Here is a 241,839-nt window from a genome sequence, read left to right on the forward strand (position 1 = left end):
TTCATCTCAACACTAATACATTATGGCATTTTAAATCGACAATTCAATGAGTGGTAGACAGCGCCACCTAGTGGCAAAACAACTGACGTAATGCAGCAACATATGAGCAAGAAACCTATCACTAACATCAAATAATCACTTAGGAAATCATTAGGCATTAGGCATCTGTGAAATATCATGAGCAAAAATTACGTGAAATTATCACAATAAAGTTTTAAGTAAGAATTTCAAAGCACATGTTATTGCATCATGGGTACATAAACATTACATGCCCAACTCAAATTCACGAATTATCTCTCAAAACGCAATCAAATGATTCATGTCGTATTTGTAAATCTTCCCATGCACAATCGTAATTCAGAAGTTCCGATGTTCTTTGAACACGATTCGGCATAAAAGTATTAGAAAGTCAATAATTCCGCCAGCTGTCGCCAGTAAATTGCATATATCTGTTCGTTAACTGCTGCCTCCACAACAAAGTATTAAATGCAACTCGAACTATAGGTGGCACTATACCGTCAGCTGACAAATAGCACATCAATGTGAAATATAAGTTAGGGCTATATAACCTAAGTTATAATTTCAATGACAATGACTAAGTACAATAAATAAAGCAGTACATTTTAATTTGGCCATAACAATATATATCGTCATCTTTTGTTTATGTATGTTCTACTAAAGCCAGAATGATGATTACGATGGTGGTGGTGGTGGTGGGGGAGGGGGTGTAGAATCGTCACCTGTTCCGTTGCGGATCGTAGCTCGAAACAACCCTTGCAATTGAACTAGTATTTGATACATCAAATAGTTAGTCATTGAATACTAAAGTAATGTATTTTCAAATATTCATTTATAATTGATTTTCATGGATAGATTCAGAAGACAACTCCAATGTTTCATTAATTCTTAGTAATATGAAACACTTTTATTGTGCAAATTTACCAATAACTGCAGACTATTATTATAAACTGTATCTACACAAGCAGCAAGTATGTCAATTAGCTAATTAATAGGCAATTTTTGTTATTAACGTATATTAAATCTTTTTCTGTACATTGGCGAACGTGTCTGAGTGAACTGTTTAATAAACAAAGCATTTTAATTGGTATGCATATTAGACAATAATATGTAAAGATTAATTCCAAACTATGGTTTAGACATTCAACTAAACATACAGTATGTAGGGACAAAGTTTCAAGACATTTGAGTAACTAATCCTATGATACACAAAAACAAAACAGTTAACTATAGTAACTTGTGTAGTGAACAGTGGTCTTCTCGTGCTTGTATGGTTTGTGCCTATATTTCAATATCATTCCGACCATCTTCCAATGTGATCATGATTCCTTTTTTTATAAGTTGGAATTTCTTCAAATGGATTGACCTGTGGTGGATATGTAGTTTATTGTGAATGTTAAACAACTGTGTAGGAAAACATATAGCGATATTATTAATCTGTTGAGAGTTTAATCTGTTATAGTAATACCATTTGAATATGTCTGTAAAATTGCACAGAAACAAGGTGCGGCTGTTCAACAATTCGTCACTCGTTTAAGAAAACCAGCCAGAGATTGTAATTTTGCTGCTGAAAACGATAATCAAATCAGAGACGCTGTACTGAATAAATGCACTTCCGATTATGTACGCCAGAAAAAAAATCTGGAGGAAGGTCAGGGGTTAAACTTAAGCATGCATACTCATAATAGCCCGTGGGGGGGGGGGTACTTGCAAAAAATCTTGTCAGCCTAACCGTTTTGTCTTCATTACTTTTCACCTTACTCATCGATGAGGTAAACAATTGGAACTAGAAACTACAGGTCTCCACATTGTGTATATTGAACACTTCTTTCTTCTGTACGCTGACAATCTAGCTCTATCCAGCTCTACGAATATAGGTTCACACAAATTGCTGGTTATACTATCACTATGAACAACTGAATAAAAGCTAAAAATAAATGGCAGATTAAATTCGTTTAAAACATGGTGCTTAGAATGTCATAGGTTAGACGTGGTATTGTTATCTCGGGATGTTGTTATATAGTTCTAGATACTACCCCAAATTAACTGAAAAAAATTTGTTTAGTGTCAAAAAAGGTTGATTTTCCGATGTTAAGGTAGAAGCCTACTCATAATTTTTGTGGAGGTTGGTCGTAAATCACATGACAATGTTCATTGGTTTATTGTGTAAAATAAGCTATTGTCCCATGACACATGAAAATAGCATTCATTTGTGCGTTTCAGTTACAATTCCATCGAGTACAGTGCTGAAAATAATGCACTCCCTACCCCGATTTCAGTAATAATTTAGGGCAACAACCTATGTCATCAGCCTACAATTTAAGATATGGTATAATATTTTTTTCCATATACACTCATGGTAAAAGCGGTATAATACTACCACACGATCAACTAAAATACGATTATTTTCTCGAACATTTGCATGAATGAGTAGGCTTTCAGATTCAAGAATCAAAGAACAATAAATCATGGTGTGTATACGATGTGTATTCTAAATGGGGATTTGTGTTAGTCATAAACATGTCAAATACACAACATAATTAATATCATATTTAAACATAACTTGTCACGTCATCTTGTTGTTGATGAACGATTTGTAATTTCCAACACCTCTCACCTGATGTATGTTTTCTTTTTTACTCTGGTGTTTATAAAACTTAAGTAATACAAGGGGTGCGATGCGTTGACAGCTACATGATCATAATCAAACAGATATGTCGAGTAATGCAATTCAGGAATGAGTAGCTAATTTACAACTGCTTCGAAATATATATGCTTGGGAAAACTCAGTTAAATTCGGTCTTAGTCGATATTTATCAGTAACGGACAAACTTTATCTCAAAAAAAACATTATGTAAATTTCGAATCTTAGCAAATGAGCTACATAAGTATTGGAACGGAGAGGTGGTAACAACGATTGTGTGATCAAATATATGCACTTTATACTTTGATTCAAATTGAGGATAATTTTAATGTACTATATCATTCCCTATGAATATCCTTTGGCATCATTCGATATGTTACTATAGTGATGACTGCATAGCATAACATGATGGTCGCCTCCAGATGCATGGCAATAAATATACGCCTATCTATGCATGGTTTCCCAGGTTAATTTATCAATACAAACATTACAAATTTCACTTTATGTTGGTATTTCCATTTAAAAAAACTACTCTTAAATGTTGTCTCGTTTTGTCAAAATGTATATACTTTTACATGAAAAACCATGTAGAAAATTAAAAACTAGTAAAAAGGTATGTGTAGCTGATAGTATGTAGAAGAAATAACTTGTTTTGTTGATTAGAATTAATCTTCATTTTGTATTCACTATTTTTAAATGATGTTGTGGGTATACATCAGATCTACTAATTTGCTGAAACCCATTTTGCATATGCGTAAAATACTTTCTAAACTAAATTTTTGAAGCCAAACTGGAATGCAAATATAAAATATTATAACTATTTCACCACAAAAGAACTAACGCTCAAAACGCTTTGGCGTATAAGTTAAACCATGCAACAGAGAAGTAGATATAGCATACATGTACTCGTGTTTGCTGGACTAGAAAGGGAACCTAGGTAAAATATATATGCTGAGAAATGAACATATAGTTTTAGCAATTAAAAAAAAACCATTAGATCACCACTTATGTAGCTATTAGTTATACGAGCATCCCACATTCATGTATACATTACGTTCCAAACTTCCACTACATGATGTGAACGAAGCGGCTTCATTGACAGGGTCTGCTTATACGTGTGCACGTTCAATCAATGATGGTTATACATCACACACAAACACATCACTTAATATGCACGAATACCATCAGTGTTGTTCATTGCATGTTTATTGTATTCACATGAGAAGACACTGAACAGTGCCAGGCTAATCTAATCTATGTATTCAAAATAAAGTATCCCTCCACCATGCCTTCAACTCTTGATTGTTGACTTCATTTAGACCTCATAATGTCCTGCAAAACAGAATATAAGATTAAATAATACAATATTCATATGTATATTATATTCCTACATATACATCACCTGATATGCGTTGGAATTTACAATTCATAACCGACACCAACCACCGTGTTTAATAAGTTGTTTGCATGAATAATCATTACATTACACATGATGTCATTGTTATCCTCCTCTAATATTCTGGTTTGCAATTTCTTCTTCTATTGCATCTGCTTGTTCCGGGGTCAATATAATATCGGACTCAAATGCACCGGGTGATTCATTTTCTTCAGGTGGTTCAGAGCGAAACTATAAAAAAAATGCTTTCTAATCAAATGACTGTAATACCAACGAATCGTAGAACCATGTCAAATGTTCATTGTGAATGTGAATTTAACCGTAAGTCATGGTCACTTGACGCATCCTTTATCGAGGGTGGGCAAGGGGGGTAGCTGATACAGTTTTACGGGAAGTAAACAGGGCTTTTTACAATTTACAAAGAAAAAAAAGACGTTTTTACAGTTTACAGTGATAAAAAATGGAACATTGAATGGTCCGAGGAGCTCTCCGACTCAAATTCTCCGCCATTGCTGCGCCGCGTGTATAGACGCATGCGCATATTACCCTCGTAATGCTCTTCATCCGGTTAGAGGGCCTTTTACGTCTTGACATTCAATTTTGCAGTGAATTGTGTCATCTAGTCGTTTTATAGTTTCTAAAATGTAATTTCCCTGGATTATTCTTTACGATTTTTTATTTGGATGTAAATTCTTGTACGTACCGAGAAAAATGACACATTTTTACAGTGTACGAAAAAAATGTTTGATTGATTACGTTGTACGTCTAGCCTGTGATTACAGAATTACGGAATTTATTTTTTCAATTTACGTTGTACGAACGAAAAAATATTGCAATTACGTTGAACGAAAATAACCCTTGCCCCCCCTTATCTTTTGTAATGAATACTCCTCATAAATTAGTGTCATCTATCATCAGCCCCTCAACACTGGTTTCTATATAAAACACAGCGTTAATCAGAACTCTTCACTCATGCACAGTTAACACAATTTAAGGTTGCACACTATATATTGTGGTTATTCTGTTCAAATTTTAAATTCAGTCATTAAATACAAATAAAATGTTGACAACAAGGCACCTCTCAAATCACAGGACGAATAGTACAAAATCTGAGCGACATATACAATGTTTTGCCAAAAAAATATAATACTAGGTATTGTAACTAACTCTGAAATTGACATACAATGGCGTTGGTCGATGCCACTAAAATGACAGCCAGCAGTATTACTTGAATCTTCCACATCTTCACAGATTGCGGTCTGTTATGACGAAAGAAAGTAAATAATATAATTACATTGTACATTAATATCGCATCCTCCATCAACTAATGAGGTGTATTTATTTTTATGCCAACTATGTGCACAAATAGCGAAGCTATAATAAATGTATGCATTCAGCAGCTGAGTGACTTAATTGGAGGTTTCTTTCAACTGAACATATCAGAGTTGAACTATGCATTGTATGCTAAATTTGTATTGGATTTACTGAGAGTTATTGATATAGAATGAAGTAATATGTCACTTATACAACCCAGAGACAGTAAGCAAATAATGCAGGATATAAACATTTTATAGAAAAAAAGACTTTCAAAATATTCATGAAATGAATCTCTAATTGTAATTTTTTTATAAATTACAATTTGCTATTAGCAAAGGGAATTCCTTGGCGTATATGTTCAACGAGCAGTTATTTCCAAAATATATATATTCACGTCAAACGAAACAGCTGCAAACTAAGCCAAATATTTCTGTCACTGTTCCCAACTGACTATACTTCATGTTGATAATATAGCTTTCTTCCCCGACATTTAATTAAACCATATACTGTTCGGACTGCGACATGACAGTTAAACGAATACAAGTTACTGGAGGAGTCAAGTAATTTTAACCAGGCTATTAAAAATATATGTACAACATCCAAGTTTACTCTCATAACCATACTCAGCTTATGAACGAGAAGATAAATTTTGAAATGCTTACAACATTGCTTGCAAGCTGAATTAATGCACCTTCTACTCAGTCTGAGTTAGACTTGATTAGGCTCAACTACAGGTTATAATCATGGTAGGGGGAATTATTCAAAATTCTCATGGAAACTTGGACAAAAAAAAACATTTGTATTGCTTGATGATGACATGCTTTCATTGTCAGATATAGATTCAGACTGCTGAATGCTGACATGGCTTAATTTTCAGATATAGATTCAGATGCAACAAATTCAGGATTGGAAGATTAAAAGTTGTATACTTCATTGCCCATGGTGTCGTCAGGTTTGCATCTCAACATGCAACTAGATCAGTTAAATCACTTTCTGTAGAACCTGGGATATCAGTCAACTTGGAATAACTCAATTTATAAATATTTGATCAGCTTGAATATATATGAGAAGATGGAAGTATAATGGTTAAATACATCAACAGTATAACTATATAATTGTCTATAATCTATAAAGAATTATCGGCAACTAGGGGACATTTGATTTTGTGATGCCTTCATAATATTTCACATCGCATAAATGTGCACACACATATCACAAATGTGCATACACTTAGCATAAATACGCATAGCATAAATGTGCATACACATAGAAATGTATGCCATTGTAGTCATACTCACCCCTTAGACTCCGGACGAGAAATAAATTCGATGTGTCTAGAACATCGCATGCAGCTCGGTTTATAATTTGCTGTAATCCCCTTCTATTTTCGGAATATGCATGATAATACTCTTATAACGACGATGAATGAACTGTAATGACCTATTCTAACATGTTTGATCTCTATATTTTAATTTTTTACATTTATTGATTGATCTTTATTACTGTTATTACTGGCCCAGAAAGTAATTACACAGAAAATAAGCACGTCTGATAGCATATGCCGAAATATCAAATAAATACAAGAAACAATAAATATCATGTCTCATCTCAACACTAACACATTATGGCATTATAAAACGACAATGCAATGAGTTGTAGATTGACAGCGCCATCTAGTGGCGAAACAACTGACGTAATGCAGCAACAATATGAGCAAGAAACCTGTCACTAACATCAAATAATCACTTAGGAAATCATTGGGCATCTGTGAAATATCATGAGCAAAAATTACGTGCAATTATCACAATAAAGTATTAAGTAAGAATTTCAAAGCACATGTTATTGCATCATGGGTACATATACATTACATGCCCCAACTCAAATTCACGAATTATCACTCAAAACGCAATCAAATGATTCATATCGTATTTGAAGATCTTCCCATGCACAATCGTATTTCAGAAGTTCCGATGTTCTTCGAACACGATTCGGCATAAAGGTATTAGAAAGTCAATAATTCCGACAGCTGTCAACAGTAAATTGCATCTGTGTGTTCGTTAACTGCTGCCTCCACAACAAAGTATTAAATGCTACTCGAACTATAGGCGGCACTATACCGTCAGCTAACAAATAGCACATTAATGTGAAATATAAGATAGGGCTATATAACCTAAGTTATAATTTCAGTGACAATTGCTAAGTAAAATAAATAAAGCTGTACATTGTAATTTGGCCATAACAATATATATCGTCATCTTTTGTTTATGTTCAACCGAAGCTGGAATGATGATTTAGATGGAGGTGGCGGTGGTGGTGGGTGGGGGTGGGCGTTTTGGTTGGTGGGTGGGGTGTAGAATCGTCACCTGTTCCGTTGCGATCGTAGCTCAAAACAGCCCTGGCATTTGGATTAGTATTTGATACATCAAATAATTAGGCATTGAATTAGTCATTGAAAAATTATAATTGATTTTCATGGATAGATTCAGAAGACAGTTCCATTGAAATATGTTTTTTGTTTATTAATTCTTAGTAATATAAACCCACTTTTTTCATTGGTAATTATTATGCAAATAATAACTGCAAACTATTATTATAAACTTTATCTACACAAACAGCAAGTATGTCAATTGGCTAATTAATATGCATAGTATGTTAAATTTTTTTATTAATTCTTTTTCTATACTCTACTTTTTCTATATTCTATTAGCGAACATGTAGAAAGTTTCAACCTATTTGAGTAAACTGTTTAATAAACAAAGCATGTTAATTGGTATGCATATTAGACAATAATATGTAAAGATTAATTCCAAACTATGGTTTAGACATTCAACTAAACATACAGTATGTAGGGACAAAGTTTCAAGACATTTGAGTAACTAATCCTATGATACACAAAAACAAAACAGTTAACTATAGTAACTTGTGTAGTGAACAGTGGTCTTCTCGTGCTTGTATGGTTTGTGCCTATATTTCAATATCATTCCGACCATCTTCCAATGTGATCATGATTCCTTTTTTTATAAGAAAACATATAGCGATATTATTAATCTGTTGAGAGTTTAATCTGTTATAGTAATACCATTTGAATATGTCTGTAAAATTGCACAGAAACAAGGTGCGACTGTTCAACAATTCGTCACTCGTTTAAGAAAACCAGCCAGAGATTGTAATTTTGCTGCTGAAAACGATAATCAAATCAGAGACGCTGAGAAAAATTCTGGAGGAAGGTCAGAGGTTAAACTTAGCATGCATACTCATAATAGCCCGGGGGGGGGGGGGTACTTGCAAAAAATCTTGTCAGCCTAACCGTTTTGTCTTCACTACTTTCCTCCTTACTCATCGATCAGGTAAACAATTGGAACTAGAAACTACAGGTCTCCACATTGTGTATATTGAACACTTCTTTCTTCTGTACGCTGACAATCTAGCTCTATCCAGCTCTACGAATATAGGTTCACACAAATTGCTGGTTATACTATCACTATGAACAACTGAATAAAAGCTAAAAATAAATGGCAGATTAAATTCGTTTAAAACGTGGTGCTTAGAATGTCATAGGTTAGACGTGGTATTGTTATCTCGGGATTTTGTTATATAGTTCTAGATACTACCCCAAATTAACTGAAAAAAATTTGTTTAGTGTCAAAAAAGGTTGATTTTCCGATGTTAAGGTAGAAGCCTACTCATAATTTTTGTGGAGGATGGTCGTAAATCACATGACAATGTTCATTGGTTTATTGGTGGTGCTGGGCGTTGTAGAATCGTCACCTGTTCCGTTGCGGATCGTAGCTCAAAACAACCCTGGCAATTGGATTAGTATTTGATACATCAAATAATTAGCCATTGCCTTAGTCATTGAAAAATTATAATTGATTTTCATGGATAGATTCAGAAGACAGTTCCAATTTACGATATTTTTGGTTTCATTTATTCTTAGTAATATTAACCACTTTTTCATTAGTAATTATTATGCAAATAATAACTGCAGACTATTAGTATAAACTTTATCTACACAAACAGCAAGTGTTTACTGATGACGTCATTGACTGGCCCCCTAGAGGCGAAATGACGCCAGGCAAAGCGGACTTTTGTCGTCTACTTCACAGCCTGTTTCATACTCGACATTGAGGGCATTTCACAGCACATACAAGTTGTTTATATCGCCAGAATTCATTCAATAGATCTTCATCGGAAGATCGGCAAATTCGGTATCATGCTATTATACTAGTATTTAAAATGCGTGATTATAGTTCTTTCGCCTGTAACTGTAACAACTCTCCTACTACAAGAATTATAATATTTCCAAATGCATCATAATTTTCAAAGAAAGAAAAATATTAGGGTACGAAAACATCTAGTATTTCATGAATAATAATAATGTTTGAATAATAATTTGATCTAAGGGTATTCAATGTCTGTACAGATACTGTAATCACATAACTCTCGTTTTCTCAAAGGTAGCTTAAAAGCAGTAGAACCTATCAATATTATAGTAAAATTATACAAATGAGCATCAGCATTTTCATAGACATCCTCATCTTCAACAATACGTGGTTATTATTTTTTAATTGTGTCAGTGATAATATCATATACTTGGTCTCATAGCTGTCATTTTCTTTCCACCAAAGAAGATAGAAAAGAAAACGTTCTGAATCTTCTTGTTTTGAAACATATGATAATTTGTAAGTACCGGGAAGTTTGTATTTTTAATTGTTTCTTATCAAATTCTTCATGATCACAACAGGCATTTGTTTTTGAACGTCTTTTTGTATATATAGATACGAAATCAGCAAGGAACACATTTTGCATGATAATTAAAAGTATTGGATCGTAGGGCTTTATATGCGTTTATTTTGCAAGATATAGTCAAGTGTATCAATAATTATCGTTATATCACTTGGCAGTCAAAAGTAGACGAGTTTGCAAAAATGGAGTGCCATTTGAGTTATTCCCATGTCAGGTCGCTACTGTGTTTGTCACGTTTCCCATTCAATTTGAGGATACAATTGAAGATACAAGTGCAATGTAATAGTCACTGAATATTAACTCGTCAAGCTATTAATTTTGTTAATTCTGTTATCAACAGTACTCATACTAAATACAATGCTATACAATATACTCTGCGTCGGTGAAAAAATGATTAACCGCATGTTACATAAACCTCATAATGTTTAATAATAAGTTGTGCTTTCCGACTGTAAACTCCTTCACATATTCACGTCATGGTTTACGCCAATTGTTACAGTGAGTTTGGACCTCAATACTAGGTAGGCATTGATTAGATGCATGTCTTTCTGTTTTATCACTTTACAAGCTGATGTTGGGGTTTCCCTGAATATTGTAATAACACAAATTTATCTATTATTTTTTAGCTGTGATTTTGAATATAACACATAAAGATCATCCATTCTTCCCAAATATTGTTCAGACGCAATTCTATAGGCAAAGTGTTCATACACAAAGTTAATGTCACGTGAAATGTGAAAACTAAGAGTCGAGTAGTTTCCAATTCCTTGAAATCGGTCGCGCGATAGGAACCATAGAATTTTCAGTGAGAGGCCATGGAAGAGAGGCTTATTTGAAATTTCGCTAAGAACGCTCCATCAGGTTGTTATCTGTTACGGCAACCCCTGAAATGCGCTTGACAAGAAAAAGAATTCAATATATGGCCCCTATCTAGAGAACCGGATGCAACCACGCGGACGTCGGTATATAACATATATGATATTATGTCAGCGTCAACATTTTGGCAATGATCGTTACTAATTGACACAGGAATGATTTATTAAAAATAAAAATCGGTGATGAAAGATAGAAAGTTTTTGTCACTTTGAAGAGAAATATCACGATGTTTGACATTCTACAATCATATCACTGGAAAAATATACAATATATCATGAGCACTTCCTCCCCCACCTCTCGTAGTCATTCAAGGTTTACCTTTCCATTCATAAGTATGTGTGAAGATCGCCCTCATTGGTTAAAAAACATGCAACATATGTAATGCCGTTGCCGGGATTTATTCCGTATTATATTATGATTATGATTATGATTTTGAATATAAACTATATGACTGGCTTTAGTTATTTATTTAATAATTTAAGATTAATAATTCAACATATTTACGTATTTTGTACACGCGGGAGGCAATCGCTGTGAGAAAAACAGTTGTCGATTTATGATGTAGGTCATTATGTAAAATGATTAATGTTAAAGTTATATTGCTTACAATATTGAAAAACTAAACATTGACCCCCAACGCACCTATAGTTCTGTATGTTTTAATTTGTCAATAACTAATACATTTATTACAAAGGAATATGTTAATTTGTACCTCTACTAAAAAGTATGATGATGAGTCATCGTCATTTGTGAACAGAGACGAGTGTGGAAGAAAGATGTATCACAAATACAACTCAAATAAAAATTAGAAAATAAGAATAATCTCCAAAACGTGTTATACATGTGTTAGGTTAGAAACCGCACTATATCGTACACAATTTATTGACTTTAATGAGGTTCATCAATCTCCTTCAAGTGCTCATAATGCAGCCCATCGAAATGAGGCTTATTTAAATTAAGGCCCCCGATATGAAGGTCAGGTGACTTGCAATTTCAATAAAAAATTCTCCATTTGATTAACGTGTATAATTTATAGTTTCTAATATTGTGAATTAATAATTAGAACATTAATGGATTTATGTAGCAAACTTGCAGTTAATCATCTTTTCACCGACGACAGAGTTCATGGTCCTAATCAACACTTCCGAGGAGTACATTTTATAGCATTGTATTCAATTTGAGTACAGTCGATAATAGAAATAAAAATCACATTGAATTAAAGGTATGACAAGTTAATATTCAGTGATTATATTGCACTTATTTACAATAGTATTCTCAAATTGAAAGGAGAAAATGTGTAATGTGAACGTGACGAACACAGTAGCTTACTCGCATGGGTGTAACTCAAATGACACTCCAGTTCAAATTCGTCCAATTACCAGTATATATGTATTGATCGTCTAATGCCAAATGATATAACAATAATTATTGATATACTTGATTTTATCATGAACTATTAACGTATGGAAAGCCCAATACAAGTTTTGAAATTTGCAACAATTCTTGAATCTCAATGATGTTATTATGCGTCACCTTATTTTATCATTCGTTATTCACGGGGAAATGGTAGTAATCAGAGATTTCCCAGGGCGCTTGAAATGGTCTGTTGGATTAAATAATCGACTACGAATGAACACGCGAGAAATGCTAAGAAATTAACTAATTAATTAATTAATAAAATATACATAGTATGATATTAAGGTATACAAATACATTTGCCGTGGTAGTCGTCTTGAATTTCCCGACTGTCTGCGATACACTGAAAGCGTTGTATTATTACTTTTACCCTACGATATTTTGAAATAAAAAAAATAAACACACATCACTTATAAGGAAGCATTTTCGTCAGATATTTCAGTTTATAGTAAAAGTGATAGTTATAAAATGGAGGTAAACAAGTTGATAATAAAATGTTTAAAATTATGGTGATGTCATTAATCGTAAACTTTTAATTACCTTACTATATAAATGGTACATTTACTGTATCGCATTCATGTGTACTGAGCCTAAAACGATAATATTATTCACAACGAAAGTGATCAATACAGCGTGTCACTGATTATACAATGCAAGTACCAGCACGTTTTTGTACAATACGAGACATTCAGGTAGTGGACAATGGCTCGTATTTGTTTTACTACTGATTCATTAATATACGGTCATATTATTACATTTTATAGTACAGTACTATATAATATTGTTTATTCTATATATCATGGCTGTTCACTGTAATAATTTTCTAGAAATGTCTATACTATGTAAAATATCCAATTCGTGATCCTATAATGTCAGATTTATTAGACTTGTGTAGTAGTTATCGTGGAAGGTTCGGAACAAATGAAAATTACTAGATAAGCTTAATAAATCTGATAGTGTATGGTTACTCATGAGATACCTTCTATATACTACGTACATTATTTATATTTATTTTTATTAGGAAATTAGCTTTACATACCGACTGACTCACTTTTGAGTAAGAATTGGTTCGATAATTACTCTTATGACAAAGTAACATAGTACAACTTCGCAAATCACCCCCCCCGTACACACACACTTCGCCACCACAAACAAAACCAAAAACTTCATGCCAGGCCAATTTCAAGTGCTCATATCTCACTGGGTTGGCGATCTAGTTGTTTAACAACGTCGTGAAATTTAAATTATTAGTGGCGCGAAACGCGTGGTACGTTCGCCATGATTCATGTCTTTGTATGTAAGTATGAGTTTAATATAGAGTATAACAGACAGCTACCACCAATACAAATTCCAAATACTTCGCTATGTGCTAGACTTGCGATTCATAAGATTGTAGAAAGCACTTGATATAAAACACGTCATCTCATATTGAATGTAGATCTACTAAATTGTACATATTCATGAAGTAATTTATCTGAAAAACATAAATTATAATGATAAGGTAATTACGAGTATTTGATTAATATACAAACATTAGTTTGAGGTTCATAACATATATGAGCTCATAGCGATTTGAATTAGTTAATTGAAAAATTAATTGATGGAATGCATGATTTACTTGGCTTAGTATTTCTCTGTTTAACTGTCTAGAGTGTACTGCGTCCTTAAGAGCAGAATCGTGTAAACAAGGTGCCCATTTAGCTTCCCTAATGTGTACACATTTTTATAGTGGCTAAAGCCTCCTCCACTGAATGAACCGACAGAGGAAGTAATTACTTGTAAGGAGAAAAAACTATAATCAAATTATCTTGTCATCCATTTCGATGTTTACCTCGTTGGTTTAATGGCGTCACGAACTTGACAATGTTGTCCAAAAAACAAAAGTTTAATTCAAACTCTTAATGCCTTCCCCCGTATGTAGTCAATATACATGTGCTGTAAAGGTTGTGTCTATGATATCAAGCACGCTTCGTCAAAGAAATAAACAACAATGTTGCCACTATCAATTTTAATTAGTCTCGCGGTACTCTCAACGTGATTTCGGCAGCCATTCCCAAATAAGGAATATTAAAACATGCACGATACACGCACCACCTGTGACGATAAGACAGCGTGTCTAGTTTCCTTTGTTGGGTATTTGCAATTTTACATCAACATGTTACTCAGCGATGCACGATTTGTACACAAGGCATTGTAAAGTCCTAGGGTCACAGGACCATCTGTGCTTGGTTGATAAATGGATAACATCCTTTCATTTTTGCAAAATAAGTGTAGGTGTAATTGTTTATTGGTTGTAACTGAATTAAAATATGTTAACCACAGTGATATACATAGATTAGGATGTACTACAACATGGGTAACTACGATAATCGGCAAAATAAGTAATAGTATGAAAACAAATAAAAAGAACGTCTCTAGTGAAAAATTAAAATATATATAATTTAAGTACTTTTAACGCCATGTATATGCTTTAATGTGTTAATATAATTATATGCATGGGCGATTATATAATACCTGCCCACAATTAATTTACTCAAGGTTCATCTTTTTAGACTTCCTCACGTGCAATGCATTCGTGTTCGGAACGGTAGTGTTACTCTTTTATTTACCAATGACTTGAGTGTTTCTCCTCTTTTTCTTGTACTTATTCCACTGACACATCCCATTTACAGCCGCATTTAATCTCAATTTCCTGCGTGATTCTATTATTTATGAGTTATTTCCGATTTGGAGTGCTACAGTAGACGCACCACTCTCTATACTGCTTTTATGAGACGGTAATAATAGCCCGTGTGTCACGTATGCCACGAACAAATTGGTCAATCTGGTACAAATTCATTTATTTCAACAAGTCATAGAGATTTATGACTATTTGATGGTATTAATCCCGTTTTTAAAATAAATAAATCTCGCACACACACTCGTATTCATGTTAATTATTTAAAACATCGAGGTATTTATTTGAGGTTGTAACAAATGATCGTTGTTTCCAAGGCAAATTCATATGCAAAACTTGCTGTGTCACGGGGAAATTGTATTTTGAAAAAGCGTTTACTCAAATCAGACATAGAAACATAAACAGTGAAATGCTCTTTCAATATACTTTGTCAATGCAGTATCGGGTTCAGTTGCCCATTAAAAACAAAATGTAGCCGGTCATACGTAGAAGTATGCCCCGCATAGAAATAGTAACAACCGACTGTAAAAACAACCAGTAAAATTGCGCTAATCAGAGACCATCAACCAATTAAAAGCATTATACGGCCGTTGCTAAGAAACAGTAAATATATCGCTACATCTGATGCTGACGCTTATATACCAGTGAAGCAGTGAAGACATTGATGATAGCTGTGTCTGAACATATACTCTTGCCTTGGTATGTACATTATTGATATTACTTTGTTGAACTCGACTGCGTGAACACATGAATCATCTTTTTATTTGGAAAAGCTGTTGACGCATATAATTACATCACAAATAGTAGGCTATTACATGATATCCATATATGACAGAAATACTGTTATAAAAATATTATAATTGAAAAAAACGCTTCTTTGTGCAGTCTGAGATGCGTTTTACTCTGTCTTAAAAAATGCGAACATCGTTTGCCTGAAAAAGCTTGTTAAGCAGCACGCAACACCATTAATTACAATCTAACTGCTTCCGATATTTTGTCTGTCATGTGACAACACATCAGATAACACACATCAGACAACGGCCTTCTGCATGTATACAGACAGGTACATAAGTGTGTGTGCGTGTGAAAAGCTAAAATATACATAGAATCACAGGGTGCCTCAAACCAAAGACCATACAATACGCTTGGATTTCACCATTGATAACAATGGAAAATTGAAGATCTAGGAGATACCCAAGGTGCTACTAGAGATTTTAGAGCACTTTTTAATTTCAAAGCATAATTTGCATCTTAAACACCAAATCTGCATTATGAATAAATATAGCATATCTTTGTTATGTTTTCATATACACATTAGCAGCCACGGACTACGAACATGGTAAGAGTTATTGCATATTACATTGAATACGTTTCTAAAAATAAATATGTAATGAGATAATTGGTATATTTCAATTATGTCGATAATTGTGCAATGTACATATAACTGATATATTGAAATACATACTTTCGTTTATGTATAGAGAACAAAATAATTATTTTTTATATCAATTTCTCTTATTTCCTTATTTTCATAAACTCCGTTCTCAATGGGGAATATACTAATATTTGCCATACATTTTCCCATGACGTTCATTGTGTGCGTACATGGTATATTATACATGGCAGACATCCCATAATCAATGGTGTCAGCAAGCAATGTGTTAATATACTGGGATACAGGATGGTGTGCCATTTTTTTCACTGTGTTTAGATGATCTCACAAAAGCGCCAATAATATACTTGCATCAACTCATCGCTATATATATAGACAAATATAGATTTTTAAATTGCGGGATTTATGGTCGCAGAAAAACAAGATACGGATGCCGCGTCCCATTTTTATATGGGCGTATGTTTCGTGGATCATAATTAGTTTTGATCGAGTAATAATCTTTATTAATGATCACACGTATAATGTAAATTAAAATCACACAATAGATACAATCTAATAGTGTACATTGAATTGAATGATCAATGCGTGGCAGTGAATACAGTTCTAAAATATTTCCCAATGTAATATTGGTCACTGTTCGAACAAAGTTGGAAGAAGGGGCTTTTAATTTGGTCTCCATTCATTTGGAGTCATATTTAAAACAAACTCTAGTCCGAATACTTTATGTGGGCATATGTATATGCAGTGATTTAGTGATGTTTTTGAAAATGTCGTATCCTGGACATGATTCGCTAGTTTTTGTTCAAATTTGGCACACGCATTATACGTGTTAATTTACATGCCCATGACGCTTCATCTCGCGTTCGGATAAAAGATTAGTCATTTAATAAATCTGATATTAGATTAGTCTATTATTCAATCTCAATCATATGTTATGCATATAACACGCAATACATGTCTGTAAACAAATTTTATGAGATAAAAAACGACAGAATTTCAGCCATTCATGGACATGTTACTTTTTTAATTTATCTTTGCATTTCCCTAATTTAATATGTAGTATTGTAATTGATCCAAATGAGCTATTAATATCATAAATGCATCAACTGTGTAATTCGTGGTATATATGTATCCACTCCGACTGAAACAACTATACTCCATTATCAAGTGTATCTACTTTTTCTCAACAACAATTTGACATAATTATTTATTTAATGTCATACACATCGCTGGACAACAGAATAAAACATGTCGAGTAACAACTTTTACTTCAGTCTGTTATATTTCACGTATCTTAGTTTTGGTAATTATTACAATGAAATATATGAAATGTTACACCCCCCCCGTCACAGATGACCTTACGAGAACAATGACACGACCGACGTGCAGGTTTCAATATCACGTAGTATTCTTGTTTGTCATACAACCTTCGATCGTACCAAATCTTTGCTATCGTCCCCAAATATTTGTACAATTATTACGCTCACCAGATATCTGGCAATAGTATATTCGTGTTTTGCAATTCCGCTACGTTATCAAGTATGCAATGCTATCATATGATCATGATGCATATTATTTACACTAATAATCTACACTCACATGACGTCGTAACTGTACACGTTATTTCCATTACATGTTTGAAAATTATGCACAGTAAAACTAATCACGCGGCATTGAATTTTCAGACTGAATTGGTAGACGTTACGTCAAATTCGAATAATCACAATATTCGTGAGCTAATTCCGGTAAATTACAATATCTTTTTTTTTTAGCAAATGAATCTGAATTGAATCATGCAATAAAAAAACGTCACCATCTGGCGTCACTTGTATCAGCCATGTCATGTCGAGTACGGTGAAATCTCGTAACATTTTACGCGTGCCTCGAAATTACACGATTCGTGTGATGAAGAGATTTATGTGCCGTGCCAATTATCAAATTAATAACAATACGTCACCAAATGGAGTAAATCGTACTGCTTTTTTGACATGTGTGATTGTCACGACTTGATTTGTTACTATACCGTGTTTGGTTTTACGAGTTTCAATTAACATTCATATAAATTACTTTCGACATATTTTTAAACAACAACATCATGGTCAAGAGTCTATTAACTTCATGGTTATGAGTATTACAGTGTCTTTCATTTATTGTGTGTAGCTGGTGCGGGTGTTTGGATTAATCAGAATCGATATATATCACTCGATGCCTGCATAAACTTGTTATTTAATGTTGAAATCGCAAAATATGTAGATATCAACACGTCATTAAATCTTAAGAGTTGGCTGAGCAATCTCGACGCTGGGAATTCAGATTGCATAAACATTACATTAATATATCAGAAATACAAGGGAAACTGCCCAACAAGTTGAATATAGCTAATACTAAGACAAGTCACAAATATTTGTCTTATTTGCATGGGCAATTAGAATGTTTTTTTAAGGATGTGTTGTCCACATTTTGAGGGAGAATGTCAATTCAAGGTTAAATGTTACTGGTATATAATATTCACATGTTCAGGACAGGGGGCTGTTCTTCAGTTTGATTATCAAATTTAGGTCAACGTCATTGTGGTTTGTCAGATGTGCACATCTTCATTAACAATTTCTCCAGTCTAAGAGGCCAGGTGTGGCAATCTCAGGACAGTAACCGATAGAGTAAGGCTAGACTTTTATTATCCCTTGTTTCGCGAACCCGCCGAATGAACAGGAGCCGAAAATGAAACAAAAAATAAATTTTATTTCAGCGTAATTTCTCACGCCCACCGACTTGTGAGTGCAAAAAAATACTAAAAAAAATAATTTGTATCTTCTTTTTTTTTCCGCCCGTCGCCTAACAAATCCAAGTTGCATTTTTTTGGAAGTATCATGATCAAAGTAACAAAGTCTCCTTCAGATCTATACTTTATCGCGTTGGTTGACAGTGAATCGCGGGTATTGGCGTGCTGCTTGAGACGACTAGGCGAACTTGGCGGCGGCGTGGTTTGTGCCTTGAAACTCTGTCTTCAAAAACCGAGCAACCCCTCATTAATGCTGAAAATTGTGCTCCAATTGGCGACATTTCCAACCAGGTTATACATGGAATAAAATTCTTCTCTCCGATCAATGGTCTCACTTACAATTTTTAGAGAATCACACAAATCTAATGTGAAAAAAAGAATTAATTTTATTTTTTCCGCCCTTCTCAAAAACATTTTATTATAAAAACTCGAGAAACAAGGAATAAAAAAAAGTTTGGCCTCAGGTGGCAAAAGTGTTACTAATGTTATTGGTATCAGGTTCACCTATTTATTATAGTGACAAAACTATTTAGTTGCTAGTGTAAGTATTTATTTCATATAAATATATAAAATTAGTATAAAGTCTAATATTTGCTTCGCCAAACACTACTATTTTCGTTACACAAGTCACGATGTGAAATTTGGACCAAATATGTCACAAGGAACGCATGCGCAGATGAGGTGTCTTGGCCATGTTTACTGTTCGCAATTTGGATGAAAAAAGCTTCGAACATAAATCACAATTTGATTACGACTAACGTTTTTAAGTCAGCCCTTCGATGGTGCGTCACTGTATTCTAACATCGGGAGCAATCGGGGTCAATGTACACATGACACAGTCTAGGCTATAAGTACGCATGTGCTGTCCGTGCTTATTTTACATGTCGATATCAGAAAGAAAACAGAAAAAACGTCCAAATAAGGGCTGCGAAACCTCAGCTAAGCCCAGCAGTCACGTGATGGGGGATTGCGACGTCTACTTCAGCCCACTGTATACGTGAACTACACGATGCGAATACTCCGAAATGACTAGTATTGATTATAATAAAACTTGCTTAGCACCTAGGTTATGTGTCGATATAGAAAATTGTGTCTATTTCAAAGTTTATAATACCAGAATTTTCACAGTATTATCACGGGGAAAATTCTTCTCTGGTCTGGGTTTCTCCAACACGTGTCAGGGGGGAATATCATCTGGTCTCTATATCACGTCTGCTTGAGGTACCGGACCGGGAAAGTCACTTAAGCTTTTCAGTCAAATAGACGCACACAACGAAATACGTTCAATAGCTAGTCTTAAGCCACATTGAGAACGCATCAAGGCAAACTGCCTCGGCGGAGTCCTCTGCCCCGGACTAAGACTCCCTCGCCTCGTGGAGTTCTCTCTCTTTCTCTCTGTGACCAAGGGCTTAGACCGTTTATTACGTATTAAAACTTAACCAATTACAGAAAAGTTAAAACACTGTAAGGTGTAACCTTCACACATTCAATTTGCACATAGCCAATCACACTAAGTACTGGAAACGTCATATCTTTTGATTAATCGTTCACTATATTACTAACTGCGAATACCCAACTGTCAGAAATAGCGGTCCGGATAGCGTCGGTTATCTCGTAATTAGTTCCAAATCACTGAGTCAAGTTCCGTTCAGGACCTCGCATGAGTCTAAATGATGACAGATATAACACAGCCATTCACTAGTAATCAGCCAAATAAGTCGGACAACAGATACGCGAAAACTAGTTCATGACAGTATGGACGTCACAGAACAACTAGCATGATGGCGATATTTAACTATCTTGACCTTGACCGGTGACAAAAAACTCTGTAAATAAGTTTATTCAAACGAAACAAATGAATCACCAATGTAAAAAAAAAATAACAAACGTATCTAAACACAATACATAACTGCTAAAGGTATAAATAGTCTTAAATCTTCATAGAATAGACAGAGTGTGAATACGAGTATTATCAACCAAACAAAATGGCGGAGTTTTCAGTTACAATCAGAATGTTAACAGTGTTTTTCCCAGGATTATTTTTAACAGTTCGGATAATTTACATAACATTTGAATTAGCATAATAAATAATATGCAAATTTAGGTTGTAATTATCATATATTTTGTTATACTAACCAGGGACTAGGGTATACATCACGTACATTGTAAAGACAACTGTAATGATGTTTCAGGTTAATTTGTATTATTAAATAATGATTATCATCATAATTATAAATTAACAATATAAAATTAAAAATTTATGTTTACAAACAAATTCATTAAATAAATAGCTTTTTTGACAGTCGATAGTTTATTTAATCAAAAACATTATGTGTCCATACATCCAAATTATTGCGCCTTGAATAATGCTTTAGTTATTCACCGTGTTTTTATTTCACTATTTTCGCTGACAAATAATTAAATCTACGTGAACATGTAAAATAACAAATAAAACACAGTGAGTATGCCCAAAACATCAATATAGAGAAATTGATTAATTTCGTACAACTGCAAAGTTGTCTGCACAATATCCAGAAAAAAAGAAAGAAAATAAAAACATCGCGGTTTAATGTCCGGTCCGGACTTGGAGCCAATGATAGTGGTCCAGCCCTTACACACGCCAACGATTGAATTTTGTTTAATTCCTATCAAATTATCGTTCGAAAAAAAGACCTCATTTGTGAGTCGTACTTTTGATACAAACCGAAGATCGCGATCGCGATCTTAAGACTACCGTCATTTTGCCTTCCTTGTCCTCGTTCGGAAAACATATTTAATGACTGCATATTTTGTTTAAAAATATCAAACGAAAATAAACATTGAATAAAATAGAATGCTTCGTTTTATTTATTTAAAACCATGCAAAAACGAATGTGAAACATTAATGTCTGCTCGAGGAGAAGGCACTGGGAGTCGTGTGCAAATACAAGTAGATTGTTTACAAATACATGTATTAGATCACATAGAAGAACTTTCTGTCACGTTGTGTAGCCATAATGCGTAAAATCGAAAATTTATTTTCTTCCTTGCCGTTGTGGTCGAGTGCATGCCTAATCAATGGATTGAGTGTAGCCACTTTTAATTGAAACCGGGGAATTCAGCCTTACGTTTCTCGGCTCAAGACGTCGCAACAGCAGTGAAGGTCAGTACGGGGTCGAACGGATAGCCATGAACACTATATTAATTTTGTATGATCGTAAATATTTTTTTAACCCAATAGTAGTGAATCATTGATTATTATATGTACATTTCTTGCCCTCTTTCCCGTAATCTTTTATTGCTATGTTCTCTACACTTCCCAGGAAATTTCCAAAAGCTTTCACGTTAACAAAAAATGGTCATTTTCTCAACGACAGACCTCGCCAAAAAAATGTGCAGTCTTGTCTTGAGCGTTAAGAACTTAGCCTTGAGAATATTGCATATTACACATAACAAGCACACATACTGTGTACGCGCATGTTTCTCTCGGCATTTGATCAATCATGAGTGGGTATAATGTTAAACGATAGAATAGCCTGTCCTAAATCCGTATATGGTTATGTACATATATGGATAATGAGTTATTGGGTCGCTATTAGCATAACAATAGTCAAAAAAGTAATCCCCTCTCGAATACCTCAATAACGTATCCCCCATTGTTCTACTTGTTTTATTTTAGCGTCATTCTTTAAAAAAAAAACACACCATATGTTTCAATTAAGTCTTAAAACAGGATGAAACTACCATGACCCTAACGCCACAACTGACGATCACTGTGACATAAGCTGGGATTTTATATACCAGCTAATAATAACGATGGATTTCGAGTTGCAAAAATCATATCGCAAAAAATCAGTCTATATAAGCGTTGTTGTACATACATGCTATGTGTAGTAAATTGGCTGTGTCGTGTTATACGTTCTCGGCGTGGAATAAGTTCGGGTTTTGCTGAATGTAAGTAATGCTGGGTCGTGTGACCAGGAGATTTTGTGCAGTGACCGCCAGTTCCAATCCCTCATGCAATTTTACGTTTGTATTAATTTCTATGTGTACGTGTTTGTATTTAATTTTAATTCATTGTGTCAAGCCCTAAGTACATGTAACACAGCAATTTTCACAGTAAAAACAGTATTTTTAACATGTATATGTAATACCAACCATCACATCGTCAATAATATCATCTACATTGTAATTTACAACACATCTAAATTTTAACCTTCAACATATTGAATATAAAATATGATACGGAGTATATATGAATTTTAACCATCTAACCAGTCTTTATATATTTGCTCATTTCTATTTTCACAGATCGAATGGACCAAAATGGACAATAATTATAATATAGAACATGGAAGTGAAGAATACGAATCCCAAAGCAACTCTTACGATTACGACGATTTGATTGAAAGAGCTGCAAAATTGAATACGCCACCAGCGGTCACAGTAGCATTTGGAGTCGTATTTATGTTACTGATCATTATAGGCAATGTGTGGGTGATCATCGCTGTGTTTCGACAACCCAAACTGAGAAACTCGGCCACAAACCTGTTTATTGTCTCGCTATCGGTATCTGATCTAATGATAGCCATCTTCTTCATTCCTTATCACGTTGGACACTTCGCCTACAAGCTGCCAATATCGAGTAGTGTGTTGTGCAAACTGTTGGGTTACCTTCACTGGGCAGCTCAATGCGGTACCACTTTCTCACTCGTATGTATTGGCGCAGACCGTTACCGTGCCATTGTGCAGCCTATGAAACCCAAATTGTCTGTGGAACATGCTGCGTTTGGTTGTATAGTCGTTTGGGTGTGCTCACTGGGCTACTCGTCGTTCAAACTGTTTGTAAATGACGTCATTACAGATGTTCAGACGCTTGGTGATCACAATAGTACAGTATATGAGGTTACGTTTATGTGTTATGTGGTAGATGAAGACACCGACTTCTGGTTTCGCTTAACTGACCTTCTTTTTATGTATGTAATGCCTCTTATTTTATTAACAATTCTGTACTCGATAATGGTCGTCACCTTATGGTTCAGCAAATCACCAACGAATGCCAGCAGCCGGAATAAAAAGAAAGCTGTAAAAATGCTATGTTTGGTAGTTCTACAGTTTGCGCTGACATGGCTGCCAAATCACACCTTACAATTCTACTTCACTTGGTCTGAGACATTTCCAAGAAGCGAATTTATATGGTCCATTGTCCCTGCAAATTTGGCAATTTTCATCTTTCTCTGTAACAGCTGGATCAATCCTTTTCTTTATGCCTATTTTAATGAAAGTTTCAGGAAAGAATTTAAGAAATTATTTCCATGTTTTTATAAGTGCCGGGAATCGCGAATACAACCAATAGGCATAGAAACAGTGGCGAGTGGCAGTAACAGTCATAGTCGAACCGTCCACAATGGTAAAACACAGACAACGACTGAGAACGCAAGATAATTATGCTAATAACAAACAAGATAAAAACGTTATCATACATCTAAAATCGAAAACGTTGAGCAGTTTGATAACAGTGTTTGAAATTTTTATTTGCAAAATGTGTGTCATATCGACGTCATTTCCTTGTTTAAATTAGTCACAGCAACAATTAAATGTAACACGTGAATCACGACACACGCTGTTATTTGGGGACGTTATCCCTCACTGTATTATGACTACCAATAGAGGGGATGTACAATAAGATTACCGCCATAACACCGCATACGTATATATTGTACGCAGTGTCAGATCGCCACACATGGTCGATACGATCAAACCTATTTGTCAGTGTTATGGTAATACATTAATTCAATAAATATTTAAATGAAGCGATTTGTTCACTGTTCACAAGCTGGAGCCATAACATTTTCTACAGGCGCCGTTGAAAACAACCATAGGAGACAACTGAGAACTAACGTGTATTTAAAATGTTGAACGTAACTCTAAACAAAAATAGTTAAATCTCCTACAACACGTTCAATGTTACTTCAAATACAAACACCCCATATAACATAATAGCGCATGTTTTCGAGTGTCAAGACAACTTCGAACGAAATATATCACCATTCAAATTGGGAAGAAAATTAAATTATTATCTAAGATAAAGTATATTATCTAAAGATAAACAAAAGTATTATTAACCTTCACCTATTTCGATTTCAGTGATGATTATATTCCCAAAATAGATCCTACCTGATTACGCGAAGTTACGTTTTCATAAACGAATAGATGGCCATGGATTCTACTCAATCTGTGTAATAAAACAGTTTTTATGTAACCATAATTGTCGATTTCTTTTGCATGTTTTTTTTTTGAAATTACGTAATCACATTACGTTAAACCAAGCACAAATTTTAGAGAATGAATAGGTGGTAAAATACGCTAGGTATTTACAGAATCTAATTAACCAAGTGTAATTTCATTCAACAGCAATTATTACACAAAATCCACCAAATTAAGTAACAAAGTCAATATTGTATATGTGTAAGCAAATTGACCACTTCAATTATTTTATTTTGAAATAACATTGAGATGCTGAACTGTTTGAGTTACGAAAACAAAAATGACCACGCCCATATTTTGTAAACCTATGACCAAATTGTAACTCGATGTTCAATTAACAGAACTTCAAGTTACGGGCATAATGCATTTTTGTTCTTGTTGAAAGTCCACGTTTACTAACTCGAATTTGAATAGTTAACCGAACTTCCAGTTATTTTCACATTAATACAAGTTTGCAAGCTTCATGTAATGTGGAACACAGAAAGCAGATCAGAATATTCTGATTTCTGTTACACAGAATAAATGACTTATCTTGAATTTCACCAAATATTTTTAGTTGATTAAGTAAATTTGAACACCCTTTTTAACTCAACAAATCGAACCAAACATTTTTGTAATTCTATTATTTAGTTTAACTGCATGTGTTATGTTACATTGATTTGATAATTATATGTATTTTATCACTAATTTAAAAGTTTTGTAATTTTAGAAATATTATTTGTTTCCAAACACAATAAACGCAGTGTATACAAACGAATCTCTTTCAATTGTCAGTCATTTCCATATTTACTATACAGTGTTTTATATATTGATCGCTTCTGTTTTCTAAACCCAAACTGAAGTTTATTCAGTCAACATATTATTTAGGCAATTAATTAATTTAGATTAAAGGTTAACAGTGATTTAAGTTCCGATATACCTTTTAAGGCAACTATCCACACTGCTAAAATTGGTAAATCTCAGAGATAATCTCTAGTTTTATTTATATCCATTTCATTTGATTCACAAGGTAAACACTTTTGAAATAATTTTCAAATTTGTGTTGTCATAATATGTTATAAATCTTCGTTCCAAATATATTTTGTTGAGGGGTCTAAATTGTTATCGTGCGTACTACTGCCATCACGACCTACTGAAAAACAAAAGCCAATCGGACAGTGATCTGAGTGTTATTGATTTTAAAAATGTTATTAGCTTATATCAGCCTTGTGTAGTTATACAGTAATCAACAGTACGTGAGCCAGCTTTGTGACAATATGCATAATTGCCACCCAGGGCTTTAGTTATAATTAAATTATTATTTATCCAAAGTGCTACTAAATGTTTGCCAAACATGTTAGATATATTGTCGTGACTATGTCTCTTAATAAAATTGCCTATCATATAAGTATTCGAAACTAGAACACACATATTACAAACTGCTCTCAATTTAAGGGAAAACATTGAAAACCGCCGGGAAACCTCCACATGTCAAAAGTGCTTATTGTTAAAACACTCGTAACAAGCACAGGGACCGAAATGTTAGTATATAATTATATTTACCGGAAATGCAAACATGTGTATGAAAACAAAACTGATGATGGAGAAGAAAGCCGTGATAATATCCAATACTTGTTCGTATGAATATAGGTAACATAACCATAACACGCAATTTTTGTCATTTACACACATCGTAGATGAAAGACCTTCCAGGCGATGCTGTTTTTATTCCCACATTTCCAAGGACACATTGATATCCACATACGTGCACTTAGATGTCTGTTTGTAATGATTGATGCACGTAATCATACTCGATGTCGTTGTTACAGAACACTTAACAAAAAGCAGATATCCAACTCACTCAACTTCAACTTGAAGTGGTTTTAATAGCAATTTTGCATTGTCAAGTTTCTGACAAACAAGAGTAATGAGCATAGGGTATGGCAAAGCTCTCATTTCGATCTGGGCTATGCTATACAAATTCTTGCAGGTCAACCACATACTCTCGAGCTATATGATAATAATTACTTGAATATTGATAGTTTGTCAACATGGTAATGAAAGCCAGAGAGACCGAAGTTCAGCGAGGAGAGAATCGTTCAACAATCAGTCAGAACTATATCTTACCAGTGAGCATTCAAACAAGATTTTATGGTGACTGAAAAATCCACCTTGTCTTGGCTACTGTCCCGCAAATATGTTTCTTGTATGTAATGCTTGGAATCCACCCATACCCCAGGATATTCCTGTAATATCAAGGGTAACAGTGCCATCATTAGTCAGATACCGCGTAAGTAAAATGTGTGTAGCCACTACCAAATCTCATAGCTTTACATATCGCGAGATAAAATTAAACCTGTCACTGGCGAGATATTATTTTTTTGGATATCAACAGTCAGACACAGACGCGATATGCAACTATTGTAATGATAGATATCATCAATGTAAACGACACAAAAGGAATTGGTCCAAGCACGCAAGCCTGTGATTTACTAGTAATAATATAGTTAATGAATCAACATCCGATTCTATATAACACTATTTGTTGACAAGATTCAATCCAGTTCTAATATGCCCAGTGATGCCGTAATTAACACGTTGTATTCAAACGATTATGAGGGGAGAAGGGGGTACATATCACAGTTCACAGGCATTAAAATTGGCAAATCACAATTCACAGGAAATACATTTGCTAATTCACAGATCATGAACAAAATGTATCTGAATTGTAGCTTATAATGATTAACGGTACAATTGACGAGATGAGGGCTCTAAATAACAATAAAGACATCAACATATTTATATATGCCTTGTCCGTAATTGACAATCTGGGCAATTACCAGTCTACATATGACCGAACTTTTATCATACGCCCACTTTGTGTGGTTACTGCTCTCATAAATGTAAGTGCATCATTGTTCAAGTCTAGGACTGAAGAAGTCACTGAAGGCACGGGAGTAAACTCAGAGTCTGTGTCCGTGTCATATTCCGATTCTTGTTCAGAATCACTCCCCATACCAGTCGGCATCTCTTTCACAGAATGGATATTCCCCTCACGTATCTCAGGCTCAACATGTGGTTGTTCAGTGACATCTGGAAATACTACTTGCTCTTGTTGAAACTCTTTTCATGTTCAGTGGTAATGTACCAGCATTGAATTGTGTAGTTTCCTGCTTCACTGTTTTCTGATTCACACATTGTCCATGTTCTATAGCCCATTCTTACATCTGTACCTTTGATTGATGTAGTTTTGGGAAATTATTCAAAGGTATAACTTGAGTACTGATTGGGTAATATGAGATTTCTTTTATGAAATAGTATGCTGCCCATAGAACAACCCTCTTTAAAATTCCATAAACTGTATTAGATAGATTTCTGGCATAATGTTAACAAATGAAAACTGGTCTTTGAAGTGGCCAACAGCATGAAGGTTCTCAGCTTGTACAGTCAAACAGATCTATTCTGTATCCCACATTAATTGTCTGTATAAAATCCTGTAATTCTCTCAACTGCTCAAGTATCATTGAGACAGATAACCTAGTTTTGTGAGAAACAGTTCCTTCTGGCCCATTTGTATTTCCACGGAACCCTGTTGATTGCCTGACTGCATCTTCTGCCCTCAATAAATAATCATTAAGAGTGGATACATGTTCTATTGCCTGTTGTATAGACAATTTGGAAACAGGCTGATTTGTCAAGTGAACAGAAAAAGCCTTGTACAACAGACTTCATCAGAATTGCCTTCATTACCATTACCAGCAAGAACAATGGCTTTGTTCTTTGGTTGCTTAGCCTTTACTTGACGGCTAGCTGTGTCATTGAATACAATTCCTTCTCTGTATTTGGCGATGTGAGAACTCTCTACACACTCTATTGTACCATTTATCAAAAGCTGGTGCTCACTAAGGTCTTCCATGTTGATAAACAATACACCGCCTGGATATCCTTTATATGAAATATAAAGATTGTCATTATTTATACACATTGAAGTCACTGTCCAAACATCTTTTGGGTATGGACAAATCCATCTTTCTCTAGATTGATTGTAAAAAATGTCCTGCTGCTATCACTTGCACTTATAATAGTGGACTCATTAGTGATGGCAACTGGGTGAGGATAAATTCCGACTTTGTTAGTATCACTTATCTAATATTTATCTGGTACAATACTATGTACAACAAAATTCACATCACAAAGTAGTCAAGACATCTTCTTTAGTTATATGGAGGATACAATCCACATCCATGAGATCTTTGTTTACCACAGTATCGCGTGGTACAATTTTACGTAGAGTTGAGTCAGCGCCACGCAATGTATGCAGTACAGACAGAGCTGATCGTTTCCCAAACAAAAGTAACATCCAATTTGCAAAACTACATTTCAGACTTTTGTTAACATGGACAGCATCAGGAAGGCACACAAACACAAATTCTTGTGGCAGTAAACCATTTTCTTTGTCTTCAATAATCATTTCAAATGCCTTCTTGTTTCCTGCCTCACAATTAGCAGTTACCACCAAAACTACTATTTTGATGCACTGTTTTGAGAAGTCAAGACAATTTCCATATGCTCTCAGTGGTGGTAAATGGTTACTGTGTTCCATATCCTTGCATTTAGCACACACATTTTCAGTGTTAATAACAAACATCACAGAAGTTTTTACAAGCATTCACTGAATCCAAGTCAATAGCATTATAATGATGCATGGCGTAGGCATGACAGACAAATTTGAACTATATTTACATCATTCAGGAACTGTTTTTTTCATTTGCTCACCAGTCTTGCCACGTTTTGGAACAAATTTAACACTGACAGGCATATCAATATTGTTATCAAGTGTGGTCATATAACTAACATTGGCTTCAGTTACCACATGGTCTTTAAGATATTTATGATCAGGATTTGGGTTTTCTTTGACAAAATTTATATCAACTGGATTTTCCAATCCAACATTGATTTACTGTTTTTCATCATGGTGAATTGAGGGTTTCAGGGCTGTACCATCATTTGCCACTGAAGCACCAAAAACCTTAACACTGGAATTTTAAATTAGTGGATTGACAGACACTTGAGGCTCACACACTAGTAGTTTCTGTAAAGAGCTCATCCATGGTTTTACCATCCCACTTGTAGTTGTATAACCAGTGGTGTTTTTCTTTGGTGTTGTTATAGATGGTCCACCAAAGTTAAGTTTAGCAGAGTCAAGATTCATTGTACCACCTCTTCCGCAGCCATGCCACATTGGACCACAAAGAAATTTCACTGTCCTTTCTCCACCAAGATGTTTCACTGTATTAAAATAATTCTACCACACCTCTATCATACTGGTGGTTAGGTTCTACAAGCGCATATGTTACGTCATTGAGATGCTTCTACAATATCCTGTCTCTTGGAATTTTACCAGATTGGAAAAGTTCATTAAGTCTTGTACAAACATAATCTACTTTCTGTATTGTAACTGGGAAAATTATAGTTTTTGGGTCAATGTCACTGTCTGAATCATGCCATGAAGAATTGCTGCCAGTTAGGTGGGATAAAGTTGAAAGATCACTGCAGTCTGTTTTCTGTTATCATCAGATAAATTCACATCTTGCTCCAAAACACTGTCATCTTGTACAAACTGAACCTTGTGTCATCTAAAAATAATACCACATAAACTAAGATTATCACTGTTTACAGTCACAGAATTACATCACATTTCCAATGTAAACAACATTACACAAGTTAAGCTTACATGCTCATGTCCATGTCAGTATCATGATCGCTATCCTGGTCACGGTCACTATCCCATTCCCTATTTTCACTGTTTCTGAGCTTCTCTTTCCAGTTGTGCATACTTTTCATTTGACACTGCATATTATCACTTTGATTCCTTTTTCCTCTTGTTGTCGTAGCTTCCCACATGATTTTACATAATATTCTGAAATGAATATTTTAAATTCATGATATAAATTCAGCTTGTCATCCCTCTCTTCGCAATTATCACAATCTAATAGCTATTAGATTCTAATACAATGTCAAAAACAACACATCATTTCACCCAGTGAAACTGAATAGGAAATGTTCACCTTGTTAGCTAAATATTAATGTTACTTACTATCCTTGAAGTAAGAAATTCTTGCTTGTGGTGTTCTGTTCTTAATAAGTAAAAAATGTTTTCCATTTCTAGAAAGGTCAGAGGTCACTGTCATGGCATAAAACATGTCATTTCTAAGGGATTACAGTATTTTCTTTTAGTAGTACAATCAAAATTAAATTATATTACCCGGTATTATCAGTATAAATGTAAACAAAAGAAAGAGAGTACAAAATAAGAGTAACAAATAACCTTCTCTCACTGTTTCCAAAGTTTGCTTCTGTCTCATATTTCCATGTGTTATATCTCATATTGCCATGTGTGATATCAACATCTTCACCTTTCTTCAATTTGTTTACCAGTTTTTCATCCTCAATTTTATTTAGAGAACGTTTCCTTCCAGCATGTTTCCTTGCGGGGGGGGGGGGTTCTATCTCCTTTTCAATTGCACCTCTTTTCTGTACAATTTTGATTATTGGCGACTCCCTCAAAAAAACTGTTTGCTTCTGTAAAATATTCACTGCAAGGAAAAAATAGGCAACACACCAATATTACTTTAACACAATCACACCTAGAAGTAAAAAAACACATATAACACATGGCAACAAACATCCAGGTGTGATTGTGTTAATACAACAATTCTAACAAAGTTTCAAGTTAAACCAATATTAACTATCAGTTCTATATTTTTACCTTGCAATAATGATCCTTCAAAGGAACTTAATAGTGGTCTCTCATTATCCCACAGGGTTTGTGTATTGATAGAATATGCTTTGGTTCCATCCGTTGTATTTTTCCCTAATCTGCTGATCATCAATAGATGAGCCAATTTCACGTTTATCTGCTTCATCTTGAAGACCAGCATATGAGATACTATGTTTGAGAAAACACTGAAGATTAGTATGCTCCTTAAACATAGGCACCCCAATTCGTTCTTTTCCACCAACACATCAGGAACTTGTTCCAATATCCGATGGATCCAAATAATAAACTACACATTCTATGCACATCATCATTTTGTCTTGATTTAGATTTACCGGTAGTGAAAATATACCACAAAATGACTATCAGGACTAGTTTAATATAACAATCTATTCGATTAGCGTGGCAAATTGAATACAAAAATGTCTTATTAATATAATGCATCTCCTTTGTCAGAATCAATTAATACACAAAAATACGTAGTAGATATCAGATCAGAAAGCTGAAAAACAGGATTTCGGAGATCATCATATACCCCCCCCCCCCCAGCAAACAACTGAATAAACCTTAGGCTGGAATATCAAAAGGGTCGACCCCTACCCTGGGTGAGTGTGCCACAGACTCAATTCCACTGGCCAAGATGCATTTACTTACAAATGCGACTTCGGGGAAACCTCGGTTAAAGGTTTTGGACGACGGTCTATGGTTGTTTAAACCGGACGTTGCGCCACATTGACTTCAGACTGTTAACTTCCGGTCTTTTCAAACAACAGTGCGTACTGTTAAACTTCCCGTTGAAAAAAAACATCTGGTGAACAACCGGTTTCTTGGCTATAACTATGGGAAATCCATGGAAAGTCGCCAGTACGATCTCGCTTGTCGATGGTAGCAACTCTCTCTCTCTCGACAAAGTTACGCGTCGTTATTTCGTTTCTGTATTTTGCCGATTGTCTCAGTCGATCATTGTATGGGAGTATACTGCTTATGTGTTTTTATTTGAGGATCGAACCGTGCTATTCACGGCTATTTCATCGTATTTACAACAGGAATAATAGTGTATTCAACCTAGCAACACCATTTACAGACACTCCATGGGTTTTTCGTATTAGTTGTTCGCCGTGTTTGATTGTGGCTGAGAATTGTCCGACGAATGTCAACAAAACAGTACCTCCACTCGTGGCGGCGGCTCTCGCTGTGCACAACAAAATTGATAATTTTGATCGTAGTTCTCGAAAAGTATACCCAGCGACACTGTACTAATATGGCAGATCGAATGAATTTGAAAATTGCCGTTGATAAATATGTGTACTAGTTTTGCTAGAAAGTTGTGAATCGAAAATGTAAACAAACACTCAAGATGGCTGCCGTTGTCTGAGGTCACGCTGTCAATTGTTGTTGTTGAGTGATGATTATACACGTGGAGGTACGATTGTCTTCGATGTTTTTATTTTTGGACCACTTTAAATTTCACTTTACATGTGCCATATTCTTGAGCATATAATTAGAGTCGTTTGACATTTTTTACTGTAATTAATTTTCATAGCAAATGTGGCATTTACACACAATTACAATACATATAATTCTGAAACCAGTATTCTATTTCTAATTGGAGATTTCAAGTGTAGCACATATAACTGGTATACTACTAGTATATATTTGGTGCATGTGGTAAACCTTTCATCAATCCCAGTTAGCAACCCATTTTTGATTTGTGATGCGAATATTTCTGTGATTACATTTATATTTGGTAATAGGGTGGAAAAAAGAATTTTTTTTGGGGGGGGGGGTTGAACTTGTGTAAACATTATTTTATTCCGTCACCTAGTTATGGGCTACATTTTTTTTTCATGACAGTGTTGCTGTGATTTTCTCTTTCAAGTATGTTTTCAATTTTTTTCTGTAAGGTTGCATGTAGATTTTGTTTTTCAAAATTTTATAATTTGTTGTCTGCATTTCACCATCTCTCCCAGACTTTCTAATGATAAATAGAATATTTAACTTCATAAAAGTTTCTATTAAAAAAGAAAATCTACCTGTTACATCCACATAATTAGGTCTTAGTTACAGTCCATCATGCTTACAGCCAGAAAATGAACAGTAGAAAACAATACTGAAATGAATATTCAGCTATCTGTTTTTGTTCCTCATTTAAATTGTTATTTTGTAAATTGGAGAAAAATTCCAGTCAAAAGTGGTCAGGTTTGTTTAAATTTAGCCTTTCAAGTAAAATTATTTACATGTTATTGGCAACTTTCAGTGCATGTCTAAACTGAGCGACAGACAGGTAACTGCATACAGTGGGGCTGTGGCGAAGTTCATTCTTATTTTTCAATGAATTGTTCATTCTGTTTCTAGGTCTATTAAAAACTTGTAAGAAAAGATGGATGTTCTCAATTCAAGTTTTGATGTAAGTACTATGAGCTGTACATCTATTTTATCCTAGCTAAATCTGGTCAGCTTTTGATACCTGATCCAGCCCTTCGCCCAGGGTGAAACAATTAGCTCAGGCTAAGTACCCTCTTGGGTGTACACAATAGCTGTAAATATGGTCTTGATTGCAAATATTTACTATTATATTCATTGTTAATGTTTTTTGTATGTCATTCCCATAAAAGTAATGGTCATTTCTAACAAAACAAGCAATGTGGGTGCATTGTGAGACTTGAACGGATAGACAGCAAGCATATGTACTACTTCCTGTTATTCTGCAACTAAAACTGTCTGCACTAGTATTGTTATAGTATGAATAACCACAGTACCACCATTGTTATCGGGAAAGCATAGATAAAAAACATTGATAATTTGTATTTTTACTAAGTGTGGCATCGTTCCTTAGTTTGTACTAACTCAGGACCCTAACATGCATGAATGCAACTGGGTCTAGCCGATATTGGATTATTGCTAACCCTAGCCCATACATGTGTAATGGGAACACACATATAATCTGTGTTTTGCATTTGTTTCATACAGGAATTTAGTGCAGCAGCTCAAGTGTTCGCCAATATGGAAAATCCTGAGGTAGTTGCTGTAAATGTAGAAGTGGCACAGGTACAATAAACTTGTTCTTTTTTCCATGAGACTATTTTATGATGATTGTATCTGGAACTTTTTTCATAATTTATCTTGTAGAAAACAAAATACATCGGGAGATTTCGAGTTATGGAAAGTCCTCCAAGAATCCAAAATGGTGACGTGTTTGGCAGACAGGTGGTTGAAAGTGTTACAGTAAGTAATATGTAATTTAGACATTGACAACCATTTCACATTGTCTTGTTTCATCAACAGATAGCCAAATACATTTTGTTTTCTCCCAAGTGTTCCTGCAAGGGCATGTGCAAGAGGAGTTGTAATTGTAGGAAAGGGAAGTCAGCCTGCACTGAAAGATGCAAATGTTCCAAGAAAAAATGTACAAATAAGGCAAGTTTAAACACTATCTGACAATATTTCCCCCATTATAACAGGGGTATCTTTTCATCAATTTCTTTTTATTTCCAAAACGAATTGACTAATGAAATTGTTACCATACTATAGGAAATTATTGAGCATTAGATATCAACGTTTAATTATGGATCAAATGAGAGCAAGATACTACTGCATTAAGATTGATTCAATTTTTAAGAAGCTGCAGTTACCAAGGAAACGGACGTTTTTAAATTGAATGTTGTTCTTTTGCCCAGTGTTACAACATGACAAAATATGTCCGGTGACTCCTGAAATTAAAAACAAATAATTCTCCAATCACCAAGTCCGTCCTGCATCCCTCTGTAATTATTCAATTGTGTTATTGTGTTATTCAACTGAAAATCAGGACGAGGAAAAAGGCACTAGTTTACCAGGTGCTGATCATCATGGTGTGCCTGTTGAAGTTTCTATTATGGTATGGACAGTTTTTCTAGGTTCTCTCTTGTTTTTTTTTAAGAAAAAATTGCAACTTTGAATAAACAAAAATAAATAAGATTACTTGTTTTCCTATTACATCATAAAAATGTGCTTCTATACACAGGATGTGACAGACGTGCCTTAGGATGTGACAGCAGACCAGCCTCAAAATGTCACGGTAGACCAGCCCTTATTGATCCCTGTTCCAGCCCTTATTGATCCCTGTTCCAGCCCTTATTGATCCCTGTTCCAGCCCCTGAGTTACAAACAGATGAAACCCTAGGATAGATGATTTGGTAAGTTGCATTCGATGATAAATCCCATTCTCCAAAGGATTTTTGTGCTGTCGCCCACTCTATCAGTGCTATAATTTTGATAAACATTTCAGTCAAGATGACAATTAAAACTGACCACTAATTGTTGACCATTTCTGTAGTCATTCCTTTTCCCAGGGATCTCTGCGCAAAAAAACATAGGGACGAGTATCAACTGCTAGTGTTGCAATTAATAACACCCCTCCCATTTGAAATTCCTACTTTAGTAGTATGCAACTTGACATTTTTAATGGCTTGGAAACTTTCATGTAACTGAAGATCTGGCCAAATTATTTGGATAGGTTGGTATTCTAAAATATTGCAATTTTAAAATTCTAGAATCGATTTACTATGTATGAATTCCACTATCCCAAAAACTTGATTTAGAAGCAATAATATTTGAGACGAGAGCTTTAGAACCAGACATTTATGCTGTATGTCATACTGCAGGAACTCAGGAATATTCCACAAATAACAGTGAAGACAACATATTGTACAGGTTTCACTTCATGTTATGCTCACTCTTTTTCGAAACACTTGTATGTTTGTATGTGTATGTGTATGTTTATGTAATATGTCCCTTGTAGTAAGTTTTTGTTGTATGTTCTTTATCAAGTTTAATCCCTATACGACGACGGAATTCGCTCGATGGATGGTATGTCTGCTGTTTTTTTTCCATAGCCATGTGAATATGGCTGTGTTATGGCATAATGTAGTAGTTGATACTTTGTTTAGTGTCGTTCTGCAAAAAAGCGTGGGACAAGGTAGTACATAGCCGACTTGGAATTCTAAACAGTTCCTATCTGAGGGCAAGCACACCCCATCGAACCAATAATGCCTTCAGGAAAGCTGCCTATAGAAGTTTCATCCTCTGGCAGAATGGGCGACTTGGGCGAGGTAACCGCAGAGTTGTACCTTCTTGTGCCGTCCTTCAAGTAAGAGCAGTCTATCCATCACCAGATGGTCGATACATGGGTTTTATAGAGTATTAACCCTTGAACGCCAAATACTTTTTCCACCAAAATGTTGCTTCAAATTTTTTCACATTTTCTGTAATTTACATTGAATTCAGTTTACATGTTGGACCAGGCAGATACAATGTGACAAACCTATTACAGCGAAACGAATTGAACGTGTACTTTTGTCTGATCACGTCATGTCTTGTTCAGATGAAAGTGCACGCTCAATCAGTTTCCGCTGTAGTTTTTGCCTTGCCCGTAGACTTTAGTTGAGGGTAAGGTATACGTGGCACTTTTTCCGTCGTCAGTCATCTTTGGTGAGCTCAATTACCAAAAAAGTTTTGATGTTATGTTTTTTTAAAGTGAGAGATCTTATAAAGTGACATGAGATATGGACCCGATTAAAATTTGGGCTTTGAAACATTAATTTTTGGTGTGTTTTTTTGTGTCATTTTTGGTCTAAATTGATATTTTTGACTCTTGTGAGCTTGATTACAGGAAAAGTTTTGATGCAATGTATTTCTTCATCATTTAAATGGTTGAAAAGTTCTTCTATAATACTAGATATTGCTAGCTGCTTATGAAGAGGGAAGTCAGCTGGGTTTTTTGAACAGAGCCATTTCCACAACAGCATTTTGCTTTCATGCATCTGACCGGATTCCCGCATACAAAATGATTCAAGTAAAATGTCATGCCATCACTTCTACTTGATTTCTTCAATTTGCTATAGCACCTCATCATTGGATGATACATCACCTCAAGTATGGTATCATGATGGAACGAATTCTGAATTTCTCCTGAACCCCATGCACACGACTCATAAACATCTTGCACCTCAGATTCATCAGAAGAATTCAAATCTACTCAGAGTCTGAAAGTTGTAAAACATGTCTGGAAATGTCTTGGGATAGATCCACTTTCATACTAACAGATGTATTGAGTGTGGGACACAGATCATTTGAATGAATATCGGGGGTATGTGTTTCTTCTGCAGTGGAATCTACATTCATGAAACCATCTTGCTGATATTCTTTCTGGTCAACTTCACTTGTTTGTACTATTTCTTCTTGCAGATCGGGCTTGAAAGTTGGATCACTATTTTCACTGATCCCAGTTACATCCAACATACTAGTACTCCGGAATAGGGGAAAGAAGCAATTCCCTTTTACATTGTTTCTTTACAGGCGTCGAAAATATTCCAGTCTATCACGTTTTGTATTCCTAACCAGTGGTGTTGAGGTGGCCATTTCCGAATGATATGATGTGGCAGCATTTCATCAGAATACCTAATATAGTAAATGAACACAAAATTATCAAAAAGAGATTGTGTTGCTAGTATATGTTTCAAGCATGATCTTGAAAGTATCATACATAATACATGTCAATAGCAGGATCCTAAGCAGGAAATTGGCAACATTTAATTCAATTTTAAATGTATATATAAATATAAAATAATGTAAATGTAGTTTGACTATAAGTCAACTCGTAAATGTGCCATCAATTCAGTTCACTGTAAAATTGAAGTGATTAAGACTGATCACAGTTTTGTCGTCTTGGTGCGATCAAAGTGTACACTCAGGAATTCTGTTCTATTGCCCATGTGTTAGACAGAGATAGTTATGAAGATGCAATGAGTGCATGTAATTTTTAATTGTGCAATGCACCAAGAAAAAAATAAGTATCAGCGATTTCTAAATACTTTGTGATACTGTATTGATCAACCTGAATAACAGAAAATCAACAGTTTCCAAGTACAGTAAATCTTCATCCAAAGTACTTTTTATACTTCTGTTTCATCCTTTTTTACACATGTAAATGCATCTCGTCATAGACTCTAGAAATTCAGAAAACATACCTGAAATGTGTATCAGCTAATTCCAACAAATGACATGCTAGATTGGGATCAATCCTAAAATGTCCCTTCTTTTTTCACATCTTTCCATAATATAATTTCAGGGCTAAAATAAGAATCCAAAAATAGAATATAAATACACACATACGACGCATGAACGAAAACGATCTATTGTAAAAGATATGAATTGCCTGTGACGTGTTTCGTTCTACAGTCAAATACAGAAACAAAAACTGATTAATTTTCTCATGCAAAGACCTGGATGTTCAAGCATTTCAAGCATGGCGTATTTACTTCTTGTACTCTTGTACAGTGGTGTGTGCTGTGGAAACATTTGATTTCGCGATTTTCAGCTGTCGAAGTATTTCACGAAAAATAAAACAAAAGGGTAACACCGTACGAAGCAGTCAGGCCAATGCCTGCTGATATCCGAAACTTGAAACCTCTAACAGAAAGGTTATTGCCTGCACGCCTACCAGTATTACACAATTACCATTTGCAGCTCATTGCAGTCTGGCACTTATTCACTGTACCACTTCCTTTTTCCAGACTGTATATAAAGTTTCACTCCTTAGAAAACACATGTCTTTGCCGTACGATCAAAGGAAAAATGTCCAAATAGTAGTAACCAACATCGTTCTTGCTTTCCTAAAAGAAGTTTTAAAAAAACGAACACTGCATTGCTTAGTAGCAAATAATCACGGTAGCGCAATCCGATCATGCTGCTTTTAACAATTATTATTATTACTTGGTAGTGATTATTAATAAAGTACAAAAAGTAAATTCGTTGAGTTGTTCTGAAATGCAGCTCAAGTGGGACTTTATGTCAGGCACTTTCAGATAAGCTTTGTCTTGTTTGTATGCGGTGATATGCGATGGTGAAAAAAACGAGATTATTTTGCAATAGTTTCGCCATTTAGTTACCGCCTGGACACAACAAATAACAAGTAACCTGTAGAATGCTGTGTGGGTAATATTTTTTATATTGATTTTTGTTGCATTTGCAGCAAATAGTTACCAAACAATGAAAGATCGATAGGATTGGATATACCTCTCAGCTGGCTTCACATGCATAGTTCAAGACTGCCTAACCGGTGCTTATACCAGGATTTGGTTACAGCACCTAGGCGGTATGTGGTTACAGCTTCATGTTCCGACTAATTGCAAGAAATTGACATGACAATAGAAATTCATGAAAGACTGGCACTCCCATGCAATTAACAGCGAGTGAAATTCCTGGGATTGAAACATATATTTTGAAGTCACTGATGTAGGCAATGAATAACTGCAAGTTGACATCAAGACGAGGTAGTTTATTTAATCAGTGGTCAACTAGAGGCTGAAATTATAATTAATTTGTTTATTTCAATTTCTCCTGAAGTCAAATAGAATACACTGGTGAAACACGGTTGTAACCGTGGGTGAAAGGGTGTTTTGGGATGTAGTTTACATTGTGTATGGAGTGGTAGGGTCGGGGGTAATTTGTTCATTTCCAACTCTTATGAAGTCACATAGAATTTCACTTAATTTATTTTTGCTGACATGTTTTCAAGCATTACATGTGAATCCAATTTCACTGTGCTGTGTCTCAATAGAGTATGAGGAAATGGCATTTTCACTGGAATTTATTTCAGGGAAAAAATGTTTTCTGTGATAATGAAGTATTATGACAGAACCCCTTACCCTCCCGTGGCTTTCATTGCATATGGAAGTTATTTTCACGAGTGATGCGGTGTATCCTGCTGCCATACTTTCACGAGCGAAGCCACGGGGAGGGTGCGGGGTTTTGTTATTATTACATATGTCCCATATTTGATTATTTCATATTAAAGGAAGAACATGCAACAAACCGGGATAGCAATTTAGGTCGGGGAACCCAATTGCCCATTAATATGCTCCAAGACAGTCCTGCGACCTAGCGACACGTGTCAGTGTAGAACGCGTGTCAGTGTACGTGTGAAAATAATATAATCAGACGTCTAATTTGAGTCGTCTAAATAAATAACTCTTGGATGTTTGAGCTTCATGTACGTCGCTATATCGAGTCCCATATCGAACAGGACGCGGCACGACTACTGTCGCCCTTTAGTTGGGACCACGACAGAACCAGAACTTAAACTGGGCGACTACGATGCACGGTTTATGTTAGCCGTGGTTTCGCGGCGTTTTGGGTCCGGGAAGGTATTTTGCTTCGTCTATCAGTTATATATACATCGTTGGTATACAGTCGGACCCTAACGCCGCGGGTCCAACTGTGGAGCAAAATGGTAAAAATGGCAAATGACACTACCGACCTATATAACTGGTCGGAAAACAACAAAAATATACAGATTTCCCTCAAGTAAAATACCTCCACGGGTAAACTAAATCATTATGTTCCCTCGACAGAAATCTGGGTTCGTTATTTCTTCGTTGTAGTTTATTTTTCAACCATTTCTCACGATTTCTGCAACCTCAGTTAGCGACAGCGCCGCCATCTTGAAAACTACGAGAGTAAAGCCAAGTCTCGCAAAAAGATCACGTGACTTCAAGATATCAACAAATCCACGTGTTTCTTTGGTTACGAAGACGAATACGGCGCTCAGAGCCAGGAAAGGATTTAAATAACAATGAAAAAAGTAGTTACACTGAAAATATATTAATAACGTTAATTAATATGTATATAAAGAAAAATTACATGTAATGTATACTTAATAAACTTGTAATGTATATTTCTGTATCAATAAAATAATGAATTAATTGACTGCATATTTAGTAATCACTTTCACTTTTCATATTCAGTTACATGTGACAATGGCTGACAATATTGTATGAACAAGTCAGAAACAAATATACCCCAATTGCTTTCAATATGACTTAAAGATAGAACAGCAACGCTTAATTGCACTTATTTTGGGCAATACACACTGTTTAGGGGTGTTACCCACTGGTTATGGCAAAAGTGATTGTTACGTATTGCCCCCTCTATTATTGGATGCTAAATTTTCAAAGAAAAAACATATAACCATGGTGATCTCACCATTAAGAAGTTTAATGTTTGATCAATGTCAAACTTTAAATAAATATGGAATAAGTTCAGCCTGCATAACAACAAATGGAAGAAATGGAAAAAGAAACTATTCAAGGTATGTAAAAAAAATCATTTTTATCATATTTCATATTTGTAAAAAATCTATGTATGATCTGTTCAATCTTACATTAATCATAGTAATTAATATATTTAATCTAGGCATTGTGAGTGGAAAACATTCCATTGTTTATTTAAATCCAGAAGTAATGGAATCATGGAGAGATGTTTTATTTTACTCTTAAAGTGTATCAGGATAGAGTTTGTATGGTAGCCATTGATGAGGCCCACTGTTTAGAAACATGGTAAGAATTATAAAGAGAGGTATTGTGTATCCTTCTTTAATTCAATTTTATTAATTTGTTCATGTACCATGATGAGATGTGCGAGTTCAGCAAATGTATTTGTTTTCCATTATTTATTGTGTAAATATTCAAATGTCTATGTAAACTTTATTACATTATATTTTCAAATTTTACAGGGGCGATACCTTCAGACCACACTACAAATTGGTCAATGAGATCAGAAGCCATTATAGCTCTAAGCCTTTTTTAATCTGTACTGCAACCTGCACAGAATCCATAAAGGCTGCAATTTTAAAGCAGTTACACTTCCAGCAGATAGATACAGTGGCTATTTTATCAGACAGGTGAATACAATTTTAATTCTTATTCTTTGAAACAAAATAATGTAATGAACCATTAATCTGGTAATACAGCAAATCACTGTCAGTAGAATGTCATACACAGATTAAAATAATGTTTATATAAAAAACTCTACATAACAGTGTGTAAATAATATATAAAGTAAATAGAACCTGTATTCTGCAAGTCACATAATTTAATGGCATATTCAAGGAATTGTACTAAGTGAAACAACTATGAAGATGTAATGCTATATATATATATATAATGTTTGAATTTTAAACCCTTATTAGGTCCAACATATTTCTTAAATATGTTGCTGTATCAAACTCAAGGTTACCAACAGAGCTTGATTGGTATGTGAGCGAAATCAAGGATAATGGTATAACAGCGAGGAAAGTCATTATATATGTAAAGTAAGAAATGATTGTATGATATTACATCAAACAAAATTCATAAACTACCCTCTGTATATACTCATCTACATCACCCCTATAACAAGACTATACCACTATGTGCCAATTTGCATCTGTTTACTATTGTATACACTCATCGACATCGTCATTGTGTACACTCATCTACATCGTCATTGTATACACTCATCTACATCTCCATTGTATACACTCATCTCCATCTCCATTGTATACGCTCATCTAAATCTCCATTGTATACACTCATCTCCATTGTATACGCTCATCTACATCTTCATTGTATACACTCATCTACATCTCCATTGTGTACACTCATCTACATATTCATTGTATACACTCATCTACATCTCCATTGTGTACACTCAACAACATCTTCATTGTATACACTCATCTACATCTCCATTGTGTACACTCATCTACATCTCCATTGTATACACTCATCTACATCTCCATTGTATACACTCATCTACATCTTCATTGTGTACACTCATCTACATCTCCATTGTATACACTCATCTACATCTCCATTGTATACACTCATCTACATCTCCATTGTATACACTCATCTACATCTTCATTGTATACACTCATTTACATTCTGTACACTCATCTACATCTCCATTGCATACACTCATCTACATCTCCATTGTGTACACTCATCTACATCTCCATTGTATACGCTCATCTACATCTCCATTGTATACACTCATCTCCATTGTATATGCTCATCTACATCTTCATTGTATACACTCATCTACATCTCCATTGTGTACACTCATCTACATATTCATTGTATACACTCATCTACATCTCCATTGTGTACACTCAACAACATCTTCATTGTATACACTCATCTACATCTCCATTGTATACACTCATCTACATCTTCATTGTGTACACTCATCTACATCTCCATTGTATACACTCATCTACATCTCCATTGTATACACTCATCTACATCTCCATTGTATACACTCATCTACATCTTCATTGTATACACTCATTTACATTCTGTACACTCATCTACATCTCCATTGTGTACACTCATCTACATATTCATTGTATACACTCATCTACATCTCCATTGTGTACACTCAACAACATCTTCATTGTATACACTCATCTACATCTCCATTGTATACACTCATCTACATCTTCAATGTGTACACTCATCTACATATCCATTGTATACACTCATCTACATCTCCATTGTGTACACTCATCTACATCTCCATTGTGTACACTCATCTACATCTCAATTGTGTACACTCATCTACATCTTCATTGTGTACACTCATCTACATCTCCATTGTATACACTCATCTACATCTCCATTGTATACACTCATCTACATCTCCATTGTTAACACTCAGCTACATCTTCATTGTGTACACTCATTTACATTGTGTACACTCATCTACATCTTCATTGTGTACACTCATCTACATCTCCATTGTATACACTCATCTACATCTCCATTGTATACACTCATCTACATCTCCATTGTATACACTCATCTACATCTCCATTGTTAACACTCAGCTACATCTTCATTGTGTACACTCATTTACATTGTGTACACTCATCTACATCTTCATTGTGTACACTCATCTACATCTCCATTGTATACACTCATCTACATTTCCATTGTGTACACTCATTTACATTGTGTACACTCATCTACATCTTCATTGTGTACACTCATCTACATCTCCATTGTATACACTCAGCTACATCTCCATTGTATACACTCATCTACATCTCCATTGTATACACTCATTTACATCTCCATTGTGTACACTCATCTACATCTTCATTGTGTACACTCATCTACATCTCCATTGCATACACTCATCTATATCTCCATTGTATACACACATCTACATCTCCATTGTTTACACTCATCTACATCTCCATTGTGTACACTCATCTACATCTCCATTGTATACACTCATCTACATCTCCATTGTATACACTCATCTACATCTCCATTGTATACACTCATCTACATCTTCATTGTATACACTCATTTACATTGTGTACACTCATCTACATATTCATTGTGTACACTCATCTACATCGTGTACACTCATCTACATCTCCATTGTGTACACTCATCTACATCTCCATTGTGTACACTCATCTACATCTCCATTGTGTACACTCATCTACATCTTCATTGTGTACACTCATCTACATGCTCATTGTGTACACTCATCTACATCTTCATTGTGTACACTCATCTACATCTCCATTGTATACACTCATCTACATCTCCATTATGTACACTCATCTACATCTCCATTGTATACACTCATATACATCTCTATTGTATACACTCATCTACATCTTCATTGTATACACTCATTTACATTGTGTACACTCATCTAAATCTTCATTGTGTACACTCATCTACATCTCCATTGTGTACACTCATTTACATTATGTACACTCATCTACATCTCCATTGTATACACTCATCTACATCTCCATTGTATAAACTCATCTACATCTTCATTTTGTACACTCATTTACATTGCGTATACTCATCTACATCTTCATTGTATACACTCATCTACATCTTCATTGTATACACTCATTTACATCTTCATTGTATACACTCATTTACATTCTGTACACTCATCTACATCTTCAATGTGTACACTCATCTACATATCCATTGTATACACTCATCTACATCTCCATTGTGTACACTCATCTACATCTCAATTGTGTACACTCATCTACATCTTCATTGTGTACACTCATCTACATCTCCATTGTATACACTCATCTACATCTCCATTGTATACACTCATCTACATCTCCATTGTTAACACTCAGCTACATCTTCATTGTGTACACTCATTTACATTGTGTACACTCATCTACATCTTCATTGTATACACTCATCTACATCTTCATTGTGTACACTCATCTACATCTCCATTGTGTACTCATCTACATCTTCATTGTGTACACTCATCTACATCTCCATTGTATACACTCATCTACATTTCCATTGTGTACACTCATTTACATTGTGTACACTCATTTACATTGTGTACACTCATCTACATCTTCATTGTGTACACTCATCTACATCTCCATTGTATACACTCAGCTACATCTCCATTGTATACACTCATCTACATCTCCATTGTATACACTCATTTACATCTCCATTGTGTACACTCATCTACATCTTCATTGTGTACACTCATCTACATCTCCATTGTATACACTCATCTATATCTCCATTGTATACACACATCTACATCTCCACTGTTTACACTCATCTACATCTCCATTGTGTACACTCATCTACATCTCCATTGTATACACTCATCTACATCTCCATTGTATACACTCATCTACATCTTCATTGTATACACTCATTTACATTGTGTACACTCATCTACATATTCATTGTGTACACTCATCTACATCGTGTACACTCATCTACATCTCCATTGTGTACACTCATCTACATCTCCATTGTGTACACTCATCTACATCTTCATTGTGTACACTCATCTACATGCTCATTGTGTACACTCATCTACATCTTCATTGTGTACACTCATCTACATCTCCATTGTATACACTCATCTACATCTCCATTATGTACACTCATCTACATCTCCATTGTATACACTCATATACATCTCTATTGTATACACTCATCTACATCTTCATTGTATACACTCATTTACATTGTGTACACTCATCTAAATCTTCATTGTGTACACTCATCTACATCTCCATTGTGTACACTCATTTACATTATGTACACTCATCTACATCTCCATTGTATACACTCATCTACATCTCCATTGTATAAACTCATCTACATCTTCATTTTGTACACTCATTTACATTGCGTACACTCATCTACATCTCCATTGTATACACTCATCTACATTTCCATTGTATACACTCATTTACATTGTGTACACTCATTTACATCTCCATTGTGTATACTCATCTACATCTTCATTGTGTACACTCATCTACATCTCCATTGTGTACTCATCTACATCTTCATTGTGTACACTCATCTACATCTCCATTGTATACACTCATCTACATTTCCATTGTGTACACTCATTTACATTGTGTACACTCATTTACATTGTGTACACTCATCTACATCTTCATTGTGTACACTCATCTACATCTTCATTGTGTACACTCATCTACATCTCCATTGTATACACTCATCTACATCTCCATTGTATACACTCATCTACATCTCCATTGTATACACTCATCTACATCTTCATTGTGTACACTCATCTACATCTCCATTGTATACACTCATCTACATCTCCATTGTATACACTCATCTACATCTCCATTGTATACACTCATCTACATCTTCATTGTATACACTCATTTACATTCTGTACACTCATCTACATCTCCATTGTATACACTCATCTACATCTCCATTGTGTACACTCATCTACATCTCCATTGTATACGCTCATCTACATCTCCATTGTATACACTCATCTCCATTGTATATGCTCATCTACATCTTCATTGTATACACTCATCTACATCTCCATTGTGTACACTCATCTACATATTCATTGTATACACTCATCTACATCTCCATTGTGTACACTCAACAACATCTTCATTGTATACACTCATCTACATCTCCATTGTATACACTCATCTACATCTTCATTGTGTACACTCATCTACATCTCCATTGTATACACTCATCTACATCTCCATTGTATACACTCATCTACATCTCCATTGTATACACTCATCTACATCTTCATTGTATACACTCATTTACATTCTGTACACTCATCTACATCTCCATTGTGTACACTCATCTACATATTCATTGTATACACTCATCTACATCTCCATTGTGTACACTCAACAACATCTTCATTGTATACACTCATCTACATCTCCATTGTATACACTCATCTACATCTTCAATGTGTACACTCATCTACATATCCATTGTATACACTCATCTACATCTCCATTGTGTACACTCATCTACATCTCAATTGTGTACACTCATCTACATCTTCATTGTGTACACTCATCTACATCTCCATTGTATACACTCATCTACATCTCCATTGTATACACTCATCTACATCTCCATTGTTAACACTCAGCTACATCTTCATTGTGTACACTCATTTACATTGTGTACACTCATCTACATCTTCATTGTGTACACTCATCTACATCTCCATTGTATACACTCATCTACATCTCCATTGTATACACTCATCTACATCTCCATTGTATACACTCATCTACATCTCCATTGTTAACACTCAGCTACATCTTCATTGTGTACACTCATTTACATTGTGTACACTCATCTACATCTTCATTGTGTACACTCATCTACATCTCCATTGTATACACTCATCTACATTTCCATTGTGTACACTCATTTACATTGTGTACACTCATCTACATCTTCATTGTGTACACTCATCTACATCTCCATTGTATACACTCAGCTACATCTCCATTGTATACACTCATCTACATCTCCATTGTATACACTCATTTACATCTCCATTGTGTACACTCATCTACATCTTCATTGTGTACACTCATCTACATCTCCATTGCATACACTCATCTATATCTCCATTGTATACACACATCTACATCTCCATTGTTTACACTCATCTACATCTCCATTGTGTACACTCATCTACATCTCCATTGTATACACTCATCTACATCTCCATTGTATACACTCATCTACATCTCCATTGTATACACTCATCTACATCTTCATTGTATACACTCATTTACATTGTGTACACTCATCTACATATTCATTGTGTACACTCATCTACATCGTGTACACTCATCTACATCTCCATTGTGTACACTCATCTACATCTCCATTGTGTACACTCATCTACATCTCCATTGTGTACACTCATCTACATCTTCATTGTGTACACTCATCTACATGCTCATTGTGTACACTCATCTACATCTTCATTGTGTACACTCATCTACATCTCCATTGTATACACTCATCTACATCTCCATTATGTACACTCATCTACATCTCCATTGTATACACTCATATACATCTCTATTGTATACACTCATCTACATCTTCATTGTATACACTCATTTACATTGTGTACACTCATCTAAATCTTCATTGTGTACACTCATCTACATCTCCATTGTGTACACTCATTTACATTATGTACACTCATCTACATCTCCATTGTATACACTCATCTACATCTCCATTGTATAAACTCATCTACATCTTCATTTTGTACACTCATTTACATTGCGTATACTCATCTACATCTTCATTGTATACACTCATCTACATCTTCATTGTATACACTCATTTACATCTTCATTGTATACACTCATTTACATTCTGTACACTCATCTACATCTTCAATGTGTACACTCATCTACATATCCATTGTATACACTCATCTACATCTCCATTGTGTACACTCATCTACATCTCAATTGTGTACACTCATCTACATCTTCATTGTGTACACTCATCTACATCTCCATTGTATACACTCATCTACATCTCCATTGTATACACTCATCTACATCTCCATTGTTAACACTCAGCTACATCTTCATTGTGTACACTCATTTACATTGTGTACACTCATCTACATCTTCATTGTATACACTCATCTACATCTTCATTGTGTACACTCATCTACATCTCCATTGTGTACTCATCTACATCTTCATTGTGTACACTCATCTACATCTCCATTGTATACACTCATCTACATTTCCATTGTGTACACTCATTTACATTGTGTACACTCATTTACATTGTGTACACTCATCTACATCTTCATTGTGTACACTCATCTACATCTCCATTGTATACACTCAGCTACATCTCCATTGTATACACTCATCTACATCTCCATTGTATACACTCATTTACATCTCCATTGTGTACACTCATCTACATCTTCATTGTGTACACTCATCTACATCTCCATTGTATACACTCATCTATATCTCCATTGTATACACACATCTACATCTCCATTGTTTACACTCATCTACATCTCCATTGTGTACACTCATCTACATCTCCATTGTATACACTCATCTACATCTCCATTGTATACACTCATCTACATCTCCATTGTATACACTCATCTACATCTTCATTGTATACACTCATTTACATTGTGTACACTCATCTACATATTCATTGTGTACACTCATCTACATCGTGTACACTCATCTACATCTCCATTGTGTACACTCATCTACATCTCCATTGTGTACACTCATCTACATCTCCATTGTGTACACTCATCTACATCTTCATTGTGTACACTCATCTACATGCTCATTGTGTACACTCATCTACATCTTCATTGTGTACACTCATCTACATCTCCATTGTATACACTCATCTACATCTCCATTATGTACACTCATCTACATCTCCATTGTATACACTCATATACATCTCTATTGTATACACTCATCTACATCTTCATTGTATACACTCATTTACATTGTGTACACTCATCTAAATCTTCATTGTGTACACTCATCTACATCTCCATTGTGTACACTCATTTACATTATGTACACTCATCTACATCTCCATTGTATACACTCATCTACATCTCCATTGTATAAACTCATCTACATCTTCATTTTGTACACTCATTTACATTGCGTATACTCATCTACATCTTCATTGTATACACTCATCTACATCTTCATTGTATACACTCATTTACATTGTGTACACTCATTTACATCTCCATTGTGTACACTCATCTACATCTTCATTGTGTACACTCATCTACATCTCCATTGTGTACTCATCTACATCTTCATTGTGTACACTCATCTACATCTCCATTGTATACACTCATCTACATTTCCATTGTGTACACTCATTTACATTGTGTACACTCATTTACATTGTGTACACTCATCTACATCTTCATTGTGTACACTCATCTACATCTCCATTGTATACACTCATCTACATCTCCATTGTATACACTCATCTACATCTCCATTGTATACACTCATCTATATCTCCATTGTATACACTCATCTACATCTCCATTGTTTACACTCATCTACATCTCTATTGTGTACACTCATCTACATCTCCATTGTATACACTCATCTATATCTCCATTGTATACACTCATCTACATCTCCATTGTATACACTCATCTACATCTTCATTGTATACACTTATTGACATTGTGTACACTCATCTACATCTTCATTGTTTACACTCATCTACATCGTGTACACTCATCTACATCTCCATTGTGTACACTCATCTACATCTCCATTGTGTACACTCATCTACATCTCCATTGTGTACACTCATCTACATCTTCATTGTGTACACTCATCTACATGCTCATTGTGTACACTCATCTACATCTTCATTGTGTACACTCATCTACATCTCTATTGTATACACTCATCTACATCTCCATTGTGTACACTCATCTACATCTCCATTGTATACACTGATATACATCTCTATTGTATACACTCATCTACATCTTCATTGTATACACTCATTTACATTGTGTACACTCATCTACATCTTCATTGTGTACACTCATCTACATCTCCATTGTGTACACTCATTTACATTATGTACACTCATCTACATCTCCATTGTATACACTCATCTACATCTTCATTTTGTACACTCATTTACATTGCGTACACTCATCTACATCTTCATTGTATACACTCATCTACATCTTCATTGTATACACTCATTTACATTGTGTACACTCATCTACATCTCCATTGTATACACTCATTTACATCTGCATTGTGTAAACTCATCTACATCTTCATTGTGTACACTCATCTACACCTCCATTGTGTACACTCATCTACATCTTCATTTTGTACACTCATTTACATTGCGTATACTCATCTACATCTTCATTGTATACACTCATCTACATCTTCATTGTATACACTCATTTACATTGTGTACACTCATCTACATCTCCATTGTATACACTCATTTACATCTCCATTGTGTACACTCATCTACATCTTCATTGTGTACACTCATCTACATCTCCATTGTGTACTCATCTATATCTCCATTGTATACACTCATCTACATCTCCATTGTATACACTCATCTACATCTTCATTGTATACACTTATTTACATTGTGTACACTCATCTACATCTTCATTGTTTACACTCATCTACATTGTGTACACTCATCTACATCTCCATTGTGTACACTCATCTACATCTCCATTGTGTACACTCATCTACATCTCCATTGTGTACACTCATCTACATCTTCATTGTGTACACTCATCTACATGCTCATTGTGTACACTCATCTACATCTTCATTGTGTACACTCATCTACATCTCTATTGTATACACTCATCTACATTTCCATTGTGTACACTCATCTACATCTCCATTGTATACACTCATATACATCTCTATTGTATACACTCATCTACATCTTCATTGTATACACTCATTTACATTGTGTACACTCATCTACATCTTCATTGTGTACACTCATCTACATCTCCATTGTGTACACTCATTTACATTATGTACACTCATCTACATCTCCATTGTATACACTTATCTACATCTCCATTGTATACACTCATCTACATCTCCATTGTATACACTCATCTACATCTTCATTTTGTACACTCATTTACATTGCGTACACTCATCTACATCTTCATTGTATACACTCATCTACATCTTCATTGTATACACTCATTTACATTGTGTACACTCATCTACATCTCCATTGTATACACTCATTTACATCTGAATTGTGTAAACTCATCTACATCTTCATTGTGTACACTCATCTACATCTCCATTGTGTACACTCATCTACATCTTCATTGTGTACACTCATCTACATCTCCATTGTATACACTCATCTATATCTCCATTGTATACACTCATCTATATCTCCATTGTATACACTCATCTACACCTCCATTGTTTACACTCATCTACATCTCCATTGTGTACACTCATCTACATCTCCATTGTATACACTCATCTACATCTCCATTGTATACACTCATCTACATCTCCATTGTATACACTCATCTACATCTTCATTGTATACACTCATTTACATTGTGTACACTCATCTACATCTTCATTGTGTACACTCATCTACATCGTGTACACTCATCTACATCTCCATTGTGTACACTCATCTACATCTCCATTGTGTACACTCATCTACATCTCCATTGTGTACACTCATCTACATGTTCATTGTGTACACTCATCTAAATCTTCATTGTGTACACTCATCTACATCTTCATTGTGTACACTCATCTACATCTCCATTGCATACACTCATCTACATCTCCATTGTTTACACTCATCTACTTCTCCATTGTGTACACTTATCTACATCTCCATTGTATACACTCATATACATCTCCATTGTATACACTCATCTACATCTTCATTGTATACACTCATCTACATTGTGTACACTCATCTACATCTTCATTGTGTACACTCATCTACATCTCCATTGTATACACTCATCTACATCTCCATTGTTTACACTCATCTACTTCTCCATTGTGTACACTCATCTACATCTCCATTGTATACACTCATATACATCTCCATTGTACACACTCATCTACATCTTCATTGTATACACTCATCTTCATTGTGTTCACTCATCTACATCTCCATTGTATACACTCATCTACATCTCCATTGTGTACACTCAACATCTTCATTGTATACACTCATCTACATCTCCATTGTATACACTCATCTACATCTTCATTGTGTACACTCATCTACATCTCCATTGTATACACTCATCTACATCTCCATTGTATACACTCATCTACATCTCCATTGTATACACTCATCTACATCTTCATTGTATACACTCATTTACATTCTGTACACTCATCTACATCTTCAATGTGTACACTCATCTACATCTCCATTGTATACACTCATCTACATCTCCATTGTGTACACTCATCTACATCTCCATTGTGTACACTCATTTACATTGTGTACACTCATCTACATCTTCATTGTGTACACTCATCTACATCTCCATTGTATACACTCATCTACATCTCCATTGTATACACTCATCTACATCTTCATTGTGTACACTCATTTACAATGTGTACACTCATCTACATCTTCATTGTATACACTCATCTACATCTTCATTGTGTACAGTCATCTACATCTCCATTGTGTACTCATCTACATCTTCATTGTGTACACTCATCTACATCTCCATTGTATACACTCATCTACATCTCCATTGTATACACTCATCTACATCTCTATTGTATACACTCATTTACATCTCCATTGTGTACACTCATCTACATCTTCATTGTGTACACTCATCTACATCTCCATTGTATACACTCATCTATATCTCCATTGTATACACTCATCTACATCTCCATTGTTTACACTCATCTACATCTCTATTGTGTACACTCATCTACATCTCCATTGTATACACTCATCTACATTTCCATTGTATACACTCATCTACATCTCCATTGTATACACTCATCTACATCTTCATTGTATACACTCATTTACATTGTGTACACTCATCTACATCTTCATTGTGTACACTCATCTACATCGTGTACACTCATCTACATCTCCATTGTGTACACTCATCTACATCTCCATTGTGTACACTCATCTACATCTCCATTGTGTACACTCATCTACATCTTCATTGTGTACACTCATCTACATGCTCATTGTGTACACTCATCTACATCTTCATTGTGTACACTCATCTACATCTCCATTGTATACACTCATCTACATCTCCATTGTGTACACTCATCTACATCTCCATTGTATACACTCATATACATCTCTATTGTATACACTCATCTACATCTTCATTGTATACACTCATTTACATTGTGTACACTCATCTACATCTTCATTGTGTACACTCATCTACATCTCCATTGTGTACACTCATCTACATGTTCATTGTGTACACTCATCTACATCTTCATTGTGTACACTCATCTACATCTCCATTGCATACACTCATCTACATCTCCATTGTTTACACTCATCTACTTCTCCATTGTGTACAATCATCTACATCTCCATTGTATACACTCATATACATCTCCAATGTATACACTCATCTACATCTTCATTGTATACACTCATCTACATTGTGTACACTCATCTACATCTTCATTGTGTACACTCATCTACATCTCCATTGTATACACTCATCTACATCTCCATTGTATACACTCATATACATCTCCATTGTACACACTCATCTACATCTTCATTGTATACACTCATCTTCATTGTGTTCACTCATCTACATCTCCATTGTATACACTCATCTACATCTCCATTGTGTACTCTCAACATCTTCATTGTATACACTCATCTACATCTCCATTGCATACACTCATCTACATCTTCATTGTGTACACTCATCTACATCTCCATTGTATACACTCATCTACATCTCCATTGTATACACTCATCTACATCTCCATTGTATACACTCATCTACATCTTCATTGTATACACTCATTTACATTCTGTACACTCATCTACATCTTCAATGTGTACACTCATCTACATCTCCATTGTATACACTCATCTACATCTCCATTGTGTACACTCATCTACATCTCCATTGTGTACACTCATTTACATTGTGTACACTCATCTACATCTTCATTGTGTACACTCATCTACATCTCCACTATATACACTCATCTACATCTCCATTGTATACACTCATCTACATCTCCATTGTATACACTCATCTACATCTTCATTGTGTGCACTCATTTACATTGTGTACACTCATCTACATCTTCATTGTATACACTCATCTACATCTTCATTGTGTACACTCATCTACATATCCATTGTGTACTCATCTACATCTTCATTGTGTACACTCATCTACATCTCCATTGTATACACTCATCTACATCTCCATTGTATACACTCATCTACATCTCTATTGTATACACTCATTTACATCTCCATTGTGTACACTCATCTACATCTTCATTGTGTACACTCATCTATATCTCCATTGTATACACTCATCTATATCTCCATTGTATACACTCATCTACATCTCCATTGTTTACACTCATCTACATCTCTATTGTGTACACTCATCTACATCTCCATTGTATACACTCATCTACATTTCCATTGTATACACTCATCTACATCTCCATTGTATACACTCATCTACATCTTCATTGTATACACTCATTTACATTGTGTACACTCATCTACATCTTCATTGTGTACACTCATCTACATCGTGTACACTCATCTACATCTCCATTGTGTACACTCATCTACATCTCCATTGTGTACACTCATCTACATCTCCATTGTGTACACTCATCTACATCTTCATTGTGTACACTCATCTACATGCTCATTGTGTACACTCATCTACATCTTCATTGTGTACACTCATCTACATCTCCATTGTATACACTCATCTACATCTCCATTGTGTACACTCATCTACATCTCCATTGTATACACTCATATACATCTCTATTGTATACACTCATCTACATCTTCATTGTATACACTCATTTACATCTCCATTGTGTACACTCATTTACATTTTGTACACTCATCTACATCTCCATTGTATACACTCATCTACATCTCCATTGTATACACTCATCTACATATTCATTTTGTACACTCATTTACATTGCGTACACTCATCTACATCTTCATTGTATACACTCATCTACATCTTCATTGTATACACTCATTTACATTGTGTACACTCATCTACATCTCCATTGTATACACTCATTTACATCTCCATTGTTTACACTCATCTACATCTTCATTGTGTACACTCATCTACATCTCCATTGTATACACTCATCTATATCTCCATTGTATACACTCATCTACACCTCCATTGTTTACACTCATCTACATCTCCATTGTGTACACTCATCTACATCTCCATTGTATACACTCATCTACATCTCCATTGTATACACTCATCTACATCTTCATTGTATACACTCATTTACATTGTGTACACTCATCTACATCTTCATTGTGTAAACTCATCTACATCGTGTACACTCATCTACATCTCCATTGTGTACACTCATCTACCTCTCCATTGTGTACACTCATCTACATCTCCATTGTATACACTCATATACATCTCTATTGTATACACTCATCTACATCTTCATGTTATACACTCATTTACATTGTGTACACTCATCTACATCTTCATTGTGTACACTCATCTACATCTCCATTGTGTACACTCATTTACATTATGTACACTCATCTACATCTCCATTGTGTACACTCATCTACATCTCCATTGTGTACACTGATCTACATCTCCATTGTGTACACTCATCTACATCTTCATTGTGTACACTCATCTACATGCTCATTGTGTACACTCATCTACATCTTCATTGTGTACACTCATCTACATCTCTATTGTATACACTCATCTACATCTCCATTGTGTACACTCATCTACATCTTCATTGTATACACTCATTTACATTGTGTACACTCATCTACATCTCCATTGTATACACTCATTTACATCTCCATTGTTTACACTCATCTACATCTTCATTGTGTACAGTCATCTACATCTCCATTGTGTACACTCATCTACATCTTCATTGTGTACACTCATCTACATCTCCATTGTATACACTCATCTATATCTCCATTGTATACACTCATCTACACCTCCGTTGTTTACACTCATCTACATCTCCATTGTGTACACTCATCTACATCTCCATTGTATACACTCATCTACATCTCCATTGTATACACTCATCTACATCTTCATTGTATACACTCATTTACATTGTGTACACTCATCTACATCTTCATTGTGTAAACTCATCTACATCGTGTACACTCATCTACATCTCCATTGTGTACACTCATCTACCTCTCCATTGTGTACACTCATCTACATCTCCATTGTATACACTCATATACATCTCTATTGTATACACTCATCTACATCTTCATGTTATACACTCATTTACATTGTGTACACTCATCTACATCTTCATTGTGTACACTCATCTACATCTCCATTGTGTACACTCATTTACATTATGTACACTCATCTACATCTCCATTGTATACACTCATCTACATCTCCATTGTATACACTCATCTACATCTTCATTTTGTAGACTCATTTACATTGCGTACACTCATCTACATCTTCATTGTATACACTCATCTACATCTTCATTGTATACACTCATTTACATTGTGTACACTCATCTACATCTCCATTGTATACACTCATTTACATCTCCATTGTTTACACTCATCTACATCTTCATTGTGTACACTCATCTACATCTCCATTGTGTACACTCATCTACATCTTCCTTGTGTACACTCATCTACATCTCCATTGTATACACTCATCTATATCTCCATTGTATACACTCATCTACACCTCCATTGTTTACACTCATCTACATCTCCATTGTGTACACTCATCTACATCTCCATTGTATACACTCATCTACATCTCCATTGTATACACTCATCTACATCTTCATTGTATACACTCATTTACATTGTGTACACTCATCTACATCTTCATTGTGTACACTCATCTACATCGTGTACTCATCTACATCTCCATTGTGTACACTCATCTACATCTCCATTGTGTACACTCATCTACATCTCCATTGTGTACACTCATCTACATCTTCATTGTGTACACTCATCTACATGCTCATTGTGTACACTCATCTACATCTTCATTGTGTACACTCATCTACATCTCCATTGTATACACTCATCTACATCTCCATTGTGTACACTCATCTACATCTCCATTGTATACACTCATATACATCTCTATTGTATACACTCATCTACATCTTCATTGTATACACTCATTTACATTGTGTACACTTATCTACATCTTCATTGTGTACACTCATCTACATCTCCATTGTGTACACTCATCTACATCTCCATTGTATACACTCATATACATCTCTATTGTATACACTCATCTACATCTTCATTGTATACACTCATTTACATTGTGTACACTCATCTACATCTTCATTGTGTACACTCATCTACATCTCCATTGTGTACACTCATTTACATTATGTACACTCATCTACATCTCCATTGTATACACTCATCTACATCTCCATTGTATACACTCATCTACATCTTCATTTTGTACACTCATTTACATTGCGTACACTCATCTACATCTTCATTGTATACACTCATCTACATCTTCATTGTATACACTCATTTACATTGTGTACACTCATCTACATCTCCATTGTATACACTCATTTACATCTCCATTGTTTACACTCATCTACATCTTCATTGTGTACACTCATCTACATCTCCATTGTGTACACTCATCTACATCTTCATTGTGTACACTCATCTACATCTCCATTGTATACACTCATCTATATCTCCATTGTATACACTCATCTACACCTCCATTGTTTACACTCATCTACATCTCCATTGTGTACACTCATCTACATCTCCATTGTATACACTCATCTACATCTCCATTGTGTACACTCATCTACATCTTCATTGTATACACTCATTTACATTGTGTACACTCATCTACATCTTCATTGTGTAAACTCATCTACATCGTGTACACTCATCTACATCTCCATTGTGTACACTCATCTACCTCTCCATTGTGTACACTCATCTACATCTCCATTGTATACACTCATATACATCTCTATTGTATACACTCATCTACATCTTCATGTTATACACTCATTTACATTGTGTACACTCATCTACATCTCCATTGTATACACTCATCTACATCTCCATTGTATACACTCATCTACATCTTCATTTTGTACACTCATTTACATTGCGTACACTCATCTACATCTTCATTGTATACACTCATCTACATCTTCATTGTATACACTCATTTACATCTCCATTGTGTACACTCATTTACATTATGTACACTCATCTACATCTCCATTGTATACACTCATCTACATCTCCATTGTATACACTCATCTACATCTTCATTTTGTACACTCATTTACATTGCGTACACTCATCTACATCTTCATTGTATACACTCATCTACATCTTCATTGTATACACTCATTTACATTGTGTACACTCATCTACATCTCCATTGTATACACTCATTTACATCTCCGTTGTTTACACTCATCTACATCTTCATTGTGTACACTCATCTACATCTCCATTGTGTACACTCATCTACATCTTCATTGTGTACACTCATCTACATCTCCATTGTATACACTCATCTATATCTCCATTGTATACACTCATCTACACCTCCATTGTTTACACTCATCTACATCTCCATTGTGTACACTCATCTACATCTCCATTGTATACACTCATCTACATCTCCATTGTATACACTCATCTACATCTCCATTGTATACGCTCATCTACATCTTCATTGTATACACTCATTTACATTGTGTACACTCATCTACATCTTCATTGTGTAAACTCATCTACATCGTGTACACTCATCTACATCTCCATTGTGTACACTCATCTACCTCTCCATTGTGTACACTCATCTACATCTCCATTGTGTACACTCATTTACATTATGTACACTCATCTACATCTCCATTGTATACACTCATCTACATCTCCATTGTATACACTCATCTACATCTCCATTGTATAAACTCATCTACATCTTCATTTTGTACACTCATTTACATTGTGTACACTCATCTAAATCTTCATTGTGTACACTCATCTACATCTCCATTGTGTACACTCATTTACATTATGTACACTCATCTACATCTCCATTGTATACACTCATCCATCTGCATCTCCATTGTATACACTCATCTACATCTCCATTGTATACACTCATCTACATCTTCATTTTGTACACTCATTTACATTGCGTATACTCATCTACATCTTCATTGTATACACTCATCTACATCTTCATTGTATACACTCATTTACATTGTGTACATTCATCAACATCTCCATTGTGTACACTCATCTACATCTTCATTGTGTACACTCATCTACATCTCCATTGTGTACTCATCTACATCTTCATTGTGTACACTCATCTACATTTCCATTGTGTACACTCATTTACATTGTGTACACTCATTTACATTGTGTACACTCATCTACATCTTCATTGTGTACACTCATCTACATCTCCATTGTATACACTCATCTACATCTCCATTGTATACACTCATTTACATCTCCATTGTGTACACTCATCTACATCTTCATTGTGTACACTCATCTACATCTCCATTGTATACACTCATCTATATCTCCATTGTGTACACTCATCTACATCTTCATTGTGTACACTCATCTACATCTCCATTGTGTACACTCATCTATATCCATTGTGTACACTCATCTACATCTCCATTGTGTACACTCATCTACATCTTCATTGTGTACACTCATCTACATCTTCATTGTGTACACTCATCTACATGCTCATTGTGTACACTCATCTACATCTCCATTGTATACACTCATATACATCTCTATTGTATACACTCATCTACATCTCCATTGTGTACACTCATCTACATCTCCATTGTATACACTCATATACATCTCTATTGTATACACTCATCTACATCTTCATTGTATACACTCATTTACATTGTGTACATTCATCTACATCTTCATTGTGTACACTCATCTACATCTCCATTGTGTACCCTCATTTACATTATGTACACTCATCTACATCTCCATTGTATACACTCATCTACATCTCCATTGTATACACTCATCTACATCTTCATTTTGTACACTCATTTACATTGCGTACACTCATCTACATCTTCATTGTATACACTCATCTACATCTTCATTGTATACACTCATTTACATTGTGTACACTCATCTACATCTCCATTGTATACACTCATTTACATCTCCATTGTTTACACTCATCTACATCTTCATTGTGTACACTCATCTACATCTCCATTGTGTACACTCATCTACATCTTCATTGTGTACACTCATCTACATCTCCATTGTATACACTCATCTATATCTCCATTGTACACACTCATCTACACCTCCATAGTTTACACTCATCTACATCTCCATTGTGTACACTCATCTACATCTTCATTGTGTACACTCATCTACATTTCCATTGTGTACACTCATTTACATTGTGTACACTCATTTACATTGTGTACACTCATCTACATCTTCATTGTGTACACTCATCTACATCTCCATTGTATACACTCATCTACATCTCCATTGTATACACTCATTTACATCTCCATTGTGTACACTCATCTACATCTTCATTGTGTACACTCATCTACATCTCCATTGTATACACTCATCTATATCTCCATTGTGTACACTCATCTACATCTTCATTGTGTACACTCATCTACATCTCCATTGTATACACTCACCTATATCCATTGTGTACACTCATCTACATCTCCATTGTGTACACTCATCTACATCTCCATTGTGTACACTCATCTACATCTTCATTGTGTACACTCATCTACATGCTCATTGTGTACACTCATCTACATCTTCATTGTGTACACTCATCTACATCTCCATTGTATACACTCATCTACATCTTCATTGTGTACACTCATCTACATCTCCATTGTGTACCCTCATTTACATTATGTACACTCATCTACATCTCCATTGTATACACTCATCTACATCTCCATTGTATACACTCATCTACATCTTCATTTTGTACACTCATTTACATTGCGTACACTCATCTACATCTTCATTGTATACACTCATCTACATCTTCATTGTATACACTCATTTACATTGTGTACACTCATCTACATCTCCATTGTATACACTCATTTACATCTCCATTGTTTACACTCATCTACATCTTCATTGTGTACACTCATCTACATCTCCATTGTGTACACTCATCTACATCTTCATTGTGTACACTCATCTACATCTCCATTGTATACACTCATCTATATCTCCATTGTACACACTCATCTACACCTCCATAGTTTACACACATCTACATCTCCATTGTGTACACTCATCTACATCTCCATTGTATACACTCATCTATATCTCCATTGTATACACTCATCTACATCTCCATTGTATACACTCATCTACATCTCCATTGTATACACTCATCTACATCTTCATTGTATACACTCATTTACATTGTGTACACTCATCTACATCTTCATTGTGTAAACTCATCTACATCGTGTACACTCATCTACATCTCCATTGTGTACACTCATCTACATCTCCATTGTGTACACTCATTTACATCTCCATTGTTTACACTCATCTACATCTTTATTGTGTACACTCATATACATCTCCATTGTGTACACTCATCTACATCTTCATTGTGTACACTCATCTACATCTCCATTGTATACACTCATCTATATCTCCATTGTATACACTCATCTACACCTCCATTGTTTACACTCATCTACATCTCCATTGTGTACACTCATCTACATCTCCATTGTTTTTACTCATCTACATCTTTATTGTGTACACTCATATACATCTCCATTGTGTACACTCATCTACATCTTCATTGTGTACACTCATCTACATCTCCATTGTATACACTCATCTATATCTCCATTGTATACACTCATCTACACCTCCATTGTTTACACTCATCTACATCTCCATTGTGTACACTCATCTACATCTCCATTGTATACACTCATCTACATCTCCATTGTATACACTCATCTACATCTTCATTGTATACACTCATCTACATCTTCATTGTATACACTCATTTACATTGTGTACATTCATCAACATCTCCATTGTATACACTCATTTACATCTCCATTGTGTACACTCATCTACATCTTCATTGTGTACACTCATCTACATCTCCATTGTGTACTCATCTACATCTTCATTGTGTACACTCATCTACATTTCCATTGTGTACACTCATTTACATTGTGTACACTCATTTACATTGTGTACACTCATCTACATCTTCATTGTGTACACTCATCTACATCTCCATTGTATACACTCATCTACATCTCCATTGTATACACTCATTTACATCTCCATTGTGTACACTCATCTACATCTTCATTGTGTACACTCATCTACATCTGCATTGTATACACTCATCTATATCCATTGTGTACACTCATCTACATCTCCATTGTGTACACTCATCTACATCTCCATTGTGTACACTCATCTACATCTTCATTGTGTACACTCATCTACATGCTCATTGTGTACAGTCATCTACATCTTCATTGTGTACACTCATCTACATCTCCATTGTATACACTCATCTACATCTCCATTGTGTACACTCATCTACATCTCCATTGTATACACTCATATACATCTCTATTGTATACACTCATCTACATCTTCATTGTATACACTCATTTACATTGTGTACATTCATCTACATCTTCATTGTGTACACTCATCTACATCTCCATTGTGTACCCTCATTTACATTATGTACACTCATCTACATCTCCATTGTATACACTCATCTACATCTCCATTGTATACACTCATCTACATCTTCATTTTGTACACTCATTTACATTGCGTACACTCATCTACATCTTCATTGTATACACTCATCTACATCTTCATTGTATACACTCATTTACATTGTGTACACTCATCTACATCTCCATTGTATACACTCATTTACATCTTCATTGTGTACACTCATCTACATCTCCATTGTATACACTCATCTATATCTCCATTGTTTACACTCATCTACATCTTCATTGTGTACACTCATCTACATCTCCATTGTGTACACTCATCTACATCTTCATTGTGTACACTCATCTACATCTCCATTGTATACACTCATCTATATCTCCATTGTACACACTCATCTACACCTCCATAGTTTACACTCATCTACATCTCCATTGTGTACACTCATCTACATCTCCATTGTATACACTCATCTACATCTCCATTGTATACACTCATCTACATCTCCATTGTATACACTCATCTACATCTCCATTGTATACACTCATCTACATCTTCATTGTATACACTCATTTACATTGTGTACACTCATCTACATCTTCATTGTGTAAACTCATCTACATCGTGTACACTCATCTACATCTCCATTGTGTACACTCATCTACCTCTCCATTGTGTACACTCATCTACATCTCCATTGTATACACTCATATACATCTCTATTGTATACACTCATCTACATCTTCATTGTATACACTCATTTACATTGTGTACACTCATCTACATCTTCATTGTGTACACTCATCTACATCTCCATTGTGTACACTCATTTACATTATGTACACTCATCTACATCTCCATTGTATACACTCATCTACATCTCCATTGTATACACTCATCTACATCTTCATTTTGTACACTCATTTACATTGCGTACACTCATCTACATCTTCATTGTATACACTCATCTACATCTTCATTGTATACACTCATTTACATTGTGTACACTCATCTACATCTCCATTGTATACACTCATTTACATCTCCATTGTTTACACTCATTTACATCTTTATTGTGTACACTCATATACATCTCCATTGTGTACACTCATCTACATCTTCATTGTGTACACTCATCTACATCTCCATTGTATACACTCATCTATATCTCCATTGTGTACACTCATCTACATCTCCATTGTATACACTCATCTACATCTCCATTGTATACACTCATCTACATCTCCATTGTATACACTCATCTACATCTTCATTGTATACACTCATTTACATTGTGTACACTCATCAACATCTTCATTGTGTAAACTCATCTACATCGTGTACACTCATCTACATCTCCATTGTATACACTCATCTACATCTCCATTGTATACACTCATCTACATCTTCATTGTATACACTCATCTACATCTTCATTGTATACACTCATTTACATTGTGTACATTCATCAACATCTCCATTGTATACACTCATTTACATCTCCATTGTGTACACTCATCTACATCTTCATTGTGTACACTCATCTACATCTCCATTGTGTACTCATCTACATCTTCATTGTGTACACTCATCTACATTTCCATTGTGTACACTCATTTACATTGTGTACACTCATTTACATTGTGTACACTCATCTACATCTTCATTGTGTACACTCATCTACATCTCCATTGTATACACTCATCTACATCTCCATTGTATACACTCATTTACATCTCCATTGTGTACACTCATCTACATCTTCATTGTGTACACTCATCTACATCTGCATTGTATACACTCATCTATATCCATTGTGTACACTCATCTACATCTCCATTGTGTACACTCATCTACATCTCCATTGTGTACACTCATCTACATCTTCATTGTGTACACTCATCTACATGCTCATTGTGTACACTCATCTACATCTTCATTGTGTACACTCATCTACATCTCCATTGTATACACTCATCTACATCTCCATTGTGTACACTCATCTACATCTCCATTGTATACACTCATATACATCTCTATTGTATACACTCATCTACATCTTCATTGTATACACTCATTTACATTGTGTACATTCATCTACATCTTCATTGTGTACACTCATCTACATCTCCATTGTGTACCCTCATTTACATTATGTACACTCATCTACATCTCCATTGTATACACTCATCTACATCTCCATTGTATACACTCATCTACATCTTCATTTTGTACACTCATTTACATTGCGTACACTCATCTACATCTTCATTGTATACACTCATCTACATCTTCATTGTATACACTCATTTACATTGTGTACACTCATCTACATCTCCATTGTATACACTCATTTACATCTCCATTGTTTACACTCATCTACATCTTCATTGTGTACACTCATCTACATCTCCATTGTGTACACTCATCTACATCTTCATTGTGTACACTCATCTACATCTCCATTGTATACACTCATCTATATCTCCATTGTACACACTCATCTACACCTCCATAGTTTACACTCATCTACATCTCCATTGTGTACACTCATCTACATCTCCATTGTATACACTCATCTACATCTCCATTGTATACACTCATCTACATCTCCATTGTATACACTCATCTACATCTCCATTGTATACACTCATCTACATCTTCATTGTATACACTCATTTACATTGTGTACACTCATCTACATCTTCATTGTGTAAACTCATCTACATCGTGTACACTCATCTACATCTCCATTGTGTACACTCATCTACCTCTCCATTGTGTACACTCATCTACATCTCCATTGTATACACTCATATACATCTCTATTGTATACACTCATCTACATCTTCATTGTATACACTCATTTACATTGTGTACACTCATCTACATCTTCATTGTGTACACTCATCTACATCTCCATTGTGTACACTCATTTACATTATGTACACTCATCTACATCTCCATTGTATACACTCATCTACATCTCCTTTGTATACACTCATCTACATCTTCATTTTGTACACTCATTTACATTGCGTACACTCATCTACATCTTCATTGTATACACTCATCTACATCTTCATTGTATACACTCATTTACATTGTGTACACTCATCTACATCTCCATTGTATACACTCATTTACATCTCCATTGTTTACACTCATTTACATCTTTATTGTGTACACTCATATACATCTCCATTGTGTACACTCATCTACATCTTCATTGTGTACACTCATCTACATCTCCATTGTATACACTCATCTATATCTCCATTGTGTACACTCATCTACATCTCCATTGTATACACTCATCTACATCTCCATTGTATACACTCATCTACATCTCCATTGTATACACTCATCTACATCTTCATTGTATACACTCATTTACATTGTGTACACTCATCAACATCTTCATTGTGTAAACTCATCTACATCGTGTACACTCATCTACATCTCCATTGTGTACACTCATCTACCTCTCCATTGTGTACACTCATCTACATCTCCATTGTGTACACTCATTTACATTATGTACACTCATCTACATCTCCATTGTATACACTCATCTACATCTCCATTGTATACACTTATCTACATCTCCATTGTATACACTCATCTACATCTTCATTTTGTACTCATTTACATTGTGTACACTCATCTAAATCTTCATTGTGTACACTCATCTACATCTCCTTTGTGTACACTCATTTACATTATGTACACTCATCTACATCTCCATTGTATACACTCATCTACATCTTCATTTTGTACACTCATTTACAGTGCGTATACTCATCTACATCTTCATTGTATACACTCATCTACATCTTCATTGTATACACTCATTTACATTGTGTACATTCATCTACATCTGCATTGTATACACTCATTTACATCTCCATTGTGTACACTCATCTACATCTTCATTGTGTACACTCATCTACATCTCCATTGTGTACTCATCTACATCTTCATTGTGTACACTCATCTACATTTCCATTGTGTACACTCATTTACATTGTGTACACTCATTTACATTGTGTACACTCATCTACATCTTCATTGTGTACACTCATCTACATCTCCATTGTATACACTCATCTACATCTCCATTGTATACACTCATTTACATCTCCATTGTGTACACTCATCTACATCTTCATTGTGTACACTCATCTACATCTCCATTGTATACACTCATCTATATCTCTATTGTATACACTCATCTACATGTCCATTGTTTACACTCATCTACATCTCTATTGTGTACACTCATCTACATCTCCATTGTATACACTCATCTATATCTCCATTGTATACACTCATCTACATCTCCATTGTATACACTCATCTACATCTTCATTGTATACACTCATTTACATTGTGTACACTCATCTACATCTTCATTGTCTAAACTCATCTACATCGTGTACACTCATCTACATCTCCATTGTGTACACTCATCTACCTCTCCATTGTGTACACTCATCTACATCTCCATTGTATACACTCATATACATCTCTATTGTATACACTCATCTACATCTTCATTGTATACACTCATTTACATTGTGTACACTCATCTACATCTTCATTGTGTACACTCATCTACATCTCCATTGTGTACACTCATTTACATTATGTACACTCATCTACATCTCCATTGTATACACTCATCTACATCTCCATTGTATACACTCATCTACATCTTCATTTTGTACACTCATTTACATTGCGTACACTCATCTACATCTTCATTGTATACACTCATCTACATCTTCATTGTATACACTCATTTACATTGTGTACACTCATCTACATCTCCATTGTATACACTCATTTACATCTCCATTGTTTACACTCATCTACATCTTTATTGTGTACACTCATATACATCTCCATTGTGTACACTCATCTACATCTTCATTGTGTACACTAATCTACATCTCCATTGTATACACTCATCTATATCTCCATTGTATACACTCATCTACACCTCCATTGTTTACACTCATCTACATCTCCATTGTGTACACTCATCTACATCTCCATTGTGTACACTCATCTACATCTCCATTGTATACACTCATCTACATCTCCATTGTATACACTCATCTACATCTTCATTGTGTACACTCATCAACATCTTCATTGTGTAAACTCATCTACATCGTGTACACTCATCTACATCTCCATTGTGTACACTCATCTACCTCTCCATTGTGTACACTCATCTACATCTCCATTGTGTACACTCATTTACATTATGTACACTCATCTACATCTCCATTGTATACACTCATCTACATCTCCATTGTATACACTCATCTACATCTCCATTGTATACACTCATCTACATCTTCATTTTGTACTCATTTACATTGTGTACACTCATCTAAATCTTCATTGTGTACACTCATCTACATCTCCTTTGTGTACACTCATTTACATTATGTACACTCATCTACATCTCCATTGTATACACTCATCTACATCTTCATTTTGTACACTCATTTACATTGCGTATACTCATCTACATCTTCATTGTATACACTCATCTACATCTTCATTGTATACACTCATTTACATTGTGTACATTCATCTACATCTGCATTGTATACACTCATTTACATCTCCATTGTGTACACTCATCTACATCTTCATTGTGTACACTCATCTACATCTCCATTGTGTACTCATCTACATCTTCATTGTGTACACTCATCTACATTTCCATTGTGTACACTCATTTACATTGTGTACACTCATTTACATTGTGTACACTCATCTACATCTTCATTGTGTACACTCATCTACATCTCTATTGTATACACTCATCTACATGTCCATTGTTTACACTCATCTACATCTCTATTGTGTACACTCATCTACATCTCCATTGTATACACTCATCTATATCTCCATTGTATACACTCATCTACATCTCCATTGTATACACTCATCTACATCTTCATTGTATACACTCATTTACATTGTGTACACTCATCTACATCTTCATTGTCTAAACTCATCTACATCGTGTACACTCATCTACATCTCCATTGTGTACACTCATCTACCTCTCCATTGTGTACACTCATCTACATCTCCATTGTATACACTCATATACATCTCTATTGTATACACTCATCTACATCTTCATTGTATACACTCATTTACATTGTGTACACTCATCTACATCTTCATTGTGTACACTCATCTACATCTCCATTGTGTACACTCATTTACATTATGTACACTCATCTACATCTCCATTGTATACACTCATCTACATCTCCATTGTATACACTCATCTACATCTTCATTTTGTACACTCATTTACATTGCGTACACTCATCTACATCTTCATTGTATACACTCATCTACATCTTCATTGTATACACTCATTTACATTGTGTACACTCATCTACATCTCCATTGTATACACTCATTTACATCTCCATTGTTTACACTCATCTACATCTTTATTGTGTACACTCATATACATCTCCATTGTGTACACTCATCTACATCTTCATTGTGTACACTAATCTACATCTCCATTGTATACACTCATCTATATCTCCATTGTATACACTCATCTACACCTCCATTGTATACACTCATCTACATCTCCATTGTGTACACTCATCTACATCTCCATTGTGTACACTCATCTACATCTCCATTGTATACACTCATCTACATCTCCATTGTATACACTCATCTACATCTTCATTGTGTACACTCATCAACATCTTCATTGTGTAAACTCATCTACATCGTGTACACTCATCTACATCTCCATTGTGTACACTCATCTACCTCTCCATTGTGTACACTCATCTACATCTCCATTGTGTACACTCATTTACATTATGTACACTCATCTACATCTCCATTGTATACACTCATCTACATCTCCATTGTATACACTCATCTACATCTCCATTGTATACACTCATCTACATCTTCATTTTGTACTCATTTACATTGTGTACACTCATCTAAATCTTCATTGTGTACACTCATCTACATCTCCTTTGTGTACACTCATTTACATTATGTACACTCATCTACATCTCCATTGTATACACTCATCTACATCTTCATTTTGTACACTCATTTACATTGCGTATACTCATCTACATCTTCATTGTATACACTCATCTACATCTTCATTGTATACACTCATTTACATTGTGTACATTCATCTACATCTGCATTGTATACACTCATTTACATCTCCATTGTGTACACTCATCTACATCTTCATTGTGTACACTCATCTACATCTCCATTGTGTACTCATCTACATCTTCATTGTGTACACTCATCTACATTTCCATTGTGTACACTCATTGACATTGTGTACACTCATTTACATTGTGTACACTCATCTACATCTTCATTGTGTACACTCATCTACATCTCCATTGTATACACTCATCTACATCTCCATTGTATACACTCATTTACATCTCCATTGTGTACACTCATCTACATCTTCATTGTGTACACTCATCTACATCTCCATTGTATACACTCATCTATATCTCTATTGTATACACTCATCTACATGTCCATTGTTTACACTCATCTACATCTCTATTGTGTACACTCATCTACATCTCCATTGTATACACTCATCTATATCTCCATTGTATACACTCATCTACATCTCCATTGTATACACTCATCTACATCTTCATTGTATACACTTATTTACATTGTGTACACTCATCTACATCTTCATTGTGTACACTCATCTACATCGTGTACACTCATCTACATCTCCATTGTGTACACTCATCTACATCTCCATTGTGTACACTCATCTACATCTCCATTGTGTACACTCATCTACATCTTCATTTTGTACACTCATCTACATGATCATTGTGTACACTCATCTACATCTTCATTGTGTACACTCATCTACATCTCCATTGTATACACTCATCTACATCTCCATTGTGTACACTCATCTACATCTCCATTGTATACACTCATATACATCTCTATTGTATACACTCATCTACATCTTCATTGTATACACTCATTTACATTGTGTACACTCATCTACATCTTCATTGTGTACACTCATCTACATCTCCATTGTGTACACTCATTTACATTATGTACACTCATCTACATCTCCATTGTATACACTCATCTACATCTCCATTGTATACACTCATCTACATCTCCATTGTATACACGCATCTACATCTTCATTTTGTACACTCATTTACATTGCGTACACTCATTTACATCTTCATTGTATACACTCATCTACATCTTCATTGTATACACTCATTTACATTGTGTACACTCATCTACATCTCCATTGTATACACTCATTTACATCTCCATTGTGTAAACTCATCTACATCTTCATTGTGTACACTCATCTACATCTCCATTGTGTACACTCATCTACATCTTCATTGTGTACACTCATCTACATCTCCATTGTATACACTCATCTATATCTCCATTGTATACACTCATCTATATCTCCATTGTATACACTCATCTACACCTCCATTGTTTACACTCATCTACATCTCCATTGTGTACACTCATCTACATCTCCATTGTATACACTCATCTACATCTCCATTGTATACACTCATCTACATCTCCATTGTATACACTCATCTACATCTTCATTGTATACACTCATTTACATTGTGTACACTCATCTACATCTTCATTGTGTACACTCATCTACATCGTGTACACTCATCTACATCTCCATTGTGTACACTCATCTACATCTCCATTGTGTACACTCATCTACATCTCCATTGTGTACACTCTTCTACATGTTCATTGTGCACACTCATCTACATGTTCATTGTGTACACTCATCTACATCTTCATTGTGTACACTCATCTACATCTCCATTGTATACACTCATCTACATCTCCATTGTATACACTCATCTACATCTCCATTGTATACACTCATCTACATCTCCATTGTATACACTCATCTACATCTTCATTGTATACACTCATTTACATCGTGTACACTCATCTACATCTTCATTGTGTAAACTCATCTACATCGTGTACACTCATCTACATCTCCATTGTGTACACTCATCTACCTCTCCATTGTGTACACTCATCTACATCTCCATTGTATACACTCATATACATCTCTATTGTATACACTCATCTACATCTTCATTGTATACACTCATTTACATTGTGTACACTCATCTACATCTTCGTTGTGTACACTCATCTACATCTCCATTGTGTACACTCATTTACATTATGTACACTCATCTACATCTCCATTGTATACACTCATCTACATCTCCATTGTATACACTCATCTACATCTTCATTTTGTACACTCATTTACATTGCGTACACTCATCTACATCTTCATTGTATACACTCATCTACATCTTCATTGTATACACTCATTTACATTGTGTACACTCATCTACATCTCCATTGTATACACTCATTTACATCTCCATTGTTTACACTCATCTACATCTTTATTGTGTACACTCATCTACATCTCCATTGTGTACACTCATCTACATCTTCATTGTGTACACTCATCTACATCTCCATTGTATACACTCATCTATATCTCCATTGTATACACTCATCTACACCTCCATTGTTTACACTCATCTACATCTCCATTGTGTACACTCATCTACATCTCCATTGTATACACTCATCTACATCTCCATTGTATACACTCATCTACATCTCCATTGTATACACTCATCTGCATCTTCATTGTATACACTCAGTTACATTGTATACACTCATCTACATCTCCATTGTATACACTCATCTACATCTTCATTTTGTACTCATTTACATTGTGTACACTCATCTAAATCTTCATTGTGTACACTCATCTACATCTCCTTTGTGTACACTCATTTACATTATGTACACTCATCTACATCTCCATTGTATACACTCATCTACATCTTCATTTTGTACACTCATTTACATTGCGTATACTCATCTACATCTTCATTGTATACACTCATCTACATCTTCATTGTATACACTCATTTACATTGTGTACATTCATCTACATCTGCATTGTATACACTCATTTACATCTCCATTGTGTACACTCATCTACATCTTCATTGTGTACACTCATCTACATCTCCATTGTGTACTCATCTACATCTTCATTGTGTACACTCATCTACATTTCCATTGTGTACACTCATTTACATTGTGTACACTCATTTACATTGTGTACACTCATCTACATCTTCATTGTGTACACTCATCTACATCTCCATTGTATACACTCATCTACATCTCCATTGTATACACTCATTTACATCTCCATTGTGTACACTCATCTACATCTTCATTGTGTACACTCATCTACATCTCCATTGTATACACTCATCTATATCTCTATTGTATACACTCATCTACATGTCCATTGTTTACACTCATCTACATCTCTATTGTGTACACTCATCTACATCTCCATTGTATACACTCATCTATATCTCCATTGTATACACTCATCTACATCTCCATTGTATACACTCATCTACATCTTCATTGTATACACTCATTTACATTGTGTACACTCATCTACATCTCCATTGTATACACTCATTTACATCTCCATTGTGTACACTCATCTACATCTTCATTGTGTACACTCATCTACATCTCCATTGTATACACTCATCTATATCTCTATTGTATACACTCATCTACATGTCCATTGTTTACACTCATCTACATCTCTATTGTGTACACTCATCTACATCTCCATTGTATACACTCATCTACATCTTCATTGTATACACTCATTTACATTGTGTACACTCATCTACACCTCCATTGTTTACACTCATCTACATCTCCATTGTGTACACTCATCTACATCTCCATTGTGTACACTCATCTACATCTCCATTGTATACACTCATCTACATCTCCATTGTATACACTCATCTACATCTTCATTGTGTACACTCATCAACATCTTCATTGTGTAAACTCATCTACATCGTGTACACTCATCTACATCTCCATTGTGTACACTCATCTACCTCTCCATTGTGTACACTCATCTACATCTCCATTGTGTACACTCATTTACATTATGTACACTCATCTACATCTCCATTGTATACACTCATCTACATCTCCATTGTATACACTCATCTACATCTCCATTGTATACACTCATCTACATCTTCATTTTGTACTCATTTACATTGTGTACACTCATCTAAATCTTCATTGTGTACACTCATCTACATCTCCTTTGTGTACACTCATTTACATTATGTACACTCATCTACATCTCCATTGTATACACTCATCTACATCTTCATTTTGTACACTCATTTACATTGCGTATACTCATCTACATCTTCATTGTATACACTCATCTACATCTTCATTGTATACACTCATTTACATTGTGTACATTCATCTACATCTGCATTGTATACACTCATTTACATCTCCATTGTGTACACTCATCTACATCTTCATTGTGTACACTCATCTACATCTCCATTGTGTACTCATCTACATCTTCATTGTGTACACTCATCTACATTTCCATTGTGTACACTCATTTACATTGTGTACACTCATTTACATTGTGTACACTCATCTACATCTTCATTGTGTACACTCATCTACATCTCCATTGTATACACTCATCTACATCTCCATTGTATACACTCATTTACATCTCCATTGTGTACACTCATCTACATCTTCATTGTGTACACTCATCTACATCTCCATTGTATACACTCATCTATATCTCTATTGTATACACTCATCTACATGTCCATTGTTTACACTCATCTACATCTCTATTGTGTACACTCATCTACATCTCCATTGTATACACTCATCTATATCTCCATTGTATACACTCATCTACATCTCCATTGTATACACTCATCTACATCTTCATTGTATACACTTATTTACATTGTGTACACTCATCTACATCTTCATTGTGTACACTCATCTACATCGTGTACACTCATCTACATCTCCATTGTGTACACTCATCTACATCTCCATTGTGTACACTCATCTACATCTCCATTGTGTACACTCATCTACATCTTCATTTTGTACACTCATCTACATGATCATTGTGTACACTCATCTACATCTTCATTGTGTACACTCATCTACATCTCCATTGTATACACTCATCTACATCTCCATTGTGTACACTCATCTACATCTCCATTGTATACACTCATATACATCTCTATTGTATACACTCATCTACATCTTCATTGTATACACTCATTTACATTGTGTACACTCATCTACATCTTCATTGTGTACACTCATCTACATCTCCATTGTGTACACTCATTTACATTATGTACACTCATCTACATCTCCATTGTATACACTCATCTACATCTCCATTGTATACACTCATCTACATCTCCATTGTATACACGCATCTACATCTTCATTTTGTACACTCATTTACATCGTGTACACTCATCTACATCTCCATTGTGTACACTCATCTACCTCTCCATTGTGTACACTCATCTACATCTCCATTGTGTACACTCATTTACATTATGTACACTCATCTACATCTCCATTGTATACACTCATCTACATCTCCATTGTATACACTCATCTACATCTTCATTTTGTACTCATTTACATTGTGTACACTCATCTAAATCTTCATTGTGTACACTCATCTACATCTCCTTTGTGTACACTCATTTACATTATGTACACTCATCTACATCTCCATTGTATACACTCATCTACATCTTCATTTTGTACACTCATTTACATTGCGTATACTCATCTACATCTTCATTGTATACACTCATCTACATCTTCATTGTATACACTCATTTACATTGTGTACATTCATCTACATCTGCATTGTATACACTCATTTACATCTCCATTGTGTACACTCATCTACATCTTCATTGTGTACACTCATCTACATCTCCATTGTGTACTCATCTACATCTTCATTGTGTACACTCATCTACATTTCCATTGTGTACACTCATTGACATTGTGTACACTCATTTACATTGTGTACACTCATCTACATCTTCATTGTGTACACTCATCTACATCTCCATTGTATACACTCATCTACATCTCCATTGTATACACTCATTTACATCTCCATTGTGTACACTCATCTACATCTTCATTGTGTACACTCATCTACATCTCCATTGTATACACTCATCTATATCTCTATTGTATACACTCATCTACATGTCCATTGTTTACACTCATCTACATCTCTATTGTGTACACTCATCTACATCTCCATTGTATACACTCATCTATATCTCCATTGTATACACTCATCTACATCTCCATTGTATACACTCATCTACATCTTCATTGTATACACTTATTTACATTGTGTACACTCATCTACATCTTCATTGTGTACACTCATCTACATCGTGTACACTCATCTACATCTCCATTGTGTACACTCATCTACATCTCCATTGTGTACACTCATCTACATCTCCATTGTGTACACTCATCTACATCTTCATTTTGTACACTCATCTACATGATCATTGTGTACACTCATCTACATCTTCATTGTGTACACTCATCTACATCTCCATTGTATACACTCATCTACATCTCCATTGTGTACACTCATCTACATCTCCATTGTATACACTCATATACATCTCTATTGTATACACTCATCTACATCTTCATTGTATACACTCATTTACATTGTGTACACTCATCTACATCTTCATTGTGTACACTCATCTACATCTCCATTGTGTACACTCATTTACATTATGTACACTCATCTACATCTCCATTGTATACACTCATCTACATCTCCATTGTATACACTCATCTACATCTCCATTGTATACACGCATCTACATCTTCATTTTGTACACTCATTTACATTGCGTACACTCATTTACATCTTCATTGTATACACTCATCTACATCTTCATTGTATACACTCATTTACATTGTGTACACTCATCTACATCTCCATTGTATACACTCATTTACATCTCCATTGTGTAAACTCATCTACATCTTCATTGTGTACACTCATCTACATCTCCATTGTGTACACTCATCTACATCTTCATTGTGTACACTCATCTACATCTCCATTGTATACACTCATCTATATCTCCATTGTATACACTCATCTATATCTCCATTGTATACACTCATCTACACCTCCATTGTTTACACTCATCTACATCTCCATTGTGTACACTCATCTACATCTCCATTGTATACACTCATCTACATCTCCATTGTATACACTCATCTACATCTCCATTGTATACACTCATCTACATCTTCATTGTATACACTCATTTACATTGTGTACACTCATCTACATCTTCATTGTGTACACTCATCTACATCGTGTACACTCATCTACATCTCCATTGTGTACACTCATCTACATCTCCATTGTGTACACTCATCTACATCTCCATTGTGTACACTCTTCTACATGTTCATTGTGCACACTCATCTACATGTTCATTGTGTACACTCATCTACATCTTCATTGTGTACACTCATCTACATCTCCATTGTATACACTCATCTACATCTCCATTGTATACACTCATCTACATCTCCATTGTATACACTCATCTACATCTCCATTGTATACACTCATCTACATCTTCATTGTATACACTCATTTACATCGTGTACACTCATCTACATCTTCATTGTGTAAACTCATCTACATCGTGTACACTCATCTACATCTCCATTGTGTACACTCATCTACCTCTCCATTGTGTACACTCATCTACATCTCCATTGTATACACTCATATACATCTCTATTGTATACACTCATCTACATCTTCATTGTATACACTCATTTACATTGTGTACACTCATCTACATCTTCGTTGTGTACACTCATCTACATCTCCATTGTGTACACTCATTTACATTATGTACACTCATCTACATCTCCATTGTATACACTCATCTACATCTCCATTGTATACACTCATCTATATCTCCATTGTATACACTCATCTACATCTCCATTGTATACACTCATCTACATCTTCATTGTATACACTCATTTACATTGTGTACACTCATCTACATCTCCATTGTATACACTCATTTACATCTCCATTGTGTACACTCATCTACATCTTCATTGTGTACACTCATCTACATCTCCATTGTATACACTCATCTATATCTCCATTGTATACACGCATCTACATCTTCATTTTGTACACTCATTTACATTGCGTACACTCATTTACATCTTCATTGTATACACTCATCTACATCTTCATTGTATACACTCATTTACATTGTGTACACTCATCTACATCTCCATTGTATACACTCATTTACATCTCCATTGTGTAAACTCATCTACATCTTCATTGTGTACACTCATCTACATCTCCATTGTGTACACTCATCTACATCTTCATTGTGTACACTCATCTACATCTCCATTGTATACACTCATCTATATCTCCATTGTATACACTCATCTATATCTCCATTGTATACACTCATCTACACCTCCATTGTTTACACTCATCTACATCTCCATTGTGTACACTCATCTACATCTCCATTGTATACACTCATCTACATCTCCATTGTATACACTCATCTACATCTCCATTGTATACACTCATCTACATCTTCATTGTATACACTCATTTACATTGTGTACACTCATCTACATCTTCATTGTGTACACTCATCTACATCGTGTACACTCATCTACATCTCCATTGTGTACACTCATCTACATCTCCATTGTGTACACTCATCTACATCTCCATTGTGTACACTCTTCTACATGTTCATTGTGCACACTCATCTACATGTTCATTGTGTACACTCATCTACATCTTCATTGTGTACACTCATCTACATCTCCATTGTATACACTCATCTACATCTCCATTGTATACACTCATCTACATCTCCATTGTATACACTCATCTACATCTCCATTGTATACACTCATCTACATCTTCATTGTATACACTCATTTACATCGTGTACACTCATCTACATCTTCATTGTGTAAACTCATCTACATCGTGTACACTCATCTACATCTCCATTGTGTACACTCATCTACCTCTCCATTGTGTACACTCATCTACATCTCCATTGTATACACTCATATACATCTCTATTGTATACACTCATCTACATCTTCATTGTATACACTCATTTACATTGTGTACACTCATCTACATCTTCGTTGTGTACACTCATCTACATCTCCATTGTGTACACTCATTTACATTATGTACACTCATCTACATCTCCATTGTATACACTCATCTACATCTCCATTGTATACACTCATCTATATCTCCATTGTATACACTCATCTACATCTCCATTGTATACACTCATCTACATCTTCATTGTATACACTCATTTACATTGTGTACACTCATCTACATCTCCATTGTATACACTCATCTACATCTCCATTGTGTACACTCATCTACATCTCCATTGTGTACACTCATCTACATCTCCATTGTATACACTCATCTACATCTCCATTGTATACACTCATCTACATCTTCATTGTGTACACTCATCAACATCTTCATTGTGTAAACTCATCTACATCGTGTACACTCATCTACATCTCCATTGTGTACACTCATCTACCTCTCCATTGTGTACACTCATCTACATCTCCATTGTGTACACTCATTTACATTATGTACACTCATCTACATCTCCATTGTATACACTCATCTACATCTCCATTGTATACACTCATCTACATCTCCATTGTATACACTCATCTACATCTTCATTTTGTACTCATTTACATTGTGTACACTCATCTAAATCTTCATTGTGTACACTCATCTACATCTCCTTTGTGTACACTCATTTACATTATGTACACTCATCTACATCTCCATTGTATACACTCATCTACATCTTCATTTTGTACACTCATTTACATTGCGTATACTCATCTACATCTTCATTGTATACACTCATCTACATCTTCATTGTATACACTCATTTACATTGTGTACATTCATCTACATCTGCATTGTATACACTCATTTACATCTCCATTGTGTACACTCATCTACATCTTCATTGTGTACACTCATCTACATCTCCATTGTGTACTCATCTACATCTTCATTGTGTACACTCATCTACATTTCCATTGTGTACACTCATTTACATTGTGTACACTCATTTACATTGTGTACACTCATCTACATCTTCATTGTGTACACTCATCTACATCTCCATTGTATACACTCATCTACATCTCCATTGTATACACTCATTTACATCTCCATTGTGTACACTCATCTACATCTTCATTGTGTACACTCATCTACATCTCCATTGTATACACTCATCTATATCTCTATTGTATACACTCATCTACATGTCCATTGTTTACACTCATCTACATCTCTATTGTGTACACTCATCTACATCTCCATTGTATACACTCATCTATATCTCCATTGTATACACTCATCTACATCTCCATTGTATACACTCATCTACATCTTCATTGTATACACTCATTTACATTGTGTACACTCATCTACATCTCCATTGTATACACTCATTTACATCTCCATTGTGTACACTCATCTACATCTTCATTGTGTACACTCATCTACATCTCCATTGTATACACTCATCTATATCTCTATTGTATACACTCATCTACATGTCCATTGTTTACACTCATCTACATCTCTATTGTGTACACTCATCTACATCTCCATTGTATACACTCATCTACATCTTCATTGTATACACTCATTTACATTGTGTACACTCATCTACACCTCCATTGTTTACACTCATCTACATCTCCATTGTGTACACTCATCTACATCTCCATTGTGTACACTCATCTACATCTCCATTGTATACACTCATCTACATCTCCATTGTATACACTCATCTACATCTTCATTGTGTACACTCATCAACATCTTCATTGTGTAAACTCATCTACATCGTGTACACTCATCTACATCTCCATTGTGTACACTCATCTACCTCTCCATTGTGTACACTCATCTACATCTCCATTGTGTACACTCATTTACATTATGTACACTCATCTACATCTCCATTGTATACACTCATCTACATCTCCATTGTATACACTCATCTACATCTCCATTGTATACACTCATCTACATCTTCATTTTGTACTCATTTACATTGTGTACACTCATCTAAATCTTCATTGTGTACACTCATCTACATCTCCTTTGTGTACACTCATTTACATTATGTACACTCATCTACATCTCCATTGTATACACTCATCTACATCTTCATTTTGTACACTCATTTACATTGCGTATACTCATCTACATCTTCATTGTATACACTCATCTACATCTTCATTGTATACACTCATTTACATTGTGTACATTCATCTACATCTGCATTGTATACACTCATTTACATCTCCATTGTGTACACTCATCTACATCTTCATTGTGTACACTCATCTACATCTCCATTGTGTACTCATCTACATCTTCATTGTGTACACTCATCTACATTTCCATTGTGTACACTCATTTACATTGTGTACACTCATTTACATTGTGTACACTCATCTACATCTTCATTGTGTACACTCATCTACATCTCCATTGTATACACTCATCTACATCTCCATTGTATACACTCATTTACATCTCCATTGTGTACACTCATCTACATCTTCATTGTGTACACTCATCTACATCTCCATTGTATACACTCATCTATATCTCTATTGTATACACTCATCTACATGTCCATTGTTTACACTCATCTACATCTCTATTGTGTACACTCATCTACATCTCCATTGTATACACTCATCTATATCTCCATTGTATACACTCATCTACATCTCCATTGTATACACTCATCTACATCTTCATTGTATACACTTATTTACATTGTGTACACTCATCTACATCTTCATTGTGTACACTCATCTACATCGTGTACACTCATCTACATCTCCATTGTGTACACTCATCTACATCTCCATTGTGTACACTCATCTACATCTCCATTGTGTACACTCATCTACATCTTCATTTTGTACACTCATCTACATGATCATTGTGTACACTCATCTACATCTTCATTGTGTACACTCATCTACATCTCCATTGTATACACTCATCTACATCTCCATTGTGTACACTCATCTACATCTCCATTGTATACACTCATATACATCTCTATTGTATACACTCATCTACATCTTCATTGTATACACTCATTTACATTGTGTACACTCATCTACATCTTCATTGTGTACACTCATCTACATCTCCATTGTGTACACTCATTTACATTATGTACACTCATCTACATCTCCATTGTATACACTCATCTACATCTCCATTGTATACACTCATCTACATCTCCATTGTATACACGCATCTACATCTTCATTTTGTACACTCATTTACATCGTGTACACTCATCTACATCTCCATTGTGTACACTCATCTACCTCTCCATTGTGTACACTCATCTACATCTCCATTGTGTACACTCATTTACATTATGTACACTCATCTACATCTCCATTGTATACACTCATCTACATCTCCATTGTATACACTCATCTACATCTCCATTGTATACACTCATCTACATCTTCATTTTGTACTCATTTACATTGTGTACACTCATCTAAATCTTCATTGTGTACACTCATCTACATCTCCTTTGTGTACACTCATTTACATTATGTACACTCATCTACATCTCCATTGTATACACTCATCTACATCTTCATTTTGTACACTCATTTACATTGCGTATACTCATCTACATCTTCATTGTATACACTCATCTACATCTTCATTGTATACACTCATTTACATTGTGTACATTCATCTACATCTGCATTGTATACACTCATTTACATCTCCATTGTGTACACTCATCTACATCTTCATTGTGTACACTCATCTACATCTCCATTGTGTACTCATCTACATCTTCATTGTGTACACTCATCTACATTTCCATTGTGTACACTCATTGACATTGTGTACACTCATTTACATTGTGTACACTCATCTACATCTTCATTGTGTACACTCATCTACATCTCCATTGTATACACTCATCTACATCTCCATTGTATACACTCATTTACATCTCCATTGTGTACACTCATCTACATCTTCATTGTGTACACTCATCTACATCTCCATTGTATACACTCATCTATATCTCTATTGTATACACTCATCTACATGTCCATTGTTTACACTCATCTACATCTCTATTGTGTACACTCATCTACATCTCCATTGTATACACTCATCTATATCTCCATTGTATACACTCATCTACATCTCCATTGTATACACTCATCTACATCTTCATTGTATACACTTATTTACATTGTGTACACTCATCTACATCTTCATTGTGTACACTCATCTACATCGTGTACACTCATCTACATCTCCATTGTGTACACTCATCTACATCTCCATTGTGTACACTCATCTACATCTCCATTGTGTACACTCATCTACATCTTCATTTTGTACACTCATCTACATGATCATTGTGTACACTCATCTACATCTTCATTGTGTACACTCATCTACATCTCCATTGTATACACTCATCTACATCTCCATTGTGTACACTCATCTACATCTCCATTGTATACACTCATATACATCTCTATTGTATACACTCATCTACATCTTCATTGTATACACTCATTTACATTGTGTACACTCATCTACATCTTCATTGTGTACACTCATCTACATCTCCATTGTGTACACTCATTTACATTATGTACACTCATCTACATCTCCATTGTATACACTCATCTACATCTCCATTGTATACACTCATCTACATCTCCATTGTATACACGCATCTACATCTTCATTTTGTACACTCATTTACATTGCGTACACTCATTTACATCTTCATTGTATACACTCATCTACATCTTCATTGTATACACTCATTTACATTGTGTACACTCATCTACATCTCCATTGTATACACTCATTTACATCTCCATTGTGTAAACTCATCTACATCTTCATTGTGTACACTCATCTACATCTCCATTGTGTACACTCATCTACATCTTCATTGTGTACACTCATCTACATCTCCATTGTATACACTCATCTATATCTCCATTGTATACACTCATCTATATCTCCATTGTATACACTCATCTACACCTCCATTGTTTACACTCATCTACATCTCCATTGTGTACACTCATCTACATCTCCATTGTATACACTCATCTACATCTCCATTGTATACACTCATCTACATCTCCATTGTATACACTCATCTACATCTTCATTGTATACACTCATTTACATTGTGTACACTCATCTACATCTTCATTGTGTACACTCATCTACATCGTGTACACTCATCTACATCTCCATTGTGTACACTCATCTACATCTCCATTGTGTACACTCATCTACATCTCCATTGTGTACACTCTTCTACATGTTCATTGTGCACACTCATCTACATGTTCATTGTGTACACTCATCTACATCTTCATTGTGTACACTCATCTACATCTCCATTGTATACACTCATCTACATCTCCATTGTATACACTCATCTACATCTCCATTGTATACACTCATCTACATCTCCATTGTATACACTCATCTACATCTTCATTGTATACACTCATTTACATCGTGTACACTCATCTACATCTTCATTGTGTAAACTCATCTACATCGTGTACACTCATCTACATCTCCATTGTGTACACTCATCTACCTCTCCATTGTGTACACTCATCTACATCTCCATTGTATACACTCATATACATCTCTATTGTATACACTCATCTACATCTTCATTGTATACACTCATTTACATTGTGTACACTCATCTACATCTTCGTTGTGTACACTCATCTACATCTCCATTGTGTACACTCATTTACATTATGTACACTCATCTACATCTCCATTGTATACACTCATCTACATCTCCATTGTATACACTCATCTACATCTTCATTTTGTACACTCATTTACATTGCGTACACTCATCTACATCTTCATTGTATACACTCATCTACATCTTCATTGTATACACTCATTTACATTGTGTACACTCATCTACATCTCCATTGTATACACTCATTTACATCTCCATTGTTTACACTCATCTACATCTTTATTGTGTACACTCATCTACATCTCCATTGTGTACACTCATCTACATCTTCATTGTGTACACTCATCTACATCTCCATTGTATACACTCATCTATATCTCCATTGTATACACTCATCTACACCTCCATTGTTTACACTCATCTACATCTCCATTGTGTGCACTCATCTACATCTCCATTGTATACACTCATCTACATCTCCATTGTATACACTCATCTACATCTCCATTGTATACACTCATCTGCATCTTCATTGTATACACTCAGTTACATTGTATACACTCATCTACATCTCCATTGTATACACTCATCTACATCTTCATTTTGTACTCATTTACATTGTGTACACTCATCTAAATCTTCATTGTGTACACTCATCTACATCTCCTTTGTGTACACTCATTTACATTATGTACACTCATCTACATCTCCATTGTATACACTCATCTACATCTTCATTTTGTACACTCATTTACATTGCGTATACTCATCTACATCTTCATTGTATACACTCATCTACATCTTCATTGTATACACTCATTTACATTGTGTACATTCATCTACATCTGCATTGTATACACTCATTTACATCTCCATTGTGTACACTCATCTACATCTTCATTGTGTACACTCATCTACATCTCCATTGTGTACTCATCTACATCTTCATTGTGTACACTCATCTACATTTCCATTGTGTACACTCATTTACATTGTGTACACTCATCTACATCTTCATTGTGTACACTCATCTACATCTCCATTGTATACACTCATCTACATCTCCATTGTATACACTCATTTACATCTCCATTGTGTACACTCATCTACATCTTCATTGTGTACACTCATCTACATCTTCATTGTGTACACTCATCTACATCTCCATTGTGTACACTCATTTACATTATGTACACTCATCTACATCTCCATTGTATACACTCATCTACATCTCCATTGTATACACTCATCTACATCTTCATTTTGTACACTCATTTACATTGCGTACACTCATCTACATCTTCATTGTATACACTCATCTACATCTTCATTGTATACACTCATTTACATTGTGTACACTCATCTACATCTCCATTGTATACACTCATTTACATCTCCATTGTTTACACTCATCTACATCTTTATTGTGTACACTCATATACATCTCCATTGTGTACACTCATCTACATCTTCATTGTGTACACTAATCTACATCTCCATTGTATACACTCATCTATATCTCCATTGTATACACTCATCTACACCTCCATTGTATACACTCATCTACATCTCCATTGTGTACACTCATCTACATCTCCATTGTGTACACTCATCTACATCTCCATTGTATACACTCATCTACATCTCCATTGTATACACTCATCTACATCTTCATTGTGTACACTCATCAACATCTTCATTGTGTAAACTCATCTACATCGTGTACACTCATCTACATCTCCATTGTGTACACTCATCTACCTCTCCATTGTGTACACTCATCTACATCTCCATTGTGTACACTCATTTACATTATGTACACTCATCTACATCTCCATTGTATACACTCATCTACATCTCCATTGTATACACTCATCTACATCTCCATTGTATACACTCATCTACATCTTCATTTTGTACTCATTTACATTGTGTACACTCATCTAAATCTTCATTGTGTACACTCATCTACATCTCCTTTGTGTACACTCATTTACATTATGTACACTCATCTACATCTCCATTGTATACACTCATCTACATCTTCATTTTGTACACTCATTTACATTGCGTATACTCATCTACATCTTCATTGTATACACTCATCTACATCTTCATTGTATACACTCATTTACATTGTGTACATTCATCTACATCTGCATTGTATACACTCATTTACATCTCCATTGTGTACACTCATCTACATCTTCATTGTGTACACTCATCTACATCTCCATTGTGTACTCATCTACATCTTCATTGTGTACACTCATCTACATTTCCATTGTGTACACTCATTGACATTGTGTACACTCATTTACATTGTGTACACTCATCTACATCTTCATTGTGTACACTCATCTACATCTCCATTGTATACACTCATCTACATCTCCATTGTATACACTCATTTACATCTCCATTGTGTACACTCATCTACATCTTCATTGTGTACACTCATCTACATCTCCATTGTATACACTCATCTATATCTCTATTGTATACACTCATCTACATGTCCATTGTTTACACTCATCTACATCTCTATTGTGTACACTCATCTACATCTCCATTGTATACACTCATCTATATCTCCATTGTATACACTCATCTACATCTCCATTGTATACACTCATCTACATCTTCATTGTATACACTTATTTACATTGTGTACACTCATCTACATCTTCATTGTGTACACTCATCTACATCGTGTACACTCATCTACATCTCCATTGTGTACACTCATCTACATCTCCATTGTGTACACTCATCTACATCTCCATTGTGTACACTCATCTACATCTTCATTTTGTACACTCATCTACATGATCATTGTGTACACTCATCTACATCTTCATTGTGTACACTCATCTACATCTCCATTGTATACACTCATCTACATCTCCATTGTGTACACTCATCTACATCTCCATTGTATACACTCATATACATCTCTATTGTATACACTCATCTACATCTTCATTGTATACACTCATTTACATTGTGTACACTCATCTACATCTTCATTGTGTACACTCATCTACATCTCCATTGTGTACACTCATTTACATTATGTACACTCATCTACATCTCCATTGTATACACTCATCTACATCTCCATTGTATACACTCATCTACATCTCCATTGTATACACGCATCTACATCTTCATTTTGTACACTCATTTACATTGCGTACACTCATTTACATCTTCATTGTATACACTCATCTACATCTTCATTGTATACACTCATTTACATTGTGTACACTCATCTACATCTCCATTGTATACACTCATTTACATCTCCATTGTGTAAACTCATCTACATCTTCATTGTGTACACTCATCTACATCTCCATTGTGTACACTCATCTACATCTTCATTGTGTACACTCATCTACATCTCCATTGTATACACTCATCTATATCTCCATTGTATACACTCATCTATATCTCCATTGTATACACTCATCTACACCTCCATTGTTTACACTCATCTACATCTCCATTGTGTACACTCATCTACATCTCCATTGTATACACTCATCTACATCTCCATTGTATACACTCATCTACATCTCCATTGTATACACTCATCTACATCTTCATTGTATACACTCATTTACATTGTGTACACTCATCTACATCTTCATTGTGTACACTCATCTACATCGTGTACACTCATCTACATCTCCATTGTGTACACTCATCTACATCTCCATTGTGTACACTCATCTACATCTCCATTGTGTACACTCTTCTACATGTTCATTGTGCACACTCATCTACATGTTCATTGTGTACACTCATCTACATCTTCATTGTGTACACTCATCTACATCTCCATTGTATACACTCATCTACATCTCCATTGTATACACTCATCTACATCTCCATTGTATACACTCATCTACATCTTCATTGTATACACTCATTTACATCTTCATTGTATACACTCATCTACATCTTCATTTTGTACTCATTTACATTGTGTACACTCATCTAAATCTTCATTGTGTACACTCATCTACATCTCCTTTGTGTACACTCATTTACATTATGTACACTCATCTACATCTCCATTGTATACACTCATCTACATCTTCATTTTGTACACTCATTTACATTGCGTATACTCATCTACATCTTCATTGTATACACTCATCTACATCTTCATTGTATACACTCATTTACATTGTGTACATTCATCTACATCTGCATTGTATACACTCATTTACATCTCCATTGTGTACACTCATCTACATCTTCATTGTGTACACTCATCTACATCTCCATTGTGTACTCATCTACATCTTCATTGTGTACACTCATCTACATTTCCATTGTGTACACTCATTGACATTGTGTACACTCATTTACATTGTGTACACTCATCTACATCTTCATTGTGTACACTCATCTACATCTCCATTGTATACACTCATCTACATCTCCATTGTATACACTCATTTACATCTCCATTGTGTACACTCATCTACATCTTCATTGTGTACACTCATCTACATCTCCATTGTATACACTCATCTATATCTCTATTGTATACACTCATCTACATGTCCATTGTTTACACTCATCTACATCTCTATTGTGTACACTCATCTACATCTCCATTGTATACACTCATCTATATCTCCATTGTATACACTCATCTACATCTCCATTGTATACACTCATCTACATCTTCATTGTATACACTTATTTACATTGTGTACACTCATCTACATCTTCATTGTGTACACTCATCTACATCGTGTACACTCATCTACATCTCCATTGTGTACACTCATCTACATCTCCATTGTGTACACTCATCTACATCTCCATTGTGTACACTCATCTACATCTTCATTTTGTACACTCATCTACATGATCATTGTGTACACTCATCTACATCTTCATTGTGTACACTCATCTACATCTCCATTGTATACACTCATCTACATCTCCATTGTGTACACTCATCTACATCTCCATTGTATACACTCATATACATCTCTATTGTATACACTCATCTACATCTTCATTGTATACACTCATTTACATTGTGTACACTCATCTACATCTTCATTGTGTACACTCATCTACATCTCCATTGTGTACACTCATTTACATTATGTACACTCATCTACATCTCCATTGTATACACTCATCTACATCTCCATTGTATACACTCATCTACATCTCCATTGTATACACGCATCTACATCTTCATTTTGTACACTCATTTACATTGCGTACACTCATTTACATCTTCATTGTATACACTCATCTACATCTTCATTGTATACACTCATTTACATTGTGTACACTCATCTACATCTCCATTGTATACACTCATTTACATCTCCATTGTGTAAACTCATCTACATCTTCATTGTGTACACTCATCTACATCTCCATTGTGTACACTCATCTACATCTTCATTGTGTACACTCATCTACATCTCCATTGTATACACTCATCTATATCTCCATTGTATACACTCATCTATATCTCCATTGTATACACTCATCTACACCTCCATTGTTTACACTCATCTACATCTCCATTGTGTACACTCATCTACATCTCCATTGTATACACTCATCTACATCTCCATTGTATACACTCATCTACATCTCCATTGTATACACTCATCTACATCTTCATTGTATACACTCATTTACATTGTGTACACTCATCTACATCTTCATTGTGTACACTCATCTACATCGTGTACACTCATCTACATCTCCATTGTGTACACTCATCTACATCTCCATTGTGTACACTCATCTACATCTCCATTGTGTACACTCTTCTACATGTTCATTGTGCACACTCATCTACATGTTCATTGTGTACACTCATCTACATCTTCATTGTGTACACTCATCTACATCTCCATTGTATACACTCATCTACATCTCCATTGTATACACTCATCTACATCTCCATTGTATACACTCATCTACATCTCCATTGTATACACTCATCTACATCTTCATTGTATACACTCATTTACATCGTGTACACTCATCTACATCTTCATTGTGTAAACTCATCTCCATCGTGTACACTCATCTACATCTCCATTGTGTACACTCATCTACCTCTCCATTGTGTACACTCATCTACATCTCCATTGTATACACTCATATACATCTCTATTGTATACACTCATCTACATCTTCATTGTATACACTCATTTACATTGTGTACACTCATCTACATCTTCGTTGTGTACACTCATCTACATCTCCATTGTGTACACTCATTTACATTATGTACACTCATCTACATCTCCATTGTATACACTCATCTACATCTCCATTGTATACACTCATCTACATCTTCATTTTGTACACTCATTTACATTGCGTACACTCATCTACATCTTCATTGTATACACTCATCTACATCTTCATTGTATACACTCATTTACATTGTGTACACTCATCTACATCTCCATTGTATACACTCATTTACATCTCCATTGTTTACACTCATCTACATCTTTATTGTGTACACTCATCTACATCTCCATTGTGTACACTCATCTACATCTTCATTGTGTACACTCATCTACATCTCCATTGTATACACTCATCTATATCTCCATTGTATACACTCATCTACACCTCCATTGTTTACACTCATCTACATCTCCATTGTGTACACTCATCTACATCTCCATTGTATACACTCATCTACATCTCCATTGTATACACTCATCTACATCTCCATTGTATACACTCATCTGCATCTTCATTGTATACACTCAGTTACATTGTATACACTCATCTACATCTCCATTGTATACACTCATCTACATCTTCATTTTGTACTCATTTACATTGTGTACACTCATCTAAATCTTCATTGTGTACACTCATCTACATCTCCTTTGTGTACACTCATTTACATTATGTACACTCATCTACATCTCCATTGTATACACTCATCTACATCTTCATTTTGTACACTCATTTACATTGCGTATACTCATCTACATCTTCATTGTATACACTCATCTACATCTTCATTGTATACACTCATTTACATTGTGTACATTCATCTACATCTGCATTGTATACACTCATTTACATCTCCATTGTGTACACTCATCTACATCTTCATTGTGTACACTCATCTACATCTCCATTGTGTACTCATCTACATCTTCATTGTGTACACTCATCTACATTTCCATTGTGTACACTCATTTACATTGTGTACACTCATTTACATTGTGTACACTCATCTACATCTTCATTGTGTACACTCATCTACATCTCCATTGTATACACTCATCTACATCTCCATTGTATACACTCATTTACATCTCCATTGTGTACACTCATCTACATCTTCATTGTGTACACTCATCTACATCTCCATTGTATACACTCATCTATATCTCTATTGTATACACTCATCTACATGTCCATTGTTTACACTCATCTACATCTCTATTGTGTACACTCATCTACATCTCCATTGTATACACTCATCTATATCTCCATTGTATACACTCATCTACATCTCCATTGTATACACTCATCTACATCTTCATTGTATACACTCATTTACATTGTGTACACTCATCTACATCTCCATTGTATACACTCATTTACATCTCCATTGTGTACACTCATCTACATCTTCATTGTGTACACTCATCTACATCTCCATTGTATACACTCATCTATATCTCTATTGTATACACTCATCTACATGTCCATTGTTTACACTCATCTACATCTCTATTGTGTACACTCATCTACATCTCCATTGTATACACTCATCTACATCTTCATTGTATACACTCATTTACATTGTGTACACTCATCTACACCTCCATTGTTTACACTCATCTACATCTCCATTGTGTACACTCATCTACATCTCCATTGTGTACACTCATCTACATCTCCATTGTATACACTCATCTACATCTCCATTGTATACACTCATCTACATCTTCATTGTGTACACTCATCAACATCTTCATTGTGTAAACTCATCTACATCGTGTACACTCATCTACATCTCCATTGTGTACACTCATCTACCTCTCCATTGTGTACACTCATCTACATCTCCATTGTGTACACTCATTTACATTATGTACACTCATCTACATCTCCATTGTATACACTCATCTACATCTCCATTGTATACACTCATCTACATCTCCATTGTATACACTCATCTACATCTTCATTTTGTACTCATTTACATTGTGTACACTCATCTAAATCTTCATTGTGTACACTCATCTACATCTCCTTTGTGTACACTCATTTACATTATGTACACTCATCTACATCTCCATTGTATACACTCATCTACATCTTCATTTTGTACACTCATTTACATTGCGTATACTCATCTACATCTTCATTGTATACACTCATCTACATCTTCATTGTATACACTCATTTACATTGTGTACATTCATCTACATCTGCATTGTATACACTCATTTACATCTCCATTGTGTACACTCATCTACATCTTCATTGTGTACACTCATCTACATCTCCATTGTGTACTCATCTACATCTTCATTGTGTACACTCATCTACATTTCCATTGTGTACACTCATTTACATTGTGTACACTCATTTACATTGTGTACACTCATCTACATCTTCATTGTGTACACTCATCTACATCTCCATTGTATACACTCATCTACATCTCCATTGTATACACTCATTTACATCTCCATTGTGTACACTCATCTACATCTTCATTGTGTACACTCATCTACATCTCCATTGTATACACTCATCTATATCTCTATTGTATACACTCATCTACATGTCCATTGTTTACACTCATCTACATCTCTATTGTGTACACTCATCTACATCTCCATTGTATACACTCATCTATATCTCCATTGTATACACTCATCTACATCTCCATTGTATACACTCATCTACATCTTCATTGTATACACTTATTTACATTGTGTACACTCATCTACATCTTCATTGTGTACACTCATCTACATCGTGTACACTCATCTACATCTCCATTGTGTACACTCATCTACATCTCCATTGTGTACACTCATCTACATCTCCATTGTGTACACTCATCTACATCTTCATTTTGTACACTCATCTACATGATCATTGTGTACACTCATCTACATCTTCATTGTGTACACTCATCTACATCTCCATTGTATACACTCATCTACATCTCCATTGTGTACACTCATCTACATCTCCATTGTATACACTCATATACATCTCTATTGTATACACTCATCTACATCTTCATTGTATACACTCATTTACATTGTGTACACTCATCTACATCTTCATTGTGTACACTCATCTACATCTCCATTGTGTACACTCATTTACATTATGTACACTCATCTACATCTCCATTGTATACACTCATCTACATCTCCATTGTATACACTCATCTACATCTCCATTGTATACACGCATCTACATCTTCATTTTGTACACTCATTTACATCGTGTACACTCATCTACATCTCCATTGTGTACACTCATCTACCTCTCCATTGTGTACACTCATCTACATCTCCATTGTGTACACTCATTTACATTATGTACACTCATCTACATCTCCATTGTATACACTCATCTACATCTCCATTGTATACACTCATCTACATCTCCATTGTATACACTCATCTACATCTTCATTTTGTACTCATTTACATTGTGTACACTCATCTAAATCTTCATTGTGTACACTCATCTACATCTCCTTTGTGTACACTCATTTACATTATGTACACTCATCTACATCTCCATTGTATACACTCATCTACATCTTCATTTTGAACACTCATTTACATTGCGTATACTCATCTACATCTTCATTGTATACACTCATCTACATCTTCATTGTATACACTCATTTACATTGTGTACATTCATCTACATCTGCATTGTATACACTCATTTACATCTCCATTGTGTACACTCATCTACATCTTCCTTGTGTACACTCATCTACATCTCCATTGTGTACTCATCTACATCTTCATTGTGTACACTCATCTACATTTCCATTGTGTACACTCATTGACATTGTGTACACTCATTTACATTGTGTACACTCATCTACATCTTCATTGTGTACACTCATCTACATCTCCATTGTATACACTCATCTACATCTCCATTGTATACACTCATTTACATCTCCATTGTGTACACTCATCTACATCTTCATTGTGTACACTCATCTACATCTCCATTGTATACACTCATCTATATCTCTATTGTATACACTCATCTACATGTCCATTGTTTACACTCATCTACATCTCTATTGTGTACACTCATCTACATCTCCATTGTATACACTCATCTATATCTCCATTGTATACACTCATCTACATCTCCATTGTATACACTCATCTACATCTTCATTGTATACACTTATTTACATTGTGTACACTCATCTACATCTTCATTGTGTACACTCATCTACATCGTGTACACTCATCTACATCTCCATTGTGTACACTCATCTACATCTCCATTGTGTACACTCATCTACATCTCCATTGTGTACACTCATCTACATCTTCATTTTGTACACTCATCTACATGATCATTGTGTACACTCATCTACATCTTCATTGTGTACACTCATCTACATCTCCATTGTATACACTCATCTACATCTCCATTGTGTACACTCATCTACATCTCCATTGTATACACTCATATACATCTCTATTGTATACACTCATCTACATCTTCATTGTATACACTCATTTACATTGTGTACACTCATCTACATCTTCATTGTGTACACTCATCTACATCTCCATTGTGTACACTCATTTACATTATGTACACTCATCTACATCTCCATTGTATACACTCATCTACATCTCCATTGTATACACTCATCTACATCTCCATTGTATACACGCATCTACATCTTCATTTTGTACACTCATTTACATTGCGTACACTCATTTACATCTTCATTGTATACACTCATCTACATCTTCATTGTATACACTCATTTACATTGTGTACACTCATCTACATCTCCATTGTATACACTCATTTACATCTCCATTGTGTAAACTCATCTACATCTTCATTGTGTACACTCATCTACATCTCCATTGTGTACACTCATCTACATCTTCATTGTGTACACTCATCTACATCTCCATTGTATACACTCATCTATATCTCCATTGTATACACTCATCTATATCTCCATTGTATACACTCATCTACACCTCCATTGTTTACACTCATCTACATCTCCATTGTGTACACTCATCTACATCTCCATTGTATACACTCATCTACATCTCCATTGTATACACTCATCTACATCTCCATTGTATACACTCATCTACATCTTCATTGTATACACTCATTTACATTGTGTACACTCATCTACATCTTCATTGTGTACACTCATCTACATCGTGTACACTCATCTACATCTCCATTGTGTACACTCATCTACATCTCCATTGTGTACACTCATCTACATCTCCATTGTGTACACTCTTCTACATGTTCATTGTGCACACTCATCTACATGTTCATTGTGTACACTCATCTACATCTTCATTGTGTACACTCATCTACATCTCCATTGTATACACTCATCTACATCTCCATTGTATACACTCATCTACATCTCCATTGTATACACTCATCTACATCTCCATTGTATACACTCATCTACATCTTCATTGTATACACTCATTTACATCGTGTACACTCATCTACATCTTCATTGTGTAAACTCATCTACATCGTGTACACTCATCTACATCTCCATTGTGTACACTCATCTACCTCTCCATTGTGTACACTCATCTACATCTCCATTGTATACACTCATATACATCTCTATTGTATACACTCTTCTACATCTTCATTGTATACACTCATTTACATTGTGTACACTCATCTACATCTTCGTTGTGTACACTCATCTACATCTCCATTGTGTACACTCATTTACATTATGTACACTCATCTACATCTCCATTGTATACACTCATCTACATCTCCATTGTATACACTCATCTACATCTTCATTTTGTACACTCATTTACATTGCGTACACTCATCTACATCTTCATTGTATACACTCATCTACATCTTCATTGTATACACTCATTTACATTGTGTACACTCATCTACATCTCCATTGTATACACTCATTTACATCTCCATTGCTTACACTCATCTACATCTTTATTGTGTACACTCATCTACATCTCCATTGTGTACACTCATCTACATCTTCATTGTGTACACTCATCTATATCTCCATTGTATACACTCATCTATATCTCCATTGTATACACTCATCTACACCTCCATTGTTTACACTCATCTACATCTCCATTGTGTACACTCATCTACATCTCCATTGTATACACTCATCTACATCTCCATTGTATACACTCATCTACATCTCCATTGTATACACTCATCTGCATCTTCATTGTATACACTCAGTTACATTGTATACACTCATCTACATCTCCATTGTATACACTCATCTACATCTTCATTTTGTACTCATTTACATTGTGTACACTCATCTAAATCTTCATTGTGTACACTCATCTACATCTCCTTTGTGTACACTCATTTACATTATGTACACTCATCTACATCTCCATTGTATACACTCATCTACATCTTCATTTTGTACACTCATTTACATTGCGTATACTCATCTACATCTTCATTGTATACACTCATCTACATCTTCATTGTATACACTCATTTACATTGTGTACATTCATCTACATCTGCATTGTATACACTCATTTACATCTCCATTGTGTACACTCATCTACATCTTCATTGTGTACACTCATCTACATCTCCATTGTGTACTCATCTACATCTTCATTGTGTACACTCATCTACATTTCCATTGTGTACACTCATTTACATTGTGTACACTCATTTACATTGTGTACACTCATCTACATCTTCATTGTGTACACTCATCTACATCTCCATTGTATACACTCATCTACATCTCCATTGTATACACTCATTTACATCTCCATTGTGTACACTCATCTACATCTTCATTGTGTACACTCATCTACATCTCCATTGTATACACTCATCTATATCTCTATTGTATACACTCATCTACATGTCCATTGTTTACACTCATCTACATCTCTATTGTGTACACTCATCTACATCTCCATTGTATACACTCATCTATATCTCCATTGTATACACTCATCTACATCTCCATTGTATACACTCATCTACATCTTCATTGTATACACTCATTTACATTGTGTACACTCATCTACATCTCCATTGTATACACTCATTTACATCTCCATTGTGTACACTCATCTACATCTTCATTGTGTACACTCATCTACATCTCCATTGTATACACTCATCTATATCTCTATTGTATACACTCATCTACATGTCCATTGTTTACACTCATCTACATCTCTATTGTGTACACTCATCTACATCTCCATTGTATACACTCATCTACATCTTCATTGTATACACTCATTTACATTGTGTACACTCATCTACACCTCCATTGTTTACACTCATCTACATCTCCATTGTGTACACTCATCTACATCTCCATTGTGTACACTCATCTACATCTCCATTGTATACACTCATCTACATCTCCATTGTATACACTCATCTACATCTTCATTGTGTACACTCATCAACATCTTCATTGTGTAAACTCATCTACATCGTGTACACTCATCTACATCTCCATTGTGTACACTCATCTACCTCTCCATTGTGTACACTCATCTACATCTCCATTGTGTACACTCATTTACATTATGTACACTCATCTACATCTCCATTGTATACACTCATCTACATCTCCATTGTATACACTCATCTACATCTCCATTGTATACACTCATCTACATCTTCATTTTGTACTCATTTACATTGTGTACACTCATCTAAATCTTCATTGTGTACACTCATCTACATCTCCTTTGTGTACACTCATTTACATTATGTACACTCATCTACATCTCCATTGTATACACTCATCTACATCTTCATTTTGTACACTCATTTACATTGCGTATACTCATCTACATCTTCATTGTATACACTCATCTACATCTTCATTGTATACACTCATTTACATTGTGTACATTCATCTACATCTGCATTGTATACACTCATTTACATCTCCATTGTGTACACTCATCTACATCTTCATTGTGTACACTCATCTACATCTCCATTGTGTACTCATCTACATCTTCATTGTGTACACTCATCTACATTTCCATTGTGTACACTCATTTACATTGTGTACACTCATTTACATTGTGTACACTCATCTACATCTTCATTGTGTACACTCATCTACATCTCCATTGTATACACTCATCTACATCTCCATTGTATACACTCATTTACATCTCCATTGTGTACACTCATCTACATCTTCATTGTGTACACTCATCTACATCTCCATTGTATACACTCATCTATATCTCTATTGTATACACTCATCTACATGTCCATTGTTTACACTCATCTACATCTCTATTGTGTACACTCATCTACATCTCCATTGTATACACTCATCTATATCTCCATTGTATACACTCATCTACATCTCCATTGTATACACTCATCTACATCTTCATTGTATACACTTATTAACATTGTGTACACTCATCTACATCTTCATTGTGTACACTCATCTACATCGTGTACACTCATCTACATCTCCATTGTGTACACTCATCTACATCTCCATTGTGTACACTCATCTACATCTCCATTGTGTACACTCATCTACATCTTCATTTTGTACACTCATCTACATGATCATTGTGTACACTCATCTACATCTTCATTGTGTACACTCATCTACATCTCCATTGTATACACTCATCTACATCTCCATTGTGTACACTCATCTACATCTCCATTGTATACACTCATATACATCTCTATTGTATACACTCATCTACATCTTCATTGTATACACTCATTTACATTGTGTACACTCATCTACATCTTCATTGTGTACACTCATCTACATCTCCATTGTGTACACTCATTTACATTATGTACACTCATCTACATCTCCATTGTATACACTCATCTACATCTCCATTGTATACACTCATCTACATCTCCATTGTATACACGCATCTACATCTTCATTTTGTACACTCATTTACATTGCGTACACTCATTTACATCTTCATTGTATACACTCATCTACATCTTCATTGTATACACTCATTTACATTGTGTACACTCATCTACATCTCCATTGTATACACTCATTTACATCTCCATTGTGTAAACTCATCTACATCTTCATTGTGTACACTCATCTACATCTCCATTGTGTACACTCATCTACATCTTCATTGTGTACACTCATCTACATCTCCATTGTATACACTCATCTATATCTCCATTGTATACACTCATCTATATCTCCATTGTATACACTCATCTACACCTCCATTGTTTACACTCATCTACATCTCCATTGTGTACACTCATCTACATCTCCATTGTATACACTCATCTACATCTCCATTGTATACACTCATCTACATCTCCATTGTATACACTCATCTACATCTTCATTGTATACACTCATTTACATTGTGTACACTCATCTACATCTTCATTGTGTACACTCATCTACATCGTGTACACTCATCTACATCTCCATTGTGTACACTCATCTACATCTCCATTGTGTACACTCATCTACATCTCCATTGTGTACACTCTTCTACATGTTCATTGTGCACACTCATCTACATGTTCATTGTGTACACTCATCTACATCTTCATTGTGTACACTCATCTACATCTCCATTGTATACACTCATCTACATCTCCATTGTATACACTCATCTACATCTCCATTGTATACACTCATCTACATCTCCATTGTATACACTCATCTACATCTTCATTGTATACACTCATTTACATCGTGTACACTCATCTACATCTTCATTGTGTAAACTCATCTACATCGTGTACACTCATCTACATCTCCATTGTGTACACTCATCTACCTCTCCATTGTGTACACTCATCTACATCTCCATTGTATACACTCATATACATCTCTATTGTATACACTCATCTACATCTTCATTGTATACACTCATTTACATTGTGTACACTCATCTACATCTTCGTTGTGTACACTCATCTACATCTCCATTGTGTACACTCATTTACATTATGTACACTCATCTACATCTCCATTGTATACACTCATCTACATCTCCATTGTATACACTCATCTACATCTTCATTTTGTACACTCATTTACATTGCGTACACTCATCTACATCTTCATTGTATACACTCATCTACATCTTCATTGTATACACTCATTTACATTGTGTACACTCATCTACATCTCCATTGTATACACTCATTTACATCTCCATTGTTTACACTCATCTACATCTTTATTGTGTACACTCATCTACATCTCCATTGTGTACACTCATCTACATCTTCATTGTGTACACTCATCTACATCTCCATTGTATACACTCATCTATATCTCCATTGTATACACTCATCTACACCTCCATTGTTTACACTCATCTACATCTCCATTGTGTACACTCATCTACATCTCCATTGTATACACTCATCTACATCTCCATTGTATACACTCATCTACATCTCCATTGTATACACTCATCTGCATCTTCATTGTATACACTCAGTTACATTGTATACACTCATCTACATCTCCATTGTATACACTCATCTACATCTTCATTTTGTACTCATTTACATTGTGTACACTCATCTAAATCTTCATTGTGTACACTCATCTACATCTCCTTTGTGTACACTCATTTACATTATGTACACTCATCTACATCTCCATTGTATACACTCATCTACATCTTCATTTTGTACACTCATTTACATTGCGTATACTCATCTACATCTTCATTGTATACACTCATCTACATCTTCATTGTATACACTCATTTACATTGTGTACATTCATCTACATCTGCATTGTATACACTCATTTACATCTCCATTGTGTACACTCATCTACATCTTCATTGTGTACACTCATCTACATCTCCATTGTGTACTCATCTACATCTTCATTGTGTACACTCATCTACATTTCCATTGTGTACACTCATTTACATTGTGTACACTCATCTACATCTTCATTGTGTACACTCATCTACATCTCCATTGTATACACTCATCTACATCTCCATTGTATACACTCATTTACATCTCCATTGTGTACACTCATCTACATCTTCATTGTGTACACTCATCTACATCTCCATTGTATACACTCATCTATATCTCTATTGTATACACTCATCTACATGTCCATTGTTTACACTCATCTACATCTCTATTGTGTACACTCATCTACATCTCCATTGTATACACTCATCTATATCTCCATTGTATACACTCATCTACATCTCCATTGTATACACTCATCTACATCTTCATTGTATACACTCATTTACATTGTGTACACTCATCTACATCTTCATTGTGTAAACTCATCTACATCGTGTACACTCATCTACATCTCCATTGTGTACACTCATCTACCTCTCCATTGTGTACACTCATCTACATCTCCATTGTATACACTCATATACATCTCTATTGTATACACTCATCTACATCTTCATTGTATACACTCATTTACATTGTGTACACTCATCTACATCTTCATTGTGTACACTCATCTACATCTCCATTGTGTACACTCATTTACATTATGTACACTCATCTACATCTCCATTGTATACACTCATCTACATCTCCATTGTATACACTCATCTACATCTTCATTTTGTACACTCATTTACATTGCGTACACTCATCTACATCTTCATTGTATACCCTCATCTACATCTTCATTGTATACACTCATTTACATTGTGTACACTCATCTACATCTCCATTGTATACACTCATTTACATCTCCATTGTTTACACTCATCTACATCTTTATTGTGTACACTCATATACATCTCCATTGTGTACACTCATCTACATCTTCATTGTGTACACTCATCTACATCTCCATTGTATACACTCATCTATATCTCCATTGTATACACTCATCTACACCTCCATTGTTTACACTCATCTACATCTCCATTGTGTACACTCATCTACATCTCCATTGTATACACTCATCTACATCTCCATTGTATACACTCATCTACATCTCCATTGTATACACTCATCTACATCTTCATTGTATACACTCATTTACATTGTGTACACTCATCAACATCTTCATTGTGTAAACTCATCTACATCGTGTACACTCATCTACATCTCCATTGTGTACACTCATCTACCTCTCCATTGTGTACACTCATCTACATCTCCATTGTGTACACTCATTTACATTATGTACACTCATCTACATCTCCATTGTATACACTCATCTACATCTCCATTGTATACACTCATCTACATCTCCATTGTATACACTCATCTACATCTTCATTTTGTACTCATTTACATTGTGTACACTCATCTAAATCTTCATTGTGTACACTCATCTACATCTCCTTTGTGTACACTCATTTACATTATATACACTCATCTACATCTCCATTGTATACACTCATCTACATCTTCATTTTGTACACTCATTTACATTGCGTATACTCATCTACATCTTCATTGTATACACTCATCTACATCTTCATTGTATACACTCATTTACATTGTGTACATTCATCTACATCTGCATTGTATACACTCATTTACATCTCCATTGTGTACACTCATCTACATCTTCATTGTGTACACTCATCTACATCTCCATTGTGTACTCATCTACATCTTCATTGTATACACTCATCTACATCTCCATTGTATACACTCATTTACATCTCCATTGTGTACACTCATCTACATCTTCATTGTGTACACTCATCTACATCTCCATTGTATACACTCATCTATATCTCCATTGTATACACTCATCTACATCTCCATTGTATACACTCATCTACATCTTCATTGTATACACTCATTTACATTGTGTACACTCATCTACATCTTCATTGTGTAAACTCATCTACATCGTGTACACTCATCTACATCTCCATTGTGTACACTCATCTACCTCTCCATTGTGTACACTCATCTACATCTCCATTGTATACACTCATATACATCTCTATTGTATACACTCATCTACATCTTCATTGTATACACTCATTTACATTGTGTACACTCATCTACATCTTCATTGTGTACACTCATCTACATCTCCATTGTGTACACTCATTTACATTATGTACACTCATCTACATCTCCATTGTATACACTCATCTACATCTCCATTGTATACACTCATCTACATCTTCATTTTGTACACTCATTTACATTGCGTACACTCATCTACATCTTCATTGTATACCCTCATCTACATCTTCATTGTATACACTCATTTACATTGTGTACACTCATCTACATCTCCATTGTATACACTCATTTACATCTCCATTGTTTACACTCATCTACATCTTTATTGTGTACACTCATATACATCTCCATTGTGTACACTCATCTACATCTTCATTGTGTACACTCATCTACATCTCCATTGTATACACTCATCTATATCTCCATTGTATACACTCATCTACACCTCCATTGTTTACACTCATCTACATCTCCATTGTGTACACTCATCTACATCTCCATTGTATACACTCATCTACATCTCCATTGTATACACTCATCTACATCTCCATTGTATACACTCATCTACATCTTCATTGTATACACTCATTTACATTGTGTACACTCATCAACATCTTCATTGTGTAAACTCATCTACATCGTGTACACTCATCTACATCTCCATTGTGTACACTCATCTACCTCTCCATTGTGTACACTCATCTACATCTCCATTGTGTACACTCATTTACATTATGTACACTCATCTACATCTCCATTGTATACACTCATCTACATCTCCATTGTATACACTCATCTACATCTCCATTGTATACACTCATCTACATCTTCATTTTGTACTCATTTACATTGTGTACACTCATCTAAATCTTCATTGTGTACACTCATCTACATCTCCTTTGTGTACACTCATTTACATTATATACACTCATCTACATCTCCATTGTATACACTCATCTACATCTTCATTTTGTACACTCATTTACATTGCGTATACTCATCTACATCTTCATTGTATACACTCATCTACATCTTCATTGTATACACTCATTTACATTGTGTACATTCATCTACATCTGCATTGTATACACTCATTTACATCTCCATTGTGTACACTCATCTACATCTTCATTGTGTACACTCATCTACATCTCCATTGTGTACTCATCTACATCTTCATTGTATACACTCATCTACATCTCCATTGTATACACTCATTTACATCTCCATTGTGTACACTCATCTACATCTTCATTGTGTACACTCATCTACATCTCCATTGTATACACTCATCTATATCTCTATTGTATACACTCATCTACATGTCCATTGTTTACACTCATCTACATCTCTATTGTGTACACTCATCTACATCTCCATTGTATACACTCATCTATATCTCCATTGTATACACTCATCTACATCTCCATTGTATACACTCATCTACATCTTCATTGTATACACTCATTTACATTGTGTACACTCATCTACATCTTCATTGTGTAAACTCATCTACATCGTGTACACTCATCTACATCTCCATTGTGTACACTCATCTACCTCTCCATTGTGTACACTCATCTACATCTCCATTGTATACACTCATATACATCTCTATTGTATACACTCATCTACATCTTCATTGTATACACTCATTTACATTGTGTACACTCATCTACATCTTCATTGTGTACACTCATCTACATCTCCATTGTGTACACTCATTTACATTATGTACACTCATCTACATCTCCATTGTATACACTCATCTACATCTCCATTGTATACACTCATCTACATCTTCATTTTGTACACTCATTTACATTGCGTACACTCATCTACATCTTCATTGTATACACTCATCTACATCTTCATTGTATACACTCATTTACATTGTGTACACTCATCTACATCTCCATTGTATACACTCATTTACATCTCCATTGTTTACACTCATCTACATCTTTATTGTGTACACTCATATACATCTCCATTGTGTACACTCATCTACATCTTCATTGTGTACACTCATCTACATCTCCATTGTATACACTCATTTATATCTCCATTGTATACACTCATCTACACCTCCATTGTTTACACTCATCTACATCTCCATTGTGTACACTCATCTACATCTCCATTTTATACACTCATCTACATCTCCATTGTATACACTCATCTACATCTTCATTGTATACACTCATTTACATTGTGTACACTCATCAACATCTTCATTGTGTAAACTCATCTACATCGTGTACACTCATCTACATCTCCATTGTGTACACTCATCTACCTCTCCATTGTGTACACTCATCTACATCTCCATTGTGTACACTCATTTACATTATGTACACTCATCTACATCTCCATTGTATACACTCATCTACATCTCCATTGTATACACTCATCTACATCTCCATTGTATACACTCATCTACATCTTCATTTTGTACTCATTTACATTGTGTACACTCATCTAAATCTTCATTGTGTACACTCATCTACATCTCCTTTGTGTACACTCATTTACATTATGTACACTCATCTACATCTCCATTGTATACACTCATCTACATCTTCATTTTGTACACTCATTTACATTGCGTATACTCATCTACATCTTCATTGTATACACTCATCTACATCTTCATTGTATACACTCATTTACATTGTGTACATTCATCTACATCTGCATTGTATACACTCATTTACATCTCCATTGTGTACACTCATCTACATCTTCATTGTGTACACTCATCTACATCTCCATTGTGTACTCATCTACATCTTCATTGTGTACACTCATCTACATTTCCATTGTGTACACTCATTTACATTGTGTACACTCATTTACATTGTGTACACTCATCTACATCTTCATTGTGTACACTCATATACATCTCCATTGTATACACTCATCTACATCTCCATTGTATACACTCATTTACATCTGCATTGTGTACACTCATCTACATCTTCATTGTGTACACTCATCTACATCTCCATTGTATACACTCATCTATATCTCCATTGTATACACTCATCTACATCTCCATCGTATACACTCATCTACATCTTCATTGTATACACTTATTTACATTGTGTACACTCATCTACATCTTCATTGTGTAAACTCATCTACATCGTGTACACTCATCTACATCTCCATTGTGTACACTCATCTACCTCTCCATTGTGTACACTCATCTACATCTCCATTGTGTACACTCATTTACATTATGTACACTCATCTACATCTCCATTGTATACACTCATCTACATCTCCATTGTATACACTCATCTACATCTCCATTGTATACACTAATCTACATCTTCATTTTGTACTCATTTACATTGTGTACACTCATCTAAATCTTCATTGTGTACACTCATCTACATCTCCTTTGTGTACACTCATTTACATTATGTACACTCATCTACATCTCCATTGTATACACTCATCTACATCTTCATTTTGTACACTCATTTACATTGCGTATACTCATCTACATCTTCATTGTATACACTCATCTACATCTTCATTGTATACACTCATTTACATTGTGTACATTCATCTACATCTGCATTGTATACACTCATTTACATCTCCATTGTGTACACTCATCTACATCTTCATTGTGTACACTCATCTACATCTCCATTGTGTACTCATCTACATCTTCATTGTGTACACTCATCTACATTTCCATTGTGTACACTCATTTACATTGTGTACACTCATTTACATTGTGTACACTCATCTACATCTTCATTGTGTACACTCATCTACATCTCCATTGTATACACTCATCTACATCTCCATTGTATACACTCATTTACATCTCCATTGTGTACACTCATCTACATCTTCATTGTGTACACTCATCTACATCTCCATTGTATACACTCATCTATATCTCTATTGTATACACTCATCTACATGTCCATTGTTTACACTCATCTACATCTCTATTGTGTACACTCATCTACATCTCCATCGTATACACTCATCTACATCTTCATTGTATACACTTATTTACATTGTGTACACTCATCTACATCTTCATTGTGTACACTCATCTACATCGTGTACACTCATCTACATCTCCATTGTGTACACTCATCTACATCTCCATTGTGTACACTCATCTACATCTCCATTGTGTACACTCATCTACATCTTCATTTTGTACACTCATCTACATGCTCATTGTGTACACTCATCTACATCTTCATTGTGTACACTCATCTACATCTCCATTGTATACACTCATCTACATCTCCATTGTGTACACTCATCTACATCTCCATTGTATACACTCATATACATCTCTATTGTATACACTCATCTACATCTTCATTGTATACACTCATTTACATTGTGTACACTCATCTACATCTTCATTGTGTACACTCATCTACATCTCCATTGTGTACACTCATTTACATTATGTACACTCATCTACATCTCCATTGTATACACTCATCTACATCTCCATTGTATACACGCATCTACATCTTCATTTTGTACACTCATTTACATTGCGTACACTCATTTACATCTTCATTGTATACACTCATCTACATCTTCATTGTATACACTCATTTACATTGTGTACACTCATCTACATCTCCATTGTATACACTCATTTACATCTCCATTGTGTAAACTCATCTACATCTTCATTGTGTACACTCATCTACATCTCCATTGTGTACACTCATCTACATCTTCATTGTGTACACTCATCTACATCTCCATTGTATACACTCATCTATATCTCCATTGTATACACTCATCTATATCTCCATTGTATACACTCATCTACACCTCCATTGTTTACACTCATCTACATCTCCATTGTGTACACTCATCTACATCTCCATTGTATACACTCATCTACATCTCCATTGTATACACTCATCTACATCTCCATTGTATACACTCATCTACATCTTCATTGTATACACTCATTTACATTGTGTACACTCATCTACATCTTCATTGTGTACACTCATCTACATCGTGTACACTCATCTACAACTCCATTGTGTACACTCATCTACATCTCCATTGTGTACACTCTTCTACATGTTCATTGTGTACACTCATCTACATGTTCATTGTGTACACTCATCTACATCTTCATTGTGTACACTCATCTACATCTCCATTGTATACACTCATCTACATCTCCATTGTATACACTCATCTACATCTCCATTGTATACACTCATCTACATCTTCATTGTATACACTCATTTACATCGTGTACACTCATCTACATCTTCATTGTGTAAACTCATCTACATCGTGTACACTCATCTACATCTCCATTGTGTACACTCATCTACATCTCCATTGTGTACACTCATCTACATCTCCATTGTATACACTCATATACATCTCTATTGTATACACTCATCTACATCTTCATTGTATACACCCATTTACATTGTGTACACTCATCTACATCTTCATTGTGTACACTCATCTACATCTCCATTGTGTACACTCATTTACATTATGTACACTCATCTACATCTCCATTGTATACACTCATCTACATCTCCATTGTATACACTCATCTACATCTTCATTTTGTACACTCATTTACATTGCGTACACTCATCTACATCTTCATTGTATACACTCATCTACATCTTCATTGTATACACTCATTTACATTGTGTACACTCATCTACATCTCCATTGTATACACTCATTTACATCTCCATTGTTTACACTCATCTACATCTTTATTGTGTACACTCATATACATCTCCATTGTGTACACTCATCTACATCTTCATTGTGTACACTCATCTACATCTCCATTGTATACACTCATCTATATCTCCATTGTATACACTCATCTACACCTCCATTGTTTACACTCATCTACATCTCCATTGTGTACACTCATCTACATCTCCATTGTATACACTCATCTACATCTCCATTGTATACACTCATCTACATCTCCATTGTATACACTCATCTACATCTTCATTGTATACACTCAGTTACATTGTGTACACTCATCAACATCTTCATTGTGTAAACTCATCTACATCGTGTACACTCATCTACATCTCCATTGTGTACACTCATCTACCTCTCCATTGTGTACACTCATCTACATCTCCATTGTGTACACTCATTTACGTTATGTACACTCATCTACATCTCCATTGTATACACTCATCTATATCTCCATTGTATACACTCATCTACATCTCCATTGTATACACTCATCTACATCTTCATTTTGTACTCATTTACATTGTGTACACTCATCTAAATCTTCATTGTGTACACTCATCTACATCTCCTTTGTGTACACTCATTTACATTATGTACACTCATCTACATCTCCATTGTATACACTCATCTACATCTTCATTTTGTACACTCATTTACATTGCGTATACTCATCTACATCTTCATTGTATACACTCATCTACATCTTCATTGTATACACTCATTTACATTGTGTACATTCATCTACATCTGCATTGTATACACTCATTTACATCTCCATTGTGTACACTCATCTACATCTTCATTGTGTACACTCATCTACATCTCCATTGTGTACTCATCTACATCTTCATTGTGTACACTCATCTACATTTCCATTGTGTACACTCATTTACATTGTGTACACTCATTTACATTGTGTACACTCATCTACATCTTCATTGTGTACACTCATCTACATCTCCATTGTATACACTCATCTACATCTCCATTGTATACACTCATTTACATCTCCATTGTGTACACTCATCTACATCTTCATTGTGTGCACTCATCTACATCTCCATTGTATACACTCATCTATATCTCTATTGTATACACTCATCTACATGTCCATTGTTTACACTCATCTACATCTCTATTGTGTACACTCATCTACATCTCCATTGTATACACTCATCTATATCTCCATTGTATACACTCATCTACATCTCCATTGTATACACTCATCTATATCTCCATTGTAAACACTCATCTACACCTCCATTGTTTACACTCATCTACATCTCCATTGTGTACACTCATCTACATCTCCATTGTATACACTCATTTACATCTCCATTGTGTACACTCATCTACATCTTCATTGTGTGCACTCATCTACATCTCCATTGTATACACTCATCTATATCTCTATTGTATACACTCATCTACATGTCCATTGTTTACACTCATCTACATCTCTATTGTGTACACTCATCTACATCTCCATTGTATACACTCATCTATATCTCCATTGTATACACTCATCTACATCTCCATTGTATACACTCATCTACATCTTCATTGTATACACTTATTTACATTGTGTACACTCATCTACATCTTCATTGTGTACACTCATCTACATCGTGTACACTCATCTACATCTCCATTGTATACACTCATCTACATCTCCATTGTGTACACTCATCTACATATCCATTGTATACACTCATATACATCTCTATTGTATACACTCATCTACATCTTCATTGTATACACTCATTTACATTGTGTACACTCATCTACATCTTCATTGTGTACACTCATCTACATCTCCATTGTGTACACTCATTTACATTATGTACACTCATCTACATCTCCATTGTATACACTCATCTACATCTCCATTGTATACACTCATCTACATCTCCATTGTATACACGCATCTACATCTTCATTTTGTACACTCATTTACATTGCGTACACTCATTTACATCTTCATTGTATACACTCATCTACATCTTCATTGTATACACTCATTTACATTGTGTACACTCATCTACATCTCCATTGTATACACTCATTTACATCTCCATTGTGTAAACTCATCTATATCTTCATTGTGTACACTCATCTACATCTCCATTGTATACACTCATCTATATCTCCCTTGTATACACTCATCTGTATCTCCATTGTATACACTCATCTACACCTCCATTGTTTACACTCATCTACATCTCCATTGTGTACACTCATCTACATCTCCATTGTATACACTCATCTACATCTCCATTGTATACACTCATCTACATCTCCATTGTATACACTCATCTACATCTTCATTGTATACACTCATTTACATTGTGTACACTCATCTACATCTTCATTGTGTACACTCATCTACATCGTGTACACTCATCAACATCTCCATTGTGTACACTCATCTACATCTCCATTGTGTACACTCATCTACATCTCCATTGTGTACACTCATCTACATCTCCATTGTGTACACTCATCTACATGTTCATTGTGTACACTCATCTACATGTTCATTGTGTACACTCATCTACATGTTCATTGTGTACACTCATCTACATCTCCATTGCATACACTCATCTACATCTCCATTGTTTACACTCATCTACTTCTCCATTGTGTACACTCATCTACATCTCCATTGTATACACTCATATACATCTCCATTGTATACACTCATCTACATCTTCATTGTATACACTCATCTTCATTGTGTTCACTCATCTACATCTCCATTGTATACACTCATCTACATCTCCATTGTGTACACTCAACAACATCTTCAATGTATACACTCATCTACATCTCCATTGTATACACTCATCTACATCTTCATTGTGTACACTCATCTACATCTCCATTGTATACACTCATCTACATCTCCATTGTATACACTCATCTACATCTCCATTGTATACACTCATATACATCTTCATTGTATACACTCATTTACATTCTGTACACTCATCTACATCTTCAATGTGTACACTCATCTACATCTCCATTGTATACACTCATCTACATCTCCATTGTGTACACTCATCTACATCTCCATTGTGTACACTCATTTACATTGTGTACATTCATCTACATCTTCATTGTGTACACTCATCTACATCTCCATTGTATACACTCATCTACATCTCCATTGTATACACTCATCTACATCTTCATTGTGTACACTCATTTACATTGTGTACACTCATCTACATCTTCATTGTGTACACTCATCTACATCTCCATTGTGTACTCATCTACATCTTCATTGTGTACACTCATCTACATCTCCATTGTATACACTCATCTACATTTCCATTGTGTACACTCATTTACATTGTGTACACTCATTTACATTGTGTACACTCATCTACATCTTCATTGTGTACACTCATCTACATCTCCATTGTATACACTCATCTACATCTCCATTGTATACACTCATTTACATCTCCATTGTGTACACTCATCTACATCTCCATTGTGTACACTCATCTATATCTCCATTGTATATACTCATCTACATCTCCATTGTTTACACTCATCTACATCTCTATTGTGTACACTCATCTACATCTCCATTGTATACACTCATCTACATCTTCATTGTATACACTCATTTATATTGTGTACACTCATCTACATCTTCATTGTGTACACTCATCTACATCGTGTACACTCATCTACATCTCCATTGTGTACACTCATCTACATCTCCATTGTGTACACTCATCTACATCTCCATTGTGTACACTCATCTACATCTTCATTGTGTACACTCATCTACATGCTCATTGTGTACACTCATCTACATCTTCATTGTGTACACTCATCTACATCTCCATTGTATACACTCATCTACATCTTCATTGTGTACACTCATCTACATCTCCATTGTATACACTCATATACATCTCTATTGTATACACTCATCTACATCTTCATTGTATACACTCATTTACATTGTGTACACTCATCTACATCTCCATTGTGTACACTCATTTACATTATGTACACTCATCTACATCTCCATTGTATACACTCATCTAAATCTCCATTGTATACACTCATCTACATCTCCATTGTATACACTCATCTACATCTTCATTTTGTACACTCATTTACATTGCGTACACTCATCTACATCTTCATTGTGTACACTCATCTACATCTCCATTGTGTACACTCATCTACATCTTCATTGTGTACACTCATCTACATCTCCATTGTATACACTCATCTATATCTCCATTGTATACACTCATCTACACCTCCATTGTTTACACTCATCTACATCTCCATTGTATACACTCATCTACATCTCCATTGTATACACTCATCTACATCTCCATTGTATACACTCATCTACATCTCCATTGTATACACTCATCTACATCTCCATTGTGTACACTCATCTACCTCTCCATTGTGTACACTCATCTACATCTCCATTGTGTACACTCATCTACATGTTCATTGTGTACACTCATCTACATGTTCATTGTGTACACTCATCTACATCTTCATTGTGTACACTCATCTACATCTCCATTGCATACACTCATCTACATCTCCATTGTTTACACTCATCTACTTCTCCATTGTGTACACTCATCTACATCTCCATTGTATACACTCATATACATCTCCATTGTATACACTCATCTACATCTTCATTGTATACACTCATCTACATTGTGTACACTCATCTACATCTTCATTGTGTACACTGATCTACATCTCCGTTGTATACACTCATCTACATCTTCATTGTGTACACTTATCTACATCTCCATTGTGTACACTCATCTACATCTTCATTGTGTACACTCATCTACATCTCCATTGTGTACACTCATCTACATCTTCATTGTGTACACTCATCTACATGTTCATTGTGTACACTCATCTACATCTTCATTGTGTACACTCATCTACATCTCCATTGTATACACTCATCTACATCTCCATTGTAAACACTCATCTACATCTCCATTGTTTACACTCATCTACTTCTCAAGTGTGTACACTCATCTACATCTCCATTGTATACACTCATATACATCTCCTTTGTATACACTCATCTACATCTTCATTGTATACACTCATCTACATTGTGTACACTCATCTACATCTTCATTGTGTACAGTCATCTACATCTCCATTGTGTACACTCATTTACATTGTGTACACTCATCTACATCTCCATTGTATACACTCATCTACATCTCCATTGTGTACACTCATCTACATCTCCATTGTGTACACTCATCTACATCTCCATTGTGTACACTCATCTACATCTCCATTGTGTACACTCATCTACATCTCCATTGTGTACACTCATCTACATCTCCATTGTATACACTCATCTACATCTCCATTGTGTACACTCATCTACATCTCCATTGTGTACACTCATCTACATCTCCATTGTGTACACTCATCTACATCTCCATTGTGTACACTCATTTACATTGTGTACACTCATCTACATCTCCATTGTATACACTCATCTACATCTCCATTGTGTACACTCATCTACATCTCCATTGTGTACACTCATCTACATCTCCATTGTGTACACTCATCTACATCTCCATTGTGTACACTCATCTACATCTCCATTGTGTACACTCATCTACATCTCCATTGTATACACTCATCTACATCTCCATTGTGTACACTCATCTACATCTCCATTGTGTACACTCATCTACATCTCCATTGTGTACACTCATCTACATCTCCATTGTGTACACTCATCTACATCTCCATTGTGTACACTCATCTACATCTCCATTGTGTACACTCATCTACATCTCCATTGTGTACACTCATCTACATCTCCATTGTATACACTCATCTACATCTCCATTGTGTACACTCATCTACATCTCCATTGTGTACACTCATCTACATCTCCATTGTGTACACTCATCTACATCTCCATTGTATACACTCATCTACATCTCCATTGTATACACTCATCTACATCTCCATTGTATACACTCATCTACATCTTCATTGTGTACACTCATTTACATTGTGTACACTCATCTACATCTCCATTGTATACACTCATCTACATCTTCATTGTATACACTCATCTACATCTCCATTGTATACACTCATCTACATCTGCATTCTATACACTCATCTACATCTTCATTGTATACACTCATCTACATCTTCATTGTGTACACTCATCTACATCTCCATTGTGTACACTCATCTACATCTCCATTGTGTACACTCATTTGCATTGTGTACACTCATCTACATCTTCATTGTATACACTCATCTACATCTTCATTGTATACACTCATCTACATCTTCATTGTATACACTCATCTACATCTTCATTGTATACACTCATCTACATCTTCATTGTGTACACTCATTTACATTGTGTACACTCATCTACATCTTCATTGTATACACTCATTTACATTGTGTACACTCATCTACATCTTCATTGTGTACACTCATTTACATTGTGTACACTCATCTACATCTTCATTGTGTACACTCATCTACATCTTCATTTTATACACTCATTTACATTGTATACACTCATTTACATTGTATACACTCATCTACATCTTCATTGTGTACACTCATCTACATTGTATACACTCATCTACATCTCTATTGTATACACTCATCTACATCTCCATTGTATACACTCATCTACATCTCCATTGTATACACTCATCTACATCTTCATTGTATACACTCATCTACATCTCCATTGTGTACACTCATCTACATCTCCATTGTATACACTCATCTACATCTCCATTGTATACACTCATCTACATCTCCATTGTGTACTCATCTACATCTTCATTGTGTACACTCATCTACATCTCCATTGTATACACTCATCTACATTTCCATTGTGTACACTCATTTACATTGTGTACACTCATTTACATTGTGTACACTCATCTACATCTTCATTGTGTACACTCATCTACATCTCCATTGTATACACTCATCTACATCTCCATTGTATACACTCATTTACATCTCCATTGTGTACACTCATCTACATCTCCATTGTGTACACTCATCTATATCTCCATTGTATATACTCATCTACATCTCCATTGTTTACACTCATCTACATCTCTATTGTGTACACTCATCTACATCTCCATTGTATACACTCATCTACATCTTCATTGTATACACTCATTTATATTGTGTACACTCATCTACATCTTCATTGTGTACACTCATCTACATCGTGTACACTCATCTACATCTCCATTGTGTACACTCATCTACATCTCCATTGTGTACACTCATCTACATCTCCATTGTGTACACTCATCTACATCTTCATTGTGTACACTCATCTACATGCTCATTGTGTACACTCATCTACATCTTCATTGTGTACACTCATCTACATCTCCATTGTATACACTCATCTACATCTTCATTGTGTACACCCATCTACATCTCCATTGTATACACTCATATACATCTCTATTGTATACACTCATCTACATCTTCATTGTATACACTCATTTACATTGTGTACACTCATCTACATCTCCATTGTGTACACTCATTTACATTATGTACACTCATCTACATCTCCATTGTATACACTCATCTACATCTCCATTGTATACACTCATCTACATCTCCATTGTATACACTCATCTACATCTTCATTTTGTACACTCATTTACATTGCGTACACTCATCTACATCTTCATTGTGTACACTCATCTACATCTCCATTGTGTACACTCATCTACATCTTCATTGTGTACACTCATCTACATCTCCATTGTATACACTCATCTATATCTCCATTGTATACACTCATCTACACCTCCATTGTTTACACTCATCTACATCTCCATTGTATACACTCATCTACATCTCCATTGTATACACTCATCTACATCTCCATTGTATACACTCATCTACATCTCCATTGTATACACTCATCTACATCTCCATTGTGTACACTCATCTACCTCTCCATTGTGTACACTCATCTACATCTCCATTGTGTACACTCATCTACATGTTCATTGTGTACACTCATCTACATGTTCATTGTGTACACTCATCTACATCTTCATTGTGTACACTCATCTACATCTCCATTGCATACACTCATCTACATCTCCATTGTTTACACTCATCTACTTCTCCATTGTGTACACTCATCTACATCTCCATTGTATACACTCATATACATCTCCATTGTATACACTCATCTACATCTTCATTGTATACACTCATCTACATTGTGTACACTCATCTACATCTTCATTGTGTACACTGATCTACATCTCCGTTGTATACACTCATCTACATCTTCATTGTGTACACTTATCTACATCTCCATTGTGTACACTCATCTACATCTTCATTGTGTACACTCATCTACATCTCCATTGTGTACACTCATCTACATCTTCATTGTGTACACTCATCTACATGTTCATTGTGTACACTCATCTACATCTTCATTGTGTACACTCATCTACATCTCCATTGTATACACTCATCTACATCTCCATTGTAAACACTCATCTACATCTCCATTGTTTACACTCATCTACTTCTCAAGTGTGTACACTCATCTACATCTCCATTGTATACACTCATATACATCTCCTTTGTATACACTCATCTACATCTTCATTGTATACACTCATCTACATTGTGTACACTCATCTACATCTTCATTGTGTACAGTCATCTACATCTCCATTGTGTACACTCATTTACATTGTGTACACTCATCTACATCTCCATTGTATACACTCATCTACATCTCCATTGTGTACACTCATCTACATCTCCATTGTGTACACTCATCTACATCTCCATTGTGTACACTCATCTACATCTCCATTGTGTACACTCATCTACATCTCCATTGTGTACACTCATCTACATCTCCATTGTATACACTCATCTACATCTCCATTGTGTACACTCATCTACATCTCCATTGTGTACACTCATCTACATCTCCATTGTGTACACTCATCTACATCTCCATTGTGTACACTCATTTACATTGTGTACACTCATCTACATCTCCATTGTATACACTCATCTACATCTCCATTGTGTACACTCATCTACATCTCCATTGTGTACACTCATCTACATCTCCATTGTGTACACTCATCTACATCTCCATTGTGTACACTCATCTACATCTCCATTGTGTACACTCATCTACATCTCCATTGTATACACTCATCTACATCTCCATTGTGTACACTCATCTACATCTCCATTGTGTACACTCATCTACATCTCCATTGTGTACACTCATCTACATCTCCATTGTGTACACTCATCTACATCTCCATTGTGTACACTCATCTACATCTCCATTGTGTACACTCATCTACATCTCCATTGTGTACACTCATCTACATCTCCATTGTATACACTCATCTACATCTCCATTGTGTACACTCATCTACATCTCCATTGTGTACACTCATCTACATCTCCATTGTGTACACTCATCTACATCTCCATTGTATACACTCATCTACATCTCCATTGTATACACTCATCTACATCTCCATTGTATACACTCATCTACATCTTCATTGTGTACACTCATTTACATTGTGTACACTCATCTACATCTCCATTGTATACACTCATCTACATCTTCATTGTATACACTCATCTACATCTCCATTGTATACACTCATCTACATCTGCATTCTATACACTCATCTACATCTTCATTGTATACACTCATCTACATCTTCATTGTGTACACTCATCTACATCTCCATTGTGTACACTCATCTACATCTCCATTGTGTACACTCATTTGCATTGTGTACACTCATCTACATCTTCATTGTATACACTCATCTACATCTTCATTGTATACACTCATCTACATCTTCATTGTATACACTCATCTACATCTTCATTGTATACACTCATCTACATCTTCATTGTGTACACTCATTTACATTGTGTACACTCATCTACATCTTCATTGTATACACTCATTTACATTGTGTACACTCACCTACATCTTCATTGTGTACACTCATTTACATTGTGTACACTCATCTACATCTTCATTGTGTACACTCATCTACATCTTCATTTTATACACTCATTTACATTGTATACACTCATTTACATTGTATACACTCATCTACATCTTCATTGTGTACACTCATCTACATTGTATACACTCATCTACATCTCTATTGTATACACTCATCTACATCTCCATTGTATACACTCATCTACATCTCCATTGTATACACTCATCTACATCTTCATTGTATACACTCATCTACATCTCCATTGTGTACACTCATCTACATCTCCATTGTATACACTCATCTACATCTCCATTGTTTACACTCATCTACTTCTCCATTGTGTACACTCATCTACATCTCCATTGTATACACTCATATACATCTCCATTGTATACACTCATCTACATCTTCATTGTATACACTCATCTTCATTGTGTTCACTCATCTACATCTCCATTGTATACACTCATCTACATCTCCATTGTGTACATTCAACAACATCTTCAATGTATACACTCATCTACATCTCCATTGTATACACTCATCTACATCTTCATTGTGTACACTCATCTACATCTCCATTGTATACACTCATCTACATCTCCATTTTATACACTCATCTACATCTCCATTGTATACACTCATCTACATCTTCATTGTATACACTCATTTACATTCTGTACACTCATCTACATCTTCAATGTGTACACTCATCTACATCTCCATTGTATACACTCATCTACATCTCCATTGTGTACACTCATCTACATCTCCATTGTGTACACTCATTTACATTGTGTACATTCATCTACATCTTCATTATGTACACTCATCTACATCTCCATTGTATACACTCATCTACATCTCCATTGTATACACTCATCTACATCTTCATTGTGTACACTCATTTACATTGTGTACACTCATCTACATCTTCATTGTGTACACTCATCTACATCTCCATTGTGTACACTCATTTACATTGTGTACACTCATCTACATCTCCATTGTATACACTCATCTACATCTCCATTGTGTACACTCATCTACATCTCCATTGTGTACACTCATCTACATCTCCATTGTGTACACTCATCTACATCTCCATTGTGTACACTCATCTACATCTCCATTGTGTACACTCATCTACATCTCCATTGTATACACTCATCTACATCTCCATTGTGTACACTCATCTACATCTCCATTGTGTACACTCATCTACATCTCCATTGTGTACACTCATCTACATCTCCATTGTGTACACTCATCTACATCTCCATTGTGTACACTCATCTACATCTCCATTGTGTACACTCATCTACATCTCCATTGTATACACTCATCTACATCTCCATTGTGTACACTCATCTACATCTCCATTGTGTACACTCATCTACATCTCCATTGTGTACACTCATCTACATCTCCATTGTATACACTCATCTACATCTCCATTGTATACACTCATCTACATCTCCATTGTATACACTCATCTACATCTTCATTGTGTACACTCATTTACATTGTGTACACTCATCTACATCTCCATTATATACACTCATCTACATCTTCATTGTATACACTCATCTACATCTCCATTGTATACACTCATCTACATCTGCATTCTATACACTCATCTACATCTTCATTGTATACACTCATCTACATCTTCATTGTGTACACTCATCTACATCTCCATTGTGTGGTACTCATCTACATCTCCATTGTGTACACTCATTTGCATTGTGTACACTCATCTACATCTCCATTGTATACACTCATCTACATCTCCATTGTATACACTCATCTACATCTCCATTGTATACACTCATCTACATCTTCATTGTGTACACTCATTTACATTGTGTACACTCATCTACATCTCCATTGTATACACTCATCTACATCTTCATTGTATACACTCATCTACATCTCCATTGTATACACTCATCTACATCTGCATTCTATACACTCATCTACATCTTCATTGTATACACTCATCTACATCTTCATTGTGTACACTCATCTACATCTCCATTGTGTACACTCATCTACATCTCCATTGTGTACACTCATTTGCATTGTGTACACTCATCTACATCTTCATTGTATACACTCATCTACATCTTCATTGTATACACTCATCTACATCTTCATTGTATACACTCATCTACATCTTCATTGTATACACTCATCTACATCTTCATTGTGTACACTCATTTACATTGTGTACACTCATCTACATCTTCATTGTATACACTCATTTACATTGTGTACACTCATCTACATCTTCATTGTGTACACTCATTTACATTGTGTACACTCATCTACATCTTCATTGTGTACACTCATCTACATCTTCATTTTATACACTCATTTACATTGTATACACTCATTTACATTGTATACACTCATCTACATCTTCATTGTGTACACTCATCTACATTGTATACACTCATCTACATCTCTATTGTATACACTCATCTACATCTCCATTGTATACACTCATCTACATCTCCATTGTATACACTCATCTACATCTTCATTGTATACACTCATCTACATCTCCATTGTGTACACTCATCTACATCTCCATTGTATACACTCATCTACATCTCCATTGTTTACACTCATCTACTTCTCCATTGTGTACACTCATCTACATCTCCATTGTATACACTCATATACATCTCCATTGTATACACTCATCTACATCTTCATTGTATACACTCATCTTCATTGTGTTCACTCATCTACATCTCCATTGTATACACTCATCTACATCTCCATTGTGTACATTCAACAACATCTTCAATGTATACACTCATCTACATTTCCATTGTATACACTCATCTACATCTTCATTGTGTACACTCATCTACATCTCCATTGTATACACTCATCTACATCTCCATTGTATACACTCATCTACATCTCCATTGCATACACTCATCTACATCTTCATTGTATACACTCATTTACATTCTGTACACTCATCTACATCTTCAATGTGTACACTCATCTACATCTCCATTGTATACACTCATCTACATCTCCATTGTGTACACTCATCTACATCTCCATTGTGTACACTCATTTACATTGTGTACATTCATCTACATCTTCATTATGTACACTCATCTACATCTCCATTGTATACACTCATCTACATCTCCATTGTATACACTCATCTACATCTTCATTGTGTACACTCATTTACATTGTGTACACTCATCTACATCTTCATTGTGTACACTCATCTACATCTCCATTGTGTACACTCATTTACATTGTGTACACTCATCTACATCTCCATTGTATACACTCATCTACATCTCCATTGTGTACACTCATCTACATCTCCATTGTGTACACTCATCTACATCTCCATTGTGTACACTCATCTACATCTCCATTGTGTACACTCATCTACATCTCCATTGTGTACACTCATCTACATCTCCATTGTATACACTCATCTACATCTCCATTGTGTACACTCATCTACATCTCCATTGTGTACACTCATCTACATCTCCATTGTGTACACTCATCTACATCTCCATTGTGTACACTCATCTACATCTCCATTGTGTACACTCATCTACATCTCCATTGTGTACACTCATCTACATCTCCATTGTGTACACTCATCTACATCTCCATTGTATACACTCATCTACATCTCCATTGTGTACACTCATCTACATCTCCATTGTGTACACTCATCTACATCTCCATTGTGTACACTCATCTACATCTCCATTGTATACACTCATCTACATCTCCATTGTATACACTCATCTACATCTCCATTGTATACACTCATCTACATCTTCATTGTGTACACTCATTTACATTGTGTACACTCATCTACATCTCCATTGTATACACTCATCTACATCTTCATTGTATACACTCATCTACATCTCCATTGTATACACTCATCTACATCTGCATTCTATACACTCATCTACATCTTCATTGTATACACTCATCTACATCTTCATTGTGTACACTCATCTACATCTCCATTGTGTGGTACTCATCTACATCTCCATTGTGTACACTCATTTGCATTGTGTACACTCATCTACATCTTCATTGTATACACTCATCTACATCTTCATTGTATACACTCATCTACATCTTCATTGTATACACTCATCTACATCTTCATTGTGTACACTCATTTACATTGTGTACACTCATCTACATCTTCATTGTATACACTCATTTACATTGTGTACACTCATCTACATCTTCATTGTGTACACTCATTTACATTGTGTACACTCATCTACATCTTCATTGTGTACACTCATCTACATCTTCATTTTATACACTCATTTACATTGTATACACTCATTTACATTGTATACACTCATCTACATCTTCATTGTGTACACTCATCTACATTGTATACACTCATCTACATCTCTATTGTATACACTCATCTACATCTCCATTGTATACACTCATCTACTTCTCCATTGTATACACTCATCTACATCTTCATTGTATACACTCATCTACATCTCCATTGTGTACACTCATCTACATCTCCATTGTATACACTCATCTACATCTCCATTGTTTACACTCATCTACTTCTCCATTGTGTACACTCATCTACATCTCCATTGTATACACTCATATACATCTCCATTGTATACACTCATCTACATCTTCATTGTATACACTCATCTTCATTGTGTTCACTCATCTACATCTCCATTGTATACACTCATCTACATCTCCATTGTGTACATTCAACAACATCTTCAATGTATACACTCATCTACATCTCCATTGTATACACTCATCTACATCTTCATTGTGTACACTCATCTACATCTCCATTGTATACACTCATCTACATCTCCATTGTATACACTCATCTACATCTCCATTGTATACACTCATCTACATCTTCATTGTATACACTCATTTACATTATGTACACTCATCTACATCTTCAATGTGTACACTCATCTACATCTCCATTGTATACACTCATCTACATCTCCATTGTGTACACTCATCTACATCTCCATTGTGTACACTCATTTACATTGTGTACATTCATCTACATCTTCATTATGTACACTCATCTACATCTCCATTGTATACACTCATCTACATCTCCATTGTATACACTCATCTACATCTTCATTGTGTACACTCATTTACATTGTGTACACTCATCTACATCTTCATTGTGTACATTCATCTACATCTCCATTGTGTACTCATCTACATCTTCATTGTGTACACTCATCTACATCTCCATTGTATACACTCATCTACATTTCCATTGTGTACACTCATTTACATTGTGTACACTCATTCACATTGTGTACACTCATCTACATCTTCATTGTGTACACTCATCTACATCTCCATTGTATACACTCATCTACATCTTCATTGTATACACTCATTTACATCTCCATTGTGTACATTCATCTACATCTCCATTGTGTACACTCATCTATATCTCCATTGTATATACTCATCTACATCTCCATTGTTTACACTCATCTACATCTCTATTGTGTACACTCATCTACATCTCCATTGTATACACTCATCTACATCTTCATTGTATACACTCATTTATATTGTGTACACTCATCTACATCTTCATTGTGTACACTCATCTACATCGTGTACACTCATCTACATCTCCATTGTGTACACTCATCTACATCTCCATTGTGTACACTCATCTACATCTCCATTGTGTACACTCATCTACATCTTCATTGTGTACACTCATCTACATGCTCATTGTGTACACTCATCTACATCTTCATTGTGTACACTCATCTACATCTTCATTGTATACACTCATCTACATCTTCATTGTATACACTCATCTACATCTTCATTGTATACACTCATCTACATCTTCATTGTATACACTCATCTACATCTTCATTGTGTACACTCATTTACATTGTGTACACTCATCTACATCTTCATTGTATACACTCATTTACATTGTGTACACTCATCTACATCTTCATTGTGTACACTCATTTACATTGTGTACACTCATCTACATCTTCATTGTGTACACTCATCTACATCTTCATTTTATACACTCATTTACATTGTATACACTCATTTACATTGTATACACTCATCTACATCTTCATTGTGTACACTCATCTACATTGTATACACTCATCTACATCTCTATTGTATACACTCATCTACATCTCCATTGTATACACTCATCTACATCTCCATTGTATACACTCATCTACATCTTCATTGTATACACTCATCTACATCTCCATTGTGTACACTCATCTACATCTCCATTGTATACACTCATCTACATCTCCATTGTTTACACTCATCTACTTCTCCATTGTGTACACTCATCTACATCTCCATTGTATACACTCATATACATCTCCATTGTATACACTCATCTACATCTTCATTGTATACACTCATCTTCATTGTGTTCACTCATCTACATCTCCATTGTATACACTCATCTACATCTCCATTGTGTACATTCAACAACATCTTCAATGTATACACTCATCTACATCTCCATTGTATACACTCATCTACATCTTCATTGTGTACACTCATCTACATCTCCATTGTATACACTCATCTACATCTCCATTGTATACACTCATCTACATCTCCATTGTATACACTCATCTACATCTTCATTGTATACACTCATTTACATTCTGTACACTCATCTACATCTTCAATGTGTACACTCATCTACATCTCCATTGTATACACTCATCTACATCTCCATTGTGTACACTCATCTACATCTCCATTGTGTACACTCATTTACATTGTGTACATTCATCTACATCTTCATTATGTACACTCATCTACATCTCCATTGTATACACTCATCTACATCTCCATTGTATACACTCATCTACATCTTCATTGTGTACACTCATTTACATTGTGTACACTCATCTACATCTTCATTGTGTACACTCATCTACATCTCCATTGTGTACACTCATTTACATTGTGTACACTCATCTACATCTCCATTGTATACACTCATCTACATCTCCATTGTGTACACTCATCTACATCTCCATTGTGTACACTCATCTACATCTCCATTGTGTACACTCATCTACATCTCCATTGTGTACACTCATCTACATCTCCATTGTGTACACTCATCTACATCTCCATTGTATACACTCATCTACATCTCCATTGTGTACACTCATCTACATCTCCATTGTGTACACTCATCTACATCTCCATTGTGTACACTAATCTACATCTCCATTGTGTACACTCATCTACATCTCCATTGTGTACACTCATCTACATCTCCATTGTGTACACTCATCTACATCTCCATTGTGTACACTCATCTACATCTCCATTGTATACACTCATCTACATCTCCATTGTGTACACTCATCTACATCTCCATTGTGTACACTCATCTACATCTCCATTGTGTACACTCATCTACATCTCCATTGTATACACTCATCTACATCTCCATTGTATACACTCATCTACATCTCCATTGTATACACTCATCTACATCTTCATTGTGTACACTCATTTACATTGTGTACACTCATCTACTTCTCCATTGTATACACTCATCTACATCTTCATTGTATACACTCATCTACATCTCCATTGTATACACTCATCTACATCTGCATTCTATACACTCATCTACATCTTCATTGTATACACTCATCTACATCTTCATTGTGTACACTCATCTACATCTCCATTGTGTACACTCATCTACATCTCCATTGTGTACACTCATTTGCATTGTGTACACTCATCTACATCTTCATTGTATACACTCATCTACATCTTCATTGTATACACTCATCTACATCTTCATTGTATACACTCATCTACATCTCCATTGTGTACACTCATCTACATCTGCATTCTATACACTCATCTACATCTTCATTGTATACACTCATCTACATCTTCATTGTGTACACTCATCTACATCTCCATTGTGTACACTCCTCTACATCTCCATTGTGTACACTCATTTGCATTGTGTACACTCATCTACATCTTCATTGTATACACTCATCTACATCTTCATTGTATACACTCATCTACATCTTCATTGTATACACTCATCTACATCTTCATTGTGTACACTCATTTACATTGTGTACACTCATCTACATCTTCATTGTATACACTCATTTACATTGTGTACACTCATCTACATCTTCATTGTGTACACTCATTTACATTGTGTACACTCATCTACATCTTCATTGTGTACACTCATCTACATCTTCATTTTATACACTCATTTACATTGTATACACTCATTTACATTGTATACACTCATCTACATCTTCATTGTGTACACTCATCTACATTGTATACACTCATCTACATCTCTATTGTATACACTCATCTACATCTCCATTGTATACACTCATCTACATCTCCATTGTATACACTCATCTACATCTTCATTGTATACACTCATCTACATCTCCATTGTGTACACTCATCTACATCTCCATTGTATACACTCATCTACATCTCCATTGTTTACACTCATCTACTTCTCCATTGTGTACACTCATCTACATCTCCATTGTATACACTCATATACATCTCCATTGTATACACTCATCTACATCTTCATTGTATACACTCATCTTCATTGTGTTCACTCATCTACATCTCCATTGTATACACTCATCTACATCTCCATTGTGTACATTCAACAACATCTTCAATGTATACACTCATCTACATCTCCATTGTATACACTCATCTACATCTTCATTGTGTACACTCATCTACATCTCCATTGTATACACTCATCTACATCTCCATTGTATACACTCATCTACATCTCCATTGTATACACTCATCTACATCTTCATTGTATACACTCATTTACATTCTGTACACTCATCTACATCTTCAATGTGTACACTCATCTACATCTCCATTGTATACACTCATCTACATCTCCATTGTGTACACTCATCTACATCTCCATTGTGTACACTCATTTACATTGTGTACATTCATCTACATCTTCATTATGTACACTCATCTACATCTCCATTGTATACACTCATCTACATCTCCATTGTATACACTCATCTACATCTTCATTGTGTACACTCATTTACATTGTGTACACTCATCTACATCTTCATTGTGTACATTCATCTACATCTCCATTGTGTACTCATCTACATCTTCATTGTGTACACTCATCTACATCTCCATTGTATACACTCATCTACATTTCCATTGTGTACACTCATTTACATTGTGTACACTCATTCACATTGTGTACACTCATCTACATCTTCATTGTGTACACTCATCTACATCTCCATTGTATACACTCATCTACATCTTCATTGTATACACTCATTTACATCTCCATTGTGTACATTCATCTACATCTCCATTGTGTACACTCATCTATATCTCCATTGTATATACTCATCTACATCTCCATTGTTTACACTCATCTACATCTCTATTGTGTACACTCATCTACATCTCCATTGTATACACTCATCTACATCTTCATTGTATACACTCATTTATATTGTGTACACTCATCTACATCTTCATTGTGTACACTCATCTACATCGTGTACACTCATCTACATCTCCATTGTGTACACTCATCTACATCTCCATTGTGTACACTCATCTACATCTCCATTGTGTACACTCATCTACATCTTCATTGTGTACACTCATCTACATGCTCATTGTGTACACTCATCTACATCTTCATTGTGTACACTCATATACATCTCCATTGTATACACTCATCTACATCTTCATTGTGTACACTCATCTACATCTCCATTGTATACACTCATATACATCTCTATTGTATACACTCATCTACATCTTCATTGTATACACTCATTTACATTGTGTACACTCATCTACATCTTCATTGTGTACACTCATCTACATCTCCATTGTGTACACTCATTTACATTATGTACACTCATCTACATCTCCATTGTATACACTCATCTACATCTCCATTGTATACACTCATCTACATCTCCATTGTATACACTCATCTACATCTTCATTTTGTACACTCATTTACATTGCGTACACTCATCTACATCTTCATTGTGTACACTCATCTACATCTCCATTGTGTACACTCATCTACATCTTCGTTGTGTACACTCATCTACATCTCCATTGTATACACTCATCTATATCTCCATTGTATACACTCATCTACACCTCCATTGTTTACACTCATCTACATCTCCATTGTATACACTCATCTACATCTCCATTGTATACACTCATCTACATCTCCATTGTATACACTCATCTACATCTTCATTGTATACATTCATTTACATTGTGTACACTCATCTACATCTTCATTGTGTACACTCATCTACATCGTGTACACTCATCTACATCTCCATTGTGTACACTCATCTACCTCTCCATTGTGTACACTCATCTACATCTCCATTGTGTACACTCATCTACATGTTCATTGTGTACACTCATCTACATGTTCATTGTGTACACTCATCTACATGCTCATTGTGTACACTCATCTACATCTTCATTGTGTACACTCATCTACATCTCCATTGTATACACTCATCTACATCTTCATTGTGTACACTCATCTACATCTCCATTGTATACACTCATATACATCTCTATTGTATACACTCATCTACATCTTCATTGTATACACTCATTTACATTGTGTACACTCATCTACATCTTCATTGTGTACACTCATCTACATCTCCATTGTGTACACTCATTTACATTATGTACACTCATCTACATCTCCATTGTATACACTCATCTACATCTCCATTGTATACACTCATCTACATCTCCATTGTATACACTCATCTACATCTTCATTTTGTACACTCATTTACATTGCGTACACTCATCTACATCTTCATTGTGTACACTCATCTACATCTCCATTGCGTACACTCATCTACATCTTCGTTGTGTACACTCATCTACATCTCCATTGTATACACTCATCTATATCTCCATTGTATACACTCATCTACACCTCCATTGTTTACACTCATCTACATCTCCATTGTATACACTCATCTACATCTCCATTGTATACACTCATCTACATCTCCATTGTATACACTCATCTACATCTTCATTGTATACACTCATTTACATTGTGTACACTCATCTACATCTTCATTGTGTACACTCATCTACATCGTGTACACTCATCTACATCTCCATTGTGTACACTCATCTACCTCTCCATTGTGTACACTCATCTACATCTCCATTGTGTACACTCATCTACATGTTCATTGTGTACACTCATCTACATGTTCATTGTGTACACTCATCTACATCTTCATTGTGTACACTCATCTACATCTCCATTGCATACACTCATCTACATCTCCATTGTTTACACTCATCTACTTCTCCATTGTGTACACTCATCTACATCTCCATTGTATACACTCATATACATCTCCATTGTATACACTCATCTACATCTTCATTGTATACACTCATCTACATTGTGTACACTCATCTACATCTTCATTGTGTACACTCATCTACATCTCCATTGTATACACTCATATACATCTCTATTGTATACACTCATCTACATCTTCATTGTATACACTCATTTACATTGTGTACACTCATCTACATCTTCATTGTGTACACTCATCTACATCGTGTACACTCATCTACATCTCCATTGTGTACACTCATCTACCTCTCCATTGTGTACACTCATCTACATCTCCATTGTATACACTCATCTATATCTCCATTGTATACACTCATCTACACCTCCATTGTTTACACTCATCTACATCTCCATTGTATACACTCATCTACATCTCCATTGTATACACTCATCTACATCTCCATTGTATACACTCATCTACATCTTCATTGTATACACTCATTTACATTGTGTACACTCATCTACATCTTCATTGTGTACACTCATCTACATCGTGTACACTCATCTACATCTCCATTGTGTACACTCATCTACCTCTCCATTGTGTACACTCATCTACATCTCCATTGTGTACACTCATCTACATGTTCATTGTGTACACTCATCTACATGTTCATTGTGTACACTCATCTACATCTTCATTGTGTACACTCATCTACATCTCCATTGCATACACTCATCTACATCTCCATTGTTTACACTCATCTACTTCTCCATTGTGTACACTCATCTACATCTCCATTGTATACACTCATATACATCTCCATTGTATACACTCATCTACATCTTCATTGTATACACTCATCTACATTGTGTACACTCATCTACATCTTCATTGTGTACACTCATCTACATCTCCATTGTATACACTCATATACATCTCTATTGTATACACTCATCTACATCTTCATTGTATACACTCATTTACATTGTGTACACTCATCTACATCTTCATTGTGTACACTCATCTACATCTCCATTGTGTACACTCATTTACATTATGTACACTCATCTACATCTCCATTGTATACACTCATCTACATCTCCATTGTATACACTCATCTACATCTCCATTGTATACACTCATCTACATCTTCATTTTGTACACTCATTTACATTGCGTACACTCATCTACATCTTCATTGTGTACACTCATCTACATCTCCATTGTGTACACTCATCTACATCTTCGTTGTGTACACTCATCTACATCTCCATTGTATACACTCATCTATATCTCCATTGTATACACTCATCTACACCTCCATTGTTTACACTCATCTACATCTCCATTGTATACACTCATCTACATCTCCATTGTATACACTCATCTACATCTCCATTGTATACACTCATCTACATCTTCATTGTATACACTCATTTACATTGTGTACACTCATCTACATCTTCATTGTGTACACTCATCTACATCGTGTACACTCATCTACATCTCCATTGTGTACACTCATCTACATGTTCATTGTGTACACTCATCTACATGTTCATTGTGTACACTCATCTACATGCTCATTGTGTACACTCATCTAAATCTTCATTGTGTACACTCATCTACATCTCCATTGTATACACTCATCTACATCTTCATTGTGTACACTCATCTACATCTCCATTGTATACACTCATATACATCTCTATTGTATACACTCATCTACATCTTCATTGTATACACTCATTTACATTGTGTACACTCATCTACATCTTCATTGTGTACACTCATCTACATCTCCATTGTGTACACTCATTTACATTATGTACACTCATCTACATCTCCATTGTATACACTCATCTACATCTCCATTGTATACACTCATCTACATCTCCATTGTATACACTCATCTACATCTTCATTTTGTACACTCATTTACATTGCGTACACTCATCTACATCTTCATTGTGTACACTCATCTACATCTCCATTGTGTACACTCATCTACATCTTCGTTGTGTACACTCATCTACATCTCCATTGTATACACTCATCTATATCTCCATTGTATACACTCATCTACACCTCCATTGTTTACACTCATCTACACCTCCATTGTTTACACTCATCTACATCTCCATTGTATACACTCATCTACATCTCCATTGTATACACTCATCTACATCTCCATTGTATACACTCATCTACATCTTCATTGTATACACTCATTTACATTGTGTACACTCATCTACATCTTCATTGTGTACACTCATCTACATCGTGTACACTCATCTACATCTCCATTGTGTACACTCATCTACCTCTCCATTGTGTACACTCATCTACATCTCCATTGTGTACACTCATCTACATGTTCATTGTGTACACTCATCTACATGTTCATTGTGTACACTCATCTACATCTTCATTGTGTACACTCATCTACATCTCCATTGCATACACTCATCTACATCTCCATTGTTTACACTCATCTACTTCTCCATTGTGTACACTCATCTACATCTCCATTGTATACACTCATATACATCTCCATTGTATACACTCATCTACATCTTCATTGTATACACTCATCTACATTGTGTACACTCATCTACATCTTCATTGTGTACACTCATCTACATCTCCATTGTATACACTCATCTACATCTCCATTGTTTACACTCATCTACTTCTCCATTGTGTACACTCATCTACATCTCCATTGTATACACTCATATACATCTCCATTGTATACACTCATCTACATCTTCATTGTATACACTCATCTTCATTGTGTACACTCATCTACATCTCCATTGTATACACTCATCTACATCTTCATTGTGTACACTTATCTACATCTCCATTGTGTACACTCATCTACATCTTCATTGTGTACACTCATCTACATCTCCATTGTGTACACTCATCTACATCTTCATTGTGTACACTCATCTACATGTTCATTGTGTACACTCATCTACATCTTCATTGTGTACACTCATCTACATCTCCATTGTATACACTCATCTACATCTCCATTGTAAACACTCATCTACATCTCCATTGTTTACACTCATCTACTTCTCCATTGTGTACACTCATCTACATCTCCATTGTATACACTCATATACATCTCCTTTGTATACACTCATCTACATCTTCATTGTATACACTCATCTACATTGTGTACACTCATCTACATCTTCATTGTGTACACTCATCTACATCTCCATTGTGTACACTCATTTACATTGTGTACACTCATCTACATCTCCATTGTATACACTCATCTACATCTCCATTGTGTACACTCATCTACATCTCCATTGTGTACACTCATCTACATCTCCATTATGTACACTCATCTACATCTCCATTGTGTACACTCATCTACATCTCCATTGTGTACACTCATCTACATCTCCATTGTATACACTCATCTACATCTCCATTGTGTATACATCTACATCTCCATTGTGTACACTCATCTACATCTCCATTGTGTACACTCATCTACATCTCCATTGTGTACACTCATCTACATCTCCATTGTGTACACTCATCTACATCTCCATTGTGTACACTCATCTACATCTCCATTGTGTACACTCATCTACATCTCCATTGTATACACTCATCTACATCTCCATTGTGTACACTCATCTACATCTCCATTGTATACACTCATCTACATCTCCATTGTATACACTCATCTACATCTCCATTGTATACACTCATCTACATCTTCATTGTGTACACTCATTTACATTGTGTACACTCATCTACATCTCCATTGTATACACTCATCTACATCTTCATTGTATACACTCATCTACATCTCCATTGTATACACTCATCTACATCTGCATTCTATACACTCATCTACATCTTCATTGTGTACACTCATTTACATTGTGTACACTCATCTACATCTTCATTGTATACACTCATCTACATCTCCATTGTGTACACTCATCTACATCTCCTTTGTGTACACTCATTTGCATTGTGTACACTCATCTACATCTTCATTGTTTACACTCATCTACATCTTCATTGTATACACACATCTACATCTTCATTGTATACACTCATCTACATCTTCATTGTATACACTCATCTACATCTTCATTGTGTACACTCATTTACATTGTGTACACTCATCTACATCTTCATTGTATACACTCATTTACATTGTGTACACTCATCTACATCTTCATTGTGTACACTCATTTACATTGTGTACACTCATCTACATCTTCATTGTGTACACTCATCTACATCTTCATTTTATACACTCATTTACATTGTATACACTCATTTACATTGTATACACTCGTCTACATCTTCATTGTGTACACTCATCTACATTGTATACACTCATCTACATCTCCATTGTATACACTCATCTACATCTCCATTGTATACACTCATCTACATCTCCATTGTATACACTCATCTACATCTTCATTGTATACACTCATCTACATCTCAATTGTATACACTCATATACATCTTCATTGTATACACTCATTTACATTGTGTACACTCATCTACATCTTCATTGTATACACTCATTTACATTGTGTACACTCATCTACATCTCCATTGTTTACACTCATTTACATTGTGTACACTCATCTACATCTCCATTGTATACACTCATCTACATCTCCATTGTATACACTCATCTACATCTTCATTGTATACACTCATCTACATCTTCATTGTATACACTCATTTACATCTTCATTGTATACACTCATCTACATCTTCATTGTATACACTCATTTACATTGTGTACACTCATCTACATCTCCATTGTATACACTCATCTACATCTTCATTGTATACACTCATTTACATTGTATACACTCATCTACATCTCCATTGTGTACACTCATCTACATCTTCATTGTATACACTCATTTACATTGTGTACACTCATCTACATCTTCATTGTGTACTCATCTACATCTCCATTGTATACACTCATCTACATCTTCATTGTGTACACTCATCTACATCTCCATTGTAAACACTCATCTACATCTTCATTGTGTACACTCATTTACATCTTCATTGTGTACACTCATCTACATCTTCATTGTGTACACTCATCTCCATTGTATACACTCATCTACATCTTCATTGTGTACACTCATCTACATTGTATACACTCATCTGAATCTTCATTGTATACACTCATCTACATCTCCATTGTGTACACTCATCTACATCTTCATTGTATACACTCATTTACATTGTGTACACGCATCTACATTGTATACACTCATCTCCATCTCCATTGTGTACACTTATCTACATCACCATTGTCCTATTGTACATTATATAAACTAGACTAATATATCACTATTGTGTAATTAATACACATATATCCCATTGGTTCTTTTACAGAAGTGTCATACAATGTGGAACAGTTTTTAAATTAATGATGGGTAAGTTGGGTGAGAAGGCTTACATTGATGGTAAGCAAAGTGTTGACAACAGAATGGTAACTGTATATCATGGTGGACTTTTTACATCAGATCAAGAGAAGGTAGTGAAGGTGTTTTCTAGCAAAGACAGTGCTATTTGGTGTGTGATCTGCACAGTAGCCTTTGGGATGGGTATCAACATTCCAGATGTTAAGACTGTGATCCATTGGGGCTTATGTGACACTGTTATGGAATACTGGCAAGAAGTTGGAAGGGCTGGAAGAGATGGCGCTCTTGCAGAAGCACTATCCTATGAGTATTTTCCATTGTAAAGGAGATATGAAAGAATTAGCGGTGAAATTGAAGAAAGGGGAAGTGGAATGTCTGAGAGTAGCCATTTTAAATGTGTTCCTTCTCAATGATGTGGATTCATCTTATATAGATGAACTGAAAAACAGAGCTGGGTGTAGTGAATTGGCAGAATGTGTAGAATGTTCATGCCATCTATGTTTGTGTTGTTCTTTTTGTAGAAGCAAATGTATCTGCAGACTGCATTCACTCAGTATACAGTGACAGTATTTGTATTTGTAAAATAGGATGATAAATATATAACAAGTCACCATTTCTAATACAAAAAATATGGTAGTCAAGGTAGTTTAGATCTACCATTTAGATTTTGTATAAACACATTTTCTGATCATTTACAATCATAGTGTAATTAGTTGTAAATCCACCATACAAAAGTGTGTACTGTTTTGCTCTATCAGAAGCTTATGTAGATTTGATTTGCAAGTACGTATAAAGACGAATTTAAATTTTTTTCAGATTTTCACAAATTATTATTGCTTAGAATGCCTCCAAATCTGCAATCAACTTGTTTTACTTTATCATGTTGTTAAGGTATTTGCAAAAATGCATGCGCTTCCAATAGAACAAATGATGGTCTCTCAAATGACTGGAATTTACATGCAAATCTGTTTTACTCTTGAGGTAGAAGTCTTCTACCAGAGTCTAGTTCTTTGGAATATTTAAGGTAGAAATGCACTTTATTTGTGAATTTCAATCAAAAATAGTTTTTTTCGTTTTTTATATAGATTTTTATCTAAAGAACATTCTGTGAAAATTTGACCAATGAAATCTTATTGGAACACCGTTAAAATTGCTGTTTATTTTCTGGTTAAAAATAAAAAAAACACTCACACGTGGCAATGTTTATGTCCAATTGCCTAATTTGCATGAGTAACCAAATAACAAGACCTTTGATTGACAATATGCAAATCGAGATTGTACGGGTCATAGTTCATTCAATTCACGCGCATGTGCAATTCTCAAATCAGTTCTCGCTCGCTAGCAAACCAAACATTATATTTCCTCAGCGTTTTTTCTTAATTTTTATCATTACATTATGCGTGGTGTGAAAAGAAAGAGAGGTAGAAAGAAGATTCAGATGATTTCTATGTCGGAAGATGCAAAAGCTACACTGAAGGCATCAGCCCACCGAACGAAAAAAAAATCGATGTGAGCGTCCAAACATGACTTTCCCTGAAGGCATGAATCCGAGTTTCTGATTGACTGAGAGATTTTATTTTTAAATAATTGTTCTCAAAAAATAAACTGAGCATGTGAAGAATAATTGAACATTGTTTACAGTGATAACTGCTCATAATCGAAACGAAGCTTACCCATTCACGCTAGTCACAATAAACATCATACTCTTGAATAGGCGTCAATGACTACGGTAAAACTTAGACTCTATTTTAGGCATTAGGAATGATTGAAATGACGCCAAAATACACCTTAAAAGTCCCATTTTATTTTTTTTCTAAATCCCATCCCGAATTTACGGCAGAATCTGGTCCCTCAAATAAGGGACACGTGAGCTTTGATTCTAACCGGATATATTGCACTGGGTCGAGGAGACACAAACTGTTGTCTATCTTTTGTCCAATGGGTACCTGTACTTCGATCATTCGCAAGTTTTGCTCTGTGGTGCGAGACAGCTTTGTTTGCAACCGGACGAACTCCGTTTAATTCAATGAAGCAAACAACTGACAATGCTAAAATAAATTGCAAAGGTACGCTAAAATTAATTGAAAACAACCAAATAATTTCAATGAAAAATAAATCACAGAGAGAGGTAACTTGATACATTATGGTAACAACTCTTTTGACGCGCTGACTGCTTCTCCGCGTCTGATGTTTTGCTTTCCTTGTCATAATACTTACTGATTGATGATTTTGTTTTGATTTTTGAGTTTTTTAGTCTGTAACACCTCCACGACCTTTGCTTTTTCCGTGAAAAATGGGGAAGTTTACGTAAATTTGACGGACATTCCATTTGTTTAAACTACCGAAGCACACTGTTTAGCACTCCTATTTTTTTCATTTGCCGATTTCTATTCAGAACAATTCGACCGCTCGAAAATGCACCATAATTTTGCACTCTTAAAACATGTCAGATTTCCAACATAAATTATTTAAAACCGGTCGAAATTTTAAAACTTTTACGTTAGGAGCTGGAGCTCTCTTCTTGCAGGCGACCTTCGCCGGTAGTACAATAGCATGTTTTGTACGTACATCCGTGCGCTGATTGTCTGCGGCTGTCTTAGAAAATCCCTGAATAAGGCGTTGCCAAAATCGGAAAAATAAAAAAAATGCCTCCTTAAAAAACGAACATAATTCAAATATTTCTTTTAACAAATATGTTGCAGTGGGAAAATGGGATTGGAAACGATGAACAAAACTTCTGTGCCTCGCGTTTCGATTCTAGGATTACGCGATTATTCATTATTGTGCGTTCGCTTCCTGGAGTTGGTTCTCAATACTACATAAAAATCATCAAGGATAAATAATTTAATATCCCACTTTGTACTCTTCACGGTAAACCATAGGCTCTGAAATTTTTTATTGAAAATACATCGAAGAGAAGCCATGATGTTTTGATCGTGATAAAAGGTCACCTTCCTAGGACCGCCCCCTGTTTAATAATTCATGAGATGACGTCATATTTACTGGGCATTGCCACGTGTTTTTACCGACCCCATCAAAACACTGGTATGAATGACGTGTTTCTGATTTATATATTCAAGAGCAGTTGTTCTGGTCCAACGATTTTACATAAAATGTCTATGTCTATACGTCAACTTTCAATTTCAATAGTCTAGAAAGTATGACAAAGCAGTAAATCCCGGTTTAACGCGCAAATATGCAAATTAGCCTTTTTCTCGTCTTCTATTTTTGGTGAATTCTTGGGTTTTAAATTAAAATAGCTGACAGACGCTTTGGCCATTTGCCTCGAAATTTTCACACATTATTGACAAGGTGTTCCCCCTTCAAAATGCGTCCGGACAGTTTATTACGGCGAGTGGAACAAAAATAACAAGTTCGCAATTAACATGGATATATAAATTATGCAAAAATAGAAAAGAGTGAATTTTGAGGTCATGCTGTGCGACTTTGAAAGTCGTTAGAAAGATGAGTGGACGCATTTGAATTAGTAGTATACCAAGGTATCCAGTGATGTAATTTTACCCACAAATGGACTTGAAGTTTTTAAGCTAATTTTTTTAAACCACTTTTGTCCAAAAAAGCATATTTTTGACCCAAAATCAAAAACGCATTCTGGATATTTAAAATAAAGACAAGTTTTACAAAGTTTGTATAATAAGCTTTCAGAAAATATATAACATGTTGGATATATAATACCATCTTCATTGTCTAATTACTAAATTAAAAAGCAAGCCAAATAAACTGCATCTCTATCTTAACTAGTCTCTGTTTAAGTTATTCAGGGTGTTCAAGGCATATGGAATTTTTATGATTTTCAAACCCACTGTGGCTTCTGTTTCCCAATTTCTCAAACAACTGTGCATGCTTGTATTCACTGACAAATCTCTAAACATGTTTTCTGTAATCCCCTGCAGTTGTCTTTGACTTTGGTATATACTTATCCATCACCTCCGCCATGTATACCTTCTCTAAAGATTTTCCTAAACTACCGACAATTTGACTGCACCATGCAACATGTGCATCAGTATACTGTCCTCTTGAATGCTTGAGGTTTTCTATTAACAGAAGAAAAGTATATTATTATACCGGTATATAGTTATACTATAGAATAGGAATATTTTTAGCAGTTTGGTAAAAAATTTGAAAATTTAGCAGTATGGATTTATAAGTTTGCTATTAAACAATTGTGCTTACGTTTAAAGTCATTGTTCAAAAACTCATTGACCAGATCTAAAGCAATATTCTTGCCAATACCACCTTCAAGATTTGCTGTAGCCTCCCAAACCATCTCATATGCCAAACGTGCAGGTAGAAATCCATTGATATCTAGAAAAATAGTGTTTTTAGTAACTATACTGTAAAATACTTTATTTTCGCTTAGAATTAATTTTCATTTTTTGCTGAAAGAATGACTCTGTGAATATAAAATCCAGCGAATATACTTTTTTTTCTATATTTTACATTGAGCTTGTCAAAAATCAGTGAAAATATACTCCATACAAAACACCCAAAAAGTCTTTTCAGCGAAAATTAATTCCAGCTAAAATAAAGTATTTTACAGTATTTCACTAGCTGTTCATGTTAATTTTCAGTGTGGCAATATGGTTACCTTTTGTCATTGTCAACAAACTGTTTGATATTGATAGTGCATAATAGAAACAATATTGTATGATTTCACTGCCACCATTTTCTTAACAAAATTTGCATTAAAAAATGTTTGTATTTCTGAAATTTTATCTGATTTCCCAGTTTTTTTGGGGGGACAAAATCAGAATAGATTTGTTGATTATAGGTCTTGGTCCAAAATTTGTGAGAAAACATGTAGAATTTACACAAATCTATTTTGTGAAAAATTGTAAAGTTGAAAATTATGGAACTGAGCGAAAGGGTGAAATAAAAGCACAATTTTTGTAACAATAATACAAATATTGTTGGCAAAAAAAAAATAAAAATCAAGCATGTGGATTCTAAAAGAAGTTTTTTTCAAATTACTCAAAATGTTCAAAGTACTCCTGATAGTCTCTGAAAAAGACACCAACATTTTTATTTTGAACTTGCAAAGGTATATGCTTAAAAAAATAAAGGAAACTTGACCACATACACCAAGTCAGAGTTTCAATTATTACAGCCAGTGTCCTGGGAATTTTATGAGAAAAATACCACATTGTGCAACATTCTGTATATACCCAATTCATTAAGTAAATATACATACATGATAATAAGGGATGACCAAGTATCAAATACTTGTTGTGATTGTTATTCCAAAAATCTAGCATGTTTATTTTCCAATTTGATATCAAGGCCTGCCCATCATTTTGTCGCTCTGCATCTCTATTGGCAAGGTGGTACAAGCCTCTCCAGGTGACAGCACAGGAGTGTTCATTTATACTGTCCATCTCTTCAGAATCATTGAAAGATATTCTACAGTCTTGGCAAAAGAACCAGTCACCATCTGAAACAAATTTTGATATCATAATCATTTTAATTAAAAGTAAAGGTATCAGTATACCCTTAGCCCCCCCCTCAAAAAACTTTTCTCTGGTAATAGCATTTGGCATAGAATAGTGCAGTGATGCAATTTGTTTTCTTGTAATAGAACAAGAATTCTTGACTTTTCTGTGTAAGGCAGAGCATTCAAAAAATGTGTTGGCCTAATTAAACTAGATTGAATTGAATTATAATGGTTTGACATTAGAAACGTACATTTAAATTCAATAACATTTACATGTATATCAAATCCACAGTAATATATTTCCAAGTTAATTTGGTCGCTACCTTACCTTTTACCCACCACATACAGCCAGATGACATATACCTGGTAATTCCTTCAGTCCTTTACAATCCAAGTGAAACCATTGATTATTAATACAACTAGCTTCATTGCTGCAACCAATCCATACAACATCCTCCTCTTCCTCTCTGTTCCGCTTGCAACAATAAATAGACCATTTTTGTACCCATCAGAGCACCACCAGTCTTTCAATAAATCATCTTCCTCATCCAATCCTACACACTCAAAATGGTACCATTGGGCACATTCACAATTTTTCTGCGCAGAACATTCAATCATTGAAAGACTGTCTACGTCTCCTGAAACAAGACAAATATGTATATGAAAAATAATATATAAGTGATCACATTTCCAAGATAATAGCACACCAAGTTTGAATAATTTCTGTTTCTATTTGTTAGCAGAAAGTTATCATTGTATAAATTATGTTAAACTGTACCTTCACCATCACATGTACAGTACTCTCGATCATCGTCTAAATCATCATCCTAGAGCAATATTTGTTAGGTACACTTAGAAAACCTATTTTCATAGGACTTTTTCATTGAGATGCCTCTAAGGACATATTGCTTCACTTTGAAATCATAAGAAGATTAATTCAAAAACCATAGTCTTGAATACAGTCTTAAAGTTGTATTGTCTTCACATTTTTATTAAAAATTATCATTTCCAAAATACTTTACTTGTTATACTTTACTGTGTGCAGTATAAAGCCTGTTGTTAAAATCGGTCGATTTGACCCCTTAGGCCAATGTTGTTTCCAAACTGTTGCATTATGAGATTTATAGTCTTGAGACTAAAAATAACTTAGCCATCAGGCAAAACCAGTACTTGCCATTCTGGATTTCTCACAAATGATGCAATTGTTGGATTTAGTTAAGGTGTCAAATTAACCTATTTACAAAGGACCTACTATAATTATGGAAGACAATATACAACTTTAAATTGTTGAAGAAAATTAACCTCTGTTCTGAGACTGTTTCTGATGTTCAAATTGATAGGTTAAACTATTTTGTGCGGCAATTTAACAGATTGGATCATATGAATTGCTCAAAGATATTCACGTTTATTCACTTACTTGATCTAAAATACATCTCTTATGGAATTCCTGTGGCCTAGGTTCTAATCCAACTAGTCTGTTGGCAACACCTTCACTCGCGGCCATAGCTATACGCCCACCCACCATTCTTTCCACAGATAATTGGTCACCATGGCAAATTAATGGAAAGGGTTTTCCATTAATCCTGGGCACATATTGGTTGAGGATTTTCATGATTTCAATGACACCTCTTCCTGATGAAGGATTTTGCTGTATAACACCCAAATTCACCTATAAAATAATTAAATATGCAATATTGAATACTTGTAATTTGCAATTTTACCATCATGCTATGTTACAACTTGGCAAAACTTGGCATTTCAGTGATGAAAAAGTAAATAAATATTGTTCTTCAAAGAATAACATTTAATTTGGATAATTTTCCAAAATAATCTTGGTCAATTTTTGTATGACAATTATTTGTGATTACTCAGTATATGTTCCAGTTTTATCATTACAAATCATTCACTTTATTTCAACTTGTTTCCAGTACTACACAAGAGAGTAAGGGGGCTCACTAGGACAAAGTTTCAAATCGTGAGTTGTAGGCCATTCCTACTTAGTCCAACCATGCCCAATTTTCTGCCACAGGAAAAATTGTAACAAATTCATTAAAGTCAGTTTGTGACTTTGAGTTATTAACTTGAAGTTTGTTAACACCAGTTTGTTAATGGCTCTTTGCAACTTCAACCAGAAAAAATAGGCTAAAATGGGTGTGGTCTTGTGAAAATTAGTGTATATATACAATATATATTGTATTGCTAGAAACTTTGACGTGTGTATGAGGTATAATCACAGTCATGGTTAATAGCTCCAACCAAACATCCATCGCCCTCATATCAACTAATTTGACAGCACTTAAAATGAGCACCCCATCCTCACATCAAGTGTATACCCATGAATGTTGAGAATATACATACAATGTTACTTTTTTTCTTTGACTCCTCTGAATAAAGATGTGGAATATTGTATTCTACACAATCTTGTAATGACTAATTTGTACAAATTTTATTGTAAACATCATTAATATGCGAAGTAGGTTATACGCTTAGAATTTGAACCAGTACAAAACAGTGGAATACATACGTTTAGTTTCAGTAAGTGGATGAAATACACCAATATCATCTGTATTGTCATCCAGTGATTCACTGCTATAATCCATGATGTGCATAGGGGTTGTTGACCCTGATTCATCTGTACTTGTGTCAACTACACTATCATCAGTATCATTATTTTCATCTTCTGTATCTTCCCAATCATCCAGGCTTTCACTATCCACAGTATATGGATACAAAGGAGGTCCTGTTATTGTTGTATCATCCTGTTGAATGGCAAAATACATGCTAGTATATAGTTACAATTGTTCAATAAACACAATATTTATAAACATGATTTTTCCCACATAAATTATACATACCTGGATCATAGATTTCCATTTCATGATGTCACTGTCATATTGTTTTCGCAGTCTGTCAATGAGTCCACGAGTGCCTTTAATTCCCATTGATATTCCCAGCTTATTAAACCAAGTTTGAAGCTGCAATTAGAATATTTGACAAATTAATTATTAAACGTATTTTCTCTATTAGAAGTGCATCTCCAATAAAAGCACGCATTAAGCAAAATTTGCATTTATTGTGCATTGTAATATCAAATATGAATTATTTTGGTCATAGACTTGCCGCGGATATATATGTAAACACATGTGCTACTAATAGAACAAATACGGTAACTAAAATACCCCTCAAATTCATTTTGCCAATTAAATTATTTCATGCAGTAGTCTTCTTCTCCTAGAGGAGAAAACCATCTGGCCCCTACACCCCCTGGCACAAAATGTAATAATCCACACCAAAATTCAACTTTTTCAAGCCTACCCTACATGCAGAATGGAATAATCGAATCACAAATACACTATTTAAAAAAAACACCTTATGACTGCATCCACTACGGTACATTTGTATGGAGTTCAACCCCTGTACTAGTTTGAATCTTCCTTTACGACGTAGGTGTAGAATTTGGCCAATGACAAATCCCAGTCCTGGTACAAGTGGACCAACTTTACCATTTTTCTTTCTAAAATAAATAAATATAAAAATACTGAAATCGATGTCAATTAACGTTAATTTAATTTTAATTTAAAACTTTTGTCTGAGTCACCTGTCTATAATGATAAGTTGAAAACTTGCATTGCTAGTTTATCAGTTGTACATTTGGATGTCATTGATCCCTCCAGTACAGAGTGAAGTGTTGGCAATGCCCGTCTGCTCTCTTTTAGAACATTAGCCCATTTGAAGTCCATTATGTTTTCTTTTGTGGCTGCAGATGAGGTCAGCTTAGAATGGTGCAAATAGTGCAACATTTCTGCTCTACATTGCCTCTTCACTGAATTAAGAATTTCTTTCTTTGCCCGTTGGCTTTTTTGCAATAAAATTGAAAATGCCCTGCCATATTTATGAAATGAAATAGCATGTACTACTGACTTAACAAATCCTTCATGAACAGGTGGTTTCTGCTGTGAAGATAAAATAAGTTGTGTGAAAATAGTATGAAAAGTGCTGTTGATATCAATTAGTACTATGAATAATTAAATTTAAAATCATGGATATATATATATAAGTATTATATATTTGATTTATAATGTATAAAAAAATATGTGTAAATTGCTTTTAATAGTATTTTCTTACCAATTTGGGTGGCAGTCGCCTTGTCTTACTCTGAGGTGTCACTGGTTTGTGAAATGGAGAGCACAATACTCTAGTTCTTTTTCTTTTGCCAGAAAACTTTGATGGAGAATCCATGATGGTCAAGTGCGAAAATAATTACATCACATTTAGACATTATATTCAACAATAAATTAACTCAATTAATTCATTTAAGTATTTTTTATTAAATAATACATATACATTACATGTAATTTTTCTTTATATACGTAATAATTAACGTTATTAATATATTTTCAGTGTAACTACTTTTTTCATTGTTATTTAAATCCTTTCCTGGCTCTGAGCGCCGTATTCGTCTTCGTAACCAGAGAAACACGTGGATTTGTTGATATCTTGAAGTCACGTGATCGTTTTGCGAGACTTGGCTTTACTCTCGTAGTTTTCAAGATGGCGGCGTTGTCGCTAACTGAGGTTGCAGAAATCGTGAGAAATGGTTGAAAAATAAACTACAACGAAGAAATAACGAACCCATATTTCTGTCGAGGGAACATAATGATTTAGTTTACCCGTGGAGGTATTTTACTTGAGGGAAATCTGTATATTTTTGTTGTTTTCCGACCAGTTATATAGGTCGGTAGTGTCATTTGCCATTTTTACCATTTTGCTCCACAGTTGGACCCGCGGCGTTAGGGTCCGACTGTATACCAACGATGTATATATAACTGATAGACGAAGCAAAATACCTTCCCGGACCCAACACGCCGCGAAACCACGGCTAATGATTAGTGCTTGATAGCTTTGAATCTGGGTAAATCGATTTCGTCCAGTCAAGAAGACACTTGGTACTGTTATTGAAAGCGTCTTGACTTGAATTGTAATGTAGTAACCACTGAAAAATAGCGTTTTTCTGATCTCTACTTGGATCGAGCTGAATAGACCATTTTCCGTTCACTGCGAGAATCACGCGTTATGCGTGAAATCGAATGTAAAAACAGGACAAAAAAAGGTCATAGCGTCGTAGTGGCGTCAAACATCGTGTGGGATTCGACAAACGCAAAAGTATTCTGGGGTACATTTCCATGCTTAATTATGTGCTGTCCACATTTGATGACAGACAATTTCGATTAAGTAAGGGTATTCGGAAGCACTATTCCTCTGTCGAAGATCGGCCGGTCGATGTGAGCTACGAAATAAAGAAGTTCGAATTCAAAATCAAATCGTTGGATTTTTGCGGCAGACGTCCGACGCGCATCTTTCATTCATCTCGCGATATCTCGCAATTATACGGAAATCACCTATTGTCTCACGCAAAACAAAAGGCCCGGGCGCATTCAGTAAACGAAAGCGTTCGCGAACGCTTTGAACGGTGGCGCTTTGTAGTTAACGGACAGTATGTCTCACCGAAAAGTTCACAAAAATGGCCGTTCCGTTGGTGAGACAAGCAATTGCTCTTTTAATTGGCGATTTTTTGGAAGATGGTGTGAATGCCGATGCGGCAAAGTCAAGCTTAACTTTTTCGAAGACTGCAATTTCAGTTGCGTTGACATCGACACAGAAAAACGTCCCGGTGCGCATAAACAACTACGTGGAAACTGTGGTTCCCCGGTATACGAATAATGATTTTAAATCACATTTTCGTATACATCGATCTACCTTTTGAGGTAAGACCATAACAAATGTGTATATAGTAAAATATTTTGTGAATGATTTTCTTTTAAAATATAAATGATTCTTTTAGCAACCTTGTATTAATATTAATATTAATATTATGAGAGATTGCGAATAATTTATAAGATTAGTATCATATTTATGTTATTTCGGCATTATATCTTCACAGTTTGTAATAGAGTAACAACTTTTTGTTTAATAGTGAGACATTACTAAATTGTTCCTTATCCATGCTATGTGGTCAACCTGCTACACTTCTGCCCAATGATCTGAAATACGTAACAGTAATAAATCTGCCTGCTACACTGTATGTAATGTCTGCAACACTACATATATGTTTTATTGCCTTTTATATGAGCACATATATTTGCAGCATTTTATGAATAATATGTTGATCAGTTAAAATTTTTAAATATGTTTATAGGTAAATTGGCGGTTATCAGATACTTTCTGCTATAATAAACTTGTACATTAATTTGTATATGTAACATTAATCTGCTGATTACTACAATGCATCTACAGCTTGCTACACTGAGTCTACAATCTGCTACACTGCAACTATTTTATGCTAAAATAAACTTGTATATACATTTGTATATGTAACATTAATCTGCTGATTACTACAATGCATCTACAACCTGCTACACTGAGTCTACAATCTGCTACACTGCAACTACTTTCTGCTATAATTAACTTGTACATATAACGTTACATATACTGTCGGATAATTGTACATGTAGAAATTATATTTCCTGCAAAAAAAATAATAATGCACTAGGTATACAATGAATAGATGATCCAATATAGAAATAACAGTGATTTATGTTCATATACATATACAAATGGTGACTTGCCATGAACAAGTTATTCAAAACAAAAAGATAGTCAATACACATTAATATTGAATTCAATGAAGTTATATTACAAATGTATGCCTGCAAGTGACAGTTGTTTCATTATTAAATCTTGTATTTACCTTTACTGGTAGTTGCAACTGGAACACCTAACAAATAAAAAAAAATAATGGCTATTAAATACATTTTGGATTTGTATATTGAAAATTTGGTAAAATAGAAAATGATGTTCATACTTTTGAATGAAATTAGGCAGGACTGAAGATGTGTTTGACGTTTAGATTTGAATGTGGCATTAATTGATTGTGTAACTTAAAGTGTGTATTATAAAACAGTTATCAACCGGAAATGTACCCCACAGTTGGTATTACGTACACACTGGTGACAATCCTTTCATTTATAAATACTATAGTACCAGTATTTACCTTTTTTTAAATTTTTATTTCTCTATCTTGAAATTCACTTTTTGAGTAAATTAAAAAATAAAATAAAACTACACTTACGTATAGTAAAATTTCATTCAAATTATGAAAAACTACCACAGTGAGACAATAGACAATAAAATTGCATAAACTTACATAAAAAAATTGAAGAGCTGCATATAGTGAGAGTGTCGTCTGCCGATCAGTTCAACGATTTTTTTAAGAAATACATAGATTTAGACATTGAAATATCATGTATTAGAAGTAACGAATACAACAAGTCTAAACATGTTTGTATTTAGTGATAATATGCCAAAATTGTCCTTGATATACATAAAAAATATTTAAAAAAAAAACACGATAACCACAATACATGTCCGCCATCTTAAGTATGTCATGTCTACAAACTTACGTTTTTTTATTTAAATTACATTATTACGAAAATAAAAACAATTAATATCAGATTACGAAAATACCCCTTGCCGACCCTCGTGTATGTATGCTATTGAGTAATGTGAAACTTATATAATATGTTTTTGAAATTCAGTCTCTCACCCCCTTGGTTATTATACTATAAAATAAAATATTGCATACTTCTATATAAGTGTTGTTATGTTGTGGGAGAGTGGGTGTGAGTGATGTGTGCTCAATGTGATAAAGTAAATAACACGTCGTCATTCGGGCAATATCACTTTCTCAGGCTGTTGGTCAAGACCTTTGGCTCTGGTATCATCAATATTTTGGTCATGACCACCATCCCCTGGGCAAGCAACAAATCTTGATATTACCCTCACAAACATGTGTTATTATTTAAATATCACACTTTATGAAGAACTGACCCCATTCAATGTGCAACCCTATATACAGGAAATATCACACTTTCTGTTGGGATGACCTCATCCCAATGACTGAAGTCATAAATTAACATTATGCGTTCTATTCTTCTGCCCTCTATCGGTGATCATTGATAACTGTGAGATTTCATGTAATGCATGAAAGATGTGATCTGAACGTATGCTTCAAAATTTCATCAAAATTAAATGTGCATAGTACATTAGTAGGTGTAGAAATAGCCCAAAAATAGTTTTGCGTTTGTTGAATCCCACGCGATGTTTTAACGCCACTACGATGTCCTGTTTTTATGCTCAATTCCAGACACAGCCAATCTCTCAATGAACGGAAAATTATTTGGTGGCAGTTTTCATAGTTTTCATAGTTTTCTTCAATGTTTCACAGCTAGGACTTTGTGGGTCTAACACGAATGCAGCATCATCTTAGCTCATTCATCTTCCGTCTATTGAGCTAAAATTAAATTTATACCACATTCCACACTTTTTGCATAAGTTAATGTTTAGATTTGTTTGTTTTTTGCAAAATGGTGAAGATGGGCTTGTTATAATAATAATGATAACATTTTATTACATTCTAGAAATACTTTTTTTCTATTAGTAAATAGCAATATGATGATAAATGAAAAGAAATGAAGAAATAGAATAGAACGACACTGTTAACATATTCTGTTGCAATGCACACCAGATGACCCTTTCACGCAAAAGAGTGATAGCAATTTTTGATTTTGACATTTAAATCAGTAATATTTGTGATAGATGTGAGGAATTCATTCTAATATATTTAGTATTTGCATTATAATATTTTGATAAAATTTAATTTGTATGCAAAATTCAATTTCTTTTATCATGAGTCAATGTTTTAGTGCACTTGATCGATTTTGGCATGGAAAATAGTAAACTACTTTATAGTGTTAATAAACTTTTAATAGCGAACTAGTCAAATAAACATGAATAAACACAAGTAAATTCTTGTATCAACAAGAACAATTATTAATTATTGAAATTTTTCATAGCTATCCAAGATGACTGATTTCTTGGATAGCCAAGCCATTTCACAAAGGCCATTTTCTCCCCATCCACCATTTTTGTTTTTATTATTTTGTCTACTTCATATGCATCTGGAAGTAAATAAGACAAGAAATAAATTGTGTGTCATGGTGTATGATTAACATTTTTTTCATTAATCTCCATCAATGTTGTGTAATATATATATGATTATATATTTAACTGGTAGACCTTCCAGAAAGTATTAAACTATTCATATGCATGTACCTATCATTTTTAACCCAAGTTTTGATTATTACATTCAATAGGATGTATGCAATCTAAAACAAGTTTTATTGAGATATATGAAAAAATTCAACGCTAAACTAATCATGTCATTTAACAATATGATGAATGATACTGGTAAACAGCTAAAACTTTGTAATCAACAGGTATACTAATGCATGACTGAGTAGTTTCCATCAATCAGATAGCATGATTCGTAAATAATCTATATTGCAAGGCGTTTCAAATATGAGCCGTTATGTGACAGGTGGAGCACAGAATTTCCTTGGAATCCATTGGGTATCCAATGCAATGCAAAAAATAGTAATAATTAAAATAAAGAATTTCAAGTTTTGAATCCTTATAATAATTACCTTTATTGTTTTCATTCTTCATTTTTTTCTCCCACTTCGCACAACCTATTTCAAAACAACGTCAAGTAAGGGGAAATATAATATTAAAGTTGGAAAGAAAGCTTAGAAACGCCCGTGTGCTGTGAGTTAAAATAGGTAATATTAAAAATTTAAATTAGCATTTAAACAAGATGGCTCGCAGCTGCTATTTGAAAAATTGGGTACTCATTATACTGGGTATATAAGTTCTTTGTGAGGATAAGTTAGATGCAATCAGAATTACACAACTGAAAGCTTTGTCAATATGGCGAGCTGTTCTGAAACATGGTTAAGTAGCTATCCAATCAAAAAGACATGAATTCATGCTTTGGGTAACACATGGTATTCACACATAGTAGCGATGAATTTCAAGTAACATGAAAAGAGTGCACGACACCCAAGGCAATCTTTCAGATAAATAACGTAAATCTGATTTGTTTAGATGTCAGAAAGTAAGTAATAAATATCCATGGTTATCAACTCTAAACATTCAGCAGTGTTCACATTTTACATGTTATTGAGATGCAATAATTGAGATATTGATGGAAAAAGCTTAATTAGTATGAAATAATATCAATCCAAAAGTAATTGGTCTTTAGCATTGTTCTAGCACCTTTGCTAGAACAATAATAATAGGTTCTTTGTATCAGGGGTTGAGAATGACTATATATGCAAATTTGTTAATTAATATGCACAGATTCCAATCAAAAACTAATCAGATCTGTTCATTGTCCAGATCATCTATATACTAAGTTGTATTGAAATTGTTTTTGGGGGTAATGGTGGAATACGCATATATATATACACGACCACACAGACAGCAAAAACTTTCATTGTGTCAATAGGGTCAATAAATACTGTATTTGCTCTGTCAAACTCAACTCCAATAGATGCGCATATAAACCAAAAATCGCTTTAATTGTATAACTGAATCATAATATGTTACTTATTTTGACCTTAATGTAATTACATGATCAGTAGAACATATACTGGTAGTACAAATAGAGCAAATACGGTACATAGATGGTTTTCAAAAGAAATTAAATATAAATTATATATATTATGTTCATACCATAATGATTACTAATACATTAATGAAGGCAAAATGATTTTCTCTGGTAATTAATTTTGTTACCTGTACACAAACAACCAGTAAGCTCCATTGAAGGTCTTTCACACTAAATATCCTGTTTCTGTGCCCTTATGTTTATGACTTTAAATATAGGCATAACAATGATCAAGTTAAAATTTCATTTTCCCATGAATTGTTGAATTTTATACACAAAATATCCTTGACCTTTTATCATTGACGATGTGCTGCCTATGATTTGCTGTGTTGAGAAGAAACCACTAAGGTTAGGCTTGAACTCAATCCAATCCAACTATTCAATTGTATACATGAAAAGCATGAATACAATATATTACTTCATGTGAGAATAATATTTGGCAATCACCACTCACCAAATTTAGTCCTTTTTATCCCTGAAAAAATAACAAAACCTTATATCATTGTCCTGCAAACACAGAACACAGAAATACTTCCACACTATTAATGGATGTAGGTTTAGAATAATCTACAGATATAAAGCTCATCATACTTTATTCTCATGTCGGATTGTAACAAATTCTTTCTCTTAATTATTTTACAAGAACATTATTTCACCATATGCTTACCGACAGATCTGCTTGACTTCACTTTAGAAGCAACACCTTAATAAATAAGAGAATACTTGACAATGTTCAAATTTAGTATACATAATACATTTTTATAGTTGTATTTCTCAAAAAAGTGGAAACTGAACGAATAGATTTTTGTTTCAGTGCCAAATTAAAAAGATGTGTAAACTGGCATGTGTAATTTTTGGTCAATATTTTTGACTATGAACGAACATTATGTCAATATAATTAATATTATTATACATCTGTCACTGTTACAGCGTGCCTTAATTTTGAAGTATTTTAATCCTACCATATAAATATGGAATGACTGAGCATGTCAGCATTCTCTATTAATAAAAACAAACATGGCTGCCACTAAGGTTTGACCGGACTGCACACAAAGAAGTTTGCTGATCCTGTTTTAAACTTTGTGGATTTCGGCATTCCCATGATGTATCCTTGGAAGGAAAAGATGTATAATATTAAGGTTATTACGCGGATACCACTTTTTACGAAAAATGCCAACATTCATCAAAATTGAAGATATCATCAAATGAAAAAATCTGTGAGAGGTCTACCGGTCGTACCCAGTTTTTTTTTAAACAAGGGAACAGGGGCACTGTTGTGTAATATATATATGATTATATATTTAACTGGTAGACCTTCCAGAAAGTATTAAACTATTCATATGCATGCACCTATCATTTTTAACCCAAGTTTTGATTATTACATTCAATAGGATGTATGCAATCTAAAACAAGTTTTATTGAGATATATGAAAAAATTCAACGCTAAACTAATCATGTCATTTAACAATATGATGAATGATACTGGTAAACAGCTAAAACTTTGTAATCAACAGGTATACTAATGCATGACTGAGTAGTTTCCATCAATCAGATAGCATGATTCGTAAATAATCTATATTGCAAGGCGTTTCAAATATGAGCCGTTATGTGACAGGTGGAGCACAGAATTTCCTTGGAATCCATTGGGTATCCAATGCAATGCAAAAAATAGTAATAATTAAAATAAAGAATTTCAAGTTTTGAATCCTTATAATAATTACCTTTATTGTTTTCATTCTTCATTTTTTTCTCCCACTTCGCACAACCTATTTCAAAACAACGTCAAGTAAGGGGAAATATAATATTAAAGTTGGAAAGAAAGCTTAGAAACGCCCGTGTGCTGTGAGTTAAAATAGGTAATATTAAAAATTTAAATTAGCATTTAAACAAGATGGCTCGCAGCTGCTATTTGAAAAATTGGGTACTCATTATACTGGGTATATAAGTTCTTTGTGAGGATAAGTTAGATGCAATCAGAATTACACAACTGAAAGCTTTGTCAATATGGCGAGCTGTTCTGAAACATGGTTAAGTAGCTATCCAATCAAAAAGACATGAATTCATGCTTTGGGTAACACATGGTATTCACACATAGTAGCGATGAATTTCAAGTAACATGAAAAGAGTGCACGACACCCAAGGCAATCTTTCAGATAAATAACGTAAATCTGATTTGTTTAGATGTCAGAAAGTAAGTAATAAATATCCATGGTTATCAACTCTAAACATTCAGCAGTGTTCACATTTTACATGTTATTGAGATGCAATAATTGAGATATTGATGGAAAAAGCTTAATTAGTATGAAATAATATCAATCCAAAAGTAATTGGTCTTTAGCATTGTTCTAGCACCTTTGCTAGAACAATAATAATAGGTTCTTTGTATCAGGGGTTGAGAATGACTATATATGCAAATTTGTTAATTAATATGCACAGATTCCAATCAAAAACTAATCAGATCTGTTCATTGTCCAGATCATCTATATACTAAGTTGTATTGAAATTGTTTTTGGGGGTAATGGTGGAATACGCATATATATATACACGACCACACAGACAGCAAAAACTTTCATTGTGTCAATAGGGTCAATAAATACTGTATTTGCTCTGTCAAACTCAACTCCAATAGATGCGCATATAAACCAAAAATCGCTTTAATTGTATAACTGAATCATAATATGTTACTTATTTTGACCTTAATGTAATTACATGATCAGTAGAACATATACTGGTAGTACAAATAGAGCAAATACGGTACATAGATGGTTTTCAAAAGAAATTAAATATAAATTATATATATTATGTTCATACCATAATGATTACTAATACATTAATGAAGGCAAAATGATTTTCTCTGGTAATTAATTTTGTTACCTGTACACAAACAACCAGTAAGCTCCATTGAAGGTCTTTCACACTAAATATCCTGTTTCTGTGCCCTTATGTTTATGACTTTAAATATAGGCATAACAATGATCAAGTTAAAATTTCATTTTCCCATGAATTGTTGAATTTTATACACAAAATATCCTTGACCTTTTATCATTGACGATGTGCTGCCTATGATTTGCTGTGTTGAGAAGAAACCACTAAGGTTAGGCTTGAACTCAATCCAATCCAACTATTCAATTGTATACATGAAAAGCATGAATACAATATATTACTTCATGTGAGAATAATATTTGGCAATCACCACTCACCAAATTTAGTCCTTTTTATCCCTGAAAAAATAACAAAACCTTATATCATTGTCCTGCAAACACAGAACACAGAAATACTTCCACACTATTAATGGATGTAGGTTTAGAATAATCTACAGATATAAAGCTCATCATACTTTATTCTCATGTCGGATTGTAACAAATTCTTTCTCTTAATTATTTTACAAGAACATTATTTCACCATATGCTTACCGACAGATCTGCTTGACTTCACTTTAGAAGCAACACCTTAATAAATAAGAGAATACTTAACAATGTTCAAATTTAGTATACATAATACATTTTTATAGTTGTATTTCTCAAAAAAGTGGAAACTGAACGAATAGATTTTTGTTTCAGTGCCAAATTAAAAAGATGTGTAAACTGGCATGTGTAATTTTTGGTCAATATTTTTGACTATGAACGAACATTATGTCAATATAATTAATATTATTATACATCTGTCACTGTTACAGCGTGCCTTAATTTTGAAGTATTTTAATCCTACCATATAAATATGGAATGACTGAGCATGTCAGCATTCTCTATTAATAAAAACAAACATGGCTGCCACTAAGGTTTGACCGGACTGCACACAAAGAAGTTTGCTGATCCTGTTTTAAACTTTGTGGATTTCGGCATTCCCATGATGTATCCTTGGAAGGAAAAGATGTATAATATTAAGGTTATTACGCGGATACCACTTTTTACGAAAAATGCCAACATTCATCAAAATTGAAGATATCATCAAATGAAAAAATCTGTGAGAGGTCTACCGGTCGTACCCAGTTTTTTTTTAAACAAGGGAACAGGGGCACTGTTGTGTAATATATATATGATTATATATTTAACTGGTAGACCTTCCAGAAAGTATTAAACTATTCATATGCATGTACCTATCATTTTTAACCCAAGTTTTGATTATTACATTCAATAGGATGTATGCAATCTAAAACTAGTTTTATTGAGATATATGAAAAAATTCAACGCTAAACTAATCATGTCATTTAACAATATGATGAATGATACTGGTAAACAGCTAAAACTTTGTAATCAACAGGTATACTAATGCATGACTGAGTAGTTTCCATCAATCAGATAGCATGATTCGTAAATAATCTATATTGCAAGGCGTTTCAAATATGAGCCGTTATGTGACAGGTGGAGCACAGAATTTCCTTGGAATCCATTGGGTATCCAATGCAATGCAAAAAATAGTAATAATTAAAATAAAGAATTTCAAGTTTTGAATCCTTATAATAATTACCTTTATTGTTTTCATTCTTCATTTTTTTCTCCCACTTCGCACAACCTATTTCAAAACAACGTCAAGTAAGGGGAAATATAATATTAAAGTTGGAAAGAAAGCTTAGAAACGCCCGTGTGCTGTGAGTTAAAATAGGTAATATTAAAAATTTAAATTAGCATTTAAACAAGATGGCTCGCAGCTGCTATTTGAAAAATTGGGTACTCATTATACTGGGTATATAAGTTCTTTGTGAGGATAAGTTAGATGCAATCAGAATTACACAACTGAAAGCTTTGTCAATATGGCGAGCTGTTCTGAAACATGGTTAAGTAGCTATCCAATCAAAAAGACATGAATTCATGCTTTGGGTAACACATGGTATTCACACATAGTAGCGATGAATTTCAAGTAACATGAAAAGAGTGCACGACACCCAAGGCAATCTTTCAGATAAATAACGTAAATCTGATTTGTTTAGATGTCAGAAAGTAAGTAATAAATATCCATGGTTATCAACTCTAAACATTCAGCAGTGTTCACATTTTACATGTTATTGAGATGCAATAATTGAGATATTGATGGAAAAAGCTTAATTAGTATGAAATAATATCAATCCAAAAGTAATTGGTCTTTAGCATTGTTCTAGCACCTTTGCTAGAACAATAATAATAGGTTCTTTGTATCAGGGGTTGAGAATGACTATATATGCAAATTTGTTAATTAATATGCACAGATTCCAATCAAAAACTAATCAGATCTGTTCATTGTCCAGATCATCTATATACTAAGTTGTATTGAAATTGTTTTTGGGGGTAATGGTGGAATACGCATATATATATACACGACCACACAGACAGCAAAAACTTTCATTGTGTCAATAGGGTCAATAAATACTGTATTTGCTCTGTCAAACTCAACTCCAATAGATGCGCATATAAACCAAAAATCGCTTTAATTGTATAACTGAATCATAATATGTTACTTATTTTGACCTTAATGTAATTACATGATCAGTAGAACATATACTGGTAGTACAAATAGAGCAAATACGGTACATAGATGGTTTTCAAAAGAAATTAAATATAAATTATATATATTATGTTCATACCATAATGATTACTAATACATTAATGAAGGCAAAATGATTTTCTCTGGTAATTAATTTTGTTACCTGTACACAAACAACCAGTAAGCTCCATTGAAGGTCTTTCACACTAAATATCCTGTTTCTGTGCCCTTATGTTTATGACTTTAAATATAGGCATAACAATGATCAAGTTAAAATTTCATTTTCCCATGAATTGTTGAATTTTATACACAAAATATCCTTGACCTTTTATCATTGACGATGTGCTGCCTATGATTTGCTGTGTTGAGAAGAAACCACTAAGGTTAGGCTTGAACTCAATCCAATCCAACTATTCAATTGTATACATGAAAAGCATGAATACAATATATTACTTCATGTGAGAATAATATTTGGCAATCACCACTCACCAAATTTAGTCCTTTTTATCCCTGAAAAAATAACAAAACCTTATATCATTGTCCTGCAAACACAGAACACAGAAATACTTCCACACTATTAATGGATGTAGGTTTAGAATAATCTACAGATATAAAGCTCATCATACTTTATTCTCATGTCGGATTGTAACAAATTCTTTCTCTTAATTATTTTACAAGAACATTATTTCACCATATGCTTACCGACAGATCTGCTTGACTTCACTTTAGAAGCAACACCTTAATAAATAAGAGAATACTTGACAATGTTCAAATTTAGTATACATAATACATTTTTATAGTTGTATTTCTCAAAAAAGTGGAAACTGAACGAATAGATTTTTGTTTCAGTGCCAAATTAAAAAGATGTGTAAACTGGCATGTGTAATTTTTGGTCAATATTTTTAACTATGAACGAACATTATGTCAATATAATTAATATTATTATACATCTGTCACTGTTACAGCGTGCCTTAATTTTGAAGTATTTTAATCCTACCATATAAATATGGAATGACTGAGCATGTCAGCATTCTCTATTAATAAAAACAAACATGGCTGCCACTAAGGTTTGACCGGACTGCACACAAAGAAGTTTGCTGATCCTGTTTTAAACTTTGTGGATTTCGGCATTCCCATGATGTATCCTTGGAAGGAAAAGATGTATAATATTAAGGTTATTACGCGGATACCACTTTTTACGAAAAATGCCAACATTCATCAAAATTGAAGATATCATCAAATGAAAAAATCTGTGAGAGGTCTACCGGTCGTACCCAGGTTTTTTTTAAACAAGGGAACAGGGGCACAGCGCCCTCATGTCATGGCCATGTGCCCCTTACCCCGGGGAGCAGAGCCATATAATGCTCCATTTTAACTTATTATCAATTATCAAAAACTCCATACCCTGAATTGCAGTGCCCCTCTTGCAGTTTTTTCCTAGAAAAAAAAACCTGGTACCTATATATAATATCTAAGCAATCGAACTTGCGGTTCCCAACAAGAAGGGGAAATTATTCTTTTTTACCAAAAATTATAAAAATGTTCATCAAAATTAAAGAATTAAAGATATCGTCATAAAATGAACAAATCTGAGAGAGGTCTGTCCAAGGTACATTACATCAAGTATTAAAGCAATAAGGTTTGTAGCATTATTAAAACAAAATGTCTTACTGGTAACACTCATTTTAAAACCAATCTGCAGAAGGTGACATAAAGTTTGAATAATGTATTAGATTTCAACAAAATACATTCAAATGTGGATTTTGGATGGTTTTTATCCCAAACTGATCACAGTCCAAGGGCTTAAAAATTGGGTTCCATCTATCCCCTGCAGTATCTCAAAGGTTCATGACCTGATTCTCCCCAAACCTGGTACATGCTTTGAATTTCATTATGTCACAATCCAATTCAGAATGGTCCAGCAGCAACCAATTTGTTTTATGAAATTTTTGCACATTTTGACTTATATCTCAGATTCACGGAGACTAAATTAATTAGATTCACATACAATTCTAGGACATAAAGAAAATTGAATTTATATTGCAGTCCAATTCAAGATGGTGACCTAGAAGCCATTTTGTTTCTTTGACCATTTTAGTTTATATCTCAAGTTCACGCTATCCAATTAGGTTTACTAAAAGCTCAAAACAATTAGTAATTGAAGTAAATTTGTATAAATGTATACTTGTATCTTAGCTTATAATGTGCTGAATAAATTATGCAAATAATTGTTTACCTGTTCGTATTACTCCACTTCCATTGGACATCTGCTGTGGTTCTGATAACATAATTATAGTCAAAGATTAAATTTTTATACTAAAAGCTCAAAACAAATAGTAATTGAAGTAAAATTGTATAAATGTATAATTTTGTCTAAGCTTATAATGTGCTGAATAAATTATGCAAATAATTGTTTACCTGTTGGTATTACTCCACTTTCATTGGACATCTGCTGTGGTTCTGATAAAATAATTATAGTCAAAGATTAATTTTTTTTACTAAAAGCTCAAACCAATTAATAATTAAAGTAAATTTGTATCAATGTATACTTGTATCTAAGCTTATAATGTGCTGAATAAATTATGCAAATAATTGTTTTCCTGTTGGTATTACTCCACTTCCATTGGACATCTGCTGTGGTTCTGATAAAATAATTATAGTCAAAGATTAATTTTTTTTAACTAAAAGCTCAAACCAATTAATAATTAAAGTAAATTTGTATCAATGTATACTTGTATCTAAGCTTATAATGTGCTGAATAAATTATGCAAATAATTGTTTACCTGTTGGTATTACTCCACTTTCATTGGACATCTGCTGTGGTTCTGATAAAATAATTATAGTCAAAGATTAAATGTATCTTTTTATCTAAGCTTATAATGTGCTGAATAAATTATGCAAATAATTGTTTACCTGTTTGTATTACTCCACTTCCATTGGACATCTGCTGTGGTTCTGATAAAATAATTATAGTCAAAGATTACATTTTTTTACTAAAAGCTCAAACCAATTAATCATTGAAGTAAATTTGTGTCAATGTATACTTGTATCTAAGCCTATAATGTGCTGAATAAATTATGCAAATAATTGTTTACCTGTTGGTATTACTCCACTTCCATTGGACATCTGCTGTGGTTCTGATAAAATAATTATAGTCAAAGATTAAATGTATATTTTTATCTAAGCTTATAATGTGCTGAATAAATTATGCAAATAATTGTTTACCCGTTGGTATTACTCCACTTCCATTGGACATCTGCTGTGGTTCTGATAACATAATTATAGTCAAAGATTAAATTTTTATACTAAAAGCTCAAAACAAATAGTAATTGAAGTAAAATTGTATAAATGTATAATTTTGTCTAAGCTTATAATGTGCTGAATAAATTATGCAAATAATTGTTTACCTGTTGGTATTACTCCACTTTCATTGGACATCTGCTGTGGTTCTGATAACATAATTATAGTCAAAGATTATTTTTTTTTTACTAAAAGCTCAAACCAATTAATAATTAAAGTAAATTTGTATCAATGTATACTTGTATCTAAGCTTATAATGTGCTGAATAAATTATGCAAATAATTGTTTACCTGTTGGTATTACTCCACTTCCATTGGACATCTGCTGTGGTTCTGATAAAATAATTATAGTCAAAGATTAATTTTTTTTACTAAAAGCTCAAACCAATTAATAATTAAAGTAAATTTGTATCAATGTATACTTGTATCTAAGCTTATAATGTGCTGAATAAATTATGCAAATAATTGTTTACCTGTTGGTATTACTCCACTTTCATTGGACATCTGCTGTGGTTCTGATAAAATAATTATAGTCAAAGATTAAATGTATCTTTTTATCTAAGCTTATAATGTGCTGAATAAATTATGCAAATAATTGTTTACCTGTTGGTATTACTCCACTTCCATTGGACATCTGCTGTGGTTCTGATAAAATAATTATAGTCAAAGATTACATTTTTTTACTAAAAGCTCAAACTAATTAATCATTGAAGTAAATTTGTGTCAATGTATACTTGTATCTAAGCCTATAATGTGCTGAATAAATTATGCAAATAATTGTTTACCTGTTGGTATTACTCCACTTCCATTGGACATCTGCTGTGGTTCTGATAAAATAATTGTAGTCAAAGATTAAATGTATATTTTTATCTAAGCTTATAATGTGCTGAATAAATTATGCAAATAATTGTTTACCTGTTGGTATTACTCCACTTCCATTGGACATCTGCTGTGGTTCTGATAAAATAATTATAGTCAAAGATTAAATTTTTATACTAAAAGCTCAAAACAATTAGTAATTGAAGTAAATTTGTATAAATGTATAATTTTGTCTAAGCTTATGATGTGCTGAATAAATTATGCAAATAATTGTTTACCTGTTGGTATTACTCCACTTCCATTGGACATCTGCTGTCGTTCTGATAAAATAATTGTAGTCAAAGATTAAATTTATTTTTTTACTAAAAGCTCAAAACCATTAGTAATTGAAGTAAATTTGTATAAATGTATATTTTTGTCTAAGCATATAATGTGCTGAATAAATTATGCAAATAATTGTTTACCTGTTGGTATTACTCCACTTCCATTGGACATCTGCTGTGGTTCTGATAAAATAATTATAGTCAAAGATTAATTTTTTTTTACTAAAAGCTCAAACCAATTAATAATTAAAGTAAATTTGTATCAATGTATACTTGTATCTAAGCTTATAATGTGCTGAATAAATTATGCAAATAATTGTTTACCTGTTGGTATTACTCCACTTTCATTGGACATCTGCTGTGGTTCTGATAAAATAATTATAGTCAAAGATTACATTTTTTACTAAAAGCTCAAACCAATTAATCATTGAAGTAAATTTGTGTCAATGTATACTTGTATCTAAGCCTATAATGTGCTGAATAAATTATGCAAATAATTGTTTACCTGTTGGTATTACTCCACTTCCATTGGACATCTGCTGTGGTTCTGATAAAATAATTATAGTCAAAGATTAAATGTATATTTTTATCTAAGCTTATAATGTGCTGAATAAATTATGCAAATAATTGTTTACCCGTTGGTATTACTCCACTTCCATTGGACATCTGCTGTGGTTCTGATAACATAATTATAGTCAAAGATTAAATTTTTATACTAAAAGCTCAAAACAAATAGTAATTGAAGTAAAATTGTATAAATGTATAATTTTGTCTAAGCTTATAATGTGCTGAATAAATTATGCAAATAATTGTTTACCTGTTGGTATTACTCCACTTTCATTGGACATCTGCTGTGGTTCTGATAAAATAATTATAGTCAAAGATTATTTTTTTTTTACTAAAAGCTCAAACCAATTAATAATTAAAGTAAATTTGTATCAATGTATACTTGTATCTAAGCTTATAATGTGCTGAATAAATTATGCAAATAATTGTTTACCTGTTGGTATTACTCCACTTCCATTGGACATCTGCTGTGGTTCTGATAAAATAATTATAGTCAAAGATTAATTTTTTTTACTAAAAGCTCAAACCAATTAATAATTAAAGTAAATTTGTATCAATGTATACTTGTATCTAAGCTTATAATGTGCTGAATAAATTATGCAAATAATTGTTTACCTGTTGGTATTACTCCACTTTCATTGGACATCTGCTGTGGTTCTGATAAAATAATTATAGTCAAAGATTAAATGTATCTTTTTATCTAAGCTTATAATGTGCTGAATAAATTATGCAAATAATTGTTTACCTGTTGGTATTACTCCACTTCCATTGGACATCTGCTGTGGTTCTGATAAAATAATTATAGTCAAAGATTACATTTTTTTACTAAAAGCTCAAACTAATTAATCATTGAAGTAAATTTGTGTCAATGTATACTTGTATCTAAGCCTATAATGTGCTGAATAAATTATGCAAATAATTGTTTACCTGTTGGTATTACTCCACTTCCATTGGACATCTGCTGTGGTTCTGATAAAATAATTGTAGTCAAAGATTAAATGTATATTTTTATCTAAGCTTATAATGTGCTGAATAAATTATGCAAATAATTGTTTACCTGTTGGTATTACTCCACTTCCATTGGACATCTGCTGTGGTTCTGATAAAATAATTATAGTCAAAGATTAAATTTTTATACTAAAAGCTCAAAACAATTAGTAATTGAAGTAAATTTGTATAAATGTATAATTTTGTCTAAGCTTATGATGTGCTGAATAAATTATGCAAATAATTGTTTACCTGTTGGTATTACTCCACTTCCATTGGACATCTGCTGTCGTTCTGATAAAATAATTGTAGTCAAAGATTAAATTTATTTTTTTACTAAAAGCTCAAAACCATTAGTAATTGAAGTAAATTTGTATAAATGTATATTTTTGTCTAAGCATATAATGTGCTGAATAAATTATGCAAATAATTGTTTACCTGTTGGTATTACTCCACTTCCATTGGACATCTGCTGTGGTTCTGATAAAATAATTATAGTCAAAGATTAATTTTTTTTTACTAAAAGCTCAAACCAATTAATAATTAAAGTAAATTTGTATCAATGTATACTTGTATCTAAGCTTATAATGTGCTGAATAAATTATGCAAATAATTGTTTACCTGTTGGTATTACTCCACTTTCATTGGACATCTGCTGTGGTTCTGATAAAATAATTATAGTCAAAGATTACATTTTTTACTAAAAGCTCAAACCAATTAATCATTGAAGTAAATTTGTGTCAATGTATACTTGTATCTAAGCCTATAATGTGCTGAATAAATTATGCAAATAATTGTTTACCTGTTGGTATTACTCCACTTCCATTGGACATCTGCTGTGGTTCTGATAAAATAATTATAGTCAAAGATTAAATGTATATTTTTATCTAAGCTTATAATGTGCTGAATAAATTATGCAAATAATTGTTTACCCGTTGGTATTACTCCACTTCCATTGGACATCTGCTGTGGTTCTGATAACATAATTATAGTCAAAAATTAAATTTTTATACTAAAAGCTCAAAACAAATAGTAATTGAAGTAAAATTGTATAAATGTATAATTTTGTCTAAGCTTATAATGTGCTGAATAAATTATGCAAATAATTGTTTACCTGTTGGTATTACTCCACTTTCATTGGACATCTGCTGTGGTTCTGATAAAATAATTATAGTCAAAGATTAATTTTTTTTTACTAAAAGCTCAAACCAATTAATAATTAAAGTAAATTTGTATCAATGTATACTTGTATCTAAGCTTATAATGTGCTGAATAAATTATGCAAATAATTGTTTACCTGTTGGTATTACTCCACTTCCATTGGACATCTGCTGTGGTTCTGATAAAATAATTATAGTCAAAGATTAATTTTTTTTACTAAAAGCTCAAACCAATTAATAATTAAAGTAAATTTGTATCAATGTATACTTGTATCTAAGCTTATAATGTGCTGAATAAATTATGCAAATAATTGTTTACCTGTTGGTATTACTCCACTTTCATTGGACATCTGCTGTGGTTCTGATAAAATAATTATAGTCAAAGATTAAATGTATCTTTTTATCTAAGCTTATAATGTGCTGAATAAATTATGCAAATAATTGTTTACCTGTTGGTATTACTCCACTTCCATTGGACATCTGCTGTGGTTCTGATAAAATAATTATAGTCAAAGATTACATTTTTTTACTAAAAGTTCAAACCAATTAATCATTGAAGTAAATTTGTGTCAATGTATACTTGTATCTAAGCCTATAATGTGCTGAATAAATTATGCAAATAATTGTTTACCTGTTGGTATTACTCCACTTCCATTGGACATCTGCTGTGGTTCTGATAAAATAATTATAGTCAAAGATTAAATGTATATTTTTTGTCTAAGCTTATAATGTGCTGAATAAATTATGCAAATAATTGTTTACCTGTTGGTATTACTCCACTTCCATTGGACATCTGCTGTGGTTCTGATAAAATAATTATAGTCAAAGATTAAATTTTTATACTAAAAGCTCAAAACAATTAGTAATTGAAGTAAATTTGTATAAATGTATAATTTTGTCTAAGCTTATAATGTGCTGAATAAATTATGCAAATAATTGTTTACCTGTTGGTATTACTCCACTTCCATTGGACATCTGCTGTGGTTCTGATAAAATAATTATAGTCAAAGATTAAATTTTTTTACTAAAAGCTCAAACCAATTAATCATTGAAGTAAATTTGTGTCAATGTATACTTGTATCTAAGCCTATAATGTGCTGAATAAATTATGCAAATAATTGTTTACCTGTTGGTATTACTCCACTTCCATTGGACATCTGCTGTGGTTCTGATAAAATAATTATAGTCAAAGATTAAATGTATATTTTTATCTAAGCTTATAATGTGCTGAATAAATTATGCAAATAATTGTTTACCTGTTGGTATTACTCCATTCCATTGGACATCTGCTGGGGTTCTGATAACATAATTATAGTCAAAGATTAAATTTTTATACTAAAAGCTCAAAACAAATAGTAATTGAAGTAAAATTGTATAAATGTATAATTTTGTCTAAGCTTATAATGTGCTGAATAAATTATGCAAATAATTGTTTACCTGTTGGTATTACTCCACTTTCATTGGACATCTGCTGTGGTTCTGATAAAATAATTATAGTCAAAGATTATTTTTTTTTACTAAAAGCTCAAACCAATTAATAATTAAAGTAAATTTGTATCAATGTATACTTGTATCTAAGCTTATAATGTGCTGAATAAATTATGCAAATAATTGTTTACCTGTTGGTATTACTCCACTTCCATTGGACATCTGCTGTGGTTCTGATAAAATAATTATAGTCAAAGATTAATTTTTTTTTACTAAAAGCTCAAACCAATTAATAATTAAAGTAAATTTGTATCAATGTATACTTGTATCTAAGCTTATAATGTGCTGAATAAATTATGCAAATAATTGTTTACCTGTTGGTATTACTCCACTTTCATTGGACATCTGCTGTGGTTCTGATAAAATAATTATAGTCAAAGATTAAATGTATCTTTTTATCTAAGCTTATAATGTGCTGAATAAATTATGCAAATAATTGTTTACCTGTTGGTATTACTCCACTTCCATTGGACATCTGCTGTGGTTCTGATAAAATAATTATAGTCAAAGATTACATTTTTTTACTAAAAGCTCAAACCAATTAATCATTGAAGTAAATTTGTGTCAATGTATACTTGTATCTAAGCCTATAATGTGCTGAATAAATTATGCAAATAATTGTTTACCTGTTGGTATTACTCCACTTCCATTGGACATCTGCTGTGGTTCTGATAAAATAATTATAGTCAAAGATTAAATGTATATTTTTATCTAAGCTTATAATGTGCTGAATAAATTATGCAAATAATTGTTTACCTGTTGGTATTACTCCACTTCCATTGGACATCTGCTGTGGTTCTGATAAAATAATTATAGTCAAAGATTAAATTTTTATACTAAAAGCTCAAAACAATTAGTAATTGAAGTAAATTTGTATAAATGTATAATTTTGTCTAAGCTTATAATGTGCTGAATAAATTATGCAAATAATTGTTTACCTGTTGGTATTACTCCACTTCCATTGGACATCTGCTGTCGTTCTGATAAAATAATTGTAGTCAAAGATTAAATTTATTTTTTTACTAAAAGCTCAAAACCATTAGTAATTGAAGTAAATTTGTATAAATGTATATTTTTGTCTAAGCATATAATGTACTGAATAAATTATGCAAATAATTGTTTACCTGTTGGTATTACTCCACTTCCATTGGACATCTGCTGTGGCTCTGATAAAATAATTATAGTCAAAGATTATTTTTTTTACTAAAAGCTCAAAACAATTAGTAATTGAAGTAAATTTGTATAAATGTATATTTTTGTTTAAGCTTATAATGTGCTGAATAAATTATGCAAATAATTGTTTACCTGTTGGTATTACTCCACTTCCAATGGACATCTGCTGTGGTTCTGATAAAATAATTATAGTCAAAGATTAAATTTTTATACTAAAAGCTCAAAACAATTAGTAATTGAAGTAAATTTGTATAAATGTATACTTGTATCTAAGCTTATAATGTGCTGAATAAATGTTGCAAATAATTGTTTACCTGTTGGCATTACTCCACTTCCATTGGACATCTGCTGTGGTTCTGATAAAATAATTATAGTCAAAGATTATTTTTTTTTAATAAAAGATCAAAACAATTAGTAATTGAAGTAAATTTGTATAAATGTATACTTGTATCTAAGCTTATAATGTGCTGAATAAATTTTGCAAATAATTGTTTACCTGTTGGCATTACTCCACTTCCATTGGACATCTGCTGTGGTTCTGATAAAATAATTATATATCAAAGATAATTTTGTTTTAATAAAAGCTCAAAACAATTAGTAATTGAAGTAAATTTGTATAAATGTATACTTGTATCTAAGCTTATAATGTGCTGAATAAATTATGCAAATAATTGTTTACCTGTTGGTATTACTCCACTTCCATTGGACATCTGCTGTGGTTCTGATAAAATAATTATAGTCAAAGATTACATTTTTTTACTAAAAGCTCAAACCAATTAATCATTGAAGTAAATTTGTGTCAATGTAAACTTGTATCTAAGCCTATAATCTGCTGAATAAATTATGCAAATAATTGTTTACCTGTTGGTATTACTCCACTTCCATTGGACATCTGCTGTGGTTCTGATAAAATAATTATAGTCAAAGATTAAATGTATATTTTTATCTAAGCTTATAATGTGCTGAATAAATTATGCAAATAATTGTTTACCTGTTGGTATTACTCCACTTCCATTGGACATCTGCTGTGGTTCTGATAAAATAATTATAGTCAAAGATTAAATTTTTATACTAAAAGCTCAAAACAATTAGTAATTGAAGTAAATTTGTATAAATGTATAATTTTGTCTAAGCTTATAATGTGCTGAATAAATTATGCAAATAATTGTTTACCTGTTGGTATTACTCCACTTCCATTGGACATCTGCTGTGGTTCTGATAAAATAATTATAGTCAAAGATTAAGTTTATTTTTTTTTACTAAAAGCTCAAAACAATTAGTAATTGAAGTAAATTTGTATAAATGTATACTTGTATCTAAGCTTATAATGTGCTGAATAAATTTTGCAAATAATTGTTTACCTATTGGCATTACTCCACTTCCATTGGATATCTACTGTGGTTCTGATAAAATAATTATAGTCAAAGATTATTTTTTTTACTAAAAGCTCAAAATAATTAGTAATTGAAGTAAATTTGTATAAATGTATACTTGTATCTAAGTTTATAATGTGCTGAATACATTTTGCAAATAATTGTTTACCTGTTGGCATTACTCCACTTCCATTGGACATCTGCTGTGGTTCTGATAAAATAATTATAGTCAAAGATTAATTTTTTTTACTAAAAGCTCAAAACAATTAGTAATTGAAGTAAATTTGTATAAATGTATATTTTTGTCTAAGCATATAATGTGCTGAATAAATTATGCAAATAATTGTTTACCTGTTGGTATTACTCCACTTCCATTGGACATCTGCTGTGGCTCTGATAAAATAATTGTAGTCAAAGATTAAATTTATTTTTTTACTAAAAGCTCAAAACCATTAGTATTTGAAGTAAATTTGTATAAATGTATACTTGTATCTAAGCTTATAATGTGCTGAATAAATTATGCAAATAATTGTTTACCTGTTGGCATTACTCCACTTCCATTGGATATCTGCTGTGGTTCTGATAAAATAATTATAGTCAAAGATTATTTTTTTTACTAAAAGCTCAAAATAATTAGTAATTGAAGTAAATTTGTATAAATGTATACTTGTATCTAAGCATATAATGTGCTGAATAAATTTTGCAAATAATTGTTTACCTGTTGGCATTACTCCACATCCATTGGACATCTGCTGTGGTTCTGATAAAATAATTATAGTCAAAGATTATTTTTTTTTTACTAAAAGCTCAAAACAATTAGTAATTGAAGTAAATTTGTATAAATGTATATTTTTGTCTAAGCATATAATGTGCTGAATAAATTATGCAAATAATTGTTTACCTGTTGGTATTACTCCACTTCCATTGGACATCTGCTGTGGCTCTGATAAAATAATTGTAGTCAAAGATTAAATTTTTATACTAAAAGCTCAAAACAATTAGTAATTGAAGTAAATTTGTATAAATGTATACTTGTATCTAAGCTTATAATGTGCTGAATAAATTTTGCAAATAATTGTTTACCTGTTGGCATTACTCCACTTCCATTGGACATCTGCTCTGATTCTGATAAAATAATTATAGTCAAAGATTATTTTTTTTACTAAAAGCTCAAAACAATTAGTAATTGAAGTAAATTTGTATAAATGTATACTTGTATCTAAGCTTATAATGTGCTGAATAAATTTTGCAAATAATTGTTTACCTGTTGCCATTACTCCACTTCCATTGGACATCTGCTGTGGTTCTGATAAAATAATTATAGTCAAAGATTATTTTTTTTTTACTAAAAGCTCAAAACAATTAGTAATTGAAGTAAATTTGTATAAATGTATACTTGTATCTAAGCTTATAATGTGCTGAATAAATTATGCAAATAATTGTTTACCTGTTGGTATTACTCCACTTCCATTGGACATCTGCTGTGGTTTTGATAAAATAATTATAGTCAAAGATTATTTTTTTTAATAAAAGCTCAAAACAATTAGTAATTGAAGTAAATTTGTATAAATGTATACTTGTATCTAAGCTTATAATGTGCTGAATTAATTATGCAAATAATTGTTTACCTGTTGGTATTACTCCACTTCCATTGGACATCTGCTGTGGTTCTGATAAAATAATTATAGTCAAAGATTAATTTTTTTTACTAAAAGCTCAAACCAATTAATAATTGAAGTAAATGTGTATCAATGTATACTTGTATCTAGGCTTATAATGTGCTGAATAAATTTTGCAAAAATTTGTTTACCTGTTGGCATTACTCCACTTCCATTGGACATCTGCTGTGGTTCTGATAAAATAATTATAGTCAAAGATTATTTTTGTTTACTGAAAGCTCAAAACAATTAGTAATTGAAGTAAATTTGTATAAATGTATACTTGTATCTAAGCTTATAATGTGCTGAATAAATTATGCAAATAATTGTTTACCTGTTGGTATTACTCCACTTCCATTGGACATCTGCTGTGGTTCTGATAAAATAATTATAGTCAAAGATTACATTTTTTTACTAAAAGCTCAAACCAATTAATCATTGAAGTAAATTTGTGTCAATGTATACTTGTATCTAAGCCTATAATGTGCTGAATAAATTATGCAAATAATTGTTTACCTGTTGGTATTACTCCACTTCCATTGGACATCTGCTGTGGTTCTGATAAAATAATTATAGTCAAAGATTATTTTTTTTACTAAAAGCTCAAAACAATTAGTAATTGAAGTAAATTTGTATAAATGTATACTTGTATCTAAGCTTATAATGTGCTGAATAAATTTTGCAAATAATTGTTTACCTGTTGCCATTACTCCACTTCCATTGGACATCTGCTGTGGTTCTGATAAAATAATTATAGTCAAAGATTATTTTTTTTTTACTAAAAGCTCAAAACAATTAGTAATTGAAGTAAATTTGTATAAATGTATACTTGTATCTAAGCTTATAATGTGCTGAATAAATTATGCAAATAATTGTTTACCTGTTGGTATTACTCCACTTCCATTGGACATCTGCTGTGGTTTTGATAAAATAATTATAGTCAAAGATTATTTTTTTTAATAAAAGCTCAAAACAATTAGTAATTGAAGTAAATTTGTATAAATGTATACTTGTATCTAAGCTTATAATGTGCTGAATTAATTATGCAAATAATTGTTTACCTGTTGGTATTACTCCACTTCCATTGGACATCTGCTGTGGTTCTGATAAAATAATTATAGTCAAAGATTATTTTTTTTTACTAAAAGCTCAAACCAATTAATAATTGAAGTAAATGTGTATCAATGTATACTTGTATCTAGGCTTATAATGTGCTGAATAAATTTTGCAAAAATTTGTTTACCTGTTGGCATTACTCCACTTCCATTGGACATCTGCTGTGGTTCTGATAAAATAATTATAGTCAAAGATTATTTTTGTTTACTGAAAGCTCAAAACAATTAGTAATTGAAGTAAATTTGTATAAATGTATACTTGTATCTAAGCTTATAATGTGCTGAATAAATTATGCAAATAATTGTTTACCTGTTGGTATTACTCCACTTCCATTGGACATCTGCTGTGGTTCTGATAAAATAATTATAGTCAAAGATTACATTTTTTTACTAAAAGCTCAAACCAATTAATCATTGAAGTAAATTTGTGTCAATGTATACTTGTATCTAAGCCTATAATGTGCTGAATAAATTATGCAAATAATTGTTTACCTGTTGGTATTACTCCACTTCCATTGGACATCTGCTGTGGTTCTGATAAAATAATTATAGTCAAAGATTAATTTTTTTTACTAAAAGCTCAAAACAATTAGTAATTGAAGTAAATGTGTATCAATGTATACTTGTATCTAGGCTTATAATGTGCTGAATAAATTTTGCAAATAATTGTTTACCTGTTGGTATTACTCCACTTCCATTGGACATCTGCTGTGGTTCTGATAAAATAATTATAGTCAAAGATTATTTTTGTTTACTAAAAGCTCAAAACAATTAGTAATTGAAGTAAATTTGTATAAATGTATACTTGTATCTAAGCTTATAATGTGCTGAACAAATTTTGCAAATAATTGTTTACCTGTTGGCATTACTCCACTTCCATTGGACATCTGCTGTGGATCTGATAAAATAATTATATATCAAAGATTTTTTTTTTACTAAAAGCTCAAAACAATTAGTAATTGAAGTAAATTTGTATCAATGTATACTTGTATCTAGGCTTATAATGTGCTGAATAAATTTTGCAAATAATTGTTTACCTGTTGGCATTACTCCACTTCCATTGGACATCTGCTGTGGTTCTGATAAAATAATTATAGTCAAAGATTATTTTTTTTTACTAAAAGCTCAAAACAATTAGTAATTGAAGTAAATTTGTATAAATGTATACTTGTATCTAAGCTTATAATGTGCTGAATAAATTTTGCAAATAATTGTTTACCTGTTGGCATTACTCCACTTCCATTGGACATCTGCTGTGGTTCTGATAAAATAATTATAGTCAAAGATTATTTTTTTTTACTAAAAGCTCAAAACAATTAGTAATTGAAGTAAATTTGTATAAATGTATACTTGTATCTAAGCTTATAATGTGCTAAATAAATTATGCAAATAATTGTTTACCTGTTGGTATTACTCCACTTCCATTGGACATCTGCTGTGGTTCTGATAAAATAATTATAGTCCACGATTATTTTTTTTTACTAAAAGCTCAAAACAATTAGCAATTGAAGTAAATTTGTATAAATGTATATTTTTGTCTAGGCTTATAATGTGCTGAATAAATTATGCAAATAATTGTTTACCTGTTGTGTTACTCCACTTCCATTGGACATCTGCTGTGGTTCTGATAAAATAATTATAGTCAAAGATTTTATTTTTTTTTACTAAAAGCTCAACACAATTAGTAATTGAAGTAAATTTGTATAAATGTATACTTGTATCTAAGCTTATAATGTGCTGAATAAATTATGCAAATAATTTTTTACCTGTTGGTATTACTCCACTTCCATTGGACATCTGCTGTGGTTCTGATAAAATAATTATAGTCAAAGATTATTTTTTTTTACTAAAAGCTCAAAACAATTAGTAATTGAAGTAAATTTGTATAAATGTATACTTGTATCTAAGCTTATAATGTGCTGAATAAATTATGCAAATAATTGTTTACCTGTTGGTATTACTCCACTTCCATTGGACATCTGCTGTGGTTTTGATAAAATAATTATAGTCAAAGATTAATTTTTTTTACTAAAAGCTCAAACCAATTAATAATTGAAGTAAATTTGTATCAATGTATACATGTATCTAGGCTTATAATGTGCTGAATAAATTATGCAAATAATTGTTTACCTGTTGGTATTACTCCACTTCCATTGGACATCTGCTGTGGTTCTGATAAAATAATTATAGTCAAAGATTAAATTTTTATACTAAAAGCTCAAAACAATTAGTAATTGAAGTAAATTTGTATAAATGTATAATTTTGTCTAAGCTTATAATGTGCTGAATAAATTATGCAAATAATTGTTTACCTGTTGGTATTACTCCACTTCCATTGGACATCTGCTGTGGTTCTGATAAAATAATTATAGTCAAAGATTAAGTTTATTTTTTTTACTAAAAGCTCAAAACAATTAGTAATTGAAGTAAATTTGTATAAATGTATACTTGTATCTAAGCTTATAATGTGCTGAATAAATTTTGCAAATAATTGTTTACCTATTGGCATTACTCCACTTCCATTGGATATCTACTGTGGTTCTGATAAAATAATTATAGTCAAAGATTATTTTTTTTACTAAAAGCTCAAAATAATTAGTAATTGAAGTAAATTTGTATAAATGTATACTTGTATCTAAGTTTATAATGTGCTGAATAGATTTTGCAAATAATTGTTTACCTGTTGGCATTACTCCACTTCCATTGGACATCTGCTGTGGTTCTGATAAAATAATTATAGTCAAAGATTAATTTTTTTTACTAAAAGCTCAAAACAATTAGTAATTGAAGTAAATTTGTATAAATGTATATTTTTGTCTAAGCATATAATGTGCTGAATAAATTATGCAAATAATTGTTTACCTGTTGGTATTACTCCACTTCCATTGGACATCTGCTGTGGCTCTGATAAAATAATTGTAGTCAAAGATTAAATTTATTTTTTTACTAAAAGCTCAAAACCATTAGTATTTGAAGTAAATTTGTATAAATGTATACTTGTATCTAAGCTTATAATGTGCTGAATAAATTATGCAAATAATTGTGTACCTGTTGGCATTACTCCACTTCCATTGGATATCTGCTGTGGTTCTGATAAAATAATTATAGTCAAAGATTATTTTTTTTACTAAAAGCTCAAAATAATTAGTAATTGAAGTAAATTTGTATAAATGTATACTTGTATCTAAGCATATAATGTGCTGAATAAATTTTGCAAATAATTGTTTACCTGTTGGCATTACTCCACTTCCATTGGACATCTGCTCTGATTCTGATAAAATAATTATAGTCAAAGATTATTTTTTTTACTAAAAGCTCAAAACAATTAGTAATTGAAGTAAATTTGTATAAATGTATACTTGTATCTAAGCTTATAATGTGCTGAATAAATTTTGCAAATAATTGTTTACCTGTTGCCATTACTCCACTTCCATTGGACATCTGCTGTGGTTCTGATAAAATAATTATAGTCAAAGATTATTTTTTTTTACTAAAAGCTCAAAACAATTAGTAATTGAAGTAAATTTGTATAAATGTATACTTGTATCTAAGCTTATAATGTGCTGAATAAATTATGCAAATAATTGTTTACCTGTTGGTATTACTCCACTTCCATTGGACATCTGCTGTGGTTTTGATAAAATAATTATAGTCAAAGATTATTTTTTTTAATAAAAGCTCAAAACAATTAGTAATTGAAGTAAATTTGTATAAATGTATACTTGTATCTAAGCTTATAATGTGCTGAATTAATTATGCAAATAATTGTTTACCTGTTGGTATTACTCCACTTCCATTGGACATCTGCTGTGGTTCTGATAAAATAATTATAGTCAAAGATTACATTTTTTTACTAAAAGCTCAAACCAATTAATCATTGAAGTAAATTTGTGTCAATGTATACTTGTATCTAAGCCTATAATGTGCTGAATAAATTATGCAAATAATTGTTTACCTGTTGGTATTACTCCACTTCCATTGGACATCTGCTGTGGTTCTGATAAAATAATTATAGTCAAAGATTAATTTTTTTTACTAAAAGCTCAAAACAATTAGTAATTGAAGTAAATTTGTATCAATGTATACTTGTATCTAGGCTTATAATGTGCTGAATAAATTTTGCAAATAATTGTTTACCTGTTGGTATTACTCCACTTCCATTGGACATCTGCTGTGGTTCTGATAAAATAATTATAGTCAAAGATTATTTTTGTTTACTAAAAGCTCAAAACAATTAGTAATTGAAGTAAATGTGTATAAATGTATACTTGTATCTAAGCTTATAATGTGCTGAATAAATTTTGCAAATAATTGTTTACCTGTTGGCATTACTCCACTTCCATTGGACATCTGCTGTGGATCTGATAAAATAATTATATATCAAAGATTTTTTTTTTTTACTAAAAGCTCAAAACAATTAGTAATTGAAGTAAATTTGTATAAATGTATACTTGTATCTAAGCTTATAATGTGCTGAATAAATTATGCAAATAATTGTTTACCTGTTGGTATTACTCCACTTCCATTGGACATCTGCTGTGGTTCTGATAAAATAATTATAGTCAAAGATTAAATTTTTTTACTAAAAGCTCAAACCAATTAATAATTGAAGTAAATTTGTATCAATGTATACTTGTATCTAGGCTTATAATGTGCTGAATAAATTTTGCAAATAGTTGTTTACCTGTTGGCATTACTCCACTTCCATTGGACATCTGCTGTGGTTCTGATAAAATAATTATAGTCAAAGATTATTTTTTTTTACTAAAAGCTCAAAACAATTAGTAATTGAAGTAAATTTGTATAAATGTATACTTGTATCTAAGCTTATAATGTGCTGAATAAATTTTGCAAATAATTGTTTACCTGTTGGCATTACTCCACTTCCATTGGACATCTGCTGTGGTTCTGATAAAATAATTATAGTCAAAGATTATTTTTTTTTACTAAAAGCTCAAAACAATTAGTAATTGAAGTAAATTTGTATAAATGTATACTTGTATCTAAGCTTATAATGTACTAAATAAATTATGCAAATAATTGTTTACCTGTTGGTATTACTCCACTTCCATTGGACATCTGCTGTGGTTCTGATAAAATAATTATAGTCCGCGATTAATTTTTTTTTACTAAAAGCTCAAAACAATTAGCAATTGAAGTAAATTTGTATAAATGTATATTTTTGTCTAGGCTTATAATGTGCTGAATAAATTATGCAAATAATTGTTTACCTGTTGTGTTACTCCACTTCCATTGGACATCTGCTGTGGTTCTGATAAAATAATAATAGTCAAAGATTATTTTTTTTTACTAAAAGCTCAACACAATTAGTAATTGAAGTAAATTTGTATAAATGTATACTTGTATCTAAGCTTATAATGTGCTGAATAAATTATGCAAATAATTTTTTACCTGTTGGTATTACTCCACTTCCATTGGACATCTGCTGTGGTTCTGATAAAATAATTATAGTCAAAGATTATTTTTTTTTACTAAAAGCTCAAAACAATTAGTAATTGAAGTAAATTTGTATAAATGTATACTTGTATCTAAGCTTATAATGTGCTGAATAAATTATGCAAATAATTGTTTACCTGTTGGTATTACTCCACTTCCATTGGACATCTGCTGTGGTTTTGATAAAATAATTATAGTCAAAGATTAATTTTTTTTACTAAAAGCTCAAACCAATTAATAATTGAAGTAAATTTGTATCAATGTATACATGTATCTAGGCTTATAATGTGCTGAATAAATTATGCAAATAATTGTTTACCTGTTGGTATTACTCCACTTCCATTGGACATCTGCTGTGGTTCTGATAAAATAATTATAGTCAAAGATTAAATTTTTTTACTAAAAGCTCAAACCAATTAATAATTGAAGTAAATTTGTATCAATGTATACTTGTATCTAGGCTTATAATGTGCTGAATAAATTTTGCAAATAATTGTTTACCTGTTGGCATTACTCCACTTCCATTGGACATCTGCTGTGGTTCTGATAAAATAATTATAATCAAAGATTATTTTTTTTTACTAAAAGCTCAAAACAATTAGTAATTGAAGTAAATTTGTATAAATGTATACTTGTATCTAAGCTTATAATGTGCTGAATAAATTTTGCAAATAATTGTTTACCTGTTGGCATTACTCCACTTCCATTGGACATCTGCTGTGGTTCTGATAAAATAATTATAGTCAAAGATTATTTTTTTTTACTAAAAGCTCAAAACAATTAGTAATTGAAGTAAATTTCTATAAATGTATACTTGTATCTAAGCTTATAATGTGCTAAATAAATTATGTAAATAATTGTTTACCTGTTGGTATTACTCCACTTCCATTGGACATCTGCTGTGGTTCTGATAAAATAATTATAGTCCACGATTAATTTTTTTTTACTAAAAGCTCAAAACAATTAGCAATTGAAGTAAATTTGTATAAATGTATATTTTTGTCTAGGCTTATAATGTGCTGAATACATTATGCAAATAATTGTTTACCTGTTGTGTTACTCCACTTCCATTGGTCATCTGCTGTGGTTCTGATAAAATAATTATAGTCAAAGATTATTTTTTTTTACTAAAAGCTCAAAACAATTAGTAATTGAAGTAAATTGGTATAAATGTATACTTGTATCTAAGCTTATAATGTGCTGAATAAATTATGCAAATAATTTTTTACCTGTTGGTATTACTCCACTTCCATTGGACATCTGCTGTGGTTCTGATAAAATAATTATAGTCAAAGATTATTTTTTTTTTACTAAAAGCTCAAAACAATTAGTAATTGAAGTAAATTTGTATAAATGTATACTTGTATCTAAGCTTATAATGTGCTGAATAAATTATGCAAATAATTGTTTACCTGTTGGTATTACTCCACTTCCATTGGACATCTGCTGTGGTTTTGATAAAATAATTATAGTCAAAGATTAATTTTTTTTACTAAAAGCTCAAACCAATTAATAATTGAAGTAAATTTGTATCAATGTATACATGTATCTAGGCTTATAATGTGCTGAATAAATTATGCAAATAATTGTTTACCTGTTGGTATTACTCCACTTCCATTGGACATTTGCTGTGGTTCTGATAAAATAATTATAGTCAAAGATTAATTTTTTTTACTAAAAGTTCAAAACAATTAGTAATTGAAGTAAATTCGTATAAATGTATATTTTTGTCTAAGCTTATAATGTGCTGAATAAATTATGCAAATAATTGTTTACCTGTTGGTATTACTCCACTTCCATTGGACATCTGCTGTGGTTCTGATAAAATAATTATAGTCAAAGATTAATTTTTTTTACTAAAAGTTCAAAACAATTAGTAATTGAAGTAAATTTGTATCAATGTATACTTGTATCTAAGCTTATAGTGTGCTGAATAAATTATGTAAATAATTGTTTACCTGTTGGTATTACTCCACTTCCATTGGATATCTGCTGTGGTTCTGATAAAATAATTATAGTCAAAGATTATTTTTTTTTACTAAAAGCTCAAAACAATTAGTAATTGAAGTAAATTTCTATAAATGTATACTTGTATCTAAGCTTATAATGTGCTAAATAAATTATGTAAATAATTGTTTACCTGTTGGTATTACTCCACTTCCATTGGACATCTGCTGTGGTTCTGATAAAATAATTATAGTCCACGATTAATTTTTTTTTACTAAAAGCTCAAAACAATTAGCAATTGAAGTAAATTTGTATAAATGTATATTTTTGTCTAGGCTTATAATGTGCTGAATAAATTATGCAAATAATTGTTTACCTGTTGTGTTACTCCACTTCCATTGGTCATCTGCTGTGGTTCTGATAAAATAATTATAGTCAAAGATTATTTTTTTTTACTAAAAGCTCAAAACAATTAGTAATTGAAGTAAATTTGTATAAATGTATACTTGTATCTAAGCTTATAATGTGCTGAATAAATTATGCAAATAATTTTTTACCTGTTGGTATTACTCCACTTCCATTGGACATCTGCTGTGGTTCTGATAAAATAATTATAGTCAAAGATTATTTTTTTTTTACTAAAAGCTCAAAACAATTAGTAATTGAAGTAAATTTGTATAAATGTATACTTGTATCTAAGCTTATAATGTGCTGAATAAATTATGCAAATAATTGTTTACCTGTTGGTATTACTCCACTTCCATTGGACATCTGCTGTGGTTTTGATAAAATAATTATAGTCAAAGATTAATTTTTTTTACTAAAAGCTCAAACCAATTAATAATTGAAGTAAATTTGTATCAATGTATACATGTATCTAGGCTTATAATGTGCTGAATAAATTATGCAAATAATTGTTTACCTGTTGGTATTACTCCACTTCCATTGGACATTTGCTGTGGTTCTGATAAAATAATTATAGTCAAAGATTAATTTTTTTTACTAAAAGTTCAAAACAATTAGTAATTGAAGTAAATTCGTATAAATGTATATTTTTGTCTAAGCTTATAATGTGCTGAATAAATTATGCAAATAATTGTTTACCTGTTGGTATTACTCCACTTCCATTGGACATCTGCTGTGGTTCTGATAAAATAATTATAGTCAAAGATTAATTTTTTTACTAAAAGTTCAAAACAATTAGTAATTGAAGTAAATTTGTATCAATGTATACTTGTATCTAAGCTTATAGTGTGCTGAATAAATTATGTAAATAATTGTTTACCTGTTGGTATTACTCCACTTCCATTGGACATCTGCTGTGGTTCTGATAAAATAATTATAGTCAAAGATTAAATTTATTTTTTTACTAAAAGCTCAAAACAATTAGTAATTGAAGTAAATTTGTATAAATGTATACTTGTATCTAAGCTTATAATGTGCTGAATAATATTATGCAAATAATTGTTTACCTGTTGGTGTTACTCCACTTCCATTGGACATCTGCTGTGGTTTTGATAACATAATTATAGTCAAAGATTAAATTTTTTTACTAAAAGCTCAAACCAATTAATAATTGAAGTAAATTTGTCTCAATGTATACTTGTATCTAGGCTTATAATGTGCTGAATAAATTATGCAAATATTTGTTTACCTGTTGGTATTACTCCACTTTCATTGGACATCTGCTGTGGTTCCGATAAAATAATTATAGTCAAAGATTAAATTTGTTCACTAAAAGCTCAAAACAATTAGTAATTGAAGTAAATTTGTAAATTTATGCAAAACATATATTGTTTACCTGTTGGTGTCACTCCACTTGCACTTGTTGGTGTTATTCTTCTGCCTAGAGAAACAATTTTCATTAATATATCAGAGGTTGTATCACAATATATTAAAAAAGAACAAAATTGAAAATGAGACACAGTCACAGCCAAAAAAATCATTTAAAAATTATTAGCTGAATACCTGTCACCCCCCCCCAAAAGGGTTGATTATGAGAATTATGCAATTGCAGAAAAGTAACCTTTATAAATGTGTCAATTAGTTTGTGCGCATGGTTAGTATCATTGTAGATTACGTCAATAGGCTGGTGTTCTTGCTGGTGGTTTGGCGGCAGATGCAACTCTAACTGATTCACAAAACAAATGCGTGTACATACGTATGGTATGTGTAATCTCTGTGTGAAGTCTAACTATAATCAGCCAAGTCATGCCTGAGATACAGGTGTGAACTGACAGATGAATAAACAAACACATGTAGATAAAATTGTAAGTCCCTGGCTGTCATGAGTCAATTACTACCTTTTTGGAAATTTTTTTATACAATAATTCTTTAAACAATTAGATATTTACATGAAATTATGATGACAAGTTCATACATTTTTTTGACAAAAATGTCTACCAGTTGGCCAAAATTCAACAAAATGATGAACAAGATTGAGAAATGATGTCTGACGTTATATTCATAATAAAACATGTCAGCATCTACATGGCATCAGCATCGTACCATTACGAATCTCAGTGTAAAGAGGGTCATGGCTACATTTTGATGGGAATTATAGTGGTGATACTGAAACAAACCCAGGTCTTGGTAATTATTCAAGGTACATCAAGGTTTACTCAGATTTATGAATGCAGTTTCTTGAGCATGTATACGTGTATGAGACATAGTTTGGTTGCACTTGTATAAGATTTTGTATGAGATATTGGAAATGGGTCAATGGAAGTTTTCAGTTATCAGTACAATACTAAATTAAGGGAAATCACTTTATGATGAGTTGTACCCACATAGAGTACATATTAAGTCGCCTGTTTGCAGATGTCCCATGTATTATTTTAACATGAGTATTATATAATTAAATGACGGGGACTATGACATTCATGTCTTGTTTAAATTGGGCATTGCCGTAGTGTGAAGCTTAAACTATTTTGATATGTTACACACGAGTTCAGCAAACGGTAGATTTTCTCAGATTTCAATACCATACACAGAACATTACAAGTTCTCATCGTGGTTAACTTTCAAAAAACACAATGTGACCTTCAAACTCTATTTCACCGGCAAGAGGGCGCTATTTAATAAGACTGTGAGCTTGTGGGTTCATCTATAAAAGTAGGGTTGCCACACTTTCCCCCTGTTTTAAAATTAGTTACTTTTTTTTCTATTGTCCGGAATAGAAAGAAATCAACTATCCACCATGACCGCGAAATAATGGTAGGAATTCCTGTGTGACATGACTAATGGCTAAGTGTTCACAATATGATCTAATCCCTCCGAGGTTACCTTTAGTGCACAAACAGTGCGCCAGCTCGTGTTTCCTTTGTCTTCATGCTAACGAAAACGAGGGCGCTCTAATTGACGAGTAATTTAGTTTTCAGAGAGAATTACGGTATAGAATATTGTTTTTTTATTAACATAATTTGCAGTTTGCGATGAAATAATTTTAAATATGGCCTGATACCTATTAATGCACACTATTCGATATTGGTGACATTGACACAATTGTAACATTAAAATTACAGCAACAATTGAAAAATAACAACCTCATGACATTCACCCAGAAGTATCCCCTCACTGTGATACTATTCTTAATAATGAAAATGTGTTATTATATATACACCAATAGAGTGGAGTTATTTCAACGATTGAAGGTATGTATGATCAGCATCCAACATTTATAGAATTTTAAAGACAATTTTTCTTGCTCCATTCTTAAAATGACAACATTTCATACGCAGGGGGATATTTAGCAAGGGGAAAAATGAAATGCATTTCAAAGATGAGGCTTTAATTATAATGTATGAATAGCTCTATTCATAATAACTTCCTCACCTTGCTTGTACAGGTATATGAGGCACAAGATGTTGTTAGTAGTAGCAGAGGTACATTACTTGGGGTTTGCAATGCGCATAGTACTGTATGGTGACATCATGTCAAAATTCCATTCAAGTATCATCTCGTAGATAGCGAGACTGGTGCTACGACCTTCTGACATGACATAGGCGGTTTGTAATAAAAAAATGTAATACATTTAAAATGTACGGAAAATAATCCATCATATCGTGAGCGGCTGGACTACATGTAGTATTAATAAAGGTACACGATATGTAGTACAGCCGAGTAGCCAACCAGCGATCGTGTTACAGCTGTTGATTTCTTGCATTAATGAGGGCCAAGCCATGATGTTATATACCCTCCCAACTGCAATCTAAGAAGCAGCTGGCCTGAAAGTTTCAAAGAGGGTGGAGATAGTTTAAACAGTGAAATCGTAAAGCAGGTGTAGATCTAGCTTCTGAGTGGTTAGTGTCAACAAATTGTTTGTTGATTGGGGGAAATTATGTCGACCTTGCCTAATATTATACATTAAATTAAAGCAGCCAGTGTATAAGTAGCTTGCAGCACGGGACATCGGGGAGGTGATTCAGGGCTACGCTCTCACAACACCCCTTTGTTCTGTGTTGTTTCTTACGCCAAGTGCATCATGATTGTTAAGCAATGCATTTGAAAACATATAATGATGATTTCGTTTTTTCACAGGTAAGACGTATATGGAGTATATTTATATGAACTACTATGCCTATTACATCATTCGGACTGTTCATTTACATAACTATCTGCACTACATTTCTGATTTGTGTGTATTTGCAACGATTGCCACGTGCGTTTAATGTAATGTTTAATGACAGTACACTACACATGCAAGGCGTGTAATAATATTCCCGTCGTTCAAAATATGAGCTGTCTGCAAAGCACACGTGAATGGATATCGTTAGTGGAAGCTCTGGTTCTAGAAGGTACTGGTATATGTAGTCACTTGAATGCAGTACATCGTAATTACTTAAACACTACCACTACCATTTTTTTTTAAATTGGGATTCCCAAAATGCATCGAGATTTCGTCAGTATCATGAAGCCAATATTATCTATACACATTTACCTAAAGCTGCCGGCACGTCTGTTGCGAAAATTCTCACAAAACTCGTACCTAAGACAGGAGACTTGCGTATTAGTGGAATTCCTCACTGTTTAGATCTATTCAAAGAAGGAATTCTTTTAAGAAAGATTACCACACAAACGGTGTACATTTCTAAACGCACATATGGCATGCATGATTGTGTGTACACAAATAGACCAGTAGCATATGTCACGTAGTTTAGAGAACCAATAGCATATCGTGTTTCCAGCTACCACTATTTGAGAAGAAAAAATGTGGTGGAAAGCACTTAATATGTAAAAAATATTTGGCAAACACATCGTCAATTACAAACTACTTAAACCAAACTGAGAATATACGATTACAAGATATGAGCAACTCTATCGTACGATTGTTACAGTTTGGCGATTTCCCAGAAATTGACGATACATTTGAAGACTTGTATGGCTCAGTTGCATTATCCGAGGTTAATATTATACCTGAAGTTGAAGAGAAACATTACCTTGTGGCCAAGAGAAATTTAGAAACCAGAATGGCATTTATTGGGTTGACTGAACACTCTAAAACCTCCCAGAATATGTTATCGTATATATTTGGTATACCACAAGAAAACTATGTTGTTCATGTAAATGCAAATATTCATAACGAAACAATCACTGACTATGAAATGACTGAATTACGTAAACGAAATAAGTGGGAGTTGAAATTATACGAAGATACAAAACGGCTATATCTAGAACAAAAACGTAATTACCTTAAATCAACAATGAACTATAAGACAAACACGTAATAATGGTGTGATTGTCTGTACAAAACGACCAAAAGTCAGTCTGTTCGGAGAAAATTAATTCCAGCTAAAGTAAATCAAACTCAGCTACGTTATTAATTATTAATTGCTACTTGATTGCGTGCATCGAGACATTTTTTTTTCCAAAAAATTGACAAGTTGCGCGATTTCGCGGAAGTCGACCATGCATGACGTCCCAACATGTTAGGAAAAGCTATATTTGGCTTCAGATAAATTCAAAGACTTGACTGGACGTACCAAAGAGCTGAACTTATTGACAAGACGACAGTTGGGTAATAATGCATGAAATTACACTCGGTCCAAATGTACGAGCGATCTTTTTTGGATCACCACTCAATTCTGAAAGATCAATAAACAAACAAAAAACTATTTGCAGTAAACAGTATATTACAACTAACTAATTTCCTTTACTCAGTTTATTTGACGCAACTCACAACTCACAAAATGACTAATTAGACTTATTAGACGTTTCAGAGTAATATCACAGATTGGCAGCGTCGACTATTGTCACAGGTTAAAAAATCCTGTAAGACTATTTTTTCTAAATACTAGGAACTCCAGCTATCCAAACCACAAAATGAACATTTCAAATTATTCATCACTGAAACTAAAATTGCTAGATCAAGTATGCTAAATGTTCGGTGCTTGTCTCGGCAATCCTCACTGTGTTCAACAATAAATTACACCCAGTTTCTGAGCGTAATTCGCAGCAAAAATAATTTTTTTAAACTCTGAAAAGTACATGTATAACATAACTGATTAGCGAATGTAATATTACTATTACTCATTATACAGGCACCGAATTAAAGGTGAGAAACGTTGTTAAATTGTATTTGATATCTATTTTGACCCAGCGCTAAGCTAAAAGGTGAAGTCCGTACTATGTTTATAAAGTTATCATGATTGTTTTTTTTTTTTGAGTGCAAAAAGGAAAAAGTCATATAATCATACTTTTTATAATGAAAAATGCATTTATACAACTGACATATTGCGCATTTAAGCGGAATTAAGGTAGAGATGCATGTTTGTGGGCATTTGGGAGTGAATTTTTTTTTTTTTTTTGCTTTTTATTATCCAAACAGTCTTAGCTATAGACTGTTAAAATTTTGTGGAATTGTGAATAGTGGAACATACTCACAAAAACGATTTTAAAATATAGATAACAGGTGCAAACATTCTCTCTTTTGAATGCTTAGCAAGATTTAGCAAGGCTGTACATAAATAATAAAAAAGAAACATGGTGAAAAAAAGAAATGACGGGATCTCCATATTATGGACTATGTTTAACTTTTAACAAAACGATAATACATTTGGAACTGTTACAGCCATTTTAATTATGAGCATTAGCAAACTTCTTACTGAGTGAATTGTTATGCAAATTAGCAATTATCTCAGTTTCTTTTTAGTGCACATCCCAGAACTTTAAAAAAAAAAGCTCCTAGACGCTTTGACCTTTTGTTTTGAAATTTTCACAATAGATTGAAAATGTGTTTATCTTCAAAACGCCGTCGGGGCATTGTTTTTTGTTGAACAGTGTTACAACAATCATACAGACAACTAGCCTGGGTGTTAATTTATGCATAAACTTGAAGTAGTGAAATTTGGGCTGCTGCCCTGCAAAATTGACAATTGGTAGACAGTTTTCAAGACGGCGCTTTCTTCATAGTAAACAGTTGTACCCACAAACCAATTTTGACAGGAAACAGAAGCATGGTTTAGGAGCTATTTTTTTTTTTAAATCACTTTTGACCAAAAAAGCAAATTTTTGTGCATATTTCAAACTACAGTATCCATAAAAAAATACTAAAAAAAAATTAAAATTCATACAATAAGCTTTTCGAAAATATATATTATCAGCACATAAAATGACATCTTTCATTTCCAGAATACAATGTTTTCAAAAGAAAATTTTAGAATTTCATCTTGCATGGATAATGCTACTGTCATGAAAAGTCGGACAGTTTTTAAACTCTTGATTGATATCAAAACTTTAATTTATATGTACAACAAATAGTAATGAAACACAGACACTGTAGTAAACTAACAGCTAGCTAACAGGAAGTGGTCCTGCTAGATGGGACTAAACGTCACACGTCATCCTGTAAATGGTTAACTGTGGTTTAATAATTAATGTAATACTCATAAGCTAAGGTTACTGCTGATTACCGCCATTTGAACTACTACCTTTCCACATTAGATGCTTAAATATGTCTCCTACATTAGTTCTTTTAGTTTCATTGTAATATAGAAAAGGTGAGTAACCTCATAATGTACTTGTGAATTCATTTAAATTATTTTGAAATCATTGGCTTTGTTTTTAATATATATAAGTTAAAACCCATAATATATTCATTTTGAACTTTGATCGAGCTTACACATATCAAGCCGACAATCAATGACGTAGTGCTTGGTGCTTGTGTCGACTGAGTTCTATTATAGAGATTCAAATTTGTATGGGGTGAACATTAACGACCATTAGGTTGTAACCTCGGTGAGGCTGTCGTATGCTATACTGACCTTAACCAGACATATGGGTCACCGGATAATTTTTGAATTGATGGTGGATTTGTCCCAAAATTTCCCAGTAGCTGGGCTGAAAATGTCATATATTATTATTAATATAAATTCTAATATTTTTGCCAATTTATGCCCACTATAATTTAATTCGGCTGATAGACCTTAGTTTATTTATAGAATACATGTAAAATACAATTTATAGTTTTGATATCAAATGAATTCTTGTCCTTTGTTTGTCAATGAATCTATGGTACCGAATTTGTAATGAAATTAGTTATAGTTATTCTTTCTCTACAATTTAGTATGTTAAGGTTTGCAATATACATTAGGAAGCATAATTTACTGGTACAGTAAAAACTTCTAAATACAATTCAAATGTTTAAACATCATTTTTCATTCACAAATAGCCTCGGTGCCTAATAAATCATACTCAGATCGAACATTTATCATAACAATCCTTAAAAAAACGCTATTCACCTAAGATTCAACTGAATGGGGAAATAGGTCACGCATTGTTGTTGGCTCAATTAAGAGAAAATGTACAAATTCGTTCCCTGCATTCAGGTTTTTGTTTGGCTTTCGGGTTCCGTATGGGGGCGATCTTCACAGTTATTATTTTCGCCAAACTAAATAGTTCTCTAATGTCAAAATCATTATCTGACCTTTCTTCGTTGGATGGCGCCCTCAAAGACAAATCTGACCTACTTATATCGTATGATAAGGTGATAATATCAAATCTGCAGGCGTAGAGGGACTGCCCGGGAAATTCTATAAAAAAAATTGTCGAACACAACAGCCATAATTACCCTGTTGCCTGTAAGGGGGGACAATGAATTATTTAAAACAATTGTCCAGTAGGTTTACTGTGCACTGATTATAGAATACTCACAAAACCTTGCTCTCTTCGCGTAAAAGTGCTCTAGTATTGGTAAGTTACTCAATACCGAGAAGACAAATGTACGATTACAATTTGGTTTGTGAAGTTATCACATATGCAAACAATAGCAACATCACTTTGGGCATCGACTCTTGATCTAGAGAAAACGTTCGATAGAATTAATCATGGGTACTTATTAAACACGTTTGAGTTTGGTGAACAGTTAATCCATAACAGGTTTATATAAATATATCTAATTCTGTGTGAGAAGCTTTTCCATCTAATTTTCAAGGTGTGTGTGAGAAGCCTTTGTTCTATAATTATTAATAATACATCATTTACAAAGTATACCACTCAAACTTACACTTATTTACTGAGGTATTACAAAATCAGTGACGTTTTACACAATATCTGGAAATCTGTTGATGTGTCTATTTAATCTGACGTTTACTTTGCATTACAACCTGCTTTAAAAGATATAATAATTTATCTAAATATTCACTCGAGGTTTTTCCCGCGATAATGAGAATAACATTTACTGGTATCTTGGACATGCTTTGTCATTTTTTTTGTTCAGATTTGGTGCATATATCATAAAGTTAGAAAACATGCTAATGACAATTTGTGACTAACCTAAACCTAAATACAACTTTGCCTTACACAAAATTGCACATTACTGAGCCGTGCTTATTTTGCATAGAGAGTGGCCGCAAGTAAATGAATATCTGAATACCCACTGTATACTATGTTTGTGTTCAAAACTGACATTATCTGACATATATTATGCCATTTATTCTGGTTACAGATATGCAATATCATTCACAGAACCACATAGTCATAATCAGTTTCATACACAATTATAATCAGGAGTAAATAATATAATATAGAGTATATATAATGGTTCGCTGAACAGTGTTAACACATGCATATATTTTTCTTCATACAGGTAGATTGCTTGCCGTAGTCATCATGCTCAACAAATCAGTTAAACTGTTAATTTGCGCAACTATTTTCTGTTTAATCACAATTCCCTTGGGACGATTTCTACTTCAATGTTATACAAAAATTATCAAAGATGCACATTATATCATTCCTTCGCGTATGACATGCCCTACATGTCACTGCGATGAACACCAAGGCATCATCCAAAATATGAGCTACCCGTCGGATTCGTGTGATTACATGCATCTAGTTGAAGCCATGGTCACAGAAGATACTGGTATGTGCATACATCTTAATGCAGCGCTACGTAATTGTTTCAATACATCTGATTGTGGTAGAGAACCACTCCCGAATTGCTTTTTGCGTTCGGATGCATTAAATTCATCAATCTATCAACTGTATCATGAAGCTAATATTATTTATGTCCATCTACCTAAAACTGGGGGTACGTCTGTTGAGAAAATCTTTACAGAATTAAAATCCAAGGAACGAAATGTACGTACTCGTGCAATAACTCACTGTCGTGATCTATTCAAAGAAGGAATTATTTCTAGAAAGAGTTCCACACAAACGGTGTACATCTCTAAACGCACATATGGCATGCATGATTTTGTGTACACAAATAGACCAGTAGCATATGTCACATGGTTTCGGGAACCAATAGCACGTCTTATTTCCAGCTACCACTATTTGAAGAAGACTAATTGTGGCGGTGAACATATGATATGTAGAAAGTATTTAAAAAATACCTCATCACTCACACAATACCTAAAACATAATGTACGATTGCAAGTTATGAGCAATCAAATGGTGCGTCTGTTGCAGTTCGGCAATTTTCCAGAAATCGACGACACATTTGAAGATTGTTGTGGATCAGTGTCCCTATCTGAAGTTAATAATATACCTGAAGTCGAAGAGAAACACTACCTTGTGGCCAAGCGAAATCTAGAAACAAAAATGGCATTTATTGGTTTGACTGAAGATTTTAAAACCTCCCAGGATATGTTGTCGTATATGTTTGGTATACCACAAGAAAAGAATATTGTTCACGTAAATGCAAATAAACACAGCGACTCAATCACCGACTATGAGATGTCTGAATTGCGCAAACGCAATAAATGGGACTTGAAATTATACGATGATGCAAAATCGATTTACATGAAACAAAAAAGTCACTACCTTACATCAGTGAGAAAACATTTATAACAAGTATAGCTGCAAGGTAGCAATGACCTTCACTGTCAGATCAAATCCGCTAACTCATTTTATACACGGAGATAATACCCTGCAAATTTCAGGTCATTTGGGAAACCTATTTAAAATAAAATCAAATCGATGAATCTAAAATAGTGAAACAATTCGAATTACCGTTATCATAGTTGATAGTACATTTGTGCCACAAAACGAACTTTCTTTTAATTTATATATGTCCACCATACCATGTACCAATCAAACGTCAATTAAGTTTTGTTCACACTGAATTTAAGACTTTTATAAAAAAAAAAAATAATTGAATGCCAGTCAGTCAGTAAGGGCAGTCGAACAAAATGACCTTTTCGTTTTCCTTGTGATGATTTCAAAATTAAGTTATGAATGGATTATACGAAAATTTGAAAATATTATATTAAGAGCATAATTTATTGACGTATTACGTTTTAGGAATGAATAAAATTGACGGAAATCGCCGCTTCTGAGACCTGACGCGAACAGTACACTGGGTCATAACGGTGAAATATAGTGACTTTTGAATTGATGTAACTATTTCTGTAATATTTTGAGACTTTGCCTTGAGTTGAATTGATACATCCTCTTCACTCAGTCGATGTGTGGGTGTGCGTGGGTAAATGACCTTGGCGCATGATGCCTTGTTAGATTTCAGTTTCATATTTCTTGCATTTGGACGTTTTACTAAACTTCGGATCAGTCATAAATTGTAATGTCATTTCTCCAGAAATATTGCATCTTTGCTTTGTAATATTAAAGGGCGGTGGTCATCGCGCCGTGCTTGTGCGTAATTATTTGTTGATTTTAATTAATTTTCCCACAATCCAATGCTCTATTTTAATGAAATCACTAATTTGACTCATTCGATGTCTTCCAATCACGGTAAATACCTAATTAAATCTTGGTAACGTTTCAGTTTGTCTGCACAACAGACAAATTCTCTATCTTTGTTCATATGAGACCCATTTCTCGCGCATGCGTGGCGTGATGACCACGCCCTTCACCGCTACTTTGTGGGGCAGCTGATTAGTACATAGCAAGACGAAAGTTTGCCTGTGAGTTGTTATTTCTTTTACTCATTCTGTGCAGACCTGTTGACATGTGTGTACTTTGCGTACAGATTTAGTTTGTATTACCAGTACCAGTCAAAACATGGTCAACATACGTGTATTTATTGTTGTTTTTTTAGTCAAAAATTTAGTTCAGATTTGAACCTTATATGAGTAAGTTTGTTGGGTTGTTATGCTGTTGACTATATCTTGCGCAATTTATACTGTTTCTAGTTGTTGCTGCTGCTGTAATTTAGAAGACTCTTGCCATATACGGATTTGTACGCAGTGTGCAGCTCAGTCTGTGCAAGTGCATAGCATAGTGCTGGCTCATAGTTTATACAGTGATATTTGTATGGGGACATTTTAATAGTTTTTATTACTAAATTGTAGATACATTTCATACATCAAATGTTGTTTGAGTCATAGTTGTGTAGTAGTGATTGTGATACATTGTTAATGTGATTACATCTTGCAAAGTATGTTTACTAGTTGATTGATAATATACAGTTTTTTATTGTTTAGAAATATTAAGGTCTCATTATTTATGATAGCGTGTCTGTGGGTACGATCAGATCTGGTTCTACACAATACATAATATTACCCTTGATTTGGATTAAGACGATCATGTAACTGTGACTGTGTGTCCTAGCCCCTTTTAAAGTAGTGAGGGAAAAGTTACGCCTCCCTCCCATTGTTCACTTCGGATCGGGAATATTGATCTGACAGTATATTTGGTTGCCTGGTAACAAGTGATTGAGGATGGGACATATAAATAACTGGCAATTTTAGTTAACGGCGATTTAAACTGTATTTTGCTTAAATGTGTGTACTTGTTCGCGTCACATCGTAGTGCTATAATGAATACACGCCATTTTTTTACCCAGCGACTAAATTTACGTATTGCCAGCATCCCAAATTTTATACTACACATCAGTGATTATGCATATTATGTATCATTATTATATTATCTACACATGTGACAACTCACAATAAAATGCCTGTTTTGTTGGGCGTTCCAATTCCCACTATTGCTATTGACAATGTACATACATACTTGCATACATACATCAGTTTCCATGATACACCATTCACACGGGTAACAATTAGCCTAATGTAATTAATACATATAAATAAATGTTAACATACAATTTCGTGCTTTGATTTCCCACGTTCAGTGTCTGTTGGTTTTGATTATTCATCCGACTGTGTTTTGTCTTATTTTGTTTTGTTTGTCTTTGTTTCACATCATTTCAATGATAGCTTAACGAATTTATAATTAAGGCTTCACTTTTTAAATGTCTGGAATATATTATAAAATGTCATGTATATTGAATTACAGTATGTCCATTGTAAAAAAGTAATATTTGAAATAAAAGTTCATAATTTTCACATCGCGTATGAGCGAATGTTTTTTTTACATAAAACACTTCATAGGAATTGTCAATTAAATAAATTCATTTTACCGCTTTACCACGTATTCTTATGAAATTATTTGTTACTGCTTCATGAGATTTCTAAGGTAGACATTGAGTATTCACAATATTATTACAACAGAAGTGTATTTCATATTCTATATATAGCACTATATATTAGTAAGCTGTTGTCGGGATATGGTGGTGAATTGCCATCAACGGCGATGTGGTGAAATAAACGTGTTTTTTTTCTACGCGTAATATACGAAACGCGATATGTCCCTCACACTGCACAACTATGTCAGCTGCGAGAGAAAGACTGTGAAGGTTGGTTTATTGACAATCACCGTTGTTTTTCTGATAACCGTTTTTTCACCCATTTTGTAAATATTTCAGCAGTAGAACACGTATGTCTGACTAGAACCTGATTACATGCATATTATTTAAAAGATATCTACATATTAGAGAATTCCACCCTAACGCTAATAGTATTTTGCACGAAAATTGGCCCGACCGACCTGGTGATTGACATTGAAAAATAAAAACTGAAAAAACAGCAATATACCAATTTGGATACCATCGACTTTAGGGGAGTTCAGCATATTGATGTTGTTTTATTAAAATTATGACATTATGACGTCACGGGACTCCCACTATTTATTTCTCAAAGTGTTAGCAATTAGTCAATACAGACAATATCAAATCCATTCAAGACTATTAGAGGCAGATTTATTCCTTGCGTAATCATAATTTGTTCTATATTATATTGACAGTCTTTGCAGATTATAGCAACATATTTTAATAAATGTTAAAAGTTTGTAAAGTGCAGAAAAAACAATGACAAATTCATTCTTGAAAACAATGCAATTTGAACATATGGGTCGTCAAAAGAGGGCGTGTGTTCAACAAATCCCCTTGGAACGGTCATTGATCATTAACCTCACTTAACCTTTAAATTACAACAAAGAAATAATAATAATAATAACTATCAAATTATATCCCAAATTGCAGGAATCCAATCAAAGGTTAGACGTTATATTGTCAAGTCATTTCGTCTTTTAGTGTGCAATTTCTTAATTTGTCCCGCCTTACATACTCAACAAGTGACCCCTAATAGGTCTATTCTATTCTATTCTATTCTATATTTACATATTTCTCTATTAAATTATTTATTTTGCATGAATGTACATGACGGAATAATCAGTATTACTGTTATTTTCAACGAGGAAAAAATAAAACTATTTGTTATATTTATATCTGCATATGTCTTGCAGATCTAGTAATTTGAGGGCTCTAAACAAAATATATTTCAATAAATAAAATAAAGGTAAGTTTGTTAGTAAACTCATTTACACCATTGCATGTAATATGTCCGTTTAATTTTACGTCGAATCATTGACAGCAGAACATTCATTCAAAATTGTTTGTTTTAATCACGTGAATATTTTGACTTAAATTGGTGTAACTTGTTTCAGTGGTATAAATAATAACGACGTTTCTAATGACAACTTGTAATTAACATAAATTAAAAAACATCGACCATTTTGTTGATGGATATAACTCCTAACATATTGGATTGACTGTAAGGACTAGAATGATAGCAAATGACTTTGATGACTTATATTAACGTGAATAATACACCTTCTATATTATCATTTTTACAGCAGTAATTTTACACATGGATTTAGGAATCAGATGTGTAAACAGCGTTTAAATTGTTTTTGTCTAATAGTTTGATTTGAAGCCGATTCTTTAGTTAATAATACAATTTTCAAACAATCAATCATAGATCGTAAACACATGCTTGTTCAGGTTACGAAATAAACAGACATTGGTGCTAACTATATGTTATCCACGTGCTCAGTGCTATGACGTGGCAATTATATACAAGTTTATGTGATGCAATTGATGTAATTTTTAATTACAATCCCATACACTCGCAAGTCATAAACAACTGAAGATCAGATATCACATTGTATAGTGTTTGCGTGTGTATATTTGTCGTATAAGACGCTGTTATACACTGTTATATTACACAATGTGATTACACATACCAGCATGGGTGTCTGAAAAGCATGTGATAAATATTCATTTCGACAAATAGTGAACCATATTTGTTGATTTAATGATTACAGTAAGGTTGACCATACTTCAATAATTTGACTGACCTACAATTTGGTGTGCCAACGAAAACAGACACGATTTTTAAGTGAGAATGAAACTTGTTATACAGTTGGAATTGTAGGAAACCTAATTTATTTTATATATAAAAATACACAAACTATAATTCATTGTGTTTATTAGACGAGTAATATCATTTAATATCCAATCAATCATCTATATATCGATAAGGTAGTACACGTCTCATTAGAATCAGTGTCATGCAACTTATTTAACATTTAAACAGTGTTCAATTAATTAGATATATATTTAATAGCTGGTATACATTTCATATTTTGAAAATAAAATCTCGGTCTGACTTGTTTTTTTTTTCATAGGAATTGCAATCTTATTTCCTATATCGAATCAACGGCATACAAGCTGATTCTAAACGACATACGTCGTTCCGTAAATGGTTAATTCTAGTTTTATAAGCGAATGTATTTTTACATAAAACACCTCATAGGCATTGTCAATAAAATAAATTCATTTTAAGGATTTACCACTTATTCGTCTGAAATTATTTGTTACTGTTTAATGGGATTTCCGAGGTAGACATTGAGTATTCACAATATTTAAAAAACAGAAGTGTATTTCATATTGTATAAATAGCACTTTATATCAGTCAGCTCTTGTCGGGATATGGTGGTAAATTGCCATCAACGGTGATGTGGTGAAACAAACGTGAAATGAGGCATTTGTGTTATCCTGTAAATTGTTAACTCTGGGTAATCAATGAAAGACTCGGAAGTTTACTTCTGATAACCGCCATTTGAACTATCTGTCCACATTAGATGCTTACACAAGTCTCCTACTTTAGTTATTTAAGTTTTACTGTAATACAGAAAAGGTGAGTAATCTCATAACGTAATTGTGAAATCATTTAAATTATTTTGAAATCATTGGCATTGTTTATATATATATATAAGTTAAAAGTCACATATATTCATTTCAAACTTTGATCGCGCTTGCACATATAAATCATATTGTGATATATGCCATTATTTCCCCATGTACGTTCCAAATTTAGCGGGAAAGGACAGTGTGTTTCACTAACTAGGCCCTCTCTTTCAACAACTACTCCCATACACCACCCTAGGCCCCGAATTGGCGGACCCATAAACAACGAATGACACCAACAGGAGTTGCATACACAGCAGCCAATAATAGCTTGTTTGAGTTGATCACACTCCACTTGAGCGCCAAAAAAAAAAAAAAAAAAAAAGGCAGAGAATACTCGCAATAGGGTGTAGGATGTGCTCAATATATGCTGCAATAGGGGGTGTTTTTTTCTTCAATATGTCTGCTCTAGGGCTACTAAATTTACATTGCGTCCACAATAGGGGGTATGGTTTGCCAACGTTCTGCCAGCCCTTGGGGGACCATTATTTCTTTCAGCAAGAATGCACATGGTGTAAGGTTTTAATATAGCGTGACCCCCCTGGAATATAAATAAGCCGACCATGGATAACATAGTGGTCAGTGCTTGTGATATAGTCTGATGAATTAGTTCCATTTTATAGATTCATACGGGGTGAACATTAACGACCTTTAACGACAATCAATGACGTAGTGCTTGGTGCTTGTGTCGACTGAGTTCTATTATAGAGATTCAAATTTGTATGGGGTGAACATTAACGACCATTAGGTTGTAACCTCGGTGAGGGTGTCATATGCTATACTGACCTTAACCAGACATATAGGTCACCGAATAATATTTGAATTGAAGGATGATTTGTCCCAAAATTGCAAAGTAGCTGGGCTGAAAATGTCATATATTATTATTTATATGAATTCTAATATTTTTGCACTATATCTCCAGTATATTTTAATTCGGATGATAGATGTGATATATAGAGTACATGCAAAATACAATTTATAGTTTTAATATCAAATGAATTCCTGTCCTTTGTTTGTCAATGAATCTATGGTACCGGACTTGTAATGTAATTAGTTATAGTTATTCTTTCTCTACAATTTAATATGTTAAGGTTTGCAATATACAAAGTTATGGTTTGTGTACTTGAGTGTCTGCCAGTCGGCATACTCAATTTATATATTCATCATTCATTCAACGTTCAATGTTATTGCAAATTGGCTTTTATAGAAGCATTTGGTTGTTCAAATTTAAAAATCCACTCAAGATAGAAGGCAGCTTATTTTCTGTTCAAACCAGCATATATTCAAATGTTTAAACATACAAAAAAAGTCAGGAGAGACAACAGTGACACTCAATGTCCGGAACTGTCGCCTGGCACAAAAAAAAAAAATAAAAAAAATAAAAAAAAAAAAATAAAAAAAAAAAAATGTTTAAACATCATTTTCATCCACTAATAGCCTCGGTCCCCTACGATTTTCTCGAGTGGTGGTATTTATGGTCAATATCGGTTGCTTTTTTATCATAAGTTGTCTGAAACGATCGCTGTATACACATACGTATCACAGTCTGTAAGTGCCCACTAAATCATACTCAGATCGAACATTTATCATAACAAACTTAAACAACGCTATTCACCTAAGATTTACCTGAATGGGGAATCAGGCCACGCCTTGTTATTGGCTCAATTGTGAGAGCATATACAAATTCTTTCCTTGCATTCAGATTTTTGGTTGGCTTTCGGGGTCCTTATGGGCAATATTTACAGTTAGTTATTTTCACCTAACTAAATATCTCTCCAATGTCAAAATAGTTGTTCGTCTTTCCTCCGTTGGATGGCGCCATCTAACACAAATCTGACCTACCTATATCGTATGATAAGGTGACAATATCAAATCTGCAGGTGTAGAAGGATTGTCCGGGGAATTCTATAAACATTTTTTGTCGAACACAATAGCCATAATAACCCTGTTGCCTACAAGGGGGAACAATTAATTATTTAAAACAAATGCCCAGTAGGTTTACTGTGCGCTGATTATAGAATACTCACATAAGCTCGTTCCCTTTGCTTAAAAGTGTTCTAGTATTGGTAAGTTACTCAATACCTAGAAGACAAATGTACGACAACAATTTGGTTTGTGAAGTTATCACACATGCAAACAATAGCAACATCACTCTGGGCATCGACTCTCTTGATCTAGAGAAAGCGTTCGATAGAATTAATCATGGGTACTTATTAAACACGTTTGGGTTTGGTGAACAGTTAAACTACAGCAGGTTTATATAAAATCACACAAAAAATCTTATTCGTATGGATGATTATCTTGCCAGTCCAGAGAAGTTGAAACGTGGCATCCGTCAATTTTGCTCTTTGTTCGGACAACTGTCTGGACTATAGCCATAGGACCATTGTTGCACAAAATTCGAAACCAGAGTGGTATTCATATATACAAGTCGATAGGTCGGGTGGACAGGGTTTGATTCACTTACCATCAAGGATTGAGTATTTCCGCCTGCAGTACATCTATTTCCCTATTCCCTATTCACCTATTTCCATATTCAGTTACACTTATTGACTGAAGTATCACAAAATCAGTGACGTTTTCCACAATACGTTGAAATCTGTTGGCGTGTCTATTAAATCTGGCGTATACGATGCATTACAACCTGCTTTAAAAGATATAATAAATCAAAAGAACACCCAAAACACAGAGCTAACTACACCTAAATATTCACTTGAGGTTTTTTACCGCGATGATAATAACATATACTGGTATCTTGAACATGTTTTGTTCAGATTATGTTAAGATTTAGTGCATACATTATAAATGCTTTTCGGTCATACTACTGTATGTTTAGACTCACGTACCGGATTTGTGTGATTACATTCATCCAGTTGTGTTATGTTGTTGATGCACCATGAATGTTTGAACTCATTTAATTCTACTGTTTAATTAAACAACTCTGGTTTATACCGAGTGAAACTGACAGCAATGGCTACCGCCAACAACAGCTTATGTCACAGGTCTTAAGAAATATAGTACTCTCTGTAAAGTGAGGGCGCACTACTACAGTTACTATAGTTACATATGTGATTTCATAACATCCCCCTCCTCAAGCTAAATAATGGTAATCTGCGAAGTGGTTATAGAAAATAAATGTTCAAGTACCGGTTCAGAGTGCTGGGATGGAAATGTATATAGTCGTGTATAGATACAGATAATAGATTTATATTTGGAACAATTAAATCAACTTAAAACTCAATAAACACAATAGAAATTGAATAACATAGCTCTCATTTGAGCTTCTCAAATTTGATAATTTATGTCAATATAAAATCCGTATACTTTGCTGGAGGTTTGCAATGTCTTTTTGGTCTTTCCTTGGCAGGTGAGTTGATTTTGTGAGGTATGTTTTTATTCCTTGTGGTTCCTGGTTCATATTGCTTGCGTAATGGTTGGTTTGCATATCCATCGTAAGCCTACCATGTGCTGGTGTGTAGTATTGAGTGTTGTCAGGCGTCTGCACTGTGTATTTTCTGTCAAATAATTTGTTAATGACTTGCCAGGTTGCCATGGTGAACCCGGTGCTTTCTGCAATCTACATAGAGAGTTTGTTTTGAGTTGTGTAATGTCCGTTTGACTTCCATAATAATTTGCTCTCTGTTCAATCTTCTCCTTATAACTATTTGTAGACTAATCACGTCCATATTGTAGAAATGGGAGATTGGTCGTGACCTTTCTATTGGGAAACATTAATGCAAATGGAGATGGAATATCAGCTCTAATGGGAGTGTCTCTCAATGTTGTCAGGATTTCTCGCAGGTTTTTCTCCCTTTTCTGAAGAGACTTTTTGAGCATAATTTTGACTGTATATATATTTCTTTCTGTGTGTCCATTGGCTTATTGGTGATTGGGTGCACTGGTTGTATGTCTTATCTCATGAGTCTGGCAATATTTTTGAAATTTACTGCTTGCAAGCTGTGGCCCATTATTCTATATTGAGTCTGTTGGGAATATTTCATCAATCTTGCTGATGACAGATGAACTAGTCATGTTATGTAGTTTATATGCCCAACCATAACCAGCATAGTAATCAACGATTAGAAGGTATTGGGAGCCTTGAAACTCGAATATGTCCATACCAATCGTGTTCGTGTGTTCAGTACTGTAGATTAGTTGTCCTGGGAGTTTTGACAGACTTCTCTGATAGGTTTGACATTGGTTACAGTATTTTATCATGTATTCTATGTTTGCATTCAGACCAGGCCAATATACTGATTATCTGGCTCTGAGACGTGTTTTCTCATACCTTGATGTTGTTGTTTGAGTATTTGGAGTACTCTGTCTCGCATTTCTGTTGGGATGATGATTCGATGACCTTTTAGTACTACACCATTGTGGATGGCTAGCTCGGAGCGATGCTGCCAATATGCATGAGAAACTTCATTGCATTTGTGTTTCTCTTTAGGCCATCCATTTGTAATGTACGGGATTAAGGCTTGCAGAACTGGATCATTGACAGTGAGTTCGCGGATGCTGTCAATGACAAATGGCTTCATTGTTGAGACTTCGTATCAACATCAGGTTGTTTGTTTGGTGTTTATGCATCTAGCTAGACTGTCAGCGAGGGTTACATCTTTCCCTGGCACATACTGTATGTTGTAATTATATCCTTGAATCTGTAAGACTAGTCTCTGTAGTCTGGCTCGCATCTTGTTGATTTGTTTCTTTGCTATCGATTCTAGAGGTTGGTGGTCAGAATGGATGGTAAATGGTCTACCAAAAACAAAAGGTTTAAAAAACCTTGTTGCCCAAACAACAGCTAGCATTTCACGCTCTATGTTAGCTCTCACCTTTGATGGGTCAGGCGATACACCGTCCTTACTCAGAATATGTCCAAACAGTTTTATCTTATCGTGGTCATGAACTGACATTTCTCATCATTTAGCTTTACATTGTATTGTCTACAGGCGTTCAGAACACCTTGCACTGCGTTGTCATGCTGTGTGTTAGTTTCAGCTGCAATCAGTATGTGAAGTAGTAGTATATTTATTGCAAAGCAAAAGACCGCTGGCCCAAATACGGTTTCACTTAACAACTTAACTTAAAAATAAGTTCTGCTTTTCATGGCAAAATAAACATAACTCGCTAACTGATTTAAAATTACATCGCTTCCTGAATTCATGAGCGAGATAAATTTGTTGTAAGTGGGGTTGGTGCAAAACCATACAGGCAAAAAATCTGCTCTATCGAGATAGGAACGGGTTTGAGGGAAGAAGCAGTGTCGTCGTGCCATAATTGTTTCGCACAATCTTTAATTCTCTGTGTGAAATGTGAAAGAAACACACTTTTCGAGCCTACACCTTCTTGGTTCAGCCATACACGACCGAATCCAAAGCGAAATAGCAAAATGTTTACATTAAATAACATTTATGAGGTTATCTATTAACGTCCAATTGTAATAATTTCAGCCAGTACCTGATGCATCTTTTAAAGTAAATAACATAGAGAGAAAAACGAACACATTCGCCAACAGCTGATAAATCGCTTGAGTTATTACTTTCACCGAGTAGAAATTTACAAAATTGATTCTGAACTTGTTCAATTTGAGGAGCGTTCTCATAACCCCAGATTTCACTACCATTTAATAAGATTGGCACAATGATGGGATCAAATAATTTGAATGAATCAGATGTGGCCATACCCCCAAGATTTAGAATCAATACTTTAAGTTGAAACATTGCTTTTTTACCCTGTGCTGATTGGCATATCATAACCCACGGCTACGTCATCCGCGTACATCAAGATATTTAGGTTGTGAAGATCGTTGTCAATGCAAACACCCTCACATCAAACAGTACTAGTGTATAAAACGAGATCATTGATAAAAATAGTAAATAATATAGGGCTAAGCATACAACCTTGACGTGTCCCGATAGTGCATTTAAAATATTCAGTGAGACCACCAGATGAAATAACACAAGATTGCAACTTACTGTACATTGAGTGGATAACCGACAGGGATTTTCTATGAATCCCATAATTGATTAGTTTCGACCACAGAAAATCGTGTTGAATCGAGTCAAACGCCTTAGCGAAATCAATAAAAAATACAATAAAAGCGCCCGTTTTTCTTCGTTAAATATTTTGCTGCCATGGCTTGGAGTGTGAAAATATTGTCACTTGTACTGTAGCCTCGCCGAAAACCACATTGCGCTTCAGCTAATATACAATTCTTACGACACCAGTGGTCCAGACGTGAATTTAGGATTTATGTTAGAATCTTGCTTGTTACTGATATACGGGAGATACCCCTGTAATTGTTGACATCAGAACGATCACCTTTTTTATGTAGTGGCGAGATAATGGCTTTACACCAGGTTAATGGAAAGTTGTAGCTGGAGAGTATGTTATTGAATAGAAGCAATAAGACAGGACCAATGTGTGTCCAGCTATGTTTAAATAGTTCTATTACAAGTCCATCGTGACCTGGAGCCTTGTTATTTGCCAAACTTCTAATCGTTTTCTCAATTTCTAACATAGTTATATTTGGCACATTATCAACACACTGGTCACAGTGCTCATCGTGTAGTTATAGGTTCCTAATTACAGCTTTTTTTAATTCATTTGCAGGTGAGAATGGTTTGTTTAACAGGCCATGAAAATACTTGTACCAACAGTCCGCTTTAATTTCATTGGTTAAGGGCGAATTACATTTAATATTTCGCAAAATATCCCAGAATTTCACAGAATCTTGTTTTGCTTCTGAAAGTTTGTATTTTTGTTTGTCTATAGATAACCGTTTCTTATTTCTACATATTGCTTTGAAATTATTTTTAGCAACTCTATAAGTGGTCAAGTCACTATTGATATTTGAGAGTCTGAATTTGTTTAGGGCTTTATATTTTTCTTTTTTAGCTGCGCTGCATTCTTTATCCCACCACGCTGGTTGGGATTTGTTCCGGATACGAGATTTATTAGTTGACTTCATTTCCGATGCAGCGTGATCAAATATTTCACCCAGTACATGTATGGCTTGGTCGTGATTATTCAGTGTGATGTATTCAGAGGCTTGTGCAAGATGTTGTTGCGTGAACTCATCATTCATACGACTATTGAATAATTCAAGTCCCGAGATTTTCCAGTTGAAACGGCACCTGGGTGTAGTTTTCATTACACTTTCCGGTTTATTTTGGGGCGACAATTTATTTTGTCGTCAACAATATGAAACAACTCTGAAGATAAAATGCCATAATCAACAACACTGACGCCATTTTTAGCGTAACACGCGAAATCACCGCTTTCATCCCCAGGAAAACGACCGTTCGCAATATGTAAATCTAATTTCTTACATAGATCCGACAGTTGTTTTCCATATGAATTAACACATTTCTCTTTTGAATTTATGTGCCAATCAAAAACATCAGTTTGATAACCAGGCTGTAGAAAAGAATCATTATCATGTACAATAAAATCAGGCATATTTCCTGTGCGGGCGTTAAAATCACCAACAATAATTAAATTAAATTCATAAAAACTAGAATATGCATCAATTAAAAAAATCTAATTGTTCAATACCATTAAGAGAGTTCAACGCGTACGTCTGGGGGTTTTCTGGCGGTATATACACAGCTGCCAAAAGAATATCTGTGTCTGAACCAAATACAATTTTGTCTAGAATAATTGAAACTACATTTTTGGATTTCTCGAAGACTCGCTTTACATGGGGATCTATATAGTCGGCAACAAATATACATACCCCGCCAGAGTATCGACCAAAACGACTGCGTTTAACATTAAATGTTGAAAAACATTTGTACATGGGCATAGCATCTCCGACATGATATCAATGTTGCTGAGTTGTTTCGTTCGCAATCACTATGTCAATCTTGTGAAACAGTATCTTCCAAAGATTGTACTAAATGTTGTTAGCAGTTGTGATTCTGTGTCAAGTGGTATATTCCAATATCCACTGCGTAGATCCAATGTTGAGAAATGTTGTGTGTTCTTTAGATCTGGCAGAATATCATCAAGTGTTTTGGCATAATGGTGTGGTCTTTTGATGAACTTGTTTAGCTCACGGGGATCCTGGAAGAAGATGCGTAGTGATCCGTGTTGGTGACCAACACAATGCTGATTCCAAGCTGTATTAGGCGATCCAATTCATGTTTTAAAGGTACTTTCAATGCATCTGGTGTTCTTCGTTCTGGATTTATCATGTGTTACATCATCAGATAGCTCAATTTTGTAGTCTGTGTTTATCTTGCCAACACCTTCAAATACATATGGATTGTCCTTTACTAACTGCTCTTTGGTGCTGCAGGCTACAGTTTCTTCCAGTCACATTCTGAACAGCATCTGTGTCCCTCACAAGGGAATTTGACAAGTTCAGCAACAGGAATTGTAACTTTCACACAACTCTTAAAAGGTGTATCTCCATACCCGCTGAGACGTACTTCTTAGATGGTCTAGGCCAAACAGTGTTCTGTATGTTGTATAATTCAAAAGGTTTGCTTGGGCTCCATGTCAATCTTTGCTTTGAGGAGTTTTTGTCCCTGTGTTGTGCTAATCTTGATCACTGCGATTTTGTCTTTCATTCCTCTTGTGCAGTCATCAAACCCATAATTCTCAGCACTGTCTATACCTCATGTTTTTTCTTTTCACATTTCTCATTTGTTTCTCCACTTTTGGCTGAAAACTGACACACTTGCCCAGTGGTTTCGTTTTCCACATTTCTTGCATATTTCGCCAAATGATGAACACTTTCTCGGCTGATGAGTTAAACCACAATTTCTGCATTCCTTGTGTGTTTGCTTTACTGACTTTACAACCTCTACTATTTTAGATGTGGTTGGTTGTTCCATATAATTTAGTGCAGACATGTGAGCATTGGCAGCTTCATAATTTCCTCCATTGACTGTCATCCATCTCTACATCCTTGAATTGTGAGTTATAACAATGCACACTTCCCTAGGCAATCCCCCATTTTAGTGAATCTATTCACTGTTTTCTTCCGTGTTTGTTCCTTGTAATTATTTGGAGAGGTATTAAAACCTGTAGCTTTAACATGATATTTTGGTGTATGAGCACTTTATTTTCAGTACTATTGTCTTGTTCTACCCTATTGTAGCAGTGAAAGAACCCCTACCCAGTGTGAGTTCTTAGGGTGCCCCTCTCAATAGCAATAAACATGCCTTACACTGCGACAATAGTATTAATGACAAACAGGCTGACGCTAAGCAACACACTTCCGAAAAAACAGTACAAAACTTGCCTTGGATGACCTGGTGTTGGACGTAGGTGACAAACTGAATCGCGGCCATATCACCTTTGGTATTTCCATCGATCTCAAAAAGGACTTTGACATCATTAATCATGAAATGCTGTGCTGCAAACTAGAACACTATGGTATTCGAAGTCTTCCTCTATAATGGTTTAAAAACTACCTTTGCAATCGCCAACAATTTGTATGTATTTCATAAACATTTCATCTTTGCTACGACATACTACCTGTGGGGTTCCAAAAGTGTCGATTCTAGGCCCAATCTTATTTTTAATATATATTAAATATATAGCCAATTCTACCATTTCCTTTCATTTTCGACTCTTTGCAGATGATACTAACCTATTTAAATTTATTCAAAATAATAAAATCAATCTCTCAGAAATTGTGGCTTTACTTACTATTAATCCTGTAAAAACAAATTACATGATAATTAAAACACCACAACGATCGGTCACTGGATATCAACGGGTCACCGATAGAGGGCGTATATGTCGTCAATTACCTTGTCTCATATTGATAAAAAAGTTATTGCACCAAAAATTGGATTAATTTCACAACTACGTCATTTTGTACCTAGGCATATTCTTATTCTCTTATGCAACTCCTTAATTCTGCCACACATTACATATTGCCTGGAAATCCGATCTGGGGTAATACATATGCTACTGTACTTAACCAATAGGTCTCTTACTGAAAAAAATAGTACGCCTCATCACCCTCTCTGATTCGTATTCCCATGCTGCTCCTCTTTTCCAAAAACTAAGAATACTAGACAATTTTTTACTCTGCAAGTTACAAACCTGTTTGTTTGTCTTTGATCTCAGCAATAAATATTTTGTACATGATATTTACAACTATTTGAACCCATTGTCCCATAATTATCAAACCCGTTTAGCATGTAGCTTGAATTATTATATTCCAAACTGAATCTTACATTACATCTAAAATGCTCTGCAACAAAACATTGGAACTCATTGCCTGGTGCATTTAGGAGAATCACTAAGAGACACATATTTAAAAAAAAGTTAAAAAACTATTTCTTTAATATTTGATTTGTAATATTTTTTCTCTTTCATTCTTTATTTGGAGATTTGTGTGATCAAACTATGAAATTGAATATACAGGGGTTACGGACTCGACTAGTTGATGAACTATATTTGTAATCCCCACCAAAAAAAAGAAAAGTTCTCTAAGTAGAATTCGTTATTTATTTATATATTTATTTATTTATTTTTTTTATTTTTTTTATTTATTTATTTATTTATTTATTCATCCCGTTAATGGATAGCTCTAATAATTAATGTCATAACGGTGATAACGTTACATCTTTATATAGCTATTCTATCTATAGCTAACACAGATGAGAACGCCCTCACTCATCTCATAGAAAACAAAACGAGAATTTATTCACTCTATCCCCGCTGATGGCATGATTTCCTTAGGTGTTCAACTGACTATTATATCCCGGCGACATTGTTTATAGAAAATCAAATACATTTATGTTGTAACGGCAGCGATATTACATCATATGTCACTGTTTTGCCACACATACTAAGACATGCCTCAAGCTCGGAAAAGCTTTTCGCAGCCTCCCATTACCGGAAAGGATAATTATTAAATACTTATATTAATCCCCATTATATTCACCTATCAATTGCAGGTTATTTAACTATTCTATTCATAAAATAAACAAATAAAAACATAGACGGATTTCGCATAAATGATGTAAAATACAGATCCTCGCTCTAAAACACACGATGAAATAAATTTCCCACACATTACGCCATTCTAACGTTACTACTACTACACATGTGCAAACAACTTTATTAATCCATTTGGCTGTCAAAGACGGCGCTCTAATAGTAAGATTTACTATAACATATCAGATCTTGATATTTCATAATAAACGTCACTAATATATGATTCATGGTCATATGATAAAACAAAATATTATTAGAAATACCAACATGATTGTCAAACAGACATGTGATGTATTTCTGAAAATAGTAAAGCAATTTCTGTTTATTGAAATCCAACAATGAGCAATAACAAATGTACAACATGCCCCTCTGTTATAACTGTCCTGTCTAAAGCACGTCGTTTCATATTTTTCTACTGTAACTGTATGTTATGAAAGTTTAGTGTACGTCTTCAAACGCGACATCAATGTTATGACTAGCAGCAAAGATTCTGCATCGTCCACGGTGTTGTTCCGTTCGAACATTCCTCCCTCCACAACACCGTGCAGTAATTATATTCACAACCGTGTATGTCACGTGATTGCACGATGGAAGGTTTACCGAGCAATAGAAAGCTTTGTTACAATGACTGTCAAAGTGCGTTTGGGGCTTTGCATTTCTGATGTCTACATCTTCGGCTTCATTTCTGCCGATATATGTTGCAGTGACATTATGAGCTTTGAGGTATAACATCTATTCTAATACTCAAGAGTGGCGACAACACTATTACCACGCTCGATGGTCGCAAGGCCGGTAAAGCATAATAACATAATAATTTACCATTTCCAGTGCGACTAAAAACGAACACATCAGACTCGGAACTAAGTAGCTTGCAATTGAATAGCTTTGGTTTGAATATCTGTGAGTTGCATGATGTATGGATATCGTCGCTGTATTGGCTCGACATCCAAGTCAACACAGCTTCCACCGTGCCAGCGACATTTATTCTCGGGGCGGCATTTTCACCGCCTGGTAACCATCCTGGTGAAAACAATGGACACAAACTCTCATAAAACGATACTTTGGAATAGTTGTTTACACGCAAGATTACACCTGCATATGCAACATATTTAAATTTTAGCTTTTTTCAATGGCTTTTTGACCGGCGTTTCACAGCAGCTCACACAGAGCCCATAGAAATATACAGTAGAGTGGAGCGAGTCTTTTGTGACTTAGCTCCACCCAGAGGATTTTGATATCTTGGCCAAGCGCGTTGAAGAAAGAAGCAATATGATTGACTGTTGGTAAACTGATTCTAAAATCTGAGAGTATTGTCACATACACATATTCCTAACGAAAAACTTCAAGGTGCCGGAACATCTACTTTGAAAATTCAAGATGAGATTCTGCAAATCCGTGGCCTTTTTGTATACATGTTTTGTTGAGAGGTATTAACCTTATATGTTTTTCTCTATACAGGTAGATTGTTTGCCGTAGACACCATGTCTCACAAAGCAGTTAAACTGTTATTTGTTTGCTCCAGTATTTTCTTAATCTGCTTGATCACAATCTACTGGGGAAGATTTCCATGGCAAGTAAATAAAAAAATGGTCAAAGATGAGAATTATATGATCAATTCTATCATCAATTCTATCATCACATGCCCTACATGTCACTGTGATCAACTCCAAAGCATCATCCAAAATATGAGCTATCATTCGGGCTCGTATGCCAACAAGTATCAAGTGGAAGTCCAGGTCCCAGAAGACACTACTGGTATGTGCATTCACCTTAATGCAGCTCTCCGCAATTGTTTCAATACTTCTGATTGTGGTAGAGAACCGCTCCCGAATTACTTTTTGCGTTCGGATGCTACAAATTCATCATTTTCACATCAGTATTATGAAGCTAATATTATCTATGTCCATCTACCTAAAGCTGGTGGTACGTCTGTTGAGCAATTGTTTACCAAACTATCATCCAAGACACGAAAAGTGCGTACTCGTGCAATATATCACTGTCAAGACCTATTCAAAGAAGGAATTATTTCTAGAAAGATTTCCACACAAACGGTGTACATATCTAAACGCACATATGGAATGCATGATTATGTGTACACAAATAGACCAGTAGCATATGTCACGTGGTTTCGGGAACCAATAGAACGTCTTGTTTCATGCTATTACTATTTGAAGAAGACTAATTGTGCAGGTAGTCATGTGATATGTAAAAAGTATTTAAAAAATACCTCATCACTCACACAATACCTAAAACATAATATACGATTACAGGATATGAGCAACCTCATGGTGCGTCTGTTGCAGTTTGGCGATTTTCCAGAAATCGACGACACTTTTGAAGATTGTTGTGGATCTGTGTCTCTATCTGAAGTTAATAATATACCTGAAGTTGAGGAAAAACACTATCTTGTAGCCAAGAGAAATCTAGAAACAAAAATGGCATTTATTGGTTTGACTGAAGATTTTAAAACCTCTCAGGATATGTTGTCGTACATGTTTGGTATACCGCAAGAAAAGAATATTGTTCACGTAAATGCAAATAAACACAGCGACTCAATCACCGACTATGAGATGTCTGAATTGCGTAAACGCAATAAATGGGACTTGAAATTATACGATGATGCAAAATCGATTTACATGAAACAAAAAAGTCGTTACCTTACATCAGTGAGAAAACATTTATAACAAGTATAGCTGCAAGGTAGCAATGACCTTAACTGTCAGATCAAATCCGTTAAATCATTTTATACACGGAGATAATACAATATAATTATAAATTTCAGGTCATTTGGAAAACCTATTTTACTATAAATTTTTTTTCGATGAATCCAAGATCCAAAAATCCAAACAAATTGCGGGTTGTCTTCAAATCAAACATCACTCAGGTAATGTTGATATACTTGTGTTGATAATACATCAAATATCAGATATTTTGTTGATACCAAGTATTGCATTTATTTCAGAAAAAACAAAATGACCTCAAACCACATAACATATCTGATTTTTATGATCCTTTATAAATATTTTAACAATTCCAGTTTTCTACCAATCGAATATGTCACTAAACCATGTAACCAATCACATGTCAGTTAAATTATGTTGACAATAAATAAATTTCGATTTACAAGAAACAAAAAAATTCTTCCTTACATTAATGATTAAACTTTTATAACAAATATAACTGCAAGGCAGCTGTCATGAATTTGTTTTTGCGTATCTGTTGGTCGACTTAATTAGCTGATTATTAGCAAATTGCTGTGTTATGTCTGTCATCGTTTAGGCCTATTTGAAGTTTTGGACGGAGCTTAGCTCAGTGATTTGGAACTAATTAGCCGCTATTCAGACTACTCATTCTGACAGTTGGTATCCATAGTTATTAATGTAGTGAACGATTAATCAAAAGATATGACGTATTCAGTACTTAGTGTGATTGGCTTTATGATTGAAGGTTACGCCCTAGAGTCTTTTTACTGCTTTGTAATTGGTTAGAGTTTTGAAAATGAATAAAGAGAGTTTTGAGTTAGTCTTGGGGAACACAGCATGATAGACGCAGTCGAGAGTGCAGTCCTGGAGAGTCTATAGCAGTCCTGGAGAGACTTGGGGCAAGCCTTGACGCAGTCTAAAAGAGTCTTGGGTCAGCCTTGCGATAGTCTTGGGGATTTTTCCCCAGGGTGCTGTGTCTTATAGAGTGCTCCACAGATCGACTAAGACGAGAGCTGAAACGTATTTCGTTGTGTGTGTCTTATTTGACTGTAAAGTATAAGTGACTTTCCCGGTCCCGTACCTCAAGGGGACGAGATATAGAGACGAGACAAGATTCGTCCCTGACAAGTGTGGGAACCCGAGAGTAGAAGAATTTACCCCTGATACGTGAGTGGAGATCCCGGGCAGGTATTTAACACACATTGACATCCTGTGAAGAAAAGTGAAATGGCGAAGGTGTGTCTTTCTTGCGAACCGAACTAACTGGCTCGATGGCAGAGACGAAACCGCGCTTGACGACTAACACCGTTAACAGTATGGCACCGATGAACGACGCTGAAGAGATGAAGATTTCAGAACCCCTTATAAAGGACGAGTATCGATAGGACTGAATAATTAAGAATTAAGCGACATTAAAGACAAGAAGATGACAAAGAACGACCGCGGACTAATGCGACAAGAGAAGAGACGCTTATAGACTTTGACTTTAGCTATCTGTGTATTGCTTAGAGAACCGCTCGTTGGACATTGTAACGGACACTGTGTAACTCAAGACGTTGAACTCTTTTCCACAATCCTAACCCTATTGCTCAGTAATGTAATGTATTGCTTGCTTTTCCTGTCGTTTTTTCTTACCGTTTTTTTGTGATGTTGAATTGTATGTATGTAAGCGCCCAGATCTTTGTTTTGAAATGATACTTAGTGACGTGCGAGGTCCTTTATAACGATTTAAGCGCGCCTCAGTGGACAAGTATTTGCAACACAGTGTTTTGAGTTTTGTGAAGTTTATGGTGTTTTTATGAGTTTATGAGTAAGGATTATGATGGGGAAAGTAATGCCCCAAAGAGTTTTTTAAGAGTTTTGAGATTTGTCGATGTACAGAGATATCGACGTTTTAAGAGTTGTTTTTGTTTACATATTGTTTCCGGAATACTTCTGACGCTTTTTGAGTTGAGAGCACTTTGTAACGTTTTTAATGTCTTTTTGAAGTGAGAGTTTGGTGCGATTATATACGTATTGTTTAATAACGCAAGCTTTTGTTCATGATTGACAGGGTTATATGTAACTCAGTAGTTTATATCCTGTTGCTTTTCCCCGTCTTTTTGCCAGAGGAGTAATGTGTTACGAAAGCGACATTGTCTTTGCATTCTGTTTCCACGCCGTATGACTTTTGTTTAGATTAACGACTTGTGAGTTCAGTTGAAGTTTATGACAGGAGTTTGATTAATAGCTTGTTTATTAGTTACCGCTTTGCAATGCTTTAACCGAGAGACGCATCCCTGGTAATCACGTGATCATGCTGTCGACTGCAGCGGTTGGCTGATCGTTTGGTTACGCCGCCACGCCTTAGTTTTTTTGACCTTTTGATATAGAGTTTGTAACCTTAGTAACGAGAGACAGTGCAACGAAGGGTTACGACAGCGAACTGTTTGAGAAAAGTGAGTTGATTGGTAGCCTTTCCCTTGTTTTTGATTTATAACTGTTGATATTTGAGACTTTATAACCATTGTATTTAGACTTTATAATCATTGTACTTAATTAGTGTGTTTTACTCTTTTAATTTATACCTTTTATTAGTATTGTATTTAATCCTATGACGATGAGTGGCTGACGGTATCTTTGATTTATGAACGTGTAATGCCAGGAGGCACAATCTCAGTTTGGGTGAAGGGATGTGTCATGAATTTGTTTTTGCATATCTGTTGGTCGACTTAATTAGCTGATTATTAGCGAATTGCTGTGTTATGTCTGTCATCGTTTAGGCCTATTTGAAGTTTTGGACGGAACTTAGCTCAGTGATTTGGAACTAATTAGCCGCTATTCAGACTACTCATTCTGACAGTTGGTATCCATAGTTATTAATGTAGTGAACGATTAATCAAAAGATATGACGTATTCAGTACTTAGTGTGATTGGCTTTATGATTGAAGGTTACGCCCTAGAGTCTTTTTACTGCTTTGTAATTGGTTAGAGTTTTGAAAATGAATAAAGAGAGTTTTGAGTTGGTCTTGGGGAACACAGCACGATAGACGCAGTCGAGAGTGCAGTCCTGGAGAGTCTATAGCAGTCCTGGAGAGACTTGGGGCGAGCCTTGACGCAGTCTAAAAGAGTCTTGGGTCAGCCTTGCGATAGTCTTGGGGATTTTTCCCCAGGGCGCTGTGTCTTATAGAGTGCTCCACAGATCGACTAAGACGAGAGCTGAAACGTATTTCGTTGTGTGTGTCTTATTTGACTGTAAAGTATAAGTGACTTTCCCGGTCCCGTACCTCAAGGGGACGAGATATAGAGACGAGACAAGATTCGCCCCTGACAAGTGTGGGAACCCGAGAGTAGAAGAATTTACCCCTGATACGTGAGTGGAGATCCCGGGCAGGTATTTAACACACATTGACATCCTGTGAAGAAAAGTGAAATGGCGAAGGTGTGTCTTTCTTGCGAACCGAACTAACTGGCTCGATGGCAGAGACGAAACCGCGCTTGACGACTAACACCGTTAACAGTATGGCACCGATGAACGACGCTGAAGAGATGAAGATTTCAGAACCCCTTATAAAGGACGAGTATCGATAGGACTGAATAATTAAGAATTAAGCGACATTAAAGACAAGAAGATGACAAAGAACGACCGCGGACTAATGCGACAAGAGAAGAGACGCTTATAGACTTTGACTTTAGCTATCTGTGTATTGCTTAGAGAACCGCTCGTTGGACATTGTAACGGACACTGTGTAACTCAAGACGTTGAACTCTTTTCCACAATCCTAACCCTATTGCTCAGTAATGTAATGTATTGCTTGCTTTTCCTGTCGTTTTTTCTTACCGTTTTTTTGTGATGTTGAATTGTATGTATGTAAGCGCCCAGATCTTTGTTTTGAAATGATACTTAGTGACGTGCGAGGTCCTTTATAACGATTTAAGCGCGCCTCAGTGGACAAGTATTTGCAACACAGTGTTTTGAGTTTTGTGAAGTTTATGGTGTTTTTATGAGTTTATGAGTAAGGATTATGATGGGGAAAGTAATGCCCCAAAGAGTTTTTTAAGAGTTTTGAGATTTGTCGATGTACAGAGATATCGACGTTTTAAGAGTTGTTTTTGTTTACATATTGTTTCCGGAATACTTCTGACGCTTTTTGAGTTGAGAGCACTTTGTAACGTTTTTAATGTCTTTTTGAAGTGAGAGTTTGGTGCGATTATATACGTATTGTTTAATAACGCAAGCTTTTGTTCATGATTGACAGGGTTATATGTAACTCAGTAGTTTATATCCTGTTGCTTTTCCCCGTCTTTTTGCCAGAGGAGTAATGTGTTACGAAAGCGACATTGTCTTTGCATTCTGTTTCCACGCCGTATGACTTTTGTTTAGATTAACGACTTGTGAGTTCAGTTGAAGTTTATGACAGGAGTTTGATTAATAGCTTGTTTATTAGTTACCGCTTTGCAATGCTTTAACCGAGAGACGCATCCCTGGTAATCACGTGATCATGCTGTCGACTGCAGCGGTTGGCTGATCGTTTGGTTACGCCGCCACGCCTTAGTTTTTTTGACCTTTTGATATAGAGTTTGTAACCTTAGTAACGAGAGACAGTGCAACGAAGGGTTACGACAGCGAACTGTTTGAGAAAAGTGAGTTGATTGGTAGCCTTTCCCTTGTTTTTGATTTATAACTGTTGATATTTGAGACTTTATAACCATTGTATTTAGACTTTATAATCATTGTACTTAATTAGTGTGTTTTACTCTTTTAATTTATACCTTTTATTAGTATTGTATTTAATCCTATGACGATGAGTGGCTGACGGTATCTTTGATTTATGAACGTGTAATGCCAGGAGGCACAATCTCAGTTTGGGTGAAGGGATGTGTCATGAATTTGTTTTTGCATATCTGTTGGTCGACTTAATTAGCTGATTATTAGCGAATTGCTGTGTTATGTCTGTCATCGTTTAGGCCTATTTGAAGTTTTGGACGGAACTTAGCTCAGTGATTTGGAACTAATTAGCCGCTATTCAGACTACTCATTCTGACAGTTGGTATCCATAGTTATTAATGTAGTGAACGATTAATCAAAAGATATGACGTATTCAGTACTTAGTGTGATTGGCTTTATGATTGAAGGTTACGCCCTAGAGTCTTTTTACTGCTTTGTAATTGGTTAGAGTTTTGAAAATGAATAAAGAGAGTTTTGAGTTGGTCTTGGGGAACACAGCACGATAGACGCAGTCGAGAGTGCAGTCCTGGAGAGTCTATAGCAGTCCTGGAGAGACTTGGGGCGAGCCTTGACGCAGTCTAAAAGAGTCTTGGGTCAGCCTTGCGATAGTCTTGGGGATTTTTCCCCAGGGCGCTGTGTCTTATAGAGTGCTCCACAGATCGACTAAGACGAGAGCTGAATCGTATTTCGTTGTGTGTGTCTTATTTGACTGTAAAGTATAAGTGACTTTCCCGGTCCCGTACCTCAAGGGGACGAGATATAGAGACGAGACAAGATTCGCCCCTGACAAGTGTGGGAACCCGAGAGTAGAAGAATTTACCCCTGATACGTGAGTGGAGATCCCGGGCAGGTATTTAACACACATTGACATCCTGTGAAGAAAAGTGAAATGGCGAAGGTGTGTCTTTCTTGCGAACCGAACTAACTGGCTCGATGGCAGAGACGAAACCGCGCTTGACGACTAACACCGTTAACAGTATGGCACCGATGAACGACGCTGAAGAGATGAAGATTTCAGAACCCCTTATAAAGGACGAGTATCGATAGGACTGAATAATTAAGAATTAAGCGACATTAAAGACAAGAAGATGACAAAGAACGACCGCGGACTAATGCGACAAGAGAAGAGACGCTTATAGACTTTGACTTTAGCTATCTGTGTATTGCTTAGAGAACCGCTCGTTGGACATTGTAACGGACACTGTGTAACTCAAGACGTTGAACTCTTTTCCACAATCCTAACCCTATTGCTCAGTAATGTAATGTATTGCTTGCTTTTCCTGTCGTTTTTTCTTACCGTTTTTTTGTGATGTTGAATTGTATGTATGTAAGCGCCCAGATCTTTGTTTTGAAATGATACTTAGTGACGTGCGAGGTCCTTTATAACGATTTAAGCGCGCCTCAGTGGACAAGTATTTGCAACACAGTGTTTTGAGTTTTGTGAAATTTATGGTGTTTTTATGAGTTTAAGAGTAAGGATTATGATGGGGAAAGTAATGCCCCAAAGAGTTTTTTAAGAGTTTTGAGATTTGTCGATGTACAGAGATATCGACGTTTTAAGAGTTGTTTTTGTTTACATATTGTTTCCGGAATACTTCTGACGCTTTTTGAGTTGAGAGCACTTTGTAACGTTTTTAATGTCTTTTTGAAGTGAGAGTTTGGTGCGATTATATACGTATTGTTTAATAACGCAAGCTTTTGTTCATGATTGACAGGGTTATATGTAACTCAGTAGTTTATATCCTGTTGCTTTTCCCCGTCTTTTTGCCAGAGGAGTAATGTGTTACGAAAGCGACATTGTCTTTGCATTCTGTTTCCACGCCGTATGACTTTTGTTTAGATTAACGACTTGTGAGTTCAGTTGAAGTTTATGACAGGAGTTTGATTAATAGCTTGTTTATTAGTTACCGCTTTGCAATGCTTTAACCGAGAGACGCATCCCTGGTAATCACGTGATCATGCTGTCGACTGCAGCGGTTGGCTGATCGTTTGGTTACGCCGCCACGCCTTAGTTTTTTTGACCTTTTGATATAGAGTTTGTAACCTTAGTAACGAGAGACAGTGCAACGAAGGGTTACGACAGCGAACTGTTTGAGAAAAGTGAGTTGATTGGTAGCCTTTCCCTTGTTTTTGATTTATAACTGTTGATATTTGAGACTTTATAACCATTGAGAGACAGTGCAACGAAGGGTTACGACAGCGAACTGTTTGAGAAAAGTGAGTTGATTGGTAGCCTTTCCCTTGTTTTTGATTTATAACTGTTGATATTTGAGACTTTATAACCATTGTATTTAGACTTTATAATCATTGTACTTAATTAGTGTGTTTTACTCTTTTAATTTATACCTTTTATTAGTATTGTATTTAATCCTATGACGATGAGTGGCTGACGGTATCTTTGATTTATGAACGTGTAATGCCAGGAGGCACAATCTCAGTTTGGGTGAAGGGATGTGTCATGAATTTGTTTTTGCATATCTGTTGGTCGACTTAATTAGCTGATTATTAGCGAATTGATGTGTTATGTCTGTCATCGTTTAGGCCTATTTGAAGTTTTGGACGGAACTTAGCTCAGTGATTTGGAACTAATTAGCCGCTATTCAGACTACTCATTCTGACAGTTGGTATCCATAGTTATTAATGTAGTGAACGATTAATCAAAAGATATGACGTATTCAGTACTTAGTGTGATTGGCTTTATGATTGAAGGTTACGCCCTAGAGTCTTTTTACTGCTTTGTAATTGGTTAGAGTTTTGAAAATGAATAAAGAGAGTTTTGAGTTGGTCTTGGGGAACACAGCACGATAGACGCAGTCGAGAGTGCAGTCCTGGAGAGTCTATAGCAGTCCTGGAGAGACTTGGGGCGAGCCTTGACGCAGTCTAAAAGAGTCTTGGGTCAGCCTTGCGATAGTCTTGGGGATTTTTCCCCAGGGCGCTGTGTCTTATAGAGTGCTCCACAGATCGACTAAGACGAGAGCTGAAACGTATTTCGTTGTGTGTGTCTTATTTGACTGTAAAGTATAAGTGACTTTCCCGATCCCGTACCTCAAGGGGACGAGATATAGAGACGAGACGAGATTCCCCCCTGACAAGTGTGGGAACCCGAGAGTAGAAGAATTTACCCCGTGATACAGCTATGACCTTCAAAGTTAGATCGAATTCGTTAAATCATTTTTATGTACAGCGATTATACACTAGAAATGGCAAATCATTTAGGAAACATATTTAAAATATTTTTTTAAAAAACAGAGAATCCAAAATGGTGAAACAATAGGAATTACCGTTATCAAAGTTGTTTCTCTTTATAGTTAGGAGTACATATATCATTTATGCCACAAAACGAACTTTTAGTTTTCTTTTAATTTAATATGTCCACCATACCATGTACCGAACAAACGTCAGTTAAGTTTTGTTCACACTGAAAATTGAATTTGTTACTTGATGCCAGTCAGTCAGTAAGAGCAGTCGAACCATGTAACCTTTCCGGTTTCATTGTGATGATTTCAAAATTAAGTTATGGATGGATTATACGAAAACTTGAAAATATTATAGTAAGAGCATAATTTATTGATGTATTACGTTTTAGGAATAAATAAAATTAGCTTGTAAACCATATGACTAATCCTTTTGTTTTTGTATTTTGAAAATACCCAATGAGAGAATTAATAGTACCCCAGGAAAACTTTAAGAACTTTCACGTCAGGTAAAATACATATTTCAGTTTTCCTGAATAACATCCAATCAAAGTAAGGAGATTTGTCTTTTTAGACAATAATGTACGAGTGTCAGAGTGTGTCCGTACTGTCGCGACAGGAGTCTTGAGGAAATCGCCGCTTATGAGACCTTATGTGAACAGTGCACCAGGTCATAACAGTGAATTATAGTGACTTATATATAATTCTTGTGTTTTGTCGACGTTTTTCGGAAAACCTGCGATTAGGCTGCGAAAGTAGAACATTCCGGAGGGGGTGAATCGGAAGAGCCAAACTTAACGCGCAAAAATAGAACGCGTATTTTGACCTCTGTGTGGCTAACCAATGGCTGTACACGATACGTTTGCAGTCGTTGCCAAAGAGCCCCGCGTCCATCGCCTGGCGATGCTCTTCCGTTTCACACCCTCCGGAATGTTCTATTTTCGCAGGTTTTTCGAAAAACGTCGAAAAAGCACAAGAATTAGTAGAAATGTTCCTATTTTGGGCGGATTATTGATAGAGAATAATGTCTTTATTACAAAAATGCTGAAAAACCGTGAGTTTTTGCCTTAGTTATTTTTTTATAAACCGACGTTAGCTTCACGTTTATCTCACTATGGAAACAACCAAAAACATGTTGCTTGTTTTTGAGCGGAGCGGACGCCAACCAGCCTACCCGCTTGTTATGATTTACTTGTCTACATTGGTCGTGTTATGAGACGTTATATACAAATCAGGTTTACATGGTAACTGACATACCTTCATGGTATCTAGTTTGTCCTTGGTATTATCAATGTGCACTCACTGCATTTGCCTGACGCACAAGTATCTTTGACATCTAGACACATATTTCATAGACATATACACACAACTTTGCCTTACAAGTATAACTGTAAGCATAAGGATAACAGTCATCCACTATATACTTGTGTTCACAATTTACATTATCAATATTACAGTCAGTTTTATACATAAAGCATAACTATTTGGATAGAATCCATAGCATACTATTTGACTTTTAAATACATATAATTTTTAATTGTGTTGAACTGGTGACATCTCAATTTTTATTTTACCACTGGAACTCGATGTCAAGAATATTTAGAATACACCTTAAACCACTATGTCGATGATTAGTACTAGTATTAGTATTAGACTAAACTGTATGCAGAAAACATTTGAATAAATTAGACTCATTTAGTTAGTTCTAATTAACTGAAATGTATTTCATATACACCATTATGTATATGATGACTTTTATTTTACCAACTGTTCAATGAATCTCTGAAAAGTATTTGCCACACATGAAACCTTTTAAGATTATAATAAGCTACCCCCAAATCATCAAATGTTATCAGGAGACACTTTTGACAGCATGACCAGTCGTATCATGACTATTACTATTACTATATGTTTTCAAATCTTCCCAAACATTACCAAACTGTAACTCTTATTATTGTTTGACAATATATATCTGTAATATAACTGTCTAGTTTCTATTTCTCACAACAATTATCAAGCAGCAGACTGAAGGAATACTAGTAATGTTTTACAGTATTCACTATTGGCAATATAATTGACAGTAGACACTGCAATTCCGATGCCAGTTACAGTTGTTTGGTCTCTGTTTAAGGGTTGACAATTTCATATTCAGTCAACATGTAACCTTGTATATTTGGCAAGAAGTCTGTCGGTCATCGGTGAGTTTGTCAGTTCTAACTTTCTTTCCTCCAGTAAGGACCTGTATAAAACATCAATACCAATTTTGTTAAACTGTTGCATATGTCAAAATGCACGTCGATACACCTACAAGAACATATGATGTAGAAATAACATACCAAAACGATATATGTATCTATAGTCATAAAATCAGTCAATCGACACGTTACACCTAAATTGATGACATTTTTTCTGTGCAAAAACATTTCATATTATTGTACGGTATAATATACAATAACAGCATATAGTGATCCCAAAAAAAATAAAGAATATGTATTCCTGATTATGTAATCCAAATACAATTTGGTATGTATTCGTATTACCTGGATGTCTGTTGATGTCTTTTTTGTGGTGAATTTAAAGCAGCATGAATGAGAACTAAATTACACACATCTCGCTGGAATTAAAAAGAAATTATAGTAAGCAGACTGTAACACTATAGCATTCAAAGTGGTTACATAATCAATGCTAATTGGTATTATAAGTCATAGACCTTAAAAGGACCTTTAAGTATAAGTTAACCAACATAACATGCTTCTTCCATATTATACTGTTTCCGCTATCTATTAGTAGTGTATCATTTGTGTATACTTTACTATGTTCTTGTACTAACCATATATTATGCGACTGCATGTTTTATCAATGATTATTATGTTCTGATTCTAAACTTTACCTGGGGCTGACTGCCTCCTATTTTCCATACTTTATGGCGAACGGGTAGAAGTATGTCCACGACCTTAGCATAGTCACCATCCTTGTATGCCTGAAATGCTTCAAAAATCACTATACCAATTTCGTGCATGATGTCACGTTGTGTACCAGTTTGGTTGCTGACAAAACAATATATTCAATCTCATGTTACAGTGCAAAATATTCAAGAGCACCAAGGAGTGAATTTTGAAAAGGGGAAAAATCAAAGACACACGTCTTTTATTTTGCAGGGTCGCTAGCAGAAATGAAAGTTGTGGTAATATATTTATATATATATCTGGGTTGTTTTCTGGCAGTCAGCGCTCCTGGAATAATTTATGTACCTCGTTAACTTAGGTAAATGTAGAAATACAATCCACTTCCACAGAATGACTATATGTGGAACATTAGTCTGAGAGCCGCAGTACTCTGAACTAAAACAATGCGATGGTCTGAGTTGCTAAATGTTCAAGCTCAAGAACTATATGATAATTCTATCATAGCATTGTATTATTACGTACATTTGCTGCAGCTATATTTTGTGCTTCTAGAAAATGAAGGCTTTGAAATCAGATATATACATTTCAATTCAATTGCCATGTAACCAATGTTGTCAGGTTGCCACTCCAATAAATTATTAGTTACTTTAGATGTGTAGGGGCTAGTCTACAATACAACACAATAACCAAACATATTGTTCAAAATCCACAACCCAGAGCAAAAGTATCCAACTGCAATGTCGGTGCAGTTGAACAAAGGCATAATGTCTTCCACAAAGGACATATTTAACGTACAGTTTAGGTCATTAGTAGACTTGCTTGCAGTCTGTTGCGATTCCGATGATAAATTCTTAAAAAATAAATATAAATTGCGTAAACGAGGGATGAACGCGAAAGTCTTGTGACCGCGAAATCAGACAGACTTGGCATCAGTGTAAGCGCCTTCGTCATTACCGGCCAGATTCGTGATTGTGTTAGGAATTGAATGATTTGATTTGATTGAACGCGCCAATGAGCTGGATCCATCAATCAGCGCTTTTGTAACAGCAACTTGCATCAATTTAAAATTTACACCAATACATTTTGCCGTATTTTATTACGTCTTTGTAGTGAAAGCAATACACAACAACAAGTGTTTGTGTTGTCACGTGATTAGGAATTGTATTTCATCCGCGATGGAATATGATTAAAGAAATCAAATGACATACAATGGAAAGTGTAGTCTGTATCTAAAGCAAATTATTTATACGATATTTCACACTATTTCTCTATATATTACTGTCTTGGCAACTCAAGAATTACAAATACAAGCAGTGTTTATCCACAAGCGTCATCACATGATTTGATAACCTGTGAGTCCACAATGGTGATTCCTGATTGGCGGAGTACATTTGTATTTATTTTCAAATTGGAAAACACCTCTGTAAATACTGTGCCGTCGCCCGTGGTTTAGTGTAATCAATAAAAAAGGGTTTTAAAGCAAAGCTGTGTTTAAAAGTATTATTTTATAAAATAAAATATTTTCATTATTTCCGGGCAGCCATGAGTACCAGACATAATCCACAAACTATTGAAGGTTGTCTAATCAGAACCAATCCACAAACTCATTGATTTGAAGATGGTGCAAGCAGGCACAATCGGCAAACTCGTTGAAGATGCTCAAATCGCACAAACGCATTGTCTAAGTAAACACAATCTACATCGATTGTTTAACCAAACGTTTTCGAAAAAAATTTAAATTTCAATGTACGACGTAACTTTTCTACCATAAGTAATTTGTATTTATGTTTGAAACATTTTTGTGCAAAAAAATCAGCGAATATACTCTTTTCATCTGGATTTTGTTAATAACAGCATAAAATAAAGCTATTATTTATTTAGCTATTTAGAAAGAAATTGGCAATGGTAAGTAAAACATGTTAAATGATTACTTACTTTATGTATTTCCTAACCGACTCAATAAATCTGCTAATTTCGTGTTGCCGTCCTCGTCCCATGATTGCCATCAATAAGTGCATGTCACTGTATGCTGATATGTGATCATTCATATAAGGTGATATTACTTTATACAATTCATTGTATCGTTCGCCAACATCAACCCCTGCCCAGAGAGAAAGATCCCCATCAATAACACATTCCAGTTCGAAATGAGCTCATACAATATAATGTGATAGTAGTCATTCTTGTGTTACCCACCTTCTAGTTCCAACCGGAAGAGCAATGAACAACAGTCGTATATATTGAATATGTTCAGAGATTCTGCACTATCAGCACGCCTCGCAATTTCTGTGTCATATACAACGATGGCAGCAGAATAGTCACCCTTTGAGAATCAGCGATGAACAAAGGTTACTTGTCAATACATAGTGGAATATCTAAACGTGTGATGCTGTACAAAATCGATATTCAAGTAGACATATGACGTAATCACATATTATCAGCATATACTGAGCACACACCTTTTCAATGTAACAGATCGCTAAGTGCCAATAGTTGTGACATGTCAGCATACTATGTTTCTGTTAAAACAAAACAAAATATTTATAACACTAAATTATGTTAAGAATTTAGTTGTAGTGTGATTGATAATGCATGTTATTTATTGGGTAACTCTCCTTGAATGGAGCCTCTTCTGAAGTATATAGTTCAATGTGTGCCCCGAATCAATGGTTGCTTCTTCTTAGTGCGGCTGTTTTATATTATTTACTCAGAGTACGAAATATCTAATCTAGAATAGAAACTTTACTTGATCCTTAATACGGCTATAATAAAGACACAGATTTAGAAAATAATCAAATTCAAAAAGCTGAGAATTTAATGTGTATAGAACCAGCAATGCAGCATTATGATTGATCGAGAAACTCTAATCAAATATTAATGTGATGATTTAAGTGATTTCGTAACCATTAATTTATGTCACATATGAAATATATATATATATATATAACATAATTCTGAATTACGTACGTGGCAATACAATGATGATCTCAGAAGCATTATTGCCTCACCGACATGACCCGTCACTCCTAAGACATGCGCCATTACGTGTACCATTTGGGGATCTGTATTATTATGTTTCAAGCCCTGTAAATGAGTAAATCTTTTTACTTATTAAACAGCCAAATGTCGAATCAGACGCAATCAAACATCTATTGCAGGCTGTCACGCTCATTGAAGGCTGTCTAAATAGACGTTGTTAACACCTTTAGAATACAGATACAACCAACAAATACTCGTTCCATATATTGACATGTTATACACCTATATCGAAATTCTCTTTAAATGTAGACATATAAAAATAATGATAACAGTGATATATTTTATAAATATTAGTGTAGCTACGAACATGCATCATATACATATGTCGCTGAATATAGCTATTTAACCTTACACAAAACAGACTCAAAATCCTAACCATAACAGTGATAGATGGAAGGAACAATATATTCATTATTACAAATGAAGTACAGAATACATAGTCGTTTGCAGTGGAATAACACTAATATGCAAATTAGATGAACTAGCCCCCTACTGAGTTTGTTTTTGACATTTGTTACAATGGCTGTGAAAATACGGTCAGAGTATACACCGTCTCATTCAGGGAAAAGTCCCATTATTTGATCATTGTAAATATATATATTTTGTGTTAATGTCACATGAGCCAGCAGTGTTTTATTGTATATTGAACATATCTAATAATGAATACCCGCGATATCAGATTTAGTATTTAGTATTAGCACATGTTTGATAAATCTGTTATCTATTTTGTCAATATAAACCAACGATCATAATGTGTGTGTTCGCTCCACCGCATCTCCACCGTTTCAACATTAAACAAAACATACTTACCTCCCTTGCTATTATTTCTGCTTCAATAAAATAGTTACATTCCACCAAAACAAATGCATACAATGTCTTCAGTGTACTAATGTATTTGTGTGAAAACAATTGTTATTACATTTATGGTAAACTTGTACATATTATAATATTGAAATCACAATCGAACAATTTCACAATGAAATTATCACATTTTATTAAAAATAGGTTTTTGGTATGTTAAAACCTATCATAATGAGATGTTATCAAACATGATATGAATAAACCTACCGATAAAACTCCATTTCTTCCTCCCAGTATGGCAAAACACGTTTCATCATACCATTCATTAGCTGGGAATATCCCATTATATAACAAGCATCATATGCAAATTTTATTGCAAGTATGTCCGTGGGGTAAGTTGTCAATATCTTCTGCCATGTATTCAGAGCGTCATTAATATTCCTAAAAGACAAATGATTCTTAATACGAATGTCAAATATGATCCCCCGCAATCCTAAAGCTCGCTTAATAATAATATGTATTGTTATGAAGGAATCTGTTGTCCATACCAGTAAACTAATGAAATAACCGCTTCAAGATGTAGTTTCTCCATGTCAGACGTTGTTTGAAGTGTTGCCAGTTTGACCATGTTATCAATTCTTGATTTAAAATCTTTGTTTTTCTGTATAAATATCCCACTAAAGAATTGTAAGCCATTGACAAGAACATGACCAAGTACTGTAATGGGAAATAAAAACATATATTTACCAATCTGTAAATGATAATATGTTAAAGATTTGTTCTCAAAATAATCAATCATGTATTTGGCTTAATTATAGAATCAAAATATTAAATTGTTAGAATCTGTGGTATTTACATTGTATATATTGTTATACACTACTGTTTCATCCGCTATACGATAGATCAACGTGCTTATAATAGCAACTGCAAATTAATCTAGACGTATTGAGCATTGAGGCAATTTATCGAAAGCCCGGAAACAATGGATATTTTGTCATAAATTTAAAAAAACACGATAATAGAAATGTTATTATAATATGTCCAAGGCAACTGGCTAATATCTAATTTTGTCGTCGATTTCCATTAGTTATATGACAGATCCATCAACCAGAGCTTGAAGTTCTCCACTTTGTCAGAACAGTATAATAATAACTTTATCCTCAGGAGTCTGAATACGTTAATTAGCCGCCATCAAAATGACATATCCTGAACAAATCAGGCAAATCGATAATAGAAATGTTATTATAATATGTCCAAGGCAACTGGCTAATACCTAATTTTGTCGTCGATTTCCATTAGTTATATGACAGATCCATCAACCAGAGCTTGAAGTTCTCCACTTTGTCAGAACAGTATAATAATAACTTTATCCTCAGGAGTCTGAATACGTTAATTAGCCGCCATCAAAATGACATATCCTGAACAAATCAGGCAAATCAAAACAAAATCAAAACTAGAAAAAACCATCATCAAAGCACAGGAGCTCTGTAATGATTTCGGTTTAAAAATGCTAGTAGATTTAGTAATATATAAAAATATACATGTGTTGAGTTTAAGCGTTCATAGTGAATTATATTTGAACAAACCCACAAACAAATCTGAAATATATTGCTAATGGAGTCACAATTTTATGGTAATTGGTACATTCAAAAAACTAAACATTTCAATTTCAAATGATGAAATCTGAATTAACCACAATAGTACTTCAAAATTCTGCCAAAGTGAGTCTTGGCTTGGCTGAGCAAATCCTTGTTTGGAAATCTGCCACAGGAAACAAGTGATATTCATTTAATTGTTATTAATGAACCAACTTGAAATACAAGGATGCCAGGCATACCTGGGAGCAGCAATTGCAAATAAAATATACTCTAGTTCAATGAGATTATATATAAGAATTTGTTTACATATGCATAGATGTTCCTATATCCAAGTGAAAGTTGTAATGTTGAACACCTGAACTTCTTTGAGATGTTCACTAGCGGCTCGGTAAATCAACAACCTCGTAGGATCATCGCTGCATGCCTGGTTATGTTTCACTGGTAATTACATAACATACCCACTGGGTAGTAGCAAAGGGTTTTCTGATTCTTAGTCAAGGCTGGCTGGCCAGCGTATACCGTAGGACTCCGGGACATGGTGCCGATAACTGTTTTGTTATGGAGTGGCTTGTGCTGCTTTTGTCATTTGATCACAGTCTGATACCAAATCTCCCGTTTCTCTTTACGGGAAACGATGAATTTACCCTACTAGTCCAAGTTAATTGTTGCTATAGACATTTCTGTTGTGTCTGGGTTTGATTTGATATAAGATTAGGATCAAAATACCTTCTATACGTTTGGGCCCCTTTAAAGAACCACATACCCTCGTTGAGGTACAAGTATTACGTGTTGACCTCACTTTGCGGCACATGACAATGATTCCCAGTTAGTTGCAACCAGCGATCTGTATCAAAATATATAGTGAGCTCATAATTCATCACTATGTCTGTCATGATTGTTCTTAGGAGCTCCTGAGCAATAATTGTCAACCATCAAATCCTCACAAATGTTCAAAGGCTCCCTAGACATTCATTTTGCAACACAGTAAGTAAAGTTTGGGAGAAACAAGCAACTACTCTCAGCTAGTTCAGATGATAAAGTAAGGGCGCGTTTATTGAAACAGTATGCGTGTTTATATGATGCTAATTTACCTATACTTATATTTATGTTGAGCAAGTTCTGCATTAAAGTAGTCGGATACCTCCACTATAAAGGGTGACTTACATTATACATTAATCTAAATCCGAGACTCAATAAAAACATATCACTTTGTGTATAAAATGTTCAATTTACGAACCTGGCATAGAAAATGTTAGAAACTTAATATACTAACCAAAATCAGAATCGGTCTCGATCATGCCATCATTCCGCCATGTGGATTCTCTTCGTTGTACGTAACGTACTATGTAAAAATTGGTTAGTAATTCATTAATTTGATATGTCCAATGTTATCTATCCATATATAGAAGTTATAGAAGTGGAAGACTTCATAATGTCAGATGTTAAAAATGTTATGTTTATTTGATCTCTCTTTCACAACTTGATCGGACTCGTAATTTTTCCCAAGCTTCCTCAAGAATCTAATCTATTTTGCATAAAATGATTAATTTTAGATGAAACAAAGACTGACAATTACCCATCATGCAATATAATTATTATTGAGCAAACAATAACTTTTTACTATCATTACTAATTTTTAAGTACAATAGTATTTAGATTTAGTGCTAGTAAGCCAAACACAATAAGGAAACGTCAGTTTACAAACACTTATTCTCAAATATTAAATAATACTACCTGTCTGAAAAGTATGTCATAGAGTTTGGCTGTTTCGCTGCTAGTTGTAGACGGTTGGCAAGCGTGATCTGTCCGCTCCTGGTATAACCATCCAATTAACATAATAAATAACGTTATTGCATAACAAAACAATAGTGTAGAATAGAAATATGTCATTGTATTCATGTTGTCAGAAAATATTTGCAATACCTTACCTGACAATCCCGACAGTTGACCTTGGATAACATTTTTATACCAAAAAACACGTCTAATACTGCAATACAAAATTAATGTGTTTCAATCACCGAGAAAACAAACACGCATACACTGCCACTGTGAAACGTGTCTCTGTTAATGACGACAGTTGATGAGGCGGTTTCTTAACTATTTAAAAAAAAATCAACATGGCCTAAATGACAGGATTAAGAATAAAATCATGATTGCAGTCATAATTGCATAATTATCATAGTTTATACAATATTATACTATTTTATAGTTTGCTTTTCGACCTATGTTCACTCGCATGCTGTCAAGCCTTAATTTAGTATTGCATTAACTATTCAGCTTCGGCTACATAACTATATTCAAATCGAGATTGTGGTCACTAGATTTCAACCATCAAAATTTACGTAGTGACGCCATTTAGATTTTACATTGTGTTTGAGACGGACGGAAATTCATGTTTATGTTTCCATCACTCACATGTTTAATTCATTCATTCTTCACCCAGGTGAGCAATTTTTAGAGCAGGAATGAAGGCAATCTGATTAAAATCCAATGTAGGTATGAGGCTCCTATTATTATTATTTTTGTTTTGACCCTTTGTATTATATTTATGGCGCATGCGCAAAGTCAGACAGCCATTTGTGTAAGCCGCACCATGATTGGTCGACAAAACTCGTCGAAAACTGATCTCGTTATACGAGATTTGTATAGGCATTGAGTCAGATTTAGTTAGAGGCGACTGGGACACGAATATCTATAAACTGATAAACGGCAAGAAAAAGACAAAAATCGAATTAAAATTCAAAATAAAATACAAATAAATAAATACAATATATAGGGTCATTTAATAAAAATAATAATAATATTTAAAAAAATTGGAGCCTCATACCTACATCGGATTTTAACCAGATTGGAAGCAAGGTTATTTTATGTTTCATTGTATTTTTCTTTTAAAACAGTCGTATATTTTCAAGGTTGTTTTAGTTTAAAGCTAGCATGGCCGACTGCAGTAACCCCTATCACGTCGTTCTGGACTACGAATTCGAATTATGTTCCATAAATTGACGAACGAATGTTCCGATGATTTAGTTTGCAATTTTTTTTTGAACCCCCCAAAATATTCACACCGCTGCGATCTTTTAAGTGACCTCTTTCATACAAACTGTGCAAGTGGAAGTCTTCACTTAATTTGTTTACGCTTATGAATATTCAACAGCTTTCCATGGATAATTACTGATTACCGTAGGTGTGAATCTGTTGACAAAAGAGAGTATGTTGTTGCCAGACTGGTGGTGGAGGAAATCAACGGTCTATTCACACAAGGCTTCAGTAAATCCGCCACTTTGGAATTATTTGACGGTGGTCGGTGTATTACCGATTGTCTGAATGTGTTTAGGGGGGGGGGGGTCATCCGAAGATCAAAATGCGTTGTCTCATCATCGTTGTCATTAGTACTATCACCTTCATATATATATCAGGGGTAAATTCTTTTCCACAGGGTTCTCCACACTTGCCAGGGGGGAAACTCGTCTCGTCTCTCTATCTCGTCCCCTTGAGGTACGGGATCGGGAAATTCACTTTAACTTTACAGTCAAATAAGGCACACACAACGAAATACGTTTCAACTCTCGTCTTAGTCGATCTTTTGGAGCACTCTATAAGACACAGCGCCCTGGGGAAAAGTCCCCAAGACTCTCACAAGGCTGAACCAAGACTCTTTTAGACTGCGTCAAGGCTCGCCCCAAGTCTCTCCAGGACTCGACTCGACTGCCCAGGACTGCACTCTCTCTACTGCGTCTATCGTGCTGTGCTCCCCAAGACCAACTCAAACTCTCTTTATTCATTTTCAAAACTCTAACCAATTACAAAGCAGTAAAAAGACTCTAGGGCGTAACCTTCAATCATAAAGCCAATCACACTAAGTACTGAATACGTCATATCTTTTGATTAATCGTTCACTACATTAATAACTATGAATATAAACTGTCAGAATGGCGACGATTATCTCGTAATTAGTTCCAAATCACTGAGCCAAGTTCTGTCCAAAACTTCAAATAGGCCTACACGATGACAGACATAACACAGCAATTCGCTAATAATCAGTTAATTAAGTCGGTTAACAGATACGCGAAAACAAATTCATGACATATTTATATATATATATTAACATCATATTTAATCGGATACAATTTAAGTTTTTAACTTGTCCTGTACTAATATAAAAGGGGCCAACAAGGCTACAAAAATGAAAGCCTTAATAGAACAAAAGTTTTCATTTGGCTTAGTGTGATTACACCAAAGATACTAAAAGCTGACCAATTCCTTTGCAAATGACGAATCTGCACCTTGCAATGCTGCTGGTCACTTTCATTTGAATTTGTTAACGGGAGGGGGGGCTACTGCTATTGAAACTCTTCACGACAGGGCTAGGGTTTGTTAACTGACTCATCATTTGTGTGCCAGCCAAACGGAGTGGCGCGTCTTCTATTGATGTACGCATGACTGCTATCGTTTAAAACCCCATTTTTGATGGTGCTGCAGTGTCCCTAAAATATGTTACTCTGGTCTTAGTACTTAGTCAGTAGTACACCATGTGTATGATTTAAAATTTGTTATAGAAAATGAGTGAAACCACAAAACAACTTTTCACGATGTCAACAAATACTAAAAATACATCTTTCAATAATATATTGTGGTGTAAAATTCTATATATAATGATGAAATAAAATTAGTCCTTTCACCAACACATTACTCCAAATAACTGTGATAATGTATAATATAGATAACTTACAGAGGAAATTGAATGTACGCAGAGACTGTTTCTTCTCAGTCCGTTAGCTTGGTGAAATGTGAAAAATAGGAGAGTGGTTTGTGACGTCGGTAAATGATTTGCTGTATGTACCAGTAGAAATCAAAACAGGTGGGTAATCTAAATCTGAATAACAAAAAAATACATGATGTGTATCATTCCCCTGATATAGTTTAAAGAAACATTTTTTCTCCTTTAATTTTTGGTGTATAAAATTAAATTTTAATAAATTATCAATATATCATGACACTTCTTTATAAATAATTTGACATATAATCGACAATGAAGATGTCAACTTTACAGTTACTTAATTGATAAATGATTGACTAGGTATATTGGTCTATATAACTAAATTTATGTTTACATACATATGAATAACAAACGTTCTTAAATAAATCACTTGCTTATTAATTACATGTATTATATATCAGTCAGATTTACTTCCGGGTCAGGTGTGGTATATAATGATGGACTAAAATAGGTCCCTTCGCCCATACATTACTCTAAATATCTGTGATAATATATAATATAGTTAACTTACGAGGTAAACTGAATGTAGAGACTGTTTTTCCTCTATTGTGACTGTGATATTATAATAGTAGACTGGTTTGTGACATTGCTAAATAATCTCTGTCAGTGTTGTGTGTCAGCAGAAAACAGAACATGCAGGTATTCTAAATGTGAATCGCAGAACAATCACGGATAAATCTGAGGTGACGTCAAACCAGCAACTTACACAACGCGGATACTTTCAATAGCATACACACGGAGCTATATAGACATCGAACTTTCAGAATCGATTTCTTCTGTCGATTTCTCAAATTTTAAGCTTCGAAGTTGGGGCATTCATAGTTAAAAATATAGGTTCAATTGAACCACACATATAGATTCAAGCATGCTTGGCTCAATAACTTGATGTGGTGATATGGCATCTGACAAGTTGGTGACATCTTCAAGTGCACATCGATCACAACATTGATCAAACGAAGACAAATTATACAACTTTATTAACCGCATGTAAAAAGAATTACATCGGTTAACGGCAACACATAGCTTCATTTCACTGAATTTATATTATTTGTAATATGTTTTAACAATTTCTGTTATTTTTTACATTGTTTATGTATAATATCAATGACATCACAAATACTAATACATTGCATGAACTACTGGCTGTAGCAATATCAAGAATTATTTTGCGGTTTTCAATCACGCAACAGTTAGCACGGTGGATACTGTTACCAGCCTTCGCGAGAGACAACGACACTCGCGAAAAAGTACTGGGCGACCGCCCAATGTGACCCACCCACGGCGAAGTGGAAACTAACAACGATTCCCGTTGGATATGCTGAACCTTTCAACCAACTAAACGAAAATTGAGGGGTAACTAACGTGACACAAAACAACTAATACTATACTGTGCTAAAAGATTGTTAATAATATACTGTGCTAAAAGAACATGACAGCATGATTCATCTTTTGCAAGTCTTGAATTTACAAACTAATATGAATTGTAAACTTTATGTTAGTCATTATGGTTTATTGTCCACTCAAAATTGTTTTTTTTTTAAATTACACACGCAAATGAAAACTGCCGTTGTCTCTCGTATTGTGGAATGGATTATAATAATTCGACACTCTCAGGTTCTTTGTATCATAGGTTCAGTTCAAACTATGACTCGATGATGTCCAAATAAACGGCTGTTCATTGACTAACGAGATTTATCAACTCGGGTATAAACCCAGGATGTGAGTTCAGGTTCACTAAGACTTCTCCGTATTGAACCTAGAGTGAAATCTACCACGCATTCAAAAGTATGCCTATATATTGTCACTGTCATGTGACTGAATAGAACCAATCAGTACATAGTATTCAAAAACATCTGAAATGCGCGAATCACTGGCCAGTATGCAAACAAAAATATATTGAATTGATTGTAACTAGACTAATTCAACAAACGGACTCGTGGTAATTACAAAATTGACTACGCATTTATCGTGATAAAATCAGAATTTCTCAAAACACTTGTGCGATTTCTTATGTACTTCCCGACACGCATTGTGCAAACACTCGACGCAGCCGACATAAAAAAAATTACGACCTCGGGCCGCAAAAGCCGTATGCAGTCCATAAAGAATAATGCCGTAAGGCGACGGTTCATTCTACTTCTTTAATTTCTTGTCAGTTGTATGGCTTTGCACCATAAGTGTCGTATTTTCGGATCAATCGAAAACTGCAAAGCAACTCCGTTTTTATTTGTATTGTTGCACCCACCAAAGGCAACGCCTTACAATCGCTACTGGGTTATATAATAACACTGGTACTACCACGACAGCGTTATTTACGTAACACTATTGATCCTCACGCAGCAAACACTCGAAGAGCCGAATTAATAGAACTATGTTTGTGGACTTGCCGTCTGTTTTTCTTATTTTCCGTGTCGCGCATAGGGCTTTTAGAAGTGCGATTAAAGGCGTTCATTCTTCAAGGGTCTATCACGGGGAATTCTTCTCTCTGGGTTCTCCACACGTGTCAGGGGAATCTCGTCTGGTCTCTCTATCGCGTCCCCTTGAGGTACGGGATCGGGAAAGTGACTTAAACTTTACAGTCAAATAAGACACACACATCGAAATACGTTTCAACTCTCATCTTAGTCGGTCAGTCGAGCACTCTATAAGACACAGCGCCCTGAGGAAAAGTCCCCAGGACTATCGCAAGGCTGACTCAAGACTCTGTCCCAAGACTAGACCAAGACTACGTCAAGACTCTCCCCAAGACTCTCCAGGACTGCGTCTTTCCTCGTGTACTCGCCAAGATCAACTAAAAACAACTTTATTTATTTTCAAAACCTTAACCAATTACAAAGCAGTTAAAAGACTCTAGGGCGTAACCTTCACACATACAGCCAATCACACTAAGTACTGAACACGTCATATCTTTTGATTAATCGTTCACTACATTAGTAACTGCGAATACCAACTATCAGAAATAGTAGTCCGAATAGCGACGGTTATCTCGTAATTAGTTTCAAATCACTGAGCCAAGTTCCGTTCAGAACCTCAAATGGGCCGAAACGATGACATACATAACACAGCCATTCGCTAGTAATCAGCTAATTAAGTCAATTAACAGATACGTGCAAATAATTTTATCATAGGTCACTCACAAATCTGTAAAGGTGGAGATAGAAGGAGATAGAAGTCACTTTTCTGCTTTATTTTTTGATGTATAAAATGTAATTAATCTACACAAATTTCTTATTCATTTGAAGTTTATATATATGCTGTATTTTATATGATTTAGCCATTTTGTATATTATGAAAGATCACATGATTATTTATAATTAGTTTTTACACGAATTGACAATGATGACATTTTGATATAACATTCTTCAAGTATAACGGTGTAAAGCATATATTTGAAATATAAAAAAATATTTATTTATAAATAATCATAATACAGTGTATTAGATATCAATAATTTGTGACTGGTAGATATTATATTATATTATATTATATTATATTATATTATATTATATTATATTATATTATATTATATTATATTATATTATATTATGCTTTTTGGTTCACGGGTAAAATAAAATAAAAGACGATCACGTAACAGTACAAAAACACCTTGGAACCCCGTAGGCAGGCCGGTGACACCGGTTCGCACTTAAGGGGGTACCAACCCCCCTGCCAAATTCCAAGGGAAAATCAAAACATTTAAAACACAGAACAAGTAACATAAAACATATATGCGCTGCTGTAAGTGTGTGCAATGATAGCCCACCAAGAGGACAAAACTCTTGGCTCCTGTGCGTGTGCTAAGTTTGTAAATACAATGATGTTCGTTTGTATCGATGTTTAACAACAAGACAAAGCAACTTCCTGCTTTAAATAGATCGTACCTGCCATGTTTACAGTAGAATGCGAAGTGTGTTATCCTCGATTTTACATAGTGCATCCTCTACCGTCCACATAATCTCAAATTCAGGCAGTTGGTTCATGATCCGGAAACATTCATATTCTGTTTCAAGCCTCGACTTTGAATAAAAATGTCCAGAGGCTCACTCGATTCTTTGTTTTGCCTTTTATTACGACGGCTGACATGAATTGCAACCTTAGCCATGCACGCTAAGAAACAAAATAAACCTTGTGCCTTGCTCGACATAAAGTGTTTTGAGCGATGGGGTGGTAAAATAGTGAACCACCAAATCGGAATGCGAAAATCTGGTTGAAGCAGTCGCGACGCGATGTTATTAAAATAATGGAGTAAGGCGCTATTTGATGGACAATCATAAAAAATGTGTTGAAGTGTGTCAACTTCATCACAAAAGGGACATTTATCTGAATTGTTCAAACGAGCTTTGAACAGAAATCTCCCCGTTGGAAAGGCACCATGGACAATACGCCACTGCAGATCCCCATATTTGTTAATGACTGGTGTTTCATAGCAATCCTTGAAGTTGGGTTTAGCACTTTCAGGCAGACTAAGGATGTCCCGCCAAACAGTGTCAAGTTTTTGTAAGTGTTGTGTTATTGACTGGACACGTATTAGATATTTATAGATTGCGCCTTTTTCAAACTTATATAGTGGCAAATTTAGTTCATCAGAAAAGTGCAGTTCAAAGCTATGATGTGAAAGAGGTTGATTACACTTCCCATTCCCTTTGAAGTAGGTGTTGATAGTATCTTTCCATTTGGTAGGAATAGAATCGTGAATGACCTTGATACTGAGATGGAGAATACGCTCGGAATGGATTTTGATTTTAATTTTATCCGACATAACAGCGGCCTCCAACCAAGTTTTATTCGTTTCTGATACCAAATCACATACTTTGGTTATTCCCGCGTCAACAAAATGTCTGAGCGCAAAAGGCTCATTTCGTATGGGATGTATGATGAGTGGGTTGTTAAACAGTGGCTCATTAAGAATATCAGTTACGTTATTATCATTGAACTTACGCACTTTCTCTACAGATTTCCAACACTGGAGGAGCTCATAATAAAATAATGGCAATATTTGTAAAGGTGCTTTGATAGTGGTGCATAGAAGTTGACTTGCATATGACATATTGCTCGCTTGCATAAAAAAGTAGTCTGTGAACTTAAAACAGGGGTGGTCATGATTATTATATAGATATCTTTGAATATAGGAAAGTCGCATAGTACTTATGCGTGTTGGAAGATGTGTAACATTTTGTCCACCTCTTTCCAAGGGGAGGTACAGTGTTGCAGCAGATACCCAATGTCGCCCTTGCCAAAAGAAGTCGAGCAGCATTTTCTGTACCTTCAGAACTACGTCCGATGGCGGCACAAGGCTATTAAAGCGATACATTAACTGCGATGAAATCAGATTATTAATGATAAGAGCGCGCGTTCTGTAAGACATGCTGTAAACAAAATGATTCCAGAAGTTGATCTTATTATTTACTTTTGCAACAAGTTCAGCCCAGTTCTGATTCGTATAAGTTAGATTATTCCCAAGATAAACACCCAACAGTTTCAACCCCTCGCTGTTCCATTTTATATTGAGAGGGGAGTAGGTGATGTTGCGCCAGCTACCTACCCATAACCCTTCTGATTTTTCGAGATTGATTTTAGAGTTTGACGCAAGCTCGTAGACATGTAACCAGCGACTTAGTAAGTTGAAATCCTGCTTGCGAGTTATGAAAAATTCCACGTCGTCGGTGTAAGCGGTGAGTTTAGAACGTTGGTTTTTGCTGTGAAGTATAACCAACCCTTCAATGTTTTCATCATTCCTAATTTTATGAAGTAGTGGTTCAATGGCAATGACGTAGAGGGCAGTGGACATTGAACACCCTTGCCTAATGCCACGGGCCACTGTGATGGGTGTAGTAAGGGCGCAGTTAACGCGGACCAGGGACTGGGCATTGGTATACATGAGGCGAATGTAAGAAAGGAAACGGTCACCAAAACCAAAGGCACGAAGCGTATTAAAGAGGTATCCGTGATGTATCCTATCAAATGCCTTTTCCTGGTCAATGGCAACAATAGCCAGGGGCGAGTTAGTTGAGTTGGCATAGTCAATACTGTCACGAAGTAGATTTATATTGTCGTGAATATGCCTGTTTGGTATGCTGCAAGTTTGGTCTGGATGAATAATGCTGCCTAAAACACCGCACAAACGCAATGCAAGCGATTTAGTGAACATTTTGTAATCGCTACATAACAGACTCACGGGTCGCCAGTGTTTTACGTTGGTAACGTCACCTTCTTTAGGGAGAAGAGTGACCACGGCCCTTGTGCAGGATAGGGGGAGCACATTTTCGTTTGTGGCAGCAGTAAATACATCGCACAGATCACTTCCAATGATATGCCAAAAAGTTTGGTAAAATGCGTTTGGTATTCCGTCGATACCGGGAGTACGCCCATGGGGAAGTAGTTTGACCGTGGCACTCAGTTCGTCAAACGTGATTGGTTTGTCAAGGTCATCACGATCTGTTTCATTTAGTTGAGGTAGCCCTTCAAGGAGGCTATTTTGAGCTTCAATGTCAATGTTATCAGGTGTATACAGGTTATTGTAAAAGGTGTGTATGATTTTCCGTATTTCAGTTTGATTTTCAGTAAGAGTATTATCCTGGTGCCTCAACTGAAAGATCGCCTTTTTGGTTCCCTTCTTTTTCTCTAACTGGAAAAAGAAGGAATTGCAAACATCACTTTCATTTAAAAACTGATGTCGCGCACGCGTAGCACTGCCTTTGTGTTCACGTTGAACAAGGCGTGCAAGAAGTTTTTTCTTTTCAGTGTAACTGTTTAAGAGCGGTGCATCGTGTGCAGTACAACGTTCGATGGTTTTAATTTCCATTTCCAATGCTTGTTTTTCGGTTTTGTATTTATTTTGTTTGAGTGTGCAATACTGTTGTGTGAGTAACTTTATTTTATTTTTGCCAATATCCCACCATGTCTGTATATTTACATAATTATTTCGAAGTGTTTGCCACTTCGCCCAAAAATCAGTTAAGATTGCCACATACACTTCATCGCGCAGAATTTCTGTATTCATACACCACACTGGACTTTTGTTTTTACTGTCACCAATGGCGATGTTGGTGTGGACAAGGGAATGGTCAGCAAAAGCTAATGCGCCATTGCTTATGTCAATATTCTTAATTTTCCCACGCATACATTTGCTGACATAAAACCTATCAAGGCGCACAAGCGTACCACCACGCCCCCAAGTAAAGTTTAATGTGTTCCCGTGGTATTGGCGCCATGCATCAAACAGTTTGTGATGATCCAGGACAGATTTGAGGAGCTTTGCAGTGCGCATGTTCGGTTCAGTCCCTCTATTACGGTCAATGTCGGGTTCAGTAGTACAATTAAAATCGCCTCCCATGATTACTGGGTCATTATTTAGAGAACTGATGAATTGTTCAATTTTAGTGAAGCATTCCACACGCTCAGCGCCATTAATAGGTGCATAGACATTAATTATGTGAACAAGATTTTCATTAATTTGAACATGAGCGTGCAACACGTACCCAGGCATGATCTCAGATTGTGATAAAATATTCACAGTTGCTCCTGGCGAAAACAAAATAGCCACACCCGCACGATTAACAGTGCCATGAGAAAAAATACCAAGGCCACGCCACACAAGTTTCCAAATATTTTCATCGGAGACAAGAGAGTGTGTTTCTTGTAGCATATAAATATTACAGGGATGGTCACGCTTGAGATAATTGAAAACACTGTACCGTTTGAGGGCGTCCCGGCAACCATTGACATTGTAAGTTGCGCATGTAATTGTGTTTGCCATCATAACAAGGGAAATTAAAAATCAGCGATAAAGTTACCCGTTTTGATTTGCTGTTTAATTTTTTTAATGAGTCTGTGCATGCGAGATTTATCAGATGTGTTCAACTGCGTGGTATTGCGGTAGTTTATCAGATGTCGAACCAATATTTTAAGATTGGGGCAAAATTCAAAACACTTGTCTATAAATCTACGTGAGTGAAGTGTAGACACTAAAAAGGTTTTGATATTAGCGTTTGATATTGTTGATTCGCTGTTATCAGTACATGTTGAAACATTTGAAATGATAGACCCCTCATTCTCACTACATTCGCTGGCAGTTTCCTCCATATCATCAGCGGTTTTATTTTGTGACATAGGTGTGCTGAAAAGGTCTTGTGATTGATCAGTTAAACCACTTAAATCAATGGGGAGTTCGGATAGCGGCGAATCGCGCGGGGATTCAACTGTGAACTCAAGTGAGGGAGATGATGGAAATGGGGCCGACTCCGTAAGCTCGGGCTGTGGCTTTGGAGTGCACACTGTTACATTGGCATATACGTGG

At 34.3% G+C, this 241,839-nt stretch overlaps 6 protein-coding genes and 3 long non-coding RNA genes across 15 annotated transcripts; 3 read left to right on the plus strand and 6 right to left on the minus strand.

Moving 5' to 3' along the window:
• Positions 1–3,850: 3,850 nt before the first annotated feature.
• LOC102806795 (uncharacterized) lies at positions 3,851–6,789 on the minus strand. Of its 3 annotated transcripts, none has more exons than XR_014931492.1 (4): positions 6,674–6,789; positions 5,242–5,317; positions 4,150–4,289; positions 3,851–3,994 (listed from the first exon to the last, which is right to left on the minus strand). It is a non-coding gene; the product is annotated as an uncharacterized LOC102806795 (long non-coding RNA). The 3 variants fall into 3 exon arrangements; XR_014931491.1 differs by having other exon boundaries at positions 4,145–4,289; XR_014931493.1 differs by lacking the exon at positions 6,674–6,789 and adding an exon at positions 6,038–6,061 and having other exon boundaries at positions 4,145–4,289.
• Positions 6,790–23,567: 16,778 nt separating this feature from the next.
• LOC100378538 (neuropeptide FF receptor 2-like) lies at positions 23,568–24,686 on the plus strand. The gene has a single exon (XM_002739499.1). It carries the CDS (start codon positions 23,568–23,570, stop codon positions 24,684–24,686), a length of 1,119 nt encoding a protein of 372 aa, XP_002739545.1.
• A 6,641-nt stretch (positions 24,687–31,327) lies between these two features.
• Positions 31,328–32,413, minus strand: LOC144360724 (uncharacterized). Its single transcript, XM_078013291.1, has 4 exons — positions 32,257–32,413; positions 31,816–32,083; positions 31,585–31,652; positions 31,328–31,407 (listed from the first exon to the last, which is right to left on the minus strand). The coding sequence occupies exons 1-4, from the start codon at positions 32,411–32,413 to the stop codon at positions 31,328–31,330; spliced, it is 573 nt and encodes a 190-aa protein (XP_077869417.1).
• Positions 32,414–37,488: 5,075 nt separating this feature from the next.
• LOC146734418 (uncharacterized) lies at positions 37,489–156,966 on the minus strand. 3 transcript variants are annotated; one of them, XR_014931497.1, is made up of 9 exons: positions 156,924–156,966; positions 156,165–156,312; positions 155,870–155,905; positions 155,657–155,677; positions 154,178–154,222; positions 151,384–151,410; positions 39,763–39,917; positions 39,273–39,375; positions 37,489–38,703 (listed from the first exon to the last, which is right to left on the minus strand). It is a non-coding gene; the product is annotated as an uncharacterized LOC146734418 (long non-coding RNA). The 3 variants fall into 3 exon arrangements; XR_014931495.1 differs by having other exon boundaries at positions 39,746–39,917; XR_014931494.1 differs by lacking the exons at positions 37,489–38,703; positions 39,273–39,375; positions 39,763–39,917; positions 151,384–151,410 and adding an exon at positions 153,299–153,652.
• On the minus strand, positions 142,937–145,220 carry LOC144345056 (uncharacterized). 2 transcript variants are annotated; one of them, XM_085507629.1, is made up of 4 exons: positions 144,999–145,220; positions 144,396–144,635; positions 143,378–143,509; positions 142,937–143,238 (listed from the first exon to the last, which is right to left on the minus strand). In XM_085507629.1, exons 2-4 carry the CDS (start codon positions 144,577–144,579, stop codon positions 143,069–143,071), a joined length of 486 nt encoding a protein of 161 aa, XP_085363755.1. In that variant the 5' UTR covers positions 144,580–144,635; positions 144,999–145,220; the 3' UTR covers positions 142,937–143,068. The 2 variants fall into 2 exon arrangements, with proteins under 2 accessions (XP_085363755.1, XP_085363754.1); XM_085507628.1 differs by having other exon boundaries at positions 144,964–145,220.
• Positions 156,924–163,614, minus strand: LOC146734419 (uncharacterized). Of its 2 annotated transcripts, XR_014931498.1 has the most exons (12): positions 163,573–163,614; positions 163,443–163,484; positions 163,078–163,301; positions 162,896–162,937; positions 161,657–161,804; positions 161,362–161,397; positions 161,149–161,169; positions 159,670–159,714; positions 158,911–159,058; positions 158,616–158,651; positions 158,403–158,423; positions 156,924–156,968 (listed from the first exon to the last, which is right to left on the minus strand). It is a non-coding gene; the product is annotated as an uncharacterized LOC146734419 (long non-coding RNA). The 2 variants fall into 2 exon arrangements; XR_014931499.1 differs by lacking the exons at positions 156,924–156,968; positions 158,403–158,423; positions 158,616–158,651 and having other exon boundaries at positions 158,702–159,058.
• Positions 163,615–192,315: 28,701 nt separating this feature from the next.
• On the plus strand, positions 192,316–193,311 carry LOC146734420 (uncharacterized). The gene has a single exon (XM_085508252.1). It carries the CDS (start codon positions 192,316–192,318, stop codon positions 193,309–193,311), a length of 996 nt encoding a protein of 331 aa, XP_085364378.1.
• Positions 193,312–211,503: 18,192 nt separating this feature from the next.
• Positions 211,504–212,502, plus strand: LOC144344981 (uncharacterized). Its single transcript, XM_078006720.1, has one exon. The coding sequence runs from the start codon at positions 211,504–211,506 to the stop codon at positions 212,500–212,502; it is 999 nt and encodes a 332-aa protein (XP_077862846.1).
• Positions 212,503–222,570: 10,068 nt separating this feature from the next.
• Positions 222,571–229,303, minus strand: LOC146734421 (tetratricopeptide repeat protein 38-like). Its single transcript, XM_085507451.1, has 10 exons — positions 229,225–229,303; positions 227,717–227,885; positions 227,436–227,609; positions 227,178–227,253; positions 226,296–226,412; positions 225,525–225,651; positions 225,264–225,429; positions 223,313–223,469; positions 222,963–223,036; positions 222,571–222,661 (listed from the first exon to the last, which is right to left on the minus strand). Exons 1-10 carry the CDS (start codon positions 229,301–229,303, stop codon positions 222,571–222,573), a joined length of 1,230 nt encoding a protein of 409 aa, XP_085363577.1.
• Between the last annotated feature and the right edge of the window lie 12,536 nt (positions 229,304–241,839).

The sequence above is a fragment of the Saccoglossus kowalevskii genome, chromosome 14 (genome assembly GCF_978046115.1).
Source record: "Saccoglossus kowalevskii chromosome 14, keSacKowa6.1, whole genome shotgun sequence".
In the NCBI taxonomy this organism is placed as follows: domain Eukaryota; kingdom Metazoa; phylum Hemichordata; class Enteropneusta; family Harrimaniidae; genus Saccoglossus; species Saccoglossus kowalevskii.

What these genes read in the sequence shown, in the direction of transcription:
- LOC144344981 (XM_078006720.1), top strand. Translation starts at nt 211,504, where the DNA reads ATGAGCTATCATTCGGGCTCGTATGCCAACAAGTATCAAGTGGAAGTC.
- LOC144360724 (XM_078013291.1), bottom strand. Translation starts at nt 32,413, where the DNA reads ATGAAGCAGATAAACGTGAAATTGGCTCATCTATTGATGATCAGCAGA. An exon ending in TGAAGGATCATTATTGCAAG is followed by an intron (nt 32,084 to 32,256) that starts GTAAAAATATAG and finishes TTTTCCTTGCAG; the next exon opens with TGAATATTTTACAGAAGCAA. An exon ending in AATTTCTTACTTCAAGGATA is followed by an intron (nt 31,408 to 31,584) that starts GTAAGTAACATT and finishes TATTCATTTCAG; the next exon opens with AATATTATGTAAAATCATGT.
- LOC100378538 (XM_002739499.1), top strand. Translation starts at nt 23,568, where the DNA reads ATGGACAATAATTATAATATAGAACATGGAAGTGAAGAATACGAATCC.
- LOC144345056 (XM_085507628.1), bottom strand. Translation starts at nt 144,994, where the DNA reads ATGTCATCTGGCTGTATGTGGTGGGTAAAAG. An exon ending in CTGTATGTGGTGGGTAAAAG is followed by an intron (nt 144,636 to 144,963) that starts GTAAGGTAGCGA and finishes AATTTGTTTCAG; the next exon opens with ATGGTGACTGGTTCTTTTGC. An exon ending in TGGTCATCCCTTATTATCAT is followed by an intron (nt 143,510 to 144,395) that starts GTATGTATATTT and finishes CTATTTTTCTAG; the next exon opens with ATATCAATGGATTTCTACCT.
- LOC146734421 (XM_085507451.1), bottom strand. Translation starts at nt 229,303, where the DNA reads ATGTCCCGGAGTCCTACGGTATACGCTGGCCAGCCAGCCTTGACTAAG. An exon ending in CCTTTGCTACTACCCAGTGG is followed by an intron (nt 227,886 to 229,224) that starts GTATGTTATGTA and finishes TTCCCATTACAG; the next exon opens with TACTTGGTCATGTTCTTGTC. An exon ending in TCGGTTAGGAAATACATAAA is followed by an intron (nt 223,470 to 225,263) that starts GTAAGTAATCAT and finishes TTGTTTTGTCAG; the next exon opens with CAACCAAACTGGTACACAAC.
- LOC146734420 (XM_085508252.1), top strand. Translation starts at nt 192,316, where the DNA reads ATGAGCTACCCGTCGGATTCGTGTGATTACATGCATCTAGTTGAAGCC.